The following is a 288358-nucleotide window of genomic DNA, read 5'->3' on the forward strand; positions in this document are numbered from 1 at the left end:
GGTAATATATTTGTTTGTCTATAGAAAAAAAAGAAAGGAATGTGTCTTTAATTAACTGGAAATTATTCATCATTATAAAGTAACATTGAAAATGTTCTTCATTCTCTCTCTCTTTCAAGATTTTATTTATTTATTTGACAGAGAAAGAGAGATCACAAGTAGGCAGAGAGGCAGGCAGAGAGAGAGGCGGGAACAGGCTCCCCGCTGAGCAGAGAGCCCAAAGCAGGTCTCCACCCCAGGACCCAGAGATCATGACCTGAGCCCAAGGCAGAGGCTTAACCCACTGAGCCACCCAGGTGCCCCATTCTTTTTTAAATTCATATGTAAAACTTTACATTTGCAGTTTTCTTACTTGTCAAGTATGTTTAGGAAAAGGATATATGCAGACAGATTTCTGTTCATTTAAATTAGGAAAAGGATATATGCAGACAGATTTCTGTTCATTTAAATTATGTATTTAACTGGTTCAGATACATATTTTTTTGATATGGAAAGGCACTTTATAGTTAGTCTCAATTCCTGATTCCCTTTAGGGCTATTTGTGGTTTTACTTGTCTATAGTACAGTGAGGAAGCACACAGACAAATAATTTCCAATAGAGAAGTCTGCCAGAGGAAAGATATAATTGTTCATGCAATTAGTGTATTTAAAAAATAGCCATGATGAGTTGCAATGTAAATCCATAAATCCATAAATTTAACATGTCATCATTTAATATCATTCGTATGTAATAAAAATACAGTCTAAGAAATATGGTCTGGGGGCGCCTGGGTGGCTCAGTGGGTTAAGCCGCTGCCTTTGGCTCAGGTCATGATCTCAGGGTCCTGGGATCGAGTCCCACATCGGGCTCTCTGCTCAGCAGGGAGCCTGCTTCCTCCTCTCTCTCTCTGCCTGCCTCTCTTCCTACCTGTGATCTCTCTCTGTCAAATAAATAAATAAAATCTTTAAAAAAAAAAAAAGAAATACGGTCTGGGTGGTCCATATAAGAACCCCGTTTTGCCATCCAGCAATTTATAAGTGCTGATGTCTTTTATCTTTAGTGCGCTGAACTCCACGGTAAACCACTGAAGATCTGAGCAAATGCTTGGACTGAGATTTTGGCTAGATGTTAAGCTTCCTGAGGGAAGAGCCTGTGAGTTTGTCTATCTTTGTCGCCTCAGAGCACAACCTGGTGCCTGTAACTTTGAGAAGAATGGACTGGTCAGCTGATTCATCCTGAAGGCTTCGTTTTGAAGAGTTTGTAAAAATCCATGAACCAGGGTCTATTGCATCCTGCCCTTCCTCCTTCCCCTAGCGAGGAGGGCATTTCAGTTATCGATACACGGAAGCTGTAGCCATGATTGAGAACCAGGCTTGCATCCAGGAATAAAGAATTTATACCTTAAGGGATCACACAGTTCCCTTTGAGCTCAGGCAGTTGGTATGCCCCACCCCCCTTTTTTCTTTCTTCTTCTGTTTTAAAATGTTTAATTGATTTTAGGGAGAGGGAGAGTGTGTACGAGAGAGGGGAAGAGCAGGCAGAGAGAGAGAATCCCAAGCGGACTCCACATTGAGCATGGAACCCAATGTGGGGTTTGATCTCACGACCATGAGATCATGACCTGAACTGAAACCAAGAGTGGTCTGCTTTACCAGCTGAGCCACCTGGTGCCCAGGGGTCTACCCTTTCCACTCACTGGAGTTCCCATGTGCACACCTACCCTTACACTCTCTACTAGTCACCCTACCTGTCATTTCTTTGAGATTGTACCGATCTCCTGAACTCCAACCCTTTCCACCTCCAGCTTCAATTACATTTCCTTTCCTTTTCTTTCTCCCTCCTGTCTCAAATCCACTTTCCAAAATCAACTGCTTTCTCTCTGGCCTGTCTACTCTCCATACATAGTCATCATGATCCTTTTAAGCTGTAAATCAGAGCACATCACTCCCTGTCAGTGACCTACTGTCACACTCAGAAGGTCACAGTAAGGATTGTTTATCTGGACATGAAAGAAGTGAAAAATTAGCCATACGGATATATAAGGAACACAAGTGAAAACACCCTGAGAAGAGCTTGTTTGGGCCTCAGGGTGTTGGCGCGAGGGTGGAGATTTGGGCATGCAAGATGAGGTCCAGAGGTAGCTCAGAGCCAGACCACTTGCTCAATGCCCCGACCTGGTGGGACCATTCCCTCTCCTCTGCCCTCCTCAGAGATCTCTGCAAATGGAGGCTTTCACTACTGTTTTCCTCTCAAACTAGATGGATATCTTATGCCTTTTTCCTAGGGCAATTATCAATGGTATCCCGCTTTCATTTCCAAAAGCGTCTAAGTTTGGATGATGTTATTATGATTGTCCCCTCTTATGTGGAGCAAATACATTCCAAGCTCCCCAGAGGAGGGCTTGGAGATAAAGAGGGCTTGGAGATAAAGAGATTAATGACAATAACTACTAATAATATAGAACAATTATAACCACATGCTATACTAAATGCTGGGTGAATGTGGTCTCTCTCCACAAATAGCTTATTGTACTGTACTCTTCTTGTGAGGCTTTGAGATGACAAAATGCCTCCATGATGAGAGGAGGTGAGGGGAGTGGTGTTTGCATTGTCACTTAGTTTTCACTCACTACTGACCTCGGGTCAAACTCAGAAGGAGGACCATCTGCTTCTGGACCCCAGGTGCCATGGAAAGCAAAATGCTGCAAATGAGTGGGAATCACTACATATGATTATCTGTCAAACCTTCCTATGGAAATGCCACCAGCTTACAACATCTTTTCTGGTCCTCTTGACTGGCTGTGATCTATTCTTTTCTTTCCCATTTTCCTGATTATAGTCATTTAAGATGGTCTTCACTTCTTCCTTCCCGGGTTTTTGAAACATGAACACTGTACTTCACTAGATATTATCAGAGTACCTAGGACAGAACCTTGCACAGACATGAATATCCAAACCTAGGTGCTGAATGATAAATGACTGACTGACTGACCGACTAGAAGTCCAGTAGAAGGATGCATTACCAGCTTTAGGAGTTTGAGACCAGGCGTCTGGATCTCATTTCTTCATAAAAGCTATACAAAATGGTAACTTTTTCTCCCAAATCATGAAGTAAAGGAATTATTTAAGAGTTTAGAGACTACAGGAACAAAAGTCTCCATTTAACTAGTGAATTTAGAACAGTGTTTTCTAAGATAGGTTCTTGGAACACAAGTTGGTCCTGATGTTAGCAGAGTGTTTATCATAAAAAGAATTATGGGGTCCATTAAGGGAACGTTATCTTAGAGCTTAACGAGGCTTTTAGTGTGTATAAGGGATTCTCAGAATTTTTAATAAACAAACTTGCATGGCAGATCTATGAAAAGGGACCATAGTATTCACATTTTCCAAATGTAACTGATCATGAATGCTTCTTCTCAATCCTCCCACCCCCTTTTCTTATGGACCCTAAGGGAAATATTAATTTAGAAAGCAGTTTTACAATTACTGATAAGGATACATCCACTACTTTCATTTCCCAGGTTAATTCTAACCACAAGTTGTTACTACACCTCAAATTCTTGAGTCAATTTTCCCTGCAATCAGTTTCTTGATTGAGATTTCTTGGTAAGAATGACCAGTTGGCACTCTATTCATGTCTTTGATGCACAAGGACTCTAATACTGTCAGACTGAGCTCAGGCCCCCAGTCTGGACAGCTCAGCTTCCATCCTTTGCTTATTACCATTCTTGTTCAGAGCTTCATAAATTCATGCTGAATTCTTTTGCCTTCAACTTCTCTTGTTGCTCTCTTGTTGTACCCACCCTTCACAACAGCCCCCGAAACCCTGTTTCATCCAACCACAGCCTGGTCAGTAGCCCTAAGTGGTTCTCTCTTTCCTGTGCAGTCATTTCCAACTTATTCACCTGGAAGTCTGAGTGCTGTCTGAAGAGCACCACAGAGTAATGATGTATTTAATTCCAATAAACAGATTAAGACAAATGGTTGTAGGTGGAAAATTTTCTTTTGCACATAAAAATTATAGACACACATCTCTCTTAAAAACATGCTATCAATTTGCATTGCTCTGACATGTAGTGCTGTTGAATGTCTTTTTGTGTAGGTGTTGGCTATTTGTATATTTAAAGAAAATATTATGGAGAAAAATTTAAATTGAGAAAACCCCACCTAATTCATTCATTTTTTTCCTATGAATTAGCAAATCATCACCATTCCTTGATTTTTTTCTATATGATACTTATTCTAACTCATGATCTGAGACAGCTGTTTTAATACCACAGAGTCAACTCCAACCTCATAATCTGTTCCTGTCATATTCTCTTATTTTTTTTAATTTTAAAATTAATTTTTTAAAAAGATTTTAAAATTAAAATTCTTTTATTTTTTAAAAATTTAAACTTTTTTATAAAGATTTTATTTATTTATTTGACAGAGAGATCACAAGTAGGCAGAGAGGCAGGCAGAGAGAGAGAGGGGGAAGCAGGATCCCTGACGAGCAGAGAGCCCGATGCGGGACTCGATCCCAGGACCCTGAGATCATGACCTGAGCCGAAGGTAGAGGCTTAACCCACTGAGCCACCCAGCTTTTTAGTTACCTAACATACTGTGTAATATCAGTGTCAGGTGTACAATATAGTGGCTCAACACTTCTGTACATCACCTGGTGCTCATCAGGACAAGAGCCCTCCTTCATCCCCGTCACCTATGTCACCATCCCCTTGCCCTAACCATCAGTTTATTCTCTAGAGTGAAGAGTCTCTAGGTTTGCTCCTCTCTCTATTTTATTCCTTTTGCTCGTTTGTTTCATTTCTTAAATTCCACATATCAGTGAAATCATATGGTATTTGTCTTTCTCTGACTGACTTCTTTTGCTTAGCGTTATACTCTTTAGCCCCACCCATGTCATTGCAAATGGCCAGATTTCATCCTTTTTTGTGGCTGAGTAATAGTCCATGGTATATATACACCACCTCCTCTTTATCCATTCATCAGTTGATGGACACTTGTACTTATCTATAATTTGACTATTGTAAATAATGCTGTTATATACATCAAGGTGCACGTATCCCTTTGAATTAATAGTTTTGTATTCTTGGGCACCTGGGTGGCTCAGGGGGTTAAGCCTCTGCCTTTGGCTCAGGTCATGATTCGGAGTCCTGGGATCAAGTCCTAGATCGGGCTCTCTGCTCAGCAGGGAGACTGCTTCCTCCTCCCTCTGCCTGCCTCTCTGCCTACTTGTGAACTCTGTCTGATAAATAAATAAAATCTTTTAAAAAAAGTTTGCATTCCCACCAACAGTGCAAAAGAGTTCCTTTTTCTCCACATCTTAGCCAACACCTGTTGTTTCTTGTGTTATTGATTTTAGCCATTTTAACAGGTGTAAGGTAAAATCTTATCGTAGCTTTGATTTGCATTTCCCTGTTGATCAGCATCTTTTCATGTATCTGTTGGCCATGTATGTCATCTTTGGAAAATGTTTGTTTCTTCAACCTATTTTTTAATTGGGTTATTCACATTTTGGGTATTGACTTTTATAAGTTCTTTATATATTTTGGACACTAACCCTTTATCAGATATGTCATTTGCAAATATCTTCTCCTACTCCATAGGTTGCCTTTTGTTGACTGTTTCCTTCACTTTGCAAGACCTTTTCATTTCGATGAAGCCCCAGTAGTCTATTTTTGCTTTTTTTTCCCTTGCCTCAGGAGATGTATCTAGAGAGAAGTTGCTACAGCTGATGTCAGAAAAGTTGATGCCTGCATTATTTTCTAGGATTTAATGGTTTCTTATCTCATACTTAAGTCTTTAATCCATTTTGAATTTATTTTTGTGCATGGTGTAGTAAAGTGGTACAGTTTCATTTTTTTGGATGTTTCTTTCCAGTTTTGCCAACACAATTTGTTGAAGAGACTTTTTCCCACTGAATATTCTTTCCTGATTTGTCAAAGATTAATTGACTACATAGTTGTGGTTAATTTTGGGATTCTCCATTCTTTTCCATTGATCTATGTGTCTATTTTTGTGCAAGTACCATACTGTTTTGATTACTACAGCTTTGTAATATAACTTGAAACCTGGAATTGTGGTGCCTCCAGCTTTGCTTTCCTTTTTCAAGGTTGATTTGGCTATTTGGGGTCTTTTGTGGTTCTATGTACATTTTAGGGTTGTGTTTTAGCTCAGTGAAAAATGCTGGTGGTATTGTGATAGGGACTGCATTAAATGTGAAGATCGCTTTGGGTAGTATAGACATTTTAACAATTATCCAAGCATGGAAAGTCTTTCCATTTTTTTGTGTCATTCTTAATTTCTTTTATCAGTGTTTTATAGTTTTCAGAGTATAAGTCTTTTGCCTCTTTGGTTAGGTTTATTCCTAGGTATCTTACTCCTTTTGGTGCATAAATGAGATTGATTCCTTAATCTCTCTTTCTATTGCTTCAGTATTGATGTAGAAATCCAAGATTTCTGTATGTTTATTTTGTATCCTGCCAAGGAAGGAAATAATAAAGATTAGAGCAGAAATAAAATGAAATATAAACTACAGAAAAACACAATAGAACAGATCAATGAAACCAGGAGCTGGTTCATTGAAAAAATGAATATTATTAATAAACCTCTAGCCAGACTTATCAAAAAGAAAAGAGAAAGAACCAAACAAGTAAAATCACAAAGGAGATAGGAGAAATAACCACCAACACCACAGAAATACAAACAATTATAAGAGAATATTATGAAAAATCATATGCCATAAAGTTGGACAGCCTATAAGAAATGGATAAACTCCTAGAAACATACAAACTACCAAAACTGAAACAGAAAGAAATAGAAAACTTGAATAGACTGATAACCAGAAAGGAAATTAAATCAGTAACCAAAAAATTCCTAACAAACAAAATCCAGGACTAGATGACTTCACAGGTGAATTCTACCAAACATGTAAAGAAGAGTTAATACCTATTCATCTTCAGCTATTCCAAAAAATAGAAAAATGACGAAAATTTCCAACTTCATTCCATGAGGCTAGCATTATCCTGATTCCAAAACCGATTACAGACTCCACTAAAAAAGAGTATAGGGATTTATTTGTAATGAATACAGATGTAAAAATTCTCAATAAAATACTAGCAAACTGAATCCAGCAATATATCAAAGAAAGAATCATTCACAATCAAGTGGGATTTATTCTTGAGTTGCAAGGCTGGTTCAATATTGGCAAATCAATAAATGTGATACATACATTAATAAAAAAGGGGATAAGAATCATATGATCGTTTCAATAGATGCAGAAAAAGCATTTGACAAAGTAAAACATCCATTCTTGATTTTTTAAAAAAAATCTCAACAGAATAGTTTTAGAGGGCACATACCTCAACATAATAAAGGCCGTCTATGAAAAACTCACAGCTAGCATCATCCTCAATGGGGAAAAACTGAGAGCTTTCCCCCAGGTCAGGAACATGACAGGAGTGTACACTCTCTCCACTGTTTTACATACTACTGGAAGTCCTATCTTCAGCAATCAGACAATGAAAAGAAATAAAAGCATCCAAATCAGCAAAGAAGAAGTAAAACTTTCACTGTTTGTGCATGACAGGATATTGTATATAGATAACCCAAAAAATTCTACCAAAAACCTATTAGAGCTGATAAACAAATTTCACTATATTCTTCTAAAACATAACCTTCCACAACTCTGCTTTCCCATCCCCGTACCTTCGCCACTCAGAGTGCGGTAATGGACCAGCAACCCAACACCAACCCAACTTGTTAGGAATACTGATTCTTACTGAAGCTGAATCTGTTCTTGAGTAAGTTCTTGAGTAAGTTCCCCTCCCAAGCACACTATGTTTGAGGAGGGAGGTGAGAGGGCAGCCACTAAAAATCTGTTTTCTCATTTGTAAAGAATAATCTCTGTCTCAGGACGGCTGTGGAAATTAAATAAAGCGTGTATTTTGGTGACTGTGAAGCATGATGTTAATTTAAGTTATATGATTCTGGTTAAGTTACATGATGTCTCTGCTCACCCATGCCCCTTTCTGCCTCTCACCTCTCCCTCTGCCTGGAATGCCTTCCCTCTGAGTATCTAAACTATCCCTGCCATGGCTGGATTGTGTGCCACCAAAATTCATGTGTTAAAGTCCTCACCCTCATATCTTCGGGTAGGACTATTTGGAGATAGGGTCTGTAAAGAGGTGATTAGTTAAAATAAAGTAATTGGGATGGGCTGGGGCTAGAAGACAGTGGGTGTCCTTACAAAAAGAGGACGTCAGGACACAGACACAGACAGAGGGAAGACCATGTCAGGTCACAGGGAGAACGTGGCCACCTATGGGAGAGGGAGAGAGGCGTCAGAAGAAACCAACCTCACCTGTTGACATTTTGATCTTGGACTCCAAGCCTCCAGAATAGGGAGGAATTAAATGTCTGTTATTTAAGCCTCTTGGTCTATGGTGTTTGTTAGAGCAGCCCTAGCAGACTAATACTCTGCCTTGGTTTCAAGAAGCCTCAAATGCAGTCTCTTCCAGCACCCTGATTCCAACATTCCCCACGACCGCAATCTACACAATTACTTTGGGTGGGGTTTTAATTAACCTGACACACATACAACAAGTCTTACATCTTCAAGTATATATTACGGTTCTGGAGATACACTGTCCATTTTACTTGTCTGTGAATAACAGTTAATCAATATATACCTTGTTGATTGATGGGTTGAAAGAAAAATCCCAGGCCAGTGTGCTAGGCGACCCAGGGGTAATTCTTCTGTTTCTAGGTAAGCAAAGCAGGTTTTGCTTTAAGTCCTCATTAAGCATACATTAGCGCTAGCCTCATGACTTAATAGAAGTGTCTGAAAATTCAGTTTGGGAGCAGCCCAAACTGTGGGAACATGTGGATCTTAACGGCTTGCCTTCAAATGAAAAATTCTAACTTTTTATTTTATTATACCTCCCAGGCCTACTCAACTCCACAACAATGTGGGATAAGCAGGGATGTCACCATTTCTATTTGGAAGGTAAAAAAGCTGAGGTTCAGAAAGGTCAAGAGGCTTAGCCAAGGCCCCTAACTAGTTAGTAGCCAGAATAGCAAATGGAAGTTTTTTTGGTGATTTGACAACAAACAGGTCCTGTGATGAAGTTCTTAATGAGGGGTTTTCATAGCAGAAAAAAGAAAGGGTTCTCACCCCCCTCCCCATCTCATCCTTCCCCCCAAAACAAAAACAAACAAACAAAAAAATAGAGCTTGCATGCAAATAAGCCAGAAACCACATTTTTCAACTCTCTGCCACAACTTCTTAAATTTAAAACCAAAATTGAAAGCAATCTCCATAGAATTTCTCTGGAGAGAAATGACCTACTTCAGCTTAAATTCCTCTCTGTATTTGCTCTGAGCCTTGGGAATTACCTTGTCCATGTATTTCCATTCAGAATGAATGCTCTAATATATTTCTTTAATCATCTGTTGCATCAGAGAATATTGTTTCATGCATATTAAAGACTTGAGCATGTAATAGACCAGTGTTCTGACTAATAAAAACCCTCAAAGCATGTCACTACTCTTATTGCTTTTTTTGGCTTCAGGATAGATGTGTTTTATTTGGCAAGTAATAATAATAATAATAATAATAATAATAATACAAATAATACTGATGATAATAGCACTTATATTAAACAAAAAGAATTATTTTATTTTAAAAGAGTGCCATGGCATTGTACAGATCATTATTCTTTTGAAGGGGTTGGCCCTCTCCCCTCCTTCCAGAGTGTTTCATTCCCCATTCAGGCAAATTAGTCAATGAATACCAGGAAACTTCTCTGTGCCTAGCATCAGGCTGTGCAGAAGTAATACAGACCCAACCGTTACTGAAAACCTCTTCTAGTCTGCTTTGGGTCTGTAAGCCTTTCACAAAACAACTACAAGCACAAAACAGACGCTCTAAGAATAAAGAGAGAGGAGAAGGTCTTCGTAGGGGAATGAGGCTTAAGTGGGATTTGGGTAGAAGAGAAAGTTGGGATGGATGGACCGAAGGAAGGAGGGGTTTCCAGGCAAAGGGAAGAATACGAGCAAAGGTATGATATTGGGTCTTCATTCAATAAACAATCACTCTTTCACTCATTTTTCTAGCTGGGAGGGCTACAAAGACAAAAGACATGGTTTGTGCTCTGGAATGAAAAGTAGAACAGATCCTGGCAGCTCGTTGAGTACAGAGTGCTGAGTGTCTTGCAAGAACAGAGCATGGCATGCTCCCTGACCTCAGAGGAGGGCAACATGACGTGACTCGGGGAGAAACATGAGTATGAAGAATCTTTTCCCAGAGTTGTTCATGCCTAAGAGGAATCTTAAGTCAGGAAGCAATTAGGCAGAAGAAGAGGATCCTGGGCAGAGAGAATCGGTTTGGTGAGGTCAAGTGAGAGAGGGAGAAGAGAGAGTTTATTGTGTTACAGTTTGGAGGGAGCGAGGTGTATGTGCGAGGCACGGTGTGGGATGAGACTGGAGACACAGGCAAGGGCCGGGCTGAGGAGAACCTGGTAAATCACACCAACGAATTCTGACAGGACTCTGGAAGTGGTGGGGACAAATACCATATTTGTAAAAGAGCAAGAAGGAGGAAGGCCTGGTTGGCGCACAGGTTTCTGTGAGGTTTAAGAAAAAAATAAAAAAAGAGAGAGACGCCCCGCGACCCCACCCCACACACATACATACACAAGACAGAGTGTAAACAGGAAAGGTAATGGAGGATTTTGTTTGTCTTTCACAGAAGTCTGGATTTGAGCTGGGACATGTTGGGGTCACTGGAACAATATTCTCATTCTAGCATTCCTGGAGACTCAACTTGACATGAACTTCATGCTCATGATAATATGTAGTCAAAATAATCAAACCAGACTGTGTGAACAGGGGCAATCACAATCATGCTCTCTGATTTTGCTAACATTATTTAACAATGACAAGTGGAGAATTAATGTTATGTCCTTAATGAGTTCAACTAATGCTGATCTTTCTCAAGTTATATTATGTCCCAATTTCTGATGCATTTAAATTCCTTGTATAAAATAACAAACAGGTGCTAAATTGAATCTGAGCATCAAAACTGGAGCCTTTTTTTTTAGTATTTTAATCATAACTTATGGACTCAAATATCTTCAGAAGTCGATCTACTAGCACTGAATTAGAACTGTGAAGTCAGTGGACATCATCATCTTTCCTTGATCTCCATCAGTCAGGAACATTTGGGATGGCTTTTAATAATAAGGTAATGGAAAATGGAAATGTACAAGAGGAACTAAGAGTGGAGTATTTCAGTGTAATCCTTTAGCATGGCTCTGCAAATAAATTCACACAGTCTTGCTATTCAGTTTACCAGCTTGCAAAATGCCCTTAAAGTTTTCCCACACAAATGCCCCAGGGATGAATGATACAACTAATGGCAAATTTCTGTATGCCTTCAGGATTTATTGCTTCAAGTGGAATGTACTGTCACTTGGAGATTTTTATCTTCTAGGAGTCAGTATATAAATATTGTCTCTATGGACCCTCCTCCAGCTTGGGAGTGGGGTCTGGATGGAATGAAAGATGAGACAGGTAGTATCTCTTTAATCTAACAGGCTCATACAACAGACGACAAAGCTTATTTTGGGGGAAACTTAAGGGATCGAGATAAAATGAAAATCTAAACTGCTTAGAATTTTTATATGATGGAAGATTAGAATTTTTACAAAACATGTAATTCTATTTTATGAAAAGTAGATTATGGGTCATGATATTGGATGTAATCCCCAAAGAAACTATTGAAAAAATAATACAAGAAGTGATCCAATGGAAAAGTCTTAGTAAACAGTACAATCTGAAATAAATACAACATTTTAAAAATGCAAAACATGCTCAAATTGTTCTAACTTATGTAAAAAAAAATCTGGCAAAAAATTTCACAGTAGAAAGAAGCACACACAGATAGATTACCTTCTTACAACGTTTAAAAGTGCTGACATTGGAAAATGAAAATAAGCTTTTAAAAATCTACATAATAGTAAGTTCTGGATATATGCTTATGTTATTTTTTGTTATGTTATCTTTTCTTGCATAGGAGTTCAGAAAACACTTTGCAATTCTCAACACAGCCCACTGCCTGCTCATTGCATCAGTCTCCTCAAGCTGTCATAAAAAAACACAACAGGCTGGGGGCTTAATCAACAGGCATTTATTTTCTCACAGTTCTGGAGGCTGCCATGTTTGTTTCCAGGTGAGTCCTCTCTTCTTGGCTTGCAGATGGCCACCTTCCTGCTTGTCCTCACATAGCCTTTTCTCTCCTCGTGTGTGGAAAGAGAGAGAACTCTGAAGTTCCTAAGGGCTCCACCCTTATGACCTTATTTAACTTTAATTACTTTCTTATAGGTCCGATTTCCAAAGAGTCACCCTGGGGTTAAGCCTTCAACATAAGTGCTTGTCAGGGGCACAGTTCAGTCCATAACACTCATCAGTATGAACTCTGAGAACTAAACCACAAATGAAATTATTAAAAACTCTGACAATAGTTTCTTCTATTCTCTTATGTATTTATATATAAATATTTTTGATTAAATAAGTCTTTATGTCAGGTGTCATGCGTAAGTAAACTCTAGATGCATCTATAAGAATATCAGCAACACTGGGGCACCTGGGTAGCTCAGTTGGTTAAGTGTCTGACTCTTGATCTCAGCTCAGGTCTTGATCTCAGGGTTGTGAGTTCAAGCCTCATACTGGGCTCCACTCCAGATGTAGAGCTTACTTAAAAAAAAAAAAAACCAAACCCAAAATGAAACAAAAAGAATATCAGCAACATTGACATAATTCTTTGAAGATTAAAGTAGCATTCTACTAAAAGCAGTGGATACAAAGTCTAGGCTTGGACACTCAGATGGTGGGAAGAGAGGCTTAATAAAGGAGATGGATATAGCTAGATAGATGTGGGAATCAACAGGTATGGGCATAAGGAACCTTGTTCAGGATCATTTCTTTAGGGAGAATAACAGGCTTGGTTTTTAAAAGCTTACCACTGTTATTTTTCTCTTATCCAGAGCTTTTAAGTGGACAAACATGGCTGGCTTCACAGAAGGTAGCCTCTGTTCTGCAGCCTCAATTTCCTCTTCTCTAAAGCAAAGCGTATGTCGTGACAAAACTCTATTCTACTTCTAATAGTCTGGCTTGGATTCCCCCAAGACTTCCTTCTGGAGAATGTATATAATCTGGTTCTAATGTTTCCAGAATACTTGATGAGTCACATAGAGAAATCTTCCTTTCCCTTTCAGGTGTAAGCAGCTCTGAAATGCCAAGCTTTGTGGCCAATTTGATTAAATTCTAAAGGTATAATCTGGAAACCACGTAATCTGAGAATTAGGGAGGAAGAAGAAAAAAAATAGTATAAAATCCATGTGAATGGCCTTATTTCCATAGGCCTGTTACATAGTTAGCTCATTTATGTAGAAGTAATTTAGTTTTAATTACCCCAATTCTGTTTCTGTAATGCTCATGTTTAAAAGGATAGATTAAATTTAAGCTTTAAGTGTTGAGAATAGAATTTCTTCTTCTTTTTTTTTTTTTTTTACAAACATTAGAGTTTTATTTAGTTTTATTTAGCAGATGCTGTTCTTAGTTTATTAGACAATTCAAAATATCTACACTTACATGGGACATATCATGTCATCACCACAAAATGACACAGTAGAAACACTTCATATCACTATAATGTCATCATTCGTACTTTTTGTGATTCCTCAAAGACACCCATATGTGGCCAATGTTAATAAAATGACATACCTTACTTGATCTTTTTCTCAGAGGATCATTTATCATAGCCCCCATCAGTCAGTATGAAGAGGTGGTCACATAATTTAAGTCAATCCCATAACCTGGCCTGAGAGTTTTTTAATTAGTTAGATATTGATGTTACTTCTGGGTCATGTAGATATAGAAGTTAGAATCTTCTTTAGGGATATTCTTGACTAAGAGGACATAGAGGAGCATCTGGTTAGCTCAGTCGGTTGAACAACTGACTGTTGATTTTGTCTTGGATCATGATCTCAGGGTCGTGGGATTGACTCCTCGGTCAGGCTGGGCATGGATCTTGCTTAAGATTCTCTCTCTGCCTCTCTCCCCTCCCTGTGTGTGTGTGTTGGGGGGGAAGCAAAGAGAGAAAGCCAACCTTCTGGAAGGAAGCAAGAGAAAAGCAAGAAATGGTCGGTGAAGAGAAGGGACAGAGGAAATGCCAGGATCCTGGTGGCTTTCTTTGTCTTTCTTCCAGTCCCTTTAGACGGAGGCCAGTTTGAAATCCTTGCTCTTAGATGGTCCAGCGTCTGGACTCCCAGAGTCTGAACAAAGCTAATTAAATACAACTTTGTAGCACTTGCACTCAATAATTCTTTCATCACCATACTTGATTTCAGCAAACCACTCTAGAATTTAAAAAATTTGTATTTTTTTTCAGCCAACGTCCCCTTATTTGCTTTCTCCCCCAAAGAAATCATATATAATTTGCTCAAGTAGTGAGCAATATTGTGCTAATCTGGCCAAGCATGGCTGTAGACTGGAACTTAATGAGTTGAGTGAATCATTTTATGACTGAAATTTAATGTGCCAATTAGTAATCTGGCACAATCTCCAACAAATATGTGCCCTTGGTTAAAAAGGAACAGTCAGGTTTCTGAAAGGAGTTATCACAGCAAATCCATCACCAGAAAACCAGCTAAAAATGCCCACTCAATGTAGGTTAGTACTGTCAATATGGGAAATAAACTGCTACTTGTCATATTTGCTTGTTGATTAATTTATATCCACAAACACTTAAGACTAACTCCCAAACCTCACCGAGATCAGAAATGCCAGGAAAACTTCAACATAAATTCCTAGGGCTCTCTCAGAACTATAGTATAACAACCTCTGAGAGATAAGGTTCCTGGAATCTGTATTTTTATAGTTTCATAGGTAATATTCTGTTTATCCAGCTTTGAGTCCACTGTCCTAGAATACATACAATGACCAGAGGAAATATTGTAATTAAAAATAAAATTCTAACAAATACAGAAAAATCAATGTGTTTCTATATATCAGCAAGGAGCAACTGGAAAATAAAATTTAAAAAGCACAATTTATGATAGCACTTAAAGTACAAAATATTTAGGTATAAATCTAGCAACATGTACAAGATAGACATGCTGACGACATGCAAAATACCAATAAAAGAAATAAAAGGTGACCTAAAAAAAATATATATATATATGTAATATTCATGGATTAGAAAATTTTATACTGCTAGAATGTCATTTCTCCCAAGTTGATCTATAGTTTCAACTCAATCCCAATCAAAATCCTGGCAGCAGATTTTTAAAAAGATTTATTTACTTATTTGAGAGAGAAAGAGAGAGAGATCGCATGAGCACAAGTGGGGGAGGGGCAGAGGGAGAGACTCTGCAGGCATAGTCCCTGCTGAGTGTGGAGCTCAAGGCCAGACTCCATCTCATGAGTGAGCCAAAACTGAGAGTCAGTGGCTTAACTGGCTGAACCACCCCAGCAACCCAAGCCACAATTTTAAAAGGAAATTGGTAAGCTTATTCTAAAATGGAAGGACAAAGAAACTAAATTAGACAGGACAGTTTTGAAAAAGCAGAACAAAGTTGTAGGACTAGTATTGCTTGATTTTAAGACTTACATTAAAGTTACAATAATCAAGACTGTAATATTGGGGGGAAAAACTGACACGGAAATTGATGGAACAGCATCAAGTGCAGAATTAGACTCATACAAACAGATTTTGAGCAAAAGTGCAAAGACAGGTTAGTGGAAAAGGGAATGTCTTTTCAATAAATGGTGCTGGAATAATTTAATATCCACACGCAAAACAATAAACACCATACCTCATATTTTAAGTAAGTACTAACTTAAAAAGAATAACTAGACTTACATGTAAAATCTGAAACCGTAAAACTAGAAGAAAACATTGAAGAAAATTTTTTTTGATCTCAGATAAGGCAAAGATTTATTGGAAGTGGTCAAAAGCAAAATCTACAAAAAAAAAAATAGGGAAAAGAACATCATCGAACTAAAAGCTTCTGCTCTTTGAAGAATCTTGTCAAGAAAATGAAGACAAGCTGTACGCTGAAAGAAAATATTTGCAAAACATGTATCTGATTTAAAAAATGTGTATCAAGGATATAAAAGGATATAAAGAAGTCCTGAAAGTCAGTAATAAAAAAGACAGTCAATAAAATATAGGTAACAGATTTGAACAGACACTTTACCAAAATAGATACATAAATGACAAAGGCATGAAAGGCTACTCAACATCATAATCATTAGGGAAATGCAGCTTGAAATCACAATGAGATACATTTAAGCACCTATTAGGATGGCTGAAATAGAAAACATCGTAATAGTATCGGTTAGGATGCAGAGGGGCTGTAACTGTCACACACTGTTGATAGGAACACCACTTGGAAAATAGTTTGGAAGCTTCTTAAAGTTAAAAGTACACTTAGCAGATAGCATAAAGATCCTACTCTTAGGTATTTATGTACTCAAGGGAAAGGAAACTTCTGTTTACAAAGGCCCATACAATAAATGTTTGCAGTGGCTTTAGTCACATCGCCAGAGTTGGAAATAACCCAAATGACCATCAAAACTGAAATGACGAACTGCAGCAAAGTCATACAATGGAGTATTACTGGAATGCAAGGGGACAGTTTACACTGGCCCCACTAGGGATGAATTTCAGATGCATTCGCATAAGGGAAAGAAGCCAGACTCAAAAGGTTGTCCATATACTTTGATTCTGTTTTAAATGCCATTCTGGAAACGACGAAACTATAGAGACAGAAAACATGTCATTGGCTGCCAAGAACTGGGATGGGCAGGAGAAGAGAGGCTGGCTACAAGGGCATGGGGGGGTTCTGGGGAGTGGGGGTGTTCTTTGGCTCTTCTAGACTCCATATCACGTACCGTGGGTATTTGCCAAAATCCACAAAACTGTGTATAAGAGAGGGCAAATTTTACTGTAAGTAAATGATGTCTCTTCAGTAAATCTGTTCAAAAAGAAAAACAAAATAAAGACAAGCAGAATCCCAGCTTAGTGTATCAAGGGATAGGCATTTTGTTTCCATCATTTTTAGGAGCCAAATTATCTTTCTTTTTCCTCAAAATGGCTGTGGTAATAAATGGGCTGCCGGTCTTATCCTGCTGTGGTAATTCAGAGAGAGGACATGGGGTTGTGTAGTAACCTATTTGTTGCTGTGAGGGGCTTTTGACTCTACCATTACTTATGGCGCAGGCTTAGAATATAATGAGGCGGTCCCCGTCTAGCTGTGGTGAGATGTGTGTTAAACACTGGGATAGAAGGGGGGATGAAAACCTTGCTCCACTATGTATCAGATAAGCTTCTGGATGAAAAAAAAAATGTTGACAGACCTACAGTTGTTTTTGTACAAGTTTCATTTAAAAAAATTTCAGATTGAATTAAAAGGTTAAGTTGCACCCCAATTTTTGCCCTGAAAATGGAGTATGGTTCAGTAGTTCTCAGCTCGTGGGCCCCTGTACAGCATTTATGCCAGAATCTTTATGGGGAGAGAGGGAGCTGCTGTGATCTCAGGGACACTGACATGCCTTTAAGCAGGAATTTTGCTGAAAGAAAATATTAGCTACTCTCCAGAACTCCACCAGATTTTTTAGTATTTGGAAGTACGCAATGAGTACTAAAGAGTGGAGGAAAATGAACTGATTGTAAGAAAATAATACTCAAAACGCTAAATTTCCAGAATTTGCTGTCTCCCTTATTGTCAGATAGGTTAAAGGATTTGCCCAAGCTGACCAGTGGCAGGAATCATAGTTAAACCCTGACTCCAAGGCTAGTACACATTGATTGTGCTTTGCTTTTTCTCTTAGGAATCCACAAATGTAGAAGCCACGATGGTGTGGCTTGGCTCATGCCAAGAGAGGCTAGCAGTACTTCTTTTCTTGGTCTCTATGGCTATTAAGTTGGATATGATTTTTTAATGAATTCATACTTGGCACTCCATTATGATTAGATTTATTTCACTGAGATGCATTTTGAACATTTTAGAGTTAGAATATGTATGGCACACAATTTTTATGACTTTTAAAAATATTCTAGGCAATGAGGGAGCATCTTGAAGGGAACTACTTGGTATCATTCTACACCAGAGAATAACATTTATTTTCTCTTGCCTTCCATGGCACCAGCCTCCTGGTTCCTCTCTTCCCTTTCAGGTCTTTGCAAACGTCTTGGTGGAGTCATCTCCCTCTGCTTATCTATTAGATGTGGGTGTTTCTCAGAGTTCTCTCCTTGGGTCTCTTTCCTTCTCATTGTGTATGACATCTCGTAGGCAGTGTCATGTGTTCTGTTCCCAGTACCATCTGTAAACTGATGACTTCATCTTTGGCACAGACTGTTCTGACTTGCAGAGCCATAAATCCCATTTCTTTCTTGTTGGACAGTGCCACCCAGATGACCCAAGGCAAACGAAATCTCACCATGCCCCACGAGCAATTCAGTGCCTTCCCAACACTGTGCTGTGCACCTCCCCTGTTCCTGCTATGTTCTCCATGTCATAGGGAGTCAGCTCAAGTGCTTTCCCCACCTTCTCCCACCCAAGCCACCTCTCAGTCTTACTGCGCTGCCTCCTTTATACCTCCCAGTCTTCCCCTCTTCCATATCCCTTTACCATAGACCTCATCACGTCTAATCTGTGTTATTCTGGTACATCTCCTCATGACTCCCGTCCCCCTCCAATTCTGTCCCCAGTCATTCCTAAAGCACACTGTTGAATCTTGTTGCTTCCAGCTGCAAGCCACACAATGACTTCCCACTCCCAAAGGGCAAAACCCAACCCCCAAATTTCCCCATCTCCTTCTGCAGTTTAACCCTAATTGAAATCAGTTTTAGCTGCAGTGAACTACCTGCAGCTCTTGGAGCTCCCTTCGCTGTTAGGGATCTTCAGTTATTTGTGCACACTGCTTCTCTGCCAAACCTCTCAGTACTGGGTTGGTGAGTCTTTGCCTTTACTGTCCTTGTCATTACGGATTTGTTCCACAAATGTCGTATATACATATTTTAAGATATAACATTTTTTCTATTTCCACATTCTCCCCCCCCCTCCATTTTTCATAAGCAAGCAAATCTCTTTTAATTAGAATGTCTAATCTTTACTAAAATACCTTAATGAAAAAAAATACCTTAATGATAGGTAATGGCTTTCTCTTTATTTTTATTTTTCTGATACAGTTCAGGTGAATATAGGCATTGTAAAACTTCAAAAAAGTGTTATTTTTTATTCCTATTTCCAAGTCTTTTAATTTTAAGAGTAACTCACACTATCTCGAAGCAAAAAATTTGAGGGCTGTGGATTTACTCCCAGATCTCCAGTAAGAGATTAGAGCAGTCATTGTCTTCAATGGTTAGCTTCTTCACTCCCTATTTTATTTTGCTCAAAAAATAATTAATAGGTTTTTTATTTTTTAGTATAGTTTTAGGTTCACAGAGTAATTGAGCAGGTAGTATTCAGTGTCCCATATATGCACCCGACTCCTCCTCCCATGCCCTCACCCTCACCCCCACTAACCTACACATAGTTTCCCTATTATTAACAAGTTTCCATAGTGTTACACTTGTTACAATTAATGTATCAGTATCTAACTGACACACCACTATTAACTATAGTTCATAGTTTACATTAAGGCTCACTCTTTGTGACACCTAGTCCTATGGGCTTTGACAAATTTGCAATGGCATGTATTCAATGTGGAGTTTCACACCGAATAGCTTCATTTGTGCTTTATTCATCTTTCCCTTCCTTCTCCTTTTTCTCAACCAGATCTCAACCTGATCTTTTTAGTGCCACCATAATTGTCCTCCAAAGATTGAGTCACCTTTTTAAGCAGATCTGTGTGTTTTTTTTTTAAAGATTTATTTATTTATTTGTTTGACAGACAGAGATCACAAGTAGGCAGAGAGGCAGGCAGAGAGAGAGGAAGAAGCAGGCTCCCCGCTGAGCAGAGAGCCCCATGTGGGGCTCGATCCCAGGACCCTGAGATCATGACCTGAGCCGAAGGCAGAGGCTTAACCCACTGAACCACTCAGGCACCCCAAGGAGATCTGTTTTCATAAAATGAAAAAAGAATGTCTTCATAAAATTTAAATTATTTTGTAAAAATAGTAAGTATTCACAGGTTTAATTTTTTTAGTTAGCGGTAGAGGTTTTTCAAGGACCAACCAGGTTGCTTTTTTATTCCCATGAACTTTCAGTGAATACACTGTTGATCAACGAAAGCTATAGGAAAAGAAAGACCCCTGGGGAGAAATGAGGGTCCAGATAGATCCAGAAATATTCATGATGGATGCTGATTTCTCCCATCTGTTACCAAACTACAACTGGCTGTGGTACCTTCAGCTTGGTAAGAGTTTATCAATTTCTCACGTATGGCAATGATAAGATAACCTAATATACAATCTAGGGATTGCCATGGTCACTATTATTATTTTCTTTATTTTTTCATCAGAAAAATCTCAGGCGCGACAGTTCATTGCAAATGTCAGCACTGCTCCATTTCAAATAGACAAAACCTGTCTCTGAATGCTACCACTCCCATTTCAACTTGGTAGCACTGATACCAAAGAATGGAGTGCCTACTTACCACTCTTTGTTTTGGAGTAAATGATCTCAAAACCAGTTTAATAGGACACCTGAAAGTTTGGTGCATGAATATGAGGTTATCACAAGCAATTCATAGTCTAGAAGCCATGCTTGACCACATTTGCTTGACCACTTTTTTTTTTTTTTTTAGGAGAGAGAGAGTGTGTGTGTGTGTGTGTCCGGTGGGGAGAGAGAGTTTCAAGCAGAATCCTCACTGATCATGGGGCCTGATGCTGGGACTTGATCCCAGTAGGACCCTGAGATCATGACCTGAGCTGAAAGCAAGAGTCAGATACTTAAACAGTGGTCAGCTAGGTGATCCTGCTTGATCAAATTTTCTTTTAAAGCTTTTATTTTATTTGACAGAGAGAGTGCACAAAAGCAGGGGGAGCAGCAGGCAGAAGGAGACAGAGAAGCAGAGCAGGGAGCCCGATGTGGGGTTTAGTTCCAAGACTCTGGGATCATGACCTGAGCAGAAAGCAGATGCTTAACCGACTGAGCCACCCAGGCACCGCTAGCACATTTTAATCATTTGATGGAAAATAACTCTAAGGGGACATAGAATGATCTGAAGTCTGCATGGAATACAATCAAAGTTAAAAGAGAAATTCTTTTTTAACTGTGAGAGCAAGATATTTTGGGGAAGCCTCACTTTTAAGGAAAGCAAAAAGGAGAAACTGTGTTAGAAGCAGAGGGAATGGCATGATCAATAGTAGAGGACGTGCTCAGACTAACAGCTTAACAGAAATTAATCCTTTTATAGTGCTTTATAGTTTTCTAAGTGCCTTTTCTCACATCTATTTTGATACGTTATCCTTGCCAGATGTGTTATTAACCTGGCAGTGTTTTAAGATATTGAAAATCTGCTTCTGAGAGCAACAGATTAGAGTGATCAGCAATGATCTCGTAGTGAAAATATAATGGCTTTCTCCTTCCTCTTTGCTTTAGTGAAATGCTTGAAAGCCTACTCTCGGAGCTGCAAGTATGATTTGCTATTCCAAAAACGATTTTAGTCTCAGCAGAGATGGGAGTTTGCACGTGCATTTTCTATAACTGGGGTTGACTCACATTAGGGGAGAAATAAAGTATATGATTCATAAGAAGAAATTGCTGCCTTTGAAATCACTTCCTACCATAATACTGGCCACTTCATTACAGGGGTAATTAGAAAGAAAAAAACCCAGAAATGGCCATTTGAGGGGGAAATTAGTGCTTAATTTCCAAGACTGTTTTATTCTAATGAATGCAACACTGGCAGGATTTTATACTTAATTTGCAAACTGAAGAATGATAAGACTGGTGTTTTAGATCTGTCTTCTAAATGGAAAACACTTAATGCAGTATGTGATGAAAAAGTATCTTAATGACTGACTACTTCCCTTCAAGTCAAATATACTGTCTTTGAAGGAGGGTTTAAAAAATAAATACGTATTTAAAGGTAGGTGTGTGTGTGTGAGTTACACCCATTTAATCAGCTGCTGTCATTAAGCAAGAAACAACTTTTCATGTGCACCTTGAGCCTGCTAAAGATACTCTGATAAAGAGAAGGCACCACTAAAAGAAAATCTTATGTTTTATTAAAAATGTCTGATTTAGTCTAAAATTAAGGAGTGAATTTTTCACTGAAAGAGGAGTATGAGACTTAAGGCAAAGGAATAAGCATGGGTTGGTCTAAGATGCCCCACTTAGTGAGCTGTTGAGTCATCTTCTAAAGAGTATATATTCTGCTTTCCCATTTCCTCTTTTAGAAAACGGTTTCATTATGGAATGTTAAGACTCACATACAGAAAACAACATGAAATAAAACTATACAGCTCAGTGCTTTGGGGCACACCATGAAATCATCACATAGGGCAACAGAGCATTGCAAACACCATACCCACCCCCTCCTGCCACCCTCCTCTCTTCCTTATCCGCCAAATACAAGTTTTTTAATCACTTCTTGACTTTCCTAGATAATTTTACCACCAAAACATTTAAACATTATAGTTTTGTTTTGCCTTTTTGGGGGACATCTGTATAAATGGAATCATATATTTTATGTTCTTTCATACTAAGTTTTTTCATGAAACATTATTCGTTTGAAATTTATTTTCATACCATTTATATGTATATACTATTCCCCCCCCCCCCTCCCCAACTCTTTCCATTCTATTGTAGGAGGCTGCTGTACCTGGGTGGCTTTCAGTTTCTGCTTTTAGGAATGATGTTTCTCTGAATATTCTGTCTTTTGATAGACAGGTGCACACGTTTCTGTTATGTGTGCATATGAGTGGAATTTCTGGGTCACGGATATCTGTATATTCAAATTTGGTAGATAATGCCTAGTAGCTTTCTGACCTGGCTCCATTAATTTACATTTCTACCAACAGTCTATGACAATTTCTCTTCCGCCACATGCTTGTCAATATGTAGTTGTTATGACTTTTTTCATTTGTAGATTTTCACTTCAGGTGAAATTTGTATTTCCCTGCTGACTACTGAGGTTGAGCACCTTTTCCTATATTGAACGGCCATTAGGCTATCCTCTTTAGTAAAATGCCTCAAGTCTCTTCCTAACTTTTGTGTTGGGCTATCCCTTTTTTTTTTTTTTCCCCTCCAAGTTTTAATTTAAATTCCAGTTAGCTTAACAGGGCTGTCCTTTTTCTTTGTGATTATAGAAACTCTATTCAGGAACGCCTGGGTGGCTCAATTGGTTAAGCATCTGACTCCTGAATTTGGCTCACGTCATGATCTCAGGGTTGTGAGATAGAGCTCCACATGGGGATCCCTGCTCAGTGGGGAGTCTGCTTCTCCTCTCTCCTTCTGCCTCTTCCCTCCCCACCACCGCATGCTCTCTCAAAAATAAATACATCTTTTAAAAAAGGAAACTATTCATATTCTAGATACAAGTTATTTTTGATTATTTATATGTGTGGCAAATTCATTCTCCCACTCCAAGGATTGTACTTTTCCTCTCTTGGTGGTATCTTTGATAGGAACTTTGTATTTTTATTCTTTTATTTTGAATTAATTTCAGATTTACTAGAAGAGTTAGAGTAGAGTACAGGCAAATCCCACATGTGCTTCTTCTAGTATTAACATATTTGTCAAACAAAACACTTAGCAAACTCACTATTTGGGACTGGTTTGATATTATTGACTAAACTACAAAGTTCACTCAGATTTCATGAGTTTTTTCACTATTGTCCTTTTTCTGTTCAGGTATCCAAGGCAGCATACCTGATACCTGTCCTGTCTCCTTGCCTTTCCCCCGTCTGTGGCAATTTCTTTCTTTCATTGCTCCTCGTGAAGTTTGCACTTCTAAAGAGGAATGGTCAGTTATTTTGTAAACTCCAAAAATTATCCTAGAATTCTTCCTCTCTTTTCCAATCGCATATTAATCAGCTCCTAAATACCTCTGATATTGGTTCCATTCTCTCCAACACCAAATTCTGAGTGCTTATTTAGTCCTCATAATTTTCTACTTGCACTTGCTTAAATACCACTTCTTAGAAAGTATTTCTGAACATTTCATATGTATTTAAATCACAGAAATTACTGTCACATTATAGAAATTTTTATACCATAACTTTAGGCCTGCGTCTCTCTTGTGGGATAACTGAGTGAAGGAGCTATGCCATTTATATATATCCTATAAATATTCTAGGAGTCTTTCAAATTGCTCAATATACATTTGTTGAATGGATGAAGCAATGTGACATTTGGGTCAACAGATTTCATTAAAAAATTTATGATTTTCTCATTGCTTATTATAATTGCAATTGTAATAATTGTAGTAAATATGAATATCTTCTCATACTTTTCAGTGGAAGGGACTGAATACTTCTCATCCTTTTCAGTGGAAGGGACATGTGGGTTCACGGATTGTTATTTATTAACCTTTCTGAAAAGTCATTAGTCCAGATGGCACTATTAATATGAGTCAATGTCACTTTAAAATAGAACATGAAGCATTTATGACCATCTCTGCTTTCCAGGAAAAGTATATGTTCATGTGGTTCTCTCTCTTTTTTCTTTTTAAGATTTTATTTATTTATTTGGCAGAGACACACACAGGGAGAGAGGGAGAGAGGGAACACAAGACGGGGAGTGGGGGAGGGAGAAGCCAGCTTCGTGCCCAGCAGGGAGCCCAAAGCAGGGCTCAATCCCAGGACCCTGGGACCATGACCTGAGCCAAAGGCAGGCACTTAACAACTGAGACACGCAGGTGCCCCTGTTCATATGGTTCTAATGAAGCCTTCTGAGATTATAGTCACCTCATTTGAATATTCATGTCTATTTGGAAGATAAGTTAAATCATACTACTATTGAAGTTGTATGCTTAGAAAAGCTTAATGTATTTGACTTTTTAATATCATAATTTCAAATTATATACTACTCATTAACAAAACTGTCATAAGAAAGAAATTTCAATTCTGTGGTGAATGGGCTTTGAATTATCTATTTTTCAATGTGGCAGGTGAAATACAGTAAAATCAAGCAACTGATGTTAAATCCCATCACATTCCTGAAAATAATTCAGAAATATTGATTGCAAATTCTAGATTCTTGATTCTTCTCTTTCTTATGGTGGTGACATTGTTTTAACAAAGAGGAGTCACATAAAATCATCAAAGCATAACTTCTGATCTGGCTTTTGCGTGTCATATTTTTGAACTTCTCATTGTAGGTGACCTTTAATCCCTACCCTAGCTTTAGACTTAGTCCCTTCGGGATCTCCTGCTCGTGGAGACAAACAGACCTTGGAGTTCACAGCTTAGCAATTCATATTCCACTTCGTTTTCCTCTGATCCTGGCACCTACATTCTCTATTTTTTTTTTTTTTTTCCCTTGTGATTCAGCTTCTGCCATGTGTTCTACCCCAGTGATGTCTTCTCAACCTTGACCATACTTTCTTTGGCTCCATGCTCAATATTTCTACTAAGATTCACATTTTGACTAGTCCTTTGAGTCCACTTGTCCGTAAAACTTCTCCCTGTGTTTGAGTCCCATTACCTGCTGGTAGTCTACTCAAAGTGCCTATTGTAAAGTTAGGCATCTCACTGATGAGGAGGAGGATTTACTTAAGCAGGGGCAACAGGAAGAAAATCCCCTTTTTCACCACTGTCCAGGCATCCCTCTAAAGCCTAGTTGAGCTGACCAGTCTCCTGAGATGGGTTAATAGGTAAACCAGCAGAATTGTCCATAGAATCCCTTCCTTGGAAAAAGTCTTGCTCAGTGTTACATGGGCCAGAGAAAGAAGGCAGCATTAAGCCCTTTGGAGGAGGACAAAGAAACAATGGAGAGGATACCAAGCTTCATCTGGTGGTGCGGTGGCTAGAAAGAGTAGAGTTTCAGGAATGGGTTATCAGACAGGCATTAGGATCCAGAGTCACACACACTTGGATTTGGATCTATTCTGTCTCTTATTACATGTTAACTTTAGGTACATTTATCTTGAGGAGGCCTATTTCCAAGTCTGTACAATGGAAATGATCTCTGCCTTTCCCGTCTCCCAGGATTTTGTACAAGTCATGATTCCTTCACTGTGCATTAGACAGCAGCACAACTGGAGAATCTTATTAGGTATATGAATCAGTATCATCTCAAATAATCAAAGCTTTAGGTGTAGGAACGTTTTCCAATTTCAAACAATTATGCATATGGAGTAAAACAATCTTATCTAATATAAAATTTAAGATTATTATTGACTGATTTCTATATTTCCATTACTTAGTTTTCCTTCCAAAATATTTGAGATCTTTAAATTGTTAAGCATTACAAATCTTACTGCTCAAATTTGAATTTTTCTCAATTTAAATTGGTAAATGAGCTAGTATTTCTAAAAGAAATTGAATCAAAATAGCAGCCAACCAGCTATTATTTATATGAGTTGCAATGGCAAATTAGAGAACCACTGCAATGGCAAATCAGTGAATCAGTAAGACAAGTAAGAACTTTTTAAATTAGTTTTGGCTCCTATCAAGATGGTGAACTAGCATAGACTGCTGGCTTCTTCTAAAACAACCCTGGGAAAATCACAGAAGAGAGAGATAGGCAGATAGATAAACATAAGGATTCTAGGAAAAAAACAAAAACAAAAGCAAAAAATGAGGTGTCCTGGGGTGACTAAGATTGTTCTAAGTCTTTCAGTATGAAGGAGAAAAGAGTGTGTGTGTGTGTGTGTGTGTGTGTGTGTGTGTGTGCGCAGCATGGTGTGGGAAGGAGGGGGTGCATTGTGTGTGGGGGCACAGTGTGCAGGGGAGAGCTGTATGTTGGGGACTGGGGTGTAGTAGATAATGAGAAGGCTTGGCAGGGGGCAGCGGGGAGAACAGGACACTGCTAATGCCTATACAAAGGTGTGTAATCGCTGTAAAACAAACATCAGAAACAGAATGATTCAAACAGAGAACTCAGGAATTTAAAATAACCAGGATAAATGTAATAAGGGAAAATACTGCTAAATCAAGCAAAACCAAGAAATCATTAGGAAAAATCCAAGTGGAAGTATTAGGTATGAAAATGTAATAGTTGGAATATAGAAAAACAACAACACTACACTGCATGGGTAAAATTGTAGGTTGGGTAGATGAAGAACAGGTAGAAAGATCAGACTGAGAGTGTCTCTGAGCCAAGCAAGAAAGAATACAGTAAAGAGAAGGAAGCCGTGAAAGAACAGCTCAGGGATATGTGAGACAAAAGCAGAACCGACATCACTTATAAAAGCCCTAGAGGGAAGGAAAAAATAAACTATTAGATCTTAGAAACTTTGTAAATAGACAAGCCCTCAGAATTAAGGGGAAACAAACAACACCCCCCCCCCCAACTGCTCATGCCTGTGTTTTATGAGAATGGCAAACTGCTAAGAATGGAGTGAATAATTAAATATATGCCAGTGAGAGTAACTTTGAGGATTTATGAGATAGCAGGGACACTGAAAAATGAGTTTCTTTATTCAGCGTACGACTGTCAGCTGGTGTACAGCACCATTTGAACTAGTCCGACAAGCACGCACTAGCTCCGTGAACCAGCCCCCTCGGCAGCGGCACCACACTCCCCCGGTGCAAGCCTCTTGTGAATCCCACAATTTTTAGTGGTTTAAAGATAGGCTTGAGGGACACCTGGATGGCTCAGTCACTTAAGTGCCTGACTCAGGTCATGGTCCCAGGGTCCTGGGATGGAGCCCCGCGTCAGGCTTTCTGTTCAGAGAGGAGTCTGCTTCTCCCTCTGCCTCTGCTCCTGCCCCCTCTCACGCTCTCTCTCACTCTCAAATAAGTAAAATTAAAAAAAAAAAAAATGATAGGCTTGACTGGTTATGGATGTGTTTGTGGGAGGTTTACAGTAAACTACCCCTACCACCACCCCATCCTATTAGAGCAAACCTTAAGAGCAGATATTGCTATCAACTTCTTTGATTTCATGAGTTGTTCAGATATGAAAACGGTCCTGATAATGTGGGAAACAAAGGCAAAAGAAACTTTAAATTTCATTATTACTTACAGCCCATTTACAAATCCTTGAAACAGGCAGAGTGACATTCCTCTAGGAACTCAGCTGCCTTGTTAATATTTTGCTAAGGGCAAAAGGCAGTCTTAGCCCAATACCCATGACCCTCTAAGTCTATTTTAATATATAAAAATTCCTTTGGAAACTTCCTTTATCTCTGTCCCCCAAGAAAATATGTTGGCCATCATCCCCAAGCACAGGACTCACCATTATACATCTGAAGGGTCTCATGACTAAGGTTTTATTGGACAGTAATAAATGATAGCTAGCCACCTCAGGGTCCTGGAGACCTTGCTTCCAAAATTCCTTAGGGACTTACACTATTCTTAACCCCCTCCCAACTTGAATGTAAATAATCAGCTACACCTCATGACCCCAGTGCAGCAATTTCTACCCTCGGGTCCTGTCCCTGTGTTTTAATAAAACCACCTTTTTGCACCAAAGAAGTCTCAAGAATTCTTTCTTGGCCATTGGCTTCGACCCTAACATCTTTCCTACATCACTAAGATTGGCATATACTGCATACTAACATTATATCAATTAAAATGTGGTTAGAAACTAGAGAAAGATTACCTGAATTTCTGAGTCATCCCTGAGTGGGGGTGTGTGTGGGTGTATGTATGTATGTATGTTATACATACACCCACACATACAAAAAAATCCTATGCAATTAAAATTAAGATATATGTTTTCCAGAACATATAAAAAAATCAATCCCCAAATGTTCCTATTTTGTTGAGTCAGAAATAAAGCACAATATACACTTGAACTCATCTGCTTTTTATTATTCCTTTCATTGTGACTGGCATTAGGAGAAAAAAAAAAAGGGAGATGAGTCCTGCAAGGAAATCTATAATGACTCCAAGGTCTCATTTCTATCATTATCTATTGTGAATAATTATCCACATTTTACTTATTTCATCTATTTAAATCTTATCAATTGTGTTAAACTGATTAAAATGGACTAATTAATTATGTTTTAGAAATTTGGGGGTATCATAGGATTAAGATATTTAATAAAACACATTTTTGTGATTAAAGTCTCAGAAGAATCCCTTAAGTGTTAAGTCCTACTTCCCAAACCCCTTGTAATACACAGTTCATTCTGAAGCAGGAGTAAATCACTGAAGTGAACATTTTCTTCATAATGTCACTACAAAATAGCATAAAAAGTCTTCTAACTACATGCCATGAAATTAAAACAACAGACCATGACTGGTAGGAAATTATGGGTTTATCTTAGTTTTGTGAAGATTTAAAAAAAAGTAACATTTATGGAGAAAGTAATGAATATTAAATCTTTCATACACCTACAATGATTAAAGAACTCTTTTCACTTATGCTAGCAACTCTGCAACATGGTGAGATCTTTGGTCGGTTTGAACAAAGAGACTGAGAGATGTTAGTGTCAGGTCACACAGAATGGAAATTTGGAAAGCAAATGGAAGGGAATAAGGTAGAAGTTGTCCAAGGAGTTTAAGATGTCCCGACACCAAACAGGAAATTGATCTGGCACTCCCAAGACTCTGTGGTCCACAGACCAGCAGCAGGAGCATACACAATCCTATCAAGTTAAAATCTTTTTAAAGAATATCCTTGGGTGACTCACATGCACATTTAAGTTTTGGAAACACTACCACTATGGGGAATTATTTTGCAACAACTTAAGGCTAGTAAGGTATCTATGACTGAAGAAAACAACATAGTTTCATGTATTTTTATGTAGAAAGCACAGTAAATCTTCTTTAGAATGGGTGTTCCTTAAGAGTGTTTTTTTTTTTTTTTTTTTTTTTTTGCAACCTCAGCATCTAGTATAATGCATGGCTTGTATGTGCCCAGTGAGAATGGGTGAGTAAATTATGTTAAAGCAAAAATAGAGCAGTCAAGTCAGTGACGCTACACTCTTTGTTAAAAACATTAAGACGGTTGGCTCAATGGGCAAGTAGAAGAACTTTTAATAGGGACCCATAGAAAGCAGAGTCAATGAAAATAGGAAAAAAATTTTTTGCTCAAACACATAATGGGAAAAAAAACCCTCTCATCTGCTTATTTAGGAAGTAAGCACACAAAGGTTTTGGGCATCATATGCATAACGTGATAATTTGATCATTTTAAAGGGCAAATGTGATACTGGAATGCAAAAATATTTTCATTATGCTAAGCCCTCTTATTGGCCTATTATCCTGGTCAAATTTTTCTAGAATTCCATGCTCTTTGATCAGGATGAATCGAGAATGTTTAGTGGATTTATGATAAAAATCACTTGAGAAAATTGAGAGACTGAGAGGATTGCCCAGAGAATGCTCACAGTATTTTAAAATATCTGTTCACCATAAAGCCAGCAGTGCAGTTCTGAAAACCCAGATTCGGTCTAGTTTTGTAGGCAGTTTCCAGGAGACTGTCTTCAATTCCAAAACCAGCTGCAAGCTTGGAGGATCCCAAGCCACTTTGTTACCAACAGGGTACAAATTGGGCAGTCCCTACTACGCCCTCAGAGTCAGGTTCTAGGGTGCCAGAATAATTTACAGAACTCAGGGAAGTGCTATACTTTGTTATGAAGTTTCTGAATCAGGACAAGACATAAGAAGAACCCCCGAGGGTGGGGTCTGGGCAGGTTACAAACATTAAGCTCCCAGGTCCTCAGGACACATCACCCTCCAGGCACATCAATGTAGATCTCTAACCTGAGAAGCTCTCCTGAGCTTTCCTATGTCATTTTTATAAAGCCTCACTATACAGACCCTTGATGGCTGAATCACTGATGACACAAACCCTGTTCTTCTCTGGAGGTTGGACTGACATCACGAGGCTCAAAGCCCCAACTCCAAAGATGGTCATTCCAGCATGGCCAGCCCTTACTTTGAAGCTATCTAGGTAGGGCCCCACCATGAATATCAAAGGCATGCCTGTTATTTGGGAAACCCCCAAGATGAGAAGGTCCTTCCCAGGAACCAAGGAAAAAGGCCAGCTAAACTCTTTATTATACAAGTTGGCCTTACTGAGGATTCTGGCTAGGCTGGCTTACATCCATCCAGGTAAAATCTAATACGGTAATCCATGGGAGACCACCAGATTCTTCTGCTGTTACTTTGTTGCACTGGTTATACCAAAAAAGGGGACAGAAAATGGCAGAATTCAGAAGATATTGTCCAGTGTAGTTTTTGGCCTAATAATATTCTTGGATCACTAGTCGTGTATAACACAGGTATTTACTGGGTGTCTACTCTGTGACAGACACCTAATATGAACACCGCTGAATTAACAATTTATATGTACATATTGATTAAACAAAGACATGTATCTGCATTTAACTAATGTTCCAATCAAATGATCCTTGTCTATTCATTAATGTCTCACGAAGTCTTTACTAAAAAGATTTCATCTTCCATTATGTTACTCTGGGCTACTTCTGTGCTCATAGTGGGGTATGGTAGACAGAAAATGCACTCTGGGGTGTGACGAACTGGGTTTGAAATCCAGTTAATCGTGAGCTAAGTACTTACTCTGGTCCTCAATCTCTGTATCTGCAAAACCGTGAACATAATCACATCATCTTAGAGAGGCTACAAAGTTGATTAAGAGCCTGACTCTCGGAGTAGGCTGCTTGACAGACAGCTCTGGTTCTTTCTAGCCATGTAAGGTTAGCAATTGTCACTTAATCCCACTGGCCACAGCTTCCTCATCTGTAAAATGAGGGCAATACCTGCCCTCATAGAGATGTTGTGAGAATTAAATAATTTATTGAATATTTCACTTATAACAGTGCCTGGCACCTAATAAGCACTCAAATTTTAGTGATTATAGCGATTACTATTTTTAATTCCCTTATTCATTAATTATATTTATTATATTTCTGTTGTGATCACATAAAGTTTATGAATGCTATTATAAAACGTGACACAAAGTATATATTCAAATGTTGATTTCCTTTACTATAGCAATTACTGGGTTTCACACTATTCATTAAGAAGAGTACTCCATGGACACAAATAAGTGAGATGAGGTTCACCTTCATTTGATGGGAGGTTAAAAAAAAAAAGAAAAAAGAAAAAGCAAATGGGAGTATAAACGGTGAGGCTGGCAAACCAATTTTTGAGCAGTGTTAAACTGCTTGAAAGTGGGGGGTGGGAGGAAGAATTCTTAATAGTCAAAGGTGAAAAAAAAAGTAGGCATAAAAGGATGCTTTGAAAAGTTGACATCATAGCAAGAACCTGGAAAATCATTTTTAAAGTACAAATCCTTACCATTTTAAGAGTTTAAGAAGGCATAGTAAAATACCAACTAAGATTCCTTTCACTTCAAAATACGGAAACATAACTACAATCACCACTTGGGGAAAAATACCCTCACAGTATTTTAATATATGACAAACGAAAATCAGTCAGAATTCCTTATGCTAAGTCCTTAAATTATTATAGCCTCTGTTGTACCCACGTATGCACCTACTAGTAAAGTCACCATCGGAATACAATGGAATTTTAAGAATGAGATGAAATATTCCAAGAATATCATACTCACAAAATGTAAGTGATATCACTAAGAAGGCAGAAACTAAGCTGTTTTAAAACTAGAATCACTTATACTGAAAATGAAGATTGAGATGATTTTTTTAATATACTGGAAGCAATTCCAAACCCCACTGCTAAAACATTAAAGGCCAAAAGCTTTATGAGTTTTGACTCAAAACTGCAAACTACCTATTACACAAATTTGCTAAAATCTACTTGTGTTTCTTACATTTACCCTATTTAATCTTCAAGCTGTCAAATTAAATTTCAGTTTTATGAGAAAAACTATGATAGTTTTATTATTTAATTATAATTTGAGACATGAATTATTTTTTCTTTAATTAAAAAATCCAAATCATTAAATCTTTTAGCACTTCTTTGATGGATAGTAACAAGTTTTTCTTGTGATACATACTTACAGGATGCAGGGTGCTGATTCCTTTTGTTAGACGGTCTATATTCCACAGAAAACTTAAATCATGTTTTCTCTAAAGAATACTTTTAAATGATCAGAGAAAAGCCTAAGGTCTGAAGTTTACATAAAGCCTTACTACCAAAAAGGCTTCACTTCCCTCTTCATAACAAACTTCTAACAACATATTTATTTAAAAAAATCACAGAATAATTTTTATTTATAATGAAGTTATTCTTTCTAGACTTTAAATCATGTGTTCACTCTTATAACAGAGAATCATTTAAATAATACCAGCAAAAGGAACAAAGACCAAACAATCTCAATTGATATTACTATATCAATTTCTTTGAAATGTCATGATGATATCCAATTAGTTTTGCAACATGGTCCATTTCCAGTGAAATTCTCAACAGAATGCTAAGAATTAGTCCTTCACACTGACATTTTATTCTAAGGTGTGGCAGATGCGGCTCTCTCGACTGCTTCAGAAGTCAAACAGTTAAACAAGTGCTCTGTGAAAGAGGCTGACTTCATAGCTGACCTATCCACAAACGGAGAGCATGCCTTCAGATCCTTTGGTTTTTATAACACTCCCTTTGGAAAATTAATTATTTGATGATCGTTCCCTTAGAATTCTATTTTAGGTAGGATGAATTACTGCCTATACAGTTTGTGCCAACGTCCTTGACTTCCTCATTTCCACTGTTTTGTTTATCAGATCATATAGTGATGGCAGTCTTATTTTATCCATATTTTTGCTGTAAACATTGAGAAATATACCAAGGACAACTAACAAACCAGACCACACGTACCTAAGAAGAGAAAGAAGGAAAAAATATTAGTATCGAGGTAACAATTTATTGTTAACCACAGAACTGGTGATAAGTTCACAGTAATTCTGCAATAAAATAAAATTTTGCTATTGGAGGCCTACAATGGCATTAAAATAAAAAAATGGTATTTTTAGATCAGATTAGATAGAATTCCATCTCATTTATGTTAAGTATCTACAGAGAGACTTTACAAAATCCTAAATGTAGGTCATCTGAACTTTGAAGATAACAGCAAGTTCAAGTCCATGTCCTAATCAATAGTCTAAGAGTACACTTAAAGCACCGAGTAGGTCAATCTGTGATGGCAGTCCAGAGGTTTATCCCAGTTGGGTAGCACATAGGAGATAAAAAGTTGCACATGCTGAGAAAGTAGGGGAACTGACATAGATTGCTGTAATGTATACCTAGCATATAGGGAAAGAGAAACTAATTTATAGAAAACAATACAGACTGAAATTTATCTTGTGGTTATTTTTAAGCTTACACAATAATAATTTCTAGGTTTGATTCTTCTCAATTATTAAGCAGCATAAATTTAAATGATACGATTTCAAACGCATACTAGACAATTGAGAAAATAGTCAATGTTTTATAGGAAGCCATAAACTAAATAAACTTACAGCATAATTCTCTACCTCAAGTCCTTTGTGGGAGAGGATGACAAATAACAACTTTAAAAACTATGCGTATATATAAATGGTTTCAAATGTATGTGTGTATGTATCAGGGCAAGGTGGAATCCTTTAATCTCAAGACATCACTCACATTCATTTATATTGGAAATGGGGTCACAATCGCATTGGGACTCTGGTTAGGCAATTTAAATGCACAATATGATTTCTTCAAAATAATTAAATTTTTGAAATAGCAGAAGACACATCAATAAACTAGGGCTCTAGATGAAACACATTTTTTTTTTTTTTAAGAAATTAAGGCTGCTTAGGAGGAAATATGAAACCAGGTATCTACAAGTAGAGAAACTTGTTGAATTAAAAAGTACTTACTGAAATGTGAATGGTTTAGCAAAAAACATAAATGAAAGTACAATGGTCATGGCTTTTCTTCCTGTTGTCACTGTGGGAAGAAAAAAAGGCTGGTTTAGAATGTGCCTACCATCTTGGTAATATTTTAGAAATTACTTTCAACAAATATTTACAGACCCTACTTTGTACCAGATCTGTGCGACACGCCAAGAAAACGATGGAAAGCAAAAACCAAACAGAAAGTCACTGTTGCTGCTGCTATGGTGTTTACAGTCTAAGAAGGGTATAGACATTAAATCATACGGTTAAATGTTAAGAACAACTGTAGTAAGTACTTGATAAAGGCCATGACACTAGGGAGGCAGGTCATCCCTTAAAAACACTCAGTCTGTTAGGAAAGATAGGCTTTCCCAAGGAATGTATGATTAGGTAGAGCAGGGGCTAATCTTTAAAAGTAGTAAGCTGAAGCACACACTAATATCTTAATCACGGTCATTTCTGGGTAACGCCATGAATAATCTTTATGGTCCTCTTTACACATCTGTATTGACTTTTACCTTTTAAGTCTGACCTTCAAGTCTGCCGTCAGGTTTGAAACCCTCCTCCCGGTCCCACCCATGTAGAGAGAGGACCTTGGCAGTATGTCTCCATCATGTCTTCTGCCCCACTCTGCATTATGAGTTGCTCTCCTCCTCTAGATGCTGAGCTTTACTTAGTTTCTCATCTTAGTCATCCTCTATCTCTGGATTCTACAGCTCCTGGCACTTACTATCCAAAGCATAAAGAAATGAACTCCAAATGAAGAATCGGTTTCGGAAATGTGTCAGAGCCTGATTCCCCAAATCTGTTTTTCCTTCTGTATTAGTAAAATGGACTCCCTATTACGGGCATACCTTCCACCTTCTCTGCAGTTAGGTGTTGACATGTGACAACATCTGGGCCAAAGAAAGAGCAAAAGTGCTATTTCTAGGAAGTGTGCTTTCTAGGAAAATTCCATAAAGAGAAAGGTGTGTCCATCTTCTCCCATCCTGCTGCGTGCAAAGACGATGAAGATGGCAGAGAAGACAGAAGAAGCCTGGTTTCCTAATGAGTGTGATGCCACCACACCAGGCCAGGAGGAAGGATAACATGTGGGTTAAGAGCACAGGATGGAGCCAGACTGCCTCGCTTGGAATCCTGATTCTGCAACCTACTAGCTGGTTGACCACTGGGCAAGTCACTTCACCTCCCTGTGCCTCAGTCGATCCTTCGTAAAATGGAACAATAACATATGGGATTATTGCAAGATCCAAATGAATATGTACATGTACAATGGCTCCTGGTACATAATAACAGATATGCATGTGGCCACTATTACTACAGCTGAATTTCTTCTACATGAGACAGAAATAAACCTGCCTGCACCTTCAAGGTAAGGGCGGCATCTCACATTTTTTATACCAATCACAGGGTTTAATCAATACATATCAACTGACATCAAACCCTTTCTGAACAGTTATCTTATGAGCAAAACTGGAACCCAAGCTAAGTATATGAATTTGCAACCTTTCTTGGTAGCATGAGATGACTTGAGAGATTGTGGATACAGCCTGATCTACAATGACATGTCCTCTGTTTACCGTTAGCAATGTAAACTTTAAAAAGGGGAGTCATAAAATAAGTAAAAAGGGGAATCCTATGTGAGTAAGTAAAGACAAATGTTATGAAGCAAATAAACTTTTATAGAGAGAGAGGTATTTATTCCTTTGCTTAATTGACGCTGTAGTATTAGAAGAAGTATTATTCCCCTAAAACAATGAAATATTAAAATCAGGTAAATGACTAATGCATGTATGCATTATAATGTAAGTCCTATGTATCTCTGATAGAAATGGTCAAGTCCAACCCAGTCTCTTCACAAGAGAGAAATAAAGCCCAGAGAAGAGGAGAGAGTTATTCTCCAAGTGACATGTCATTAAACATCACTGACATCTCAATCCAGCGCCCTTCAGGGCAATGCCACACTGTTCCCAATCCTGGGTTTCACTCAGGGCTCTCTCCATATGGAAGAGGCCGATAGCATTTGTTATCTGGACCATTCACTGGGCAAATGCTATAAGGTTAGCACACGGAGTCATCTGTCCTCCTCATGGGGCTTCATCTGTAGCCCCTCATCTGTTTTCCTGACTCCTCCAAAGCAAAACCAGTTCAACCCCCATTCCTCTAAAGTGCCAAAGTTCCTGCATAAGGCAGGTGCATGATAACTATTAGGGACTAGAAAGGATAATCTGATTAATTCCCTAGAAAGTGTACAAATGAAAGGTCCATCCAAAAAACTTTGTTTAAAATATACCTGCCGTACTTTAAGTGCATCAAAATGGGAGTTTTCAGTTGTAAATTAAAAGTGCATACAAAAGCAGGCTTTTTCTCTGAGGATATTCAGCCCATCATACTTTTTAATAAAACGTCCTTCTAATGTATTTAAAAGTTACTATTTAGATAAATGTATATATTTGATTTTAAAATTAACCCTTCAAATAAAAAATTATGAGGAAACATCATTGTCTTTAGAATTTTAAAACACCACAAGCCAAAAAATAAATTGATGAAAATATAACAATTTTCTTTTTAATGCAGAGCAGATGCTGCCCGTATCTTTTGAAAAGCAGTATCAGAGAAAATTTAAATGATTATTTCATAATCTCAGCAGGTGTATCATTCCTACCTGTTACAGCAAGAAGTGCACCGAAAATTTTAATCAGAGCCAGAACAAAGGAGATTCCAAAATACCCAGTGAGGGAAAAAAGAAAAGCATAACCATAAGTCTGAATTGGGTTCTGCAACATATAAAAAAAGCCTGTTAGGAAAATGCAAAACAAACCCTGAGGTATTACAAATGAAATAAAACTACAGATTTTAATCAACTTCCTGAGCAATAATAAGCCATTCAACAATTCAGTCAAGCAAAGATTCTTATTTAGTTCTGATTTAATGGAAAACAATGATGAAATTAAAAATCCCCAACTTTTACATTATGAATCGCTTAAAAATTAACTTACAGGGTAAAGAAAGGATACAGTAAGCTTAAATACAAATCATTTCATTTCTGAAATAATTTCTGATCTGCATATATTATATTAAAGGAGTTATCAAATTACATAAAAAATAATCTTTTTGAACAAGAAATACAGAGGGAACTATTTAATGGGAGATGTTTATTTTTAAAAATGTGATTAGTGTTTACCTTTGAACAAAATGTTACTGCAGGGCTTAATCCACTAGTGCATGTCAATCCCAATAAAATGTACACAAAACCGATTGAATATGAATACAAAACCTATGGTAGATAAAAAAATAAAGTGGATAAGAAAAATGCTATCAAACCAAAGGCAGAAAATGAAGGAGTCACAATATATGGCTCAATTAATCTACTCAATTAAATCTGAAGAACAAACCATTTTTAAATGACATCATTGTTTCGATATGGCTTAGCTTTCTGGAGATAATGACTGAGCCTGTTTATGAAAGTTTAGGTTTATTTTACGTACATTGTAACATAGCAGTACTGATCCTTCCATGGATACAGTTATATAATATTCATTTATTTGCCTGGCTTGCTTACGGAATTTAAACCACATCTGAACTCTGGGGTTCCAAAAACACACGTAAAACAAAAAAACCTCCCAAGCTACTTATTAAACATCAGAAAACCCAAACATTAAGTTTCTAAAGATATTAACAGATAATGAAACTAAGCAGGGGCATACCTATTGCTGGATGTCTCAGTTTTCCTACAATCTCTCTAGCCCAGCTCCTTAAACTCCTTTTATGCACAATCAGCAGGGCATTGTCGTCATACTTGCGCACCTGTGACCAGTCAGGTACTAATAATGCTAATAATAATGTGCTAATCACGCTCTACATGAATTAGTTCACCTACTTCTCACAGCCAGCCTATGAGTTAGACACTCTTAAATGATCAATCCTCAGTCTGCAGATAAAAGAAACTAAAACTTAGAGATAATAAGTCATTTTCCCCCGATAAGAGAACTGTAAAGCTAGGATATAGATGAAGCAATCCTAGTCCAGACTCTAAGCACTTAACCACTGTATTATAGCAACTTTCTAGCTACTTATACTTTCTTGATTCCTCATCTAGGAAGAGTGGTGATGAATTTCAAGAAAACTTCTGACCGAGATTAAAGACTCCTTAAAGATGCCCATTCTGCTGACAAAACAAAGTAACAGGAAACACCATTCCTATATACCCTTCATGTGGTATGCTCTCTGTCTAGCAAGGGGTTGGCTGTCAAATTAATGTACACATACACATGATAACTTTCCTATATCCAAATACCAACCAGGTAGAAGATGTAAGGAAAGAAAGGGCATTATTTGCAGTAACAACAGCAAAAAGATGAACCCCCTAACAATAACTTCAATAAGAAATATGTTGGATTTATATGAAAAAAATTTAATAAGAATCTAAGGGACATTTAAAAAAAGCCACTTGAATAAAAGCAAAGTCATACCTTATTTTTTTTTTTAAGATTTTATTATTTATTTGACAGAGATCACAAGTAGGCAGAGAGGCAGGCAGAGAGAGAGAGGAGGAGGGTGATGTGGGGTTCAATCCCAGGACCCTGAGATCATTACCTGAGCCAAAGGCAGATGCTTAACCCACTGAGCCACCCAGGTGCCCCAATCATACCTTATTCTTGAACTGAAAAAGACTCAAGTGTATAGATGCCATTCTCCCTAACTTAACTTATAGTTCAATGCCATACTAATCACAATTAACAATGGTGTTTTCTAGTTTATTTGGGGGATCTGAATAGCCCAGAATAACTAATGGTAGTAATATTCAAAAAACAAAAGGAATATTCCTGGCTAGTCCTAGCAGATGGTAAATGTATGATAAAGCTGCTGTCATCATATGGTTTTGGTGCAGAAGTGAATTCAAAAGAATACTACTCTGAATCCTCCATTAGAATATTATATGATGGGGCGCCTGGGTGGCTCAGAGGGTTAAGCCTCTGCCTTCGGCTCAGATCATGATCTCAGGGTCTTGGGATCGAGCCCCGCATCAGGCTCTCTGCTCAGCAGGGAGCCTGCTTCTTCCTCCCTCTCTGCCTGCCTCTCTGCCTATTTGTGATCTCTATCAAATAAATAAATAAAATCTTAAAAAAATATATTATATGATAAAGAAGGCCCTTCTGCTGGAAAAGTAGATTTTTCAATAAATGATACTGGGGCAAGTAGATAGATAAAGAAGAAAGTTTTTTAAAGTTCTGGTTGGATCAAAGACTTATTTAGGGAAGCCTGGGTGGCTCAGTTGGTTAAATGTCCGATTCTTGATTTTGGTGAGGTCAGTCTCAGGTTACAACACTGAGTCCCATGTCAGGTGCTGAGCTGGGAGTGGAGCCTGCTTAAAATTCTCTCTCCCTTTCTCCATATGCCACCCCCTCATCTCTCTCACTCTTTAAAACAAAAAAATAAAAACACAAAAACAAGCAAACAAACAAAAAATTAATTAAAAAGGCAATCATAACATGAGTAGACAACATGGGTAAAATTCTTAAATCTTCAAAGTTGGGAAAGCCCTTTTCAATCATAATAGGTAGTCAGAACCCATGAAGAAAAGGGGGAATCATTAAAATGACAAACTTCTAAATGGAAAACAATACCAAATACAAAGAGAGAAAAGTGATGAAGAAAGCAAATTTTTAATATGTAAAAAATATCCTACAAATGAAAAAATTTATCAAATATTATACAATAAGCTCTTGGCAGGGGTAGTGGTACCTTTACGTTTTAGTTCTCATGATGTTTTAATGTATTACTTTTACGAAAATGATGACGACAAACTAGTTTAAAAATGCCATACAAGTCCTTAATACCATAACTATTTCATCAGGTTAAACACATCACCACTTCTGCGTCTATCTGCTGTGAAGAAAAAGCGCTGGGGTACTTACCATTTCTGAATTAGAAGCATTATGCAGTTTCATAGCTTTCTCTTGAACATTTCCGATGACAGCATCTGCGCACAGTGCCAGGGAAATAAGGATCACACCTTTAAGAAAGCATAGGAGAAACACAACCTCTTTATTTAAATAGGCGAACAACAATCAAGATTTATCAGAGATTTAATTGGGGTAAAAAAACAAAAGCAGATCTTAAATCACCCTGTTTCAGTAAAAGTTGATTTTTATCTACAACAGCTGTAATGGCCACAGATATGTTAAAAACACAAGTAACCGGCACTAATAAATTATATTCAGGCTTATTTTGTTTCCCTATTAGATCAAATAATAGTTCTGCTTTTAAGTAGGATGGAATGTTTGAAAGGAATACTGTATTAAACAACTATAGAAGAAATTCTTGGGAGCACTACTGGAACTAGCAGTTAGTCGGTTAATTGAAAAAATCAGACGAGGAGGGAAATCATAAAAAGTGTTACCTACATTACTAACATCATTTCATTTAGAACTCAAGAACATGCACACAGTTGCCAAGGTCTTTTCTCTCAGTACGGGTCCTAACTTAAATTATGTACGTTCTCCTCTGTATAAACCACACTTGCAACACACATTGTTAATGCTTTCCTAGTTGTTTCTGTTAAAAAGCACATGGAAAATGCAGGAACTTCTCAGTTGGGTGAAAGTGAAAGAATTCTTTCACACTTGTATGATATTTTTTTACAGTTGTTTCCTAGTGATTTTATTGACGAGTCAACCAAACTGTTTCAATTAACTTAACAGAAACTATTCTGTCTTTCTTCAAATTGTTTTTGAACAATTTAAGTAATATTATTACATGGTTATTGGAATAGGTACAACTGGCTTACACAAAGCTGGAAATCAACACTCATGCAAATGAGCATGTCTACCTGAGAAGCAGGCTGTTAACGGCAAGTGTGTGGGACCCTGGTCACCAGCCATGGTGCTTTACAGAAAGAACAAAAGGCAGCGTTGGTTACCTCCAGAAGTCTGATGGGATTTAAGGAAGTTTCCCTTTTGCATTATTTTTTAACAAGGTATAAGGAATTACAGGGAGAAGAAAAATATACGTGTATGCATTTAATAGAGAACTTTCAAGTCTTCAGACTTATTCTTCAATTTGCCTTTTGATCATCTCACTTTGTGGCATTTATTATCAAATCATACATTTTTATCCACCAAACTTGATTCTGAATGCTCTTTTCCTTATTTCAAATATCAAATTTGTCAAAACAAAAAGACAAGCTTCTGTTGAAGACCCTGAATACAATATCCTCGCTACTAACAGGCCATTCGAAGACATTCCAAAAATGTTCTGAGCAATGACAATGGTGTAAAAATACCTGAACTGCACCCTGAAGAGAATATTTAAAGGCAGACATTTATCTGAATAAGTAAATTCTGATATATTCACTTTATACATTCAAAGTTTTATTTAAGTCTACCTTAAGTAACCATCTTAATAGTTAATCCAATCTCTTTTAGATAATATATTGTCAGACTAGGGGCTGTGATAAGTGCTCATCAGTTATTCCTAATGATGAAATACTATTAAGTTTCAATTCTCTTACCAAATATTTCCTGGGGAGTCAGAATGGGTTGACACTACATCACCGTGAGAAGTTGCAGGACTACTGTCACTACCTCATTCCATCATTGTCCCCCATGCGCAGCAAGTGTATACACTTTCTTATCTATTATTTCATCACTTCAGTCAACCCTCCCACTGGCCTTGTGTAAGGCAAGCGATCATCATTTAGCTCTGTTTTAAAAGGGAAGCATAAAGGGGTCTGACAATCTACCCATGATTATAATTTTAAGTGACCTGAACAGAACTGGAAGCCATGTCTCTAACTGCAAATTCTGTGCCTTCTCTAAAACTACTTTTTCATAAAAAAAAGAGTCAATTACCTCAGTTTTCATATACAGTCTTCCTCTTTGTGTTGCTGACATGAAGTGTTCCTGAAAAATCTAAGCCATGTCAGACACATCTATCACTATAAGCTTTCCAGAGTAAACCTCATCAAAGTAGTGATCACTTATACTCTGAACAATCAAAATTGAAAGAGATGTAATAGGTTCCACCAGAATCTTCTGGTTGTCAAAAGGGTTGCTCCAAGAGCCTATACTGGTTACATTTAAATCCACTAACTTAGCCTGGTTAAGAAAGTTAATAAAGAAGGTTGACTCATAGCCAGTAAGTAAAGTTTTGATTCTTGGAAAGAACAACAAAGCTGATGTAAATGATTTTCTTTATGTAATACTTTTCTTCTCATGAATAATTAGAATTTTTTCCCATTTTTCAGAGTTTCTCTGAACACCTTTTTATTTTTTTCCCCCTGCTGAGGATCTACTGGTATAAATGCAACCATATAAAAGCATAAATTATGAAAAACAGTCACGGTGTGACCTTCCCAGCCCAGACCCCTAAAACTCCCTGAGATGGAAGGGAGGAAGGGAAAGCCCAAAACTGCCTTAGAAGGCTGTAGCCCCGGGCCCATGCAGGCCTGGCCTGGCTGGGATGGGGGAAACTGGGTGCTACCAACAGTTAGGGGAAAGCCCACAGAGCTTGCCCATGAAGTCCATGTCAATGGTGAAGTCCAGGTCATGATTATTCTTGGCACTGGCCGCATGCCAGGGGTGCCACAGCTCTCACCAGTCTTCACTGTCAGGTAGTCTTCCATGTAGAATACTGCTCCACCATACGTACAGGGACTTGGGACTGGTGAAGCCTGTCCTCTTGCAGCAGCAAGGGACTTGATATTGAGGTAAGCCACAGGTCATTCCACTTCACTTGCAGGCAGAAGCCCTGGAGACGTGAAAGTCAGGTCTTCTATCTTGATAGTGTAGATGCCCACTCCTTTACGAGGTAGGCCTTGGTAACCAGCTGCATGGGGTGCACCACATCTACCAAGGGCTCCTTGAAGGACACATCTTTAATATAAGACATGTCATAGCCATATACATTCTCCCACCAGTAGCTCTTGTCATCTTTGTACTGCCTGTCTTCAATGGCTGTTATATATAGAGTGGCTTGGTATGGGAATATTAGGCCACCAGGTGCCTGCCACTTATCTGGAGCACAGAGCACCTCACTGAGCACTGATCCATAGAAGAGGCAATAGCTCATCCACTCACTAATGATGTCCACCTTCTCCACCAAAGTGCTTCCTCCGCCTTCCTCTTGATGGCAGTCATCATGTGGTCCAACTTGGCTTTGACAATCTTCACCGCATAATCAGAGATACTGGAACCCTTGTTCCCAATGACCTCGTGGGCTCTAGCCTTGGGAGCAAACATAGAGGATCCATGTGCCTGAACCCACATCCAACACCACCTTGTCCTTAAAGAGCTGCCAGTTCTGAAATGGAGTTTTGGTATGTGAGGCTGTGCACCTCATCTTTCAACATCTCTTCCTGAAGGCCGAAGTGAGCACAGGAATCAAAGTAATAACCTCTGGATGTCATCATCACGTCTTCAGCCATGGGTTTCTTGCTGCTTTCTGCCTGGTTACAGGAGACCTCCATGATGTAGTTTGTTGCCTTGGGTGCCGCCATCTTCATCCATACCTACTCCTCCTCTTGCCCAAAGAGGCCCCTTCCAACACCTAAGTATTTTAAATACTGTTTCTGTCAGGCTAGTAGATGGGATGATAATAAGCTTATGAATAAAACTCAGTAATGTAAGTATGATAATATTGTACACATAATAATTTCTCTTCAAGGTCTTTAGAATAAAAACAATTATTGTAACACATTTATACTTATTTAGTTCTAAATATACTATAATACCTATTCTGTCTGTGAAGAATCTAAATTTTATTTACAAAGGTCTATCTGGCACACTGTAAGGTAACTTCATGGTGGAAAGTTCAGGCACTTTAGATTCTAACCACATTTAGAGCACAGAGTTCAGTATTAACATATAACATAACTTTCCCTCTTCAGCTAAAACAATGACAAATAAATGTACAATTTCAATTTTAAAAAAAGAGAATAAAAAGTTACTGATGTGATTTGTCTATAACTCATGTGTAAACTTCCAGCTCCGACCATGAGAAATTTCTCTACGAGGCACCTAATCGCAGATTTTGACTGGCCAAACAACTTCCTGTCAGGTCAAAATACAAGAGCACTAAAAATAACTCTTACATTGCCAGGACCATAATATTTTTACTATATCTTATATGGAAAGTCTGAAAGCTTTATGTTAGATATGAAAATCACAGATGTCACACCATCCTTTGAAATTCTTACGAAATTGCAAAAGTTCTTACTCTTAAACCAAAATACCTGCAAAATCCAGGAGCCCAAATATTTCCCTTACCTGTCAGGTTGAAATTAGGTGCAATCGTGCTGTCAGCGAGGGTGAACCATATCAGGCCAAGACTCATACATACTGCAGCAGACACATCTGCAATGTTATAGCGCTTCCCTGTGTCAAATAAATGAAAGCCAAGCTCATTACGCAAATGCCCACTTGGCACAGTTTTAGACTATGTGTCTAACCAAGTTGAGCAGGATCTGCTCTTTATACCCAAAGTCAAAAGTGTATGAAGAACACTTAGATCAACGCCTGAGACAGTCACAGAAGAAGGGCTTCTGAGAATTAATGACCAGTGAGCACCAACATGTCCTTGTAAGTCAGACAGAAGATCCTACTTTACATGTTATGAGAGTGAGTAAACAGACTAGAGTTTGTGGACACGAGTGCCTCCTTTACTTCATATATAATAGAAGGTATTAATTTTCTTATAGTTTATACATTTGCAAAGTAACCAGAGCAATTATTCAGGTTATAGAACTGTTTAAGTTTACAACTACCATAATCTAGATTGGTGAGAATTAACCTGTTACAGTGTATCCACATTTCAATAAAATCATGTACTGTAACTTTTTCACAAGGATCGCTAAGGAAATATTATACATGCATGTGGTTTTTAATGGGAATTTGTGTCAGTACTTTTTCCTGCATGAACATTTACCCTAAAATTATATGTGAAGTAGCCAGCAGACACACTTTCATTAGAGGGCCTCTGTGGGCAGGCATCAAATGTAAAAAATGAAGTTGGGCTGTATAAGAACTTCAGTGATACAAAGGCCCTTGATTATCAATGTAAGTATTTCTCATGAATAACAAAATGACATGAATAACAAAAACTTGTTCGACTTGCTATTAGAATTTCTTCTTTACTCCTTTTTCCACATAGCTTGTAACTTAGTTGGGGATCTAGGAAGCCAATAAGCCAGCAGACCTGGTAAAAAAGCAGTTCTGCTCAGGTTAAGCTTACTTCATAGTGAGAATTGCCCATTTGTATAATGAAGGGAGAAGGAGGAGCCCTGAGGAGCAGAAGAATGAAAGAGCTGAAAAAGGGGGTTTTCCAGGTATTTCTGAGCTATGCCTTTAATACATGAACACAGTATTTTTGGAAATGTGGTAGATTCCAGATTAAAAGAAAAAAAAAAATAAAATACTATTTTTATCTTTCTTAAATCCGAATTACTGATTTCTAATACTAGGAGATATCACAGAAGTATCAGTGTTTTTATAATACCTTATTTTTATAAGATGTCACTCAGAACTGTTCTAGTATTGAGAATGTTTACTGAAAATATTTAACTAGAGTTTAATGTTTTTCCTAATGCTAGATGCCATAACATATCCTATTAGTTTCAAACAGTATGAAAATATATCATTACTATACCTTGAATAAAAACTCCTCCTAGCATAACAGGAATCAATTTGCAGCACTTGAAGATGACTTGGGTAGGATAATTCAGGTAGCCCAAGGAAGTATTTGATAACCCCATAGTACCCACAGTTAGAAAAGCTATTATCATGTAGGTTTTTCCTGGTATTCTGTAAAAGACAATTTTTAAAATCTTCATTTTGGGACCCAATTCATACTACTGTAAGATAATGTGTTTACAATGTGTAACTGCCTAATTTCTGTTGAATATTTCTAGCACTATTGGTGAAATAGCACTATTTTAAAAGTTATCACACTTATATGAAAGAATGTTGGTAAAAACAACAATTTACCCTTATTTAATCAATCACAAGCGAGAACTTTCAATTGTGTGAAAAAATCGTGTCAGAGTTACATAGATTCTTCCAGATGGTATAAAAAAAAATGCTGGTAAGAAGTTTTTTTTTTTTTAACAGCCGTTCTACCATATATATAAAAACTATCTTGACTAAATTTAGGAAAAAAGAGTTGAGTCTTAAACAATATTGACCCCCATAACAGTAAAAGGCACCTTAACTAATTTTCAACTTCTAAATTGTTGTTCTGTTTCCTAATGTTCCCATCTAGCATTAGGAAAAATACATTCAGCCCTTCTGCTAAAATAACCTGAGCAGAATATCTACAGATATTCTGGAGTGGCAGCTTAAAACTCTAAACATGATGTCAACTTTAACTCTGTATTCCACAAGATGTTACAATAATCAACTCTTCAAGATGGAGATTCTGATTCTCTCCTCACCATCCCAAATCACTACTTTTGGTTCTATCTGAATTTCCTAAAGGGGTGTTTAATTTGGCATCTTCAGAATTTTGCAATATTATTGCAAGCATATGCTCACTTTGACAAGATATTTAATGGTCTAAAATAATCTTGTACAACACTGGTGTGACTAATACATGAAGTACTATTCACATAATCAGATTATGCTGCATACTTGGAAGTAGCTTCCACTTTGGGATTTGTGTTCACATTTAAATCAAGACAACAAAATTCCTCCTTATTTTTTTATTTGGCTAGATATAAGGCAAAATAATTTACTGGAAAATTCAATTAAAATATATCTTTTCCACTTATATTTCAATTTGAGGCCTTTCCTACTTTACTACTAATACACTAGTTAACATTTAAAGTCCATGCAGAAATAACCTGGCATGCACATATGCATCGGTGTTACCCAAACAAGGATTTCTACGCCATCTGTGGGGCTTAATCCTCAGTGAGGTATCATCAGGAAGGACAGCACTGCTCCTCCAATAATGATAGAAGTCACAGTGGTCCAATTTCCTCAGACATAAATTGCACACAGTGGCCAGAAAATAAATTTTTTTTTTTGCCTCAAGTCAGAAAAAATCACAAGGAATAGTGATTATAGAAGTAACAACCACGGGTAGAAAGAAAAGGAACCTAAAATTCAGGAGGCCTATATTCAGAGGGTCAAAACTCTGACAGCAACCTGCTGTATAGATGCATGAAAACCCCAGTCGTCCTCGCGGTGTGTTCAGCCACTGGTGAGACCAGGACATTAGATTCATCATTTTCCTCTTGAGTGCCGCGTGGCTGTTTTATTTAGTATCCCAAATTCTTACTTCTTTAGGCAGGGGGGTGGGCTGTGACTTTCAACAGCCCCTTTACAACCAATGTGACAGATCTCCTTTATTAAAACCTCATGCAAAGTAATAATAAAGTTACAAGGTAACTTTGGTGAAAAATAACAAGTCGTGTATTTAGGGTGTTAAGGCTTACAATGCACCCCCCCGCACATTACACATTTGATCCTCAAATGTCAGCGAATTTAAGCAACTCCCTAGAGGTCTAAAGAGAGTTAATTAGAGGCCATGCCAAGACTCAAATACATGTTTTCTGACTTCAAATCCTTTACTCTTTCAAGTATATAGTATTCATATAAACATAGGAAAAAAGAAAGAAAAAAAGAGAAAACTAAGCAAAGAGTTTGGCTACTTAAAGGTCTAAAGAGCAAGGCCACTTCAATTCAGAAATATGTCATTTAGCATATTTTCACTGTAACATACCTTTAAAGGCTTTTTCTAAAAATATTTTTTAATGTGCCTTGGAAATGAAAAAGTTTCAATTCATAATTATATTTATTATATGTCTGTAAATTCTTCTCCTTCATTTATGTTTAAATCAACACAAATTATTTTATCTTTAAAAATATGGTTATGGTAAAAAAAAAATGTTATGGTTATCTGGTTTAAGGCTTGGGATAAACATGGCTGGAGACTCACTCCCTATTTCATTTGGGTAGATGCAAGCAAGGTGTATTTTTTTTTTTTTTTTTTTTTTTAAGTAGGCTCCAAGCCCAGTGTGGAACCCAGTGTGGGGTTTGAACTCAGGACCCTGAGATCAAGACCTGAGCTGAGATTAAGAGTAGGATGCTTAACTGACTTAGCCACCAAGGCACCCCAGAGGTGTATCTTTTTTAAAGGAGATAGATCTTTGTGTTGCTTTCCATTTTATAAAGATAGCATTAGATTATTTTACTTTGGAAACAGACGTCCAGCAGTTTGCAATTGGTAATGAATCATCATGCTTTCTTATACATTAGTCTTGACAGATATATTTAATTATTCTATCACCTATATGGCTGAGTACCGCAGCTTCAGAGCATGAAAATAATATAGACGCTAACCTCAGATTCAAACATTTTTTTTACTATCACTGCTAGAATAATTTATTGGCAATAAAGAGAGATTGAGAGGCAAAATTAGAACTATGAAGGAATACTGCTATGACAGACTTAAATATTTAAAATTTTACAGTTACCTTCAGACAAATACCAAAAACATTTTTGTAAGAAAAATAGTAGCTGTGAGTATTTTTTTATTTTTACTGAAAGACTAAACATTTCTATCATTGAAGACAGGCTATCAGTATTATAGTTCCTTGCTGCATTTAAACTGTTCAGTGTCTACATGAAATATTCACATCTTAGAGCCTGGTATGACAGGATAACCACACTGACATTTACTAAGAAGGTACATTCAACTTCCTAACCTCCTCCTGTTCATAATCAAGTTTTTATTGCATATTGTTCTGTGTACCATTAAAAGTATTTCAAGATATTTCTCAAATTAGATAGTTAATGTAAAATGTTGTCAACAAACTCCTTTGGCTCTGATGAAAAAGCATGCTTCTCTGATGTCTAAACATGCAGTCTCAGTGACTGCACACTATAAAGAACACAATGTTAAACAGGATATATCCCACAAAATATTAATCATGCATTTTAAAAACCACTATAAAAGTGACATTGATCGTTCATTTCACCACTTTGATCTTTCTTAGCACTGTAAACCTTTTAGTAATTACACTCATTTCAGTTAAATTTATAAAAACACGTATGTACATCTGAATACTTTGTTTCAAGATATATTTATCATAATTTGATCCTAAACCACATTTTTCTGATAACATTACACTAAAAGAGAGACCACTTTCTTCAGTGTACAACTGAACTATATTTAATATTTTTTTAAGTTGATTATACTGATAAAAATTATTGGGTATTTGATATGTCTTAACTGCAAATGCATATATTTCATGTATAAGATACTCCATATTCCCAAAGAACAAAACAAAGAATTTAACTACTATTAATGATCTGTTAAAAAAAATAAAAACAAAACACATACCTTCTCCTTTTGTCCTGAATAAGCTGAAGTTCTATTAGGCCAAATATGGAGTAAAATGCAAACTGTACTAAAGTAAGGTACCAGCCATAGGACTTAAAACCCTCCATTGAAAATATTAATTCCTGTCAAAAGATGTATTAATACTGTTAAATTCTGGGACAGATCAATTTCCTCACAATAAATTCCTACAAACACAACATTTTAAAAAGAACCCAAGGCTCACCCCCAACAACAAAATATAAAAAGCAAAAAAACACCCAAATCTCAAGGCTTCTCGTAAAATCAGAGAAGTTCAGGAGGCCATTCTGAAGAACTGATGTTAGATATTCAGATGAGAAAAGCAAAGGGAAGGAGGGATAACTATGAAGAAATGTTATCCCAGGCTTTTCTTTAAGAACAACAACAACAACAACAACAACAACAAAAAAAAAAAAAAAAAAAAAAGGAAAAAAAAAAAGATTGCCAAAATTAAGAATTGCCCCAACAATGAGAAAGATAGTTGGTTCAAAGACTCATTTACTGTATAACAAATATATTTCATTAGAAGTCTATTATCTCAGACTTGTTTTTCTATAGGAATCTAATCAGTTCAAACTAATAATGTGATTTTTTGGAATATTTGTGCCACAGATTATATAAAATTTTCTACATGTAAAGGAAATGGCTACTTTGTCAAACATAATGTTATATTATGAAGTAACTTTACATTAATTATTAATAACCCATTAACAAGTCAGTAATATGTATTCCAATACTTGGCTTAACCGACATTTTCTTTAAACTATTTTAATATGCTATTATATGTAAGAGTTATTAGCAGTGTTAGTTTTCACAAAGTAAAAGCAATGTTTATTTAACTTTAAAAGCTTTGCATTGTTATAAATTAAAATCCGACAATTTATCAAACAGAAAAAGATAATTAAAATTTGTAAATTTCTACTTCATATTCCTTTTGGCAATGGCTAACTCTGACCCAAATTTTTTAACAATGGCATTAAAAAAAAAAAAGAAGTTTCTCAACAAGAAATTAAAACCTGTGTTTGATAAAATTTACTATTTTTCATTGTTCTTCATTGTGATATCTGAATTTTTGTATCATCCGCCAGTGGGGTAATTAGTTTTTATAAATATTAAGATTTTTAAATCAAGTTTTTGTTTTACACTAATACTCCTTATAGAATTTTTACAATCTAAGGAACAGTCAATTCTACCGTTTTCTTTATTTATACTTCCTTTTATATTACATCTCTACAGGACAAAGGAAAAGAGTACGATAATTTTTAAGATCACTTTAACTGATTAACACTAAACAATACCAGAAATATTAACTAGCTCAACAAAACACATCTATTTCCATTTCTTGAATTATAAAAAGTTTTCTTACATTAGAAAGCTGCCTAAAAAAGCAAAGTTGTTAATGGCTGAAAATACTAATGAATTGACAATTAAGAAGTAGTCCCCAAACATTCTGTTTACACTAGCCTGGCTCTTCACCCATCCAGCCCATGTTCCTGAAGGTCAGGAATTTGCTGCTAGTCAACGGTATACAACTATCCCGTAACATAATACAAACAGAAGACAATTTGTAGCAATGTCAGAAATGTTTTGCACCAATAAAAATCACAGAAAAATAAGGTTCTGACAAAATTAGATTTGAAGAGGAAGGTAAAAAGAATGAGAACACAACAGGTGCTTCATTAAAAAAAGCAATTCAGATGGTACAGGATTAAAAAGAAACTCCTGGAAAAAGCATATAGCATCCTCATATACTTTTGCAAAAATTATCTTTTAATACCACCCCCTAGCTGGATATAGTATTCTGGGCTGCATGTTTTTCTCATTTAGTGCTCTGAAATTGGGGAGGGTATGTGCTTTGGTGAGTGCTGTGAAGTGTGTAAACCTGGTGATTCACAGACCTGTACCCCTGGGGATAAAAATATATGTTTATAAAAAATAAAAAAATTATATTAAAAAAAATGAAATACTGGTAAAAAAAAATGAAATACTGGTAGATTATATAAAAAAAAAAATTATCTTTTATTATTGAGCTCCAAGAATCAACAACCAACTAAATTATGGCTTTTGCATTATCATTCAATTTTTTTTGGAGAATTATGTTCCAAAATACCACTGAATACTTGAATCACTCTCTTTTAGAAACACATGGGTACAATCATCACCTACATTTTGTTAACGTATTTCAAATTTTTTCATAATTTTACTTTTTAAGTTTGTCTCTGCTCCCTTCTCCCCATCTGAAATATTTAACTGTGAAATTTTGATCCCTGCTAAAAGTAGCAGACTAACTTTTTCTATACTATAAAACTCAAAAATGCAAATAAAGTTGTATCCTATGCAGAAAACTATCTTGGACAAAACTATTAGTAATGACCATATTGACCTCAACTGTTACAAATAGCATCTTATAAATAAGTAACTATTTTTTACCTGTAAATATCCATAAATTAGGTAAAATACAAAAACTCCAGCAACACATATGAAAAACTGAGTAAGTTTGTTAAATCTGCTGAGATTTATGCCAAGTACTACAATGTCATCTATTGACTTGATGTGTGGTGACATTGTCTGTGTTTTGGAAGGGACAGTGATAGAAATATATTTCCTGGAGTTGTTGAACTTGAGATCCATTGTTCTTGTTTTGCTGCATTCAGTGCTTCTAAAATTATCTTTATTGGTTTCCTCTCCTTTGTTCAGTGTTTCTTTTGCTTGCTGAGGTAAGTCCTAAAGAAGGAAATAAGCAATTAAAGCAAAAACATTTGGATCATAAGATATTATGCTCCAAATATTTCACATCACCCTTTAAGAATTATATAGGAAAATCTGATTCTTTCTGGATATTAATATATTAATTCCTCCATACAAGCTTCCAAGCAACCAAAAACAATGTCTACTTTCCAATTTATCTTCTCTGATAAAGACCAATACACCACTAAATATATGCCATTCTCATTTCCACAGCAAAAATCAAAAGCTAACTTGGAGTTTACTTCATCAAAGAAGTAAACATACTTTTATTATGGATTTTGTATGTATTAAAGATATCATTTGTAATTATCTATCCATGATAGTTTATGAGTGACATCTTCAACATTAATGTCAGTCTTTGCAGAAATGAGCTGATGCTCCTTTAAATACTAAGTCAACCGTAAAATGTATTTGTTAATGATGTTTTGGAATAAACTCAAAGAACTTAAGTTATTTAGAAAAGCTAGATTTATCAGAGACAACAAAAAGAAAAATATGCTTTATCAACCGCCTTTCTTAGGTTAAAAGTAAAAGTTTTCTTCCTTTGGAGACAATCATTTTAATTTAAAAAGTCTTTGGGGAGCTGTTGTTCAATGAGTATCAAATTGTAGTTCTGTAAGATGAGTAAGTTCTAGAGACCTACTAATAAGACATAGTGTCTACAGTTAAAAACCCAGTGGTGTGCACTTAAAAATCTGTTAAGAGGACAGATACCATGGTAAACATTCTTAACCACACACACACACACAAAGGGGAAAACATGGAAGCTTATGGAGGTGACAAATGTGTATTACCTTGATCGTTATGGTGATGGTACCAAAGATATACCTGCATGTGTCCAAACTCACTAAATTGTGTATGTTAAACATGCAATTTTTGTGTGTGTGTAACAATTTTACCTCAATACATCTGTTTTATAAATATGAGAAAGAAATATATAAAATTATATTTTATAAATATAAGAAAGAAGCCTCTGGAATTATAAAAGGCCGGAAAACATCATTTTTTGTTAGTCTGTGAAAAACAAAAACAAAAACAAAAACAAAAAACAACAACATGAGGGTCCTATAGATGACTGTCCATTTCACTTTGGATTTATAAACACGAAAGAATGAGTTCCATGTGGAGGTTGAAGACAGAGTGAAGAATTATGACAAAGAACCACCTGAGGATGAAAATATTATCTTCCTAGAAAAGACCTACTATCTGTTACAATCCCAATGGGAACTAAAATTTAGAATAGCTGAGGAAAGAGGATAGAGAAGGATAATTCTGACAGATCTGGAAGTCTTTTTTAAAAGAAACTGTCATGATGGTTTAAAAATGGCAAGAATTAGAATCACTTCTTCATGATCACTTCTCCTTTGCTGTTTATAGAGATTAAGCAAGCTATCTTCAGTAATTTAAATTGGGATCAAGGTTCTGAATACAACTTGTAACTAACTCAGGCATCAAAGAACACTTATTTTACAGGGCACCTGCCAATTTCTAAATAGAAAAAGCATAATTTTGGGGCGCCTGGGTGGCTCAGTGGATTAAGCCGCTGCCTTCGGCTCAGGTCATGATCTCAGTGTCCTGGGATCGAGCCCCGCATCGGGCTCTTTGCTCAGCGGGAGCCTGCTTCTCTCTCTCTCTCTGCCTGACTCTCCGCCTACTTGTGATCTCTCTCTCTGTCAAATAAATAAATAAAATCTTTAAAAAAAAAAAAAAAAAAAAAAAAGCATAATTTTAACAAGTTTTACTCTATTTCTTTTCTTTTACCTGTTTCTTCTTCTTTATATATTGTTCTTCCTTCCCACACTGTTTCAATCAGACATCTCTGAGTTAAGACTTTTTAAGTCATCTTGCAGGATACCCTTCAGATTTGACTTTCCTTATAAACCATGCTTTACATGATCTTGAATGGAGAAGAAACAAAAACCTGGAGTAACTACTTTCCATGTGCGTAGGCATGGATACAGAGTACAATTCAAATAAATCTCCTCCCTCCACCCCTTCCAGTCAAGCCTTAAACTGCCCACAATGAACTACTAATACATTCCTGAAACTACATTCCTAAAAAAGACCATGAACTTTCAAATACCCTTGCCTTGCGTTCATGATGTTCTTTCAGCCCAATGTCTTCTTTCAGGATTTGAAATAAGCTTAGTGCTTCTTCCTTTGTGATACCCTCCCTAAATTCCCTGAGCTGGGAGGGAAGAGCACTGGAAAGGCAAGACTCAAATCTTACTTGTCTCGGCATCCTTGGTATCTGGCATACTCTGCGCATATGCACACATACTCCGCACAAATACTCTGATGAACCAAATAAACTGTCCCTTCCCCTGGATGTCCTCAAAACTCCACCCTGCAATCACGTGCTGTCTATCCAAACTGATTTTTCAAATGTACTCTGGTGCTGGCAAACTTTGTGAGCAAAACTAAAAATGGTATAGAAAACAGAGAGGTTGGGAGAAATGTGCAAATGTGTATCTATTTACATAGAGAGATAAATAAAACTTCTAGAAGACCTCTTTCTTACTTTTATTAGTATCAAAAACTTAACCCCTTCCCCCAACTTCTGCTGGAGGTGTTTGTAACTTAGCAAAATGGCTGGCACACTGTAATGATCCAATAAAATTACAGCTACCATAATGAGAAGCCTTTCCCCAGGGTTAGATTTTGACAGATCTGAGTTCAGTACCAGTTTTGATACTGATAGCTGAAAAGCCTTGCAGACGTTACTTAACCCTCCTAAACTTAACAAAAAATGTGCCTATGGTAGAGTTTTTGTCAGGATTAAATGAAATGAATGTAAAAGTGCCTAGAATATATAGTAAGACAGACCACTAATGTTGGATGCCATTCAATTTTTTTAACTATTGCTAGTGTGATATGGTCTGCTGACACAGATTCTCACCCTTTTGATGTGCAGCTGGAAATATGAATCCGGATTTCCAACCCAGACTTCTCCTCTGGGATCCAGATTTCCATTTCCAAATGCTTCTTTGAAAGCATTTCTACTCATGAGTTCCACTGGCAACTTATTTTAAAAGTGTCCAGGGCTGAACTCACTATGTTCCTCCAAACAAACCTGCTCTTCCATATAGTCCCAATGTCACTTACTGGTATGATGCAAAAAATCTGGAACTTATTAGACTCTTTTCTTTTCCTCACATTCTATATTTTGCCAACATTCCTGTTGACTCTACATCCATAAATGTACCAAGAATCTGTTTCTGACCCTACCATTAGCAGCTGTTTTCTCTTGCCTAGATTACTAGATTAGCCTGTTTATAATCTCTTCTTCCCTTTCCAATCCCTCTTTCACACTTAACATGAATGCTCATTATGCCTCACTTCTGATTAAAGTCCTACAAATTATAAGCTGGTTGATTTCTGGACTCTCATAGCACTTTATAAAGATTTTTACAAATACCTAGATCAGAATGGCCTAACTTTTTGTTTTGGGGTCTGCTTCTCTCACAAATTTATGACATCTTTAAGGGAAGAGACAAGACCATCTTCATAATATTTTCACACATAGCAAAAGTGTAAGATATGAAATGGAGGGCTCTATTGCACTTTAGTAAGCACCATTCAGTCAGTAGCATCCTGCCCCTTTCCGACAATTTGCTGCTTTTAACACACCTATTAGCAATCTTAGGAGTCGCAGATCTGTGCCAGACATGTAGAGTTAAATCCCTTCAGCACTGTTACTTCTTGGATATCTGTGCCAAAATATTGACATCTCCACTGAAATTTCCCACAAAGCATCTGAAATGAACATGGAAATAAATTCACTTCCTTTGCTTACTTGAGGCACCAGCACCAGAAAATCTGCCCTACAAGGCCTTGCATTCAGAATGCACTTTTATTAATCAGAACATCACTGGTCAGTTCACGTGACAGATGATGCTGTGAACTCCGATACCTGGTAACCGTGATCCTTAATGCTTGCCACATGCCTTCCATTTCACTAACGATGGATATTAATCAACAACTAAAGAAACTAGGCCAATGCCCTTTTGGTGCAGGAAAACTAAAATCAAGCATAAAAACTATTTTCAAATTAAAGGAGCTTTAATTTGCTTTGCTTTAGGAATTCACAATAACCCCTTGAACTAAGAACAAAAAACCCACAGGTGTGAATCACTGGATGAGGCCTCTTCCTAAAGTCAACACAGATATTTAATGTTACTTGGGGGTACAAAATAACTGCTAAACTGGAATAAAAAGGCAGCAATTTCTAGAGCATATTGATATTTAAAAATTATAAATAACTGGTGGTAACACTGACTTACAATGACCTACTTAAGTCAAAATTATTTCAATTAATGTCTTAATCTAGTTTTTTTCCAATCTTCAGAAGAAAAGTCTCCCACTACAAAAGGGAAGAATATGAGGAAATCATGTCATCACAGCGTAAATAACCAGAACAAACTTGATTCTGTATTTTGTCACACTCAATGTTACAAATAAAATAACTTTGCCACTATATATAAATTAAGTGAACTCTAAATATTGTGACCTATGGGTCGTGATTATAAAACAGTGAAATACAAGAGTCGGTCTCATGTCTTTGTACACCCTTCATTACACGAAGTTCAAGAAACCGTGCGCTCCTTCTTGATGGTTACTCTATTTTTTTCAAGGGATAAAATCTAAATTTAGGAGTTGATATATATTAAGAAATTAAGTACAAATTAAGTACAAACACTGATGTAAATTATTTTCAAAATGCTGCTGTAGCTCTCTCTTCCAAGCTCCAAACTACCCCAATTCACTTAGGAAAGCATTACTCCAAAAACCAATTCTCAACATCTGAGGTCCTCATGGAAGAAGCGCATATACCCAACACTAAAAAACCCTCCGCGAGCACACCAAAGCATTCCACCTTCTTTCAGTATTTCTTGTGGGGGGGGGGGGAGGTGGGGGAGAAAATGAAGCTGCACAGACTGGAGAATTTGCATACTTCCAGTGGAAATTTATCACCTAGGCTTAATAACCTGGCAAGAACAATCACCTTGCACTACAAATGAAATGTTCGGCAGAGTAACCTGAACCCTAACTAACAGAGAACCCGGAAGTCGCTCTCAACTAAGATGCAGCCCTGGGAACCCAGGCGACAGACAGTCCTCCGGAGGCCCCTTATTCTAAGCCTAAAAGGCCCTCCTGGAAGTGACCTCAGAGTCCACGGACGGGGACCTCAGGGAGTTCTAGCCAGCCAAAGGGCGGAAAGGGGGCGAGGAGGAGGACCTACTCCTCCCCAGAAACCCAGCCAGTAGGTTTGCGTTCTTTAAAATAGGAAGTCACCGGTGCCTTCCATCCCGATCCCTCACGCCCGTTATTGATGAAGATAAACTACGTCCAGATTCTCTGGGGAGAGGGGCCGTCTGGGTCCCAAACACGGCGAAGGGCCGGGGGTCACACATCTACTCCAGAGTCGGTATGTCACCTGAAAGGGTGACCCCAGCCCGAGTGGCGCCAGCCAGACGGAGCGCTCCCCCTCCCCAAGTCCGTCGCCATCACCTCCTGCTTCTCCTCTCCGCCTACTCCCGCACTTTCCACAGCGGTCGCCGCCTCCTCGCAAGGTGCTCGCATCCCCCGCGCCGCGCGCGCCACTTCCGCCTACGTGTCTCCTTGCGCGAGCGCACTTGCGCGGCCCCGCCCCCTCGCCGGTCTGGGGCCGTTCGGCGGCGGGGGCGCGGTTACCTCTCGCGCATGCTCTCTCCTCTCCCGAACGCGGGAAGAGCGCAAAGTGAGCTTGAGGGTGCGAGGGATGCGCTTCTGCAGCCTCTGAAAATGGCGTAGGAGCCGTGAACGTCGATCGGGTGGGGAATTGTCAACCTCCGATCAGTGTTCGCTCGTTGCTGGTCTCTGAGCCTCTGCAGCTTTCCGGGTTGCTGAGGCCTAGTCCTCCCTGGGCCCTGGCACCCGGTGGGCCACCACGCAGGAGACCATGCAATGGCCCTGTGCTGACTTGGAGAAGGAAGTCTAGTGGAGAATGTTGAATCTGGATTTAGAAACCCTTGGCTCCCCTCTTCCCTTTTCTCGATCCAGATGAGTTGGTATGGTCCCTCTACCTGTCTCTGGTTTCATGCTCTTGCCTGACTTGCGCCTGCTTTCTGGTGAAGGTGGACTGAAGGCGCACTTGGATTGCTTCTGACATTATAATTCACCTCGTAGCTACAGCAACCCCAGGCCTTGCAATGTGACACGAATGTTGCCAGCATTGTTTCGACAATGCCACTTACTGCTCCGAATGTAAAGCCCATGGCTTTACCAGCTATCAAAACTATAAACATTTATCCTGCATTGAGGGCTGCATCTACAATCACTGGGATTTATTGAGATAAACACCACGGTGGGATAGCTGTGATATTTTTAGGTAACAATAAAATGACATGGAAGGCAAAGATTACTGCAAGGAAGCCGGGACATTTTTGAGTGCATGATTTAGATAGCCAGAAAGCGATAGACTGGGTTAATATATATATGTTAGAATCCAGTCAGTTATGTGTAGCTTTTAAAATGTCACAGGACTTATACAGGAAGGGCAGCACTTGTATTTTGTATTGGATGTGAGGGTTTATATAAGAGTAGCAGATAATGTTTACTATAAGTGGTGAGTCTGGCTTGGCTTTTTTATTTAATCCTTACTAATTATTTAAGACCAGTGTTACCAGCATTTTATAAGTGGTGAAATTAAGACTTAGAGAATTTGAATTTCCTAAAGAAACAGTAAATGACAAAGCCTTTAATGATGCCATGCTGTTACCTAAATAATGTAGATTTAAAAGCATTTAGGCAACATTTATTGAGCTCCTATTAAATGGGCATATGCATGGGTCATATACATAATCCATAAATTACAAGTATGGGCTCCATGCCCTTAAGGAGTTATGGATATACAAGAAAAGGTAAACGTCGGTATAAAACAACTTAGGACACCAGAGGTGTCATAAGGAACCATCTGCTCTTGCCTGGACAGTTCTGGTAGCCTTTTGACGGGTCTTTCTATCTTCCCTTTATTTCTCTGCTCCCAATTTCTATTCAGCAGCCAGAATGATGCTTTTAGAACCTGTGGCAGAATATATCCTTCCCCTGCCCGGAATGCTTTAATGGCTTACTGTTTTACTCTGATTAAAGTTCAAAACCCTTACTATGACTTCTAAGTAAGAGCTTGATCTGAAAGGCTCCAGCTTAATACAGCTACGCTTCAGAGCCCATCTACCCCTCTCCAAAAACTCCAAGCGTCTGTGCTCTGGACTTAACCGTTCCATCTACCGGAACACTACCCTCTCAGCTGCAGGATGTGCTGCTTCACTTTCTGCATGTCACTGCTCAAATGTAACCTGATCAGGCATTTTTTCTGACTACCCAAGTAGGAGGTCTAACCCTTCTACACCCAGATACCGTCCTCCCTGTGCATTTCTTGTCTTCATAACAGTTATGATAGATTCCCATATATTTGATGTTTGTGCCTCCCCCACATATTTTTTTCCACTACTCAAACGTATGTTTTATAAAGCCAGAGATTTTTGTCTCATCTGCATCTGTGGTACCATCATCTAGAGCAGAGTGCTTGGTACACACTCTGCACTTGGTAAATATTTGGTAAATGAATGACTAAGATGAAATGCCAAATGAGTGTTAGGACAGTAGTATGGGAATCCAGAAAAAGTAAAATATTGGCTGTCATGGTTTATGAAAGCTTCCTCTAAGAGGCAAAACCTAAATGATGAAGATTCCATTGGATTTGGAATGAGAGAAAGAGGGGAGGAAAGGCAGTCCAAGGAGAGTTAACCAATATAAACAGAGACATTAGACAAGGCAGTAATCAGAGCTACAGTAATGCTAATATGCTGATCTCCAAAAACGAAACTAAAACAAGAAAACTGCTAATAGCTGATCTGTGAAAATTCAACTTTACCTCACTGAAGGCTAATTTACACTTTCCCCCTTTAGTAGCAAATCCCATTCTTCCTAGATATTTATTTTATTTTATTTTTATTTTTTAAAGATTTTATTTATTTATTTGACAGACAGAGATCACAAGTTCTTCCTAGATTTTATCTTTCAACTAGTGTCAAGTCCAAACTCACTGGAAATATATTTAGAGAATAGATGGAATTTGTTTTAAGCCATGAAAAAATAAAATAATGAAAATAACATAGAATTTAATGTTTAAATTAAGCATGAAGTTACACATATGAAGATTTCTCGTGTGCCTGAAAGACAAATAAAATAATAAAACAGTAAAAAATCAGCTGTAAAAGGGAAAGGATCTTTATGAATTAAGAGTAATTTTTTAAAAGACTTTATTTACTTATTTGACGAGAGAGAGTACAAGCAGGGGAAGCAGCAGGGAGAGGGAGAAGCAAGCTCCGCTGAGCAAAGAGCCCGATATTGGGCTTGATCCCAGAATCTTGGGGATCATGACCTGAGCCTAAGGCAGATGCTTAACTGACTGAGCCACTCAGGTGCCCACAGAGTAATTTTTGTATTAATTCAAATAAGCTGTACTTTAACCTAGTATAAGTATATATTTTTATTGTAAAGTTCAATATTAAAGGCTGAATTGTGTTTTCCCCCCAAATTCATATGTGGACATTAGCCCTATTACCTCAGGGTGTGAATGTATTTGAAGACAGGATCTTTCAAGGGGTAACTAAAGGAGAATGAGGTGGTGAGGGTGGGCCGTAATTCAATCTGACAGGCATCAACAACAACAAAAAAAAAAAATTAAAAAAGAGCGAACTGGGAATTCAGAAATATCTGCATCCAAGGAGCTGGCTGGAAGTCTCAGAGCTTTTTTCCTAGAGCAAGCTGGGGTTTGCACATCACCTACCTGGATGTCTCTCTAAGAGACACTCCAAGAAAGAACAATAATCATTTAACAGAAATGAGAAAATGGTGAGGTGTAGCAGTTGTCAAAAAAAAAAAAAAAAAAAAAAAGGAGAATTTGGAAGCAGACATGTATGGAATGAAGGCCATGTAGAGACAGCCACAGAGAGGGGCCTCAGAAGACACCAACCCTACCTTGATCTCAGACTTCTAGCTCCAGAACTAGGAGGAGATAAATTTCTGTGGCTTCAGCCACCAGTCTATGGTTGGTGGCTGTCTATTACTTTGCTATGGCAACCCTAGCAAAGTAATATAGTCAGTGCCATGTTTTTACGTGTCCAATGTGAGGTGTATGTAACACACTACCTGAGTAGAACTTACTGCAGAGTAGGTGTTTATAGATACCGACTCCATTACATCACTGTGAGACCCCAGGGGGAAACTAAAGTTTGTGTAGCTGTGAACTGATTATCAACCCCTAAGAAATTCATAGTCCTCTTGCATCAAAAGCCCTGACTCATATTCGGACTTGGTTGGGAAAGTTTCATGCAAACTTGTCGCTTTTCTCTGAGAGTTTCCTTTCTCTACAATTCTCTGCTTTCTAACCTGAAGCTCCTCTGACTTTGCTGACTCCGATGGCAACAGTAGCCCTCTCCCTCTCAGCTTCAACACCTTTGAAGTGTTGGTGAGTTAACACTCCAGGGCCAGCTTTCAAACAATGGGTGACAGTATCCAATGGACAAAGGTGCCTGCCTCTTACCTTTTAACAAGGCAGTTCTGTGAGGCCATTCCTTGTGCTTCTCAAGAGGTCCTGGGGGAATTGTGTTGCTCACAGCAGCAATTTCAATACCCATTCTTGTATTATCTTGTCTACAATTCTCTTTATCCCCTCATGGCTTCTCAGTAGGATGACTTTCCAAATGACCTAGCCACACACAAGTACCTGTCTTAGATTATGCTTTTGAGGGAAATCAGCCTAAGAAAGTTGACATAAGAAGAAAGTGTGAAATGTAGCCCCTCAGGTGTCCAGGTCACTCACTAGTCAGATGGCAACAGGAATATTCCTGGTGTGCTGGGGTATCACAATTACTCAGGCTCTTCTTACCTGTGCTGCATAGAAGATGAACAAAAAACACTATCCTGCATGGTAGCTCTAGCCCTTGAATGGGAGTAGACAATGACACTTTAGAAGGATAGCAGAATTTGCTGGGGTTTTTTGTTGTTGTTGTTGTTTGTTTGTTTTTAACTTTCATGATCAGCCAGCTATCAACTTAGGGCTTTCATGAGAGGTAGGAAATCTTCCTATCAGCATCTAAAGAGATCTTCAACTCTTGCAGCCACAGGCAGAATGCCAAAACCCCTGTTCAAGATTTAATTATAAGGATGGCAGAGCTGATTGGTAATTGAATGTGTATCCTTGGCAGATCTCTGATTTTAGGGTCAGGGCCTTGATAGGGGAGGAGAAGGATCTAGGAAGGGGGAAACTTACACTTTGAAATTCCCTTGAGCCCTTTGGGCTGGTAGAAATACCCCCTTCCCCTTGTGCAGAGAGACGCACTGCCACTCTCACCTGAAGGCAATGAAAAGACCTCATCAGAGACCGTTGCTTGACAAGGTCATGCTTATCCTCAAGATCTCCTCCAACATCCCCTCATTGTCTCCAGACTAAAAATTAAGATGAGTTCTTGGTATAGCCTGAGTGGGGAAGTGCACTCCCTTCTCTTGGAGGAAATAGTTGTGTCATCCAAAGAATCACTAGATCTAGCTGATAAGAACTGGCAGCTACTAGGAGGACATATGCCAGAATCCTGGAGTGGATATTGCAGGTTTTGGATTGGGGGGCTGGAGACAAAATATCAGGTTGGATAATGGAAGATTTGATGATGTAGGAGCTACGTCCATGAATCAATTTAGTAGCTAAGCAGGGTCACCTGGAGGCAGTCCCAATGCCCTGCCAAGATGGTTCACTGAAACTTAAATGCAGTGAAAGTCCACAGAAAATGAAGTAGGTTTGGTAAAATGGCCTTGGCAGAATATCGAGGAAGACATCAGGAGATGGGTATTTTTGGAATGAACTTATTATGTGAGAACAAAGAACCCAACACCTGACCATTTTTCCTGGAAAGGCTGGGTGGGCACTGCAATAAGGAATACACTGATGAAAAGAGCATTGGTATCTTTGAGAAGCCTGGTTTCCTCTGTAAACCAAGGCTGAAGTAGGAAATGCTTCCATGGAACTAGAACCCCTAGTAAACAATGAGGACTACAGGGATGATAGGGTTCCAGAAGAGCAGAACCCTGTGGCACCATTTAGTTAAGGTGGTTGTGATTATTAAACTAGTAGCAAAGCCAGAGATCCAACCAGGTTGCCTTAGCCTGAAAGCTCACAATCAAAGTGTTCCCAACAATGAGGCAGATGTGTATCCAAGCATATTGTTTGCCTTGAATAGCCATAAAAACAAACAGAAGTAGTGAGCAAAAGGCTGACATTAACTGCCTCACACCCAGACCCATCAGCTGAGGTTGAAGCCAGGTCCCTTGAGGAAGAACCCTGCAATGCCACTACAAATTACTACAATAAATGTTCCCAATACATTCCCCAAGGGACTGAAAGCCATTTGCCCAAGGAGGAGCATGCTGTGGAAAGTGAATTACAGGGGGACAAAATTGACACCAAAGTCTGTGTTATCGTGTGGCCAATGTGTCTATGGACTCCCCCAGGTGTAATTGGTACTGACGTGCTTAGCAACTGATAGATCCCTCTCTGACCTGTCGTTAAGAATTCTTGTGCTAGGAAGGGCCAGGTGAAAGCTCCTAAAATCATATGACCTCCCTGGGCCAGAATGAAAAATCAGAAGCTTATTGTGCCCAAGAGGGATTGCAGAGATTGTACCAGGAAACACTTAAAAAAATGTACAGATGATGACCTCCATCATAACCCATTTAATTCATCTTTCTGGTCTTTGAAAAAAAAACAACAACAGGAGTTTCATGGTGTTATTTTGGTAGATTCTGTAAACTTAACGAAGTGGCAGCTCCAATTTTTGTTAAAATAGATAAAACAGCCTCTCATATTTGTCTTATGGTTATTGAGCTGGCAAATGTCCCATCCATAAAAGCAGAAAAAAAGCTCTTCGCTCCCTTGTGAAAATGACTTCAGTACACATTACATTCACTGCCTTTTTCTAGGGCTAGGTAACCTTCTCATTCTCATTCTCAACATTCTCAACATCTCAATCTCAACATTGAATCCTGCAGGAACCTTGATTGTCATGAAGTTCTCCATATCATTGATGTCATTCTCATTGAATCAAGAGAACAGGAGGCAAGTGCTCGATATTCCAGGAAGATATTTTAGAAAAAGTATCACAGCGTGGGAGATAAAACCTATAAGGGCTCAGAATCTGCCCAATTTAGGGGCATCTAATGGTTTATGAGTCGGCAGCATCGTCTCTTAATTTGGTTTCACCGGACATTAGACCTTGAGAAAAGAACTTGTGTGCAAGTAGTTTGTTTGGAAAGCCATCTCAGGAAGCAGAAGGTAAACAAGAATGAGAAGAGGTGGGAGAATGAGCAAAGGCAATACTCTGGAAAGCCTGCAGGACTGGAGTTTGGATCATTTATTTACAGATGAGTGTGAGTTTCAACTTTCAAAACATACATAAGTATTTTCTAAAAAACACATGTGGTATTGAGGAGACCCTGGAGCAGGAATCAGAGAGACTCATAGGGTCTGCTGGAGCTGAAACATTGCAAGTACCAAGTGGATCTGAGCTCTCACCAGAGCTGTGGCTTAAATCAGAGATTGGCTGAAGGAAAGTCATATGAGACACAGAAGATTTGGCTACATCTTTTCAAGTGAAAGAAAATCTGTTGCACTTTGCAGTCCTTACTGAAGAGAGAGAGAGAGAGAAAGAGAGAGAGAGCCAGCACCTGATGGCCCCTCAATTTTGGAGGTCACATATACCACATTTAGGAATAGTGTCAACCCATTCATGAGGTAACTCAAAAGACTTTCAGCTCTAATTGTGGCCTGGATCTGCTCTGTAACAGATTCAGGATGTACTGGAGTATCAGTAGCTCTGACACTTGACATGTGTGACCCAGTAGATTCATCGGGGGCTGGAGGCATCAACTATAGAGGATAGGGTTAGGTGAACCTCTGGAAAACACCAAGACAAGAATCACAGCTCAGCAGCAACACAGACCTTTTTTAAGGATTAGTTGGCTGAATAGCTTGGTGGGATCTGAAAATGCAATACTGCTCTACTGCAGCCCTCCTCATGGATGGCCCTAAGAAGGCATTTGGGTGTCTGGGCACCTGGGTGGCTCAGTCAGTTAAGCATCTGCCTTTGGTTCAGGTCATGGTCCAGGGGTCTTGGGATCGAGCCCCACACTGGGCTCCATGTTCAGTGGGGGGTCTGCTTTTCCTTTCCATCTTTCCATCTGCCCCTCTCCCCACTTGTTCTCTCTCTCTCTCTCTCTGAAATAAAGTCCTAAAAAAAAAAAGAGAGAGAGACATTTGGGTGAAATGTCCCCATGAGACAGAGCTGTGAGCACTTGATTGTCCACCTTGCATGGAGGGAGAAATGGCCTCTTCTGTCTTAATTAATGTCTACTCTGGTCAGGGGTCTAGAAGGTACAAAACTGACAGATTGAAGATGGAACTCTGGAAAAGGCATGTGCATAGATATAAGGGTGTGTACACAAAATTCATGAATCATGACTTAAAGTTATTCTTCCTATAGTATCTTTATCACAGAGGAGGCACACAGTGAACAAGTGGGCAGGATGACTTGTCCAATGTATGTTAGTTAACATCTGTTCTCAGCTGCTTCAGTGTCTGCCTGATCTGCTCATAGAATAGTCATGATGTTAAGAAGGGGTAAATGCCTGTCCCGGGCAGCTAAAGCTCCTGTTTACTAAAGCTGGTAGAAGTCTTGGAATGTCAAGCCTGTCAGCAGCAAAGACTGATGGTAAATCCTGAAAGGAGAGGAGTCAGCTGCTTGATTGATTACAGAACAGCCTGTCTTTTCTGGAGAGAGCAGTGATTTGTCCTTATGGAACTGGTATCTCCTTTGTTATGAATTTTTCTTGTTCACATGGCTTTTGCCAGCCCTACAATCTGATGAACTTATAAAATACCTGATTTTCTGACTGCTTCTGACTACAGGACCCACTTTATGGTAAAGGAGGTGTCACAAAATGATACATGATCATGGGTTCTACTGGTATTACTGGGTGGTGTTGCATCTCCTGGAAGCAGCTGGCTTGGTAAGACATTGCTATGCTCTAATGAACATCAAATCTCCTTCTCAGGAACCATACCCTGATAGAGTTGGAAGACTATCATCCAGGATCCTTATATGCCTAAAACCCACAACTGATAGATATGATCTTGTGCCCACAGAGCTAGAATATCAGTCTGGGAACCAAGAACTGGAAACAATATTGGCCTTTCTCCGAATGCCTCCCAGTGACTCCGCGGGAGAATCTGTGCTTCCCATTCCTCTACTAATTAGAGATTCTGATCTCCATGGAAGAACCAGGGACCATAATAGGAGCCACTGAAACTAGAGTTATGACTATACTTTGATTATTTGGGTACCTCGTAGTAGTGGGCAAGCAGGTGGTGGAAAGACCTGGATTCTTATCAGGACCTGTTCATTATGAATACTACTCTATTTAGTGGGGTCAAGGACGATCTATGTTGGCAAAGCTAGGGATTCAGTGGGGTGTCTCCTGGCGTTTCCAAGGTGAGCAAAACTGCAGAAAGCAATAGCAGCAACATGACCTGAGAAGGGCAAAGCAACTAAGGGCTCAAGTGTCTCAGTTACCCCACTAGGCAAGCAATCAGCTATGGTGCAGGCTAAGGGTAAAATAAATCTAAGACGGATGTTGGACAAGGAAGAAGATGGCCATCAACTATAGCCTCAGCTCGTGTTGTAACAGCAGGCTCTCTGGTTGATTCTGTTAACCCTTGAGAATGAAATCTTCTGTATACGCATGCATGCATCTGTGCGCACACATGTGCACACACACACACACATACACACACACACTGTCCCTTAAAAGGTTTGGGGAAGTTAGTATTCCCAGGCAATGTTCCTGGGGAAGGAGGGGCAGCTGTAAGTACTTCTGCATTCTATCCCTCAGGACAATTCTTTATGGGAGGGCTCTTTATGCTTCTCAGGTTCTCAAACATCCTGGCAAATCATCTTGGCATAGTGTTAAGACTTAGATTCTAGGGTCAGACTAAATTTATATCCTGGCACAGGGACTTGCTTATTGGGTGTCTTTGAGTAAATTACCTAAATCTTCTAAGGTTCCAGTGTTCCAAGGTATAAAATGGTGATGATAACAGTACTTAATCTGGTTAGTTGCATTACCAAGTGAAAAAGGGTTAAATGTGATTAAATGGTTAGCACAATGGGTATTATCTGTTAAGCCCTCAATAAATGTTAGCTATTATTACTATTACTATTTTTATTTTTGGGAGGGAGGAACAGAGGGAGAGGGAGAAAGAAAGAGTCTTAAGCAGGCTCCATGCCTAGGGCCAAGCTGTATCTCACCACTCCGAGATCATGACTTGAGCCAAAACCAATAGTCACTCTGGCTTAACTGACTGGGCCACATAGGCACCCTATTAATTTTTTTTAGTATCATTATATATATATATTTTTATATCACCTATTATTGTTATATATAATTGTTAACAAGGAGTCCTGTTCCCCCACCTCCATTCTTGAAAGAATTCAGAGCAGGCAACTTTTAATAGTGGTCAGAGAGAAAGTACCCTCTTAAGCTGGGGGGGGGGTGCGGGCAGACCCAGAGGTGGCAATTGCTCAGAGGTTATGGGTCCAAGCCAGGACAACCTCTGACTGAGGTTGCCTCCAATCATCTAAAGGATTCATTGTACAGATGGGGAGGGGTTGATTTTGGAGCTATGTGGTCCTTGCAGGAATGATCATGGCAGCCATCCCCTGAAAGAGAGCAGGGGTCAAAACCTCATTGTAAATGTATTATAAGGAAACTACGGGTTGTTTTAGGGCCATTATATGGACAAGCACTTACAAGTTCCTTAGGGCTTCTTGGCTGTGATCAGAGATCAGTGGTGGTTTCTTTCTCAGGTCACAGAGTCCTATTCCCTGTATCTAGCTGATTGTGTACTCTATATCATCATTTACATAGTATTATTATTGGTCATCTCTTTTCTATCTACTTCAATAGCATTTCCAAGCTAGACAGTTCATTGGTAGATGTGTGGTTCCAGGTGCACCGAACAGAAAAAGGACCACTTACAAATCATATATGCAGCTGGCACTTGGACATGGCCCTGAGTAAGACAGACACTGATTCTTGCCCTCACAAAGCTCACAGTCCTGGGGTGGAGAAACTTACACAAGTACTTACAATGCGATTAGTGTTAACGATAAGAGGATTAGTTCTAGGGTGGGATGGAAACTATGGATTATGCCAAGGAGACTATGGCTATAGATTCAGTTCCCCAGGAGGATGATTGACTCCCAAGGCTACAGAGTTTGTTCTGCTCTCTCTCAAATGCACAGAGGTTCACCCAGTCTGGGCCACCGGGGACCTGAGTCCTCTCTCCCCTTCTTTCTTTGCATGAATAATTTGTGTAGTACAAAATTCTGCAAGAAGAATTCAAACATATAATAAGAACGATGGGCTATTTTACTTGTTTAGCAACTAGATTGAGAATCCCTTTTGTGACAAGTTTTATTTTATTTTTATTTTTAAAAAGCAATTTGTTAAGCCTCTTACAAGATTATTCCTAAACTGCTTTCTGTGGAGGGTTAATCTTTTTACCGTTTGGTTCCTTTTACTTCTTAGAGCAGTACTAATAGAAATATGATATACACTACATATCCAATTTTAAATTTCCTGCTAGTTACATTAAAAAGGTAAAATGGAAAAAGTGAAGTTAATTTTAATAATGTTTCATTTAACCCAATATAGATGAAAGATTATCATTTCAATATGTAATCAATATATTTTTAAAATTATTTTATTTATTTATTTGACAGAGAGAGAGAGGGGACATAAGTAGGAGGAGTGGGAGAAGCAATCTTCCCGCTGAGCAAGGAGCCAGATGTAGGACTCAGTCCCAGGACCCTGGGATCATGACCAGAGCCGAAGACAGATGCACACAGAAATCCCTGTAATCAGTATTGTTAAAGAACTAAAATTCAGCTTAGTAAATTTGAAGATCTAATTGGCTTTGTTAAGACATTCAGGAATCAGGCAGTATCCCATCTAGAAACTAGAAGGGAGTTACAAAATGAAAGGTTTTTGTAAGAAGCAGGGTGGGGCAAGGAAATTATTAGCAAAAGAAAGGATCTGTTCGACAAGATCACCTTCCCTGGGAGTCTTATTAGGTGGACTACTTCATTTTCCTTTGAGGGATAGAGAGGACCTATTGGACAGATTGATTCATTGGTGCTGACCAGAAAATTCCTGACTGACAAGTTAATACTGTTTCTTGGGGAGGTTGAAACTCCCAAACCTCTTGGTTTGGAAGAAGGTTTCCCCAAGAGAGAAACCTCTTGGGGAGGTTGAAGCCCCAGTTTGCTGACTTGGCCTAGCATAAGTGACTCCATCTTGAGCCTGTGCTTGCTTTGCTTTGCTTCCGCTTTTTTCTTTTTTTTTTTTTTTTTTTTTTTGCTTTTAAAAAAATAAAATAAAAATTATTAATGAGATATTTTGTTTTCATTTTTACCTAAAGTCTTAAAAACCCAGTTTGAATTTTCACACTTCCAGTGCGTCTCAGTTCTGATCAGCCCCAATTCAGCTAGCACATGGCTATTGTGTTACAGAAATTGTAGCACATTTTAATCCATTCTGGTAGTACCTTCGGAAGGAGACAGAGTTGACAGTGCTAGAGAAAATCCATGAGCACAGACCAAAGCTGCATGGAGGAAGGAGAGAGAAAACAGGATCCTCAGGGTGGTCTGGCTGAGAAGGGACTGGGGAAACAACATAGATATCTTACTGGAATGAATTGGTTATGAATGAATATCTAATCTGGAACTCCACACACCAAAGGTAAACATTACTCTTGTGAAATTCTGCTCTTATTGCCTCTGTGTTCTCTAGGCACAGATTTTGACCATCTAACAAAGGAAAGTTAAACTTGCATTCCTGTCTAAAAGTGATTGCTTTCTATTTTCAAATAAATTCAGTAGAAGAGGTCCTCATAGATACAAAGAAGTTTGAATTTTGCATATCCCTTGAGCCAGGGCACTCCATTGTCTAACTCCAGGGCCTCCCACATTGGTGTTTTAGAAAATAATATTGCAGCAGGGAATAGAAGGCTGCTCTGCATTTTTGGAACAAAACAGTTGTTACTTAGCAAAACCTAGTGCTGGACAAATCAATCTTGTACCTATATCAAGGGCAGAACTATTCAAAGGAAGTGTTTATCAACAAATTTCTCCCAAGATGCTTTATGGAAATGGTAAGTTTTGATTCACTGATACAATTGAATAAGTAACAGTTTATAGGTAGTATCAAAACTTTGATTTGTCTGTAAAATCTATTATAGTTTATTTTACTTTTTTTTTAAACTGACTTCTGTAATAAATAAGTTGAAAGATTTTATTAGACTAGCCTGATTTGTGGAACTCACACTAATATTTGGCTAATTGTAGTTGTGGTTAGAGGCAATTTGCTCTGCTCAACGCTAGAAAGTAGGTAAAAAAATCAGCATGCAAAACACATTCTGGAAGGTCTGCCAAGAAACTAATAGTATAATATAAAGGTATATTTAATATTATAATATATAAAATAATAGCAAAATGTAATTGACATAAAAACTTCTTGCTAGGGGCACCTGGGTGGCTCAGTGGGTTAAAGCCTCTGCCTTCAGCTTGGGTCATGATCTCAGGGTCCTGGAATCGAGCCCCACATCAGGCTCTCTGCTCAGCAGGGAGCCTGCTTCCCTTCCCTTCTCTGTCTGCCTCTCTGTCTACTTGTAATCTCTGTCTGTCAAATAAATGGATCAAATCTTTAAAAAAAAAAAAAAACAACAAAACTTCTTGCTAAATACACTGTATTTTTGCATTTCAAAGAACCAAAGAATCAGAACTAAGGGAATCTTTGTTTTATTCTATGCTATTTCAGTTTATAACTAATATTGGATCAATTTATGACAGATATGTTTTTGCTTATTTTTATTTTCTCTGTATTCTAGAGGAGAAGTTTCTACAGTTAAGTAAATATAATTAAATGAAGTCTGGAGAGGTATGTGACATGGCTATTTTCTTTAAATTTTTAAGATATTGTATATAATGTTTAAGGAAATGATTACTTCTTTCCACTTAAGAGACTCTTAATCTTAGGAAACCAATGGAAGGTTGCTGGATGGGGGGGGGTGTTGGGGTTGGGGTAACTGGGTGATGGACCTTAAGGAGGGCACGTGATATAATGAGCACTGGGTATTATATAAGACTGATGAGTCACAGTGCTGTACCCCTGAAACAAATAATACATTGTATGTTAATTAATTGAATTTAAATAATAATAAATAAATAAGTAACACTTATGAGTCCACACTGATATAAATAATTAACTGAATAAATAAATAAATACATGATGAAGGGACAACTCTTTTTTACCAAAAAAACTCACAACCCCCCCAACTCTTCTTTTGACTTAAAAGCTAAAGCCCTTAAAATGAAATTTTATAATCAATGACCAGTAAAATAGTCCAAAAAAATTGATAAATTTAAAACCCTAGAAAAATATTAGCTCACTTTTTTAATGTCACTTATGTTAATGACTGAGACCTCATTATTTTCCTTTGTTATACTGAAAACATCCTGATGCATTTCTCCATAGGTATCTGCTTAAGATATTCATAGGCATTCTTATTATTCTTATACAGAACAAGACAAGAATGAAATACCACAATGAGGGTTAATGTGATGATGGCTTTTCTCAGTTACATGAATTAGTCTTAAAAATTAGAGTTTATCTTTTCTTATCAGAAATTTGTTACCATGAATTGTTTCTCCTTTGAATCAAGTCTATTATACATATGGTTGCCAATTCGATTATACCATATCATAAAAATTTAGTGTTCTTCTATGGGAGTTGTTACTGGGTTATTTTTCATTTTGAAGGTATAATCAAGTCCATAAATTGCCAACATGACTATTGAATTTTTTTTTTAAATATTTTATTTATTTATTTGACAGATAGATCACAAGTAGGCAGAGAGACAGGCAGGGAGAGAGGAGGAAGCAGGCTCCCCACCTAGCAGAGAGCCTGATGTGGGGCTCGATCCCAGGACCCTGGAATCATGACCTGAACTGAAGGCAGAGGCTTAACCCACTGAGCCACCCAGGTGCCCCATGACTATTGAATTTAAAGCAACTATTTGAAGTCTCTTTTTTTAGTAGCCCTTTTAGAAACTCCTTCCCTCCCCTCCTTCTGAAGTTCTTTAATCAATTTTGGTCACAATCAAATAACATGTGAACATGATTCTGCTGCCTTTCATTTTATTTCATTGCAATAATTATTCATGAAATCAATTTTTAAAATTTTTTTATTTTTATAAACATATATTTTTATCCCCAGGGGATGAAATAAATTTTTATTTCATATCTATTTCTATGTACATATTTTTGTTTTCCCGCTTAACCTGTGTGATTATTTTATTGTGATTTAGGTCTTAGCAATATAAATTCTTCTAGAAATAAAATATCTAGCTTTCATTCACTTAGATATTTCGTATTATCTGCAATAGAACCAATATGGAAAGAGAAATTTACTTAGACAGTTTCTTGTAACAATAGCTAATCGGATTCACCATGAAAAAAAGGCTGCAGACCAACATAACTTGGAGAAAAATTGTAGCATTTTGGTTTACTTCATTTTAGCATGCTGTGATGTGAAAGATGAGTTCTTCCTTACTTTTGTTCTCCCAGTTTTTTTCTTAACTTTCCAAAAAGATAATGGAATAAAAATAAGAAAACAGGAGACGTTTTATTGGCAGGTATGATAATATATAAAGCTGAAGGACTAGGGAATAAGCATTGCTAGCATCAGGATGTACTCAGACATTATACAAAGGCTCTAGGTCCAAGGGCTGAACATAACCTCTATGAAGAATATCTGATTCTAGGGAGATCTAGGGCATATCATTTTAACAGATAATATTTAGTTGTTCCTTTTTTTAAAAAAATTTTGTATTTATTTATTTGAGAGAGAGAGAGTGAGCGAACAAGTGTGGGCGGAGGACAGAGGCAGAGGGAGAAGCAATCTCCCCGCTGACCAAGAAGCCCAGTGAGGGTCTCCATCCCAAGACCCTGGGATCATGACCTGAGCTGAAAGCACTCAACCCACTGAACCACCCAGGCACCCTACTCAAGTGTTCTTAAAGGCCATTGTCTTGTCTTGTCTTGTTTTGTTTTAAGTCGCATCCCTGTCTTATATGAAAGGCACTCTTGATAGGAGCCTTGAGAAAAACAAGAGTTGTGCAGGAGCTGCATCTTCTTGTTCAAATGAGTGGCAACATCCAGCAATCCTTATCAAATATCAGTACAGTTGACTCTGACACATTCGCATAGCCCCAGTACTCCTGTAGAGCTAGTGCATTGTTGCTCTACTGTCGGTTATATGAAAGTGTAAAAGTGACCTACTACATGGCCAAACTTGGTCTTTTACTACCTGTTGGGAACTGACACGCGGCTTGCTCCAATACTCCGCTTCTTAAGAAACATCATCTCAGAGGTTTCCATTGCTTTGCTTTGCACGCATTTGAAGAGGATAAGGTGTTTGGACATTCTAAGTAGCTAATTTAGTTTTATACTGCATTAGCTGCGTTCAAGCAGATAACCCCACGAAACACGTTCAGTTACATAAGAGAGACAGCCATAATGAAAAGATTCATCCTTGCTTCCAGTCTAAGCATCCTGCTGGGATAAGAGTTTTGTAGCAACACAGTCTGACAGCTGGTTAGTTAATAAGCTTGCAGCACCAAAATCATTGTAGATAAGCTGAATTGGACTTCTGGTTTTGAAATAACACTTATCATTAGCTCTGCATATCTGTTAACTTCTATGTAAAACTGCACACACATGTATGTCTATCATACAGTGCATGTGTAGAAGTGTTAAATGCTTTTGGTACAAGGTTTGAGTTGTTTAAAATATATATATATATATATATATATATATATATATATATATATATATATATATATTCTGTGAGGTAAGTAATTGTTAGCATAACACATCTTAAAAACATTGCTTAAATTAAATCTCACTCCTCTGTCTGTGGGGGCTACAGCTATAAGTACTGATGATCTTTGATCAAGTTTTTAGGGATGGTGTAGCAAAATGAATGCTACTGGAAATCCAGAGATTTGAATTTTGAATGAAATCTCTGCCATTGGCATACTTTCTACCTGTGAGAAGTAGTATCCTCCTAAAGATCCCTCCCCGTGCCCTCTTTGCCAAATAGATGAACAATTAATTCCCTGTCTTGAGCCGCTGCAATTCTCATGAATCACATGTTGGCTTCTTTTAGAGCAGAAACCACAGTATTTTGTAGTATCTGTGCTTTCTCTCTGTTCCTTACTTAGCTGGGAGCTTTAAGAAAGAAGTGGCTGTATCTTATATTTATTCTCCCTGCCTAATACAGGGCTTGCTTTATGGTGGCATTCAATGAGTATGAGGTAAATGAACAGATTTATATGTAAGAAGTTGGAGTGGGGTATCTTTAATGGCTCTTAATACTTCTGTTTATAACTTGACACGGAGTTGGCATCGTGCTTGATCCAATTGGTCTATAATACATGTGGCTGAGTGAATGATTCCCAAACCTATTATTGAATTATTTCAGGTTGCAAATTCCTGAATTGACTGGGTTTGTCACAGATATCTGAAGTGCTTTATTCATTGGTTTGTGACGTATTAAGAGTAATTTGAATATTTTATAGTCATTCAGTCACATTCTGAACCTCAATGATGGAAGAAATTATTTTCAGGGCTGTTCATGAAACAGTGCAATCTGAAGGTTATTTTACCACACCTTTAAAAATGTATTTTTGATTCTTAATCTTATTAGATTAGTAAACACATTAGTTACTGATGTTGCTGAAAGGAGCAGCGATGCCATAGTTTTAAATTTTTTTGAAACCTCCAACGAGGACATACATGCACAATGCAATTCTGGATGGTTGACATATATAAAGGCATGGGAATTTAAAGATAATGATATTTAATATACAAATGTGATTATGAAAGTTGAATAAGAGGATTATTTTACTCCTTCCTTTTCATGTATATGTAGGGAATCTTGGAAGAGAGTCAGCAATTTGGGGATTAAACTCAACTCTGGGATTATTTCATTTTCCCTTGAGCTTAATTACTAGGGTAGGCTTGAGACTAATTGTCAGAGAAAATGCTCCAAACTTCTTTTATGCTGACATTGATGTGATTCTTTATTTAAATATTTATATATTTTTAATTTTTATTGCTTTCTTTATGTTTTAATGTTACTCATGACTATATAACATATCCACATAGTTAAAAATTCAAAAGTTGCAAAAACATATGTAATGAAAAGTCGATCACACACCATGGGTCTCATTACTTAGTTCCCTCTCCTGGGGCAGCTGATGTTACTAGTATCTTAATATGTTTCCAGCAATATTATGCATAAGAAGTATAACACACACATATTTTTTCCTTTATGAAACTTAAGGTGGTAACATAATACATAATTTTCTGCATCTGGCTTTTTTCATCTAATGGTATCCTACAGGTTCCTAGTTGAAAAATTAGGTTCAGCCAACACAGGAGCTCAGGCTATATACAACATGTAACTTATCTTCTTGTTCTATTCATGTATATTTACTTTTTAATTTCTTAGTTTTATATATTTTTTCACTTATAAAAACTGGAAATTTATTTCTCACCGTTCGGGAGGCCAAAAGCCCAAGATCAGGGGGCTACCATGGTGGGTAAGGGTCCTCTTGAGGTCACAGGCTTCTTGTGGTATCCTCACATGGTAAACGAGCTATTCATTTATTTTTTATATCTGTCATTCTTATATTTTTCCATGTATATTTATATTATGTATAATTTCCATGCATTTAATCATGATGTTCGGTAGGACCAACCAACTGTTCCTTTCAACCTGGGTGTGTGGGAAGGAAGGAAAAGACAAAGTGTTTGAGGCCATGAGGTAAGTTTAGACTCTGGGCTTCAAACAAAAATTTTTATGCAGAAGAGAGGGACTATGGGTGGACAAAGGTGAGGAAACTGTGACATAAGAATCATTAACATAAATGGGCCCCTAATGATTGTCCTCAAATCATTAAGAGTCTGTTACATAAAAGGGAATTAGGCTTATGTGGCTCTGGAAGGCAGTACTGGACCTAAACTGAAATCCACAATACATCATTTCTCATTCCCATGACTTGAAGCATAGTTGTTTTCCAAAATGAAATGGGTTGTCTCATGCACTGCACAGCAAAGACTGGAATGGGCTTTTTCTGGGATGTTTTTATGCAAGGGGTCCCTGAACTATAGACATGAACTCGATAACCCCTTATGGTTTCCCACCATGACACGCTGTCTTCCAGAGCAGCGCTCCTGACCCCTTGGGGGCTGCCTGGCGGCTGAGACTGCTCCTTCTCCATCATGCAGCATCCTATAGAAGAAGCAATACCCACAAATCAGCCTTGCCAACAGCAGCTCATGATTGTAGGCAGAGGTAATGGTTACAAATCTCTTACCTGCTAACAGATTAGCATACCAGAAATAAAGGGGATTTCTTCTGTGTTAAAAATAATAGATAAATGTAAGAAGCATTTCAGACCTAAACAGCACCATTTCTGTGCTGAAAGAAAGTCCACATGGACCTAATTTTCCCTGTTAAGAGCACTTGGTTGTATATGTCAGTCTTTGTGAGTATGCAGTGAGTAGTAGAACAGGGCTGACTAGTTTCCTGGTCTAGTCTTAGGTTATAAAATCCTATAATTCTCAGTTTCCAGGAGGCTTCTTGAGAGCAGAGTTGGTGTCTAATACATCTAGAAGTTCCATAGCATCCCACCACAGTGTTGCTTAAAGAAGTATTTGTTGAATAAATCCATAAATCACAAGCTCAGTCAAGGCCAATTTCTTCCCTGTCTTATATAGATGTTTATAATGTTCATTATTGGTAGGTAGTGTTTTTCCTTCTGAGCCTTCATTCATCCTGCTTCACTAGCCTATACTATGTCCTTTTCATCAGTTTTTCTCTATGTTCTACACTCCTTCACATTTGGGGTCTGTTTTTTTACACATCATTATCTCTTTCTGTTTCCCCTTCTCTGTCTTTAGATACCTTAATACTTAATACCATTTAGTTTATACTAAGTTATCATACTCTTTTATTATTCATTACATATACTATGCGTTCTATATATACGTATATAGTGTATATGATATTATACAATGTATTATATTATATATATATATATATACATATATGCCCTTCGTACTTTTTATATACCTGCTAAGTGTTCCCATATACCTCTCCCATAGTTTTCCCTATTAACAGCTGGTTTTAGAATGGTATATTTATTACAGTTGTTGAACCAATATTGATACATTATCATTAAATAACATCTGTAGATTACATTAGGGTTCATTCTTGGTGTCATGAAATGTATAATGACGCGTCATATTTCAGCCGTTACAGTATTATACAGTCTAGATTCACTGCCCTAAAAATCCTCTGTATTCATCCCTTCTTCCCTCTCTCATGAGCCTCTGGCTTTTTTCAGAATGTCATACAGTTAGACTTATACTAGCACATGGCCTTTTCAGATTGGCTTTTTTTCACTTAGTAACATGCTTAATTTAATGTTCCTCCTTATATGTATTGTCATGACTTGATAGCTCATTTCTTTTTATTGCTGATTATATTCTAGTGTATGGATCTACCACATTTTGTTTACCCATTTACCCATTGAAAGCCATATCTATTATTTTCTAAACTAAAGAGTATTTTTTTCCTTTGTGCAATGTTTAAAAGATTAATTAAATAAAGGAGCAAAAACTATAGCTCATATATTTATTAGTTCCAGAAACAAAAGACTTTAGAAAATATGCTTCATAATGAAACATTTAATTAAAATCTCTTTGACTCTGAGATCAATAACCATATTTTGTCAATATATGACAATATTTAGATTTTAAAAATAAACATGCATTTTGATAGGAATTGCATTGAATGTGTAGATCACTTTGGGTAATATAGACATTGTATTATTTTTATTTATTTATTTTTTATAAGTATATTTATTTATTTATTTATTTATTTATTTCACAGAGAGAGACACAGCGAAAGAGGGAATATAAGCAGGAAGAGTGGGAGAGAGAGAAGCAGGCTCCCAGCCGAGCAGGGAACCTGATTTGGGGCTCAATCCCAGGACCCTGGGATCATGACCTGAGCCAGAGTCAGACGCTTAATGACTGAGCCAGCCAGGCACCCCACAGACATTTTAGTAATATTCGTTCTCCCAATCCATGAGCATAGAATGTCTCTCTATTTCTTTGTGTCATCTTCAATTTCTTTTATCAGTGTTTTACAGTTTTCAAAGTCTTTCATCTCTTTGGTAAGATTTATTCCTAGGTATCTTATACTTTTTGGTGCAATTACAAATGGGATAGATTCTTTGATTTCTCTTTCTGTTGCTTCATTAGTGGTGTATGGAAATGCAACAGATTTCCATACATTGATTCTATATCTTCCCAGCAGGAGGAAGGAAATAATAAAGACTAGAGCAGAAATAGGGGCATCTGGGTGGCTCAGTCGGTTAAGCATCGGACTCTTGATATCAACTCACATCATAATCTCAGGGTCATGGGATTGAGCCTCACATAGGGCTCTGTACTCAGCACAGTCTGCTTATCCCTCTCCCTCTGCTCCTCCGCTGACTTGTACTTTCCCTCTCTGTCTTGAATGAATGAATGAATAAACAAATACACAAAATCCTAAAATTGAAAAATTAATTAAAATGGATAATGCCCTAGCTATACTTATCAAAAAGAAAAGAGAAAGGACCCAAATAAGTACAATCACAAACGAGAGAGGAAAAATACCAACCAACACCACAGAGATACAAACAATTATAAGAGAATATTATGAAAAACTATATGCCAGCAAGTTGGACAACCAAGAAGAAATGGATGAATCCCTAGAAACATATAAACTATCAAAACTGGAAAAGGAAGAGATAGAAAACTTGAATAGACCAATAGCCAGCCAAGAAATTGAATCAGTAACCCCAAAAATCCCATGTTGTGTTCCAACAACCTGTGGGAAATCCCCTGTGGGAAGGAACTGAGGGCCCCACCAATGGCAAGCACCAAGTTGTGAATAGGTATGATGTGTTCCAATGAACCATTCTGGAATTATATTTACCTGACACTTCGCCACCACCCTTCCTGCACCCCCGCCGCCACCCCATGCCCTCCTGCCATGCTTTTAATTGACTGTAGCCCCGGTAAACATCATACCTCCGACCTCATGGGTTTTCCCAAGCGAGGACCACCCAGCTAAGCAGCTTCTGAATTCATGACCTACAGTACAGTAACTGTGAGACATACATATTCATTGTTGTTTTGAACCACTAGATTTTGTGGTGATTTGTTATGCAGATAACTGGTGGGGAAGGAATGTGTCAGATTGCTTTAGTTTCAAATAAAATAAGATCCAACTACAAGCATCTTAAACCATGAAGAGTTTGTTCTAGTACATATGTCCAGAGGGAGAGCAGCTTGGGTTGGTCAATCCTGGGGCACCGTCAAGGGCCCCAGGGCCTCACCACTTTCTGGTCTGCCATCCTTACCATGTCAGTGTTATCTCCTCCTCATGGAACCTCAGACCTGTAACTGGTGTCAGCCATCACCTGGACAAGAAACGCACTTTTTCCTGTGTGTCTTTTTACAGATCAGGAAAATCTCTCCTTCACACATGGTGGCCAGAACTGGATAACATATTGCCCTTAAGCCAGTATCTGGTAAATGAGGTGGAAAAAGCAGGGACTTTGGAAGATACCTAATTTCTGGTGTAAGCAACTGGATGGAAGATAGTTCCTTTTTTTTTTTTTTTTCTTTTTTTCTTTTGGTGATGGTGTAAAGGAACTTGAAGAACCTCAACATCTCAGAGCTGGGTACGAGAGGAGCCAGTGAAGGAAAGTCCAGGTATGCAGGAGGTAGGAGGGAAGGCAGAGAGTGGTATTCTAGAAGCCACAAAGCCAGAAGGAGGGAGTGGTTAATTGTGTCTTATTTGCCCAAAGGTCCAAGAAAACAAGACCCAAAAGCGACCTTTAGATTTAGCCCCAAAGTTTCTGTGGAGTCGGGGGGAAGGAGGCAGATTTGTAAGAGGTTGGAGAACACAGAGGAGAGGAGCAAGTGGAGACAGCATGCCAATACAACTTGTCAGAGAAGCTTTGCCAAGAAGGGGTGAGGAAAGCTCTAAGGGGATACAGGATCAAGGAGATGGAGGATAAAGGCCGAAGACTGGAGCACATCTATATGCTAATAGGAACTTTCCCATATAGAAAAAGAGAATGATTGATGATATAGCAGAAAAGAAGGGCAGCTGAAGGTTTAACATCCCTGAGAACAACATACACACGTGCGCCCGTACACACACACACACACCCCTATGCTGAATTTTAAGTTTAATTAATTATTATAGCACGAGTAGAATATTCGTTGTTTGGGGAGAATAATTTAAATAGTATGCTGGATCTATTAACCATTTTTTTGGTGAGGCAATTTTGCAACATGGCTAAGAATCCAGACTCCAAGAGACAGACTGTTGGGGTTCAAATCAGTTGTGCGACCTTCAGGAATTTACTTAACCTCTCTGTGCTCCACTTCCCTAAATTATAAGATGGAGATAGTGGTAGAAGTCTAGACCTCATAGGGTAGTCTTCAAGGTGATATGGGTACATATATGTAAAACCTTTGGAGCACTGTCTGGTGCACTATAGATGCCCAAAGTGCCAGTCACCTCCTTGGTGAGATTTGCTGGGTTTGGTTCTGCTAAGTAACCTAGGATAAAGATGCTGTCCTTAGGGGGAAAAAAATTGATTCAAATTATATTATTATTTTTACATACTTTTTCTGTAGAACTTTATAAAAAGTGTCCTATACCGAGTTTCAGTCTCCAGTGAGAAAGTGGAATTTACATTTCGAAAGACAGTTCTTAGTATTTGATACTTGTTATTTTCTGCTTGGGGGAACCCCCACCCTGACATATAAGAATTTGGAACACGTGGTAGTTAGACATTCATCAGAATGCACCCAAAGAATATTTGGGGGAGGCAGTCGAGGTGCCGCATTAAAGAGGGTAGTATGAAATGGAAGGTCCATACAGAAATCCCGTGCACAGCACTTTCTTCCTCGCTCCCTCCACTGAATGTTAATTCCCACCCAGGACCGTCTACTTGTTTGCAGGAGTCTGCAAAGATAGAACATTTATAGGAATTAATGCTCTGTGGGTATACAAGACGTAGACCCTGAAGAACTAAAAAAGCATGAATAAATGTATTCCAATTACAGGCTAATGCAGGTAATGGGTTTATAGTACTTAGGGGTCTGGATCTGTTCTCTGACAGCCTGCAGACATTAGGAGCCCCTCATGGCTCGCCTGCAATGCAGGCATTATGGAGTGATTTTTACTTTACTGCCTTTTCCATCAGATCATCCCCTTTCTTTCACACACAAGGTTAATTCACTTCTTGATCACATTATTTCCTCGCTGCTCTTTGACAATATAAAAATTCTGAGTGGACAGCTCAATCCCTCTTCCATCTCAGATTTGATTGTTATGGTATTGCTCGGCGTCCCTCAGAGGCCTCCAGCAGCCTTTGCTGCGGTTTATGACACTTAAATGGCTCAGTTACAATTTCTCCATCTATTCACGAAATGCTGTTAATAACTCATTTCCAAAGAGGCCCTTCTTTATGTCTTGGCATTAAAGGAATTTTTATTAGGTGCCAGGATAGGTGACACACAGCCCCAGTAACCAAAGAGTTAATTAATCTGTTGAAATTTATTGCCTTTTATACTGCACTCAGTGTGACAGTCCCTAAGAGAAACAGATACTATATTTACAACCCGGGTTGAAATATTCAGTAATATGGTCTGCATACTGACCTACTCCATCAGTGTATGCCTTCTGCTGGAACATCCATTAATCACAGAAGATGAATTTGTGTAATCTGTCTTCTTTCTTATTCTGAGATTCCAATAAATATTGAAATAATAATTTATTGATTACCTTGCAATATAAATGTGGAGTAAAGTCACCCGAGACATTTGCATGGTAATGCATTTTGGAAGTTCTTGGCATTCTATGGGGATGAAAGGAGAAACTGCTAAGAGTGACACGGAATGCTCTTGTGGGCCAAATGCCAAACTGAATTTCATACTGTGTGTAGGGAAATGATATGGTAGCTTTTGAACTACCAAAAATCATAACCACAGTCATGATAATTGTGTTCTCCAAAGTAAAAATGAGTATTGATTATCACATTTGCACCTCACCTTCTTTGTGTATTATCCCCAGAATGTTTTAGGTCACAGATAATTTCTCTGTGGCATCTTTCACTTGTAAAGCCACTTCTTTCCTGCACTTAATACAAGCAAAGATGAAAAGGATATAGGAATGTCAAGTGCTATCTTCCATTTAATTCCAGTAAAATCTTCTGGGACCATTTTATTAATTCTTTGGGTTGAAATATGTATTTCCCAGGACTACAGTTTGGATCGTGCTTTGGGTTCTCATCCTAAATCTAAACTCAGTTCTATAATTTTCATGAATTGTTGCTGTTCCTCATAGGGCTTTACTTTTGACATAATTCTAGGATAGTGATAATTTTTGTATCCAATCTGAATTGGTCTGGAGACACTGGAGAGGTGCGTGGTGGGTGGACATGCCCTTGTGGGTCATGCATAACTATTGTGAAGGACTCAAAAACATGAAATGTCTTTGTATCTGGATATATTGTAGATGTATTTATGTTGCATTGGCTAAACATGAGCTGAATGACCAGCATTTCTGTTCTGCACATGTACCACTACTAGCGGCATTTCACCTTTGGGTTTGTTGTGGGCACCATTCTTCTAGTTGAATTCAATCATGTATAGTTAATGCAACCCATTTCTGGTCTCCATAATAATTTATCTCAGTTTTGGGCAACTCTTTATGATCAGGGTAACTCTGCAGAGTGGATGAAATTCTAATGTGTGAGGTTTGTTTTCTAGTGCTTTCCAGATAAGGTTAACCAGATGGTGAAACATAATAGCTTGGAAGATCCACTTTTGATATATGGTCAGTCATTTCTGGAATGATAGTGAAAAAGCAAAAAAGAAATAGAGCTTTTTAGATTCTCTTCTTGGTCATGAAATTGGAAATATCCTTTTTTGGAGGAAAAGGAAGTGTCTCATCGTAATTTTCCTGACATTTAAACCTCTTGGCTATCTATTTCTAAAAGAAGATAAAGTATTCTGAAAATTTTTCTATAAATTTTTATATATAGTATATTTATATCACATTTTTTAGAGGAAAAATTGGAGAACTTTTTGGTGTTGCCTGAAACAGTGTTTCTGATGTAGATTTCAAGACAAAATATTTTCTTTACTATTATAATGATGTCAGGTAAGTGATACATTTCTCCTATGCCTATTTTATTTTGGTGAAACTTTAAATCAGTGACTATCATTATATTATAAAATTAAAGAGCTCTGAACTTTATTCTGCTATACCACTAGCTAATTTGGCACAGACGTACGGTTTTTCATCAGGTTCGATTTCTGCTGATTTGAATTATTTTAATTATGGATTATATATATTTAAATATCTTACAAAGGAGTTAAGTGGATGCATTAGACTATTTCTTCGGTGGTTAGTTGTCCTATGAGATGGCATATGATCACATAATTGCTGTACTTACCCCTCTTTTTGGGGGGGTCCTTTTTACTCATCTGTATTAATAGTTGCTCTTTGTTCTGCTCATATAAAGTTACATTCTGATTTAAGTTCTCCCCGGTGTTTGGCTAATTGGACTATTCATTTAAAGTATACTATGTTTTATTACCTTATCTTCCATGGTATTTTACATTTTGGATTGACTGATTCTAATTCCTGTTTCACAGTGGTATAATTTCACAGTAGCATAACCTTGGGAATCCATTAAATTTGGCCTTTAAAACACTGCTTTGTTTTTCTCCACACAGTAGTGAAAAGCTGTGGCATTTTCTGGCACCCACATTGACTCTTTCCCTTTTTATAGCAACACTACTTTCCCTTCCCTTCTTAATTCAAGTCAGGGCAACACGCTGCATATTTATTAAGCATCGATCACATGGCAAGTTCTGTGTTAGGCTCTGAATATATGATGTGGAATAGGCATAATTGCTACTTTCAAGCTGTTCAAACTCAGTCTGTTGACTGAGACAGAAAAGGAGCAAATGAAGATTTTAAACCCATCTCCATCCCCCATCACATTAAGTTCTTAATTTCAGAAACTTGAAGTTAAGTTATTGTGGAAGCTAGCCATTTATGTAGCTTTCGTCCAAATGAGGCCCTTGAAATGGATTATTTCACTCAATCTTAAGAAGACTATGAGTCGACTACTACCATTGATCATCCCCATTTTATTGCTGAGTGAGATGAGCGAGAGAGGGGCAAGGTGACCTGCTCTGGCCCTGGATTCGAGTGTGCCTGGGGAGGGACCGGAATGCGGCCCGCTGACCCCAGCGATCGGGCCCTTAACCACTCACATTCCCTGCTCTGCTGCATAGACATAATTTATTCTAAGACAAAAAATGAACCATTCTATTTGTGTATTTATTGTCCCAACATTGATTAATGAATCCTCTCCAAGAAATTTTCTACATCCCTCTATCATATATCAAATTCCAACATACACGTTTCTAGGCTCTATTTTGTTCTTTGGTCATCTGTACTGATCCTTGGGTTTGTCTGTTCTTATCCTATTCCTAAAACTGGTAATTTTATAAAAGTTTTAATGTCTGATTGGGTGAACCTCTCCTTTTTCTGATTCAAAATGTGTTTTCTGTCCTTGGCTCTTTACTTTTTTGTTAAAGTTTTTTATTGTTAAATTTATTATGCATACCAAATAATATAAAAAATTTGTGTACAGTGTAAGGAATAATAATAAAAGCCATCGTGAATCTGTTAACCAGCTCAAGAAATAAAATATTGCCTTGATATTCTTTTTGTTATGATCCTCCTTTTTCCTTCTTCTGTACTCTCTCCTTTCCTCTCAATAGCATAAGGTTTTTGTATTCTTTTTCCCTTTACTTTATAGTTTTCCTATCTATGTGAATAATACATTATTTTGATGTACTTGTTTATGACATTTATATAATGAAAAAAATTTGGATATAATTTTCTCTAACTTGCTTATTTTGTTCTGTGTTATGTTTGTCAGGCTTATCTGTCGATGTAGGTAACCATTCATTTATTTTTACTGCCATCTAGTATTCAATTGTATGAATATAGCAAATTATTTTTCCATTTTTTTGATGGATATTATACCATTCCAGGTTTTGCAATTTTGAACAATGCTTTCAAGACCGTGTTTGTACACATATTCTGTATATATGTGCAAGAATTTCTCTCAAGTAAATACTAACTAGTGGAGTTGCTGAATCATAGAGTGGGGACATGTTCAAATTTATTAGGAAATGTCAAGCTGTTTTCCAAAGTGGTTGTATCAATTTATGTGCCTGTTGGTTAGCAGTGTGGGAAAGATTTTGTGGCTCTACATTTTGCCAACACTGTGTTGTCTGAACTTAAAAATTGTTTTCTTATCCATAAGTATAAAGCAATATTGCATAGCATTATGGCTAAGTTTTATTTCTCTGATTATTAATAATACTTTTGGTCTGCCTATCTACCTGTCATCCATCTATCTATCTATCATCTATCATCATCATCATCTTTCTATATCAATCATCTATCTATTCATCCATCGAACCATTTGTGTCCATCCATCCATCCATCCATCCATCCATCCATCCATCCATCTACCTATATATCAACCTATCTACTACTACCTACATACCTACCATCCACCTACCATTACTGCTGTTTTTACCCTGTCCAAAGTGCCTGTCCAACTTTTTATCTTAGGTTGTTTGCTTTTTTACCCTTGATTTGATAGGAGGTTTTGAAATATTCTTTGTGAAAGCTCTTTTCAGTTATATGTGTTACAATTATGTTCTCCTGGCATGGCACTTATGTTTTCACTCTATGAAAACTTTTAGTCATCAGACATTTTCAATTTCAATGTAGTTCAAATTTATCAGTGTTTTTCTTTGTAGATTGTACTTTTTGTATCTTGTTTAAGAAATAGTTCTGTGGGACACCAGGGTGGCTCAGTCGGTTAAGCCGCTGCCTTCAGCTCAGGTCATGATCCCAGGGTCCTGGGATTGAGTCCCACATCAAGATCCTTGCTCCTTGGGGAGCCTGCTTCTCTCTCCGCCTCTGTCTGCTTGTGTGCTCGCTCTCTCTCTCTGATAAATAAATAAATAAAATCTTAAAAAAAAGAAGAAATAGTTCTGTAACTCATAAAAGATACACTTTTGCCTTTTAAAGTGTTTTAAAGTGTTATGCTTTTGTCTTTCACATTGATTTTTGATCAACTGGTAGCTATTTTTTCGTGTGTGTGTGTGTGTGTGTGTGTGTGTGTGTGTAGGAAATCTAATAACAGTTTTCAGTAAGGATAACTGAAATGCCCTGAACCTTTTTGAATAGCCGATTCTTTTCCCACTGATATGAAGCTCTAGATTTGTTATGAATCATGTTTGTTCATTTTGCATGTATTTGTTTCTATATTTTCTGTTCTGTTGCAGGAGTTTATTTATCTGGTTATACTATAGGATCTTAATTACATAGCATTATAATAAATCTTCAAATCCATTAGCTGAAGAGTCTTTTGCAAGTTGGTGGCTATTCGGGGCTTTTGCTCTTTCAAACACATTTTAAAATCAACTTGCAATTTCAACAGTAATATATTTATCTGGGATTTGGATTAAATTCTCTGTGAATTATTTGCAAGAGAATATACAACTTCATGATACAGTCTCTCCAAGAACATGGAATCTCTTTCTACTTAGAAATCTTTCAAAACTCTTTATAATTTTATTGCTAAAGAGTATTCTTATATTTAGTTGAATTTATTTCTGAATACAATTTAATTTTAATTTTTAAACTGAAGTGTAATTAGCATACAATGTTATACTAGTTTTAAGTATCCAATATACATTATTCAAAGCTCACAACTGAAGTGTAGTTACCATCAGTGACCATATAATGTTATTATATCATTATTGACTGTGTTCCCTATGCTTAAGTACAATTTATTTTTGTTTCTATTTATACATTTTTAAATTACAGTTTTTGGTTGTTGCTGGAGTAAGATTTGTAATTGAATTTTTGTATTGATGTTTTGCCTACTAAAATTATTTATGCTACCATTGATAGAAAAAATTACCTATAGATGCTTCTGAGTTTTTGTTAAGAAAAAAAGCAGTAATCACTAATTCAGGATAAGTTTTGTTTCTGTTTCTACTAGTACTGTTGCCGTCTTATTCTTTTCTTCCTATCTTACTACACAGGCTAGGTCAGCCATTCAGTATTAAAAATGAATGAGAATAACAGGTATCTTTAGATTGTTTTTTACATTTAGTAATTATATAAAGGTTTGCTTTCTACATTTTTGTAGTAGCAAGTTTAGAAAGTTCCTTTCTACTCTCAGTTGGCCAAGAGTTTTTTCTTTCTTTTTCTTTGCTTTAGTAGTTACAAGTAGATGTTGAATTTTATCACTTTTTCTGCATATACTAAGAAAATTTATAAGGTCTAGCTCCTTTAATCCATTAGTGTGATGAATCGACCATAATCAGTTTTTTTTTTTTAAAGATTTTATTTATTTATTTGACAGATGGAGATCACAAGTAAGCAGAGAGGCAGGCAGAGAGAGACAGAGAAGCAGGTTCCCTGCTGAACAGAGAGCCCAATGCGGGACTCGATCCCAGGACCCTGGGATCATGACCTGAGCCAAAGACAGAGGCCTTAACCCATTGAGCCAACCAGGCACCCCAATAATCAGTTTTTTGATATGAAATTTATCTTGTATTCCTGGGCTAAATGCAACTTGGTCACTCTTATGGATTAAATTGTGTCCCCTCAAAAGATACGGAGCTCCTAATCCCTTGTACCTATAAATATGACATTATTTGAAAATAGGGTCTTTGTAGATATAACCAAGTAAAGACAAGGTCATTGTAGTGGGCCGTAATCTAGTATGAGAAAAGCAGAACACCGTATGAAGACAGAGAGACACAGAGTTGAAGACAGACATATGAAGATGGAAGCAGAGATTCGAGTTATGCTGCCACATGCCAAGGAATGCCTGGCACCACCAGAAGCCGGAAGAGGCAAGGAAATACCTTCCTCTAATGACATGGCAGGAAGCATAGCACTGGTAACATTGACCTCAGACTACTTGCTTTCAGCACTGCAAGTGAGTAAGTTTCTGTTGTTTTATCTTTTAAAAATTTTCTTCAAGATTTTTATTTATTTATTTGAGAGGGAGGGAGAGCACACAGGAAGGGGGAGGGCAGAGAGAGAGAGAAAGAGGGAGAGAGACATGCAGACCCCCTGCTGAGCATGGAGACTGACGGGGTGGGGGGGGCTCCATCCAAGGACCTGAGATCATGACCTGAGCTGCAGTTAGAGTCTTAACAGACTGAGCCTTCCAGGTGCCTCTCTGTTGTTTTAAATTGCCCAGTTTGTGGTACTTTGTTATAGCAGCCCTAAAAGTAGATAAAGTCAGAATTTCTTGCTGAGTTTGACTTAACAATACTTACTTTATTGAATCCAGTAAATATTTAACAATATTTACTTATTTAATTCAGCATCAATACGCATGAGTGAGATTGCAGAATATGTTCATGTTTTGTGGTGTTATATTATTATGATTATGATAGTCTTATCAAATAGATTGGGGTAATTCCTTATTTTTATTTTCTGAGACAGGGACGTCAGATTTGCCCTTTCCTTTACTATTTGGTGGGAGACCTATGGAAAGCCACCCAGGCCTGGTGTTTTATTCATGGGAAGATTTTTAGTTATGGATTAATTTCCCTAATTATTATATGACTATTAATATACTTTTCTTCTTGTGTTAGTTTTGTTAAGTTACATTTTTAAGGAATCTATCCATTTACAGTTTTTTTTCAAGGAATCTTTCCATTACTCATAGTTTTATATTATTTCTGTTCTCAATCTGTTACATTTACTCTCCTGTTTTACTCTTAATAATTTAAAGATTTTATAATATTTTTTTCCTTTATTCATTCATCATATGCTATTTTATTTTTTTGAAGGTATATCTCCTGTTTTACTCTTAATACAATTTAAAGATTTCTACCTTTTATCATGATAACTGTTGCCAGTGATTTGTTAATTGTTTTCAAAGAACCACCCTTTGGCATTTTATCTTCTCTGTAGTATATTTGTATTCTATATCATTACTCACACATTTTCTATATTCCTTGGACTTTTCTGTCATCTTTTACATACTATAATATTTAAAGCTACAAATTTTCCACTAATTACTGCTTTAGTAATCACATCCCATTAGTTTGCCTTTGCAGTATGTTATCAAATCTTAAGTATTTTCCTATTTCATTATGAATTTTACTTTGAAATAATTTATTTAAAAGACTATTTTAATTTCCAAGCATGTATCGTTTCCTTAGTTACCTTTTATGGTAGCAAATATTAAGGTACTTTCATTGTCATTAGGAATTTGTTATGTATGATACAATTCTTTGAATTATTGGAAGCTCATTTTGTGGCTTCACACCTGGTTCCACTTCCTTTCTTTTTTGTGGATTATTTTTTTTTGTTTATTTTTATTCATTTATTCATTTTATTCTTTTTATTCCCTCTTCAGGCTGTTTGGAAATTCTATGTCTATTTTTTAAATTTTTAAATCCATAACCTAACTGTTTTAACATGCACTCTTAACAAAGCCTAAGATAATTAATTATTCCCTACTCCTGAATCATATGAGCATCTTAGAATACCTTAATTTTGATTAGCCCTATGAGTTCATATTCAATTGTTGACAAGTATTTTAATTCTGGCTAGATTATGTTATTATTATTTCTTCATTTTATCAATTTTTAAAATATTTTTCTCACCTATTTTCTAATATTTTTTGTTTATCACTAGTTCTTGCAGAGCAAGTTTTTCCTCTGGAATCATTTCCCTTCTATTCATCAGTTAATGAAATTTTCTTTTATTGAAAGTCTTCTGGTAACAGCCTTTCTGCCATTTTGTTTGATAATTTTTTCCAGATGTCTCTGAGTTTTATTTTAATTTTTAAATTGAGGCATAATTGACACATAACATTATATTAACTTCAGATATGCAATATAATGATTTGATATTTGTATACTGATAAGCTTTTTATTTTTCCTTCATTTTGGAAGATAACTCGGGTAGAGAGCTTTTTGTTGACCATAAAGTCTAATATGCTCACAATGAATGAAAATGTAAGCTTCAGGATAAGAACAGAGACTACATAAAAGAGCTGAACAGAACACCTAGAACAGGAAAATACAACATTCAAATTAAAAAATAATCCTTTAACAGTCTTAACAACCTATATGAGTTAAAATGTGAGTCGGTTTACTTGAAAACTGATTAAATTATTTAATCTATAACTCAGAAAAGAATAATAAATGAGTACTTGTAAGACTGCTGTGGCCATCTCAAAACAATAAATAGATCCACCACCAAAAATCTGTTGGTATCTGAAAAAAGTTTGTTATTTATATAACAAGGCCATTTGGGAGAGTTGGGCAGGCCTCTCAAGCTGCTGTGGAAAGAACTAAAGAAGTAGTGATCTGAGTCTTCTGCTGGTACCTAATAAGGCTTTCTGACTAGTTTCTCCATATGTAGAACAGAAGGGGAAAAGAAAGGGCTTGGTTTAAAAGCTGTCAGTAGTTAGACATAAAAAAGAAATGAAGCCAGACACCTGTTATAGAGACAATGTCAGAATGTTTAAAATACATGGGATTTGTGATCAGGAGGCAGAGGAAAAAGAGGATGTGACAGAAAAAACGTTGAAAGATAACACAGCCCAAAATGTACAGATTTGCTGAAGGTTTTAAATATACAGGTTCAAGACACTTGCAAACTCTGGCAAGATAAGCACAAAGACAACCATATCCAGTCAAACGGCTGAAAACCAGAAGTAAAAAAGAAAATATTGAAAGCTGGTAAATATTATTTGTGTGTCTTGTCGGGCAAATTCCTAGGAACAGGTGAACTAGTCATATGGCATATAGCCAGTTCAATCAGGAGAAGAAACCACGTAGTAACTTAATCTATGGAAGTAAAAAAGTATTATTATATTATAATAGGAGAGTAACTACACAGATGCAAAGGGAACTGTAAAATGTATTCTAGGACTGACGGTGAACACCCACAGAATGATAAAGCTGAAAGAGGAGAGTCTTCCCCAAAGCTGGAGTTAAGCTTCACTGGATAGGTTGTTATTGTGGCCTTCTAGATGCTGAAGTTCACTGGGTTGCTGGGGTCAAAGCTGGTCCCTAACTGACAGGTAATCAGGAGATAACGTTCTGGGATTATAGCTGAGCTGAAGAAATGGAAAATATGCACAGAGGCAGTAGGGTTGCTGTTTTGAGCACAAGGTCTTTAGAACATTGTGTCTACATCAGGAAGGCCATAGAAAGACAGTGATTTGATCCAAGTTGTTGCTAAGGGGTTGAACGTTCTGGGCACGCACTGTGGGCATATACTAGTGGTTACCCCTGCATAGTGTCTGCTGATGCGTTATGCAGCAGGAACAAGAAAGCAAAACAAAACAATCAGAACAGCAGACCAGAACAGAGAAAAGAAACCTCTTATTCCTGCAATGTCTGTCTCTCTTGTGCCTTCCACTGACTGATGACGAATTTGAACTTAAGACAGTACATTGATAATTAGCATGTATGGTAAATGATGTTCAAATTTGTAAGAAATTGTGAGACTCTCTTCCAAAATATTTGTACCATTTTCCATTCTTATAAGGTATGAGTCAGAGTTCCAGATGGTATTGATGTTCTCCCCAGTGCTTGGTATTGTCAGAGTTAAAATTTTACCCATTCTAATGTGTGTGTAGTAGTATTAAATTACTTTTACTTGCATTTCCCTAGTGATTAACAGCATTTTTATGTACTTATTTACCTTCTAAATATTTGCTTTGGTGAAGTGTCAGTTCAGTTTTTTTTTTTTTTTGCCTGAATTTTGAAGTGGGTTGTTCATATTTTTACTATTGAATTATAATTCTTTTAAAAGTATCCTGCATATGAAACTTCTCTATTTTTTCTCAATATGTGACCTATCTTTTCATTCGTGGCCTTGGGAAGAGCAGATAAATTGAACTTTGGTAAAGTTCAATTTATCAGTTTTGTAGGCTTATGCTTTTCTGTCTCCTGAAAATCTTTGCTTAATCTAAATTCACAAAGATTTCTCCTCATGTTATTTTCTGGACTTTCTATTGGTTGTAACTTTCATATTAGATGATATGGTATAATATGAATTCATTTTTGAGAGGCAATGGTTGATATTTGTTTGTTTATTTATGCATATGGATTCTAATCATTCCAGTAAAAAACTTTTCTCTTTCTATTGACTTGCCTTGGTGCTTTTATTGATTAATTGACCATATAGGTTTAAGTCTATTGGTTAAAATTGTATTAAAGATTTTTGCTTAAATATTCAACATGGATATTGTTCTGTACTTTCCTTCTAAGTTATTACTGGGAGTTGCCAGATTGCAAGGTTTGAGGGTATGGTGCTTTATACTTCCAAGTTTTTCCAAGGTTTCAAGGTTTCTTGAACTGCAAGTTCAAGGGGTTTCTCAAAATCAACTTCAGGTTTGATAATCATTAGAAGTCGTATAACTCATCGAAAGCTATGACATTCACAATTGTGGTTTCTTAAAGGAAAAGGCTACATTAAATAAGCCAAGGGAAGAGATGCATAGGGCAAGGTCTGGGAGAATTCCAAACAAGAAGTTTCTATTGTCGTCAGGATATGTTACCCTCCTAATAGCAGTGTCTGATAAGTCACACAAAGTACTGGCAATTAGGGAAGGTTATTTGAGCTTCTGTATTTGTATTTTGTACCTGTATATTTATATTTAAAGTGGATTTTTGGGTGCCTGGCTGGCTGTCAGTTAAGTGTCTGCTTTCGGCTATGGTTATTGGTCCTGGGGTCCTGGGATCAAGCCCCATGTCAGGCTCTCTGCTCAGTGGGGAGCCTATTTCTATGTCTCCTTCTGCCCCTCCTCTGCTTGTGCTCTCTCATCCTCTCTCAAATAAGTAAAATCTTAAAAAAATAAAGTGTAAATATTATATAAATAGAGCTTGTTTTTTTAAAAATCTAATCTCACAGCCTGTGTCTTCTATGTTGAACATTTTGTCCACTTATATTTATGCGATCATCATTTTGGTTAGGTTTAAATGTGCCTTCTTTCTGTGTTCCATTTGATCTATTTTTTTCTCTTTTCCCCCTGTTTCTTGTCTTTTTTTGAATTGGTAGATTTTTTTTATTCCATTTTTTAGTTGAATTTGTAGTATGTGTTTTTAACTTGTACCTTTAAATATATTACATCACTTCACTTATAGTCTATGAATCTTAACTATACTTCCATTTATACTCTAGTCTTTTGCAATATTGTTATACATATTATTTCTAATTTCACTTCTATTTTTTCCATTAAACCACCAATTACCTTGTAAGAGGATTTAAAAAGAAAAGAAATGCCTTTTATATTTACCACATATTTACCATCTCCACTGTTTATCCTTTGTTTAGATCCAAATTTCCATACAGTTTCATTTTATTTTTGTCTGAAGAAATTTCTTTAACATTTCTTGTAGTGCAGGATTGCTAGTGATGATTTCACTCAGTTGCTGTTTGTCTGAAAAATTATTCCTTTCATCTTTATTTTTGAAAATTAAACACATTGATGTGCATAGATTTTGGAACTGACAGTTTTTCTATCACTTTAATTTAAAGACGTCTCTCCATTGTCTTTCAACTTACATAATTTCTGACAAGAAGTCTGTTTTAATAGTTTTAATTAGTTCCTCTGTATGTAATGCATCCTTTTTCTCTAACTGCTTTTAAGATTTTTTTATCACTGGTTTTTAGAAATTTGACTATGATGCACTTTGACTTACTCCTTATCACATTTCTACTGCTTGAGTTTCATGAACTTCTGGAATATGTTGGTTTTTAATTTTAAACATTATTTGGAAATTTTTCATTGATTATTTGTCCAAAAATATTTTCTGTTTCCTTGTCTTTTCTCGGGTTCCATTTTTACATATGCAGCACTGGTAGATATGTTCCATGGATCACTGACGTTGTGTTGATTTTATTTAATTCTTTTTTTCTTTATATTTTTCTTTGGATAGTTTCTATTGCTATATACCCAAGTTCAATAATGTTTTATCTCCAGGTTATAATCTGCTGTTAATCACATCCATTATATTTTCCATTTGAAATACTGCATTTCTCATCTCTAGAGATTCCACTTGTGTCATTTTTGGTATCATTTCTTTCTTTCTTCATCATGTTATGGATACCCATACCTTCTTGCACATATTGAGCACATAGTCTCATTTAATGCTCTTCGATCATCTGTATCATTATGGAGTCATATTTAATTCATTTTATTTTTTAAATTTCCTGTTCTGTGTAATTTTCATACTTTTTTATGTGCATAATTTAAATATTAATACAAATTGATTTTTAAATAGAACTTAATTTTTAAAACATCATGAAACTCAAAAAGGATGAGGAATGTTCTAATTCTGAGAAGGTAGGAATCATTGACCTAGGCCAAAATTGATATTAAAATATTAGTTTCATATCAGAATGTCTCATTTGTACATGAATTTTTCTCTTGTACTTTCTGCCTTTATAGTTTTAAATGAGAAAATGAATATAAATAACTTTACCTAAATAATTCCACTCTTTATGTAATCTCTACTGATACCATGAGGAAACAGGACTCATTAATGCTGGACAGTGATGAAACTTTTTGGGTCCCCAGTCAGAAACTCTAACAGCAACTTGGCCTCATAACAGTCCAGTGAAGATGGAAGAATAGACTCCCCATGCAGCCTTTGTGGAGGGAGGGCATAGAGCTAGAATAGAGTGTTGGTTGTAGAAAAATATTCTTCCTATTTCTTTGGTTAGAGAAAAAGAGCAGAATTTTCTTGGAGCTTTGTTTTTTGTTGTTGTTGTTTGTATCTGTTGGGTTTTCTGGATATGGCACCCAGTATGGATATGTTGAGCCAAGCAAACCAGTCATAAGTATTACTGGGATTCATTTTAGGATGAAATTAAGTACTTTGAAAGAGTCTCATTAGTTCTAGTTTACTTTTAAACTTGTTGGGGTTGGTCCTGAGAAGTCTTTGATCTAGGGCTAATTTGACCCCACTCCTAATGCAATAAGCTCTTTTTCTGGTCCAATCAAGATAGAGCTGGAAGAAAAACATCCAGATAACTACTTACTTCTGCATTTTCTTAATGAGGCTCAGACCATGCTGTGTGTTGGACCTCTAATATTTCTCAAAATAATAAATGTAGAGTTTCTTTTAAAAAAAATTATTTACTTGTTTGAAAGAAAGTGAGCACACAAAGGAAGAGGGGGAGCAAAAGAGAGAAGCAGGCTTCCTGCTGAGCAGGGAGCCTGATGTGGGGCTTAATCTCAGGACTCTGGGATCATGACCTGAGTTCAAGGCAGACTCTTAACCGACTGAGCCACCTAGGTGCCCCAAACATACAGAATTTCTAATTTGAGCAATTTTGGAGATTTTTCTCATTCTCAAAAATAAAATAATGTAACTAAAAATTTTACTTTCTACCCTTCTCCACCTTTCAAACTTCTATCCTTCCTCCACTACAAAGTAAATATAACATTTATTCAGTAGTGTCTTCTTCAGCCCTGAAGGCAGAGTTGACACAACATTCTTTACATTATATTACAAAATTGAAGATGCTAACTTATACCTAGCAACGGGACTGAAATGAATAACTAAGTGGATGAGGATTAATGATAAAAAAGCCCCAACTTTTTCATACGTGTAAAAATGTTGGGAAAATTTTGTTGCCATATTATTTTTCTGTATTCTACAAAATAAAAAACAAGACTGTTACAACAAAAATACTGAATTTTTAGCTTTACTTAATCCATCATTATAAATTGATCATTGAAAACAAAAAAGAAAAATGTAGAAAAAACTGACCGTACTGATGCCTGACTACAGAAAAGAGTTGCATATGCATAGATCTTGACTTTAGCAGATTGGCAGTTAAAAATGTTAGTATTTTAAAAGATAAATTAAAAATGAAATCTACATCAGAGTAGGGATATGCTAAAGCATGTAGAAAATGAATTATTGCTTTTTCATGTGTATTCTAGTCCATTAACTATTGAGTTTATATGTGTTATTTATACTCCCAAAGAGAAAGATTTCAAATATCTGTTTTCGAAGCTGTGCGTCTACTCCATGAAATACTTCCATTTCCACTTTATTTAATACTACAACTCAAATCTCCCATAAGAATATAAGAACCAAAGCTATATTATTTTGGGGAGAAAACTTACAAATATATCTTCTTGATCTTAAACTGGCAATGGTTTATTAGATATGACATCAAAAGCATGGTCAGAGAAAAAAATAAGCCAACCAGACTTCATCAAAATTAAAAACTTGCACATCATTATAGATCTGCACATCAAAAAACAAGAAAATGCAAAGACAACCTGCAGAATGAAAGGAGATATTTGCAAATCATGTATCTGATAAGGATTTAGTATACAAATATACAAAGAACTCTTAGAACAACATCAAAAAAACAAATAATGCAATTAAGTAATGGGAAAAAGTTTTGAATAGACTTTTCTCCAAAGAAGATGTACAGATGCTTGTTAGATACATGAAAATATGCTTAATTTCATTTGGGGAATGCAAATTAAGACCATAATGAGATATCACTCCACACCCACTAGAATAGCTATAAGAACAAACAAACAGATGTTGACAAGTGTTGGGATGCCTGAGTGGCTCAGTGGGTTAAAGCCTCTGCCTTCGGCTCAGGTCATGATCCCAGGGTCCTGGGATCAATCAGGCCCTCTGCTCAGCTGGGACCCTGCTCCCTCCCCTCTGTCTCTCTGCCTGCCTACTTGTGATCTCTCTCTCCGTCAAATAAATAAATAAAATCTTAAAAAAAAAAAAAAGAACTTGACAAGTGTTGAAGAAGTGAAAGGTATTCATACATTGCTGGTTGCAGTGTAAAATGGTGCAGCTACTTTGGAAAATAGTTTGGTAGTTCTTTGACATTAAACAAGAGTTACCCTATAATCCAGCACTTCTATTCCTGGGTATATATCCAAGATATTGGAAAGCATAAGATTACACAACTCTTATAGCTGAATAGTCATAGCAGCATTATTTATAAGTGTCAAAAAGTGGAAACAACACAAATATTCATCAACTGATGAATGGATAAACAAAATGTATTAATGCCAGCTGATGCATATTCAGTCATGAAAAGAAACGAAGCAGTGATACAAGCTACAGCATGGATAAACCTTGCAAACATTATGCTTCGTGAAAGAAGCCAGGCACAAGGGCCACCTAATTATCAATAAGGGAAAATGTGTGTTCCAAGAGTGCCAACTGAGTCAGCAAAGGAGTCCCAGCCACTGCCTTGTGGCTCTTCTGGGTTCTTCTCTCTGCCTTGCTTCCTGTGTGTATGTGCCAAAAGTACCAAGTACGTGGAAATAGAAGGATACAAGTTATCTCCTTTGTCTGTGCTTGGGCTCAGATCAATCTGACTCAAATTTCTCTGTTATTGTGTAAAACATCAGGAAAAAAATTTGCCAAATGTTAAGGCACAAAGGTCCACTCATATTTCAAATGTCACGATAATTTATCTTCTATTTTTTAAAGATTCATTTACTTATTTTAGAGAGAGAGCATGAGTATGTGTGCAGGGGTGGGGGGGATGGGGCAGAGGAAGAGCAGCAGAGAATCCTTGGATGGCTCCCTGCTGGGGATGGAGCCCCCTTGTGATGTGGGGCTCAATCTCAGGACATGAGATTATGACCTGAGACAAAACCAAGAGTTGGATGCCCAACCTACTGAGCCACACAGATGCCCCAAACGTCAGGATAATTTATGACTTCGACGATGTATTCCTTCCCAGTGCAGTTGATGAAAAGGAATCAGTGCAGTGATCATGATGTGAAAACACACTAATTGTATCTTGGAGCCATTTTAGATAGTATAAGATTGTAAAAAAAAATGTAAGCTAATGCAAGATGTAAAAACTTACTCTTGAAGGATAGAGTAAAACATGAAAAATGATACAGGCACACCACATTTTGTTGTGCTTTGTTTTATTTCACAGATGCTTTTTTAAAAAAACAATTTAAAAGTTTGTGACAACTTTAAATTGAATAATTCTACTGGCACCATTTTTCTAATAGCATCTGCTCAGCCAGTGTCCCTGTGTCACATTTTGGTAATTCTTGCAACACTTCAAACTTTTTCACTATTTTTAAATTTGTTATGGTGATTGGCAATTATGACTTGCTGAAAGCTCAGATGATGCTTAGCATTTTTTAGCAATATTTTTAAAATAAAATATGAACTTTTTTTAGACAATGTTATTTGCACACTCAGTAGACTACAATATGGTGTAAACATAACTTTTACATGCATTGGGAAACCAAAATGATCTGTTGACTTACTTTATTGAGATACTTTATTGCGATGGTCCAGAACCAAACTCACAATATTTCTGAGATATACCTGTAATGTAATGAAACCCTGGACTTAAAATCTGAGATAATATTTATAAAGACTGGGGGCACCTGGGTGGCTCAGTGGGTTAAAGCCTCTGCCTTCGGCTCAGGTTGTGATCCCAGGGTCCTGGAATTGAGCCCCGCATCAGCCTCTCTGCTCAGCAGGGAGCCTGCTTCCTCCTCTCTCTCTCTGCCTGCCTCTCTGCCTGCTTGTGCTCTCTCTCTCTGTCAAATAAGTAAATAAAATCTTTAAAAAAATATTTATAAAGTCCGAAACAGGTGGAGGGGAGATTTTTCAAATAGGAGAATTAAAATAGATTTCTATGTCACTTGTCACTGGACAATTAGATAAACAGAAAGAAAAATATTCTGAAAAATCCTGAGGATAATCACTGAGTTTTAAATAAGAAAAAAAAAAAATCTTTCTAAAGAAACAGACAAAAAAGCAGACAAGTACTGTCTGTAGAAAACAAATTGGCAAACAAATACCAAAAGAGGCACGAAAACAGAAAACAGAACAAGAAGACAAAACAAGTCCAAATATAATATTTATAAGAACAAAAGTTAATGCATTAAAAGCACAAAGACTCAAATTGAATCAGGCAAATGAAAAGAAACCAAAAAAAGAAATCAGGGCTTGAAACATTACAAACAGACAAAGGCCAAAATAAGTACATGGAATAAAGAGAACCTCTTTATATTGCAAAAGCACACAATTCACAATGATGATAAATATAACATCAATCTTTATGTGCTGAATAATCTGTCCTCCAAATATACAAAATAAAACTATTAAAATACAAGGAAGAGAGGATGGAAACATTTTACTCAGAGATTTTGACTATCTTTCCCATTCTATGTGATCAAGTAAAGACATAGAGGATCAGGGGAATATTATGATACAGTTAATTTAATAGATACATATGAAACTTTATAACCAACACAAGGATATGTACTTTTTTCTATGTTATTTGGGGATTCACAAAAATTGATAATTTATGAGACCAGAAACATCTTAATAAATTTCTCAAAAAATTAACATTTTATCATAATCAAGTTAAAATAAAAATTAGTAACAATTTAATTCCATCAAAAATTACAACCTGATCATTGAAAAAATAAGCTTCACTTTACTTGTAGTTATGTATTAAGTGAAAAAGTAGAAAATGAAAATTGAATACTTCAATACTGATATCCATACCATACTTTAGGAGAAAATATATTGCCCTTATGGGTTTTATTATAAAATATACTTAAAATCATTGAGTAAATCAATTTGAAATCATATAAAAATATAAAGTAACTTAAAGGGAATAACAGGAATTAAAAATGTGAAAGCAAAAATTAATGAATTATAAAATAGAAAAAGAGTCAAATGGATAAAAATATTCCAAGAACTATTTTCCTAAAATGTCAAATTAATAGTCATCCTTCTAGCAAGACTGATTGGAAGACCAGAAGACACAAATCTGTTATTGTTGCTCTAATAATAACATGATTACCAATAATATCCACAACTTCATCCACTTACTGAACACTTGCTATGGACCAGATCCTGTACTGATGTCTTTATATACAGAATTGTTGAGTTTGGGGTTTGAATTCACATTCCCTGCACTTAAATTTTATCACTGTGAGCTTTCAGCTACCTCTATTCCTTCTGTCATAAAATTAGGATAATGTTAACCCGTACTTCATAGGACAGTTGTGAGATTTTACATGACAAACATGTACACAACAAACATGTAAAACGCTGACAGCAATATGTGCCATATTGTAGACATTTAAGAAAGTCAGTTTATTAAAATAATTGTTTTTATTTATTTGACAGAGACAAAGAGTGCACAAGTAGGGGGAGAAGCAGGTAGAGGGAGAGGCAGGCAGGGGGAGAGGCAGAGGCAGAGAAAGAAGCAGGCTTCCTGCTGAGCAAGACCCCTTGTCCCACCATCACATGAGACTCGATCCCAGGACCCTGCAATCGAGACCTGAGAAGAAGGCAGCCACTTAACCACCTGAGTCACCCAGGTGTCCCCCCAAAAGTTAGTCTTAAGGTGCAGGTAGAGAGTACATCATTTAGAACTGTATTTGATGAGAATAATCATGTCTTTTGTAGTGGTTTAAATAAGTAAGAATTATATTTTCCTCATGCAAGAACTCTAGAAGTAAGAAGTCCAGAGCTGGAAAGGCAGCTTAGCACTGCATGAAGCACTAGGACTTTGTGGCGTATTTATATATATGCTACTTCCCCACCCTCTTTCTCATCTTGTTCAACCATAAAGAAGAAGGAAATCCTGCCTTTTGTGATTATGGTTGGAGCTTGAGGGCATTATGAGAAGTGAACTAAGTCAGACAAAGACAAATACTGTATGATCTCATCCACAAAGAAAGAGATGAGGTTTGTGGTTACCAGAGGCAGAAGGCGGGGGTGGGGTTATTGGATGAAGGTGGTCAAAAGGTACAAACTTCCTGTTGTAAGATAAATTAGCCCTGGGGATATAATGAGTAACATGGTGATATAGTTAATACTGCTCTGTGGTATATTAAAAGTTACTGAGAGAGTAGAGTTTTTACCTAAAAATCCTCATCTCAAGGAAAAAATATTTTTCTTTCTTTTTCTTTCTTTTTATATTTATATGAGATGATGGATATTAATGAAACTGACTGTGATAATTGTTTTGCTATATATGTAAGAAAAGTCATTATGTTGTATACCTGAAATATATAGAGTATATATGTCAATTATGTCTTAATAAAACTGAAAGAAAAAAAAAAAACACCAGGACTTCTTATAACTTCTTATTTTGCTTTTCTTTCTCTAGGGCTATCACCCTCATGGTCACAAGATTTTGGGTACACCTCCAGGCATTGCCTCTTGCAGTCCAGGCAGGAAGAAGGGAGAAAGTTAAAAGCTTTATGAGGTTGTACTTTTTGATTTGAAAACAGTGCACTCCTCATTGACTTTTCACTGAACAGAAGTGCATTGCATGGCTAATCTTAATGGCAAAGGACACTGGGAGATTAAGCATTTTGAGCTGAGTACGATGCTATGCCTAACAAAATATGGTAAAGGAGAAGAAGCAATAGATCCTGGGTAGGTAGCCAGCAGTGTCTCTCCTGGAGAGGAGTAAAAGTTTTACTGTGTACTATTACAATATTTTAATAAATGGGATTATTGTTAAGGAGCTATAATATATATATATTTCTTGATTCAAAAAATGAGGAAGCTTAAATAATTACTAAGATTTTAAGAATTTTAAAAATTATTATTTTGTAAAATGTTTTATTTATTTATTTTAGGATGAAAGAGAGAGCACACAGCAGCATGAGCAGGGGGAGGGGCAGAGGGAGAAGCCTACTCTGCTGAGCAGAAAACCCCACCTGGGCCTCCATCCCAGGACCCTGGGATTAGGACCTGAGCCAAAGTCTGAAGCTTAACTGACTGAGCCACGGAGGCCCAAGATTATTATAAATTTAAACAATTACATTAAAAAAGGACACCAAGCCAGGGGGATTGTACAAGCAACATGTTTTTTAATTTCTTGAGGACACATTGTACCCATTAGTTTTTAAAATGTTCCAAAGGATACAAAAAATAGGAAACATCTTTATTTGTGTTACAAAGATGGCAAAAATCTTATTACCTGACAAGAATTGCTCAAAGAAAAAAAAAATACAGGCCAAATTTAGTAATGCATGAAGATAAAAATGCTAGAAAAAATATAACTAAATACATTTTAGTATGTACAGTTAACAGTAACATGTTACAATTAAGGATTTAGTCCTGGAAATCAAGAGTGGATAAAAAGTTGGAAATCTGTTTGTATAATTCATCCCATCAAGTAGGTAAAATGTGAAAAACTATTTGTTCACAAAAACTCCTAATAAATTATACAGATTTTTCCTTAAGTATGCCCCAAACCAGTAAGAGCCACCATCATAGTTAATGGCTTTCTGTATTAGTCAGGAACAATAAAATGATGCTCATGTTAAAAAATATTCTTTTATCATAAAAAGAAATGAATATGATTATCAAAAGGAAGGAAACAAAATTATCATTTACCAATGATATGTGCTGTTCTTCAAAAATTTCTATAGATTCTTAAGCCAGTACAGTATATTTGTTATGCAGAAATATACAAACATATATTAAAAATCATTATTTTGAAAACATGATAAAAATCTAAAATTCAACACCAAATATAAATTAGGTGTTAGTCTAACAAATTTATGTAGAACCTGTATGAGAAAACATTTTAAACTTTATTGAAGGTGTTGAAAGAAGACTCTTAGAGGTAGAAATATTCCATGTTGCTCATAGGAAAGACCTAGAATTGTAAAGATTATACTTTTTTTTCCAAATTAGCCTGTAAATACCCTATATTTTAGTCAAATTTTAATGGGATTTTTAAAAAACTTGACATTTTAAAAAAATATTTTATTCATTTATTTGACAGAGAGCACAAATAGGCAGAATGGGAGACAGAGGGTGAGGGAGAAGCAGGTTTTGTGCTGAGCTGGGGCTCGATCCCAGGACCCAGGGATCATGGCTTGAGCTAAAGGCAGATACCTAACTGACTAAGCCCCCCAGGCACCCCTCACTTAAATTTTTTTATAAACACCTATCTCTTCAGTAAAATATGTTCTTCTTGGCATGGAGTTTTGTTCTCTGACAATGTTATTTTTAAAGTCACAGGAAGAACAAAGAAACAAGAATAGCAAAGAAAATTGTGATTAAAAGGGTTTCTAAGGCAATCTTTGACTTACTAGAAATTAAACATATTAGGCTTCTAATAATTTAAACAGTAAGACAGTGCAGGGATAGATGTGTAAGATAGAAAAGAAATGCACACAGAAATCTAATATGGCAAATGATTTATCTTGTGATAGAAATTGATTTTTGTGGTTACTGAAGAACAGGTATTTCTATGACCCCAGTTAGTCTGCCATGACTCTGGCTCTTAGGTAGCTCTCCTCACCCATACATACATCACTCTCACAGTCTTCTCCAGTCTTTCAGGGTGCAGAAAGTACCCTACGTTAGCTCAGTGTCCACATGTGCAATTTATGAAATTGTACATTGATTTCTCAATGCCATTGTTAGGGTCGAGAAGACCTCAACCTAGGGAGGCACAGAGGAACGACACCAAGGCAGCTCTTTCTGCAACAGCACGGGCTTTATTGTTCCAGCATGCTGGGGCTTTGCAACATACCCGAAGATCAGGCAGAGGCTTGGAGCTCTGATCAAGGGGAGCATATGGTTTTTATACTTTTTTTTAGACAAAGGCTTGTCACAAAGCCACAATCACAGTGACCTCCTTACACAGTTACAGTTCCTGGTATGCTCTGCACAGTTTACATTTTTCAGTTAGCCATATCTTATCGTCCGGGTGCTACTTCTCAAGGTTCAACCCGCAAAGCAGCAGAGCAGTTACAGAAAAGCAAGTTAGCAGAAGCTCCACACAATTTAATTCTTTCAGCTCTGAATCTCTTCACCATCACTATTTTATCTTTAAAGCTCAAATACCTGGATGCCATCCTCTGACAGTCCCTAGTGCTTCTGGCTCTCCTACTCAGTAACTCATAGATTCCCCTCATCACTGGAGTTCACTGTCTGTGCAGGTCCTCTGTCTACTCACTCCCCAACCGAACAGTAACTATCTGAAACATTGTTTCTTCTCCCGTTTCCTATTTTGCCACCTTCCTGTCCTGATTCCCAGAAGTCAACGTTCCCTTTTCCTTCAGTGAGAAAATGGAACACCTCCATTTCTTCAAATTTCTACCAGTGTAACTACAATCTTAATTACATCCCCACATGGTATTTCCAGCTACTCTCTTTTCCCAGTGGAAAAAGGGGGATTTTAATTTTTAAATTTTTTTTTTTCTTTCTGCCAAGGCTAATATCACTGCTACTTCTCAGTATGACTTTCCTCACCTCTTTAGGGACTTGCCTAGGTTTGTTCCATTTCTTGCTCTTTCTTCACTGATATTTTAGTTCTTAGGTCTTCTCCATCTTTAAAGAAAGCCTCCCTCAATCCCATACTACTCTTTCCTCAGAAAGCTTCTAGAAAGCTTCTAGAAAACGTTATGTGCATTTCCAATGTACTTCAAAACTGTACCCTAAGGCTGCTCTATTTAATCCAGGAGAAACCTACTATTTGGATTCTTGGATCCAGTGTTTTAGAACCTGTCCTTCATTTCTCAGTTAAGCAAATAACTGTAAATAACAGAATGGTTTAAATGAGTGAAAGTTCATTTATTTATTTTTTTCTCACAGAAGAGGAAGCCAGAGAAAAGACATTCATGATTATTAGTAATGTTATTTGTCTTATGTCTTTGCTTATTTTTTTTATTATTTTGACCTATTGTTTTCTGATAAGGTTTTGTTCAATGGTTTAATCAGTTGTTGCTTTATATATTAAGTTTAGGGTTAGATCTCAATTTTGTGGGGCTTAACGACTACACAAATTGGGGCACCTGGGTGGCTCAGTCGGTTAAGCATCTGACTCTTGATTTTGGCTCAGATTATGATCTCAGGGTCATGACATTGAGCCCCAAGTCAGGCTCCATGCTGGGCATACAGCCTGCTTAAGATTCTCTCTCTCCCTCTGTCCACCCCTCTCTCTAAAAAACAAAGCAAAACAAGACAAAAAAGAAAAAGCAAAACAAAACAAAACAAAAAGCCCTATGCAGATTGGAGAAAATTCTTGAAGAAAAAGAAAAAAATATGAATACAAAATTTTATTCATTCATACACAAAAGTATTAATACAAAATTTTTAGGTCCCTGACAGGGATTTGGAAGGGATTTCAAGCAAGGGGCTTCAAAACTAAAGCTTTGTTAACATCAAGGTAAGTTTGTCACTGATTGAGTGACAAATTCATTGATTAAACAAATAAATTTATTATTTAAAGGAGTATGTATGCCTCATTTTCTTGATTTATTACGTTTTAGATCATAGATTGGGTACATATAAAAGGGAACTGTCATGCATCTGTTATTTTTCTTCTTTATCATCAGTCTTTGTCAAGAACTTTAGGACATTGGTTAAAGGAAGATATAGACTTTGCTTTAATACTATTTATAGTCTGCTGGGTAAGTGGGAGAGGGAGAGACAGAGAGAGAAAGAGAGAGACTCAAACAAGTAAATCAACATTCAGTTTTGAAGTATGATAAAACACTATAAAGAAACTGACAAGACATAGGTTTGGAATTGCCAACTTGGACATGGCCTTTCAGAAGGGTATATTTAATCTGAGTTTTTGAAGAGTAAGAGGGAGCCCACAATATGAATTGTGGGTGAGATGAGTATAGGCAGAGGGAGCCATACCCTGAAATTGGAAGGCACACGGTGTTCTTGAGAAAGTCTTTGGGGGACTAGAGGTCTGGATATCTGTGAAGAGGACAGAAGAGTGACAGGTGATGAAACAAGAAGGGATTGGGAGGGAGACAACCATTAGAAACTCTTAATCTCAGGAAACAAACTGAGGGTTGCTGGGGGGTAGGGAGAGGGTGGTTGGGTTATGGACATTGGGGAGGGTATGTGCTGTGGTGAGTGCTATGAAATGTGTAAGCCTGACGATTCATAAACTTGTATCCCTGGGGCAAATAATATATTATATGTTAATAAAAATAATAAATAATAATCATAATAAAAATTTACAGAGGAAAAAAAAAGAGTGACAGGTGATAAGCTTGGAGAGGTGGGCAAAGGCCAGTTAATGGCCAGTTCAGGACCTGAGCGAGCGAGCATGTTGAATAATAGAGATTGAAATGGGGAAAAAGGAAATCTAATAAAAGACTTCACTGAGCACAATTCAAGTTTCCTGGTGCCTAATTACCTCGGAGAAGCCCTAGGAATTCTGAAGGACCCCCGCATACAGCTTCTCATGTATCCCTTCCTGGTGAGTAAGGCACTGCCTGTGCCAGTATTTATCTGTTGAACAGGATACATTCAAATACCTTCAGTTTAAAAGGGTTCACAATCAAATGTGTTATATTTATATCCTTAGGTAACGGCCCTCGGAGGAGTTTACTATTACAGTGTCATCAGTATCACCTACCATGGACTCTCCTTCCCAAAAAACACTTTTGCATATCGCAATATTGCATGGCCTTGCTTTTCCTCTCTCTATGAGTGTAAATAGTGGGTTATATAGTGGAATATATAATTGCATACTTGATAAGCATGTCAAATTTATATATATGATGGGATTATTATTTTTTGGGTACAAATGTCTGGAGAAGCATTGACAGTAAAAGGTGGGCAGCCTCCTAAGTGTGTGCTATTGCCAAGTCTTGGAGACTGAGGTTTATATATTTCTGGAAGAAAGACAAAAAGAGAAAGAAGGATGGAGAGAGTATGAAGGCAAGCCAATAAAATGGGAAGAATAGAAGTTGTAAGGTCATTGAAGTTCTAAGGTAGTTGGTAGCCAACAGGCATTTGAAAGTTGATGCGAACAATGGCATTTTTAAACATCAATGTGCCTATGGATTACTTGGAGAATTTTGTTAAAGTGAAGATTGGTCAGGAGTAGTTTGCATTTCTTTTTTTTTCTTTTTCTTCTTTTCTTTCTTCTTTCTTTTTTTTTTTTTTTTTCAAGTTTTAACTTGAGTTTCTGTTAAGTAACTACAGTGTAGTATTATTTTCAGGTGTACAATATAGTGACTCAGCACTTCCATGAAAACCTTGTGTCCTTCACACCAAGGGCACTTCCTAGTCTCCATCACCCATCCACCCCCACTCTGGTAATCATCGATTTGTTCTCTATAGCTAAGGGTCTGTTTCTTGGTTTGCCTCTAGCTCTCTCTTTCTCCCCCTCATGCCTGTTTGTTTTGTTCCTTGAATGCCACAAATGAGTGAAATCATATGGAATTTGTCTTTGTTGGACTTATTTCATTTATTGCACTTAGCATAATACCCTCTATCCCTATACACATCATTGCAAATGGCAATATTTCATCTTTTTTTAATGCCTGGGTAATATTCCATTGTATATATAGATATACCACGTTTTCTTTATCAGTTTATCCGTTGATGGACACTAGGGCCATTTCCATAATTTGGCTACTTACATAATTTGCTGCTATGAACACCAGGGTGCATGTATCCCTTCAAATTAGTATTTTTGTGTTCTTTAGGTAAATATGTAGTAATGCAAATGATGGATCATAGAGTAGTTCTATTCATAACTTTTTGAGGAATCTCCACACATTTCCAGAGTAACTGCACAAACTTGCATTCCCACCTACAGTGCAAGAGGATTCCGCTTTCTCCACGTCCTCACCAACAACTGTTTCTTGTGTTGTTGATTTTAGCCATTCTGACAGAAGTGAAGTGATACCTCATTGTAGTTTTGATTTGTATTTCCCTGGTCATAGTGATGTTGAGCATCTTTTCATGTATCTGTTGGCCATGTGTATGTCATCTGTGGAAAAATGTTCTTGTCTTCTGCCCCTTTTTAGTTAGGTTATTCATTTTTTTCGTTGTTAAGTTTTATAAGTTCTTTCTATATTTTGGATACTAACCCTATAACAGATATGTCATTTGCAAATATATTCTTCCATCCTGTAGGCTGCCTTTTAGTTTTGTTGTTTGTTTCCTTCACTGTGCAGAAGCTTTTCATTTTGATGAAGTCCAGTAGTTTATTTTTGCTTTTGTTTCCCTTGCCTTAGGAGACATATCTAGAAAGAAGTTGCTATGGTTAATGTCAGAGGTTACTTCCTGTGTTCCCCTTTAGGATTTTAATGGTTTCCTGTTTCACATTTAGGTCTTAAATCCATTTTGAATTTATTTTTGTGTATGGTATTGTAAGAAGAAAATGATTCAGTTTCATTCCTTTGCATGTTGCTGTACAGTTTTCCCTGCATTTGAAAAAAATAATTATTTGTCAGAGAGAGAGAGAGAGAGAGAGAGAGAGCAGAGTGCAGTAGGCAGAGGGAGAAGCAGACTCCCTCTTAAGCAAAGAGCCTGATGTGGGGCTCAATCACACCACCCTAGGATCATGACCTGAAGGCACATGCTTAACAGACTGAGCCACCCAGGCATCCATTTCCTTGCATTTTTAACACATCCCTAATGTTGTTGGCCTATGGACCATATTTTGAGTCTAGTAAAGAATGGTTTAAAGTTATTTCCCTTCCTATCCTGCAGATTTTGAACTTGGAAGCCTCATTCTGTGTGTTAGTTAGTTTCTTAAAGTAAATCTCTCTCTCCCACTCTCTCTCATTGGTTCTATTTCTCTGGAGATCCCAGATCTATTTTGTTCCCCAAATGCATGGCTAGAAGCAAAGTTCTCCAAAGATGAGGGAATGACATGATGGAAGGAGTTTGGATCCCTCAGTCACTACTGAAGGCAAACTGCCCAGTATCATGCGACCTATATCCAGCTTTGAGCTAGAAATAAAATTTTTGCTGTTTTTGTTAAATCACTGGCGAAAAGAAAGTCAAGTTACGTTCTTCTAGTATAATACAATTCTAGTTTTTTAAAAATCTTGATTCAATTTTTAATATATTAAATGGTGAAATCCAGATGTCCTAGCTTGTCCAATGTTAAAGCTCTTCCTTCTATTTTTTTGGTGACCTCATGGGCCTAAAGAAATATAAGCTGACTGCCTCTTTCTTCTGTACCTTTTTTGTGAGAGACCCTGTATCACTAGAAAGTTCTACTCTGCAATTCCTCTGACTGAGCATCTATTTCTCCATTATTCTCCATGAATTTCTGCACAAAGTCACCTTCTCATCTAGTGATCACTGAGGTTAGCTACCTTTTTTTCTTTTTTTCTTTTTTTTTAAATTAGGTGTCTTGGGGAAACTGATAAGTCTACATTTTACTAGTGGTGTCAGCCTCCAGGTTCTTCTCACTATGGTGTCTCCCCTCCAGGAGGATTTATGTAGGCAAGATGTAAGACGTGCCCAGGCTGGCTCTGTTTCTTGAGTGGACCTCATCTAGTCCATGGGAAAAAAACTTCATGCATTCTTTGTCCAGAAGTATCTTGGGAGACCAGGCTATACCCAATGGAACATTTCCTTTGTTCACCATCAGGGCAGATAACCAGTCATTGGGTCTCACTCTTTAGATTTCTCTAGCTTAAATCAGACACCAGCCCACTGTGCCCCCTAATCTCCAAATGGTCCCAATGATGGATGGGCCTCTTTTGTGGTTGGAGATGAGGACCCACACACCTAATCTGTTCCCGTTGGGCAAAGACACAGCACAGTTCTTGCCAAGAGAACCACTGTCTCAGTTCAAATTTAACCCAGATACTCAAAGTGAATGTTTTAGACTTTTATGTCTAGCTCTCCCACTACCCCTCTGCAAGTTCTGCATAGAGGACCTACTAATGCATTTTGGAATGTAGAAGTGATTGGCACAGGCTTCTGCATATAGTCAGGGAGCCTATGCCTTGCAGATGGCCAGAGCACTCTTCACCTCCCAGTCACTGTGGACTAACACAGTGAGGATGATGATTTTTTTCATGACTTTTCTCAACTTGCACAATTAAGGAAAACAAAAAGTTAACCTATTTTTTAATTACATAAAATTCTCTTTTGATCTAGCTGGTGACTTATTTTGTCTTGGGTCTTCAGAGACACTGAGAAATTCCTTGTTGTTAGCAGTATTTTAAAAGCTTGAGTGTTTAACTTTACAAAATGTGATGAAGGTAACATGGACATATTTAATTCCTTATTATTATTCCTTGAATACCTGTGCACGTTAATCTTTGTTGGTTTTTAATAATTCATTTTCTCATTCTGACTGAGAGCTTTTTCATTTAATTTTTAGAAAGTAAATATGAGGCAGAGGAATTAGAATTTCAGGTATTGTTTACATATATTCTAAACCCAGTAAGTTCAGTTTCTTTAGTTCCTTTATAATTCTTATTAATATTTCAAATCATGTATGTCCACAAATATTCACTTTAATGTATTTTTTTCTAGGGTTTATTCCTTTGAATGAAATATGGAGTGGTATTTTTCTATAAATTTGGCTATTATACATATAGATTTATAATTATATAAATTAGTCAAAGCCTTTTTGTGACAGTTTATTTTCTCTTAATATTTTCAGTTATATAATTTTTGAAGGTCCAAAATTAAAGGACCTACAGGGAAATTTAAATTATTTAAATTATCCCAATTAAGGAAAAATGTTTTGAATTTTTACATCTGATGATTTAATCTTGTAGTTGCCCTTCATAACACTTGCAAGGCTTAAGAAGATCATGAAGAGAAATTGCATTTCGTTCTAGAAACTGTGGTAGAAATCTCTGGAGTTTATCTTTATAATTTCTCATTCTTCCCTGTAAGAACCACCAATGCTCATTCCACTATCTATGAATAATTTTCGTTGACAATCAAAATATATTAACCCCAAGTGACCTCAAAGCACCGAAACCCATCGTTTCTGTTCTAAAGGCTGTTTGGCAAACGCACTTAAATCACTTAGCCACCACATGAATTCTTACAAATGAAAAGCTCTATGGGTTCATCTATAAAGTAACTCCTAGATATTTTAATCTACGATTTCTGAATTAAATTGCATTTTATCTTAGTGATAGAGAGTTGAGTAAATTTTCTTTGCATAAGACCCATTTTTAGAGCTGATTGTGAAGACAATACTGCTCAGATTCCGCAGTAAAAATTAAATTTCCCTCCACCTTTGGCCAGAAGAGGGAAGTAGCTGACTGTATCTGAAACATCCTTGCAGTGATTCTGTCCAACTTTTTAACTTCAAATTAATTATCACTCAACAATATGATAGTTAAAATAATGTATACCATTCAACAATATAATAGTTAATATAAGGTATATCTTTCAAATGTCACTTTGTGAAAGTACGGTGTAATGTATTTTTTATTTTCCATTAACTTACTCCTTGAAGTGATTGGTTTCTCTTAGACTCTGTGTGTTTTGAAATTTAAAGAATATTTGACAGCTCCTGATGAAGCTGTGCGTTAGGTCAAAATGTTACCAAAGGATTTGAAAAACAATGACAAAACCACGCCCACCTTATTGTTTAGGGTGTAAACTTATGCTTCTGATAAAAGATTGTTATTCTTAGTTGTTCTACACAGTTGGATGAAACCCTATGGCAACATAGGATGTTATATTGTTACCTCAAATATTGTCTATATTAATATGTTTTTATGTCTTCTGATTTTTACCTCAAATATTGCTTATATTACTATAAATTTTTACCTCTTCTAAGTCAGGAAGGAATCACTCCTTTAAACTGCCATTTTTACTGTTCTGTTCTGTTTATATCCGGTAATATATTTGGTAATGCCTAAAATTCATCTAAACTGTTTCCCTGACTGGGGTGCCTGGGTGGCTCAGTGGGTTGAGTGTCTGCCTTCGGCTCAGGTCATGATCCCAGGGGCCTGGGATCGAGCTCCACATCGAGCCCCATAAATGGAGCCCTACATCAGGCTTTCTGCTCAGTGGGATGCCTGCTTCTCCCTCTCCCACTCCCCCTGCTTATGTTCCCTCTCTCACTGTGTCTCTGTCAAATAAATAAAATTAAACAACAACAACAACAACAACAACACCAAATACTGTTTCCCTGACTTAGTTTGTATTCTAAAGGTCAGTTGGGAAAATTTTCTGGATAATTTTCTGGATAATTCAATAATAAAAAAATTTAGCACCTATTATTGAACAAACATAGGCATGTAAGCATTTCTGTGTTGAAAATTGTACACATTTCCTTTTTTTTTTTTAAAGATTTTATTTATTTACTTGACAGAGAGAGATCACAAGTAGGCAGAGAGGCAGGCAGAGAGAGGAGGAAGCAGGCTCCCCGCTGAGCAGAGAGCCCGATGCGGGACTTGATCCCAGAACCCTGAGATCATGACCTGAGCTGAAGGCAGCGGCTTAACCCACTGAGCCACCCAGGGGCCCCATCCTTTTTTTTTTTTTTTTTTAGGATTTTATTTATTTATTTGACAGACAGAGATCACAAGCAGGCAGAGTGGCAGGCAGAGAGAGAGGTGGAAGCAGGCTCCTCGCTGAGCAGAGAGCCTGATGTGGGGCTCAGTCCCAGGACCCTGGGATCATGACCTGAGCCGAAGGCAGAGGCTTAACCCACTGAGCCACCTAGGCGTCCCCACATTTCCTTTTTTATTTAAAGTTTACACTAACTGTATTTATACATCCACACATCTCCATCATGACAACAGAATGCTAAGAATTTGGTCATCTTGTCTCATGATGTATTTTATTTAGGCCTTATAACAATAGACTTACCAGATGACCCACTAAAAGTTTGTCACTATTTGCCCAGTTACAAACCTAGTTTTCAGCAAGATGGTGTTGGTATTCAGTTTCCTCACTGTATTTTTTTATTCTTGAGTATATTTAGCTTTTATGATTGGATTTCCAAACTAGAAACTTTTACGAAGATCCTAAAAGAAAAACATACACCCAAAGAAGACTCAAAATACCATTAGCTCAAAATCTACACTTTGTGTAATAGAATACACCATTTGCGACACATCAAGATGGCCACAATTCTTTGAGATTTCTCTCATCACGAAGTGGGGTACTTGTGTACCTTACAATTGAATCTAGGTAAAGCCTATGTACTCCTTTGACCAGTAGTATATGGTGGAAGTGAAGTGGTATCGGTTTTCTGATCAAGAAGTTATGAGACTGGGGGCGCCTGGGTGGCTCAGTGGGTTAAAGCCTCTGCCATCATGCTCAGGTGATGATCCCAGGGTCCTGGGATCGAGCCCCACATTGGGCTCTCTGCTCAGCGGGGAGCCTGCTTCCTCCCCTCTCTCTGCCTGTCTCTCTGTCTACTTGTGATCTCTGTCTGTCAAATAAATTTAAAAAAAATCTTAAAAAAAAAAAGAATTTACAAGACTGGTAATTTTTGTTTCTGGTCTCCCAGAATACTTGCTCTTGGACTCTAGCCACCATGCTGTATGGAAGCCCAAGCAGCAGCACTGTGGAGGGTCCTATGTGATCAGGAATCGAGGCCTCTGGCCGACCGGATTGACAGCCAATGCCAGTGTACCAGCCACATGAGTGAGCCACCTTGAATCTCTGCTCTCCAGCTTGGTCCAGCCATCCCAGCTGTCACGACAGGCGGCAGGAATAAGTCATCCTTCTCGAACACTGCTTACATTGCTGATTTGTGAGCAACATAAATGCTTGGTTTTACTTTAAGCCAAAAAATTTCAGCATGGTGGGTTATACAGCAGTGCATAATTTTTCATACAAAATCTTCTTTCAAAGAAGCTTATTCATAATAAATGATATAAAGTTAGAAATTTGGTTTTCTCTAAAGCTTTTCCTGTGAAGAGGAAAAGGAAGCCAGGTAGGTTTACAATTACTATTTGGGGAGATAGGAAACTAGTGCTAAAATTAAGTCTTGTACTCTACAACCCCACTTCTGGTTTGAAGTTCGGGTTACTTCATTGCTCCCAGGCAATGCCAGTAAATTTAGAGTCTGTACAATGTACTTAGTATGTGATTGTTCGTGTCACCATTTGTGCATAATTGGCCTCCATATGTGGACAATAAAGTTGGAATGGATTTTAGAAAAGCTCATAAAAATGTTTTTATTGTATAATGATGTTCCAAATTTTTCCCCCAAAACTTGAACTAGCATACTACAGTTAAAGCAAAAGAGAAGTAAAACTTAAATAATACCACTTTTTTTTCTTTTCTGTTTGATAAGAGCAGACAACATGAGGAGACTCCCACAGACATTCCTAATTCTTCTAGAACACACATTCTCATTTTCATACTGATTTGTTTTTATAAAATAATTCTCCTTAGGGACCAAAATACACATTTCTAGTTAGAGCAGTATACCTAAAACTTCAGCAACCATCAGAATCATCTGTAAGACTTGTAAAACATAGATAGTAGGGAACTAACCCCAGAGTTTCTGATTCGTTAGGTTTGAGGTAGGTCCTGAGAAGCTACATTTCTAAGTTCCCAAACAGAGTTGATGGTGTCAGCTATAATCACCCTGTTATGCACTAGGTCCTCAGAATGTTTTCATCTTATAACTTAATGTTTGTACCCTTTCCAACTCCTCCCTATGTCCCTCTTCTCCTCAGCTCCTGGTGACCGCTTTTCTGCTTTCTGTTTTTTTTTTTTTTCAGGGTCTTTTTAATCTCGACCAATTTTAAACTGAATATGTAACCTAAAACAGAAATGACACTTCAGAATAAAATTTCAATATCAAAAAGTGTCAAATCATACTAAGCAAGTTGAGTATATGAGATGTCAATTAGTTTTTTTCTAATCCAGAATTCCTTGGTGGACAATCAGGGACAGCGTATCATAAAGTGACCATTCTCTCTAAAATATAATGCTTTCTTCAGAAAAAACACCTCTAAGCCCCCCTGTGATGAAGACAATTGTTTATAAATTAATATTATTCAAAACAGAAGCATGGCTACAACATGAACAAATAATACAAAAATGCATGAAACCAAAAAATAGGCACCTGGAATTAACTTTAGTTTTTTTATTTTTATTTTTTAAAGATTTTATTATTTATCTGACAGAGAGAGACAGCGAGAGAGAAAATACAAGCAGGGGGAGTGGGAGAGGGAGAAGCGGCTTCCCACTGAGCAGGGAGCCCAAAGCAGGGCTCCATCCCAGGACCCTGGGATCATGACCTAAGCGAAAGGCAGATGCTTAATGACTGAGCCACCCAGGTGCCCCCATTAGTCTCTTTATTATGTATCAATTATGTATCATATTAGAAAATCCAAAAACTTATATAACTTATATCTCATATTTTGAATAAGTCAAGCATCTCAATTTTGAAGTAATTTTTAAAGTAAATTCAGGAAGCTGGAAAGTGGTTGAGAAATGATAAAATAGACTCCTATTTCAAACAGAATCTAAAGACTTGTACTAAGCAGAAAGCAAATTGAACAAAAAAAAGAATTCAATGTGACGAAAGACAGCCTGCTGCTTCAGTAGCCAAACACATCCAGAATCATCACGAAGCATACAATCTTTGATGGATTTCTATGACTTCAGTGGGAGCTGTTCAAATCTTTTACCAAAAATAGCTAAACATGGGCATAATAGCAACATATTTGTAACCTTCTTGGTTCAACAATATTCACATGTTCCTTTACGTTTAGGTGGGTGGAATATGCTTAACCCTTTAAAATAAGGTAACTGTTTACCCTTGCAAGAAGGACATACAGTAACACTTCAAAATCATGGCAACTCTTTTTAAAATACAATTAATTTAATTAGGGTGCCTAAAGAAAGAAATCCAGAAAAAGAGAGCAGAAACCTTTCACTGTAACGTTTTTCCACAAATTTAGACTCTGATCCAGTGGTTAAATAATGCTTGTGTCAAAATAGTGAACTGACTTTCTGCAAAGGACATCTTTGAACTGGTTTTTACTTGTGGAGCTGTTTTGTGTACTAAAGATTATCCACCTGTCAAGATGCCATCCTGAAGCCCAGATGAGTAGCTAAAGCTCATTCTACTTGCCCTCTCGGACAGCTAAGCTTTGCATTTTTGATGACAATGGAATGCAGTAGCTTATGTCAGGGGTGTGTGTGTGTGTGTGTGTGTGTGTGTGTGTTCTAAAGCTTCTGTTTGAGGTTCACGTTAGTTAATTATAAACTAAGCATGAAGCGGGGGAACACCCTTTACAACTACCCTGCACTTCTCATTTTAAGGTCATCCATCTCACAAAAATCTTATTTTCTCTTCATTTTAGTTCTAGGAATAGTTTATATAAGAACTATTTCTAAAATGCAACAAAACAGATGCTTAAAATATTGCACTAAGTTCTTTTCCTTGTCTTAAATAGAGAAATATTATATTTATTTTTTATTGCATTTTGGAATTTAGGAAAACAAAGGGAATCCTGAAAGTCTTTTACAGTTATCCGATTAAACAACTATAAATCTTGAGAAACTGACTTTCTGGGTCTATAATTTCACTCAGAGTGCTGGGGACAAAAGCTTTGCTTCCACAAAAAGAAACTCTTGCTGATTAAGCTTGAAGTTTTTTTTGTTTTGTTTTGTTTTGTTTTGAGATAATTATCATCAGCAGTTCAACTGATACCACCGAACAAAATGATAAGCTTCTTGATCTCATGACCCTGAGACCAAGACCCAAACTGAGATAAAGAGTCTGACACTTAACCGACTGAGCCACGCAGTCACCCCAAAACAATACTGCTTCTTAAGTAACTTTATTAAGTAGTATTTTTTATCATGCTTAAATAGTTAAGCAAAACATTTGTATCAAACTTTGTATATATATATAATTCAGGTGATCTGAAGAATACAGCCAAAATAGGGAGAAAATACAGTGGAATAATAATGAAAAGAGTGGTCTTAAATCTGTCATTCATGAAAAGCCCTTAAATGACTTTGATGAGGTTTCTACATATACAGGAAAGAATTGGACTGGATCTTTAAAATTTAATATTTAGAAATTCTATGTTTAAAAAGTGATCAGATCCATATTAGAGAGAACACTCTGATACCATTTAGGAGGTTTGAATGTCCTTAACTTGCCCTCCCTGCTCCCTGTTCTCCCTAATTTCTTTTCTGGCTTTTCTCCACTCTCTCTTCCTTGCTTCCGCTTCTGCCTCCCCCTCCTCTTCTCTTTTCTGTCTCCCCTCCCCCACTTCTCCTTCTTTCCCTAACTTCTCTTTCTAACTTCTTTTCTTACTTCTTTTCTCTTTTCTTCCTCCTTCCCTCCTCCCCTTTCTTCCTTTTTCCTTCACTGTTTAGCATATGGATCATGCCTTTAATTAAAGCAAATAAATTATGTTAACATAGAGGATGAGGAAGTTATACTGGCAGCCTAAAAGAGGAGATGGGGAGTAGGAAAGACACAGTTCAAAGAAGTGATAAATATCTTGGATTCGAAAACGGCAGTCTTGGTAGAGATACTTTAGTTTTGTATTTTTTATTTATTTACTTCAGAGAGAGAAAGAGAGAGAGCATGCACACAGAGGGAGAAGGAGAAGCAGACTCCCTGCTGAGCAAAGCCAGAGGACAGAAGTAGGGCTCAATCCCAAGACCCCAGGATCATGGCCTCAGTCAAAGGCAGACACTTAACCAACTGAGCCACTCAGGTGTCCCTTGGTAGAGCCATTTCATGTGGCACCAACAGAAGAAGACAGGGAGCTCCGAACTGTGGGATGTGGATGAAGAGTGTCAGAAATGCCTTGGTGAGTGATGAAAATTGGAAATCATGTTTAGACGTTTAGAACCGCCCTGGCCACAGTCACTCCAACAGGTACTGCTCTTTAGAAACTCCTTTGCCGGGGATTCAGTTTCTCTAGTACGTTCACCTCACCATGTAGAACTCCCAGAAGAGAATTAGTGTTCTACTCATGTAGTAAAATTAGTGGAGGTCAAAAGCAAACAAATCCTTGTCATATAAACAAAACTTGTCCTCTAGAGCACTTAGGGCAGGTGGGAGTCAGCACAGTACTGTAAAAAAAAAAAAAAAAAAAATCACAGCCCTGATGTTGACTTGTACGAGCTATTTGGTGTATGACAAGTTTTGCTTTTGCTTTTTTTTTTTTTTCCTTTGACTCTCAATTTCCTCCTGCATAACTGGAGATTATACTCATTCCCATGGAGGGATGATGGGAGGATTAAATGAAGCAAAACTGCAAAGCATGTCACATTGAGCCTGAAAACAATGGGCGCTTTCCCTTCAGGTTTTCGTTTTCTCCCCTTTTACCTCTCCCCCATTTCCTTGCTTCTGATTCTTTCCCTCTCCCTCTCTCCATGGAAGAAACAGAGGTAAGAGCCCTTAAAATCCAAATGTTCTGTTGAGTTGTTCCTCAGTGTCTTTGGGTCTTTGGGGTGGGCCGTTCCTCTCTGCTGACCTTAGTTTCCAATGTCCTGGACCTATGATGGATCTCCAGGGTGCTGTGGGGGCATTTTTAAGATTCTCTCCTCCACCAGTTGGTTTTTAATCCCCTTGGGGACTCTTTGTAATTCCTGGAACTAAAGCTTCCCTAAGGCTATTTATTGGCAATGACAGACAGCCTCTTCCTTTTTTTTTTTTTAAAGAGTGGCTCTACCAGGAAGAACAATAAGCCTTCTTCTAGGAATATAAGGACAATCTAAGATATACTTTTTTTTTTTGCTGCTTATATTGCATGACCATTGGGTTAGCGCTGAAATTATTTTTTCTGAGCATGTTGTATGATTTCGTTATATGTAAAATTTACTATGAAATCTTTCATAGATTTCGCCTCTTGGTTTAATCCAGATTGACAGTTCTCATAATCTTAGTAGAGATTCTATCTGGGGCCCTGCATTCAAAGCATGTCTCAGAAATACCTGAGACGAGGGGCTCCCTTTGGATCTGGCCATTGAACCTGACCAACCATTCCACACCATTTGGCAATCAGTTTAGTTTATGAAGGGTGATACCTGTCATTGCTTTATAGTTTAAAGAATGCAAAATAGAGATTCTGCCAAAGAAAAGAGCTACCTGAGAAAGGGTGATATTCCAAATCCCTCAGGATGAAATAAAGGGACTAGAACAGGGGACTAGAGTTTTACTGTTGATGAGAGAGCAACTTCAATGTGTAGTCGTGGGAAAATGTAGTAGTAGTTCCTGCTGAGCAACAACAACAATAACAAAACAGTTTCAAAGTAGAAGCAATAAATATATCTTCCATGATATTTTCTTACAACGTTACTGAAACAGTTACTGGGACTCTGAATAGTTTTCAAGATTCCTATAACTAGCAATTCAGCTGTCACTGGTAGACATGGGAGAACTGTGCTCTTTTTGTGGAACCCTGAGAAATCAACACAGGGGTCAACTATCAGGACTCCATGGCTTGGCTCTTCAGAGGTCAGGATGGGCTCCCTATTACCTGCAGGCATCTGAAGGAGCTGATAGCTCATGACGTCACAAACTGCCGCTGTGCCAGCTCCTTTAAGGCCTCTACTCTGGGCTCAGGTCATGATCCCGGGGTCCTGGGATCAAGCCCCGCAAGCTCTCTGCTCAGCGGGGCACCTGCTTCCTCCTCTCTCTCTGCCTGCCTCTCTGCCTGCTTGTGATCTCTCTGTCAAATAAATAAAATCTAAAAAAAAAAAAAGAAGCTTGAAACATTCCTTTTGTTTTAGAAGTTACATGAAGAAGAGTGACCTTTGTGAAACACATGCCAAAGACATGTATCTGGTAGGCTGTTTGCATGTAAAAAATGTCATCTTCAGAACGGAGCAGTACATGCATTGGTAAGAGCTATTTGATATTATTGCCACAGCCAACATTTCAGAATCATCTGGTAATCTAACATTACTGAATGTAACTGTCACTGAAGATCCTAAATTGTTTTATTATTTTAAGCTTGTCAAGGCAGTGTAGTGAAAGGTTGAAAATGTGGGATTACATTTCTAAGTCTACCTCAAGCCCGTGGGTAAAAAACCCCAAAAACAAAAACAAAAAACCCTCAATTTTGTTCTAATTATCTCTAATTAATACCATCTCTATCCAGAGAACCCAGGGCTTTGCATAGTTGAGAAGCAGAGGTCTAGATTTTTGACATTCCTCACTAAGGTAATATCACTAAGCCAGCCATTCGTCCCATGAAATCCATCCCCAAGAAAGTGGTCAGCCCAAAGAGACAATTGTTTTTTTTTAATGATTTTATTTATTTATTTGACAGAGAGACAATGAGAGGGAACACAAGAAGGGGGAGGGTAGAGGGAGAAACAGGCTTCCCTCTGAGCAGGGAGCCGGGCTTGATCCCAGGTCCCTGGGATCACAACCTGAGCTGAAGGCAGACACTTAACATCTGAGACATCCAGGCACCCCCCAAAGAGACATCATGAGATGACTTGTTGGAGGAGATTCACCAAAAGGAGGCTTACATTTCTTGCCATTCAAAATGACAGAGATTAAATGCCTATTTGTTAATGTGGCTCTGTGTCAAGACTTATTTTGGTTTTCATCTAGTTAACTTTAGCTGAGGACTTGTAAGACTATCAAGAATATATTCTGGGTATGCCTGGGTGGCTCAGTTGGTTGGGCAGCTGCCTTCAGCTCAGGTCATGATCCCAGCGTCCTGGGATCGAGTCCCACATTGGACTCTGCTCAGCAGAGAACCTGCTTCTCCCTCTGCCTCTGCCTGCCACTCTGCCTGTGCTCACTCTCTCTCTGACAAATAAATAAATAAAATATTAAAAAAATAGAATATGTTCTGAATAGTTTTCTATAAGTATTTCCAATATTTTTTCCCAATATTTAGTTTATGAACTAAAATATAGAACTTTTTTCTTATTCTGAAGGCAATCTATGTTTATTGTAGAAAACCAGAAAAGTAGAAAAACAAGTAAAAATGACTTGTGGTTTTACTGTTAAGATATGTTCACAAACTTTAGGTGTATTCCCTTATAACTATATGTGCATATGTATGTGTGAGTGTATGTGTGTGTGTATGTGTGTGTGTATACACATATGTACACTCTCAGGACCAGACTGTATGGAGCAGCTTATCTTCTGCCCTTTAAGACATGAACAGACACTTCTCCAAAGAAGACACATGAAAAAATGTTCATCATCATTAGCCATGATTTGATTTGATTCAAATCAAAACCACATTGAGATACCACTTACACCAGTTAGAATGGCCAAAATCAACAAGACAGTAAACACCATGTGTTGGAGAGGATGTGGAGAAAGGGGAACCGTCTTACACTGTTGGTGGGAATGCAAGTTGGTGCAGCCACTTTAGGAAACAGTGTGGAGATTCCTTAAGAAATTAAAAATAGAACTTCCCTATGACCCTGCAATTGCACTCCTGGGTATTTACCCCAAAGATACAGATATAGTGAAAAGAAGGGCCACCTGTACCCCCATGTTCATAGCAGCAATGGCCACAGTCGCCAAACTGTGAAAAGAACCAAGATGCCTTTCAACAAACAAATGGATAAAGAAGATGTGGTCCATATACACTATGGAGTATTATGCCTCCATCAAAAAGGATGAATACCCAACCTTTGTAGCAACATGGACAGGACTGGAAAAGATTACACTGAGTGAAATAAGTCAAGCAGAGACAGTCAGTTATTATATGGTTTCACTTACTTGTGGAGCATAAGAAATAACACGGAGTACATTGGAAGATGGAGAAGGGAAATGAGTTGGGGGAAATCGGAGGGGGAGACAAACCATGAGAGACTGTGGTCTCTGAGAGCCAACCTGAGGGTTTTAGGGGAGTGGGGGGTTGGGTGAGCCTGATGGTGGGTATTATGGAGGGCACTATTGCATGGAGCACTGGGTGTGATGCATAAACAATGAATTTTGGAACACTAAAAAAAAATAATAAATTAAATTTTTAAAAATCTTCTGCCTTTTAAAAAGCAAAACAAAACAAACTTCCCATTATATGTTAAGCATTTCTCCAATCTCAAATATTCTATAAGACATTATATTTAATGCCTACATTATTTTTTAATGCTGTAATCATGTGGCTAAACCATATTTTATTTATTTTTAGATGGCTTAAACTGTCTCCAGTCTTATAAGTAATGTTGCTATAAATGTTTGGGAATGAGCATTTTCCAGGCAAAATTTCCAACTTGTTTGGGAAGTTTGCACCTGTGTACACTTTTGCCAGCAGTAGACTAGCCAGAGCCAGTGCCCCCTGATTACTTTAGGGAGGCAATTAGGATATTGGTTAAGAGCACAGAGCTCCATTGTGCTACTCAGTAGCACAGTCTTTTTAGCAACTTATTAACCTTTCTGTGCATCATTTTCCTCATCTGTAAAACTGGGGTTAAAATAATAACAAATTCCAGAGTGTTGTAAAGAGTAAAGGAGAAAACAAGTGTAAATCTCTTAATAAAGCAGCTGTCACCTAGTAAGCAGAAAGCTCACTTTTATTAATCTCGCAGATGATCGATACTTTGATAAGCAAAGTATATATCACCATGATTTTGATTGGCATTAATTTAACTTTAGTGAATTTGAACATTGTTTCACAAGTTTCTTATTCTTTGTCTTTTGTATGATTAACTGTCTGGTCACATCATTTACTCATCATGGTAGCCACGGAGATGAGCTGTTCAAGGGACCATGTCAAGCAAGAAACTGTTGCTGTGGGACCTAAGAGAGCTGTCAGTCGGTCTCTCTCAGCAGTCAGCTCCCTTGGAAATGACTTCAGCTGTGGAGGCTGCTGACCCAGAGAGCATGCACCTTCCTAGGGTAGCCCACATTCATTGATGGATAGATGTGGAGTTATAAAGGAATGGACATCTTGGCTCAACCTCGGATAATTCTGAGTGGTCATTCTAGCTGTAGAGCCCAACCTTCCCCCCACCATCAATGTTTCCCTCAATGTGGAGTTAGCCGTCAGGTTTATACCAAGCCTCCATTTCTCCTTCTGCCTTATCTTGCTCTACCCGCCACCCCCCACCCCTCCCACCCGCCCCCAGGAATTGATTCCAAGAACAGTTTCAGTTAAGCCTCTTAAAAAACACTAAACTTTTTCTCCATTTTGCTTTCTGGAGAATCCAAACACTGGCACCCATTTTCTCTTGAGGTCTGTGTTTTTCTTGTTGACTTGTTATGGTTTTCTTTATATTAGGTCTATAAATATATACCCTATTTATTACAAAAAAATTTCTGTTACTTTGTGGTATTTGATATTGTTTCAGTGTGCTTTTTTGACATATAGTTTTTAATGCTCAAATTATCGAGTCTATCACTTTTATTGTTTTCATGCTTAAAAAAATCCTTATATGGTTTCACTTTTAACTCTTAAAATCATTGAGAATACATGTGGGATAAAGATGTAAGTAGAGAATGGAAAAAAATGTGCCCCAATGAATCAAATATGGAAGCACTATTTGATTAAAAAAAAATTCCTTTACTGGTACAATTTTGAGTTACATTTTTAGGTTACATTTATTACTTAAAATTATTATATATCTTGTGGTTTGTTCCAAGATGATATCGATCAACTTTAGGCCAGTATCACATTACCTTGATTACCCCAGCTTTATAGGGCATTTATTAATTTTTTAGGATATTCTTCTCAGGGTGTTTTTCTCTTCCCCAAAACATTTTTGTCCACTTTTACACATCATTCTTCCAAATGAGACTTACAATCATTTTGTCAAGCTTCTATCCTATTTCTCCACCCCCACCAAATTTCCTGTTGTGAGTTGGAATACATTTAATGGTATTAGGCCTAAAAATGAACTTGGGTTGTGGTGAATAAACTCTGTAAATTTACTAAAAATGATTGAATTGTACACTTAAAATGGGTGAGTTTTTGGGTATTGAAATTATACTTCAGTAGAGCTGTTCTTAAAAAATGAATGAGTTTTCTATGCAGAAATGTTTTATCTTTAAGCCTTCTTTATATATTTTTAAAAAATTTATTAACTTACCTGAAGTGGGGAAGAGGTGGAGGGAGAGGGAGGACCTCAAGCAGACTCCTTGCTTAGCACTGAACGCTGAGCCTGACATGGGGCTGGATCCCAGGACCTCAAGATTATGACCTGAGCCAAAATCAAGAGTCGCGCACTCAGCCAACTGAGACACCCAGGTGCCCCAACCTTCTTTATATTTTTAATGATGTTAGTTGTCTTCACCTCCAGCAGGTTCTACCTGTTAACCATTTTTATTTTTTTTAAGGTAGTCTCAAGTGAGGTACTGTGATTACGTCCAGGGGTTGTGAAATCCAAAGAATGGAACGAACAAAGTGATAGCCATATGATAGGCAGCTAAGAGGATAAAATGGTAGTAGAATCACTAGAACAGTGTTTTTTTTTTACAGGGGTCCCAACCACCTTTGTCTTTCGGGCTGAGCTGCTCACATGGATAATTACAGTATCTTGAGGGGAGAGAAGAGAGTATGGGAAAAGCTATGGACACTAAAAACTGGGTCCCTCTTATAGAGGCATGCCAGTTTAGATGTTATGGAGAACATAGTGTTAGCCGATCAAACTGCCTCTATCATGTATCTTCAGCCCACTGGCCTCCAATGTATAGCCTTGTTTTATGGTCACCTGAAATTCATATTGAGTTGCCTGCTCTGAGAATTCATCAACCACATGACCATAAAGGGAACAAAAATTCATCCTACCACATGGTAACTGCTGAATTGGAGGGAGCTGGCATTTCTGCATAAGCTCCTGTAACCCAGAGGTGACTGTTTAAGAAAAAAAGTAGAGCCGGTGTCTGGGAGAGGTACTGTGTATGAGAGAAGTCATGGGGATTCTCTACTAGGCCATTGAGTCTTTTTTTCTGCCTGGTTCTAGGCATGTTCTTCACCAACTTTCCTACAACATCCACTAAGGACATACTTGAAAGACTTAATTCATACTCTAATTGAAGTTAGAAAATGTTCAAGATGTTTTTAAAATTTATTTTTAATTGAAATATAATTGACATATAATTTTATATTAATTTCAGGTGTACAACATAGTGATATGACAAATCTATACATTATTCTATACTCACCATAAGTTAAGTACCATCAGTTGTCATGCAAAACTGTTATATACCACTGACTATATTCCCTATGCTGTCGCTTTTATGTCTGTCACTTCTTCACTCCGTTAGTGAAAGCCTGTATCTCCTACTCTCACTCACTCATTTTGCCCATTGCCCTGCTCTGGTAATCATCAGTTTGTTCTCTGTATTTATGGATCTGCTTCTGCTTTTTTATTTGTTTGTTTGTTTTGTTTTGATTTTTGGATTACACATATAAATGAAATCATATGGTATTTGTCTTTCTCTGTCTGATTTATTTTACTTAACATAAGACCTTCTAGGTCTATTCATGTTAGAAATGGCAAGATCTCATCCTTCATTATAGCTGAGTATTATTCCATTTTATATGTATGTATATATATAATACACTTACATTATATAATATAATTGATAATAAATCAATAAATATATAAACCACAGAAGATGATCAAGATTTAAAATTCATTACGTGACTGCTTATAATTATCAAAATATATTTCTTCCTGCTGATATGTGGATAGCAAAACTTGTATAATGCTTAATAATGTAATCTTATATCATAGGCTTTTTGGTTAAAAATTATATATATAATTTCATAATTTACTAACTTGTGTCTAATTTAGTAAATTATAAAATGCCAATTATATTTTTACAACATAATTTCTGTATTTTTATATTTTAATTGACATGTACACCTTTTTCTTGCCCAAAGACTCTTGCCCAATGGCTCAGTGAAGGAAAGAATATGAATTCATTCAAATGGATTTGTGTGTTAGTTCTGATTAGAAGGGACTTATATCCTTTTTGTTCATTTGCTTGTTTTTTGTTTTTATTGTGCTTGAGAAAATTAAAAAAAAATTTTTTTAAATAAAAATATAATGTATTATTAGCCCCAGGGGTACAGGTCTGTGAATTGCCAGGTTTACACACTTCAGAGCACTCACCATAGCACATACCCTCCCCAATGTCCATAGCGCACCACCCTCTCCCTACTCCCCTCCTCCTGGTAACCCTCAGTTTGTTTTGTGAGATTGAGTCTCTTATGGTTTGTCTCCCTCCCAATCCCATCTTGTTTCATTGATTCTTCTCCTACCCCCCAAACTCCCTACATTGCATCTCCACTTCCTCATAGCAGGGAGATCATATGATAGTTGTCTTTCTCTGATTGACTTATTTTGCTAAGCATAATACCCTCTGGTTCCATTCACGTCATTGCAAATGGCAAGATTTCATTTCTTTTGATAGCTGCATAGCATTCCATTGTATACATATACAATATCTTCTTTATCCATTCCTCTGTTGATGGACATCTAGGTTCTTTCCATAGTTTGGCTATTGTGGACATTGATGTTATAGACATTCGGGTGCATGTGCCAGAAGGGGCTTATGTCTTAAAATGATACATAACCTCACCAAATGAAAACTCTTCTACTTACTATATTAGTTTAGTCTTTGATAAAAATCTCAGCCTTGTTTTTAAGAGAAGACATTTTGTTTGCATAATTTTTAGGATTGCCAAGTAAGTTATATTCTCTTAATGTAATAAGTTCTTTAATATTTTCCTAACTGTGAATATCTTTATTTTTAAGTTTTATTTGAAAATATTTTATATGTTATATAAATGGAATAGTAGTGACCAGTATCACTAAATTTTATAGATAATACTTATATTACAAAAAATTTCATATAGCTTAATATGTTATATATTGTTATGTATTACAAATGTTAATATGAATATATTATTAGATGTTATCATTATCTTTATAATTCATCTGTTGATCTAATTGCTTTAATTTTAGGCATTTTTGTCTTAGACTAGGTCTATTTCAGGGTCACAATAGTCTTTAGCTTCTTTTTAATTTTATTATATAAGACATTTCATAAAATTGTTTTTTTTTCTTTTTCTAAGACTTTTTTAATTTAAAAAAATTTTTTTATAAACATATAATGTATTATTAGCCCCAGGGGTACAGGTCTGTGAATCGCCAGCTTTATACACATCACAGCACTCCCCATAGCACATACCCTACCCATAAAATTGGTTTTAATCAATGACACCATTAACAAAATTCTTCTCCAAATTATTTAAATATTTAAAGTACTTAAATTATGGTAAAATTAAGTTTAAGGCTTTAAACTTTATTTGGGGATTCACCTTTTATAAACATTCTCCTTCCCTGATACTATTATAATTATACCTCAGTCTGTAGTTTATCACAGTTTGTGTAAGAGACGAATAGTTATCAACCAATGATCTCCCGAGTTAGATTTTGTAACCATGAGAAGCTTCCAGGAGGTGAATTGCTGAGACATTTAAGAAGGTTTGACCAAAGTTACAGACAAGTCGCTTACAAAGGGATATATTGACAAAGAGCCTTGTGCTATTTCATTTAATAGGAAGAGTACAACCCATTGTTCTAAAAACACACACGTTTCGACATAGAGAAAAAAAGATGGCACCACCATCATCATCAACCATTATCACCGCACATCTTTACTTTAACCACCACTTAAAAACTCAAAAATGAACACTACAATTGAATGACATCTTGAACAAGTTTCCCCATCTAAGTCTATTATCTACTAACACACAAAGGTATTCCAGCCCCAATTGTTAGTAATCTTTGCTGTCAACATCTTGATGGCATTTTATTTTAATAAAGAGACTTTCTTCCAAACTTCTTTGAATCTCTAAATTAGCTGTTAGCTATAGTACAGCTATTTCTTCCTCTTCCTCAGAGTTAAGGTTTACCAAAAATAAAGAATTCTTAATCACAAAGGACTTGGCATATTTCAGAATGTAAGGAGACAGACAGCACCATAATTAATTTTTAAAAGATATAACAAATATTCTGACAGGTTAGTTTGAATAAATGAAAGCTTTTAAGACAGAAAAATTTATTGTTTTTGAAACTACTAAATATCAGATCTGAGTATTTTCCATTTACTGTAACTATTTGTCAAAATTTGATAAAGTGAACTTTGCCCTCAAGTAGTTGGTAGCTGGAGCATAAGCAAGAAGTCTGCTGTCACAGCTGATGGGAATTTTAATTAGGATGGAGAATAGATGTCTAGGGTTGGGGATAGACTTTCCCTCCAGTAGCAGTCTAAAGAAATAATATTGGATTTTTAAAAAGATTTTATTTATTTGACACAGAGAGAGAGATCACAAGGAGGCAGAGAGGCAGGCAGAGAGGCACCCCCACAAGGGGGTGGGAGCAGGATCCCTGCTGAGCAGAAAGCCAGATGTGGGGCTTGATTCTAGGTCCCCGAGATGATGGCCTGAGCTGAAGGCATAGGCTTAACCCACTGAGCCACCCAGGCACCCCAATAATATTGGATTTCTAAGATATTACTGTCTTTACCATTTTCAAGGAGAAAAGAGTAAGAAAACTTAGGGAAGAAAGCATTAAAATATCCATGCTCCCTATAGTTGATGAAATCCAAAAGGTTCTGAATAAAGAACAGTGAAAAATGGTCAGTCACTTTTTCTGAATTACAAGGAGATTATAGATCACAACAAGTAATAACAGATTAATTTGTAGGATGTACACCCCCCAAAAATAGAATGAATGTGTTCATAGGCCTCTTTAATTATTTTCATCAATTGACTGTTTTATATTGGATTTAGTTTCCAATGCCTTGAAAGAGTCTTTCAGTTTTAGAAATAAAATTTCTAACATTTATTCATGGGCACCATGATAAGTACTGTATATATATATTATCTAATTTAACTTCTATATACTCTTTTTTGGAGACGGTGAAATGAAGCTTAGAGAGATTAAATAATAGCTATTAAGTGGTAGAGACTGGATTTAAATCTAACTCTATTTACTCTTTATCTCAGAGGGTTACTAAAATCAGATACGTACTTCTGATGAATTTGGAGTAACAAGGATCTCTCACCTGAGAAATCTTGCTAACCCACTCAGAAAAAACTGAGACAAAATATGTGAAAGAATAAACTCAGACATTGGACATTAAGTCAGGGCAGGCTAGTAATCCCCAAGACAAGAAGGAAGTAAAGATAGTAAGTCCTATAATTGCCCTGGTGCATTGCTTGGAGAGAGTGCTGAGGCCACAACATGGGAAGGGAGCAGAGCCAGTGGTCAGTTGGGGCACTGTCTCACTTGTGATCCACACTGGAAGTATGGGGAAGCAATAGCAGCTAAAGTTAGCAGAGAAGACTACCAGGTTGAAGAGAGGGGCAGAAAGAAAGAGATGCAGACATCTTCACGGGCTGCAGACATCTTCCTGGGTTTCCTCCCTACACTACGACTCTTGTATCCATACAAAGAACCTCTCCGAGGCCAGAGAAAGAACCAACTGAAAAGATTAAATGCAACAATCTCCACATTTGCACAGGGTCAGTAACAATACCTGTTCCCACCAGCCAGAGTGATAAAAACAAAAGCAAAAACACAACTGTAGTTGACAGGACATCTTCAGTGGGAAAAATTAGTCCTAGACTAAATGCTGCCTGCATCTCACCGTACAAAACTTAGAAGTATGCTCCAAGAGGGTCAGACTGATTAGAAGTCTACTAATTGCATTCCAAATAAAGTTCAGGGTTATTTACAGGAATACAAAATATCTAACATCCAACAAAGTAAAATTTATAATATATGGTATTCAATCAAAAATTATCAAGTCAACAAGCAGTAAAATGTGACTCATAATAAGGAGAAAAATCAATCAGTAGAAATAAACAGACAAAGGAATTATATGAATGATAGAGTTAGCAGACATGGACATTCAAAGTTATTGTAATATACTTCATATGTTCAGGAAGTTAGAGAAAAGATGCATCATGTTAAATAGAGTCATAAATATATGAAAAAGACTAAAATCAAACTTTAAGAGATGGAAGCTACAGTGTCTAATGTTAAAAATATTAGTACAGAGTATATAGGATATGAGTATATAAAGTATAGGATATGAGTATATAAAGTATAGGATATAGAGTATAGGATATGAGTATATAGAGTATAGGATATAGAATACAGAGTATATCCTGCAGATGAAATGATGACTAAACTTCTCCATTTCTGTTGAGCAGCTCTGTTGTATCCAGTTTGAATGTCAATTGGACATAGAGTTCTGTTGCTATAACTTAAACACTGGGGCATATTTAAAAAAAAAAAGAAAACAAAAAACCCTTAAAAACAAACAGAGAAAAAGCCCCATACATGTGCAAAAGATAAAAAGTGAGAAGGATAGTGTATTTCTTATAAGAAACAATGCAAGCAAGAGGATCGTATAGCAAAATATTGAAACTACTGAAGGAAAGAAATGATTAATTCAGAGTTCTTTATCCAATGAAAATATTATTCCAAAGAAGAAGATGAAATATTTTCTCTTTCAGACATGATAAAGCTAAAAGACTTTATCAGCAATGGACCTACGTTCTGCGAAATGTGGTCTTTCAGGAGAAGGAATATAATACTAGATAAAAATACACAGATGCATACAAAATACTCTGTCTTATTTTTATTTTTTTTAAAGATAATCGACTGTTTAAAGCCAAAGTGCTAATGTATCAGGGGGTTTACAACCTGTAATTGCTCTACAACAATGTAGAAGTAAAATTTTGATAAAAATAGCACAAGGGCTGGGAGTGGGTTGAAACAGAAACAAATTACTGTACAATTCTTACATTGTACCTGAAGCATTATAATATTACCTGAAAGTATACCAGTAAGCTAAAGATGTATACTATAGACCCTAAATCAACCATTAAAAAAAAATCAAAACTAAGATTTACAGTTAATAAACTAACAAAAGGGATGAAATAGAAACTATTAAAAAGCCAATTAATCAGAAAAAGTTACAGAAAAGAGAACAAAGAAGACACGAATTAAATAAAAAACAATTAGCAAGATGGTAGATTTAAACTCAAAATATAAATGATCATGATAAATATAAGTGGTCACCATATTAAAAGAAGGGATTTGCAATTTGGATTAAAACAGAAAGGCAAGACCCAAGTATATGATGTCTGGAAGAAACAAGTAAAAGGAAAAAGATGGAAAAGATGTATCATGGTATGAATAATCAGAAGACTGGAATAGCTATATTAATCTAATACAAAGTAGATTTTTTAAAGATTTTTTATTTATTTGAGAGAGATAGCAAATGCATGAGCTGGGTGAGGGGAGAGAGAACCTCAAACAGACTCCCCACTGAGCCTGGCGCCCAAAATGGACTGGATCTCACAATCCTGTGATCATGACCTAAACCAAACCAAGAGTCAGACGCTCAACCGACTGAATCACCCAGGTGCCCCTCCTACAAAGTAGATTTCTGAATACATAATTCAAAATGTTATGTCCTGAATAACAGAGTAAATCAAGTAAGTGAAGAAAAAAACTTAAAACACAGCACGAAACAATAGAAAAATCTACAATTAGATTCAGAGATTTTAGCATCCCTTCTCAATAATTATAGAGCTGGAGTGACAATTAGATGGACGATTCATGGGTCCCAGGGTATTTGAACAATATAATCCACCAGTTTGATCTTACACTTACAGAATATTACACCCAACAAGAGCAGAATACAAAATGCATTTAGTACATTGATGAAAATAGACCATATTTTAGACTTTGAAAACAAGTTTCATTGAATTTAAAATAATTCAACTCTTCTAAAAGTATGTTTTATAGAAACATAATTAAATTAGAAATCAATAACCAAAAGGATTCTAGACAAATCCCCAAATTTGGAAACTAAATAATATAATTCTACATATTCCATGGGTCAAAAAAATCAAAAGTAAAATCATGATAAAAGTAAAAACACAGCATACCAAATTTCGTGGGAAAAGGATAAAGCAGTGTTTAGAGAAAACTTTATAGCCATAGATGCCCATGAAAAAATAAGAAAAGTCAAAATCATTGACCTCTGCCTTTGTCTACAGAGACTAGAAGTACAAACTAAACTCAATGTTTGCAGACATAAGGAAATAATAAACATGTGGGCAAAAATCAGTAAAAGAGCAAATCAATGAGACCAAAAGTTGCCTTTCTGAGTAGGTACAAAAACCAGACTGATTAGAAAAGGGAGAACACAAATTATCAATATTAGGAGTTATACAGCTGACAGATATATATCTACCTATTTTTTTTTAAAAAATGAAAGAATATTATGAACAATTTTATATCAAAAACTTGATGATTTAGAGTAAATTGACAACTTTCTTGAAAAACATAAATCAACAAAATCACTCTAGAATAGATATCTAGAATAACCTTATGTCTAATAAATTGAATTTGTAGTTTAAAATCCTTCCACAAAGAGAGCTTCAGGCTGAGTTAACTTTATGAGGGAATTTTGCAAAAGTTTAAAGAAAAAATAATGCCAAGTCTGTATAAACACCTCCAGAGAATTGAACAGGACAGAGCACTCAACAATTCATTCTATGAAAGCAGCATTAACCAGATATCAAAACCAGAAAAAGATATTAGGAGAAAAAGATATAGACCAATAATTTTCATAAACATAGATGCAAAAATAACAAAATTTTTCTCATAGAACCTATTAGTATTTTTTAAAAAGTGATAATGCAATATGACCAAGTAGTGTTGACCCTGGGAACACAAGGTTGGTTTAACAATTGAGAGCCAATCAACAATTCATCATAGTCACATACCAAAGCAAAACAAAACACATGATCATCTTGTTAGATACTGGAAAGTCCATTGACAAAATTAAGTATTTATTTTGATAACAATTCTCAGCAAACTATAAATAAAAGGGAAAATTTTCAATATGATAAGGGAATCTAATAAAAACCTACAACTAACACATAGATCAATGGAATAGAATAGAAAATCCAGAAATAAACCCATAATTATAGTTAATTAATCTTCAACAAAGAATATCCAAAAATAACTGATGGGAAAAGACAGTCTCTTTGCCAAATAGTACTGGAAAAGCAGAAACATATAAAAGAATGAGACTGAATCACCTTCTTGTACTATACACAAAAGTAAATTCAAAATGGATTAAAGACCTAAATTTGGGACCTGAAACCATTCAAATCCTAGGAGAGAACCCAGGAAGTAACAGTGACTTCTTTGACATCAGCCACAGCAACTTCTTTCTAGATATATCTCCTAGGGCAAGGGAAACAAAAGCAAAACAAAACTGTCAGGACTTGATCAAAATGAAAACTTCTGCACAGTGAAGGAAACAAACAAGACAAATGAAAGGCAAGTCATGGAATAGAAGATATTTGCAAATGACATATATGATAAAGGGTTAATATCCAAAATCTATAAAGAATTGATAGAACTCAACATCCCTCCCTAAAATAATCCAATTAAAAATTGGCAGTAGAAACAGACATATCTCCAAAGAAGACATACAGACACATGGAAAGATGCTTCTTACCATTTACCATTAGGGAAATGAAAACCAAAACTTCAATGAGATATCATCTCATATTTGTCAGAATGGGGGAAATCAACAGCGTAGGAAACAACAGATGTTGGTGCAGATGTGGAGAAAGGGGAACCCTCATGCACTTTTAGTGGGAATGCAAACTGGTGTAGCCACTCTGGAAAACAGCATGGAGGTTCCTCAAAATGTTGAAAATAGAACTGCCCTATGACCCAGCAATTGCACTATTGGGTATTTACCCTAAAGACACAAATGTAGTGATCCAAAGGGGCATGTGCACCCGAATGTTTATAGCAGCAATGTCCACAATAGCCAAACTATGGAAAGAACCTAGATGTCCATCAACAGATGAATGGATCAAGAAGATGTGGTGTATATACACAATGCAATACTATGCAGCCATGAAAAGAAATGAAATCTTGCCATTTGCGACAACATGGATGGAACTAGAGCGTATCATGCTTAGTGAAATAAGTCAAGCAGAGAAAGACAACTATCATATGATCTCCCTGATATGAGGAAGTGGTGATGCAACATGGGGGCTTAAGTGGGTAGGAGAAGAATCAATGAAACAAGATGGGATTGGGAGGGAGACAAACCATAACTGACTCTTAATCTCACAAAACAAACTGAGGGTTGCTGGGGGGAGGGGGTTTGGGGGAAGGGGGTGGGATTATGGACATTGGGGAGGGTATGTGCTTTGGTGAATGCTGTGAAGTGTATAAACCTGGTGATTCACAGACCTGTACCCCTGGGGATAAAAATATATGTTCATAAAAAATAAAAAATTAAAAAAAAAAGAATGCAAAAACAAGCCACAGATGAAGAAAATACAGTTGCAAATCATATATTTGATGAAGAATTTATATCCAGAACATGGAAAGAACTCTTGATAATTTGGCTATGGTTGATAATCCTGATGTAAACATTAGGGTCCATGTATCCTTTCAAATCAGCATTTTTGTATCCTTTGGAAAAATAGTTCAATTGCTGGATCATAGGGTAGTTCTATTTTTTAATCCTTTGAGGAAACACTATACTGTGGTCCAGAGTGGTTGCACTGATTTGCAATCCTACCAGCAGTTCAAGAAGGTTCCCCTTTCTCTACATCCTTGCCAACATCTGTTGTTTCCTATGTTGTTCATTTTAGCACTATGTTCTACACCTGAAACCAATGTTAACTGTATGTTAACTGGAAAAAAAAAAGAAAAAAAGAAAAGGCACCCTCAAAATAAATAATAATGAAAGAAATGACTCAATAAAAATGGGCAAAAGATTTGAACAAATAGGTTGTGAGAAAAATACATGGATAGTAAATAAACAGGAGAAGATGCTTGACATCATTAATCATTAGGAAAATGTGAATTGAAACAATGAGAAACCACTACTCTCCTACTGGAAAGAATCTAATAAAATAGACTGACAGTGGGATTGGTAAGAATGTGGAGAAACTCAACTCTGGTTTACTGTGCATGGGACTGAAAGTAGGAAAACAGGGGTGACTGGATGACTCAGTCATTAAGTGAGTGTCCAACTCTTGGTTTCTGGTCAGGTCACAATCTTGGTGTTGTGAGATTGATCCCCATTTTGGCATTGGGGTCCACACAGTGCAGGTTCTGCTTGAGATTCTCTTTCTTTCTCTCCTTCTGCCCCTCTCCCCCTACTAGTTCTCTATTTCTCAAATAAATAAAACGTTTAAAAAAAAAAAGTGGAGGGGCATCTGGGTGGCTCTGCCTTTGGCTCAGGTCATGATCCCAAAGTCCTGGGATCGAGCCCCACCTCGGACTCTCTGCTCCGCGGGGGGTCTGCTTCCTCCTCTCTCTCTCTCTCTGCCTGCCTTTCCTCTCTACCTACTTGTGATCTCTGTCTGTCAAATAAATAAATAAAATCTTAAAAAACAGTAGAAAAACAGTTCGGCGGTTTCCTAAAAGTTTAAACATTTACTTACCATAAGTTCCAAATATTCCACTGAGAGAAATAAAAGTGGAGAAAAAAAGTCTTCACCCAATGACTTCTACATATACATTCATAGCAACTTTATTTGGAATACTTAAAAACTGGATGTAACACGCATATTCATCACTAGGTGAATAGATAAACAATTTGTGGTATATGCTTATAAAGAAACATTACTCAGTGTGAAACAGTGATTTATGGAACAGCATGGTAAATATCAAAATCATTATGTGAAGTGGAAGAAGATAGGCTGATAAAAGTACACATTGTATGATTCTAGTCCCATAATATTGTAGAAAATTCAAAATAGTCTACTGACAGAAATCAGCTCAGTGGTTGCTTCTACACAGGCACTAAGGAGTGGAGAGGGGCATGTGGAAATAAATAATGTGGCCACCAGGGAAATTTGGGGTGGTGGTTGTGTTCGCTGCCTTGATATGGTTTGTGTACAAGTATTAAAGTTATCGATTATATTCTTTAAGTATGTGAAATTTATTGTATGTTAATTATAGCAAATAAGTCTACAAATAAGCATGTAAGAAACAAATATATTACTAGGATGCATTTGAAAATCTTGGATTATAACCTTGGCCTGTCTTATTTGACTTCTGTTGTGTCGTTAACCACAGCTATTTAAAACATTATTAAAAAAACATGAGGGTTGAATAATCAGTTAATAATCCCCATGATTATCAGTACCTGGATAAGGATATATAAGAACATGGTTGTTTGGGTAACTGTTCTTTTTAGTTTATTAAAGTTATTAGTGCCTATCCTTAAACAAAATTATGTTTTGGTCATAATTTTTCTTTATTAATAATTATAGAAGCTAAAATATCCATTAAATAACACTTCAAGAAGTATGCTATGTTTTATAATCATAGTTATTCACTCAAATTGGACATGATACAACTCTGAGCTTTCATTCCATAAAAAATATTTTAAAGAATTTTTGCAGGATAAGAATTGTATAATGATTTTTTTTTTTTTTCTGTCAGAGAGAAGGAATCTTGCTTCTGGGACTCATGGTAGTTCAGCTTCTCCCTCTGACTTGCTATTTGACCATGGGCAAGTTTATTTGATCTCAGCAAGACACACTAAGCTCTTGTATTGCTTCCATCTTGAAATTAGCCACAGAGGATGGAAACACTGCAGACCAGAATTAAGAAATGTGCCTCTGGATCAATTGTTTCCATTTCTGCAAAGGACTATTACATAATGACACAAATTAAAAAAAAAAAAAAGGAGACAAACATTTTCTCATATTGAAAAATAAGCATTGGGCTCTCTTGTTCCCAGGATTTCCTGAGATAGGAAAAAATCATGTTCACTATTGCTTTTTGAGGAATCTTAAATTTAAAATAAAGACTCTTAACTGATAACTGTCTCTACTATAACACCTGAATTTGGGCGCCTTGCCAGCGACCTTGCTGTTTATTGGTATTAGACGAAAGATCCTGTAGTAAAATTGTCTACCCCACAAGGTCAACTGCCATAGACAGGTGTGATGGGAAAACTGCTATCTTAGAGCAGAGCTTCTCAGATTTCAAAGTGCACATATAAGGAGTCCTGTTCATATGCAGACTCAGGTTTGGTGGGGAGATGCATGAGATTTGGGGCTTTGGTTGGACTTCTGGTTGGTGCCATTGTTACTAGTCAGTGAATCACACTTTGAGTAAACAAGTCTTTGACTTTCGTTGGGCCCATTGCTGGGATATGAAGATTTGCTCTTCTATCTCAGAACAGCTGTTAGAAAACTCATGGTTGGAAACTATCTGAACCAGTTAGGATTAGGATTGGCTACATGTGCCCACTTGTAGATTCAACAAGATAATTTCTCTTTCATGTAGAAGTCCAGAGGCCAATGTTACAAGGCTGGCATTGTGACTCCATTGTATCCAAGACCCATGTTCCTTCTATCTTGTTGCTTAGCCAGATTTAGTACATCACTCCAGGGGCCAAGATGGCTATATGACTGGCAGCTGTTTAGTTTTGAGTTGGCAAGAAACAGCATGATACTAGAAAAGGTTATGCCTTATACCTCTACTATTTCTTGGAAATCACATAAAAATTTTCTACTTACAGAGAAGAAACATCATTTACATAGGCCAAATCATGTCATGGCCATATGTGGGTGCCAAGGAGTCTGGGCAGAATGTGCCCATCTCAAAACTGGGATTCTGTGTTAAGCTAGAGGTACGGAGGCAGTGCTGGGTTTGGGGAGGCAACTAGCAGTTCCTGCCACAGTATCGCTGTACCAAGTTTGATTAATGGAACTACCTTTCTTACTGAATTAAAGCTCAGCCTACTAATTAGACATGTAACCCTATAATTAACTTAGACAAATCTTGGGTTTTTTGTTTGTAAAATGAGAGGTGTGGAACCAGAGACTGAAATAGCAATAAGGTCCTAGAGGGAGAAATTAAGTGGAACTGCCACCTCATGGTAAAGACACACCAGATGAACTCACTGGCCTGTTTGCCAGGCAAGAGTAACATCTAATTCCATCTCCACTCATGTAGAGCTTGCTCTTTTGTAACATATCCCTCTTGTATTCTTTCATCCAGCCTGCCCTCAATGTGCAACATGGTTTATTGTGGGTATATGCTTTATTATTATCCTATTTTTCTTCCTTCATAGGGATAGCACTTTCAAAGTATTTACTAAGTAGTAGTAAAAGAGTAATATCTACTAAAATTTGAAAAATGCTATTTATTTAGAAGTTTCAGCTGATGTTTAAAGGAGGGACCCTGGTTCCAGTTCTGACTTGAATAATGAAGGTTATAGATGTAAAACTTCAAGGAATATAATACAAGTATATACATTTTTTTGTCAGATGACATTATCTCTTCTGTCTCAGTGAAAGAACAAAGTTGACAAGTACTGAAGATCACATTTAACTTTTGAAACTTAGGAGAGGGGTTTCATCAGAATATAAATGTTGTACAATTTAAAGAGTTCTTTTAAGAGTAGAAAAAAAATTACAGTCCTATGAAGATTTATTGTATGTTTTGCATTAAGCCCTATAATATTCCATAAGATTCATGTGGTTTATGAAATACCATATTCTAACTAGAAAGCACCCATGCCTAATTCTGCTTAAGCTATTATCACTGAGTGTATATGTCTCTGAAGGTCTGTACATATGTCCAACCTTGCATAGGGAATATGTAATAATCTACATGAAGGCATTTTATGAATCCATTTTTATCCTCTGTTATAAAGCAAATTAGACTCTAAGGACTTGTGTATTTATTAAATTTGGTTTCCTTCACTTTCTCACAAAAAATAAATCTATCCTTCTTTTGAAAAAAGTCCCCATGTATAAAACTAGAAACTAAGAAATCATGTTTTTTAGACTTCAGACTTTACTATTTTATGGGGCATTTAAAAAAGAAAAATGTCTCAAATTTATAAGAACTTCCAAAATTTACAAAATTGAGATATAGCTATTACTATAATTTGAGGTAATAGTATATATGCTTTTAATTTTGATTAAATAAGTCTTTTTCTTTTTTTTAAGTCTCTTACATCACTCAGGGGAGCTAGGGTGGCTCAGTCAGTTGAGCATCTGACTCTTGGTTTTGGCTCAGGTCATGACCTCAGGGTCATGAAGTTGAACCCTGTGTTGGGCTCTGAGTTCAGTGGGAGTGTGCTTGAGATTCTCTCTCTCTCTCTCCTCCCCACCCTCATTCCCCCACTGGCTCTCTCTCTCTCTCTCAAATAAATAAATAAATAAATAAATAAATCTTTTAAAAAATAAGTAGGGGTGCCTGGGGGGGCTCAGTCAGTTAAGCATCTGCCTTTCAGCTCAGGTCATGATCCCAGGCTCCTAGGATGAGGTCCCACATTGGGCTTTCTGCTTCTCCCTCTCCTGATCTCCCTGCTTGTGTTCTCTCTTTCTTTGTGTCAAGTAAATAAATAAAATCTTCAAAAAAAGAAATAAAAGTCTCTATATCAGAGGTCAGCCAGGAGACAAAAACAAAACAAAACAAAAACAAAACCACACATGGTAATTCAAGCAAGTGAAGTTTATTATAAAAAACAGTTACTTGGTAGCTAGGAATTAACTACTAACAGGTAAAGGGAACTCGAAGGAATACCGAAAGAATGGATAGAGTAGCTGCTGACTGTGACTGAGGCAAAGCACCCAAGGAAAAAAGACATTTGGAGAGTGTGTGCCACTGCCCTCTGGATGGTGAAGCTTGCTGAAGAATTTCAGGCTGGTAAGCAGGAAACCTCGGGCTGGGATGCCAGTGCCATTCAAAAGGAATCAGCTAGAGCACAAAGGGAAGCTATCTTCTACCGTCTTCCAGACTCTGGGATACTGACTGCGGGACCAGCCAAACTTGCTTGGAGGCTGCAGCAGGTGCGCTGCTGAAACTTGCCAGGTCACTGGGCACCACTGGGTGCTCAGGAGCGAGGAGAGCACAGTGAATAGAAGAAGAGGCTCTTCTGCCCCAGCAGCCCTCTCTCAGCCTCTGCTGACAAATTTTAGCGTGATGCCAGTAGACAAAGAAATGTAGAAATGTTTGGAGAGCCCAGCTTCAGTATCACAAGGCAGAGCCTTGAAGGGTGAATTTGGACCTGAAAGGTAATATACTCATAACTGGAAAAATCACTGTATTTTTAAAAATTTGAGTAACTGAGCACAAATCACAAATATGAATGATTAAAAATAGAAGAGTATGATTTTTTTTTTTTTTTTTTTTTTTTTGGCCACTGCAATCTGGAGAATAATCACAACCAGTAATACAGGGAAATAATAGTTGTTGAAACAAATTCTGAAAACATACCTTAATTTAGAAAGGATGTCTTGTCTAGAGGGTCAAATTAAAGCATTTTAATAAAATAGAGGCATTTTAATCTGAAAGATCTGAGAGATTAGTCAGTCCAGTTCTCTTATTCATAAAATTAGGGCGAGCCTGAGAACCAGAATTCAAGGATTTGTCCAGGGCTAAAGAGTTAGTGAAATGTGGCTATTCATTTATTCAATGAATATTTAAGAAATGTTCCCAGGTGCCTGGTATGGCTCTGCATATCCAGAGGTATATGAACAAAATATACCCTGAGCCTACAGAGCTTGCACTGAAATTGAGAGAGTCACAAAAGGATAAACAAATGAATACATAATAATTCAGGCACTAGACAAGTGTGATGACAAGAGAGCAGGATGAGAAGACAGAATAATGTCGGGGGAAGGAAGAGGCTGGGTTATTTATTTATTAAGAGTTTTGTTTATTTCAGAGAGAGAGAGACTGAGAGAGAGAGAGAGTGAGGGCAAGCATGAGCAGGGAGGAGGAAGAAACAAACCCCCTGCTGAGTGGGGAGTTTGACATGGGGCTTGATATCAGGACCCTGGATCATGACCCAAATGGAAGGCAGATATTTACTCCCTGAGCCACCCAGGTGCCCCTAGGCTGGGCTACTTATATTGGTTCCATTTGGACAGAGATCCGAAAGGAGTTGTCCCATCTCCCAGTCCTGAATACCCAAATAGACAATGGCTTTTTACAAATTAAATATATTTCCTAGTCACATCAGAACTTTTGTATTTGTATTCATGTATTTATGGATAGAGTACGTTTGAATCCACTTAGCCATCAAGGGTGAATGGTGCCATCATCCTTTTTCTCCTGTCTTCTCTTATAAAGAGACCTTCGGTTATCTGTTCATACAGTTTCAGTTGATAACACTTTAGGAAACTTCAAGCAGATGTAGCTTTTAGGAAACCTGGTTACAATGGACACAAGCTATACCTCCAAACCTCAGACTGACTGCATATTTTGACAAGTTTCAACTAGTTGACTAGATTTCTGGCTGTTTGGATATTATACATGTCTTAAGGGCAATGTTGAAGATGTTGAAAATCACTCAACAGTGTCCTACATAAGACGATATTTCAGCACTGAGATATTTCTTAATAATATGAGTTTCCACTGGGTGTGTAAGCTGGGAATAAATGTTGCTGAAATACCACAAACAATGTTGTGATTTTATACTTTAAAAACTAACTGTAGACACAGAAAGGGAGCTGAACATTTGATGGTTAATGTGTGACCAGGCTATTTCCTGACAAATAGAGCTGACTTTAAAATCAGTGTAACTGATATCACTGTCAGACTTAAAAACTTCATCTTAGGTAGGCAATGTAGAGGTGCAGAGATGCAGCTGAGTTTGGGAAACTAAAAGAAAAATTATCTCCTTGTTATTCTGAAAATGTCATCAAATTTTAATTTGATTTCAACTGGACGTTTTGCAGGTTGTACTAATCTTTATTTCCCTGTAATTGGTCATTCATCCTGTTCTAACTTTTTGGTTAGTGACCCTGTTAATCAATTGTATTCATGTTCTGATTTGTCAAAATTTTATTACTTCAAAGGAGATTTAAAATTCTGTAGTCCTTGAAGGAAATTTTTTTGCTTTTCAACTGATTCATTGGATTCTTTTTGAGAATTCATTGGTTATTAAAATCATTTTATTGAATTGCTATTTACTAGCATGTGAAAGAAATTATCTGGAATTTAGGCAAAATTGCAATACAAATGGAGATCTTTGAAATGTGTTCATTACCTTATTCAGAGCTCTATTTTGGAGGTTTTGTCATTAATTCAGCACATTATGTGTAAGGGCCTTAAATTCTGAGACCAAATCACTACCAAATTCAAAGCATCATATGATGGAAATAATAACTGAAAAATTCTAAATTCTTTGTCTATCTTTTAATTCTTGTAAGTGTGAAAGTCAAACTAATGCATCTCAGTGCTTACCTTTCAATGATCAAACAACCAAAGACTCAGACCAAAGAAATATTTCCTTTCCTGATTAAAAAAAAAAATAATAACATGTATAATATAATAAAAAAGGGTAGAGTGTCTACCAGAAAACTGCCAATTATAATTTTCTCTTAGATCTCATCCTAATAAGTTTTTAGTTAGTTTTCTAAGCAAATCGGGTGATAATTAAATGTGCCTGGAGGCCTCCTGGAAACATCCAATTATTCCCCTCGTGGAAATCTTCCCCTCAGTTACAATGATGACAGACAATTGCTGGGCTTGGAGTTATGTTGACCACATTAAAGAAAAAAAAATATTTTGTACAGTGCAATGAATGAAAAGGACAAAACTTTTAAATAAGTTCCTCATCTCTTTTTACTTCTCAGATACATACCTTATGTTGAATAGCCAGATCATTTTATTATTGCAAATGCCATGGTTGTAATCTTTTATTGCTTGCAGTAGAGGCCTACAGCATTAAGTTAGTATAAAATTACATATAGTTTAATATATCTGTACAACACCTTTAAACAAGCTTCTCTAGGCAAGAAGGTTATCCGTCTTATAAATCTATTATTCCATTGTACATCTTGATAGCCTAGCATTGCTTCTAGCCATGTTTAAGCATTAAATAGTGCATTATTATTTCACATAAATCAACCAGAGATGTGTGAATTCATAAATTTTACATTTGCACAGACAGTATTTTAAACGTTTTACTGCTTCGTGGGAACTCAGAGCACAAGCTGGTACACAAATCAGGACCTGAGAAATTTCAATAAAATTTAATATCACAATTACATCTTCTCAAAGTCAATGCATGCATATTTTAGAAGTATTTTAACTGAGTCCAAAAATAAAAGTAAAATTTGAGAGGTGGTTTTTTGGTAGCAAGTTTGTCAGCTATTGTTATAATAAGCTAATGAGCACTTCGGCTTTTTATTCTTTATAGCAAGATGGTATAAAGAGGATAAAGCCTTATAAAACTTTGAAAAGAAAGAAGAAATATATTAAAACCAGAAATGTTAGTAATTGTAATTTACAAAAATAATGCAGATGGAAGGCAGTGCAGAATTGATAAGCCTGTATTATAATTAATATAGAGCTTTATAGTTGGAGACTGAAATAAATTTTAAAGTCATAACTAAGGCTATAAGTTATGGAAGGATAAGAATGAGGACTTTTTCAGGTGTTTTTAGGTGATTCTCTCTAATTTGGAAGAGAGCCTCATTCTTTTTCTTCTTTCTAAGCATTTTTGTGGAGGGGTGGGATGATATTTGATGTTTCCTCAAAGTTTTCATTATTTTCCCAGAAAATGTTCCTTTTAAGGTTTTGTTTAGTAGGAAAAGCCTATGAAATTTAATGTACTAGAAGATTTCTGCTTTAGCATGTGTGTAGTGAAAATTACATTCCTGTCGAAATAAGTCCTAATGCATATAATTAACTGAACAAACGCCACACTAATTTGAAAATAACATATTTATCACCTAGAAACAGGTAATGTAGAAAGATAAATTGCTGTGAACATAGAACTTGCTTCCAATCATCATCAAAATCTGGGCAGAAGCTGATAGAAAGAAAAGAAAAGAAACATCCTCATGAATTTTTTTGGACTACTCTTTGCTAAAACACTTTTCAGAGTTACCAGTTGGTGATTCCTGGGGGAAATAAGTGACAAAGGATAGGTAAGAACAACACCCTACTGTGGACCTTTCCTTTTGTAGTGAGTGATTGTTTGTGGTGAGGATTTATTACATCAGGAAACCAGTTTCTGTTTTCCTTTATAAACTTTAGATATTTTCTCCACCATTCTGAATCCGCCCTTTCTTTCTTGATGGACTAAAAGTTCAAACCCAAGGTTAACAGTACCAGAAGATCATTGTTTAGAGATTAATCTCTTTAGGGTGATAAGCAAAAGACAGACACAGTGAGTCTTTAGAACCCTACAGCTACTCAGAGTAATGACAAGCATTACCATACCCAGGCTGGCTTTGGAATGTTAAAGAAAGCAGATCTAGTTACCATCCATAAAAAACTAATGGAAACTTCTCTCTTACTCTGATGAATGTTGAAAATGGAGTGGCTTAAATAAAAAATCACTTCCCTTATTATGATGTTTGACTATTTAGCATTCATTGGTTTGGGGTCCATTTAGTTTTTGATGGTATTGCTCCTCCTAGTTCCCTTTTTCCATGTGAAAGTTTCATCTTATTGTCTGGGTCTAGACTATCAAGGATATAAGGAAAAAAATGATTCATTATAGAAATTACATTTTCTGAGCTAAGCCAGAAGGCACTGTCTTTACTTTAGCTCTTGTATAAGCAAGACTTAGTGTTATGTATATATTTTATGTGTATATAATGTTGACTTAGCAATATATATATTTATACCACACAAGTGGCCCATGCTACCATTACGCAAATCCCTCTATTTTTCAAAGGCTATATGGAAAAAATTGATGGCTGAGGAAGGAGCATGTATAAACAAACATGTTTAAAAATTCTCAGTGTATGTCAGTACCATTTAAATAAATATGTGCTTTTTTTTCATAACAAACATTACTGGTTAGAGGGGAAATTAGAAAGAAGGGATGGACAGAGAATATGTTGAATTCTAAAACAGAATGAGTTTGTTTCATCGCTCTCTCTTTTTTAAAAAAAAAAATCTGGTTGCAAACATGGATGTTTCTATTTGAAATAGAAATGGATTCTTCTGTTTGCTAAATTCATGGGTTCATTTTCCACTGGAGACACGGCAATTAAATTTTTAAAAATAAACTTTAGCACACCAGAGAAAGCACTGTCTTTGTGTTTGATTGTTTTATCTTCTGTTTGCATGTTTATTAATTCACCTCAAATAAAATGTTCAGGTTTAAGGAGAAATGAAGACAGTGGGCCAAAAACAAATCAAGAATTGATTGGTCTTAATTTTCATAAGTTTTGCCTCTTCCTATCTATTTTGTTAGACATGTTCATTAAAGATGTATTGTAAGCTGTTACAGTGAAAGTGCCATGTCTTTTACACTATTCATCTCCTCAAATGAGCTATATATTAATAATCCTTAGAATCGGTACAGTTAGGTAATAGGAATAGGATATTGCCTTTTATGAAAAACAAAGTACCATATTTTATAAATAAAGCTGACCACCATAAGAAGGAAGGCAATGTGACTTTTTTTCGTTTGTTTTCTTTTTATGATGAGTTGTTACTTAGCTAATTATATCTGCTGAGAGGCAATATGGCATAATAGAGACAGCACAAGTTTTGTATCACAGTACCTTATTTAGAGGACAGATTCTATCGTTTATCATTTCCCAGGACACATGAAAAATTGTCCACCAAACTTTCACAGTCTAGACTGATGGCTGGCAAGGATGTACCCTGCCAGAACACATGTCACAGTGTCATGCTCCTGCCCTTCCATAGAACTATTGCGTAGATTTGTACAGTTGGGATTCAAACCTGGTTCAATTTGACTCCAGTGACAAGGGATCATACCACTCTATCTTCACCTCCAAATTGATTAATATTGTTTGCCCCTTGAATACAAAGGAATGGAAGCATTAAAGGCTCTGTCTTAGCTCAGGTTCTTCAGAAAACAGAGAATGAGGCAAAGATTAGACTCCTGGTGCCTGACTTGAAAAGTACAAACTCAGGGAAAAAAACAGACAAACAACAACAACAACAACAACCAAACAACAACATCAACAACAACCCCAAAACAACCAAAAAACAAATAAAGAAAGTGGGAGTAAGGGTTGGGGAGAGCAACAAAACAAAGTGATGTGGTGTGTCACACTATGTGCTCTTCCTTCAGGACAAGCCACAGAGAGACCCTATAGATTGCTTGGCAGGTACGTCTGCCCAGCCCAAAGGATTTCTCCAGGAAGGTTGCAGAGAATCCATATCTCTGAGTACTGCTGCCTGTGCACCCCTTCCCACTCTTATTTCCTGTTGTTCCAAGTTTGTCACTAGAGAGGGGTTAACTTCTCTGACCTTTTGGTTGCATCACTTGCCCATTGGGAGGATATTTGGGAAGCCAGATCACACAGCCTGTGTGATGTGCCAAGAAGTGACTTACAGGCATGGCTGTACAGTCAAAGCTAAAGGGTAGGGCCTGGCATCCCCAGGGCTGATAGCTGGAAGGCCTTGGCATCAGAATTGCAGGGCTTCACTCGATGAAGATGATGAGGATGTAGAAGGCAGACAGCGTGGAGGAAATAGGAGAAAACACATGAGATATTATCTGAAACAGAGCCTTCAAATGATTCATTCAACTACTGTTTATTAAATGCCAGTTGTGAAGGGCACCTGGCTGGCTCTGTCAGTAGAGCATGTGACTCCTGATCTCAGTGTTGTGAGTTTAAGCCCCACATTGGGCGTAAAGCTTAATTAAAAAAAAAAAAAAAAAATGCTAATTCTGTACCAGGAACTGATAGAGGAACAGTAATAGAAGGAAACAAACAAACAAACAAACAAACTAAAAATTCTCTTCCTTCATGAAAAATGCCGTCCAGTAGAGGACAAACAGAAAAGTGAGATAAATAAGTATCAGATATGGCATTTTGGAAGAAGGCCAGATGGAAATGTGGTTATGAAGTGTTTGTAGGCAAGAGTAGTCAAAAGACTACTTACTGAGAGGATAAATTTGGAGTAAAGATCTAAGGGAAGTGTGGGGCAACCATGACAATATCCAAGCATGAGAAAACGCAAAGGTTCCAACTTGGGAATGTATTGGCATATTCATGCAAGAACAAGGAGATGAATGGGGCTGGAGAGGAGTGAGAAATGAGACTAATATGAGATAAAGTCTAGATCCTCTTGAGCCATGTACATCATTACAAAGAATTCATCTTACTAGTCACCATACAGAACCTCATTAGTTTTTGATTTGGTGTTCCATGATTCATTGTTTGTATATAATGCCCAGTGTTCCATGCAGTCCGTGCCTCCTCAATACTGCATGGTGACTAACAGAACACAATTTAAAAAAGTAATTATCTTCTGATCATTCAAACATTTTAGCCTGGTTGACTCATTTGTTCATTACAACTGTACTGACAAATAGGCAGTCTTACTCCCTTTTAATGGTCAGGGGAATTGTCTGAGGTCATAGCTAGTAAAAACTCACATGGGAATTTCTGGAATCTCCATTACTAGGAGAAATAAACACCCTGAGCAAAGAAAATCCACTTCAGTTTCACTTATTTTTCAGAATCAAAATACCCAAGTATTATCAAGCACTGAGAATAATGATAGGCCATAGCTTTCATGAGAAGCTGTCCTCACTTACTTCTTAAATAACCCTCCGACGTAGGCACTATGATGTTTTTTCATTTTGTAGAAGAGGAAACTGAAGTATCTTAGTCACTAACCCAGTGACACAATTGGAAAGTGATAGATCAAGAACTGAAGTATGCATGTTCTAGAACCTGTGTTGTTGATAACACATCCCCTTTGCAAATATTTTAATTATTGCTATATATCCTATTTTCTTTCTCAGAGTCCTTATCTTTTATCCTCTTCAGTTTTGAAATATAACCATACTTTTCTTTTCCCTTTCAGATAATTCATTTACTGTCTATTATTTTTCTATTTTAAAGAAAGTTAATTAACATATAATTAACAACTTCCTGTGCTTTCTTGACTGTTTTTTTACTGTATCTCTAAGGTTGTGCCAAAATATTTTCATCCCAGTCGCTTCTTTTTACAATTTTTATCAACATTGTTGCTTTTTTTCCTTTCTTACTGAATTACATCTTTTTAAAATTTTTCAGCATTTATCAGTCAATGAATAGAAAGCACTCTCAGTTTATCTTCATGTGAATTCATGTTTATTTTGCCTTTGTTTTTGAGTGATCATTTAGGCAGGTATAGAATTTTATGCTGACAGTTCTTCCTCCCTTGTTTTCTGTCATCCATTTTTTACTATGAGAATATTGCTCATCATTCAATTTTTCTTTTTTGTTTTCATGCCCTCTCTTCAGATTTTCTCTCTGTTTTTTGAACTCTACAGTTTCATTACAATGTTTTGATGCAGATTTACCAAAAAATGATTCCACTCATTCCTATTTTCTCCTTCAATGTAAAGGTTTATTATTTGCTCTTTTCTGGAAAATTCACATTCATTTTTTTCTTTGGATTTTTCCTTCACTGTATTCTCTCTGTTACTTCTTGACCTCCAGAACTTGTACTACTTATACATTACTCGATATCTTTTTACTGTTTTCTAAGTGTCATCTTTCTTTTTATAGTGTCCATATTTTGTCTTTCTAATCCTTCAGCAATTCTCTCATCATTTATACTTAATCTGCTATTAAAAACAGATATTGAATTTTTAAAAAATTGATCTTATTGGAGTAAAATTTACATACCACAAAATGAATACATTTTAAGTATAAATCTTGATGAGTTTTGAGAAATGTGTATACCTGTCTAGCTGTCTCCTCCGTAGTCAAGATATACAATATTTTCTTCATTTCTATTACCTGTGTTTTTTTGCAGTGAATTCCATCTATGGCCTGTCCCAGGCAACAACTTATTTATATCACAAAATTGACTTTGGCTGTTGTGGAACATTATAAAAATAATCACATAGAGTATGTATACACTTGCATTTAGCTATTTTCAACTCAAAATAATGTTTTTGAAGTATTCTTGGCTGGTTCATACAAAAAAACATGTGGTTCTTGATCTCTGGGCTGTGAGTTTGAATGTATTAGGTGTAGAGATTACTTAAAAAATTTTTAAAAATCTTAAAAATTTAAAAATAATGTTTTTGAGTTTTATCCATATTGTATTTATCAAAAACTCATTCTAGTTTTTGCTTTGTGTTGTTATATTTTATGAATATACTAAAACTTGAATAAAGGATGCCTGATTTTATTTCTCTTCATACATTTAGTCCCCCCAATCCCACAAAAATCCTCAAAAATCCAAACCATATAACAACCCAGATTTGCAAATTCAACTCTACCTGACTTACACTTTTAGAATTATGGAATAGAAAACCATTAAGATTTCAGGTGATTTCTAAGTAGAATAATAAACCAAATTCTAGAATGTTCTTGCTGACGCTGAGCATATAGACAGAGGGGGAAGGGAAGTATAAAATACTTCATAAAAAAAGAGCAGATAGGTGGAGAAGTTTAGATCAAAACATAAATCACTCTCAGAAGAAATAAAGTCACAGAGGAAGAGACAAAATACTGAACACAGCTGGAGTTTGGTAGTTTACTCCACTGTCTACAGGGAAGGGTGAAATTTGGTAGTTTACTCCACTGTCTACAGGGAAGGGTCTTCAAAGTGAGTGGGGCCAGAAATAACATCATTGAGGAATCATTGTTCTTAGGATAAATCAGATTTATGGATAAGGAATAGTATCCTTCAGATATGTGACAATGAGACAAAGAAGGAAGTAAGAGGAAAGAAATTAAGAATTTTGAAAAAAATTATGAAAAATTGGTAATAATCTTATCCACTCTTTATCATTATCCATCAAAATATCTGTGTTTTATTAAAATAACAGAAGAGGGCACTCTTGAACTAGCAACCCCAGCCATGAATTAAAGAGAAATAGAAAAAAAGCAGATTACAATTACAGGAAAATACTGTAAAATGATAAGAAAAAATTTAAAATAATTTCAGCTGATGAGTATTCTCCTTACCCAAAAACCATAAAGCAGAAAATTGTAATATGATTCCTCAAACTGAAATATTCCCTAAGCATTTGGAGATATGAAAAAATCAAAACAAAACAAAATCCCTTGATCAGAAGTTCAGAATCTAATAACATAAATGTATAAAAAGTTAGGATAACTTTAAATAAGAATTGATTGAATCCAAGAATTAGAAGAAAAAGAAGAAAAGTATGTCAGAAATGAAGATCACATTACAAGGTATATAAGAGAGAATAGATTCAAATCAATATTTAAAATTAAAAGTATTGCTTCCATCCTAACATTGATAGAAAACCAGAAAACCAAATCTATAAAATCTCTCAGCTTTATTCTGTGAAGACAGCTAAGACTGGATATGGTGGCAAGAAGACAACAAATATACAGAGTATCTGAACTGGCTGAAAGAAGTGAGTAAAAAAAAAAAATACTTACTCATGAGTGGGGTGAGTGGGGGATAGGAAAATTCCTTGCCCAGGATTTTATACTATATTTATCCCTATACCAATACCATTAGAGGTCTGCTACTTCTAAGGGAGGGGACATTCCTGCCTAAGACACAAGTCATTGTATTGCTGTCACAGAGAGTGAATGGAATACCCACATATGAGACCCTGGTATCCAGAGAACATTTCCATTTCCCAGGAAGAACATGGGGAACAAACAACAGCAATATACCATCAGAGGAAGGACAAGAGGGTGGAGAAAGAGCAGCCATGTAGCAGCATGCATGGAGGGATGACTGAAAACTGAGATGGGACAGAAATACTGAGGAAAACATCTAACAAACCAAGCCTTTAGCCCAAAACATTGTAATTCACCACTAGAAGAATTGAAGCATATAATACAAGAAAGGTATAATGACCTAACAGTCATTAATGACTAAAGCCTTATGACAAAAGAATAAATATCATAAGCAATATTTATTTCATTATATACTGTTCTATACATAATGTTCTACACACTATATCTGTATGGTTCTACACATAATGTTCAATAAAAAGCATACAGTATACAGAAAGCAAGGAAAAACCACCCATTTGTCAACAAATACAGCAATCAACAGAACCAGATCAGAGATGATCAAGATGTCAGAACTATTTGAGATTTATAAATAACTATGTTTCACATGCTAAAGGATTTAGTGGAAAAAATGGACCACATGTATGAACAGATGAAAAATTTTAGTGGAGAATCAGAAACTCTAATAATATAATGAAAAAAGCAATGCTAGACTTATATCCACATACACATGGCACACACACCATCACAGATAGAGTGCCTTTGAACAGCTCAGAAAATAACCTGACAGCTGAGGAAAATATCAATGAGAAAAATATCAGGAATGTATCATTCCTTAAAATCATTTAAACTGGCATATACATAGAGGGGAAAAAAGTGAGAAGAAAGGAACAGAGCATCCAGGAACTATGCAACAATATCAGATAATCTAACATATCTTTAATTATATCCTAGAAAGAAAAAAGTGAAAGACAGGAAATGGGTAGAGGAACTATTTGAAACTATAATGGATTCCAAAAAGAATGAAAGATATCAAACCACAGATCCAAGAAACTTTAAGAAGCCCAAACAGGGTACATACACACACATACACACATCAAATCATTCTAAACTGCTTTTAACCAAAATGAAAACACTGAAGGAAACCAGAAAAAGATAAGATCAATTACATAAAAGAAATACACTGTTTTACAGACTACTTGTCAGAAGCTATGCAATAATATAGAAACTGACAAATCAATCCTAAAATGTTTATAAAAATGCAAAGAATATGGACTAGTCAAAACATTTTTTTGGTAAGTAGCAGTGTTGGTGTTCTCTCACAACCTGATTTTAAGACTAATTATAAAGTTACAATAACAAAAATAATATTAAAATTGATAGAGATATCAATTAATAGAATGAATAGAAATAGGCTCATATACATATAATCAGTTGATTTTTCACTTGATAATTCAGTGGTAAAGGGACATCATTTTTAGAATATGGTACTGGATGGATGCCTGGGTGGCTCAGTTGGTTAAGTGTCTGAGTCTTCATTTGGGCTCAGATCATGATCTCAGGTTGTGGGTTGGAGCCCCACATCAGGCTCCAAGCTCAGTGGGGAGTCTGCTTGAGATTCTCTCCCTCTTCATCTGTCCTTCTTCCCACACACTCTCACACAGTGTCTCTCTAAAATAAATAAATAAATCTTTAAAATAATATATGGCATTGGGATAATTTGATATCTATATAGAGAAAAGAAGCAAGCCAACAAAACAAAACAGAAACTCTCAATCTATTCTTCATACCAAATACAAAAATGAACTGGAAATGGAAAATAGGCCAAAGGCAAAACTCAGAGTTGTAAAACCCCAGAAACCCTAGAAAACATAGGACAGATTTTTGTGACCTTGAGTTAAGGTCAGTTTTCTTAGAATACAGAAAGCTCAAATCATAAAGAAAAAAATATATATAAAATATGTAATTGGAAAATAAAAAAGAACAACAGCCTTCTCCAACATATACGAAGGACTTTTACAACTCAGTAATTAGAAAATAAGGAACCTGATTTAAAAAGTTGGCATAAGATTTAAGTCAGTGATTTACCACCATGGAGATACGGATTACAAGTAACTACATGAAAAGACACCCAATAACATATGTCATTAGAGTGATGCAAATTACATATCACAACACACTTTTAGAGCAACTAAAATTAAAACAAAACAAACTAGCTGACAATGTCAGGTCTTGCAATGAATAGAGAACAACCATCACTCACACACTGCTGGTGTTAATGAAAATGGTATAGCCATTTTGAAAAACCATTTGGCAGTTTTATACAAACTTACGTTATACTTGTCAACAACCCAGAAATCCTAGACCTAGGTACAAACAAAAGAGAGAAGAAATCACACACACACACACACACACACACACACACACACACACCCCTATATCTGAATGCTTATATAGTTTATTCACAATTGCACCAAACTGGAAACAACATAAATGGTCATTACCTGGTTAATGTGTAAACACAGTCTTCTGTTCTCTTTCTACTTCTTTTCATCAATGCACCTACTAAATAGCAAAAGCAACAGCAGAAACTGTTGTCTAAAATTTTATTTGTATTTTTATTTTATTTGTATTTTTCCCTTCTCCATTTTAGCAATAAAATAGCAAAAAAAAAAAAAAAGGAAAGAAAGAAATTTTTCAATAAATGATGGTTTGCAATTTTCCATTTCACTATTTGCATAGAAATAACTGTGTGTGTATTCATATAGCTGACCCTTGAACAATGTAGGCTTACAGGACTGAACAGCATAAGTCCACTGATACGTGAATTTTTTTCAGTAAATACTGTCTTATAAATGTATTTTTCTCTTTCTTAGCCTTTTCTTAATAATGTTTTCTTTTTTTGAACTTAGTTTTTGTAAGAATACAGCATGTAATAATATAACATACAACATATGTGTTAATTGACTCTTCATGTTATTGGCAAGACTTCTGGTCAGCAGTAGGCTATTCATAGTTGAGATTTGGAAGAGTCAAAATTTTATGTGGATTTTCAACTTCATGGGAGACGGTGATGCAACCCTTCTACTGTTCGAGGTCAACTATGTTTGCAGAATTTGTTAGGAATCTGGAATTCTCTCATAATAAAATATCAGAAGCTGAACTACATCCCTATGACATGATAACTACTGAAATTTTGTTATCAGTTTAGAAAATTGATTACAGAAAGTTTAACCTTTTATGCCATTTTCTGAGTAGTGCATTTCTGTGTATTTTGGCAGGACCTTTGTGATAGATTTTTTTTTTTTTAATGTCAGATACTGTTCCTCTATCCAACTATGTTCTTTTTAAAAAATTTTATTAATATATAATGTATCATTTGCTTCAGGGGTACAGGTCTCTGAATCGTCAGTCTTACACAATCCATAGCATTCACCATAGCACATACCCTCCCCATGTCCATAACCCAGCTACCTTATCCCTATACTCCCACCCCCCAGCAACCCTCAGTTTGTTTCCTGCGATTAAGGGTCTCTTATGGTTTGTCTCCCTCCCAGGTCCCACTAGGTTCTAACAGTTTCTTTAAAATTGGCACAGATTAGAAATTGCAACAACTCAGAAAAAAAATTATGCTTTCAAGCAATTCCCATTTTTAAATTAAAGTAAAGTATTTTAAAATTCCTTCAAATCACATCCATATGTTAGTAGGACTTCATTTCAAATACTTAGGTGGGATCAGAGGTGCCGGGATGGGTGCTTGAGGGCAGGGCTTGGTAAATTGGAGATCAGGGCAGGCCTGGATAGGTTGTTATTTTGAGAAGATCTGACTAACAGGACGGAGAATACTGAATGTATGTTCTACAGATGGAGCTTTGGGATATCGAGAAAGCTAATTTTCCTCTCCTTTTTCCTTTATTAATATTCCCCACTTCCTACAAATGCTCCCAGAACGTTGAATTCAAGCCAGCCTATTACATTCAACATCAGTTGAATCCCTAAATGTGGTAAAAAGGAATGACATTTAGACATATATATAAAACCTTACTTGTGCTTTTTATTTTCTTATATAATCTTTTTCTTTTTTTTTTTAAGTTGACTCCATGCCCAGGGTGGAGGCCAACATGGGGCTTTTTTTGAACCTATGTCCTTGAGATCAAGACCTGAGCTGAGAGCAGTTAAGCTGAGATGCTTAACTGACTGAACCACCGAAACACCTCTATTATCTAACATAATCTTCATAGAACTCCAACAAACAGGAAATATGAAGTTTTACTTGTATCATGAACTAAATAGACTTGACATGATTACCTAAACATGGTAGATACTATCCTGTGTCTTTTCTGGAATATGCATTTTGGATTCTAAATAACAAACCTTTGGATAAAGAACTATTTGAAACTGCCTGTAGTTGCATTTTTTTCAATTATGTGCAAAATTTAAAAAAGTACCTCGTGCAGTCATCTTCTTAGAATTACCATGTTTCAGGGAACAACAGTAAATACTACCTTTGGGACCATACACCCAACACTTGCTTTTCCATAGACTTTCTACTCTTTAAAAATCCTCAAGTTAAAACAAGTAAATATACCAAAACATTTCCTCTTACTCATAATCTCCAAATACTACCCAAAGATAGTGTATGAGCTTTTGAAATGTTAATCAGCAACTATACCTGCTGATAATATCTGCTGGGGTTCACATTTATTTAATTCACCAACCAGTTAATAAAATACCTTGGATGTAAAATCATTTAGAACCATGATACAAGAAACCGTATGGAGGCTGACTTATAAAAAAAGTATGCTACTTCTTTTCTTGACAGATTGTTCAAGGAACCTCAGAGAACTGAAAACCTCTATAAAGAATATCCCTTGTCTCAAAATAAAAGTCTTTTACTGGGATGCATGTATATAATCATGAATCTCAGATAAGAGCAAAATGCAGTAGACTTATTTTTAATAAGAGATGAATAGATAACCAATTTTCTAATATTTTTTATAGAAAACAATTTCAGATTAGAAATGGATATAATTTCCCATATTTTCATATTGAAAATTATAGAACTTTCCTGCATTTTGAAAACATAAGTGGTTTGGGATCATATCTCTACCCGTATTTCATAGGAGAGGGGAAAGAAAGGTACTTAGTGCTTTAACAGATAGTAAGATCTTATCATGTTTCATTCAAAATGTGTCAAAACAGTTTTTATTCTCCCATAATCTTAATAACATCCGGGAATTTTGAGGATATTTTCATGAGGAGTTTTGAAATGTAGCTAATTTGGTGTTTTGTTAATTGAGTATCTTAACATAGTAGAATTCAGAGACAGAACGGAGGCTCATCTGTTTTCAAGAGCAGAGATACATCCTCCTAACTATGTTCACGTGGACCGACCAGTGGGATGTATTTCTGCGGATGTGGTTGGTTAAACTCCAGAAGTAGGTAGGAAACATGAATGGAATGAGGAGCTCTGGGAAGAAATAAATTCGGGATATGAAGATTGAAAAGTCAAAGCCAGCCAATATACCCCACAATCTTGGACAGCTCACAGAAAGCACTAGTTTTCTGAAGGGTGGTAGTTGTAGTCAGCGTATTCCACTCACTGCCACCCTCCAACCTCAAACTATAGCTGTATAACTCTGCACCCATTTAATTGGCTTGTTGCTCATCTTCAGGGTTCTGATGTTTAATCTCTTCCTTTAAGCTGGTCACATCTTTGTATCAAACCCTTGGCTCTCTAGTAGATTTTGGGGAGCAAATCTTCCTAGCTCTCTATACCCAGCCAGCTTTCCTGTAAAGGACCCAGCAATTCTGCCTTGAATGCCTTTTTCTTCCTTTTCCGATGAATTTCTATCAGCCTTAGGACCCGTACCAAACGTAAGCTGTCTAAAGAGACTTCCCCAATCTTGTGGTTGGTCTGATCTCACAGTTATATCTTAGGTATGAACCTATGCCCCACTACACCTGACCCTGCACCACTTTGTATCAACTATCTTAACTGTCACGGATTAATTACTAGCGCAATTTCTTACCGTCTGCCTCCCTTGTTAGAACTTAAGTTCCCACGGGCAGCAACTGTATCTCCCTCATTTCTATCCCTAGTGTCACTGCCAGGGTGACTTGGGTGCTCAACCAATGTTCATTGAGTGAACGAATTAGGGGTGTCTCTCCTTTGAAAAGATGACCCTAATTTATACCAGCTGGTAGAACTGTCTCTAGTCTAGATGGGAAATTTTTCTTGGGTCCTGGGCTGTGTATCTTCATTCTTAGCCTCTCCATCTCTGAGCTTTGTTTATCTCTTGAAATATAAACCTGAACAAAGACCAAGGACCTAACATGTATTTACAATTCTGTTTCTGTAAGTTATGATTTACATTTATTATATCAATTTGAGATCATTCGGAGTGAAGTAGGATTATTAAAATTATTTTTACTGTGATTCAGGGCACATAAGCCTCTGTTAGATAAATACAAGGCATTTCAAGATAGTTTACAAGATTTAATAAAATATATTATTCAGAATTCTCACTTATAAATGCAAATTTACACATCCTATTAAATTTAGAATTAAGGTATTCATTACTGCAAAATTTTATTTATTTTTCATTACTGCAATATTTGAAATATGAAGTATGTTCCAAAAGCTTTTCTTAGAGGTGTTTTTGTTCAATGCTGTGGTTCAAAGTTCTTCACAATCCTTAGCTTTCAGTTGGTGTTGATTATATTTTGGTAGTAAATAATTTATAAATCCATTTCATTTGACAATTTATGTCTAACAATATCAGAAAAAAACAACTGCTTCTATTTTTTGGTAGAAATGTGCATGTTTCTTATTGAGAGAAAGACCACTTAACTGAAGAGCCCAGGACTTCAATGGGAGTTTTGCTAATAAATGGTGGGGTGTCCATGGGTGAGGTAGCAAAGATCCCCTGATATATAAATTGTGACATATAGTCTACAATCTTCTAAACTGCATTGTTCTGGATACCAGTTCTGTGAGACATTAGTATTCCCTGATAAAAATGTGGGAAAATAAATGTGGGAAAATTGAGGTAAATGAAGTTAGTAAGATTTTTTCCTCTGAGGTTTCTTTGGACTCTTTATATATGATCTCCAAAACTAAGCAGTTTATGTAATATCTCCAAAGTGATTTGGCCATGGAGCTCTTTTAAAGAAATATCTATTGACATAGTTATGGCTAGTCAATAAACTATCTAAAATCCTTAAAGTTCTAGTAGAAATTTAATTTATGACTATAAAACTTTCTCTCTTTTTTTTTTTTTTAGTGAAAACAACAGAAGAAAAAAGATGAATAGTGGTGAAGAGAAGATGAAATTCAGGTATTGAGGGAAATTTTATTAAGTATTCCTGTTCCTGTTTTTAATTTTTAGATGATGCAAGGGGTTCAGTATGTCTTAGAGATTGAATCCATCAAGTACAATACTTTTCTCTTTATAAATTTTAGAAGCACAGAAGATGATAAAGAAAATATGAGAACAAACAATTATAAGAAAAGTGAACCCACTATGGTAGGCAAGTTCTAGAGAATGGGAATGTCTTGTCCCTCTTGTTTCTCCTTGACAACCTAAGGCAGAGTTGTGCTGCCAAATACTGGCATATGTATGTCCTCTGGATGCATAGGAATGTCTCTATTGTCTGCCCAAATCCCCTTAATCTCTATCTAACCTCTTTCATCCTGAGACTCCCAACACGTAGAGGGAACTGATGATAGATCTTCAGACCGACATCAAGTAGCTGGCAGTAACAACCACAAATCCTATGTGTCAAATGCATGCAACTGAAGGAATTTAATTATAGAAGAAAATCTTATCAGTTGGCAACATGAAATTAAGCTATAGAAATGGAATCTGGTGGTTTCTCAAAGAGATACAAACTTGTGCTTCATCATAGACTTGACAGAAAACTCAGTTGTGTGTAGCGGAGGCACATTTTATGCCTGCTGAGTCTGCTGCTTGATCTCCTGGGAGCAGCTTTGTTAGGTACAAGGATCCCACGAACTTGGGTGTCCTCACTTATGGCTGCCGTCTGTCAGTGGTGATGCATATAAGGGCTAAAGAATGTGTTTAGGGCAGAGACAGACCTGACTCTGTCGCTAGGCCCCTGTGCTGGGGGAAAGTGATAGTGGGATGAAATAAGTCTCTAAAATAAACACACACTACAACTGTATTTTGTTTTAAAACTTTTGTTTAGATGCTTCTTTCATTTCTCTCCAGGCATAGCTTGGCTTACCCCTGTACTCTTAAATTAGGTAATTAATCCACATGAATTAACATCAAAATGAAGCATTCTGGATGATATCTAACTTGGCTTTTAGGTGTTATCACCTCTGAGTGGCTAAAACGGACACATATCCCATGAAAGTACTATAATGCTTTGTTGAAAATTATGTATTTTATTTTTTGGATATAGAAGGTATAAAGTAAGTCCAGGAGGCATACATAGCTATCCTTAAATATGACAATATTTTTCCATGTAATGGGTGAATGATTTTGGTTTATCCCAGCATGCAGCATTTAATTTCTAGGTGATTCCAATACAGTGAAAGATCTCATTCTGGACAATTATTCAGTTCTTTTTGATAAATTTATTAATTCACTTACCTATACTAGAGGAAGTAATTTGATCCTTGGGTTGTTTATTAAACTGGAATGAGTATTTAAATCAGAAAAAGGAAAGTCATCCAAATCTCTTTCTCTTGTTTATTTTCTTTGTGTGTGTGTGTGTGTACATTTTTTTGTTTTGTTTTGTTTTAGAGAGGGAGAGAGCCTGAGCAGGAGGGAGGGGCAGAGGGAGAAGCAGACTCTCCACTGAACAAGGAGCCCCAAACAGGGCTTGATCCCAGGACCCTTGGATCATGAGCTGAGCAGAAGACAGACGTTAATGCACTGAGCCATCCCATCAGAAAGAGAAAATCTTAAGCAAGCTTTATGCTCAATGCAGGGCCTGACATAGGGCTTGATCTCATGATTCTGAGATTATGACCTGAGTCTAAATTAAGAGCTGGTTGCTTAACTGACAGAGGCATCCAGGTTCCTCCAAATCTATTACTTAATCTAAAAAGAAAGGAGAAAAACACATGAGAGGCCAAGTTCCAAAAATTCCCTTTACCTGGAGTATTTTGGTAACAATAATATATTTTGACTATTTCCTTTTAAAAGGAACGCTTCTTGAAACCTAAGTCATGAGAGTCACCTCATGTGTCACCTATGAAAATCACAATAATCCTTTCAGGCAATGACAGACAAGATAATCCATGTTCCCTTGATACTTTTCACCTTATTTTTTGAAGACAGCTGGCAGGACAAATTAATGGCATTGCCTTTATGAAAATACTGTTGGGTGAACTCACGATGACCTAAATACATTTACATTTCTTTATCTTCAATAGCTGCAACATTCTTTATTCAGTTCATGTGATCTGTATTTCACATCTGTAACCTGAAAACAAATTTCAACCGCCTAATAATTTTAAATAACAACAACAAAAAACTTGTGGGAAAATTTTTGAAAAGAACTTGGCACACAGACTTACCTTGCTTTCATTGGCATTTGAATAGTTAGTTAATAAACTTTCATTCTGCTATTTATTACTACTTTATAAAGTCACTAACCAGGCCATCCATTTAGTAGGATAAGAAAGTCAGGGCTACATATTCAAGGTTATATTATCTTTGGAATAAATTATTCAGATGATCAATCCAATTCTTTAATTATGTAGGCTTTGCCAAGAAGTTACCTCCATAAGTGAAATTCAAGCAACAACAAAAAAGAAAAGTTAACTGCATGTAAGAAGCTCCTTTTTGTTTATTTCTGCTGAAAAAATAACCTCGGTGGCTTCTGTTACTTGAAATTCGACCCAACTTCCAAAGAAAACTTAGTTTTATATCAGAAAAACATCTCCCTATAGGCTAATTGCATATATTGGAAGGGAACTTGATCTTTTTTCATTCTTTAAATTACAACTCATTTATTTAAAGGAATACTTGTCAAAAGAAAGCTTTAAGTAGTGAGTTAAAAAAGCAGTGTTAAATAATTGAATTGACTGTGATAAAATTGCCTTAGTTTAAATAGACTAGTCTGTTTAATGAATTGTGCTTTTATAGGGTGAGATAAATCTAATGTGAACTCAAGTGGCTACACCAGAAACATTGAATTTGGATAGCTTAGAAGAAAGCCGAGATAAGGCATTTATAATAATGCAGTTACATGTGATTTTATTAAAATTTTTCTTGATTACGAAACGGTGTTTTCTACCAGGTTAATAGTAATGAACTTAAAATATTATCAAGAATCTTACACACATATTGAACCATTCGGATAACTTGAAGAGGAAGTCCTTCATTTGCTATTTTTTTCTCACATAAAAATAATAACTAGAGTCTTAATTAGGAATGCAGCACTTAACTTTCAATTTTTAGGTGGAGACTTAACTTACAAACCTTCAGCACTGCAAGAAATCATTTTGGCAATGAGACTGTGGCAGGAAATTAATTTTGTATTTTAAAGTAAATTTGGCAGGTTTACTTTCCTGTTTAATGTGGAAAAGGGTTTTTATAACATACCATTAAGCTACCATGCAGTCAGCCTATGTAGCCAGGCTTGGTTATCACTTCAAAAGAGAAACGTAGCTGGAACATTTTGTAGCCGTTGATTATACTTCTTGTGTTGTTAAGTGTTGAAATACATTTTATGTGCATAAAAACAGAGGAGCAACGTAAGGGGAAAAAAAACTAAACTAAAACAAGTATAAACATAAGGATCTGTTCTCATCAAAAAAGAATCATGAACTAAGACTGGGTGATGGAATAGGCTGGCAATTCATGTTCAGATTGGCAGAATGGTGGAGACCAAATTCTTTGTTACATAGGTCAAGGCTGAAAGGAAAGAGTAAGGAAAGATATTATCAGTTCACACATACCATTGAACCATTCCGCAATTTAAGAGCTATCTCTTCTTTTTATCTGACCCACGGAATTCCTATTTTAGTGCTTATTATCTGAGAAGTAGCTTGTTAACTTAAGGCAAAAATTCCTTTCACTGTCCACACAGAGACTTCCTGCTTAGTATTTAGGTTCTTACTCTGAGGAGTTTCTAATGATTGCAGTGAAAAATATGAAGTCAAATTCAAGTTTAAAATATGTGACAAATTTTTAATATGTAAAATTCTGATATTAAAATCATGGTCTAGTTTATATTAGTGAGCAAATTGGGAATTACTCAATTATATTTCCAAACCTGATGTTCTTTAATTTTAGAATATTTCAGATGGACTTTTTTATAATTAGACTTTTTAGTTAGTTTTTTTTTTTAAAGAAGTTATACATGCTTGCTGTGGAAATTTAAAATGACAGAGAAGTAAATAATACTCATCATTCTATCCATTTATCATGCATTCCATAACAATTCGAGTGTCTGATATGTACGACACATATTTCATGCCTTTACAGAGTTTGTGGAATATTAGAGATAATAGATATTAAACAGATAGTCAAAATGAGGGCTGTAAGATTTCAGCAGACTCCAATGCTATGAAAACAGAGTCCAAGATTCTCCTAGAATGCATAAAAAGGGGGGCTATTCTAGATGAGGGGGAGAGGTGGTGTGCTGTGAGGTTGTGTTTTAAACTGAGGTCTGGGCAGACCCAGGGTAAGAGGATGGGAATGGTGAGTGGAAGAAGAGCATTCTAGATGGAAGGAAATGCAGGTGGCCAGACCCTGAGGCTGGAAGGCCATTGGCATGTTCCCAGAGACCCAAAGGCCTGGAGAGTGGTGAGCACAAGGGAAAGTGACACAGACAGAGTTGGAATGGTGGGTCGGACTCAGTGGCACCTTTTACATCATATGAAGGAACGTGACCATCTTCTAAAAACGATGAGAAATTAAAAATATTAATAGTTTGAGTCAACTTGTTCTCTCCTGCTCTTTCTCTTTCATTATATTTGAGAATCAGATATTATGTACTGCTTGTAACTTGCTTTTCTCACTACTTTGTAATCTATCATCTATATTTATTAAATGTTCTTCCACAATGATTTTGTTTCTAATAACTAGTTTCATTATATGGATTTTTTGTAGTTTACTTAACTACACTTCTATTTTATACCTTTGGATTTTTTTTGTTGTTTTAGCTATTACTGACACTGGTGTGATGACCATTATTGTGGAGACATATTTGTACACATTCGTAACTGTTTCTTTGGGAAAAATTCACAAACAGCTCAACAGGATTTCTCTGTCAAAGGATAGGACATTTGCAAGCTTTTAATATGACTTGCCAAATTGCCTTCCAGAAAGATTGGAACAAATATTTCTATGGTAGTATAAAAGACCATCTGTGGCAAACATACTTTTTGAGCCCAAGTTATAGAGATGATTAGGGGAAATTTTCAGGTTCTATGAGACAGTCTTGAATAGCTATTTGCAAAACTGGAATTTACTTGGAGATTCTTATTTGATAATTAAATTTGAGCCATGTGCCTGGAAATCTATAAAATTCCTGACTTCCTATCTGATTGTTTTCAGTTAAGAATGAATCATGGGCAATGATCACTAAAATATGTTGTCAGCATCAAAGTTTGTAGATGACATGCATATTTTTTTACATTTGTAGAGGTAGTGAAATATTTTAACTTATACATAAAACACATATAGAAACTTCAAATATTAAAAATATAAATTTGGCACAAATTATTGTCCAAAAATACAAAGGATAACACAAAGAAATTAAAAGACAGATTTTAAGTGTCAAGAAAAATTAGAAAAATATCCTTTTCTCAATATGATTACATCTAACCTCAGATGCTCCAAGCTATTTTTAAGCAATAGCTTGAAATTTTCAACACAAGGACTGATATGTTATCACTGGGTTTCTCACTAATTCCAGCTCTGACTCTTGGCAATGTACCCCAGCTTTGATCTGCCTCTGGCTCTTTGGCTTCCACATTCAGATTTTGTTCTCTCTAGTTTTTACTCATTGCCCTCCTTAATGGATTTTGGCTTCTCTTGATGTTCTGGGTTTTCTTACTCTGTACAACCTCAGATGAGCAGACCTTCCTTACTCTCATGCCCCAGCTCATTCCAATACAGCTATTTGGAGGGCACACCTCTGGGGACCATCAATAGGATAGTACTGGTCTTGTCATCTTTGAGTTGGGGCAGATGTTTGAGCAAATAAGGTATCTATTCCCTTAAATTGTTCAAAAAGTTATGTAAATTTCCCAATAAACTATCAGATATTTATGATAATTTCTTTTTATGCACTTTGGGCAAAAATATAAAATAAAAGAAAATAAAATACACATTTCCTATCTCCATGACATTTATTGTCAATGCTTATAGTGACATGAAACTTAAAACTAAACAATTAGTATTTACTTGAATTAATAAGTGAGAATACCATATTTTGTGTTTTGCAGACATACATAATTAAGTGCTAAATTAAGTGGCTAATTCAGCAAAGGCTCTAGGAGTTTAAGGAAGGAGGGAGAGCTCAACACATGTTTGAGTAGTTGGGGAAAGTTCCTTGCATAAAATGGGCCCTGAGAGTAAATATTATTTAGGTAAGGTGAAATAAGAAGACAGTATTCAGAAGAAAAGAACCATTTTGGCAAAATGAAGGAATTACTGATGCCTAGAAACATTTCAATAGTGTGTTCAAGTTTTTCCATACTTTGTGCTGTGACAATTGATAAAGCGTGTTTTTCTTAAGACATAAAATCAATGATCTGACTGACTCACCCTTTTTGGGGGATGTACTTTTAACTCCATTTCCTAATAATGACAATGGCTTTATTCTGCCTCATCCTGTGTTATTCAGGACCATGTGAGGCTCATAGAATAAGATCTTGGAAAATTATTTCTAAGTAAAGCAAACTGAATATAAGCAAATCAAAAGGAACAATTAGCTATTTAATCTTTCCATTTCTTCAGTCTCTTGGTTATTTTTTTACTCTTTCTCTTGCATACGACAATCAAATGCTTATCAAAAAAAAAATTAGCGTTCACAATTATCCTTCAGTTTTCCTTTCAGTTCCTTATTCAGGCCCCTCTGGACTTTAACCATGGAATAGGATACTGTTCTCTCAGCTGGTCTTTCTGATATCACTTCTCTCTACTCCAGGTCATAGATAGCACAGTAACTAATGTATTTTTAAAAATACTGCTTTTATTTCAGGACATTTCCTGATCAAAATCCTTGTATTGGTTTTCCATCATCTGAAAGGCAGAGACAGACCTCCAAGGTCCAGCTCTGTTGTATTTCCCATTAGTGCCCCACAAGGGCGCTCTTACCCAAAAGTTGTTCATCAGAAACTCCCCGGTGTGGTTACACCTCTCTTTGACCCATTTTCCAGTGTGGAATGCTTCCACTTCTCCCTTTTGAATTCATCATGGCCAGTTTCAAGTTGTACCTCCTTCTTCACTAAGCCAGGGGTTCTGTAGAGATCCTACTGCCTGGCTGACACCTTTTCTGATCAGTCTTGTTTCCAGAGGTTTCTTCCACTATGACCAAAATTGAAATTAAAACTTAAGTGTCATGTACAATCTATCCTGTATTTTTATTTATATTCTTCCATATCATCTGGTTGATACAATTAAAACAATAATGTCTTTGAAGACAGAGATGACTTTCCATCTCCCACCTCACATGGTAGGATTTACATATGACATTTGTAAGTCCTGAATCACACTTGATTTGTTTCTTAGATATCTTTTTTAATTTACATCTTTTTTTTTTAATATTTTATTTATTTACTTGAGAGAGAGACAGTGAGAGAGAGCATGAGTGAGGAGAAGGTCAGAGAGAGAAGCAGACTCCGCATGGAGCTGGGAGTCCGATGCGGGACTCGATCCCGGGACTCCAGGATCATGACCTGAGCCGAAGGCAGTCGTCCAACCGGTTTCTTAGATATCTTTTAAAGATCATGTGCCTCGTTGATAGTAGGAAAAGAAAGAACAAAGCATGGAATGAGGGAGAACTGTGTTTCATATACTGGATGCTCTGTTTGTTAAAATTTCTTTAGGAAGTTCATACTGTTCAACTGTTGCATTCATTTTGCTCTCTCCAGAGCATTTCAGAGGTTAATAACAGAAACTACCACTTCTCCAGTGGTTCCTATGTGCCAGGCATTACACTGAGTGTTTTACAAGAATTATCTCAGTTAAAACTCACACTATTCCTTCCTTCCCAAATTTCTGTTATCGAGAAGATTCATCAATGGACCAAAGTGGAATTCAAGTACTTCTGTAAAGCTTAAATAGAAGTATCATGTGGTGATTTGGGAAGAACGTTTTCCTTTTTGGAGAGAAGCCTGATTCTTTGATTACACACGGTGAAAGGAGTTAGGTGAAAAACTTGTCCTTAAACCAGGGTAAGCATTTGCCCTGATCAGGTAGAATATTGAAAGGTGATTAGCTTTTATAGCTAGACATGACATTTGTTGGTGCATTGATCTGTAACTTCCAAGAATAAATAGGTCTTATTTTCCTCCTCCTAGCCACAAGATTATTGATTTCTGTGGAAGATGTGGGAAGACACTGGAAGTAGAATATAGAGGATTAGAAATGAAACTCTCTGAAAGGAAGAAACATTTTACAAAATTGATGGAACAAAAGATTTTTATTATCCTGCTTCTTCTTATTCTGTCACCATGAACTTTCTCCCCCTGTAAAGGAATCTATCTTCCCAAGTAGGGAAAAATGATTTTAAAAAAGATAAGCCTGAAAAAATTAATTTAAACTTAGCCATATTAGGGTGGCATTAAGGCACTCCCGGGTATATTTTATTGGTCCATTAATATAGGCCCCGAGTGGTTGAATACACCTAAGGCATGTACTGTATTAATGAACCAATAAAACATGCCCTGGAGTGCCTTAATGATATATTACAACCATTTCTATTACATACATAAATGCACTATTTGCTGGCTGTCTTGCATAGTTTTAAAGAAAATCTTCAATTAACTAAAAATATTGCATCAAGAACTCTTACCCACAATAAAAAAAGAGCAACAAAGGATCCTGTAATTAACTTACTAGGCTAGTTACCCATGAGGTGATTCTGGATTGATTTAATCTTTGGAGCTTTTTCATTATAATACTTAGGAAGAACTATTCTTTGGATTTAAAATTGGATACTTTTAGGAAAGGAAACAGATGAAAGCTTACAGAATTCATGCTGATCTCCTTTCTTACTTAAACTATCCAATCCTGGCTTGTGGTTATGAAATTAAATAGGTTTTAATGACTGGATCCAAATATTAGCCTTCTGTGTTCACATTGAAAGAATATCTTGTAGGCATTTGGAGAAATTTTTTATAGCACAATAAGGAATGCAGCACATCCATAGGCAGAAGTGACAGGATTGTGAGTAACGCATGGGATAGTGTAGAAATATCTTCTCCTGACCAATGTGGTGTACCACTTATTTAACTCAATATCGGATCTCCTGTTTTTTCACAGGAGTCATCAACATGGATACGTTTCCGTAAGTGGGAGAAGGTGAGGGAGGAAATGGAGAGAAGGAGATATAATGATGAGGATAATGAGTATCATTTGTTTAGTGATTATTATACACCCAAAATGTTTTAATTATTTTTATACCTATTATCCTTTAGTCTGTGTAACAACCTATGAAAGAGCTACTCTTCAATTTGTTGTATCCAAAGTAAGAATAGAAACTCGTCCACATGGTAGAGCTTGGGTTTGATCCAGCCCATCTGAATCCAAAGCCCATACTCAAAGCTTGATGTGGCCACTATGAGAAAAACAGAACTATTAAGTTAATGCTTTCTTTGGATTGCGAATACCTTTTGAGTAAAAGTCATTTCTAAACCCTCTATACCAACGTATTACATTCTATAGGATTTTCTTTTCCTCTCCTCCCTCTTTAGAGGCACACATGCAGAGGAGAGAGAGCTGGTCTACCTGAAGGGGACTTGTAGCAGAGACTTTGAGGATGCAAAGTGACTTGCATGGAGCAATGATCTAAACCTGGTGGGATTGGGTGCATTGCAATATGTTTAGATACCAATGGTAAGAAAAGAGATAAGGTGCCATTCTTAACATCTGATCTTGGTGAGAAAGTGATAGTTGAGAGTCAGACATTCTCCCCTTCCCCCTGATGCTTAGATACTAATTAGATCCCCCAAAACTGAGATGCCACCCAGGGATAATGAGTGAGTAGAGAAAACTTTCAGGCTAGTCCTAGATGGAGAAAATACTGCACTGACTGATTAATCCTGAATTTGACCATGGGAATGACTGGGGACTCAGAAGCTAGAAATCAGTTGTTAAAGAAAATGAAAAGTAAAAAAAAAAAAAAAATTTTTTTTATATACACGTGTTTGAGGTCTGGGATTACTATCCTCAGTGTTTTTATTCATCGACATTTTAATTGCTACAGATTGGTATCCCAAGAGAACCTGACCATGAAATGTTTTAAAAAGCTACTGAAATGACTGCAGTTATGGTTTGTTTTAGAATCACAGGTTAGGCATCGAGTCATCATAAAACTGGCCTTTTTGAGGAATCGCATTTAACTTAATTTCTTCTTAAAAAGATCTATAAAATACTAGGAATTTCATTATTTTGTCAACTTTTTTCTGAACCAGTTTCTCCAGCTGGATTTTATAATTCTGGAGAACAGTTGCTGACAGGGCTTCTCTGACTCCATTTGATTTTTGCTCATAGTTTATATTTGCCTTGCACATTTTGTACTTCAGTGATATAATTCTATTGAATTCATTTATGGAAGATCTTAATCCATGTGCTGAAAGATATGCTGCAGAGCTGTTCTCTCAACCTTTAGAATGCAAGAAAGTTGATAAAATAAGCCCAACTATCTTTTAAAAATTCTGAAAAATCTACCAAACAAGTTATACAACAATATCTTTTAAAATCCCACATATATTGAGAAATAATTGACCCTTCTTTATTTAAAGAGGTTACTAAAGGTTGCTTTTTAAAGACCATTAGGTTGGTATTATTTATAATGAAGTAGTAATATAATACTGGACAGTAAATACACCATACAATTTCACTAGGTAAATCACTGAACCATGCAAGGTCACTGAGTTTATTAAATGACTCATCTGTTGGTTTATGTCCAATTTGGGAACCAGGACATCAGCTCTTCTGTAGAGCTGACTGGATGAGTCAGCTCAGTGTGGTCAGTATCTTGTAATAAAGCAGCACCAACATGTGGGACATAACAGTGATGACTGGACAGTTGCAGAGAACAATTTCATGGATGTGTAATCTCACTGCTCTTACTTTTAAAAAATTTAATGCTGGTTTTGCCAATGGGGACAACTTTACTGACTCTAATCATGGAAACCTAAATGGGTGTGTGTGTGTGTGTTGTTTCAAACATTTCTGAAGCACTTTCTTAGGTAATATATCTTGTTGGACACTTTCTATAACCCTAAGACATAGATGTGGACCATATCATCCTCATTTCCAGATGAAGAAATTGTTACTCTGTGATTTACCTCTAAGTGATTTACCTAAGGTATTCACCTGCTAAGTGGCAAAAATGTATTAAAACCAGGTCTTCTTATGAGTACTCAAGTGTCTTTGGTTTTCTCTTCCCTACACCAAGACTTGGATATCAACAGGTCAAGGCATAGGTCCAGAGTCCAAGGTAGTAGGTTGGGCATGAATGTTGAGAAGGAAACAGAGGAAAGAAAAAAAATTGTTGAAATAATGAACCACATCTATGTTTGGGGCATGGATATTTGGTTTTAACTTTATACAACACCATGGGATAAATTGGAAATGCTTCTGAGTGAATAAATTTTATAGAGCAGAGATTTAACATCTGAAATCAAAATGGAGCTATGATTTGAAAATCAGATAGGATTTTTATCATCTCATGTATTTAGAAAACTTTAAATATCCTAAATATCCTGTAATTCTATTTCAATAAATATTGTTTCTGCCTTATTAATATAAAATACTTTGTAGTAGAATATAGGTGATAATCCATGCTAACAGAAGTTGGAGGTAGTCATTGGACAAAGGGTAATGAATTGGACATGGTGCTAGGTTTGAGTTTAACACCAAATTCTTCAGACTCACTTGAACAAATCATTTCTTTGTGGTGTAATTTTCTCAGTTGAAAAATGGGAATAACACAATCTACCTCATAGAAGTATTGTGAGGATTAACCTATGAATTACAGGAGTTATTCACCACTGGATAAATTTTAGGAAATCAGCAAATATTCCTCAATTGTAATGTAGTAGTACATGTATGTAAGCCTCAGACAGAATCTCATTATTGTCATCAGATTTTCAAAGGACTGTTAGATAAACTATGACTGTATGTGAAAAAGATCTTAAATTGTGGAAAACTATATAAATATTAAGATTCAAGGATAAAGAAGCAATGCTCAGGAGGGAGAAACAAAATGGTAATTTTCAGTAGGAGAAAAATGTCTATTTGTCTCTAACAAACGTGGACTAGAATTCTATAAGATGATTTGGTAAGTCTAATTTACATAAAATATAAATTACATATAATGGCAAAATTATTTTAAGTATAGGCTTGTTAAATGGTGCTTTTGAACATATTCCATAGATGATAATCTCTAGTTTACTAGTTTCTCTTTCTTTTTGAAATTGGAATGCATATACCTGAGATCCTTTCATAAGTTGCCTTAGGTGATGCTGTTGAACACTTAAGTGTGGGATTAAACAAGTTTTCCCTGGTTCTGAGTAGTTAAATAATCTGTTCACCTCTTGCTTTGACTTAATGAATTGATTTATAACATACTTGAAGCACATCAGTCCTTACCTCCTAAAAAGATCCAGTATTTTGAATTACTAATCAATTCTCAATAACTGTTATTTTTGTGGAGATTGTCCTTTCAACACATTAAGCAAAACCAAACTCAATCGCATAGTAGAGTTGAGGAAGGTAATGTGAGGAAGAAGAAATATCAAAGTCTTCCATTAAAAAACTTCCCTAAAGTACTAAAAAAGCAGTATTGCATTTTAAAAAATAGGCTGGAGTTGGTCAGTAGAGCAACAGATATGTAATTTGGATGGTATTATTGCTCTCTCAGACATAAAGACATCATCTGTGGAAAGAGTTCTATTGTGTAAATAATGTTGAGATGACAGTGGAATTTATATCTTTCAGCCTCTTTCTTGATTTTGGCAAGATTGAATGTAGTGGAAACCACAGTGGTTCAGGAAGAATGCCCTGTTAACAATGTGATGTTTTATTATAGAAAAACGAAACCAGATGGTATAGGCTAGAATAAATGTATTAGTCAGTGTCCCAGCAGGAAATAGATAATTCATTTCAAAGAATAATTCAAGGATTATTTAGTAAAGGGGTCATTTATGAAGATATCACATGGGATATAGGAGAATTATCAAGGAGAGATACCCCAACACTAATCACCCAGAACCTATTTCCCCCCATAGGCCTGAAGAGGGAAATTACCTGGAAGGAGAGTCTTGTGGAGTCACCACCTTGAAAAGCCATGGCCTTTATGGGGAGAACCAGCAACTCAAAGTGTTGATCCCATAAAGAGGGAGTTAGAGGATTATAAATACTCTGTTCCCACTCTCCTCTCTCCCTCTAATCTCTTGCCAGGTTGCTAGTGCTTGTACTCAAGTAGAAGCCAGAGGGCAAGACAGCTCATTGGTACATATAGGCTGGCTTCCTGCACAGAGGAGGGGGGAGTTTAGCTGAAGGGTTGAATGGAAGATATCTGTTACAGTTATGCTGGAGGGACAAAAAACTCCCCAACTTTGGTGGCTTACAATCCCAAAGTCTTCTCATTCAGGCTAAATGTTCAACATTTGTTCTTTTCACTATGGAAATTGTCATGGGTAGAACATGTAGTTAGAGGCAGCTAAGCTTAAAATATCTGAGATGGCTTTCCCATCAACATTTCTTGTGGTATTCTGAAAATATTATCAGTTAACCCTCTATGACTTATTCCTGGAGGTCTTTGCCTTTCAGGATTCAGATTAAACGGAAGGTAGTTTCTCACTGCCAAAGTATTAGTCAACCAACATCAGGCTGTATATCCAAAATAGACTCAATATCGAGCTTCCAGAGAAACTCAGAATAAAATAGCTTTTCCTTAGTAGAGATGAGATTGAGATTACCATCACCCTGCTCCTCACCAGTTCTGTACTAATTTGGTTTGACTTCCAACTGCTGGCAACTGTTTCCTTTTACTTGAGAGCTTTCTCTGGTGCATGGAGCCTGCTCTGCCTGAGTGTGCCACAGCCTCCAAGTGCTGGGGAAATACCACCATTAAGGAGCAGACCTCAGTCAGACCGGAGGGGTTCCCCCATCCATGGATGGGATGGCAGTGAGTTGCACATTGTGCACATTCTAGAGGACCTTATGGTTTCCTAAGGCCATAAGACGGTAGATACTCAAGGGCAATTTGCTTGATAAAGCATATTTTTATCGCCTTCCTTCCCTTCCTTTGCTCCCTTCCCCTTTCCCTTACAGTACCTCCTGGGATCATCTTCCAAATAAATTCTGAGGACTCAAATCTTTGCCTCAGGGTCTGCTTCTGGGGGAAGAGAAGATAAGCCAGTGGACGATTTTCTTAGCCACAGGCTTGCTTTTACTTATACTGTATTGTGGGGCTTGAAAGAGCATTGAGAATTCTTTGGGCAAATATCGCTGGTAGGTAAAAAGGATATAGGCAGAGACAAGCAATGGAGCCCAAAGTAGTATAATGAAGGCCTTGATTATAAAGGCTTTCACTAAGGATGATATAAAAATATTGCAGAATCTTAAGACTTAGACATTTCTGACATTAGGCATCATTCAGAGAATTAACAAGTAAAATTGTCAACTGTCTGCTGGATAATAAGCTAAATATAAGATATATATTTTATGAGACTGATCTTTTTAAAAAGATTTCATGTTTTAATCTTTTAATCTGCAAAAGTTGTCAATTATTTATTCAATGGCTGAATTAGTTGCAAGTTCTTTGTCTTCCCCACTCTAGCCAACATCGATAGTAGAAGAGAGACAGGATGGCTGTAATAAATACCCCACTCAGAAAACAGAAAATTGCATTACACACAGTAATCACTGGCCCATGGTAATGATGAAATCCTTTTGGACAGCTGTTAAGAAGTCTTGGCAGTGAGGGACGTTCTTTGATTAGAACTTGATTTTGCTCTCAGAGAGGAATGTCCTTGTTCTCTTTGGTCTCTGGTTCTGCTATCTGGGAGGTTCTTACTGGTGCATTATGTGACATGGCCACATTTGTAGTTGGGGTTGAGGGTTCTAGAGTTTTTGCTGAGTACTTCCTGTGTGTATGAGTTTGGTGGCTCAAAAGTTGCTTCGAAACTCAGCCAAAGGCTTTTAAAAAATAAATTAAAGTATACTTTCTACTTTTGCTATTTGGTCAGAAATGATTATTCAGGGGTGTCTGGGTGTCTGGCTCAGTCAGTTAAGTGTCTACCTTCAGCTCAGGTTATGGTCTCCCTGCTTTGGTCTCCCTGCTTAGTGGGGAGCTTGCTTTTCCCTTTCCTGCTCCCCCTGTTTGTGCTCTCTCCCTCTGTCAAATAAATAAACAAAATCTTAAAAAAAATGATCATTCAGAGAAGGATAAGAGCCTATGTCTAGGCTTAAACTCCAAACCTCACCAAGAGAAGAAAACAAATCCAATAATAATATTACTCCAGTCATGAATCTTCTCTTTATAGCAATGTTTATGTCTTGCAGCCTGGGGAGCAGAAGAAGAAAGGATTAAAGAGACAAGTTCATAAAAAAGCATCATTTACATAGATTTACAGTAAAATATATGCAATACATATTTGACCATCAAGAGATTAAAAATTATTTATCAAGATTTGATTATATAGGTGATATGTATAAATAAACATTGCCTCTTAAATGTCAAAGAATTTCAGGGTAGGTTTTGTTTTTTTTTTTAAGCCACATCAATAAATTAATAGATAAACAGAGACCTAATCAGCCAAAGACTTTCAAGTTTTAGCTCACAGTTGTTTTGGCAATATAATTTCCTTTAAAATTACTAAAGACTTTCATCTCTTTGCTTGCACTTAGTTCAATGTGCCAATTGCCACACCTACAATTATTTGTTAGACATCATTCTTATATCTGATTTATTTCATTTCTTTTTCATTTCATTTTTTTTTTTTCCAAGTCAATGACAGTTACTTTATGGCCGTCAATTTTGGATGAGGGTTTGGTTCAATCTAAACTTTGTCCTGTAGTAGTACCTTCAGATATTTAAGGATTCAGTTAAAAAAATCTTATTCTTTTGGTTTTGTTAACTGTTTCCTTTGCAGACATTTCTGCAAAGAAGACATCCGGATGGCCAACAGGTACATGAAAAAGTGCCCATATCACTCAGCATCAGGGAAATACAAATCAAAACCACAATGAGATATCACCTCACACCAGTCAGAATGGCTAAAATTAACAAGTCAGGAAATGAAAGATGCTGGCAAGGATGTGGAGAAAGGGAAACCCTCCTACACTGTTGGTGGGAATGCAAGCTGGTCCAACCACTCTGGAAAACAGCATGGAGGTTCCTCAAAATGTTGAAAATAGAACTACCCCGTGATCCAGCAATTGCACTACTGGGTATTTACCCTAAAGATACAAACGTAGTGATCCGAAGGGGCATGTGCACCCGAATGTTTATAAGCATCAATGTCCACAATAGCCAAACTATGGAAAGAACCTAGATGTCCATCAACAGAGGAATGGATCAAGAAGATGTGGTATATATATACAATGGAATACTATGCAGCCATCAAAAGAAATGAAATCTTACCATTTGCAATGACGTGGATGGAACTAGAGGGTATCATGCTTAGTGAAATAAGTCAATCAGAAAAAGACAACTATCATATGAACCCCCTGATATGAGGAAGTGGAGATGCAACATGGGGGGTTAAGGGGGTAGGAGAAGAAGAAATGAAACAAGATGGGATTGGGAGGGGAACAAACCATAAGTGACTCTTAATCTCACAAAACAGAGGGTTGCTGGGGGGAGGGGGGTTGGGAGAAGGGGGTGGGGTTATGGACATTGGGGAGGGTATGTGCTATGGTGAGTGCTTTGAAGTGTGTAAACCTGGAGATTTGCAGACCTGTTCCCCTGGAAATAAAAATATATTATATGCTGAGTGAAATAAGTCAAGCAGAGAGAGTCAATTGTCATATGGTTTCACTTATTTGTGGAGCATAACAAATAGCATGGAGGACATGGGGAATTAGAGAGAAGGGAGTTGGGGGAAATTGGAAGGGGGGGTGAACCATGAGAGACTATGGACTCTGAAAAACAATCTGAGGGGTTTGAAGTGACCGGGGGGTTGGTTGGGATATCAGGTGGTGGGTATTATAGAGGCACAGATTGCATAGAACACTGGGTGTGGTGCAAAAATAATGAATACTGTCATGCTGAAAATAAATAAATAAATAAATAAATAAGAAATGTCCTATTTTTTTTTCAGCTTAATTTAGATGTGATTGATATATAACATTGTATAAGTTTAAGGTGTACATTGTGTTGATTTGATAAACATATATTTTGAAAAGTTAACCATCATAGCATTAACTCCATCACAGTCACATCAAGTAATTACCATTTCTTATTGGTTCTGAGAAAATTTCAGATTTATTTAAAAGAAATTATATGTTTATAAAAAAAAATCTTATTCTTTACTGTTTGGGATAAGCATTCCCAGCTTTTCAAAGACTAACATTTCTGGATGCTTCCTTATTCCCTTTCATTTTATGTGTACAGTCAAATATAAAATATATTTTAGAGTACTCCATTATGTGCGCGCGCACACACACACACACACACACACACACACATCTATTCTTTCTCTCTTGATATATTTGTAAATGCTTTGCTTTAATCTTTTATTTATTTTTATGTATTTATTTTTAAGTAAACTCTATTGCCCCATGTGGGTCTTGAACTCATGACCCTGAGCATGCTCTGTCAGCTTAGCCAGCCTGAAACTCCTGCGTTACTATTTTAATATGCAAAGACTGCCAATTATTTATTAGATGGCTGAATTGGCTTTGTCTTTTCTGTGGTCTTTTCTTCTTCTCATAGCTTACTAAGTAAAGCTATTAATATATAATGGATGTTAATATAATTCTGTTTTCTAGTCTCTTTTGATAGAGCTGCAGGCAAGAAGGTGTGTGGTTTGCCTCTCCAAATACCAACAGCATCACTGTAACGGAATATTTCCTCACTGCCTAACTTGACAATTCATAATTCCAGTTCCTGATATTGGTTTCCTAGTTTTCTTCTGCCAGTAACACAGATTTTATATCTTTTTTGTTACTGCCCACCCTGATTGAAATTTCTCTTTAAGGTAACATTAATTACAGGAGCAGGTAAACTTTGAAATATAAGCAACTTAATTCAAAAAGATGTTTGTTTCTTGAGGGAGGAGTCAAGATGGCAAAGAAGTAGCAGGCTGAGACTACTTCAGCTAGCAGGAGATCAGCTAGATAGCTTATCTAAAGATTGCAAACACCTGCAAATCTATCGGCAGATCCAAGAGAAGAAGAACAGAAATTCTGGAAACAGAAAAACAACCACTTTCTGAAAGGTAGGACTGGCGGAGACGTGAATCCAAAGCGACGTGAAGATAGACCCCGGGGGGAGGGGCCGGCTCCCGGCAAGCAGCAGAGCAACGGAGCACAAAATCAGGACATTTAAAAGTTTGTTCCACTGAGGGACATCGATCCAGAGGCTAAACCGTGGTGAAGCCCATGCGGGGTCAGTGTGGCCTCAGGTCCCGCAGGGTCACAGAAGGATCAGGGGTGTCTGAGTGTCACAGAGCTTGTGGGTATTGGAACGGGAAAGCCGGCTACAGAGACAGAACCGACAGTAAGCTTGCAGCTCGGTGTTACCTTGAACCAGCCACAGGCTCGGTGAGCTCGGAACGCGGCCGGAGGTCAGCCAGACCTGAGTAACTGGGCGCTGTTCTCTGAGGGCGCACTGAGGAGTGGGGCTCTGGGCTCTCGGCTCCTCCGGGCCGGAGACCAGGAGGCCGCCATTTGTATTCCCTGTCCTCCGGAACTCTACGGAAAGCGTTCAGGGAACAAAAGCTCCTGAAAGCAAACCCGAGTGGATTCTCAGCCCGGCCCCTGGTAAGGGCGGTGCAATTCCACCAGGAGCAAAGACACTTGAGAATCACTACACCAGGCCCCTCCCCCAGAAGATCAACAAGAAATCCAGCCAAGACCACGTTCACCTACCAAGGAGTGAGGTTTCAATACCAAGGAGAGCAGCAAAATTCCAGAGGAGGAGAAGGCAAAGCATGGAATCATGGCTGTCTCCTATGATTTTTTTTAGTCTTGCAGTTAATTCAAATTTTTTTTTTTTCTTTTTCTCGCCTTCTGGTAAAATTTTTTTTTTTAACTTTTACCCTTTTCTTTTTTAACGTTTTTTAACTAGTTTATCTAATATATATATATTTTCCTTTTTATATTTTTCTTTATTCGTTTTCTTTTTTTTTTAAATTCTTTTCTTTTCTTTCTTTCTTTCTTTTTTTTTCTTTCTTCCTTTTTGAACCTCTTTTTATCCCCTTTCTCCTCCCTCACCGATTTGGGATCTCTTCTGATTTGATTAAAGCATATTTTCCTGGGGTTGTTGCCACCCTTTTCGTATTTTACTTGCTCCTTCATATACTCTTGTCTGGACAAAATGACAAGACGGAAAAATTCACCACAAAAAAAAGAACAAGAGGCATTACTGAAGGCTAGGGGCCTAATCAATACAGACATTGGTAATATGTCAGATCTAGAGTACAGAATGACAATTCTCAAGGTTCTAGCCGGGCTCAAAAACGGCATGGAAGATATTAGAGAAACCCTCTTGGGAGATATAAAAGTCCTTTCTGGAGAAATAAGAGAACTAAAATCTAACCAAGTTGAAATAAAAAAAGCTAATAATGAGGTGCAATAAAAAATGGACCCTCTCACTGCTAGGATAAATGAGGCAGAAGAAAGAATTAGTGATAAGGAAGACCACATGACAGAGAATAAAGAAGCTGAGCAAAAGAGGGACAAACTGCTACTGGACCACGAGGGGAGAATTCGAGAGATAAGTGAAACCATAAGCAGAAACAACATTAGAATAATTGGGATTCCAGAAGAAGAATAAAGAGAGAGGGGAGCAGAAGGTATACTGGAGAGAATTATTGGGGAGAATTTCCCCAATATGGCAAAGGAAACGAGCATCAAAATTCAGGAGGTTCAGAGAACGCCCCTCAAAATCAATAAGAATAGGCCCACACCCCGTCACCTCATAGTAAAATTTAAAACTCTCAGTGACAAAGAGAAAATCCTGAAAGCAGCCCGGGAAAAGAAGTCTGTAACATACAATGGCAAAAATATTAGATTGGCAGCTGACTTATCCATAGAGACCTGGCAGGCCAGAAAGAGCTGGCATGATATTTTCAGAGCACTAAATGAGAAAAACATGCTGCCAAGAATACTATATCCAGCTAGGCTATCACTGAAAATAGAAGGAGAGATTAAAAGCTTCCAGGACAAACAAAAACTGAAAGAATCTGCAAACACCAAACCAGCTCTACAGGAAATATTGAAAGGGGTCCTCTAAGCAAAGAGAGAGCCTACAAGTGGTAGATCAGAAAGGAACAGAGACCATATACAGTAACAGTCACCTTACAGGCAATACAATGGCACTAAATTCATATCTCTCAATAGTTACCCTGAATGTGAATGGGCTAAATGCCCCTGTCAAAAGACACACGGTATCAGAATGGTTAAAAAAACAAAACTCATCTATATGTTTCCTCCAAGAAACTCATTTTAAGCCCAAAGACACCTCCAGATTTAAAGTTAGGGGGTGGAAAAGAATTTACCATGCTAATGAACATCAGAAGAAAGCAGGAGTGGCAATCCTTAACAGATCAATTAGATTTTAAGCCAAAGACTATAATAAGAGATGAGGAAGGACACTATATCATACTCAAAGGGTGTGTCCAACAAGAAGATTTAACAATTTTAAATATCTATGCCCCCAACGTGGGAGCAGCCAACTATATAAACCAATTAATAACAAAATCAAAGAAACACATCAACAATAATACAATAATAGTAGGGGACTTTAACACTCCCCTCACTGAAATGGACAGATCATCCAAGCAAAAGATCAGCAAGGAAATAAAGGCCTTAAACGACACACTGGACCAGATGGACATCACAGATATATTCAGAACATTTCATCCCAAAGCAACAGAATACACATTCTTCTCTAGTGCACATGGAATATTCTCCAGAATAGATCACATCCTCAGTCCTAAATCAGGACTCAACTGGTATCAAAAGATTGGGATCATTCCCTGCATATTTTCAGACCACAATGCTCTAAAGCTAGAACTCAACCACAAAAGGAAGTTTGAAAAGAACCCAAATACATGGAGACTAAACAGCATCCTTCTAAAGAATGAATGGGTCAACCGGGAAATTAAAGAAGAATTGAAAAAAATCGTGGAAACAAATGATAATGAAAATACAAAGGTTCAAAATCTGTGGGACACAACAAAGGCAGTCCTGAGAGGAAAATATATAGCGGTACAAGCCTTTCTCAAGAAACAGGAAAGGTCTCAGGTACACAACCTAACCCTACACCTAAAGGAGCTGGAGAAAGAACAAGAAAGAAACTCCAAACCCAGCAGGAGAAGAGAAATCATAAAGATCAGAGCAGAAATCAATGAAATAGAAACCAAAAAAACAATAGAACAAATCAACGAAACTACGAGCTGGTTCTTTGAAAGAATTAATAAAATTGATAAACCCCTGGCCCGACTTATCAAAAAGAAAAGAGAAAGGACCCAAATAAATAAAATCATGAATGAAAGAGGAGAGATCACAACTAACACCAAAGAAATACAAACTATTATAAGAACATACTATGAGCAACTCTACGCCAATAAATTTGACAATCTGGAAGAAATGGATGCATTCCTAGAAACATATAAACTACCACAACTGAACCAGGAAGAAATAGAAAGCCTGACAGACCCATAACCAGTAAGGAGATTGAAACAGTCATTAAAAATCTCCAAACAAACAAAAGCCCAGGGCCTTACGGCTTCCCGGGGGAATTCTACCAAACATTTAAAGAAGAACTAATTCCTATTCTCCTGAAAATGTTCCAAAAAATAGAAATGGAAGGAAAACTTCCAAACTCATTTTATGAGGCCAGCATCACCTTGATCCCAAAACCAGACAAGGATCCCATCAAAAAGAAAGCTATAGACCAATATCCTTGATGAACACAGATGCGAAAATTCTCACCAAAATACTAGCCAATAGGATTCAACAGTACATTAAAAGGATTATTCACCACAACCAAGTGGGATTTATTCCAGGGCTGAAAGGTTGGTTCAACATCTGCAAATCAGTCAATGTGATACAACACATCAATAAAAGAAAGAACAAGAACCATATGATACTCTCAATAGGTGCTGAAAAAGCATTTGACAAAGTACAGCATCCCTTCCTGATCACAACTCTTCAAAGTGTAGGGATAGAGGGCACATACCTCAATATCATCAAAGCCATCTATGAAAAACCCACCGCAAATATCATTCTTAATGGAGAAAAACTGAAAGTTTCCCGCTAAGGTCAGGAACACGGCAGGGATGTCCATTATCACCACTGCTATTCAACATAGTACTAGAGGTCCTAGCCTCAGCAATCAGACAACAAAAGGAAATTAAAGGCATCCAAATTGGCAAATAAGAAGTCAAATTATCACTCTTTGCAGATGATATGATACTATATGTGGAAAACCCAAAAGACTCCACTCCAAAACTGCTAGAGCTTGTACAGGAATTCAGTAAAGTGTCAGGATATAAAATCAATGCACAGAAATCAGTTGCATTTCTCTACACCAACAACAAGACAGAAGAAAGAGAAATTAAGTCTAAATCCCATTTACAATTGCACCCCAAACCATAAGATACCTAGAAATAAACCTAACCAAAGTGGCACAGAATCTATACTCAGAAAACTATAAAGTACTCATGAAAGAAATTGAGGAAGACATAAAGAAATGGAAAAATGTTCCATCCTCCTGGATTGGAAGAATATATATTGTGAAAATGTCTATGCTACCTAAAGCAATCTACACATTTAATGCAATTCCTATCAAAGTACCATCCATCTTTTTCAAAGAAATGGAACAAATAATGCTAAAATTTATATGGAACCAGAAAAGACCTTGAATAGCCAAAGGGATATTGAAAAAGAAAGCCAACGTTGGTGGCATCACAATTCTGGACTTCAAGCTGTATTACAAAGCTGTCATCATCAAGACAGCATGGTACTGGCACAAAAAGAGACACATAGATCAATGGAACAGAATAGAGAGCCCAGAAATTGACCCTCAACTCTATGGTCAACTAATCTTCGACAAAGCAGGAAAGAATGTCCAATGGAAAAAAGACAGCCTCTTCAATAAATGGTGCTGGGAAAATTGGACAGCCACATGCAGAAAAATGAAATTGGACCATTTCCTAACACCACACACGAACATAGACTCAAAATGGATGAAGGACCTCAATGTGTGAATGGATTCCATCAAAATCTTTGAGGAAAACGTAGGCAGCAACCTCTTCGACTTCAGCCGCAGTAACATCTTCCTAGAAACATCGCCAAAGGCAAGGGAAGCAAGGGCAAAAATGAACTATTGGATTTCATCAAGATCAAAAGCTTTTGCACAGCAAAGGAAACAGTTAACAAAATCAAAAGACAACTGACAGAATGGGAGAAGATATTTGCAAACGACATATCAGATAAAGGACTAGTGTCCAAAATCTATATAGAACTTAGCAAACTCAACACCCAAAGGACAAATAATCCAATCAAGAAATGGGCAGAGGACATGAACAGACATTTCTGCAAAGAAGACATCCAGATGGCCAACAGACACATGAAAACGTGCTCCATATCACTCGGCATCAGGGAAATACAAATCAAAACCACAATGAGATATCACCTCACACCAGTCAGAATGGCTAAAATCAACAAGTCAGGAAATGACAGATGCTGGCGAGGATGTGGAGAAAGGGGAACTGTCTTACACTGTTGGTGGGAATGCAAGCTGGTGCAACCACTCTGGAAAACAGCATGGAGGTTCCTCAAAATGTTGAAAATAGAACTGCCCTATGACCCAGCAATTGCACTACTGGGTATTTACCCTAAATATACAAATGTAGTGATCCAAAGGGGCATGTGCACCCGAATGTTTATAGCAGCAATATCCACAATAGCCAAACTATGGAAAGAACCTAGATGTCCATCAACAGATGAATGGATCAAGAAGATGTGGTATATATACACAATGCAATACTATGCAGCCATCAAAAGAAATGAAATCTTGCCATTTGCGACAACATGGATGGAACTAGAGCGAATCATGCTTAGCGAAATAAGTCAAGCAGAGAAAGACAACTATCATATGATCTCCCTGATATGAGGAAGTGGTGATGCAACATGGGGGTTTAAGTGGGTAGAAGAACAATCAATGAAACAAGATGGAATTGGGAGGGAGACAAACCATAAGTGACTCTTAATCTCACAAAACAAACTGAGGGTTGCTGGGGGGAGGGGGGTTGGGAGAAGGGGGGTGGGGTTATGGACATTGGGGAGGGTATGGGCTTTGGCGAGTGCTGTGAAGTGTGTAAACCTGGTGATTCACAGACCTGTACCCCTGGGGATAAAAATATATGTTTATAAAAAATAAAAAATTAAAAAAAAAAAGATGTTTGTTCTTGCTCGTGTAAACCCAATAGATAGAATGGGTGGAGGGTTGTGTTTTATAAAGTGATCTAGGTGTCCACACTAGTAACACTTTATTGTTTTAAATATGTAATTTTTGAGGCACTGGCATCCAGCCAGCTGATAGGGAAGAGAGAATAGATATTTGTTTATGGATTTTTAAAAAATTTTTTTCTCTCTCATTATCAATATTAATACTAAGAATCAAAAGCAAGCAAAGTTTAGTCTCATCTGCTCCAAGAATATTTTTTTACTTCTCAGAATGCACTTTCAGGAGGTTTTTATAGCCCAACTGAGAAATAGTACAGGTTATTTATGTTACATTGCTTTGACTTGAAATCAGGCACTTGACCATACCTAACTGTAAGGTAGCTGTGAGCCCAGAAAGACAACATGTAGATTTTGATGAACCCATAACATTATAGTATTCTTTACTACACTGACTGAATATTGTTTTTAAAATTGTCTTTTGCATGAGTGCTCCATTATTTCTACATAAAGGCCATGAAATCATCTTCCATTAAAAACTATGATTTTCTAATTTCCTACATTATGATATTTAGTCTGAAATAAAATGAACAACTTTAATTTTATGCATGATGTGATAGAACAAAGCATGGACATGAAAATTAAAAGATTAAACTTGTATTTGAAGCCTGGTACTGTTTGGCTGTTTTATATTGGGCAAATTACTTATTTCCTTTAAATTTTATTTTCTTGTTTATACATTGAATGAACTGCATTGAATGAAGGTGAGTGGCTCTCAACATTTGCTGTGACAAACTTTGATTATCTTTCCTCCCTCCTCCATCATTATTTACAATGTAAGTAAAGATTTATTGGACTGAAATTTTAATTAATCAAAGATACAGATAACTGCCAATATATATTTTCAGATCAATGCAATTTGCCATTATTATAACAATTATAGATATGACTATTTTGTTAGGATAGCTGATAACAAGGTAGTTATTTATTCAAGAGGTGCTAAATTTTATGGCACTGGGTTCATATAGGCAAATGATTTTCTAGAATTTTTGAGAAATTTTAAATTAGATAGTGTACATACTATCACTGATAGTTAGCATAATTAAATAATTTTCTCTATTTGATAAAAATATCTAGTTTCTTATTTTATACTAAGATATTACTATTGTGTATCAATTCCTATATATATTTTGTGCATTTCAATAAATAAATCCAAATTTCTTACAAATAAGAATGATTTCTTAGGTTTTGTTTTAGTGTTCTTTCATGCCATGGTTTTGATTTTCTTCATCAGGACCTCTAATTATACTCATGTTAGGTATTCTTTGTTCTATATCTATCAAATTATTTTTAGTCTCTTTGTTTAGTTTTTTAAGTTTTTTTTTTTCTATCTTTTAATTTCTGAACATTGGCTCCTGAGTTGTCTACTTACTCTTATATTACTTTCAATTGAGTCTTCATTTCTAAACCTATTACTTTTATTTCTAATTCTTTATATGGTCATTTTGTTCTCATTTCTCATCTTCCTCTTTTTTAGCTATCACATTTATGAGTTTTCTTGATTGTGAATTATTTTGTTCTTTAATAGCTTTTGCCATTTAATTAATTCTCTTTTATTTTCTTTGAAAAATTAGGTTACACTAATATAAAAATATGTAACAATGTGTAAAATATGAAAACTGCTTTACAGACATATTTTTTCTGGTGAGTCTTCATATTATATATATTTTCCATCTATGCTATTTATGTATTTATTTATTTTTATTTATTTTACATATTTAATTAATATGGAAGTGGTCACAATTCTTTCCTGTTGTTCATATTGAAATGAGTTGGGGATTTCTGTACTTTAAAGAAAGAGATTCCTGTGTAGAGGGTAAAAGTGCATTAAGCCAGATTTTCTAGTATTTGGCTCTTCTTTTGTACCCCTCTCTTCTTGTTGTTACAGCAGAATATCAATAAATATGCTTTCTCCATATAGCCAAGTTTCCGTATTTTCTGATATTTGTCTGGTGCTTTCCACCATTTATATCTGAATCTTCTTTTCTTTACTCCCTTTGTTTCTGACCTAAGAAATTTATGTTTATTTCAAGAAATTTTAACCCTCAGTCCAGGGTTCTGTTTTTTGTTTTGTTTTGTTTTGTTTTTGCTGGGTATTTCTGATAGACCCAAGAAGAGTCTTTTAACACAAAGACTGTAACAAAGACAAAGAAGAGCTTTATATAATGATAAAGAGGTCAAAAACATCAAATTTGTAAACAGTTATGCAAAAACATCAAATTTGTAAACAGTTATGCACCTAACATGGGAACATCTAAATATATCAAGCAAATAGTAACAGAAATAAAAGGAGAATTAGACAGCAATAATAGTAGGGAACTTTAATATCCCACTTACATCAATGAATAGATTATCCAAATATAAAATCAATATGCACATATTGGCTTTAAACAACATATTAGACCAGGTGGGCTTAATATTTACAAACATTTAACCCCCAAACAGCAGAATATGAATATATATATATGTATATATATATGTATACATATATATATATACATATATATATATTTCAACTACACATGGAAGGTTCTCCAGGATAGATCACATGTCAGGCCACAAAACAAGTCTCAAGAAACTCAAGAAGATTGAAATAATATCAAATATCTTTTCCTACTTAGTTGGTAGGAAACTAAAAATCAATCATAAGAAGAAAACTGAAAAAAAACTCACAAAAATGTGGAGACAGCAACATATTATTAAACAATCAATGGGTCAACAACAACAACAAAAAACAAAGAAGAAATAAAAAAATTATTTTCAGAACAATGAAAATGGACACTCAAGCTTCCAAAATCTTTGGGATGTAGCAAAAGCAGCCCTAACAGGGAAGTTCATAGCAATACAAGCTCAACTCAAGAAATGAGAAAAATCTCAAGTAAATAATCTAATCTTATATCTAAGGGAACTAGAAAAAGAAGAACAAACAAAGTCTAAAGTTAGAAGTTAGGAAATAATAAAAATCAGAGTGGAAATAAATAAAATGGACAAAATATAAAAGATCAATGAAGCTAAGAGCTGCTTCTTTGAAAAGACAAACAAAATTAACAAAACCAGAAACATCAAGGAAAAAAGAGAGATGACCCAAATAAATAAAGTAAAAAATCAATGAAGAGAAATTTCAGCCAATATTACAACAATATAAAGGATCATAAAAGAGTATTAAAAATAGTGACATGTGAACAAATTAGACAATTTAGGAATAAAGGATAATTTCCTACAAGAGTGTAATCTTCTAAGACTGAAATCATGAAGAATTAGAAAGTCTCATTAAACCAATTACTAGTGATGAAATTGAAGTAATTAAAATCTCCCCAAAACAGAAGTCCACTTTCAGATGGATTCAGAGGTGAATTCTACCACACATTTAAAAAGGAGTTAATATCTACCCTCCTCAATTTATCCCAAAAAATTGAAGATGAGGGAAGAACACTTCTGAGCTTGTTTTATGGGGTCAGCAACACCTTGATACCAAGACCAGATAAAGACACTACAAAAAAGGAATATTCCCGGCTAATACCCCTGATGAACAGAGATACAAAAATCTTCAACAAAATATTATCAAACTAAATTCAGCAACACATTAAAAAGATCATATACCATGACCAAGGGGAATCCATCTTAGGGATTCAAAGATGGTATGACATCACAAATCAATCAGCATGATATACTCCATTAACATAGTGAGGGATAAAATTCCTATGATCATCTCAATAGAGGCAGAAGAAGCATTTGGCAAAATTCAACATCTGCTTATGATAAAAAGTCCAAAAAAGTCAACAGAGGGGAACATACCTCAAAATAAGAAGGCCATATATGACAGAACCACAGCTAACATCTTACTTAATGTTGTAAAGCTGAAAATGTTTCCTCTAGGATTAAGAACAAGGTGAGGATGCTCACTATTGCTTCCTTTATTCAATATTATTCTTTTAGTTTTGGAAGCCCATATACATACAATAGGATATTAGTTATAATAGAGAATGCAATTTGCCATCTGTGATAACATGAATGGACTTAAAGTGTATTATGCTAAGTGAAATAACTATCACTGAGAAAGATTAATATCTTATGATTCACTTTAGATTCATGTAGAATCTAAAACCCAAAATAATTGAAAAAATAAAATCCAAAAAACAGAAAACAATCTAGTAGTTGGCAAAGGGGATGTGGATGTGGTCAGGTAAAATAGGTGAAGATTAAGAGATACAAACTTCCAGTTATAAAATAAAGAAATAGCAGGATATCATAGGGAACAAAGTCAATAATATTTGAATAATTTTGTATAGTGACAGGGTACCTAGAACTATTATGGAGATCATTTCATAATGTATGAAAATATTAAATCACTATGTTGTATACCTGGAACTAACATAATATTGTATGTCAATTATAATTCAATAAAATACTAGTTAGAAATGTCTGACATTTTCTACTTAAATTTATTTACTTCCAGTTTACACACTGCTTAGCAATTAGAGCAAAACTTAGAGCTCAGATTCACTCCGCTATTTTATTCATTGATTATTCAAACAATTTCTGAGCTAGTGAATGACACCAATTATTGGCCTGGTGCTAGGTATGCAAAGGCAATAAAATTTGTTTTTGTTTTTGAGGGCTTCATAGTCTTATTGAAAAGATAGGCATCACACTTGCAACTTTCAATGGCATCAGCTTTAACAAAATTATTTAATAAAACGGAACTGAGGTTAAAAGGATAAAATAAATACATGACGGGTTCATAAAAGACTTCTTGGTTGAGACAAAGATTGAATTGAGTCTTAAAATGTAAGTAGGTGTTTCCAGGTTGATAGTATGCTTATTATTGTGGTAGGTCTAATTGTGCTTAGAAAGTGGTGGCTACATCAACAGCTTAATGGATAAAGAAGAAGTGGTACATATATGCAATGGAATACTATGCAGCCATCAAAACCTCCCAAAATCTTGCCATTTGCAATGATGTGGATGGAACTAGAGGGTATTATGCTAAGCGAAGTAAGTCGATCAGAGAAAAACAATTACCATATTATCTCTCTGATATAAGGAATTCAAGAGGCAGGGTGAGGAGTCATGGGGGAAGGAAGGGAAAAATGAAATAAGATCAGAGTGGGGAGGGAAACAAGTCATTAAGATACTCTTAATCTCAGGAAACAGACTGAGGGTTGCTGGAGGGGAGGGGGGTGGAAGGGTGATGGACATTGGGGAGGGTATGAGTTATGGTGAATGCTGTGAATTGTGTAAGACTGATGATTCACAGAACTGTACCCCTGAAACAAATAATATGTTATATGTTAATTAAAAAAAAGAAAAAAAAAAGTGACAATTTTAGTAAAACTGGAATTTAGGGTTGTGTTGGTGGCTCACACCAAGGGGACAAGAGTTTAGATGGAGTTAACAAAGGAACACAAGGCCAGAAGTATGGCAAAAGGGGCTTTCAAGCTAAAATAAGAAATGTGGTCTAATGCTATAGGCAATAGGAGCCAAGAAAGGTTTTCAAAATAAGCAAATGGCATGATTAGATTTAATTACTGGAAAAAAGCTGGTTTCATCCAACACTTAACAGCTTAGCCAGGAGGTTCTGAGACAGGAAGTGGTTTTCAGAACTTAGGCAAAGGGTGATAAAGTTCAGAATTAGGCACAAAGGATGGAGCAAAGGCCTGGACTTTCTATTTCTAGGTATATTTTATTACAGGTCCCACAATAAAAGGCATGTTTGGACTTTAAAATGTTTTTCGAAGGACACATAAAGTAAAATAATAATAATAATATGTGAACTTCATACCAAGATTAAAAACCTTCAATTAAATTTCAGTTTTTACCAAAAGACCATATATTGAATGGTCTCAACCTTTGGTCTGCCAAGTTCTTTTTATGTGATAAGAGTATTCAAGAAAGAAAAATACTTTCTTTTCAAAAAGAGTGCTAATGTCCACTTTAACACCTCCCTAAATATCTCCAACATGAAACAATTGGCATAGACATACCCCGATCTTCTAGAGCCATCAGTGCTTTTGATGTAAGACAAAAGCAGTCCAGTGAAGAAGTGTCTGTTCCCATAGTGCTCACCAAAGTCAAGGCTCAGATCACAAGTTACTGTTATCTCTTTCATGGATTTTATGTGTTCAAGAATATGATAATAAAAAAGAAAAACAAGCTCTCTGGTAAACCACATTTATAGCCTCTCAGACTGCAAAGTTCACAGCAAGTGTCCTCCTCTTTAGAAGTCAGTGTATTTCTCGAGAACCAGAAGTGTGCAAGACACAAGCCTGTGGAAGACATGAAGGAGGGTAAGAGAGCATATGAGGTGTTCTGAGCTTAGGGCTCATGGCTCTGTAGGGTACATGGATTTTCAAACCTATAGGCAGGCTACACTAGGTCTTCCCACTCTCTGAAATCATGGGAATGATGACAGATGTATGGATTTTTCTGGGGAAAGTGTTAACTGCTTTCATTAGATTCTTCAGCTTTAAAGACCTGACATTTGACTGGACACAAACAATGACAATAAAGATCAGTATATGATAAGAACAAAAAGAGTGGTTCCAATAATGTTTTACTACTTCAAAAGATAGCTGTACAATGTTGGGCATGTTGGCCTCTGAGCCTCAGGTTTTTTCCCATTACCATGTCCTAGGTTTGTTGTGATAATTTATATAGAACAGTTTACACAATGTTTGGGAAATGTTTTAATTGCATATTTATGACAAAAGCAGATATGGCATTTGTTATGCATGTGGCTGTAAATATAAAACGTAGTTTTATGTTTTATATTGTGCATAGTGCACAGTGGCTATAAATATAAAACGTTAAGCTTAGCACATTGTTGAGAATCAGTCATATTTCATTTATGATCATTTCTTGGAAGATGAAGATCAAGAAAGAAGATCAAGTAGCAAGAATGATTATGTTCTGTAGGTATTATTTTATAAAAGGGCAAACATTAGGTTCTGGTGTTGATCACTTATTGCCATGCCATGACTGAGAAATTTGAGTCAATGATAATACCCAGTGGCAACCTTTACAGTGACTGAGTCAAAGTGATATGATACTATAAATTAACTAGTTTTGGGTAGAATGTACAACCAATAAGGATCAGGTCCTACATCTGATGATGAGGATTGTAAGAACATTTTATTAAATAACTGAACCCAGGTCAAACAAGGGCTGCTGCTTTTTATATCTTGCTTTTTGAGTGATTCTGGGAAATTTAACTTGATTCTTTATCTTCTCCCAACACTAGTAATTGAAATGTAGGGCAGATGGAGACCTGCATTAGCGAGCCAAAGTCAGAGGGTTTGGTCACTACATGGCCTCCTTCACCAACACATCAGTCATAAGAAGGAGGCCAGGTTGCACAAGAGTTTTGCTTTAGGACCCAGGCAATTTCTTTGTCCACTGTCCTCCACCGATTAGGCCTCTGGCTCAAGAGCTTAAGTTTTGAAGACTTAATTTAACTGGAGGACCATGATGGGCATTCTTTCTTTCTCCTGGCCTGCTTCATCCCTCTGTTATTTTCCTGGCTAGCTTACAGGCTACCTAGAGAACTTCATGCGTCTTATATTTTATTATTTGGTACTGATGTATGTATATCCTCTCAGACAAGCTTTGCCTTGAACAGAAAAATATTTTGATAAACCAAAACAAAACAACTTACGCACAAGACAAAGTGATTACTAGTTGGAGATCTGGTTGGAAGATATTAGCGAGCTGTGAAGCAGAAACACATTTTCTCCATGCTTTTTCATTATAGTATTCATGAAGTCATACGTAAATTGGATGGCATGTGGTTAGAGCAGTAAGGAAAGAAAGTGTGCTGGAAGGGAGAGAGCATGGGGGTGTGCAGCCAGACAGGCTGCAGTTGAGAACCAGGCCACAGGTTACTCTGTGTATCACAGTGGACCATTTATTTCTTAGAAATACCCTTTCTGTGAAATGTAAAAAGGATTAAAGGTAAAGTGGGTATAGTGCTCAGCACCAGTGAATAATGAGTAAATAGAAATATTTTATTGTTTTGTTAATGTTCAATTCTTGCTCTACCTTAAAGAAACTCCATATTAAGTACTTTATTTTTATGTATGCAGCCCATGATTTTTAATCCTGTGTTATGTGCATAGTGGTAACTGCTAGGAAACAAGGGAGTTAAATAGAATCTGCACATTCAAAGACCTAATAGTCTACCCGTCTTGGGGTGTTTGTGTGCATGTCCAAAGAATAGAGCATTATGATTCCTTATCTTGTTGAAAATTTAACTAAATAAGATGAAATCTGTGAGTTGGTATTTTCATTGTGCCTGTATGATGTAAAAATATGCAGATCGCTCCTATTCAGGAATGGAGGATATGGGAATTCTAAGGAGCTGAATATTGAACCCTGAAATACACCAGGGGCACAAAAGAGATGAGCCATGTTTGTGTAGTTAGTTTCCTATTGGTATGCTACTTCACTTTCCCAACAATAACTCATTATTTGTCACATTGGATCTGAAGTCAACCTGACTTGAGTTTTAGATCCAGGATTTTCTTTTTCATTCATTTCTTCTCAAAATACCAAGTTCCCCAAATAGATTTACAAGTTTTTAAAAAGTTGTAGCCTGCTTTTTCACAACAGTTTGTCATCAGAACACCGGTGTCATGAAAACCATCACTAAATCTAAAATAAAGTGGGAAAGGAGATGACTCATTGACATCATGGATGCATAGATTCAGGCAAGTTTACCACTACTTGATTATCTGATCTGTGAATGTGGTGGAAACAACAAAAGAACAATTGAAAGACTTGAGAAGAAGGCTGCTGAGGTAGGAAAAGGCCCTTTCAAGTAAGCCTGGGTGTTGGATAAACTGAAAGCTGAAGGTGAAGATGATATCAGCATTGACATCTCCATGTGGAAATTCAAGACCAACAAGTATTATGTGACCATCATTGAGTCCCCCATTATTGATGTCCTAGGACACAGAGACTCCATCAACAACATAATTACATTTACATTTCAGGCTGTCTGTGCTGTCCTGATCGTCTCTGCTGGTGTTGGTGAATTTGAAGAAAGTATCTCCAAGAATGGGCAGACCCACGAGCAAACCCTCTGGCTTACACACTGGGTGTAAACAACTAATAACAATTAGTAAATGACTAATCAGTGGGGTTCACAAAATGGATTCCACTGAGCCATCCTACAGCCAGAAGAGATGCGAGGAACTCATTAAGGAAGTCAGCACCTACATTAAGAAGATTGGCTACAATCCTGAGACAGTAACATTTATGCCAGTTTCTGGTTGGAAGAGTGACAGCATACATGCTGTAGCCAAGTGCTCACATGCCTTGGTTCAAGGGATGGAAAGTCATCTGTAAAAATGGCAATGTCAGTGGAACCACACTACCTGAAACCCCAGATTGCATCCTGCCACAAACTTGTCCAACTGACAAGCCCTTGCATCTGTCCCTCCAGGATATCTACAGGATTTGTCATATTGGTACTGTCCCTGTGGGCTGAGTGGAGACTATTGTTTTGTTTTTTGTTTTTAAGAATAATATATTTATTTCAGAGGTGGAGAGGGGCAGAGGGAGAGAGGGAGAGAATTCTAAGTAGACTTTATGTTGAGCATGGAGTCCCATGTGGAGCTTGATCTCACACCCCTAAAATCACAACCTGAGCTGAAGCCAAGGGCCAGATGCTCAACGGACTGTGCCATTTAGGTGTCCCAGAGATTCATGTTCTTAAACCAGGCATGGTGGTCACCATTGCTCTAGTCAATATTATAACTGATATAAAGTCTGCTGAAATGCAGCATGAATCTTTGAGTGAGGCTATTTCTGGGGACAATGTGGGTTTCAATATCAAGAACATATTTGTCAAAGATGTTCGTCATGGCCCTGTGGCTGAACACAGTGAAAATGACTCACCTACAGAAGCAGCTGGCTTTACCACTCAGGTGATTATCCTGAAACATCCAGCAAAATAAGTGCTGGATATGCATTTGCATTGGATTATCACACAGCTCACATTGTTGCACGTTTGCTGAACTGAAGGAGAAGACTGACCACAGTTCTGGAAAAAAGCTGGAAGATGGCCCCATGTTCCTGAAATCTGGTGATGTTGCTATCATTGATACAGTTCCTAGAAAGCCTATGTGTGTTGGGAGCTTCTCTGATTATCCTCCTCGGGCCATTTTGCTGTTCATGACATAGAAACCATCTGTCGGTTTCTATGGATGTCCGTCAAAGTGGTGGACAAGAAGGCAGCTGGAGCTAGCAAGCTCACCAAGTCTGCCCAGAAAGTTCATAAGTGAATAATATCCCCAACACCCATCACACTAGTCTTAATCAGTGGTGGAAGAACGGTCTCAAAGCTATTTGTGTCAATTCACCATATAAGTTTAATAGTAAAATACTGGTTAATGATAGCAATGCATTGTAAAACCTTCAGAAGAAAATGAGAACATTTTGTGGACCATTTGTTGTGTGTGTGTGTGTGTGTGTGTGGCAGTTTTGTCACTAATTTTTAAAAAGATTTTATTTATTTATTTATTTGTCAGATAGAGAGAGAAGAGAGAGAGAGCATAAGCAGGGGAGTGGCAGGCAGAGGCAGAAGGAGAAGGAAGCTTCCTGCTGACTAAGGAGACTGGTGTGGGACTTGATCCCAGAACTCTGGAGTCATGACCTGAGCTGAAGGCAGATGCTTAACTGACTGGGCCATCTAGGCATCCCATTAAGTTGGTAATTTTTAAAATCAGTACTATTTAATGGAAACAACTTGACCAAAATCCTGTCACAGAATTTTGAGACCCATTAAAACGAACATTTAATGAGAATTTAAAAAAGTAAAAAAAAGTAAAAAAAAAAATTAAAAAGTAGAAGATTAATCAAAATTTGCCCTGCATCACTGTTCTTTGTTGTTGTTGTTGCTTTTTCCCAATGTCCAAGAGACTTTTTAACACTTACTTTACAAAATAAGCAAGTAATCATCTATTTTGGGGATGGAAAAAGAGGAGGTGGGAAATGAGATGTCTGGCCTAACCTCCTGTTATTTAGGCATGGAAATGATTTGTTTAGTGATTCTGCCATAATCATAAAACAGCTTTTGCATTGTCTTGGTTTCTCCATGTGTTTTGAAAGAGAATAGTGTGCTTAAAATCTTGTTTTAATTCTTGGGAACTCAGTGTATATTTGAGGAGGGTGGAAAAGAGGCATTATTGAAAGAAAAATGTTTCTAATACAACTTGGAAGACAACACAGAGAAAGAAGAAAATGAATAAATAATTTTATTTTAGAATTGAAAGGGATTTTAGAGCTCATCTTGCTTAACTTCCCTCTGTATAGATGACTGAAATGACTTTAAGTATCTTGCTGTTGGAAGATTACACAAAATAAGGTGTCCTGACTTCTACAATAGGGTTTTGCTCCCCTCTAAGTGTTATTATGGGATTACAGTGCAGAATGGTCTAATAAATATCATCATTGCCATTACTGCTTGTGAGGACTGGTTGTATGTACAAAGTTTATGTAATACCCGATATGGAAATCCTAGTGCCCTAAAGTAACTGTTTAATGATGATGTCTTTGCTCTCTTCAGACCAGTGAAATGAACACAAATTTCTAGTTCCATTTAATTAAAGGTCTCCTCGAGGGCACTAAATCCTTCTGGAAAAGCTCATCCACCTCACATGAGTAAACAATTCATTTCTTCACAAATTTTGTTTACAATCCATAAGCACAATAAATCCTGCTTTGTGTTATTGATGTCATCACAAAATTAGACAGAATTCACTAGAATGAATGGTGGGTATCCATTTTTCACAGTTTCATAGAAAGGAAGAACAGGTTGATGAAACATGTTAGATTTATGGTTAATTGACCATAATTATTCAATTGTGATTACACTGGATACTTCCTTAGTGATGGAAAGTTAGTAGTCCTTATGGATGGTTTAAAAATAGAGCAACCCATTTCATAGTTCATAGGTAAATGTTTCTGAGTTTTTTTTTTTTTTTATTATTAGCATGTAATGTATTATTTGTTTCAGGGATACAGGTGTGTGATTCAACAATCTTATACAATTCACCGTACTGACCATAGCACATGCCCTGCCCAGTGTCCAATTACCCAGCCACCTCATCCCTCCCACTCACCTCCCCTCCAGCAATCCTCAGTCTGTTTGCTGAGATTAAGAATTTCTTCTGGTTTGTTTCCTTCTCTGGTTTCAAGACAGAGGATCAGAGGGAAAGGGAGGGAAAATGTTTCTGAGTTTTAAAGAATTTTATCAGCTAGAAAAATTTGCATTGGCTTCACATTCACCCAAACTATGTTCTTTCTATCTTTACTTCATTACCTTCCTCAGCATATTGACCTTTAATTTTTCCAGAGACCTAATTTCAAGGCAAATTATATGAAAGTAATTTTTTAAAGATTTATTTATTTATTTTCAGAGAGAGAGAGTGAGTGAGTGGAAGAGGGGCAGAGGGAGATAATCTTTCATACAGATTTCCGACTGAGCGCAGAACCTGACTGGGCGGCTGGATCCCACAACCTATGAGAATATGACCTGCAAACAAGAAGAGTTGGACACTTAACCCAATGAGCCACCCAGGTGCTCCTATATGAAAGTAAATTTTGAAAGAAAATAGTCAAGACCCAGATATATGAAAGATAAAAATAGAATTTAGGTGGTTCGAATCCTGTGGTGATGCTCATTATCTTCTCTGTTTTTCAAACAAAATCTTCTATTACTGTAGTTCCGTCTGGTTAGATGAGGATTCTATTTTTAAAATATATTTATAGTTCAAGTTATTTGGATTTTATTCTTTTGGGGGCGGTCTGCTTTCTTTCTTTGCCTTCCTGCATTCCTTTCTTCCTTCATTCTTCCTTCCTCTTTTTTGTAGAAGACAATATGCATGAAGAAGAAATTGTAAGGAATGACCTTTTATATTCCAGTTGCTTCACTCTAGGGAGTTCTCTCGTCCCTCTTTATGCCCTAATCAAAAACTGCAAATGAAAGAAAATTTCCAACTGCATGTAAAATTGAAAATATTGTAACATACGGATGGATCCTATATAATTTTGAAGCATCAGCTCTTTATTAAGACCAATTTATTAAGATTATTAGGTCATATCACAGGAGCAGATCTGCTTTTAATGATATGACTAATATATACAATATATGCAAGGTATAGCTATATCAAATCATCATACTGTAAATCAGAAACACAAGGGAGACAAGTAATTTCCATCTTCTCTGGGCTTCATTCCCCTTGTCTATAAAGAGATGGAAGAGGGTGTGGAATGACTCCTAAGATTAGTTCCTGTACAAACTTTTTATGAACCTATTCTTTTAAAGATTTATCATTTTAGAAAGAGAGAGCCCCTAGTGGGAGGGGCCGAGGAAGAGGGAAAGAATCTCAAGCAGACTCTGCCCTGAGTCCTGAGCCCAATTGTGGGGCCTGATCTCATGACCCTCAGGTCATGACCTGAGCCAAAAACAAGAGTTGGATGTTCAACTGACCGAGTCAGCCTATTCTTTATGAACTTATTCTCAACATAAGAACTTTCTAGTAATCCGGACAGTGAAGCACACTGTTACTAGATTACTCACAAGGGAAATACTCTTTTTGTAGTTTAGAATTTAAATCTTAAACTGTTGATGAGGTCCATGCAGAGAGCTTTAGGTTGGATCTGCTAGTTCCTATGTTAAACACTTAAAACAGGCAATCCATTGTATTATTTATTTCATGAAATGCCTTAATCCTTAAAGAGCACAATGGAATCAGAATATCCTTCTAACATTACTCTTCACAATTTAAAAACTTTGATTGTGACTAGCCTTGTTCTTGTTTTTTAAGATGAAAGAGGCTTATTTTTCAAGTGCCCTCACTCTGCTGCACTCTTGCCATCACATATGGGGTATATTTTGGGGTGTTTCCATGGCCTTCCAACTTCACCATGACCCTCTCTTACTGTTATGGAAGAAATTGTCAGGTTAATTTGAAGGCCTGGAGAAATGGTGATTCTGTATATTTTGAGTTTTATTACAATAAAGTTTTTGCTGGTCCTCCTGGAAGAAAAGCATCACCTAGAAATACATACCCAAACTAGAGTGGCAGGACTTAAAAACAAATAGAATTCAATCCCCTGGGGACCCTGGGTGGCTCAGTGGGTTAAAGCCTCTGCCTTCTGCTCGGGTCATGATCTCAGGGTCCTGGGATCGAGTTCCGCATCAGGCTCTCTGCACAGCAGGGAGCCTGCTTCCTCCTCTCTCTCTGCCTGCCTGCTTCTCTGCCTACTTGTGATCTCTGTCTATCAAATAAATAAATAAAATCTTAAAAAAAAAGAAAAAAAATCAATCCCCTTATAATTCCATTGTTTTGCAGCTGATAAAACCGTTTGTTTTTTTCACTTCTCATCAGTTCTCTTAGAGCTTCCCCGACACCACACCTTCCTTGCCAGCGCCTCCCAAGACTGATCAGCCTCTGCTTTTCTAGCTCCATGTCAAATACAGAGTTTCCAGCCTCTTTTTTTTTCTTATCAGTGAAAATTCGAATCAGACATCGTCACAGCTGTTTGGATGCTTATTTTCCTAAACTCGTCTGAAACCCACGAAGGCGGAATTTGTTTCTTTCTGCTTTCTTCTTTGTATCTCTAATCCCAGCAAAGTGTCTGGCAAGCAGAAGGAACTCAGGACTGAACTAGGAAATATTGGCATCAAGAAACCACGTGTGCCCTGAACCTCCGCCGCACCCCCCGGCCCCGCCCCGCCATGACTTCTTCACTGTCAGGATTGCTGGAGATCTCGTGGGTTAAAAATAGGTTCCGAAAAAGTTTGTGCAGGAAAGAACCTGAGGAATCATCCCGTCTTCTTATGGCCATTTATAGATGAGGAATGATGGCCAGAGAAGGCGAAAATGAGTTCTCTTTTGTGTTCCTGATTTGTACATTTTAAAATAGAAAAAAAAAAAAAAACCCACCCAGTAATGTTAACATACAACAAATAATATTCACAACAGAGACAGATGGTATAATTTATCATATTTTCCCTAGCATTATAAGGTATGATTGATAAATAAAATCTGTATATATATATATATATATATATATACACACACACACATATATATATATATCTGTCTATATCTATTTCTATTTTCTATCTATCTATATGTCTGTAGATAGAGAGTACACAATGTGATGGTTTGATATAGTTATTCATTGTGAAGTGATGACTACAATCAACTAATTAACACATACACCGTCTCATATCATTGAGCACCAACAATACGGCTACTTGCAAATCAGAACATTTTGCCTTTTAACTGCTTTGTTGTGATATCTACTGGGTTGTCTCTGAGTGCTTAGGGTTGGGTTGCCTCACAGATGGGAGTTACGGTATACCAGCCAGGGGCTGTGGTGACAGAGATCGAGAAGGCTGCTTCAAGAGCCTTGAGCAACAGGAGCAGTGGAAGTCGTTGTCTTTGCCTTCGTGATCATCCCAGATGGGATGCATCTGAAGGGAGTTCTAACCTGGAGAAAGCAAAAAGGTAAATCTTTGCGGGCTTGAGGTATGGGGACAGTTTCTACTTTTCTCTTCTGATCTGATATTTGAAATTAGGGTGGAAACAAGAGAATACCAGAATATGCAGGAAACCCAGCCAGAAACATGCCTGATAGGTTGTATATTCTGTCCATGGGAGTCTTCGTGCTGCCCTCGGGGGGTAACGGACTTGTCCTTGACACATTGGCCTCTGAATCTAGACTAGAAGGATCATCACCAAAATTTGCTGGTTTGAGGAGTAGGAGTCCAGTGGACTCTGAGAGCTTCATGAAGGAAGCAGAAGCTGCTCGAGTCCCCACAATACATACTCATACATTTATATGAATATTATGCATATGGAAAAATGTATACCAGGCAGGTTTGTGAATAGTCTATTCTTACTGTTGGAATTAGGAATATTAAAATGAAGATAAAATGAGCTAAAATTTCCAAATTCTATGGGAAAAGTTAATTTGTAACACGTTGAAAATAGATACTCAAATAAGATTCTAGAATATCTTCCCCAGAACTAAAAACAAAACAACATCCAAATCTGATCCCCAATAAATTCATTTGAAGCAGGTGCTTTTGTCAAATAGTAAATCCATAAACAAATATTTCAATGTATGAAGATTCAGAAAACATACACATATTATAAGAATTTTTAAAAAATATTTTATTTACTAAGAATTTTTTAAAATTTGGTTTGATTCTCTCACTGCTCCATTTTTGTTTTTGGCTACCATTTTATTCAGCAAATATATTCCAGAGTAACGTAAAATATGTCCAATTAGTTCATGAGTTTCTTGAAACAGTTGGTGTCTAAATAACTTTATTCTTGGCAGAAGTGACTTCCTGTTTTAAAAGAAAATAACTTAAAAGGTCTTTTAAGGAAGGCTCATAAGTCTTCTTGGAAATCAAGTGTTTCTTACAAAACATTTTGATGTGTTTAGTACAGAGGAATTAGGAACATATGGGTTACATTTTCCTTAAAATGCACATGGTTTTTAAAAATTAAAGGGTAATGTTCTTGGCAAAATAGGTTTTGCCAAACCCAAACTGCTTAAAAAATTGTTCAAGATGTTCAGCAAGGCCAAAGGGCCCGAGGCTTCCACAGTCCTAATAATAGAATCAATCAGGAAAACCAGAATGAAGTCACTAAACTCATTTTAACAATCTCCTGAAAAAAAACCAACAAAAATAAATCTCAATGTAGTAACAATCACAAGCAATTAGAATATAATAACTTTTATGCTCATATTGAATAAAACCCCAAGCTGGTAGTTAAAATCGGGCTGGAGAGTCTGGAAAGTTGGCAGCATCCTTTGCTTGACTGAAATAATTGATTACATCTATAAAAATGGCGAAGAGACTAGAAGGGATTGCACAGATAAAGCACTTACCAGAAACAATTTAAGAATTTTACTCTGGTTGCTTAAAGAATAGAGGTCTGTGTGATTGTTAAAAACCCACACATTTTTTCATAAAAAGATGTAGGCAGAGGCAATGACCACAAAAATTTCATTAACCTGGTATTGAGCACTACTTGTCTTATCTGTAAAAGAGTCTATTACAGCGCTCAGTGCTATTCCCAGGCATGATGGGATGGGACAGTCCAGGACATTGGACCTGAGGCTGTCTGTGGATATGGTCAGAATCAATGGGGGGTAATGTCAACTGTCAGCAAACAAACATAAGGGGAATCCGAGTCTCTGCTTGTCAATATCTGTTTCTCAAAAGTACTTCTATTAAAATGATATTTTGGTTTTGCACATAGTAGGGATCTGTTAGACATGTATTGATTGGATTTGGTTTCTTTGCATGAAAGTATTTTCATATTCTCTTTCAAGTTCCTCATTTTCTATGCCCAACCTGCCTCTGGGCATTATGAATAAGGCTTCAGGGTTCCCCCCACCCCAAGGTTCACTCCCTGGTGTTTTTTCCCCCTAAGTTTCACTCCTTGACCTTTTAAAAGAAAAAAAAATACCGCAAGGCCTTAAAATAATAATAAAAAAATCATATTCTTCTCAGACTCAGACTTTACATAATCACCTCCAGCTAAAGATACAAGCATTATGCTTACCGATCGGACCAGTTGAGCCAACAGTGAAAAGGTTCTGGAATTCTTCCAATCTCCTCTTCTCTCCTCAAAATGCATGGCATTGTCTCCAGTGGAGAAGAATTCTAATTACTAGACAACTTGGGACTAGGGCAGGCCAAATCAGCAGACTTTTGCGTAGGATGTAGAATTTGTAGAGAGGCAACGTGCTCATACAAATAAAATCAGAGTCATTTCTTTTTGTTGTACGAGTTCTCTAGGAAACGGTATACTCTGAAAGGGGACAAGAGTGAGGCACTGTAAGTCAGAGAGGGGGATTTGGGAGGGTGTCTAGGTTGAGCCATAGGGGTTGTGGTTGTGAGAATTACTGTGTGTATGCAAGGTGGATGGTATTACCTGGACTTTGATCTAGATCTAAGTGGGTAAGGAATTGTCTGTGTGTGAGTGTGTGAAGGGGAGGAATTTGGCTTTGTCAGAATTGGGTGATGGTGAGGAAGAAAGAGCTTATCTCAAAGGGCACTAAAAAGATATATTTCAAGGCTATGGATTCATTACTAAAAAGTGATTTAAAAGGAGTGATCTAGTTCCGTTGATTAAAGATTTCTAAGGGGAATTAACCTTCAGATGTCAAAGAAAAAATATTTTAATTAGAATATTTCCAGAAGTCCCTCTCAGTTGACACAAACTTTCTATTCACTATCCTGTCCTTCCTGCCCTACTGCGTCAGACTCTACCCTACTTTACCTTTCTCAGTTTAAATCTTGGTCATAACTCCCTAATATGATTTCATTCTTACCAATGTCTTTATCCACTGTTTGCAAAAAACAGTTCTCTGTGAATCTTTCTTTGAAAATCCAAGCCCACTGTTTCCTCCCTCAATTTTCTAACTCATAATACTTTTATCTTTTCTATGGTTTATATAGCTATGCCGATATATTACATGCATGGTTTAATTTGTCTCCTTGTCCCCAATTAGATTATAAATCACTTGAGGGAAGAGACTATATGCTGTATATTTTTCTGTATTTCTTGCAGTGCCCAGCACCTCCTGTATAAGAAGTACTCAGTGAATAATTGTTGAGTGAATTAATCAAAATCAAGTTCATGCATAAAAATGTGCACATATGACCCTTGTATGGAGGGACAAAAAATAATAGAAGGCTTTAAAACTTTTGAAAAGGTTTTTCTTCTGTTGCCCCAGAAATACTTTGTTGAAATTCTTCATACTGGGTGTAGTCCTATTATTTCTTGATTTCTTAGGGAAGTTAGGTTTTTCTGGTGAGTATTAATTCTGATCAACGGCTCAGGTGTGTGAGATACATAATATTCTTTTTATTCTACAAGTGAATGTGATTTCATTTTGAAAGCCAGTTTCAACAGGGCAACAGATTTAATTGCAGTTTGTTTGGGGTTTCTCTACACTCAGTTTTCCCTGGAGTTGTATCTGACTCTAGAGATCTTAAATAGCTCTACGACTATAAGTGGAATTGGTCCTTGGCCATTAATTGGGGGAGGGTGTCACAGCTGAGATATCTTTTCCTGTCTACCTTATCTCATTTGGTCTTGTGCTCTTTCTTCTCACGCTGTGCCATCTTTAGGGTCAGAGGTTTATTCTGCTGTTTCTCTCCATGTTGGGTCACAGAAATCTCTGAGAGGCTCATCTGATCTCATCACCCTAAATTTGTTAGGGTTTCCATCTCTGGGTGAGACCACCTCTTCAGGATTCTTCCTAAGGACAATGATCCTGGAATTCGTTTTGGAACCCACCAAAACATCTTTCATAATTCCTCTTGGAACAGTCTCCCTTACAGCCAAAAAGAACTCTGAACTAATAACAAATAGTAGGGGCTTAAACTAGAAAGAACTATATAAAATATGGTTACATTTTAGTATAATTAAACTTAGTATAATTTTATATATTTATATATAAATATATATAAGTATATATATAGTATATTTATACTAATATTTGTATATTAGTGTAATATCTTTTCATAAGCAATAATTGCTAGCTAAAATTATTTAAACCAAAGTGATAGCTTCTTCTTTTTAAAATCACTTTTGTTGGGGCGCCTGGGTGGCTCAGTGGGTTAAAGCCTCTGCCTTCAGCTCAGGTCATGATCCCAGAGTCCTGGGATCAAGCCCTGCCTCGGGCTCTCTGCTCAGCGGGGAGCCTGCTCCCCCCTCTCTCTGCCTGCCTCTCTGCCTACTTGTGATCAGTCTCTGCCAAATAAATAAATAAAATCTTTAAAAAATAAATTAAAAAAAATAAAATCCCTTTTGTTTTTTAATGGCTTCTGATAGAATTAACCTCAGAATTATCTCAAACTTATGTGCTCAGAAACATGCAAAATACCAAAAAAATATGGCAGAATACCTGAGTCATGTCTGTCAAGTTTACTATGTGGTGTACCAAATTCTCTACTCAAACTACTAAACATAATATTATTGTGACAATATGGTATGAGATCCCAAAACAATGACTGTCCAACATATTTCTGCAAATGGGGATGAGGAAAACATAAGGAAAACAAAGAGGTCCTGAATATTAAAAAATTTCCAGTTACGAGGCGTTTGAGATGGTGTAGACAAAATGTAGTATGATGCAGGACTAGAATTAAAGTAACTATTTTTCTTGTGTGCCTGGGTGGCTCAGTTGGTTAAGCAGCCCACTCTTGATTTCAGCTCAGGTCGTGATCTCAGAGTTGTGGGATCCAGCCCCACATCAGGCTCGTGCTTAGTTGGGAGTGTGCTTGAGGATTCTCTCCCTCTGCCCCTCCCCCTCACGCGCGTGCTGTCACTCTTTCTCAAATAAATAAATCAATCTTTTCAAAAAGTGACAATTTTTCTTACAGGAAATATATTCAAACATAGACTTGTTAAAATCATGAACTTAGATGTATAGGAGTTACCTCTGTCCAAATATAATTTTATTAATGGATCCTCAAATACGATGGTCAAAATACTCACGTTTCCGGACACTGGCACTGTGAGAAAGCTCCCAAGGCCTCTGACTTGAGTAAAATACTTAAGTCTTTCAAGGTTGTTTTTTTTTTTTTTTTTTTTTGCCAGCTTCTCAGATGCTTTGAATATGCCTGTCCTCTCCTGCTAATGGAAAGGAGTCAGAAATATTACTCAGTGTTTGTTACTTGTATATATATTTAAGGATTTTCTGGGACTCTGAAGAGCGAGAATGCCATCCGAGAAAGTGAACCCTGAGAAAGCTGGGAGGAAAGGTAGGATTTAGGTTGAGAATATTTTAAGAGTTCCGAACGTGAAGCCCCAATTATTTAAACCTGTAATGTTTGTTGCCTCTATTTAACTGTGTAATTAGATCAAGGGACAAAGTTAAAGGTTCCTGCCCCTCTCGAGTTTAAGCGTCTGCTGTTTGATATTAGTTAGAAGTTTTTTTTAGCTGTAAGGGAATAAAATGCAACTCGTGCTGATTGAATAAAAACAAAGTAAAAGCTGTGTAGGTGTCGGTAGGGGTGGGGGAGGGCTTGTCGGCGGCACACACAACCACAGTGCCAAGGCCAGTCTGTATTCAGTAATGGCTGGATCCAAAGATGAAGGCAATATTAAAAGCATCAGTGGCTCTCTCTCCACTGTATGGAGAAACCACTATATGGTTCCGGTTTTTTGTGTCACGCTCTCCTTATGAAACGGCTACTCTCCCCTCATATCCTGAAAGCTTAGTAATGCCTAGTAGAAAAAGGAAACCAGCAAAAGTTCTGGGGTTCAGTTGTACTGGAACAAATTCATTCTGTCCCTATCTCCAAACCACTGTGGACAAAGGGCTAGACTTTATTGGTTGGGTCTGGGTCATGGTTTTTGTAGCTGGTGGAAAAAAATATATTATTGGAAGGAAGAATAACTGAACAACCAAAGATAAGAAATGCCTACTGTGTATGTTTGTAAGTTACATGAAACAGTAACAGTTTTCTTATTGACCATCTTCACATGTCTATTAATAAAATTAAAAAAAAGTCACTAAGAGATAAGAGACCAGAATCCAAGTGCCAAAACTATTATTCAGTTGTTACAAGAGAAGTACACTTTGAAAACCATAAAGTGCTATATTCATATATAGATATATATGAATATATATCTGTTTTTAGTTCTTTCTCTGCTATTAATTTTTATGTCACTGTAATAAATTCAATTAATCATGAGATGATGTCTCTCTCTTGATTATCTGATACTTTGCAGAAAACACACCCCCATATTTGAAATAAAAGGATGATTATTGTATGTCTTACAATAGTGTTAAAATAGAATTTTAAAGGAGACAGATAATGAATCCTGCAACACTGTATTACTTCAGACTTTGCAATATATTCAAGGAAAAATCTTGTCTCTAAAATACCCTTCTGTCTTATTCTATAACCAAGACTGAGTCACCTGTGTAAACATGCTATTTACTGTTTTAGAAGTATGTGAAATACATGTATAAATATATAAATATAGCAAATGAATATAGAACATATATATATAGAGAGAGCATATTATATTTCTGTCAAATTTGGAAAACATAGCATTAGTTTTGGAAGAAAATACGTTTTGTTTGATTTTTTGTTACTAGTGTTTAATAAAGAAAAACTGACTGTGGCCCAATCCCCACTCTGTCGCTAGTTAACTGTCACCTTGAATCAAGTCACTTAATCTCCTTAGACCTACTTTCCTAATCTGGAAGTTAAAGATATTTGATTAGATGCTATGTAAGGCTGCCTCCAACCCTAAAATTTTATAATTTATGCAAGCTCTGATAATGCCAAATAACAAAATATGTATTTTGGAAGTGAACTAGTCAAACCGCCAAAGACCACCAGTATGCTTTTAAAAATGGTGTCCCTGCATTCCTAGGGTTACTTGATTCTGTAGGAACCGAGGGTCACTTCCGTTGGAATGTTTCAATTCTCAGATGTTCCCGGAGCTCCCACATGATTTTTAGACAGGAAGTTTGATTCAGCTTTTCTTTCCAGAAGAAATAAGCTTCAAGGGCAGAAACAGATTACAAGGGGATTGCATCGTGATCCATTCAAAATGTTTCAAAGCCCGTGGTTGGTTTTTGGGAATTCCACTATATTGACTTGGCCCATCTGCTGCGAGCTACTTCCTCTGTAGCTCTGTCCTCTTTTTCTGTTGCCACCTTCTGCTTCCTCCAAGGACAGGACTGCAGATCTGCTCTCTCCTTTTACTTTTTTCACAACCTAATTGACTCTACATGCTGTTATCCAGGCATGGCCCTTTGAGGACATTTCCCAACTGGAAAAAACAAACAAACAAACAAACAAACAGACAGACAAAAACCAAAAACCCCACAAATCAACAACCACAAAAAAACCAATAATAAGAATGGCTGCAAAATATAATTAATTTTTCTGACTATTAATGCAGGAGGAAAATGTCTAATGGGTAGCAGATTTCTTCCTATTTGAATAGCGTGACCGTGACCAATTCAAAAGGAAACCCCCAGCTGAAGTTGTGTTTCCGTAGTTCCCCTGCATCAGGACAGAGCTCGGGTCTGGGGGATGCTTGCCTGGTCTTCTACGCATGGAAAGAGAAGTGATATGCACACAGGGAGGGTGTTCAGTTATCACAAGAGAGAAGAGTTCTTTAAAACAATATTAAGAATAAGGCAGCAAGACTCCGCCCATCTCGCAAACCGTTAAATATTTCTGTCCGCCAGCATCCCTTTATTTCTTTGAAGCTTTCTTTTACTTACTACAGTAGAGTAGAGAGTACTTTTTCATCTTTACTTACACACATACACACACACACATACATATGCACACCCTGACATGTTTTGCTCTCACATGTGCTTGCTAGAACCTTCCTTCTGAGGTCATGGATGAACCTCTTCTAGGAAAGCTCTTAGGGGCAGGTGGCAAGCACTGAATCCTTTGAGCCCTTCTGCTTCTGAATCTCTGCTTTTTAAACGTTTCCCTAATGTATATAAGGAAGTTTCACCCACGACTTTGGCCTGATTAGATTTTACAAAGAAACTTCCTCCCTGTGGGCAATGAAAAATGGAATAAAACTCCCTTCATCTGGTAGATAGGCAGTAGCAATTTTTGCTTCCTATTATGGCATTTTCTCATTTACCTGATTATATTTCTCTGTGAAAGGTAAAAATCATGCATTTTTAAAAAGTTAAATACAAAGGAGTGAACCCCTCTGGACAAATATATATATTTGATATGACATACATCTCATAAAAACTACTGAGAGACCTCTTTTTCAAATTATGATCATTACCATATTCACATTGATAATATTTATTTTATTTTTTTAAAAAGCCCGACAATGCCATTTCTTCTTTGTATTATTATGTTATGTTAGTCACCATACAGTACATCATTAGTTTTTAATGTATTCTTGCATGATTCATTGTTTGCGCATAACACCCAGTGCTCCATGAAATCTGTGCCCTCCTTGATACCCATCACTGGGCTCACCCATTTTCTGACCCCTCTCCCCTCTAAACCCCTCAGTTTATTTTTCAGGGTCCATAGTCTCTCATGGTTCCTCTCTCCTTCCTTTCTCTTGTTTCTCTCCAAGTTGCTAAAAAGATTGAAACCATCACCACCTCAATCACCACAGAAAATATTCCTGGTAGACAAAAACTTCTTCTCTCCTAGAATATTATAGCCATTCCATTAATATTCACTACACTATTGTTTTCTAATGTATAGATTTAATTCAATCAGTATTTTTTGTGGGAAGAAATAAAAAAAGAAAACAAGAGAGCAATTTAAGATAAAGAAGTAATGGGTAGAGGAGATATGATTTTTTCTTTTACATTGTTGATTAAGCCACAGAACTTTTTTTTTTAATTTTTATAATTTTTTATTTTTTTTATAAACATATAATGTAATATTAGCCCCAGGGGTATAGGTCTGTGAATCTCCAGGTTTACAAACTTCACAGCACTCACCATAGCACATACCCTCCCCAATGTCCATAACCCTACCACCCTCTTCCTACCCCACTTCTCCCGGCAACCCTCAGTTTGTTTTGTGAGATTAAGAGTCTCTTATGGATTGTCTCCCTCTTTATCCCATCTTGTTTCATTTATTTTTTTCCTACCCACCAAACCCCCTCCAATGCATCTCCACTTCCTCATATCAGGGAGATCATATGATAGTTGTCTTTTTCTGGTTGACTTATTTCGCTAAGCATAATACCCTCTAGTTCCATCCACATCGTCGCAAATGGTAAGATTTCATTTCTTTTGATGGCTGTATAGTATTCCATTGTGTATATATACCACATCTTCTTGATCCATTCATCTGTTGATGGACATCAAAGTTCTTTCCATAGTTTGGCTATTGCAGACATTGATGCTATAAACATTTGGGTGCACGTGCCCCTTTGGATCACTCCGTTTGTATCTTTAGGGTAAATACCCAGTAGTGCAATTGCTGGGCCATAGGGTAGCTCTATTTTCAACATTTTGAGGAACCTCCATGCTGTTTTCCAGAGTGGTTGCACCAGCTTGCATACCCACCAACAGTGTAGGAGGGTTTCCCTTTCTCTGCATCCTCACCAGCATCTGTCATTTCCTGACTTGTTCATTTTAGCCGTTCTGACTGGTGTGAGGTGATATCTCATTGTGGTTTTGATTTGTATTTCCCTGATGCCGAGTGATGTGGAGCACTTTTTCATGTTTCTGTTGGCCATCTGTATGTCTTCTTTGCAGAAATGTCTAAGCCACAGAACTTTTATACTTGATTATTTATGATCTACAATAGATATGTGTTGGTCCCTAAAACATGTCATGTGATGATGGTGGCAAATCTGACTTTTGTCATTAGACAAGATAATCAGGCCCACATTATTAATTGCTATGCTTATTCCAAGAGGGAACATGAGTTCAACACATCTTATGGTGGGAGAAAGAGGCCCCTAAGGATGCTATCTATTGCTCAAGGAGAGACTCCCGCTTTTCCTCCACCCATGTGTATTCAGGTGTCTGAGAGTGGGTCTAGGTTACATAAATAAGTAAAATGCAAGGTCATTTCCGGTGGAAGAAAAATAGACTAATGGAAAAGGTCAGGGGAAGCTCCAGGCTGTGTCTCAGATTATCTAGGACACAATTGCCAACTTTCTTCAGGGTCCTGATGTACTTTAGTGTGGCAACGTTTTAACAGAACAAATTATACCTATAAAATTTGCTTAGAAGGTCAAGCTACAGCACATTTGGTTTGGTAACTGTAAGTAGTGCATTTTTCACCAGCAGGTGGAGGACACTACTACAGAAGTGCCAAGATGCCTACTTTTGGCAGCTGGCTGAAGATCAACCTGTTTTTGTTGATATGTACATGATGAACAGTTTTCTCTGCTACCCAAGACACTAAATTTGGGGTTTTCAAATTTCCAAAATGATCTCTATGATGTATGCCAAGGCAGTGACATTGATTCTAATGATGAAATGAAGGAAAGGCTGCACTTGGGTGGGGGGTTGTTGGATGGACAATGGCTCTACCCCTACTTGCCTCCCTGAGTTACAAGACAAAGACTTTCGTGTAAATGCAGGTAAGTCAGAGTAGACACTATACATCCATGAATGATGGATGCAGTGGCTAGAATTTGTGGGTTTGTACACTGTGTGTGGTTCTGACCCTCCACCAGGACGACCATGAGAGTCGACAGTGAGAAAAGTCAAGAAATGAGCATTGTTTTCATGTTTAACCAGAGAAAAAAAAGCATCAAGAAAACATGCTTTTTAGCTGTAAAACAAAACAGAAAAAAAATTTAAAAAGGCATTCAGTTGCCAAACTTGGGATATATTTATACTTTAAAAAAGTATGTTGGTTGATATTTACCTGCAGTCAACAAAATATTAGAGCATTAGCATTTTAAGGGCAAATAAATAGCTTTAAAGGTGAATTTTTTTCAGTTAATATACTTCAATTAAAGTTTCAGTTTTCATCATATTGGGCAAATTAAAAAAGATCTTGGCTGATGCTTTCTATTCACATTAACAAAAACCACATTAACACAATAAACACCATAAGTACTAAATACCAGGGAACTGGCCTAATGAGTACACAGTCCAAGACTCAAAGTCAGCTTGCTCTGATTTCAAAATAAATCTTTCCATCATACTATACACATGTGTGCAGACGTGTGTAGTGCATAGTACATGCTGCTGAAGTTGACTGGCTAATACTTTATTTTAAATTTTTGCATTTCCATTTATATGTGATGTTAATTTATAACTTTCTTTTGTGTTATCCTTCTGACTTGCTATCACGTTTGTGTTAGGCCTCTAACAGTTTTGTAGATGATTTCCTTCTTATTAGTTTTCTATCACATTCATTTTGACTTACATAGAATTTATTATTTTATTCTTAGGTTTGTCACTTTTACATTATTATTCTTTTTCTAGCTTTTGAATTGAAAGTTGCATTACTCTTTCTCAGTCCTCATTCTTCTTCTTTTTTTTTTTAAAGATGTTATCTTTTGAGAGAGAGTAAGCATGTGCTGATGGGGGTGGGGAATGGCAGGGAGACTCCCTGCTGAGCAGAGATCCTGATGCAAGGTTAGATCCCAGGACCCTGAGATTTTGACCTGAGCTGAAGTCAGTTGCTTAAATGACTGACCCAACCATGTGTCCCTTCTTTTTTTTTTTTTTTAAATATTTTTGAAGTTATAAATTTATTACTAGATATTACTTTAGCTGCATTTCACAGGTTTTAAAATAAATATGTTCATTGTTTGGTTTCATTTATTTCAAGTAGGAACTGCTTTATAATTTCCATTTCTATTTTCTTTTAAAAATGAGGAGATATTTAAATGTGCCTGTTTAGGATGTTTGGGTGTCTCCATTGATTGAGTATTGAATTTTGATTTTGTTTCAGGTCGTGATCTCAGGGTCCTAAGATCGAGCCCTAAGCCAAGGAGTCTGCTTGAGATTCTCTCTCTCCCTCTCCCTCAACTCCCCCCCCCACTCTCTCACTCAATCTAAATAAGTAATTAAAATCTTTAAAAAAATATGTCTGTTTAAATTTCTAAATATTTGGGGACCTTTGTTTTCTCATTGCTGAAATCCATTTTGTTTCTTTGTCAGAGGATATAATCTCTGTGATATTGTTTTTTTCCAAATGTATGAGTCATGGGTTCTATAAACGTTCCATGAGAATTTGATAATAATGCATATTTTTATGATAATCTCAGAATTTAGTTAAAACTAACATATGTAAAAATTTTCATTACAAATAAATTTTTTACAAGCAAATTTATTTGTAAATAAATGTAATACATTTATTAACAATTTACTTGTAAATAAATGTAATTATTATAAATAAATTATAAATATTTATAATTTTATTCTTATTTTATTTATAATTCTAGCCTCTGCAGTCTTAACTTTCTTTGCTTCTGAGAGATATATACTAAAACACCCCACTCTGATTTTGTTATTGTATTTTCCGTCATAATTCTTTTAATTTTTGCTTTATATTTTTCAAAATCATGTTGTTAAATGCATAAAGCATGTAGTATTACTTATTCTGCATCAGTGTTTTCTTAACAATAAATTATACTTCAATGATTTTATAATCTGGTGACAAGAGGTTAGAATTAGTAGTTATAATTAAATGGAATTATTCTGAATTTGCCTGATAAGTCTTTTCCCATTTCCATATTTTCAGTCGTTCATTCTGACTTTAAATTGTTAAATATTTAATCTAATCTGATAGTAGATGGGTTGTCTTCTTTTACCTTAATCCTAATTATTGCTGTATTAGGTTTCTGCCATTTTATATTTTCTTTGCCTCTTTTCCTCTCCTTTTTCTGACTCATGTTAGTTTCATGAAGTTTTGCATTTTCTTTTTTCCCCATTCTGTAATAGTTGAAAGCTATTGTATCTGTATATTTTTTTTGCATTTTGTTTATTGCTTATCCTTAATTGTTAACACATACACGCAACAATGATATCTTTTGACAAATTCCAAACTTGTTCAATAGTTCTAATCACTTATCAACCCAAAAAGGACCTTAGCATCCTTTGGCTATCTATTAAGCTACCTTTCCCCATTTTGTACTACTATTTAGCATCTTTTTAAATTAAAAAATATACACCTAGCAAGGAGTGCGGTTTCAATAACAAGGAGAACAGCAGAATTCTAGAGGAGGAGAAAGCAAAGCATGGAACTCATGGCTTTTTTCCTGTGATTTTTTTTAGTCTTATAGTTAATTTAATTTTTTTCTTTTTCATTTTTTGTTTTTTTTTTCTCGCCTTCGGGTAAAATTTTTTTTTAACTGTTACCTTATTCTTTTTTAACGATTTTTTACTAGTTTATCTAATTATATATTTTTTCTTTTTTATATTTTTCTTAGGTGTTTTCTTTTTTTTTAATTCTTTTCTTTTTTTTTCTTTTTTCTTTTTTTTTTCTTCCTTTTTGAACCTCTTTTTATCCCCTTTCTCCCCCCTCACGATTCTGGATCTCTTCTAATTTGGTTAAAGCATATTTTCCTGGGGTTGTTGCCACCCTTTAGTATTTTACTTGCTCCTTCATATACTCTTGTCTGGACAAAATGACAAGACGGAAAAATTCAACACACAAAAAAAGAACAAGAGGCAGTACCGAAGGCTAGGGACCTAATCAATACAGACATTGGAAATATGTCAGATCTAGAGTTCAGAATGACAATTCTCAAGGTTCTAGCCGGGCTCGAAAAAGGCATGGAAGATATTAGAGAAAACCTCTCGAGAGATATAAAAGCCCTTTCTGGAGAAATAAAAGAACTAAAATCTAACCAAGTTGAAATCAAAAAAGCTATTAATGAGGTGCAATAAAAAATGGAGGCTCTCACTGCTAGGATAAATGAGGCAGAAGAAAGAATTAGTGATATAGAAGACCAAATGACAGAGAATAAAGAAGCTGAGCAAAAGAGGGACAAACTGCTACTGGACCACGAGGGGAGACTTTGAGAGATAAGTGACACCATAAGCAGAAACAACATTAGAATAATTGGGATTCCAGAAGAAGACAAAAGAGAGAGGGGAGCAGAAGGTATACTTGAGAGAATTATTGAGGAGAATTTCCCCAATATGGCAAAGGGAACGAGCATCAAAATTCAGGAGGTTCAGAGAATGCCCCTCAAAATCAATAAGAATAGGCCCACACCCCATTACCTAATAGTAAAATTTACAAGTCTCAGTGACAAAGAGAAAATCCTGAAAGCAGCCTGGGAAAAGAAGTCTGTAACATACAATGGTAAAAATATTAGATTGGCGGCTGACTTATCCACAGAGACCTGGCAGGCCAGAAAGAGCTGGCATGATATTTTCAGAGCACTAAATGAGAAAAACATGCAGCCCAGAATACTATATCCAGCTAGGCTATCATTGAAAATAGAAGGAGAGATTAAAAGCTTCCAGGACAAACAACAACTGAAAGAATTTGCAAACACCAAACCAGCTCTACAGGAAATCTTGAAAGGGGTCCTCTAAGCAAAGAGAGAGCCTACAAGTGGTAGATCAGAAAGGAACAGAGACCATATACAGTAACAGTCACCTTACAGGCAATACAATGGCCCTAAATTCATATCTCTCAATAGTTACCCCGAATGTTAATGGGCTAAATGCCCCTGTCAAAAGACACAGGGTATCAGAATGGATAAAAAAACAAAACCCATCTATATGTTGCCTCCAAGAAACTCATTTTAAGCCCGAAGACACCTGCAGAATTAAAGTGAGGGGGTGGAAAAGAATTTACCATGCTAATGAACATCAGAAGAAAGCAGGAGTGGCAAACCTTATATCAGATCAATTAGATTGTAAGCCAAAGACTATAATAAGAGATGAGAAAGGACACTATATCATACTCAAAGGGTGTGTCCAACAAGAAGATTTAACAATTTTAAATATCTATGCCCCCAACGTGGGAGCAGCCAACTATATAAACCAATTAATAACAAAATCAAAGAAACACATCAACAATAATACAATAATACTAGGGGACTTTAACACTCCCCTCACTGAAATGGACAGATCATCCAAGCAAAAGATCAGCAAGGAAATAAAGGCCTTAAACGACACACTGGACCAGATGGACATCACAGATATATTCAGAACATTTCATCCCAAAGCAATAGAATACACATTCTTCTCTAGTGCACATGGAACATTCTCCAGAATAGATCACATCCTCGGTCCTAAATCAGGACTCAACTGGTATCAAAAGATTGGGATCAATCCCTGCATATTTTCAGACCACAATGCTCTAAAGCTAGAACTCAACCACAAAAGGAAGTTTGAAAAGTACCCAAATACATGGAGACTAAACAGCATCCTTCTAAAGAATGAATGGGTCAACCGGGAAATTAAAGAAGAATTGAAAAAAATCATGGAAACAAATGATAATGAAAATACAACGGTTCAAAATCTGTGGGACACAACAAAGGCAGTCCTGAGAGGAAAATATATAGCGGTACAAGCCTTTCTCAAGAAACAAGAAAGGTCTCAGGTACACAACCTAACCCTACACCTAAAGGAGCTGGAGAAAGAACAAGAAAGAAACCCCAAACCCAGCAGGAGAAGAGAAATCATAAAGATCAGAGCAGAAATCAATGAAATAGAAACAAAAAAAAAAACAATAGAACAAATCAACGAAACTAGGAGCTGCTTCTCTGAAAGAATTAATAAAATTGATAAACTCCTGGCCCGACTTATCAAAAAGAAAAGAGAAAGGACCCAAATAAATAAAATCATGAATGAAAGAGGAGAGATCACAACTAACACCAAAGAAATACAAACTATTATAAGAACATACTATGAGCAACTCTACGGCAATAAATTTGACAATCTGGAAGAAATGGATGCATTCCTAGAAACATATAAACTACCACAACTGAACCAGGAAGAAATAGATAGCCTGAACAGACCCATAACCAGTAAGGAGATTGAAACAGTCATTAAAAATCTCCAAACAAACAAAAGCCCAGGGCCAGACGGCTTCCCGGGGGAATTTGACCAAACATTTAAAGATGAACTAATTCCTATTCTCCTGAAACTGTTCCAAAAAATAGAAATGGAAGGAAAACTTCCAAACTCATTTTATGAGGCCAGCATCACCTTGATCCCAAAACCAGACAAGGATCCCACCAAAAAAGAGAGCTATAGACCAATATCCTTGATGAACACAGATGCGAAATACTCAACGAAATACTAGCCAATAGGATTCGACAGTACATTAAAAAGATTATTCACCACGACCAAGTGGGATTTATTCCAGGGATGCAAGTTTGGTTCAACATCCACAAATCAGTCAATTTGATACAACACATCAATAAAAGAAAGAACAAGAACCATATGATACTCTCAATAGATGCTGAAAAAGCATTTGACAAAGTACAGCATCCCTTCCTGATCAAAACTCTTCCAAGTGTAGGGATAGAGGGCACATACCTCAATATCATCAAAGCCATCTATGAAAAACCCACCGCAAATATCATTCTCAATGGAGAAAAACTGAAAGCTTTTCCGCTAAGGTCAGGAACACGGCAGGGATGTCCATTATCACCACTGCTTTTCAACATAGTACTAGAGGTCCTAGCCTCAGCAATCAGACAATAAAAGGAAATTAAAGGCATCCAAATCGGCAAAGAAGAAGTCAAATTATCACTCTTCGCAGATGATATGATACTATATGTGGAAAACCCAAAAGACTCCACTCCAATACTGCTAGAACTTTTACAGGAATTCAGTAAAGTGTCAGGATATAAAATCAATGCACAGAAATCAGTTGCATTTCTCTACACCAACACCAAGACAGTAGAAAGAGAAATTAAGGACTCAATCCCATTTACAATTGCACCCCAAACCATAAGATACCTAGGAATAAACCTAACCAAAGAGGCACAGAATCTATACTCAGAAAACTATAAAGTACTCATGAAAGAAATTGAGGAAGACACAAAGAAATGGAAAAATGTTCCATGCTCCTGGATTAGAAGAATATATATTGTGAAAATGTCTATGCTACCTAAAGCAATCTACACATTTAATGCAATTCCTATCAAAGTACCATCCATCTTTTTCAAAGAAATGGAACAAATAATGCTAAAATTTATATGGAACCAGAAAAGACCTTGAATAGCCAAAGGGATATTGAAAATTGAAAGCCAACGTTGGTGGCATCACAATTCCGGACTTCAAGCTCTATTACAAAGCTGTCACCATCAAGACAGCATGGTACTGGCACAAAAACAGACACATAGATCAATGGAACAGAATAGAGAGCCCAGAAATAGACCCTCAACTCTATGGTCAACTAATCTTCGACAAAGCAGGAAAGAAGATCCAATGGAAAAAAGACAGCCTCTTCAATAAATGGTGCTGGGAAAATTGGACAGCCACATGCAGAAAAATGAAATTGGACCATTTCCTTATACCACACACAAAAATAGACTCAAAATGGATGAAGGACCTCAATGTGAGAAAGGAATCCATCAAAATCCTTGAGGAGAACACAGGCAGCAACCTCTTCGACCTCAGCCGCTGCAACATCTTCCTAGGAACAACGCCAAAGGCAAGGGAAGCAAGGGCAAAAATGAACTATTGGGATTTCATCAAGATCAAAAGCTTTTGCACAGCAAAGGAAACAGTTAACAAAATCAAAAGACAACTGACAAAATGGGAGAAGATATTTGCAAACGACATATCAGATAAAGGACTAGTGTCCAGAATTTATAAAGAACTTAGCAAACTCAACACCCAAAGAACAAATAATCCAATCAAGAAATGGGCACAGGACATGAACAGACATTTCTGCAAAGAAGACATCCAGATGGCAAACAGACACATGAAAAAGTGCTCCATATCACTCGGCATCAGGGAAATACAAATCAAAACCACAATGCGATATCACCTCACACCAGTCAGAATGGCTAAAATCAACAAGTCAGGAAATGACAGATGCTGGCGAGGATGCGGAGGAAGGGGAACCCTCCTACACTGTTGGTGGGAATGCAAGCTAGTGCAACCTCTCTGGAAAACAACATGGAGGTTCCTCAAAATGTTGAAAATAGAACTGCCCTATGACCTAGCAATTGCACTATTGGGTATTTACCCTAAAGATACAAACGTAGTGATCCAAAGGGGCACGTGTACCCGAATGTTTATAGCAGCAATGTCCACAATAGCCAAACTATGGAAAGAACCTAGATATCCATCAACTGATGAATGGATCAAGAAGTTGTGGTATATATACACAATGGAATACTATGCAGCCATCACAAGAAATGAAATCTTGCCATTTGCGACAACATGGATGGAACTAGAGCGTATCATGCTTAGCGAAATAAGTCAAGCAGAGAAAGACAACTATCATATGATCTCCCTGATATGAGGAAGTGGTGATGCAACATGGGGGCTTAAGTGGGTACAAGAAGAATAAATGAAAGAAGATGGGATTGTGAGGGAGACAAACCATAAGTGACTCTTAATCTCACAATACAAACTGAGGTTTGCTGGGGGGAGGGTTTTGGGAGAAGGGGGTGGGATTATGGACATTGGGGAGGGTATGTGCTTTGGTGAGTGCTGTGAAGTGTGTAAACCTGGTGATTCAAAGACCTGTACCCCTGGGGATAAAAATATATGTTTATAAAAAATAAAAAAATATATAAACCAAAAAATATATATATAAACATATACCATGATTCCATTTATCAACTTGTCAGCCTATTATGTCAAGATTTGTCCTCATTTTTGTTCTTTTTTTAAAAAATATTTTATTTATTTATTTGACAGAGATCACAAGTAACCAGAAAGGCAGGCAGAGAGAGAGAGGAGGAAGCAGGCTCTCTACTGAGCAGAGAGCCGTATGTGGGTCTTGATCCCAAGACCCTGAGATCATAACCTGAGCCGAAGGCAGAGGCTTTAACCCACTGAGCCACCCAGGCGCCCCTCATCTTTGTTTTTTACATCCTTTTTAAAAATCTGTATTAACTTGGCTCTAGAGTATTCGTTAGCAATGAGGGTTTTCGGGCAGTAGCTTTCCTTTTATATATCAGAATGACTTATTTGGGGCTCATTTTCAGCAAGTAAGTAAGTAATTGGCTTTTGAGCCAATGCGTGTCTCTCTGTTTTGTTATTGTATTTTCTCTATCATTGACATAGGCTTAGAAGAGTGGAGGTTGGTCAATATTTATTATTTTACACATATCTTATATTACATCTATTAATTATTTTAGGAGCTTAACATTTACCAACCTCACATCTGAGCATCAAAAATGTTCAAAATTTGGAAAATAACCTTTTAAGCAGATAAGCTTACCACTTATAAGGGTAACAGTCCCTCCAAATTGTAATATTTAGAGATTGGCATAGGTTAAAATAAACAATTAAAAAATTTTTTAATTTAAAACTTTAAATCCTTTTTTCTTGACATAGTTCTTGGTAAGCTCTATCCCATCTTTACAAATTATCATATATTTGCTTTCTAGTCCTCAGGAGTTTCATTGCTGTGATATTTAGTGGCGGGTAGGGGGAGAAGTCAATGTCCCTGTGATTATATCACATTAAGTAATCTTAATGACAAAGTGAATGTGCTCATTAAAATTATGAAGAAAAAAGTGAAATAACTGAAAAAGTGGTGAGAATATATATTTTTATTGAGCGGTTGGGCATGAGGCTTAACTTACTCATGAAATCTGCGTAGTTTTAGAATACTTTAAGTCGACAAGGCAAATATGTCAGGTTAACTTACATATTTATGTCCACATAATATAAATTAAAAAGCCCTCCATCCTCTGACATATGAACATAGATTTTGGGGTGCCTGGGTGGCTCAGTCAGTTTAGTGGCTGCCTTCAGCTCAGGTCATGATCTCGGTGTCCTGAGATCAGGCCCCACATTGGGGTCCCTGCTCAGCTGGGAGCCTGCTTCTTCCTCTTCCTCTATAGAACCCCTGCTTGTGCTCTCTCTGTCAAATAAATAAATAAAATCTTTAAAAAGATAAATAAACAGATTTCATGATATAGAAAAATGTCATGTGATGACATTCACTTAAATGCTGCATCTGAATTAAGTCAAGGAATGAATTTTTAAGCATTGCTTGGATTCCTTAGATGAGGAGGTGGATGTGGAGGCTTCTGTGGGTGAGGAAGATAACATGTGATCCACTGAGCTTGAGCACTTTAATCTCACTCTGATTTTTCTGCACTACCAGTAGCCCCTCAAACCACAAACTACTAAGGTTTTAGACCTAAACTCTAAAACTCTGACCATTTTAAAATAACTTACTTGGTCTTTTTGCTATTAAGTTGTAGGAGTTCCTTATATATTTTGTAACTCAACACTTATCAGATATGTAGTTTACAAATATTTTCTCCCATTCCGCAGGTTATTTTTTCACTCTGTCAATGGGCTAAAGAGCTGAACAGACATTTCTCCAAAGAAGATACACAGATGATTAAAAGGTATTTAAAAGATGCTTAGTGTCACTAATTGTAAGGCAAATGCAAATCAAAACCACAATGAGATATTATCTTACACTTCCCCCACCCCCAAAAAAAAGACAAATGTTGGCAAGAATGTGAAGAAATTGGAGCTTCTGTAAACTATTGGTGGGAATGCAAAATGACATAGCAGCTGTAGAAAATCATATGTAGGTACCTCAAAATAAGAAAAATAGAACTACCATATGATTGAAAAATTCCACTTCTGGATGTTTATCTGAAAGAATTGATATTGGATCTTGAAGAGATACCTATATCCCAAAGTTCATTGTAGCTCTATTCATTGCCAAGATGTAGAAGCAACCTAAATGTCCATCTACAGATGAATGAGTGAATAAATATGGTATATTCATGTAATGGAGTATTATTCAGCCTTTAAAAGGAAGAAGTCCTAATAACATGCCACAACATGGGTAAACCTTGAGGACTATTATCCATAGTGAGATAGGTTAGTCTCAGAAGGATGCATACTGAATAATCCAACTTATATGAGGTATCTAAAATAGTCAAATATATAGAATCAAAGAGTTGAATGGTGGTTTCCAGGGGCTTGGGCAGGGTGGGAAATGAGAAGTTGTTATTCAACTGGAATAAAGCTTCAGTTAAGCAAGTTGAGTGAGTTTTTCAGATCTTCTATAAAACATATATCTATAATTAAATAATACTATATTTTATACTTAAAATTTAAGGTGGTATATCTCATGTTTTTTGTTCTTAGCACAACAACATAAAAATGAAAAAATAATATTATCTTTCTTACAAAGTAATTTATCAAATGAGATTAATAGTATAGTTCCTGGTCCATATATTACTAAATAATTTAAAAGACAAGTCTGTTCAACAAAGGTGTTAGGAAAACTGCACAGCAACATGCAAAAGAATGAAACTGGACCATTTTCTTACACTATACACACACATACAAAAAAATGGATAAAATAACTAAATGTGAGACAGGAAACTGTCAAAATCCTAGAGAAAAACACAGACAGTAACTTCTTTGACATTGGCCATATAAACTTTTTACTAAATACATTATTCATCCCAAAGGAACTACTGGGATTTCAAGATACAAAAAGCTTCTGCATAGTGAAGGAAAGAATCAACAAAACTAAAAGGCAACCTTCAGAATGGGGGAAGATATTTGTAAATGACATATCCTATAAAGGATTAGTATCCAAAATCTATGAAGAATTTATGAATCTCAACACCTGAAAACCAAATAATCAAAATAAGAAATGGACAGAAGACATGAATAGACATATTTCAAAAGATGGCACATAGTTGGCCAACAGACACATGAAAAGATGCTCAACATCACTCATCATCAGGGAAATACAAATCAAAACTACAGTGAGATACCACCTCACACCTATCAGAACGGCTAAAATTAACAAAACAGGAAATAACAGATGTTGGCCAGAATGCAGGGAAGGGGGGATCCTCTTACACTCTTGATGGGAATGCAAACTGGTGCAGTCGCTCTGGAAAACAGTAAGGGGATTCCTCAAAAGGTTAAAAATAGAACTAGTCTGTGATCCAGCAATTGTACTACTAAGTACTTACACAAAGGATACAAAGATACTGATTTGAAGGGATACATGCACCCTGACTTTTAGAGTAGCACTATCAACTATAACTAAATTATGGAAAGAACTAAAATGTCCATCAACTGATGAATGGGTAAAGAAGATGTGGTACACACACACACACATACACACACACACACACAGATATATCTATATATATCTATATATCTATATATATATATATGATGGAATATTACTCAACCATCAAAAGAATGAAATCTTGCCATTTGCAATGATGTGGATGGAGCTAGAGTGTATTATGCTAAGTGAACTAAATCACTCAGAGAAAGAGAAATACCATATGATTTCATTCACATGTGGAGTTTAAGAAATAAAACAGATTAACAGAGAGGGAAAAAAAGAGGGAAGCAAATCATCAAACACTCTTACAAATTGAGGGTTGCTGGAGGGGAGGTGTGTTGGAGGATGGGCTGGATGGGTGATGGGTATTAAGGAAGGCTGGTGTGATAAGCACTGGGTGCTGCATTTAAGTGGTGAATTGCCAATTTCTGCTCCTGAAACTAATATTACACTATATGCTAAATGGAATTTAAATAAAAACTTAAACAAAAAAGTAACAAAAACAAATAAATAAATAAATAAAATTAAAAGTAAAAAACAAACTGGCCGCACACCCCCTGGCTTAAGCAATGTCACCCTTTTTCTTGCACTTGTTTTCCAAATCTGACAAGCACAGAGACTGAAGGCTATTTATTTTCTTCTATTTAGATCCTCATTTACGGAAAACTTTTGCTGTGCCCAGATTCTATTCAGAGTTTTTACTAAAATTTTACTCACATTTCTATTTTCTGTTTTCATAAAGGTACCCATATTTCTAATTTATTTGTCTCTTTAAAGTCTATTTAAGATTTCAAACTAGTGTCACTGTTGCTTCCTGAGCCACACCTGTCTCCTGAGCTTCCCTGGCTCCCCATGTTAGTGGTCCCTTCCAGTGGAGGGAGTTGGCTGCTCTAGACCTGACATGAATGGGCCTCAAATCTACAGTTAAGTTTGCTGTTTCATCTCTCATTTACTGCTCTTTTTAGTTCAGCTTTATTTCTATGCCTATTGTGTGCTCAAAGCTCCTTTTCTCCTCACCCAAGGATGAGAAGACTGGTTGAATTATCTCTATGAGTCAGACAGTAAATTTTTAGAATTCTTCTTTCTTTCAAGCATATGTCTTTGTGTGACCCAACCAAATTTGACAATGAGGACGTTATCTCCATCAGATACACACATACGTTTAATGTTTAAGGAAACAACCTGGGATTCATTTCATTGTTATACTCTTGGATGTTCAATTTTGTCCACTTTCTTTATCTTTTTTGTCTTTGTGGCTATCTTAAAGTGGGTTCAGTTTTCCTATAAGCCAGTTCTCCACAAACTTCTGAGTACAGTGTAGGCCTGGCCAAAATGGCAGCTGCTTTTGAACTCCATGTTGTTCATATTTGTTCATACTTAGTTTCATGTTCATACTTAGTCCATGCTTAGTTTCATGGAATTGAGCAAAAGAAGAAAGAAGAACCCTGGGATGAGGAATAGGAATGTGATATACTGTAGTTTGAGAAATACATGAAATAGTTTTGTCTTATTTAGAAAAAATTTTAAATTAATTTAAATCATTTGCTACTTACAAGAAGTTCTCTCGTGATATCTATTTGAGGTAACAATGGCAAGAAGATGAGTTGTGGGCTCAAGCAACCAGAAATCTTGATGGTAGACCAGGTATTTTTGGTTAGTCTCTAAGTAAACCAAAGTGATTTTCAGTGCCAAGGTGGTTGGATAGATGGTCAATTCCAAATGATACCATCGTGAGGGCTACCCATTGAGAGAGTAACTTTAGTAAATTATGTCATTGACAATGAACTATGAGCACAAATGCACTTAAAGGAGTCTCAGGGATGTGTTTTGATTTACAGTTCTTCGTCTTAGTCCATTTGGGCTGCTATAATACTGTAAATGGTATGGCTTATACACAACAGAAATTTAATTCTCATTTCTGGGGGCTGGTGCCAGCATGGTTGGGTTTTAGCGAGAACCCTTTCCTGGGTTCCAGACTATAGGCTTCTCACTCTGTCCTCACATGCTAGACAGCAGAGAGAGGAAGCAAGCTCTCTCAATGACTCTTGTAAAGACACTAAATTCTTTTCATGGGGGCTCCACTCCTATGTCTTCATCTAATTCTAATTGCCTTCCTAATGCCATCATATTGGAGGACAGGTTTGTGTTATATGACTTTGGGAGGGACACAAACATTTACTTGACAAACGTGTTGTAAATGTTCTAAGGAAGGTGTCATCGAATACTATGCCCCACACAGAATGAGTAGATAGAAAGTGTACCAACTGCAAATATGCTGAGCCTCATTTATGTCAGTGTTTGCTCCTGCTGTGCAGAGAACAAACTCTAGGATATTGTTATACTTCATAACTACTGAGAAGTATGTTTCCAGAAATGGACAAGATGAACATGGATTTTTTTTTTTTTGAAGATTTTATTTATTTGACAGACAGATCACAAGCAAGCAGAGAGGCAGGCAGAGAGAGGAAGGGAAGCATGCTCCCTGCTTAGCAGAGAGCCCAATGTGGGGCTTGATCCCAGGACCCTGGGATCATGACCTGAGCCGAAGGCAGAGGCTTTAACCCAGGTGCCACTGAACATGGAATTTTGACACTGAAATTTCTCCTCTGAGTTTCTAATGTAACTGAGGAAAATTATCCTTGGCCAGGCACCGGAGTTTCTTCGACACCCTCATGGTCCTTTTGATTATTTGATATCCCGACCTTTGGAAATTTTATTTCCTATATTAAAATATCAATTGATATATTTTATTTGATCTACATTGATTAGAGCAAAATATTTTCATAAATGTTTGTACAATATATGACTTTTCTTTAGGTATTACACTTCAATTATTCTACTGACTTAAGAAGCAACTCACTGAGGCAAATATTATGAACACTTTCACAGAGAGATTTTGTAAATGCAAAAGCCATTAAAGTGATTCAAATTTCCTCTTGGCTCCTGCTATTCCTGTGCCTGCCTTGGATCCTGAGATCAGCCATACTGTTGAATCTAGCTACTAGAAAGTATAAAATGCATCCCACACCTGTCCAGAAGGAGAAAGTCCTGAAATAATTCTTATGCTTTCTCTCTATTGCTGTTCCTCTTTTCTGTTATCTTTCCTTTCTTTTAAGGAAAAAAAAAATAGTACTTTGGGACAATTGATTTAGTTAGATAATGCATTGATCATACCCCTAGCCTGCGGTAAGAGCATAACTTCAAAAACAGTAATAACTAAGACAATCATCTAATTTTACTGAAATAAAACTGAAAATGTACACCCAAAAAAATCATCTCTGTGACTACTTTAGGTGCATTTGTGCTTGTACTTTATTCTCAATGACACAGTAATCTACTAAAGTTCCTCTCTCGATTTTTCTCTTTGCAATCTGGAAGAACAGATTCACCAGTGATTGTACTCATTTATAAAAGCATCCAAAACAAAATTGAACCCCAAGGCTGATAAGCTATAAAGATGCTGATCAGATATGAGCAGAATGGACCATGCTTTGGGGCTTGCTCAGCTAAAGATGGTTCTAGAAGACTGATGGCTTTATATACACAATTACAAACACCACAGCTCTGTCAGATGAATGGGAACTCATGAAATATGGGGCTGTCCCTTTATTAAGTAAAAAATGACATTTTGTAAAATACTTCCTAGGATTTAGTAATTTTTTGGAGTTAATTGAATTCCCAATGTTCTTTGGTAGAACACATAATCAAAGGATCTTTCAAGAAAGAACAATCCAATTATATATATATATATATATATATATATATATATATATGAAAGTTCTACAAAACAAAGACTAATTGATTTTTTAATGGCTCAAACTAAAAGGAATGAACCTTGTCAAATTTATATAATTGCTATCCATAACCAGTAGAAATCATAATCAATAAGAAATTAGAAATATGCTTGTTCTTTCTAGGGTTTCTGTTCAAAGAGAGGTTGAATATAAGAAAACCACCTGGGATTCATTTCATTGTTATAAATAACACAAACAGTTAAAACTGTAGCTACACAGAGGTAATATATTAAAAACAAGAATGACCTTCAATATGAGATTAATGCACATTTTTCAGGGATGGTGTTAGTCCACAAGACCAGGCTTGGATAGATTTGCTCTTGATCATTATATCCTAGTTTTTCCCTATGGCTTTCAGATTCATATTTTAAAAATAAGACCTTGCATTTGCATTTCTGTAAAAGTTTTTTGCCAAATTAAAATTGTATTTATTGACTCAATGAATAAGTATGGATGTCAATTTAAAGCTACTTGTATTCTCCAGATTTTATTTCATAATTCTAAAAGTGAAACAATGATGAAAATCCATTACTACCTCCAGTGGCTTTATCTTTCTTGCTCTCAGTTTCTCTATGGAGAATCTTTAGGCCTTGCTTGTTCTGAGTCCTCAGAGTTCTTTTATCTTTTCTTTCTTTCTTTCTTTCTTTCTTTCTTTTTTTTTTTAAGATTTATTTATTTATTTTAGAGAGGAGGGAAGGAACAGGGGGAAAAGGAGAGAATCCTGAAGCAGACTCCTTGCTGAGCATGAGCCTGACATAGGGCTTGATCCCAGGATCCTGAGATCATGACCTAAGCTGAAATCGAGAGTTGGATTCTTGACCGATTGAGCCACCTAGGGGCCCTGTCCAGAGTTCTTACTGTTTCTCCTGGCCTCCCACAAAAATAAACTAACTCAGATCCCTGTTTATACAGATATATGTATATGTGTGTGTATCTATCTATCTATCTATCTGGAGAGAGAATATATATATGTATACATACATAAAGAGATAAAGAGATATTTAGATGATAGATATGGGTATATATTCATGAGTAATAATAGCTTCCTTTTATGGTAATAAGAAAATGAAGCAAGAATCACCGAGGTCCTTGAAGCACCGAAATTAACAAATTTTGATAGTCTCAGAATAATTTGAATTAGGTGAGGAAAGTTACATACATTTCTGAAAACTGTTTTTTTGAGGGATATTAATTTGTCCTATTGATGCACAAATTTAATTTGAATGAAAATGTAAGAATGAAGACATTTAAGACAGACTGGCCCCCAGTATTTTTAAGGCCCCAGGCAGGAGTGTATAAAGGGAAACCCACATAACCTATGTGCAAATATTTCAAAGTCAAACTTCTAAATCAAATAAATCAAACTAACAAACCCTCACATAAATATGTTCTATCTTCCTACCGTGACAAATTTAAGTTATCACAACTTGGCAAAGCCAGATTTGAATTTGAATTCTAGAACCCCAAGGAGATCTGTACTGCAGGATGATGCCTGGGAGAGCTAGACAGGGACCTCTGGGCATGGCAGCGCCCGCCCATCTACTTTTCCCTCCACTCTCTCTGGTTGGCTCTCCACAGTCCTGGAGGCCCTAGTGTGGAGATGCCAGCCTGCATTCCAAACTTCATATGCAACGCTTAGTCCTGGGGGTGTGTAGAGGTTTCCCCCACTTTCTGAAAGTTCACCTTATACCCATTTGCTTTTGGAAAAGACATGCATGGGTACCTGTACTCACTAACCAGAAGAAATCTGAAAGGGATTTTTGCATTTACAAAAAAAGGCATTACTGAATGTACTAACAGGTCTTTTGAAAAAGTGCAGTGGTCCAAGAGGACCTTTTGGAAAGTGCTTTATGCCATTTTGTCTTAGGGAGGGTTTCATAGAAAGACTCTACTTTCAGTTATGGGGGGAACGTGTATATTACTGATAGGGTAAACTTGGGGAGAAGGGGCCAATGGTCCTTATAATCTGGGCCACATAATTAGAGACTTCCAGGGTACCAGGAAGGGTACCACTGTGACAGTGGTCTAGCAGGTAAGGACTCGGAGTAGCCAGGCCCCTTTCTACAGGCTTCTTGCCAACAGGAGAGTCAGGGCCAGAAAAAATCCAGAAAAGGAGTTCCTAAAGCCTAGCGCCCAGGGCAAGGGGCCCCACTTTCTCATATATAGAGATGATATTAATCCAAGTTCTCTATCATGCATTGAGGTGTAGACTCCAACTAAGAAAAAAACAAAAAACAAAAAACAAAACAAAGAAACAAACAAAAGCTACTATTCACTTTATATCATACCTTTTTTCCTAAGGAGTTTTGAAAATAATATTATATAAGAGAACAATAAAACTTAAAAATAGCCTCTAATTGGTGGGAGGGGCGCCTGGGTGGCTTAGTCAGTTAAGCGTCTGACTTCTGCAGAGGTCATGAACTCAGGGTCTTGGGTTGGAGCCCTGGGTAGGGCTCTGAGCTCAGCAGGGAGTCTGCTTGTCCCTCTCCCTCTGCTCCTCCCCCAGCTTGCGTTTGTACTCCCTCTCTCTCTCTCTCTCTCTCAAAAAAGTAAATAAAATCCTTAAAAAGCTTGGTAGGAAGATGGTTTGGGAATTACACAGTTTAGGTAAACACATTTTTCAGATGATATTTAAACTACTGTAGTTTGTTAGGAATAGGAGAATTTATGATAAATCTGTAGTTGATATTTGGAGGGGGTATGTTGTAGACAATGATTGCCTCCCAGAGACATCCACATTCTAATCCTTGGAAATGGTGAATTTGGTATAAAGAGGAATTCAAGTCCCAGATGGAATTAACGTTGATAATCAGCGGGGTTCAAAATAGGGGTATAAGCTTGTGTTGTCCAGGGGATCGTCACAGAAGCACAAGCATTCTGCACAGTGGAAGAGGGAGGCAGAAGAGTAGATCAGAGTGAAGCAGGGTGAGGTCCAGAGGGATTCCAGGTGCCATTGTTAGATCTGAACATGAAGGATGGGATTAGGTGCCAAGGAATGCGGCGTCTCCAAAATAGGAAAAGGCAAAGACACAGATTTTCCCCGGGAGCCTTCAGAAACAAATGCCAGCCCTATCAACACCTTGATTTTCAGTCCAGCGAAAACCATGCCAGACTTCTGAGCTCTGGCACATGGAGATAATAAATGTGTGGCATTAAGTCATCAACTTTATGGTAATTTATTACAGCAGCAAGAGAAAACTAATACAGGGGATAAGTGTCTCAGCCCAAGGTGACAAACTGAAAATCTCAGCATGTTACTGAAAATTCCTTATTAAAGTGTAGAATTAACATGCTCTATGTTCTTGATTATCATTTCTGAAAAATGAGGATGGATTTTCTTAAAAACATAGATGAATTTACAATTAGGATAAAAAATGTCATTAACTCCTAGGTACACGATTATATTATGATGTACTTGGTCTAGTGGATGTATCTGCAAATTTAGTCTTGTGTGGTTGGTGTATCTGTGTAGCCAAAAGACATATTAGTTGTGTTACTTGCATTGCAATTCAATAAAGAGAGAATGGTGAGTTTAACCAAATATAGAATGCAAAAGGAATCTCATTAGTCTTTGAAAGGGTTCAAATACAAATTGTTAATCATAAAGATAAAGAAGTGGTTCAAGTCTTGAATGGGGTAATTCTACTGTCAGTCATTATGATGCTCTATGTAGGTACAGATACTGGATTAAGATAAATTTTTCTTGTGTGTGTGTTTTGGTTTTTTTTTTTTTTTTTGAGAAAAAGATTTGTTTCCAAAGAATCTGTTCATGATGTCTTAAATCATATCAAAGAAGAAAGTTGTGTGGAATTTTTGATTAATGTATTCCATAGTTTGTTAATGAAAAGATGAACTATACTTAAAATATTGTTAATTTTCCCTGAAAAGCTATTATTAAATCATATATATGTATAGGTGTGTGTCTACATATATTTTCAAATATATGAGGATCATGGTCTAAAAGGAGGATAAAAGGTAAAATATCCAAGCAACTTTCAATTTCTTCTTGACCTTATAAGTTCTGAACTTCCAAAAATAGCACAAACAGTGCAGTGAACACAAGAGTAATATAAAATGAAGCTAAAAATTGAAAGCAGTGTAATCAGATAGATATTAGAATTTAAATTCATGTAAGACTTTCTCCCCAAAATCAAGTGTAAAAATCAGAAAATTCATATTAAAATGAACAGACTTCATTCACTATCAAGGGCATTTCTTAAACTGAATTTCCCTTATATCAGGCGGCTTTCCCTCACCCTCCTCCCATTTTTTTTTTTTTTTTCAATCAAGCCTAAGGAAACCTGTAGTGAAGTTCTCTCATAACAAAGTATAATGGGGCTTCCTACACACTGTATGTTGAGGGCTGTCTATTCTATTTTTAAAAGTCTCCAGGGAAGAAGCTTCTACAACTTCCTTGTGAATCTCTGACTTCGTACCTGGCAATCTTCCCCTCCCTGGGTCCCCAGGCTGGCCTTCCTCCCTTGCTTAAGAATTTATTATAGATCAAATTATTTTAGGGTTCTGAATATATTGTTATATTTAAACGATACTTTCCCCCAAAGGGGCTCAATTAACACGGTGCAGGCTGTGTGTGCCGTGGAGCGCTATCTTGGAAGAAAGGTGTTCAATTAATATAAGTGGGTGGGATTCAGAGGATAAACACAAATCAGAGGCTCTCAGAGGAGCTCTCTCAAAAGTTTTGAAACAACCGGAACCTGACGTGTGCCTTTCTCCTCCTGACTGTTCCTGGAGTTAAGAAGTGACGTGCCATTGAAGACAAAGGATCCCAGCCCAAGTCCTGAGGTTAGAATCCTGACCACATTGACTGTTTCCGCATCAGAGGGTAAAGATAGTGTTTCCCTACCTTATTTTTTAATATGGATTAATTAATTTTTGGACAATATTTTCAAAGACAATTAATTCTTTCTTAGCCTTTCTATAGATTTGATCCGGTTTTTATTTCTCAAGACATTTTTTATTATTTTCCACCAAAAATTAAACCAAAATGCAGGAGAGAATGGAGTCCCATTTTGTCATAAAATTGTGTGTTGACATTCAGGGGGAGATATATATCAATTTTTTTTTTTTTTTCAGAATTTCCATAGTTCTCTAATAGTCTCTACTACCTTTATGTTGTCTTAGAAAAAATAGCAGCAAAATATAACTAGGAAGTTTTAAAAATACTTATATTGCTATTTAATACTACTCATAAATTTTTAATTAAAACATCAGAGAGACGGTCTCATATAAACAGTCAAACATGTTAACTGTGTACTTACGTTAACTATTTACTGTCTGCTTTGGGGGAAAGGGATCTACCCTTTTTGTGTTCTATGTTTGCTTGTAAGTCATTTAGAAAAGTTTTTGATCTAACAAAAATTAAAATTGTAATTTTTATGTTACATCTTCTTTATTAGAATGAGCGTGAGAGCGGATTTTCCATTGATCCCACTTTTGAGAATTTCTCCTCTTCCCGTTGAGAAAAGCAGGAAAGTTATCTTTATGACGACGAGCAAGTTGTTTTTGTATGCCAGTATGTCAGTAACAAGCCACTTTCAATATTGGAGGTCCACTTGTCTTCTTGCCTGCCATATGTTTAGGGAAGGGACCGGAAGTCCTGTGTACACTAAACTGTTGAACATATTAACAGAGCTCAGCAGGGAGTGGGAGATTTTACTATCATGTGGTTTGTCTTTTGTCTTTTGACCCTTGGCCCACAGAAACAGAATAAGTGTTCTTCACCATGTTACTTCAAAAATGAGGTCAAGATGAGCTTTTCTTTTACTTTTCCACTTCAGCTGTACTGTTAGTATTATTCTAAAATAATGACTCTGAATTAAAAAAAAAATTATCTGGCTGATTGTTTTTCTGTCCTTTTTTTTTTTTTTTAAAGATTTTATTTATTTATTTGACAGACAGAGATCACAAGTAGGCAGAGAAGCAGGCAGAGAGAGAGAGAGAGGAGGACGCAGGCTCCCTGCTGAGCAGAGAGCCTGATGTGGGACTCGATCCCAGGACCCTGGGATCATGACCTGAGCCGAAGGCAGAGGCTTTAACCTGCTGAGCCACCCAGGCGCCCCTCTGTCCTTTAAAAAAAAAAAATATTTATTTATTTGACAGAGAGAGAGAGGGAGCAGAAGCAGGGGGAGCAGGAGAGAGAGAAGCAGGCTCCCCACTGAGCATGGAGCCAGAAGCAGGGCTTGATCTCAGGACCCGGGATCAAGACCTGAGAGGAAGGCAGATGCTTAACCGACTGAGCCACCCAGGTGCCCTGGTTATGTCATTTGTTTGCAGGGACAGCTTGAATGTAAAAATGCTGCTTAGTGTTCAAGGAATTGTTACTAAGTTTCTGGGTGCTGTCTGCTGTTCTTTATTTCTAAATTTTATTTAGTTTTTAATTTTAATTTCAGTATAGCTCACACACAGTGTTACATTACCTTCAAGTGTTCAATAGAGTGACTCAGAATTTCCATACATTGCTCAGTGTTCATCAGAAGTGTACTGGTCATCCCCCTCTCCTGTTTCACCCATCCCCCAACCCTGTCTGTTTTCCTTCCTGGCCTCCATCTGACCCAGGAGACGGAGGCTGGAGGAAAGAGTCTGGGTGTTTGTCTTCCCTTTGGTTTGGTTTTCTAAACACATCTTAGAGTTAGAAAGGAAGAGTGTTCGTATCAGAAGAAAAAGTAGCAAGGTACCTGGGTGGCCCAGACTGTTAAGTCTCCAACTCAGGTCATAATCTTGGGGTCCTCAGATTGAGCCCCAAATCATTCAGACTCTGCTCAGTGGGGAGTCTGCTTGACATTCTCTCTCCCTCTTCTCTTCCCCACATTCATGCTCTCTTTCTCTAAAATAAATAAATAAAATCTACCCCCCCAAAAGGAAAATATAACAAGGGAGTGTGTGGTTCATTGTATCAAAACACACATAAGTTAGCCAAAATTTCATGTCACAGCAAATAACGGACACAAAGTTTCCCATTTTTAAATTTTTTTCTGTAATACTTAACTCATGTCCATCATGGGTCTAGTACATAATTTCTTTTCTCATTTTCGTCATCTTTAAGAAAGGATAATAATACTTAATCTCAGAAATATTTAAAAAATGCTTAGTAATTCTTAATGAAATGTTTCACATCAGTGCAAAACCTTCTCTTAGTTACTCTTCATATTGTTTAATTATATTTTATCTTTTTTTCAGTAATTATTCAGTTTCTTAACAGATTGTAGAGGAGCAGCGAAATGAGGGAAGAGGGAAATATAATTTATACTGCATGGTGTTCTAAATAATTCACTGTATGCATTATGTGTGTATTTGGGAGGTTAAATTTCTTAAAATAAATTCTTTCAAACCAAAGTCACAATTCTCAGTGGATTAATATTTGAACAATTGGAAAAGAGATTAATTTTTTCCATTGTGTAACAAGAAAGTTAATAAACTTTATTTTGTTCATCTAACATTGTAACTAAATGAAACAATGTTTTCTTCACTGTCATTGTATCATGTCCAAGAAAAGTACATCTCAGTAAGAAACTTGTAATCTGTGTTATTAACAAAAACCATGTTTTAAAACCTTATTTCTTTGTATTTATTATGTCTTTAGGTCTAAAAGAAATATTAAAGTGGGGTTTTGTTAGTTTGGAATATGGACTTGGTATAAGATACTTGAACTTGCTTTAGAAAAAAAAATCATATAGAAATTTGTGTGAAGGATTTATTGCACATTCCTCTTTGAGGTGAGCAAAAGCAAGTCTGCTATTGCTGATACCACTTGAAAGCTTATTGAGGGCAATGGTGTGAACACTTGCTTTATTTCTTAACAGCAAACTGATTTTAAATGTTGGGGTTAGAAACCTATTCAACATTTTTTTTCAACTGCTCTCCCTCTAATTCATAATTACAAGCTTATTCCAATCTCTGCATAATGAAACCACATTTTAGACCAACAGCTGTTATCTACTTTTTCTTGTAGCCTTGGGGTATGAATATTTTAATATTCATTTTCTATGTGCAGATAAACTAAATACTCCTACTGGAAGTCTATCAAAGTAATCACAAAAATCTTAGTTGCTGTTCTTTCTTCCATGTAACACATTGAAAAAAACCTGCTCACTTTATGCTGCATTTTCCATAAACCTGAAAGTGATTTTTATAAAATGTACAAAGAAGAATATGGAGAAATCCAGGAATACTAAGGTTCATGGGAAAGATTAGAGCCAATGGTGTTTTAGTGACCTGAACTTCCATTCTCTTCCATCTTATGTGGTCAGTTTAAGCTTTGATATTTTGCTGATGGCATTTTTTTCTAATAACTGGTTTTGTGTCGGAAGGCTGTGATTTTCACTTATTGAAATGGTATTAAGTCCTCGTATGCAAATAATATGGCCTTAAGGTAGATCACCCCTCCCCCTGCAATTTTACAGCAAAATCTCACAAATACCATTGTAATGCAGCATACACCATATGGCAACTCCTGGTTTTGGATGGCAGTGAATGAATAGAAAAATTCAAGTTCTGTAGTCCAGTAAAATGTAAAAGGGAAGCAGGAGATACAAGGGTAGTGGAAGACCTCTCAAAGAAATGGAAATAGAGGAATTTGGAGCTGGAGTTGATGGATGTTAATATTGGGAATGGTCAAGATGGGTTCTTCCTATTTTTAGGAAATCTGTAGGAAGTTTTTTTTTTTTTTAAGATTTTATTTATTTATTTATTTGACAGACAGAGATCACAAGTAGGCATAGAGGCAGGCAGAGAGAGAGAGAGAAGGAAGCAGGCTCCCTGCTGAGCAGAGAGCCCGATGCGGGACTCGATCCCAGGACCCTGGGATCATGACCTGAGCTGAAGGCAGCGGCTTAACCCACTGAGCCACCCAGGTGCCCCAGGAAGATGTTTTTTACCTGTCTGTTTTTCAGCAGAATCTTAGCACTTATATCATACAGTAAGCAATATTTTTGTGTGGGAAAACAACCTATGACATTAGGTCATATCTCTCATTCATGTTAAACCATGACAATTAAACATATTTGAGGCCTGAGCAAGGTGATGGAAAAATAATGCCAGAAAAAAAAAAAAAAGCCACATAAAAAATGTTCTATGTCATTTTTTCTAGTTACAAGGACCAAGTTCTGTGAAAGTTCATTTGGCTTTAGTGAGCACATATGTGGCGATGTCCTACGTGATCTTTCTTTCTGACTTTATGTTCTTGGCTCTTGGGATAACAGAACACAAACATTTAGGCCCTGGATTTTTCGAGAAACAGATGCTTCCCTTCCTTTTTAAAAAATGGATACATTTGACTGGTCTTGATGGTGAGAGGGGATAGAAACTTCTAATCCTTTCCAGGGCTTGTGACGGCTAAAATTTTCATGCTTGTCTCTTCTTTGTACATACTTCCACCCGCCTTGGCTCTTCTCTTCTCTTTTTTTCTTCCCCCCCCCCTTTTTTTTTTTTTTGGATTGTGATTTAAGAAGTCCCTTCTAGATATCAGGGACATTCCATTTATCTTCAGCCTATTTGTCATTGTCATTTCTTCCTTCGTCTTCGTGTCTTCAGAGACACTTGTTCCCTCCACCATTTTCAATGGACTCCCAGCTTCTTCAAAGGTCCTGCCATAATACTGCCCTTTCCCCTACATTTCCTTACCTTACCTTTCTAGGTCCCTTGAGTGTCTCTTTCCGACTCCAGATCATCACTGCTGCCCTGTCGGGCTTCCTGCATTCAGCTTTTATAGGCCTACAGATATTCCTACCATTTACTCAGCAATTTTTCTGTGCTGTGATGATACTAAGCCCTCTGCATGCCTTCCTTCTCCTTCATCATACTTTAGATGTCCGCTTTTATTATTTCCATGTGTGATGGAGGAGAATGGAGTGTACTGTGGTTAAATAACTTGTCCAAAGACCAGCAGCTGTTAAGGGGTATCACTGGGAGCCCAAGTTGGGTCCCATACAGAACTCATGCTCTCAGTTATGAGCATATTTGGTTCCTATTCTTTCCTACTCACCATCCTTCTCAGCAACACTGGCCTTCCTGGTGTCAGTTCATCAGGCAGGGGTTCTGAATTCATTGTTTGAACATTCTGGCATTCTACTTCCAATGTACAGCTGCAATACTCTAGAAATGCACACAATAGGCCAGCTTTCCACCCCTAACATTTCAGAGCTCCTGGGCTCCTCACAAGGACAAGTCTTTACCTGCCATTCTCCCTCTTTTATCTCCATCGAACCTTCTTCCCTGTGTCTCTCATCGTCCGGACCCACATCCCGGCCCATTTTACCTCCATCTCTTAACTTCCTTGGGCTATGTCACCTTCTCCCACCTGTCCATTCCTTGCTTTGATGCTTCTTACTTCTCAGTCTAGATGAGTCTAGATTCCTAAAGTCTCTTACTTTTAAACAAGACTTCAGCATTAACTGCCAATCTAAAATAATTCCAGAAGTTACTCTATCCATGCCTCTCTTTAGATTACTAGGAAAAAAAAATAGGTTTCTAAGATATCCTCTGGTTTTAAATTCCTTCTCTAAGAAGAGGTGGAGTTGACTGACATACTGATTCTAGCTACAGCATGGCATTTGCTATTCTTGGAAGTTCTTCTACTTATCCTCTCTGAGTCCTTGATGCTTTCTTCTGAGGCTTCATTCCAAACCTGCTCTCACATCCTCCTTCCTCAAAAACCAACCTTCATCCCAGCAGAGATCCACTGTAACCTTCACCATCCATCCCGAGCTCCGTGCTATGCTCTCATCCGGTCCTTTCCCATGTGGCACTCGCGCCCCACATACACAGTCAGTTTTGTTTAGCTTTTATTTTGAGCCATTTTTCTGTGGAACTTATCTGTTTTCTTTACCACAATTTAAGGCTTTCTTATCACAGAGATTCCTCCCTCCTTGCCCTCAAGCACACTTGGGCTTTCCTTTCTTCAAAAAGTTCTTCACTTGACAGCCTGCCTCATCTAGCCACGGTTTTATTTCATTGTGGTTTAACTGCCGGTTGTGTTACAGTCTTAAATAAATGCATTTAACTCACTGTATCCATCCTCCAACAATCTTTCCTTCTTTGATTCCTGGAAATGTGACTTGCGCACCCAGGGTTTTGCTGAAGTGCAGTCATCCGTAAAGTTCTTTTTGCTAGATCTTTCTTTTGTCCTTATGGTTGCTGACGTCTCTGTAGAATTTGGTTCTAGTAAGCTGCAACTTCTTAACTATAAAATGTTTTTTTTCTTGACTTTCATAACAACATTAGTAAAGTTTCCTCCTCTCAACTCTGGTCCTTCTTTTTTGTTTATTCTTTAAGAGTTTTTAAACATGAATCCTGGGAGCTCCCATTCAATTTATATAAAATTATCTCGAAAAAATAATTATCTCATAGTTCAGCTCTAAACCTGTGATATTCAGTTTAAAATCATGATTTCTTTCCCTGACTCTCCGGTTGCCTGTGATATATTTTCACTTGGTTTTTAAGCCACTATTTCTTTAAAGTCTAGAATTGAAATTCTTCAGAAATCACATTTTATTCAGTTATTTTTTTCCAGGAGGTAGCCACTGCCTGCTACTTGGTAGACGTTCATGTATTTTGGCTTAATTAGAAATTATTAGGAATGCACTTTATTGAGCAGTTACTGTAGTTTCCTATAGATAGTGGGATAGGCAGTTTAGATATTTCATTTATTTTTAAAGCTTTTATTTATTTATTTATCAGAGAGAGAACACAAGCAGGAGGAGCGGGAGGCAGAGGGAGAAGCAGGCTCCCTGCTGACAAAGGAACCCCATGCAGGACTCCATCCCAGGACACTGTGATCATGACCTGAACCTAGGGCCATAGATATTTCATTTAAGATTCTCAGAAGTCCCTGGAGGACTGGCCCTGGGCAAAACCAAGTAACTGCTTACTGCAAACTTTACCCACAGAGAGTGTCTCTCTCTCTAGTCACATTCCGGCCAGGGCTGGTCCAGTAATGCAATTCTGGATAACAAAGTCAAAGTGAAACTTTAAAGGGTGAGTCTTCCAGAGAACCTTTGGCTTTTTCTTAGCTCTCATGTCCCTTCCCCCTTTGCCCTTCCCCATGTACTACCTAGAGCTGCTGCAGCCATCTTGTGAAGGAGAAGAACAGAAAAACCTGGGTCCCTAGCTTCTTTTCTCTTAGATATTACTTGTTTAGGTCAGTGGTGTCAACATTCTTCACTCGGTTCTTGCATTCATCTTGTTTCACTCCCCCAGCTTCTCCTATCTGCATTTCTGCTTTTATTTCTTGACCAATCTGACTCCAGTCTCTCCCCACACCAATTCATTTTGTTGCTACTGTCAGGCTAGTCTTACTTCCAGAGTTCTGCTGTCATGTTAGGAATATAGGTGGAAGTGTTCGCTGACTCAAAGTGGTAATCATACTGCAATTTACAAATGTCTCCAGTCAACACATGGTACACCCTAAACTCACACAGTGCTGTAAGTCACTTATATCTCAAAAAAAAAAAAAAAAAATCACATGAAGTAAAATGTTATGTAGATGCCACCAGCAAAAAACTTATTTAAACTTACAGAGAGCTACTATATAAATTTATATAGAACTTATATAGTGTTCATTAATTGATTAACTGTGCAATTTAATCTTCATAAATCTATGCAAAGCGTATTTTATTGTCATCGTTACTGAGAAACAGACTTACAAATGGCCAAACCCAGAGCCACCACCCACCAGTAAGTGGATGAATTAGAAATAGAATGCTAGTCCCATGACTCAGAATTCGATACTTTTAAAACCACATTTCTCTTGTCACACTGCTTTGCAATTTATTTTTTGTGCTCCACAGTCTGCTGGAGTTACTAACATCATGACATATTGAGTGCATTTTAAATAAATTTCCCCAGAACCTTTCTCCATCCTCCACATGTAACTTTTTCCCTTAACTCCCCAACAGAACTCCCCTTTTAGTCAAACCAGTTTAAATATAGTTTCTCAAGCCCGTTAAGGCTGTTTTTCTGCTTGATATTACTCATTGAAGCTTGGCTCAAATTCCACCTCATCCATATAACTTTTCTATTTTTCAACCTAACTAATTTGGGCCATTCTATTTTTATATTTATATAGAACTTCTTAGCAATTGACCTTACCCTCTCTTGTATTACTTTCTAATAATTTTATGTATTGCAAACTTAACTGATTCATTTAGATTATGTGCTTGAGGATAGGGACTGCAAGTAGTTCTCTGTCCCCTGACATTGTTCAAAATCCAATGCACAGCCCTGGAAGAAACAATGTCAGGAATCACTGAACACACCATTTCTTGACTCTTGCTCCCTTCCCTCCATCTCTCTCTCTCTCTCTCTCCTTCTTGGCTTCCTTCCTTCTTGCCTTCTTGCCTCCCACTCCCCCCCCCCCCAACTTCTCTCTTTTTTTCCTTTCCTATTCTTTCTCTTTCATTGTTCAAATTGCTGAATGATGAATGAATTATGCATATCCCACTTCCTCTTACAGTGACTACACGCAAACTGCCTGCTAAATCATCACCCCCATGAGCTGACTTTACCCTTCTGTCATCTATTTTTTTCCTGTGCTCCATTGATTCAAATCCATTGCTCTCAATTTTACTGAAGTCTTTTACAATAAATAAACACAAACATCAGGAAAAAAACAAATATAACCAGCTCCTCCCAGTACTGTTATGTGTGGAGGTCCATAGCTCCGAACCCTGCCTGTTGCCATTAGATATTTGAAACTGGAAAGAATAGAAAGCAGAGAAGCAGGACCAATTACAGAATGCTGTCATAAAAGGGTTATTCAGCCTGGATGTGCTCCATTTTAAATTTACAGTTAGCAAATTTTGAAGATGTTTTGAGTTCCAGAAAATTAAGTGGGGACATCACAGGTTGGTTCACTTTCCTACATCGGCACATACATGGTGTACAGAAAACTGGGCTGTCCCGAGACAATTGTGTGTTGAGTTCCAGCTCTGTTCCTAGTGCTTTTATGAACTCAGGTGACTTCACTTATTTTATTTTTTTTCTTTTATCTTTTTAGAGGGAAAGTGAGCAAAGAGAAGAGGAGAGACAGAGGGAGAAGGAGAGAGAGAATCTCAAGCAGGCTCCTCATTCAGCATGAAGCCCAACATAGGGCTCCAACTCATGACCATGAGATTATGTCCTAAGCTGAAATCATGAGTGGGTCGCTTAAGCAAACGATACACCCAAGCACCCTATCTTTCTTTTTAAAATCAGATTTAAGACCATTTATCCGCACTAAGTCTGTATAACATGATGCATAGGACAAAGTAGAGATGTAAGGCTTAAGCAAAACATTTCTATAAATACAGATGGTAACAGTATTAAAAATGGATGACATGTAGGAAATCATCATCCTAAGATTGAGAGAGAAAAAATAATGCTATACAATGGATGGATTTAAATATTTGTTAATTTAACTACCCATGCCTGGCCAGATCCCATGTTGGAAGCAATATATCTCCCTTCAACATTGTAGCTTGATTGCCATGTGAAGTCTAGTCATTGACCATTTCTTTAGCATTATGATGGTTCCCATTTTTCTCTCATTTTGGTGGAAAAAGATTTGTTTGCATCATGTTTTCAGGTAGGCACTTTTGTAAAGATTTTGCGATCTCCAGGTACAGGGTCAGACATCTTTGTTTTCTGTCTTTTTCTCTTGTATGCATATGTTAATTAAACTCACAAACATTTGACTTGGACCTTAGGATTTTAGGAGTTTCATGAAACCCTTGGACATTTCCAAACCTGTGTATATGTGTGTTATTCTGGAAAGAATATCCAGTATTTTCCATTCTTTAATGTGAAAGGTTTGTGGTTCTATAAACATTTTAAGAGTTACTACATCTAGTGGCACTTTTCCATGTTTCCCTAGCAGCAGCTGGAGTATTTCTCAGTTTTACTGGACATTAACTATTGCTATAGCAAGTATGTTAGCATGCGGTCACACATAGACATACTTATGAGAATTCATTGCCACAGTATTTATTATGACTGTGTTATCTCATATTTCATCACTTGAATTGTTCATATCCCTGGTAGGTGTGACCAACACACTAGCCCTCTTAATCACATATGAAGGAGGTGTGGGAATGCCTTTTCCTTTCTCCAATCCAGGGCAGTCTGAAGTTTAGTTTGTCTTTTACATGTTAGGTGGAGTCTGAAGGTAAGGAGGCAATCACAGTGACTCTACTTGTGAGCAGACTTGATGCCTGGATGCAAACTAGTGAGTCCAGTTTCCAGACTCTGGATTGGCCTAGAAGTCTTTAATTTAAGGAGAGGAATCTACTAATCTGCCCCCAGTAGGACCAAAGTCCTCTTTTGGAGCTCTGAACTCAGGACAAGAAGTGACCACTGCATTGTTCCTGGAAATGTTGATTTCAAGATGCCCATTGGGCATCCAGTAGGAGATTTTGATTAGGCAGCTGAAAACGTGAGATGAAAGCTTAGGAAGTCTGCCTTGTGGTCTAAAATCCAGGGTCTTCATCACATAAAACCATTGGACTACATGACATCAACTAAGTCTTAAGCATTAATAAATAGAAATTTGAAGACCGCTCCTGAATGACTGTAGCGACCTTCTGAAAGACCCTATCTGAAGGACCCTGTAGACATTCAACAACCAGAGGTAAGGAAATGATGAGCGAAAGGCAAAAGAACCTAAGCAGGTTCTTGCTGACTTGACCAGATAGCTTGCTTTATTCTCTCTCTCATTCTCCTGTTTTTAGCTTTAAACATAATGCAGGCCTAACCCTGTTTTGTGAGGAAGTTTAATGTGTGTCAGTATATTGCTATAACCCTGATCCTCTTACTAACTTCTTCTTCTGTGGGATAGCCAACAGCAGAATCATCTCATTGATCTACCCATCCTGGGGATTCTCCACTCTTATCTTGTGTTGTCTCTAAGAAGGTGGGGCAATCTGAATGGAGGCCTCAGGCTTTGAGTTCACACACCGTTCCTGATGCTGGACTCTACAGGGCCATTCACTCTGGCATCTCTCCACTTCCAAAGCTCTCCACCCTTAGGATATTACAGTGGCATACTTTGACTGGAAAATCAATTTGTTTTTCATTCATCCCTATACTGACTTCCTTCTAGACTCTACAAAAAATTTTAAAACCATAGTGTCCACCAAATCTCCAGTGGATCTAGTGTTTACTGGTGGAAGAGTATGTGGACCCTCAATTAGCCCAAGCATCTCTTCCCCTCCAGAAAGAACATTAATTTCTCAAGATAGTTGGTTTCTATAAAGTGTAGGTTGAAACCGATTATTTCTAGTTTACAATGTTTTAAAGAGTTTGTTAAACTTTCTCAATTTAGTGAATTCTTACTGCATTGTGGATATTTGTCTTTCTGGCTTATCTAGTCTTGCAAGATAGTTTCTCCAATCTCTCTCTATTTTTCTAAAAATTTTCACAATCCTTGATATGTTGATTCACTTTCTTGCATATGGCAAACCTAATAGACAGGTAATCATAGAATCTGAGGTGTTATGAAGAATTTCTCTTTAAATCCAAAGTCTTAGGATGTAGCCCCAAAATATAATCCATGCATAGTTGAGCTACTTCTGTAATCACTTACACATTATCACATTCAAAAGAAACACCAGTTTGGAAATTTAAATCTAGATCATGGAACATACTTTAAATCATGATTATATTGCAAAGGTAGAGTAGAGAATGCAGAGTAAATCACCTTAAAATCCTGTACCCCATCTTCCCATAGGTAGCAAGTATAGTACTTTCCTGTAAATTGTTCAACAAGGAGAATAACTAAACTTCCCAGAAAAACAACAAAGATGAAACAAACAAGAATAAAACCCAATGAAATAAAATAGGTAAGTTTGATGTGGCTGCTGTAGTCATTCATAAATTTCCATTAAAAATAATGTTTCCAGAAATGCAGTCTTACTGTATTCACTGACTAGTGGTGTAGTAAGAAAATATTATACATGTCTATTGGAAAAAATACATGTTATGTTAAACACTTTATATAGCTTTCCAATGGGTGAAAAATTCCATTTGAAAATCACATCTTTAGAATTTTGATTCTATTTCTATATTATTACCATAAAAATTTTTAAGTATTTTTACTGTGGGCGATGATAATTTATTTGGGCCAATGAGCACTCAAGTTTATAAGAAATTAACACTTAGAGATGAATTAGATTTGTATTGGCTTCTCTCCAAGAGTTTCTGGAATGATGTCTTTGTGTTGGGTCTAGTGACTGTGGGAAGTCCTTATAACCAGTCCCTTAGCTGTTCCTCTTCTGGTTCCTACTTAATGAAGCCTATGTTATTTTTCCTTCTCATCCAACAAAGACCATCTCCTCCCCACATAGTGGCTGGTAACTACTAAGTTAGGGCAAATATTTGAGGATTTGTATCAGATTGTGAAGTAGGTGAATAGTAAGGAAGTAGAAGAGTAGTGAAAACAGTGCAAGAGGCAAGAGCCATAGCTTTATGGAAAGTTGTGGGCCATGAGAAATTGAATAGGAGTCAGACAGACAAAATTAATTGGACACAGGAAGTCTGAAGTAAATGCCAACAGTCATGTCTTTGATGAGGGAATGCATGTAGTACTGTGGTCTACAAGTTCTTGACATGACTCCAGTTGAGACGTGTGGTATATAACACCTGGAGTCTGCTCTCTGATGGCTTGATCAATAGCATGACTAAGGCCATGCCAGTTACTAGGCCCAGGCCTGAAGGACTGGTAGCTTCCATTTCCTGTCTCTTGGGACTGTGACCTCAAATCCCAACCCTGTTGGGATGCTGCCTGAAAAGTCAATGGAATGGCCACATTTGGCTCTCTGACCAGCTGCAGTTAAAGTACCAGCTGACAGCCAGGATCAACCGCCAGTCTCAAGTACAAACCGACTTCCATATGACTCCAGGCTCCAGTCAGTTACCTGTAGTCTTAAGTATCCCCAGCTGAGTGCCCAGGTATCATAGTGCAGAGGCAAGACATGCCCCCCCCCCCATGTGCCCTTTCCTTAATTCTGACTTGCAGAATTCAAGAGCATGGTAAAGGGTGCGGTGATTTAACTATCTATTCTTTATGTAGAAATAATATCTGAAACAACCGTTTTAAACACAAATATGCTGTAGTTGATCAAAACCTATCTTCTCTTAATTGATACAAATCATATGAGAATCCCAGATATGCAGCTGTACATCAGAAATGCATGATTTGAGAGACGTTTCTGTGGCTCAGTCAGTTAGGTGTAGATTCTCGATTTTAGCTCAGGTCATTATCTCAGTGTCCTGGGACCTGGACCAAACCCCTGCTTGGGGGTGCCCACATCTGCATTCTCCCTCACCCTTTCTCCCTCCCCCTGCTTATGTGTGCACACACACACACTCTCTCTCAAATAAATAAATAAATAAATAAATAAATAATATTTTTTTTAAATGAGTGATTTGAGCCCTCAGTAACAGCTTGTAAATACAGGACTCTGAACAGAGGCAGTTCCCTTTGAATAATAAAAACTTTCCTAAAAATTGTTAAGTTGTAAATAGATTTTCAAGCATGAGGGTATTTCTTTGATGGTGACCTTGTCACTTCCCTTGCTTATGCCATGAGCTTTGTTCTTCCAAACATTTTCGATAAAGGGATCTTTTAAAATCAGTAGATTGCAGCTTGTGGCTGAGGTATCTAGATAGTTTAGGTGGTCAGCTTTGAACTCCCTCATTATTGTGAAGTTGAAAGAAATGGCTTTACTTTTACAAGTAGGGTCTTCTGCCAAATTTAACTTGTACATTTCTAAATCACTTACATATTTTAAGGGATTAAAATTAAAGATGAGATTAAAAACGTTCCTCTTGGCTTCAAAGGCAGAACCAAAATCTCCACAGAGCCTAACTGACAACCTCCTTTGCCTTTTGAAAAAGATTCCTTGACGTATTTCTTCCCTTCTTAACCTCTTGTTGTCCAGCCAGTGTTGTTCTGGAGTAAACACTAGAATGGGGAGATAAATTTTGTTTACCTTAGCTTTACTCACACCTAAAGTAGCACTGAAGAAATGGACACTGAGTGGTGCCTGGGTGGCTCAGTTGGTTAAGCACTTGCTTTGGCTCAGGTCATGATCCCAGGGTTCTGGGATCGAGCCCGGAGTTGGAGGTCCATGCTCAGCGGGGAGTCTGCTTCTCCTTCTTCCTCTGCACCTCCCCCTGCTTGTGCTTACTCTCAAGTAAATAAATAATATCTTTTAAAAAAAAAGAAGAAGAAGAAAGAAATTGATACTGAATATTTATCCATTTCTGAACTTGGCTCTGACTCCTCTCCTTAGGAGGGTGGTTGATTTGACATGTTGTGGCAGAATTAATTTTGTTGCCATAACAGTAACTCTCCCCTAATAAATTTTTTCTCTCTAGAGATTTCAACACTTCAAAAGATGATACAGCATACCTTTTGCAAACTAGAGGATGATAAGATTTCATGTAGGCAATGGAGCTGGTGATTACTTCTGAACCCCAACATGTAATTATGGAGGAGAAATGGGGGGGCTTTCAACATACTTCTGGTGGCAGAACTGAAGGTGGTGGGGAGAAATGTCAAGTCGGGGTTGAGGTTCAAAGTTAGGAGCTGTTTTCCAGCTCTGCAGCTGCTATAATTACACAATTCTGTACATTGGAACCATTTATCTCCTGCCAACTGTGGTAATTAATTTTGTCTTTAGTCAGTAGAAGGGGGATTGATCTTCTCTTTATGAAAAAGTTTCTCACGCAAATGTTTTCCAGTGTTGAAATGTCAAATGGCTTTTCTTCTGTTTTACAGGTATTTACTGGAATCTGAGCTCACGGTTCTCTGAATCCATGACTAATGCAAGTCAGAACCAGGTTTATTGATGACGTCCACTTTCCTCCATAGGGATCAAAGTTTTCCAATGTATATACTGATTAGAGCTCTTAAATTATCTCTAAGCCTATTTGCATGTAATGCAAGAATCACTACCTATGCAGGTAAGTACCTGTTAGCTGCACAAACAAGAAATATAATCTTTTGCAGGCTTACATTTTCTTTTTGAAAGCTTCTTATAAATTTATAGTTCCTATGCTTAACAGAATTATTTAATCCAAATATATCCCAGTGGCCTCGTAATGTTAAGTTAGCACTTAAAAGGGGCTTGTCACTGGGCAGCTTTATGTCCTTTCCAGAAAACGTGGGTCATACCGTCGAACGTTTTACTTCCCAAAGCTCGCATGGTTTAATATGAGAACATTTTGATGTAAATTTTCTGCAGAGTGTGAAGATATGATTGTTAAAAAAAGAGGAGGGGGAGAAGAATTTTAAAGGACATGGGGAAATATCTATGAGCTGAATTATCATTTGTACTTTGATTTGTACAGAAAAGTCCCTGTGAATTAAAGACAGTATATCATTTTAATTTGATTTTTTTTTTCTTGAGTGTTCAAAGTTTTTGGCCTGTCACTATAAAAGATTGCAGTGATTGAGCAAAACTGGAATTCACCTGTGAGTTTATCCTAAACAGTCAGAGGAATCAAACAATATGGGTGATAGGCACATGAGGACTGTGGATGAAAGAGAATGAAAGGGAAATTTGAGAGTGGCTTGGGATAAGAGAATGTGATGAGAAGATAAAATTGAGGAAAAGCTTAGTTTTGCATTTTTTCCCCTAAAAATTTCATGTTAATTTCATGTACCCATCTCTCCAGTTCAGTATTGACATTTCAGACCTGGAAGAGCTTTGATGGTGACCATTTCAGTGTTTGTATTTCTCCAACAATTGTTAATGTGGATATGAATCTCCTGGGGATCTTATTAAAATGCAGATTCTAATTCAGAAGATCTGGGTGGTTCTGCATGTCTAAAATGCTTCCTGGAACCACACTTTGTGTACCAAGGGTCTTGTTCCCTTTCTACTTCTTCATCCATTTACAGATGAGCATAGCAAGGGCCAGAGATACTGAGTTTCTCAAGGCCACACACCTACTTAGTGTCAAGGGTGGAGGAGAACCAGGTCTTCCAGTCCCCCAGTCCTATATATTTTTTTTTTTTTTTTTTTTTTTTTTTTTTTTTACATAGAACCAGAATTTTCCAGTCTGGTTCTATTGACAAAAGGCTATAAAAATCTCGATGCTCTTTGCAGAATATCCTTAAACACTCAAATGCTCAATTCATATTACACAACTGTGTGCTAAATCAGATAGCATCTTATAATAGACTCTAGAAAGGGAGGTCTATAATTTTAGCAGTGAACATATTGGTTAGGTCAAGAACAGGCTCAGACTTTATGCATCCTGAAGTTTACATAATTTGAGTTCTCTTTAAGAAAATTATCCAAAGTTACAAATACAAATTCATCTGAATGTTAATATTTATTTAGAATGGGAGAAGAAATCCCAACAAGTAATGAGGGCACTGAAAATTTATGCCTCTGTCTTCCGAGATCCCTTTAGGAAATTTATTCAAAATATTTATAAAGAATGCTTCCTAGTTGTAGCCTAGAATTTACTCCCAGCACTTTCAAGATCCTGTGCCAGTGAACGGTCCTGAAGCTTAACATTCATTAACTTCATTGTAAAGCTGCATCTTGTCTGAGGTAAAGTTTGAGAATCTATAAATCTACAAAGCGGATTACTGGGGGCTTGGGTAATGTTCTAAGTGTTCTTAAGATCCATTCCAAGCCCATTTCGTGGAGGGGGTAATCAGCACGCTCATCCTCAATAAGATTAGACCTCTTGAGATTGTTATCTATTGTTCTTATCATAAAGGGTATTATGCCAATGTTTGCTCTGGACTTTGGAAGTCCATTGGCTTGGAAAGCAGAAAGAGAAGCCAATGGGAAACCTAGGAAGATAAGAGACAGTCAACCAACTTTAGCAAATGTGCCAGCATTAGAACTTTCTCTCACCTGAGCTCTACTTTTCTACTCTATTCTTTTTTCGTAACTTAGACCATCCCAATTATGACCCAGTTTTTCCTTCTTTGCTAACGTTCAACACTTGAGGTCAGCAGGATATTAATAAAAGTCACTGAAACTGTAGAGTTAAACCATAAAGTGCATAACCAATACATGGCCAAAATGTATAACCAAAACAATATGCATGTGTTACAGGGCTCCTGAATGGTCTCAGAAATTCCTATTCTGAATTTAAAACATTTTAAGTTTACTTTTTTAATACACATAGCTCTGTTTCAAAAGACATTTGCTATATTTTATTTTCATATGGTAGATATTCTCTCTTGTACTTTGCAGTTTAGCATAGTTTCAGCACAAAAATATGATTGAGCTAAAATTAGCAAAGAGCATAATGGATGTTAAAAACCATCTGAGAGAAAAAGTTAAGAGCATTGCACATTTCTTTGCTATTGATATTTTACGATGAATCATAATAACACATTTCAAGTCCTTAATCTTGTCTGTTTGTATTTATTTAACTGGGATATGTAGTTTTGCTATTTCAGTGTTTATGCCAGTTATGGTGGATGCTATTACACACACACACATATATAAAATTGATATACAGATGAGAATGATTTATTTAAACTAGACAAACACCCACATTAATTTATGCTATGGAATCAGCTTTGATTTTCTTTTTGTAGCCAACTTGGAAAAAAAAAAAAATCTGGTGAAGCATTTAGTCTCAGAGTTAGCTTTATGAGCGATTTTCTCTGGGAAAAGAAGGGGGGACCTTCTGCTAAATTGGGGATCTGGGCAACCAAGCATCTCTAGGAGGAACAAAGGAAAAGAACAGAGGGGCTAATTGTTTAATTAGTAAATGTCTGCTTGGTTAATGACATATTAATGAGTTTTTAAGACCGTCATATCATTTACCATAAAAGACCCATGTGCCTATCCCTGGATGTACTGTATAATTAAGTAATGTGGCCCAGAGGATTTAATCATTTAAAACCCTGTCATCTTTCTCAAGTTTGCAGATAGAAAAGCCAGCACAGAAGGCACCTGCCAGGTAGAGTCAGGGTGGCACATAATTTTGAACTAAATTGTCTCTCTGCAACGGTTACACAGTCAGATGTCTGCCCAGAAGCAGAATTTTTTTTTTTTTCTTTTGAGAACTGAGAGAGCTGCTAAGATACTGCTGTTTGCTCCTTAGCATTCGGTTGTTGGCAGTGCGAGTGTGAGTTTGCAGAATGGGGGCCATTCGAGCTGTCTCTGAGTACTTAAAAGAGTAGAGAGGCTCAGAGGACTTTATGATTCTAGAATTGTGCTTTCCAATATGGTAGCCACTTGCCACATGTAGACATTTAAATTTAAGTTAACTAAAGTGAAGTAAATTTAGAAGTGCATTTTCTAAATCACATTAACCACATGTCCAGTGCTCAATAGCCACATGTGGCTAGTGGCTATTTTTTTTTTAATTTTTTATTTTTGATAAACATATATTTTTATCCCCAGGGGTACAGGTCTGTGAATCACCAGGTTTACACACTTCACAGCACTCACCAAATCACATACCCTCCCCAATGCTATTTTATCTGCAGCGTAGATCTAGAACATTCCCACCATTACAAGGAGCTCTATACAGGTGCTGAATGCAAATGTAGGGAGCCGGTAGGACAGTAGGGAAAGGCATTCACCTGCTTACTTCTACTTCCACTTCTCGCAGCTGAAGAGAGGATGCATTCTACAAACCCTGGGAGGTTAGCTCAGTCCAACATGACTAGTTCACATCCTCTTTTCGTGGGGGCAGGATTCCACATCAGAACATTTTTAGGCATTTGTTTAGACTACAGAGTGAAAATTGACCTCACCACAAAGTGCACAATTTGGGGGCTATAAATGATCCCCTACTGGTAAATTATAGAGCTTAGTACCACAATGAGTGCTATGGAATGTTCAAGCCCAGCTCCTTGTTCTAACCTGCTTTGCTCAGATCCTTGGGATCTGCTCATTTCACACCAGCACAATCGAGTAGAAGTTAGAGCCTGCAGTTCCCCTGTTCGTGCATATGACACTGTGGTTTTCCCTTGAGTTAAATACTGTGTCTAGAAACATTTGGATGTCTTAATTTTCTTGGGCCTTCTGCATAAATAAGAGTCGTCCAAATGGGTAATTTGAAACAATTTACACACCATTCTCTTTTCCTAGGACTCTGCCCTACCATCTAATTTTCATTAACATCTTCTTGTGTCAGGTCTCTATTCTCTTTCCTCAGCCCCTATTATTCTAAATATATTGGATATTTTGCAGACATTATATACTTAATATCCTGCAAACTGTGATTATGTATGTAAGTATGTGCCACCCTATGTGATTCCAGTGCATTGTCAGACTGGAAATGCTGAAGCCCCTCTCCTTGATCTGCTGGTAAATGCTCAGAGTCTACCCCCTTCAAAATTCCTACTATAGCTCATGTCCCTTGCATTATGAGTCTTTGGCTAGTGCCGTGTAATATTGGTGCTAGTGCCGTGTAATATTGGTGCTACTGCCAATGACAGTCAGAACACACCTGACACACAGGCTTCCAAAAATTTAGGTTTGGAGTGCCACACAGCCCCCCAGATTCCCAAAATCACAGAAGCTTTCAAACTCCTAGGGGTCCAAAACTACTTTGTGTCATTGGCAGTGGAAGTACATCAGTCAATTCACTTTCAAAAATATAGTCTGGGAAGTCAATGGACACAGCTTGAACATAGCTCCATAGCTCCAAGGGCACTTGTATACTTGTGGCTTAGAGAGGTCCTGTAGGAAGTACTGTTTGAACCTCAAATATGTTACCATAAAATCCACATTTTATTTCTTCTTTTATATCAAGTGGGGTAGATTAGGTCATGGCATATATGTTCATTGTCTCCTCACATCATCCATGGGAAGAGTGTAGTTTCTCTCCCTTGGGGCCTGTGACTTTTTTTTGTCTCATGGTGGATGGAGTGTTCTTTCCCACCCTCGACCTGGGGCTTGGCCATGTGTTTTCCCTTGATCAGATGGATGTTATCAGATGTAATTCAAGCAGAAGCATAATCTCTGCTTGCTAAATTGGGCTTGCAATCTTGTGCTCTACCTTCCATCACAAGGGGAATATGCATAGGTTTTGAGGAGCTCTTCCAAGAGCTGAACCCAACCTGAAACATAGACCCAAACTTCGCTTACGCTAGCCTGCGTCAGCTAACCTCCAGCTGGCCTACATATGTATGAATGAGAAATTTGTGCTTATTTTTGTATGCCTCTGAGATTTGGGATCAATCCACAGTTGGGACATCAGCCAGACCTTTCCTTTTAATTATTAGTAGGGCAATGTTGTTTTTGTGTGTTAACCAGTCATAGGGCAACTAGGGCTGCCTTGGCATGATGGCTTTGGTCTCTCTTGCTTTATGCTTTAATTGTTGCGAGACACCTGAAGGCAGAGCAGGATAGGGACTTACCTACTCAGCCCCATCTTTCTATATCAACTGTGTCAGAGAAGTACAAGTAGATTGTTTTGACTCAGTCATTAAATGCAGAATTAGGTCATGGTCCTGGTTCTTGTAGACCCCCTAGGTACTGATATGGTTGTGGTAGTCCCTGGAGAAGTTAATAAATGTATTATCTTCCCTCTTTTCAGGACCATGGTGCAATTGAAAGTCCCTACTCTTTATGACGTTTTCCTTGACCAATAACTTGGTTTTCACAATAAGTTGTAAAAAGATGTAAACATACATTGTGCATTACCTTTGTGCTGAAGCCCTGAGTACCAGTGTTCACTTTACTTTCATGTTCCTCTTGTTATTGTGACTGACCACTTTTCCACATGGTGGAGGATGGTTTCATGGAAGCCAAGTTCAGAGCTGATGGATATGTAGCATGGAAATAGAATCATACATTTATAGCTGTGCCACTGAATGTTTCCTTTTTTTTTTTTTTTTTTATTTTCTAAAGCACTATAACCTAACCCAACCTGACTCTTGCAATTCCTTATACTCAAGATGATTGAAATCTTGTAAAGGAGATTAGACAGATTACTATCCAAAGCAATGTGAGATAACACCCTATATATGGTTCAAAATAAATTTCATCTGAATGCTGAAAAAGGGAAATTGTTTCTGACCGAGGTGATCAGGAAAGACATGATCAAAGATGAATGAGCAGTTATTTGCATATGACAAGATCTGGATAGACAAATGGTGGTGGGAGGCATTGGAAGAAAATGAAATGGGAATAGAGCAGAAGAGCCCAAGGGACATTTCAAACATGGAGAGCAGACAGATGGGCCTCCAGTCAGGCCCTTTCAAGCAGGGTCATTGCACATAGCTGAGCAGGCCTTCAGTGCCACATCTTATGTTGTGGCCTTGAGTGTGGAGGCCAACTACTAGAAAAGACCAGATAAGTAGGCCAAGGCAGAGGATGAAGAGCCTTGAATATCAGACATAGAAATTTGACCTGTGTTTCGTGGACAATGAGAATCATCAGTGTGTTATGTGTAGGGAGGATGTCAGATCAAAGCAACGTTTTAAGATAGTTTGAGCATGTTTTTCATGACAGACAAGGGAAAAAAAAATGAAAGGGATTTCTAGAACTTTCTGTTACCCTCATTTGGTTAGGAGGTCCACTGCGATGATTGGAGAGTAAGATGGTGAGAGCCTGAAATAAGGCTCAGACTATGGTAATATAAAAATGAAAATGCACTTCTGGACGGAAATGAGTATCATGTGGTTGTTAGTGTAGAGGCTCAGCCATTTACAGACTGTATAATCTTAGGCAAATTACTACTTAACCACCCTGAGCCTCAGAGTCATTGTATGCAAAATGGTGATAATACTAGTACACATTTCACAGACTTCTTGATGGAAGTAAATGAGAAAATGTATTCATTCTACTGTTTAGTTCATGTAGTAAGTCCCCAGTAATTAGAAGCTACTATTACTTCAAATAATGGCTATTTCAGTTTCTTCCAAGAAGTATTACAGTATTTTTTTTTCTATTAAGCATTAAATTTGCTGTTTCTATGTGATTCTGTTTAGAATAGAAAGAAAAACTTCCTCAAAATGTTAAGCTATCAAAATAAAGGGGAAAAAATGCACTTTACTGTTATTTCAATATCACTCTTCCGTTAGACCAGAAACACCAAGTAAGCATGACCATCAAGGCAGTCTTTTTGTGTAGTTGGTAATTCCTTTGAAGGCCCTGGGGGAGGTTGGTAAGGAAGAATACTGAATAGGAAAGCAAACAAGATTAGGTCAGCACCCAATCTCCCTTTGGGGGGTTTCACAAAACTGTTTTTGTTTGAATAAGCAAGCTTTTACAAAAGTTTGGTTTATTTCTCACTGAATCCAAAGTTGTCTCTCTATCCTTCAGCTAATATTTTAAAAGGTAAAGCAAATATTCAAAAAAGTAAAGTGGAACTTTAAGTAAAAAGTGCAAAAATCAGTTTTCAAAACTTAGAGAGTAAGTCAGCAAAAATAGTGAAAAAAATAGTAAAGCTTTCTTTAGCTGTATAAACTAAAGATTAGTGAGTTAGGGCAGTGTCTATGTGGCTCTTTTTTGCCTGGATCTGTTGTGTAGACACATATACTCCCGTCATCAAAAATTAGTAGGAAGTTGTTATTCCATTTTACAAATATAGAAAGAATAATTCAATAAGTTTATTATTTATTTATTTATTTAATTAAATCAATTTATTTATTTTCAAAAAAACAGTATTCATTATTTTTTTCACCACACCCAGTGCTCCATGCAATCTGTGCCCTCCATAATACCCACCACCTGTTACCCCAACCTCCCATGCCCCCACCACTTCAAACCCTTCAGTTGTTTTTCAGAGTCCATAGTCTCTCATGATTCACCACCCCCTCCAATTTACCCCAACTCCCATTTTTTTATATTTTTGAGAGTGAGTGCAATAGCGCATGAGCAGGGGAGGGGCAGAGGGAGAAGAAGAGGGAGAATCCTGAGCAGTTTCCACGCTCAGGGTGGAGCCCATCACAGGGCTCAATCTCACCACCCTGAAGTCATGATCTGAACCAAAATCAAGAGTTAGGTGTCCATGAGAGACAATGGACTCTGAAAAACAATCTGAGGGTTTTGAAGGGGCGCAGGGGTGGGAGGTTGGGGTACCAGGTGGTGGGTATTATAGAGGGCATGGATTGCATGGAGCACTGGCTGTGGTACAAAAACAATGAATACTGTTATGCAGAAAAAATAAATAAAAAAAAAAAAAAAATTAAAAAAACAAAAGAGTTAGGTGTCCAACTGATTGAACCACCCATGTGCCCCAGGATTTGATAAGTCTAAAAGGCTGAAATAAAAATATGATTTCAGTCATTCATTAAATACAGATTTATGATTGCTTACTTTATAACACTGTTTAAAATATTGTGGTATACCATTGACCAAGAAAGACATAGATCCTAATTTCCAACAACTTGAAGCATTGTGAAGAAAGAATAGGTAAAGAAGGAAATAGTGTGAAGAGGGCTTTGATAGCCGTACTCTGAGGGGAAGGCTCCGTGGATGTAATGACCTCAAGGTTAAACATTGCTGGGCATTAAGGGTTAGCATCTGCTAGACCAAGTGGGCATGACAGCAAGGGAAAGGTTTCTCATTCCTTGCCACTTTAACCCTCTACCATAACCAACTTGATCTGAGGCATTATTATTCCTACTGGAATTATTGTTATCATTTCTTGCTCGGTATCCCTGTACCCTAAGTCTATCCTAACATTACCGGAGTGATCCTGTTAAAATATAAGTCAGATCAAGTCACACAGCTTAATATTCCTATAAAACATTCAGAAAAATTGAGTGTACAGTCTATTCATCTTACATGGCTTTACTGAATCTACTGCCTTCTTCCATTCAGTTGCCAGCACCATTAACTCTCTGATCTCACCTTCACGGCTCTTCCCCTTCCTCATTCTGGTATACAGACTTCCTTGCTGTTTCTAGAGTGCATACATGTTCCTAGAGCATGCTCACATCCCAGGACCTTTGCACCTTTCCTGCTTACAATGTTCTTCTCTCTGATCTCCTTAAGGTCTTTACTTAAATGGCACCTTCTTGGTGAGGTACACCAGATCCCATTTAGGTAAGGTTGTAACCCATCCTTTCACTCTTCCCAGTTGTCCCTCTCTCCCTTTCATCTAAGTCACCATTTATCACACCTGCATTTTATTTAATTCACTTTGTTTATTTTCCACCTCCCTCCCCTAGCATATAAGCTCCACGAGGGAAGGTGTGTTTGTGTGTTTGCTCACTGCTGTATCTGCACGGGTCACAATACTGCCTGACACGGAATGGTTTCCTACTAAATACTTCTTGACTAAATAAATGAGCACATGTGGCCATAACTGGAACAGTTACAGATGCCTTCTGAGATGAGCTTTCATTTTTTTTATGAGTACAAAGAGGAAACATTGGTGTCTTCTGGGTGTTACTGGTATGGTAGGGTTAGCCCAAAAGGTAACCACAAATTCAAAGTAATACTAAGTGTTATAACCTAAGGGGTATGCAGACAAAATTCAGGAAGTTCAGATCTATAATTGTTACTCTGAAAGCCAAAAATAGGAGTCAAATACTGATTTCATTATTTGGATGGGTAAGATGGGTAAGACTATGCCAGGCTTATACTAGATTAATTACTCCTGATAGTTTCTTTGCCTTCTTTTCATATTAGAATATAACATTCATTTATACTGTTCTTCCAGTCTTATCAATAAACCCCATGATCCTTTTCTGTGAAGCTCTCTTAATTTTTGGTTTCTCTTCCATCTAAAATTCATCTTTGTAATTTACCCAAAGTGGCTTATGAAAAACAACAGTTCACTGGCTCACTTTATTTATTTTTTTAAAAATATTTTATTTATTTTGTTTATAAATATTTTATTTATTTATTTGACAGAAAGAGAGATCACAAGTAGCAGAGAGGTAGACAGAAAGAGAGAGGGAAGCAGTCTCCCTGCTGAGCAGAGAGTCTGATGTAGGACTCGATCCCAGGACCCTGAGATCATGATCCTAGCCAAAGGCAGAGGCTTAACCCACTGAGCCATCCAAGTGCCCCCCTTGCTCATTTTATTAAAAAATAATATGAGATATATATATATATATATTTTTTAATAAAATGAGCAAGGGGAGCACTTGGGTGGCTATATATATATATATATATATATATACCATATACCATATATATGGTAAATAAAAAAATATATAATATATTTATATATATATATATATATATATATATATATATATATATAGTAGGACTATTCAATCCTTGTCTGGATCTATTTGCCCAAAGGATACCAGCAGAACTCGGTTTTTCTCCACCTCACAGCTCTGACTTTCCCATGGACTGGTGTCAATCTCAGACAGTTGTTGTCCTTGTGGTAACAAGATGGCTACAGCAGCAGAAACCTAACTACCTTTGAGCTGGCAGCAAAAAGGACATCACTTTTCCAGTAGTGCCATCAAGACCCGAGATTCACTCTGATTTGACCAGCTTGAGTTACTTGCCACCATGGTCCAGATCTAGGGAAAATGTGACATAGTGATTGGCTCACCTCTGGGTCAACACTCAGATCATATGAACTGATTATGAGTTAGAGGCCAACACAAATCAGTGTCTGTGTCAGAATAAGGTCACTGGGATACTCTGAGGGCAAACCACACACTTCCTGTTTCCTTCTAGAATTTTCTGTAGGTATTTTAGCCAACAGTCCTTCAATTTTATAGGAAAACTACTAAAATGATAGGCTAGGATGACACATTTTTTCTCTTTTACACTAAATTTGCCACGTTTTAAGAATATTGGTCATAACATATAAACATCAGAAATTGCCCAACGGATCATTTTAGAGATATTATGATGTGAGATTTTTATTTATTTTTATTTTTAAAGAATTTTATTTATTTATTTGAGAGAGAGAGAGAAATAGAGAGAGCAGGAGCAGGGGGAAGAAGGAGGAGCAGTCTCCCCTCTGAGCAGGGAGCCAGACATGGGGCTTGATTCAAGGAACCTTGGGATCATGACCTGAGACAAAAAGCAGATGCTTAGTGACTGAGCCACTCAGGTGGCCCACCAGCATGAGATTTTTTTTTTTTTAAGATTTTATTTGTTTATTTGACAGAGAGAGATCACAAGCAGATGGAGAGGCAGGCAGAGAGAGAGATAGAGGGAAGCAGGCTCCCCGCTGAGCAGAGAGCCCGATGCGGGACTCGATCCCAGGACCCCGAGATCATGACCTGAGCCGAAGGCAGTGGCTTAATCCACTGAGCCACCCAGGCGCCCCCAGCATGAGATTTAAATTAAGATTTTCTTAATGGAAATTTCTCTGATGATGATGATAGATCAATGATAGAGAGATAATACCTCTGTACAGCTACTTTGTGCCAAGCAATTTTAAAAGCCATAACCGCCCCCGCCCCAAATATATATGTTTAAAATTCACTCAGTCCTCACAAGAGCCCTACCACAAGTGCAGTTTTTATTCTGTTTTTCTTTCACAAGGAAAGTTCATTTACAAATCTTTTTTTTTTTTGTTTTCTTCTTGATAAAGGGATAATGCTCTACAAGGAAGTGAAGAACAGTAGAGAAATCCTAATATATATCAAAAGGCTATAACTACACCCATTTCAGGGTCACCTCAGCTGCCAAAATCTGTTCTGTTGGTATTTACCTAACACCCGCAGGAGTCCTAGACACCCTGCACTTTGTGGACAAACACCTGGGGGAAAGAGTTCTGTATATGATTTTTTTTTTTTTAAGATTTTATTTGTTTATTTGACAGAGAGAGAGATCACAATTAGATAGAGAGGCAGACAGAGAGAGAGGGGGAAGCAGGATCCCTGCTGAGCAGGGAGCCTAATGTGGGGCTCGATCCCAGGACCCTGGGATCATGACCTGAGCCGAAGGCAGAGGCTTTAACCTACTGAGCCACCCAGGTGCCCCGAGTTCTGTATATGATTTAAATAGCCGTTCCTAAAACCACGGAGTCTGATGCTTTCTAGGCATGTGCGTTTTCCTTTGGGAGCACGAACCAACACTGTGAACACCGCGGGGAAAGTATGCAGCAGGATAATCCGAGGAACACTGGTAAGCCATTTAACAAACTGGCAGCGTTTCTCTCCTTGTTTTTGGCAGTGTGTTTTATTATCCTGCTCCCTCATGTGTCAGCACTTCTCTCCGTGATATAAAATCAAGAAAAGAAGTTGAAAGTTTTCGGAATAATCCCAAACTGAAGAAATCAGTAAGTGAGATAATTATACCAGCCTCAATGGCTGCCTCTACCAGGAGCCGATTCAACGATTTGTGGTATTCGCACAAAGGGAACATATTTTGCATGACTTGACTTCCAAGCAGTGATTATCCCTTGCAGGCTGTTTGTTTTTTCCAAGTGGTCCTGCTGATTAGAGGCTCTGAGTGAAATCTGTGGTGGTTGATAACCTAGCTACCTTGGCTTTCTGCTACATTAAACCCTTTTGGTCTGCTTTAAATGGGCAGCGCTAATGCCTGTAGACTTTCTCTGCCTTCAGAAGCGGGATCTCTTTGCCAAGAATTTGCTTCTTGCAGGTCTTCAAGGAGTTTATGTTATGCGTTGGCAGTGTTGATATAAGAATGCAACTTTTGAGATTACGAAATCTCAGTAGGATATCACGTATTCCTTGATTTGGTAGTTGAATTTTCCAATAATTCAGTGAGTAGTTAATGAATGTTATTCATCATCACCATCTTCAATGCAATGGATATAACATCCCTCAAATGCTATGTCAAGGCATAAGAGTCCCACTTGATGCCCTATATGGAGAGTAGCATAAGGAAGAAAAAAATACCAGTGTAGAACATGTTTCAGAAATGTATGTATGTAGATTCAAATCTCATACCACCATCATTCAGCTTCAGCATATCAAAGCCTTGAAGCATCATTCAGCTAAGTTATTTATCCAGGAACACTTTACTTTTCCCCATGTGACGGCCTTTATCAGTCCTTGAAACATAATTCCCATAGAGCACGCAGGGCAAAGTGCTAATTTTATGAATGCTTATTTGAGCCACATGTGAGTCCTGTTTGCTATCCAGTCACCGCTGTAACATTGTGGGGTACCCGGGATTCAGTATTTGCAAAACGACAATACAAATCTAGGTTTTGGATCTTATTTTCCTTGCTCTCAGCCAAGGGTTGGAAAAAGGCCACTTAACGGGCCACACAATAAATATTTTTTAGCTTGGTGGGCCACGTGGTTTCTGCCACACCTAGTCAGGGCTACCCTTGCAACACAGAAGCCGCCCTGGGCAGTACGGAAAAATGAATGAGGATGACTATAATGTGGATTTCATATAATTTTCACATGTGAGGAAATCTACTTTTTCCTGAACATTTAAAAAATATAAAAAACCACATCTTCTTGATCCATTCATCTGTTGATGGACATCTAGGTCATCAAAAGAAATGAAATCTTGCCATTTGCGACAACATGGATGGAACTAGAACGTATCATGCTTAGCGAAATAAGTCAAGCAGAGAAAGACAACTACCATATGATCTTCCTGATATGAGGAAGTGGTGATGCAACATGGGGGGGCTTAAGTGGGTAGGAGAAGAATAAATGAAACAAGATGGGATTGGGAGGGAGACAAACCATAACTGACTCTTAATCTCACAAAACAAACTGAGGGTTGCTGGGGGGAGGGGGGTTTGGGAGAAGGGGGTGGGATTATGGACATTGGGGAGGGTATGTGCTTTGGTGAGTGCTGTGAAGTGTGTAAACCTGGTGATTCACAGACCTGTACCCCTGGGGATAAAAATATATGTTTATAAAAAATTAAAAATTAAAAAAAAATAAATAAAATAAAAGAACTGAATTCTAAGGAAAAAAAATATAAAAAACCATTCTTAGCTCATAGACTGTGCAGATACTCAACAGGTTGGATTTGGCAATTAACCAGTTTGCTGCCCTCTGCTCTAAATTCAGTTTGGTAAAGGAGATGATGTCTCTGTTTCTACCTACACTACGCAGATGGATCTTCTGTACTGCTTTTACTTTTTGTTTTAACTTTTTGTTTGTGCTGTTTAAAAAATTCTGGAGGGGCCCCTGCTGATCTCACAGGTCATGGGATCGAGCCGCACATTGGGTCCCTGCTCCATGGAGTGTCTGCTTGAAAGATTCTCTCCCTCTGCTCCTCCTTAACCCCCCAAGTAAATAAGTAAATCTTGAAAGAAAAAGGAAAGAAAAGGAAAAGAAAAAAAAAGAAAAGAAAAAGAAAAAGAAAAAAATATTCTGGGAACGAAGCAAATTAAGAGTTTTAAATTTGTACGTCTGCCATCCCTCAATGCTCCGTTTAAGTCCTGCAATTCAATTAAGATTTCCCTCTATGGTTTAGTTCTTAGGGACCTCTCTCTACCCTGAACTGTTCAGAACAATGTCCACCTGGGCCACACCTGTCCAGCTTCTCCTTTGATACTTTGTAGTGCCTTTTGCTTTGCTACCTACATTTCATAGAATAAAGGTTTGGTAGTCTGGAGATTTTTTTTTTTAAAGCCCTTTTAGAGCAGGGATCCATTTGATGTTACTTTATAGCAACTCTCCTGAACCCAAACCCTGCATACTGTGCATTGACTAAGCGATCAATCAACATACCGATAGGAAAGAAGACAATGTACAAATCATACAAGGATGTAGGGATATTGTACATATATATATTCAGAGTTAGCACTCAATTGTCTGTGTTTTCAGTGTACAGCAAATAGTAATTTATAGGGGTAGGAATGTTATTATGTTTGGAGTAGTATGATTTATTCTCAGGTATACAGCTAACAAAGAGGGCAATTGGCTTGCCTTTTCTTTTCATTCAATCATTATTCATACATAGATTCATTCATTCTATACATATTTATCAAGTTCTGGTATGCAGGTCCCAATATCAAAGCAGATCTGAACGTCATTCTTGTTGCCAAAATGTGACATCGACTCTGGATCCAGCTTCCTCTCACTCAGTCTCTGAAACATCTCTTTCATCAGCCCTTTCCTCACCTTACCCTACCCCTACTCCTGCCCCTGTAAAGCCCTCATTCTCACTTGACTCAACTATTGGTCTGTCCACATCTTCCATCCTGTACACCAGTTGTCAGAGTGACATTTGTTATACAATAAAACTTATCCTTAAGCTATTGCTAGTTTCTTACTTATGACTATAACTTATAACTTATTTCCTACTTATAACTGTTTAATGATTCCCCAGACATAGCCTTCAGGACGTAGACTTCTCAAGATGTGTGAGACCTCCCATGAGAAGGTCCCAGCCTCTGTCCCCAGTCTCATATGTTAGTGTGCTCCAGTGGCCACAACAAATTACCACAGACTGTACTCAGGGGGCTGAGACAACAGAAATTTATTTCTCACAGTTCTGGAGACTGGAAGTTCAAGACCATGGTATCAGCAAGTTGTCTTCTCCTGAGGCCTCCCTCTTTGTCTTGAAGATGCCTTCTTCTCCTTGTGTCTCCACAAGGCTTTTGCCCTGGGTGTATGCATCTTGGGTATCTCCCTGTGTGTCCTAGTATCTTCTTATAAGGACCCAGGTCATACTGGATTAAGGTTCCTCCCAAACAGCCTCATTATATGTTAATCACCTCTTTCAAAGCCCTGTCTCCAAATAGAGTCAATTCTGACATACTGGGGGTTAGGGCTCCAATGTATGAAGACACAATCCATCCCATACCACATGTCTAACTTTCTTCCTCCTCCTTGACTGGCAACATTCATACCTCATATTTCCTCTACTGCATGAAGAGTTCCATACCTCAAGCTTTGCTCAGTCTGTATCCTTTGTATGGGAGATCTTCTTCCTATTCTACGCTCTTTTTTGTCTAATGAATACTGATGATATTTCAAAATTTGATTTAAACAGAAGCCTCTCATCATTGTCTTTCCTGTCTCCTGGTGTCCATGGGGACTTTTTCAAGTACAACACCTGTGACATGTGTTACTGATGTGAATGTCCCTGTGCCTTGAACCTAAACTGTCAACCAGAGCCCATGTTTCTACTCAATGTAAGTTTTTTTTTTCAAATGAATGAATTACAAAATTTCATTGACTCTTTAATTTTATTTATTTATTTGAGAAAGAGAGAGAAAGGAGGAAGAGAGTGAGAAGGAGAGGAAGAATTCAAAGCAGACTCTGCACTGAGCACAGAGCTAATGTGGGACCCAGTCCGATGAGCCTGAGATCATAACCTGAGCTGAAAAAAAACAAGAGTCAGAAGCTTAACTGACTGAGCCACCCAGGTACCCCAACTTTAATTTTAGGGGACTGGATAAGTTGTTAGATAAAAAGCAATATAAATACTGTAATTCCTGGATTACACAAGTAGTAGCTGTGGAAATATTTACACTACTGGAATAAATTTAAGAAATTTAAAGTGCAGTCAGATGTTACCTGAGAAACCTGTCAATGTTAGCATTATAGGCACTGCACAGGAGTGGACAGAAATTGAACAAGAAAAAATACTTTTAGCTAAAATACTCTTCTGGTTTTATTCACAAGAAGAGGATTTGAGTGAAAGCTTTACTTTTAATCACTTAAAAGTGTTCTGGAGTCTGTTTTCCTTCCTTCTTTTTTTCTCCTCATAAACACAAAATTCCCTGAAGAATTTTTATCCTGACTCACTGAGAAAATAGGTAATTATTCTTATTCTATGTTAGACTTCTACTTGGTTTCTTGAGACACATAAAACTTTCTTTGGGGAAAAATGTTTTGAGACGGAAAAACCTCAAAGACAAAATGTGCCTATTTCCTTCTGAAATACATAGCAACTTCCTGTAGATGCTCATGGACAGAAGGTAACTGAAAGAACTCTTATAAAATGCTCATTTAGCAAGATTAGACCATGATTTAAGATATTACTTTTCGATACAGATCCACATGATGATAGATCCTTAGACACCCTTCTCCACGGGTTGTTCTGAGACTTTCTCTATTTAATGAAATGTTATTTTTTTTTAATAAACCATGGATTAGAGTTTTGTAGCCACTATAGAAAACTCGAAACGAATAATGAACTAATGCCACTCACAGGAGAGAAATCCCCAGCCTGCTGGTCTATCTTGGTGGCTAAGTTACCTACGTGTCTTTGGAAAATTCTCATGTCATGTCATTAAAAACAGCAATGCTATACACCTACCTGATGGTTTTGTCCCTTGGTTAGGTTTTTAGTAATTAGTTAATCCACCCATGTATTCGCTTCGTCATTGGCTCACATTTCATGAGAATTTGCTAGGTACTGGGGACTGTGCTACAGTAATGTACACGGCCCCTCTTTAGATGTTGTCACTTACTCATCAATTTCTTGATGGAGTAGCACAAGAAAACCCTTAACACCTCCAGTGAGGGCCTTTCCACCTGGGGGAAAAAAAAAAAGAAGAAGAAGAAGTGCTAAACATTTAACCTGACTGAAAATGTATCACCAAAATGCTTGGTTTCTGGCACAAACCAGAGACTATGTGGAAACACATCATAAAAATAGATAAAACAAGAGCAGAAAGCCTGGAAGGCCGAAGAAGTTGTCTTTTAGATACAGTCATGGTGACAGCCCAGGCAGTACCCAAAAGAGCCAGAGGATAAAGCAAACTGAACCAGACTTCAAGTCAACAGACATTTACTGAACTCCAGCTCTGCATCAGGCACCGTGATCAATGCTTTTGGGGATACGTATATGAGTGAGACATCTTATCTGTCCTTAAAGAATTTATAAGAGGAGACAGAGATATACAGAAGTGCCACACTAGGCAGGATGCATTGGGTGCTCAATGTGAGAAGAGAAATACGACAAAAGCACTTTGGGAACATGCAGGAGAAAGTGATTCATTTTTTATCATAAATATTGGGGAAGCCTTTGTGCAGAAGATGGGGCTTGCATTGTGCCTGTAATATGGAGTATGCTTTCGAGAGGCAGACAGTAGGGGAAGAACCAAAGAAACAATAAAGAAAAGTCATGAAGAAGACAGTTGCAGTGTGCGGTATTCAGGGTTGGCTAGAAGCGGATCGCTGGGACATGGGAGCTGGTTAAGCAGCTGAAGGGAGTCTGTTGTTTCCATGTCTGGTGTTGGAGCCTGAAGCCCACAGGGCAGGCAGGCAGGAAGAAAAGATGGGTGGGAAGTTGGAAGAGCATGGCTAAATTTGAACTCCTAAGGTTGGAAGGAGTTCCACAAGAACTGTCTGGAACCCATTTAACCTCTCTTACTACCTCTCAGTCTCCATCTCTGGTGATGGAAGTGACTTGCAGGAGAGGTGGCGACCGTTCTTTATGAAGTTAAATATCTCCCTGGCCCAGCTGTTGGGTAGACTGGAGGAGGAGAGCAAGAAGGAGGTAAGACACCACATCTGGTTGCTCCTCCAGCCGACCAGCTGAACCACAACAAGATGTCTGCTCTGCCACAACAGCTGATGTCCCCACAGACCCTCCCAGCATGCAAAGGACATGGAATCTTGTTTCACATTCCTATTCTAAATCCTGTACAAATGGTCTCTTCTGCTCTACTCCCAACTCAGAACTCAGCAGTGAAGGGAATCTTGGGAAATATAGTTTTAGTTTTCCTAAGTGGACATATTACAAATCAAACACTTGGTGCCCCCCAAAAGCATCCAGGACTATATTCTCCCTGTTCCTGAGTCACCAAATATTTTACCTTTTCAGGGGCCACATAATTTCCTTAGAGTATTACAGAAAATACTCACCAGACCTAACCCATCGTCTAAACTATTTGGGAAAGAATTTACTCATTTTCTAATGATCAATCAGCTTGTTCTTTATTCAATTTTTTAGATCCCAAAACACTGGAAATTAACACAAGGTGGAGAATAGGATTAAAAAACTGTATCAAGTTGATTCTTTTCTATCTTACTGTGAGGATTAATTTTTAAAAGTGAACGGAGAGATCCATTCTTCATTTTTGCTCAACTTACAAACTCCAAATACCCCAGAGCTCTTACATATAATTGTAGAACAATCTAGCCTTGAGCCCCTGAAAATATCATGTTGACACAGAAGGGGCAGGGTATAATAAGTCAAGTGATTCATTTTTGATGGACAAAGAGTTGTTTTTCCTCTTCCTAGAAACACCCTGTGCATCTGGGGAATGTCATGCTTAGAAGACTCCCTGAAATAAAGGTGAGAAGTTCTTTGTTTGAAACATTAACAGCAGCCACCCCCTTAACAAGCAAATGAAGCATAGTTATTTTTTTAAAGAACACAAAATTAAATGTTTTTAAACTGCACTTTCCCTTTGAATTACATGGCTCCCAAAGGGAAAAAAAAAAAAAAAAAAAAAAGTTTGAAAGGATTGAGAAGAAAACAAAACTTCAAAACAAAATTGAGAATTAAATGAACTAAATTAAAATAGTGTCTATAGTTCATCCTCACGATTGGGTTACTTGTTTGTGCATCTTTCACAGCCAGTGTTGTGTCTCCAGAAACAAAAACTATATTTCAGGTAGCTCTGAAACTCAGAGGTGAAAAGACAAGGTAATTTGGAAGTCCATACTCATGTGACATCTGAAAGAAGGAAGGGACTGAATCTGTACTTCAAGGTCAAAGATAACATTCGAAAGGAGTTTGCCAATATGTAGAAAAAGAAGTGCTGATTTCAGAGTTGGCTCTTTTACTGTTCCAATTGGAAGTAAATATTAAATTCCATGACTCAAGATCATAATTCTAGGCTACTGTTTTCTACGAGTTTTACAATTCAGTGTGCTATTTCCAAGAGCTTAGCAAAAGAGTATGAGAGTTTGACTCTAAATCTTGGAGACCTGGGCACTAGTGCTGTGATAGGGCTAAAATAACTGCTAATCCCTCATGTTTGAACAGCACTTTATGAAGTGATTTCACATAAGAGATCTTTTTTGATATAACTGTTATACGGCATATCTTCCATTTTATGGACAATGTGAGTTTTTTGATGTGTAAGATGAGCTGAAATAGGGAAAGTGACAGAAAATTTACAGACCCATGGAATAATATTCCACAATGGGGTATTCTTTATAATTATCTTGGCTGAATAGCACCATCCAAAGTTCTTAAATCATCAACAATGCCATTTTTTTTTTACTGTAGAGGATAAGAGTTATGATCCTCTGACTCTTTAAATTTTCTTCCTTGACAAAAGTGATCTACCTCTCTAGCCAACCTGTCTCGATGATCCATAACATTCCTACCCTGGTGCCAGATGGATGTGATAGAGGGCTCCTAAAAGGCTCTTGGTGTGAGGAAAATGTTGCTTACAGGTAATGGGAATCTTGTGAGATTTAAAAGTGGGGAGATGCTAGTTTGAGTCATTAATAATCTAATTCAGCTGAATTTACTGTCATGTTGTTAACATCGCTATTTTTTTTTTTATAACTTATGACTGAAGACATTTTTAAAAATTTCGAACATGATATTCATTTCCTTATGGCACGGGTTACTTTTTAACATTACACCTATGTCCATAGGACAGTATCCTAATCTATTTCCATTGAGAAGCTTACAAAGGCATGAAGGGTAACAGTTATTCTGCGTGACAAAAGAGTTATTTACTCCTTCCAGATCTAATGAACCACAAAATCTAATCATTTCTTATTGCTCTAACCATCACTTTTTGCCTATAGCTGGTACTTAGTCAAAACAGTACAAAAACAACAACAAACACACACATAAAACCAACAAAATAAACCCCCAAACAAGATCAAAACAGTCAAAAGTGTGATCAAGGTAGTTATATTATTTAAACCAAATCCCTGCCAATTACCTACTAGATTTTCTATCCTGAATGCCATATGGTCCATCAAAATTAGGATTCCAGGGGGGGGAGGAGTCAAGATGGCGGAGAAGTAGCAAGCTGAGACTGCTTCAGCTAGCCGGAGATCAGCTAGATAGCTTATCTAAAGATTGCAAACACCTGAAAATCCATCGGCAGATCGAAGAGAAGAAGAACAGCAATTCTGGAAACAGAAAATCAGCCACTTTCTGAAAGGTAGGACCAGCGGAGAAGTGAATCCAAAGCGACGGGAAGATAGACCCCGGGGGGAGGGGCCGGCTCCCGGCAAGCGGCGGAGCAACCGCGCACAAAATCAGGACTTTTAAAAGTCTGTTCCGCTGAGGGACATCGCTCCAGAGGCTAAACCGGGGCGAAGCCCACGCGGGGTCAGCGTGGCCTCAGGTCCCGCAGGGTCACAGAAGGATCGGGGGTGTCTGAGTGTCGCAGAGCTTGCGGGTATTGGAACGGGAAAGCCGGCTACAGAGACAGAGCCGACAGTAATCTCGCAGCTCCGTGTTACCTTGAACCGGTCGCAGGCTCGGTGAGCTCGGAGCGCGGCCGGAGGTCAGGCAGACGGGAGTAACTGGGCGCTGTTCTCTGAGGGCGCACTGAGGAGTGGGGCCCTGGGCTCTCGGCTCCTCCGGGCCGGAGACCAGGAGGCCGCCATTTGTATTCCCGTCCTCTGGAACTCTACGGAAAGCGCTCAGGGAACAAAAGCTCCTGAAAGCAAACCCGAGCGGATTACTCACCCCGTCCCCCGGGTAAGGGCGGTGTAATTCCGCCTGGGGCAAAGACACTTGAGAATCACTACAACAGGCCCCTCCCCCAGAAGAACAACAAGAAATCCAGCCGAGACCAAGTTCACCTACCAAGGAGTGCGGTTTCAATACCAAGGAGAGCAGCAGAATTCCAGAGGAGGAGAAAGCCAAGCACGGAACTCATGGCTTTTTTCCTGTGATTTTTTTTAGTCTTGCAGTTAATTTAATTTTTTCTTTTTCATTTTTTTTTTTTTTCTCGCCTTCGGGTAAAATTTTTTTTTTTTTAACTGTTACCTTTTTCTTTTTTAACGATTTTTTACTAGTTTATCTAATATATATATATATATATATATATTTTTACATTTTTCATAGGTGTTTTCTTTTTTTAAAATTCTTTGCTTTTCTTTTTTTTTTTTTTTCTTTTCTTTTTTCTCTCTTCCTTTTTGAACCTCTTTTTATCCCCTTTCTCCCCACTCACGATTTTGGATCTCTTCTAATTTGGTTAAAGCATATTTTCCTGGGGTTGTTGCCACCCTTTTAGTATTTTACTTGCCCCTTCATTTACTCTTATCTGGACAAAATGACAAGACGGAAAAATTCAACACAAAAAAAAGAACAAGAGGCAGTACCGAAGGCTAGGGACCTAATCAATACAGACATCGGTAATATGTCAGATCTAGAGTTCAGAATGACAATTCTCAAGGTTCTAGCCGGGCTCGAAAAAGGCATGGAAGATATTAGAGAAACCCTCTCGAGAGATATAAAAGCCCTTTCTGGAGAAATAAAAGAACTAAAATCTAACCAAGTTGAAATAAAAAAAGCTATTAATGAGGTGCAATCAAAAATGGAGGCTCTCACTGCTAGGATAAATGAGGCAGAAGACAGAATTAGTGATATAGAAGACCAAATGACAGAGAATAAAGAAGCTGATCAAAAGAGGGACAAACAGCTACTGGACCACGAGGGGAGAATTCGAGAGATAAGTGACACCATAAGACGAAACAACATTAGAATAATTGGGATTCCAGAAGAAGAAGAAAGTGAGAGGGGAGCAGAAGGTATACTGGAGAGAATTATTGGGGAGAATTTCCCCAATATGGCAAAGGGAACGAGCATCAAAATTCAGGAGGTTCAGAGAATGCCCCTCAAAATCAATAAGAATAGGCCCCACACCTCGTCACCTAATAGTAAAATTTACAAGTCTCAATGACAAAGAGAAAATCCTGAAAGCAGCCCGGGAAAAGAAGTCTGTAACATACAATGGTAAAAATATTAGATTGGCAGCTGACTTATCCACAGAGACCTGGCAGGCCAGAAAGAGCTGGCATGATTATTTTCAGAGCACTAAACGAGAAAAACATGCAGCCAAGAATACTATATCCAGCTAGGCTATCATTGAAAATAGAAGGAGAGATTAAAAGCTTCCAGGACAAACAACAACTGAAAGAATTTGCAAATACCAAACCAGCTCTACAGGAAATCTTGAAAGGGGTCCTCTAAGCAAAGAGAGAGCCTACAAGTGGTAGATCAGAAAGGAACAGAGACCATATACAGTAACAGTCACCTTACAGGCAATACAATGGCACTAAATTCATATCTCTCAATAGTTACCCTGAATGTGAATGGGCTAAATGCCCCTGTCAAAAGACACAGGGTATCAGAATGGATAAAAAAACAAAACCCATCTATATGTTGCCTCCAAGAAACACATTTTAAGCCCGAAGACACCTCCAGATTTAAAGTGAGGGGGTGGAAAAGAATTTACCATGCTAATGGACATCAGAAGAAAGCAGGAGTGGCAATCCTTATATCAGATCAATTAGATTTTAAGCCAAAGACTATAATAAGAGATGAGGAAGGACACTATATCATACTCAAAGGGTCTGTCCAACAAGAAGATTTAACAATTTTAAATATCTATGCCCCCAATGTGGGAGCAGCCAACTATATATAAACCAATTAATAACAAAATCAAAGAAACACATCAACAATAATACAATGATAGTAGGGGACTTTAACACTCCCCTCACTGAAATGGACAGGTCATCCAAGCAAAAGATCAGCAAGGATATAAAGGCCTTAAATGACACACTGGACCAGATGGACATCACAGATATATTCAGAATATTTCATCCCAAAGCAACAGAATACACATTCTTCTCTAGTGCACATGGAACATTCTCCAGAATAGATCACACATCCTCGGTCCTAAATCAGGACTCAACTGGTATCAAAAGATTGGGATCATTCCCTGCATATTTTCAGACCACAATGCTCTAAAGCTAGAACTCAACCACAAAAGGAAGTTTGGAAAGAACCCAAATACATGGAGACTAAACAGTATCCTTCTAAAGAATGAATGGGTCAACCGGGAAATTAAAGAAGAATTGAAAAAAATCATGGAAACAAATGATAATGAAAACACAACGGTTCAAAAATCTGTGGGACACAACAAAGGCAGTCCTGAGAGGAAAATATATAGCGGTACAAGCCTTTCTCAAGAAACAAGAAAGGTCTCAGGTACACAACCTAACCCTACACCTAAAGGAGCTGGAGAAAGAACAAGAAAGAAACCCTAAGCCCAGCAGGAGAAGAGAAATCATAAAGATCAGAGCAGAAATCAATGAAATAGAAACCAAAAAAACAATAGAACAAATCAACGAAACTAGGAGCTGGTTCTTTGAAAGAATTAATAAAATTGATAAACCCCTGGCCCGACTTATCAAAAAGAAAAGAGAAAGGACCCAAATAAATAAAATCATGAATGAAAGAGGAGAGATCACAACTAACACCAAAGAAATACAAACTATTATAAGAACATACTATGAGCAACTCTACGGCAATAAATTTGACAATCTGGAAGAAATGGATGCATTCCTAGAAACATATAAACTACCACAACTGAACCAGGAAGAAATAGAAAGCCTGAACAGACCCATAACCAGTAAGGAGATTGAAACAGTCATTAAAAATCTCCAAACAAACAAAAGCCCAGGGCCAGACGGCTTTCCGGGGGAATTCTACCAAACATTTAAAGAAGAACTAATTCCTATTCTCCTGAAACTGTTCCAAAAAATAGAAATGGAAGGAAAACTTCCAAACTCATTTTATGAGGCCAGCATCACCTTGATCCCCAAAACCAGACAAGGATCCCACCAAAAAAGAGAGCTATAGACCGATATCCTTGATGAACACAGATGCGAAAATACTCAACAAAAATACTAGCCAATAGGATTCAACAGTACATTAAAAAGATTATTCACCACGACCAAGTGGGATTTATTCCAGGGCTGCAAGGTTGGTTCAACATCCGCAAATCAGTCAATGTGATACAACACATCAATAAAAGAAAGAACAAGAACCATATGATACTCTCAATAGATGCTGAAAAAGCATTTGACAAAGTACAACATCCCTTCCTGATCAAAACTCTTCAAAGTGTAGGGATAGAGGGCACATACCTCAATATCATCAAAGCCATCTATGAAAAACCCACCGCAAATATCATTCTCAATGGAGAAAACTGAAAGCTTTTCCGCTAAGGTCAGGAACACGGCAGGGATGTCCATTATCACCACTGCTATTCAACATTGTACTAGAGGTCCTAGCCTCAGCAATCAGACAACAAATGGAAATTAAAGGCATCCAAATCGGCAAAGAAGAAGTCAAATTATCACTCTTCGCAGATGATATGATACTATATGTGGAAAACCCAAAAGAATGCACTCCAAAAACTGCTAGAACTTATACAGGAATTCAGTAAAGTGTCAGGATATAAAATCAATGCACAGAAATCAGTTTGCATTTCTCTACACCAACAGCAAGACAGAAGAAAGAGATATTAAGGAGTCAATCCCATTTACAATTGCATCCAAAACCATAAGATACCTAGGAATAAACCTAACCAAAGAGACACAGAATCTATACTCAGAAAACTATAAAGTACTCATGAAAGAAATTGAGGAAGACACAAAGAAATGGAAAAATGTTCCATGCTCCTGGATTGGAAGAATAAATATTGTGAAAATGTCTATGCTACCTAAAGCAATCTACACATTTAATGCAATTCCTATCAAAGTACCATCCATCTTTTTCAAAGAAATGGAACAAATAATTCTAAAATTTATATGGAACCAGAAAAGACCTCGAATAGCCAAAGGGATATTGAAAAAGAAAGCCAACGTTGGTGGCATCACAATTCCGGACTTCAAGCTCTATTACAAAGCTGTCATCATCAAGACAGCATGGTACTGGCACAAAAACAGACACATAGATCAATGGAACAGAATAGAGAGCCCAGAAATAGACCCTCAAATCTATGGTCAACTAATCTTCGACAAAGCAGGAAAGAATGTCCAATGGAAAAAAGACAGCCTTTTCAATAAATGGTGCTGGGAAAATTGGACAGCCACATGCAGAAAAATGAAATTGGACCATTTCCTTACACCACACACAAAAATAGACTCAAAATGGATGAAGGACCTCAATGTACGAAAGGAATCCATCAAAATCCTTGAGAACACGGGCAGCAACCTCTTCGACCTCTGCCGCAGCAACATCCTCCTAGGAACAACGCAAAAGGCAAGGGAAGCAAGGGAAAAAATGAACTACTGGGATTTCATCAAGATCAAAAGCTTTTGCACAGCAAAGGAAACAGTTAACAAAATCAAAAGACAACTGACAGAATGGGAGAAGATATTTGCAAACGACATATCAGATAAAGGACTAGTGTCCAGAATCTATAAAGAACTTAGCAAACTCAACACCCAAAGAACAAATAATCCAATCAAGAAATGGGCAGAAGACATGAACAGACATTTCTGCAAAGAAGACATCCAGATGGCCAACAGACACATGAAAAAGTGCTCCATATCACTCGGCATCAGGGAAATACAAATCAAAACCACAATGAGATATCACCTCACACCAGTCAGAATGGCTAAAATCAACAAGTCAGGAAATGACAGATGCTGGCGAGGATGCGGAGAAAGGGGAAAACCCTCCTACACTGTTGGTGGGAATGCAAGCTGGTGCAGCCACTCTGGAAAACAGCATGGAGGTTCCTCAAAATGTTGAAAATAGAACTGCCCTATGACCCAGCAATTGCACTATTGGGTATTTACCCTAAAGATACAAATGTAGTGATCCAAAGGGACACATGCACCCGAATGTTTATAGCAGCAATGTCCACAATAGCCAAACTATGGAAAGAACCTAGATGTCCATCAACAGATGAATGGATCAAGAAGATGTGGTATATATACACAATGGAATACTATGCAGCCATCAAAAGAAATGAAATCTTGCCATTTGCAACAACATGGATGGAACTAGAGCGTATCATGCTTAGCGAAATAAGTCAAGCAGAGAAAGACAACTATCATATGATCTCCCTGATATGAGGAAGTGGTGATGCAACATGGAGGCTTAAGTGGGTAGAAGAATAAATGAAACAAGATGGGATTGGGAGGGAGACAAACCATAAGTGACTCTTAATCTCACAAAACAAACTGAGGGTTGCCGGGGGGAGGGGGTTTGGGAGAAGGGGGTGGGATTATGGACATTGGGGAGGGTATGTGATTTGGTGAGTGCTGTGAAGTGTGTAAACCTGGTGATTCACAGACCTGTACCCCTGGGGATAAAAATATATGTTTATAAAAATAAAAAAATTAATAAAAAAAAAAAATTAGGATTCCAGGAAAGAAGCCATTTTATTCAGTCTGAAAGCTGTACTTTCTTTGAAAAGATATTCCTCCTATTATGATATCATCACTCACTGACTCTTCCAAGGGAGCAACTTGGGAGTCATCCGTAACCCCATACTTTATCATTTACCATGTGGTGTCAAACCACACTTGTTGTTTCAAATCCAACCACCCTGATGTGTTCCTAGTCTAGGTCCTAGGATTCTGGGCCTGCCAGGCCCTCTTATTTATCGCCTGGATCCGTACAGCACTTTTCCAACTGGTTTCTTTGTCATCAGTCTCTCACTATTCTTGTTCCCATGGTTGCCAATTACTTTCCTTTAATTAAATTAAATTAATTAATTTTTATAAGTATCATATGAGTAATACAGAATGTATGGGGGTTCCAGCCAAGTAGGCAGTGATGACTTTTCTCACAGGTAATAAAAACAGACTTCTTGGAGGATGTGCTTTTTGAGTTGGACCTTGAAAGATGACTTCTCAGTTCTTGATGAAAGTAAATTGGAGATCCATTATGAGTTGACTGGAGGTTTTAGGATAAGAAAGTAATACCATTAAAAAACCTTTAGGAAGATTAAAATGGTGGCTGGAGCCAGATAGAGTAGAAAGGGGATGATTCTACAGATAAAAATGCAGTTAAGATGTTATTCTGTTTTATCTATTTAATTTTTTTACTGAGGCATAATTGAAATCAACATTATATTAATTTCACGTATACAACCTTATGAATCAGTATTTGTGTACACGGGAAAAGGATCACAACAAGAATTTTTTTTTCTTGGGATGGGAATTTTTAGGATCTACTTTCCTAGCAAATTTCAAATATGAAATACAGCATTATACACTACAGTCCCCATGCTGTACATTACATCCCCATGGCTTATTTTATTTTATTTTTTTATGATTGGAAGTTTGTGCCTTTTGATCCCCCTTCACCCATTTTGTCCACCCACACTCCACTTTAATTTTAGTTGAATCCTTTGGGGGAGGATGGATGCTGCTTAAAAGATGGATGCTGCTTCCCTTTTCAAGCTAACTTGGCTTATGAATTCCTTAGCAGAGAACAAAGGTCCTCCACAAACTTGCTCATGAGGCAGGTTCAGAAAAATGGAGACATGGCCATGGGGGTTATGCACATAAAAGAAGTAGGGGATTCTGGAGTTGGTAAATAAAAAAAGGAAGTCTATTAATGACCCTTATTAATTAATAATGCAAACACTGTATCTAAACTGAGATTGAAACCCAGGAGAACCTGAGTTTGCATTCATGAGGAACAGTAGCTGGGCAGAGAGCCTGGTATATAAAGGATCAAGAATGAAGAGTTGGGGGGTGCCTGGGTGGCTCAGTTGGTTAAGCGGCTGCCTTCAGCTCAGGACATGATTCCAGGGTCTCGGGATTGAGCCCCGCATCAGCTCTCTGCTCAGCAGAGAGCCTGCTTCTCTCTCCACTCTGCCTGCTGCTCTGCTTATTTGTGTTCTCTTTCTATCTCTCTGTCAAATAAATAAATAAATAAATAACCTTTGGGGAAAAAAAATTTAATGCCACTTAAAATATTGGTAAATGAAGCTATAACAAATTACACAGTTTCCCACTCTGTCCAGTAAATTCTTTAAAACAAAATGAAAAGTGGGGTTGTAGGTGGTAGGATCATTTTGGGTGGCATTCTCCCATCACTTACACAGCCATCATTAGGTTTAGCCGCATGATTTCTTGCTATAACTTGAGCACAACATGTATCTACCAGACAGTATAGAATGTCCTAGGATTATGAAGAGGAATAACCCAAGATTGCAATTCTATTATTTATTAAGATATTATGAATCTATATAAAGCATAAAAGTTTAATACTATTTTAGACTTCTTATTGTCTGTAAACTTTATCAATATAAATTTACTTTTTACTTAATGTTTTTCTTGTTAAAAAAACAAACATTTGCTTACTAACTTACTCAACAAATATTCACTCAATTCTGATTACATTCTAGATACTGTGATAGGAGCCAATGACAGGTTTATAAACAAAATATGTTGTCAGTAAATGTAGTCATTACTGTAAATATAACTGATGTTAATATTTTAACCTTGGGTTTTTGGAGGTGGTGTGTAGAAGGAAAAAGGAGTTGTCCTCTAGAGACTTGTGTGTGATATTTTTTTGTTAATATTTCACTTTTTAAATGTTTCTTGTGAGGGACAAAATATGAGATTGTCATTTTCAGTGATATCTGATGGTCTTTGCCTTGCGAAGGGAGAATTTAGACCCTTTACTTTTATTTGACTATTATGCCTGGTCTATATTTGTTATCCTGCTTTATACTTTTATTTTAATTCTTAATTTCTTTCTTCTATTTTCCACAACAATTCAAAAGGTACCTACTCTTTTTATCATTCTTCAGTTGCTGTTTTAATCTTTAAGAAGAGAACTTTCAAACTTTATGTTATTGTTAAAGTGTGGAACAAAGTCACAACTTTTAATTCTCCTTTTGAAAAGCTGAAGAATTCGGTGCTTTTATTTTTCTTTTCCCTTTAATTTAGGACTTGGTTAACCTAGAGCCTGTGTGTGTGTGTGTGTGTGTGTGTGTGTGTGTGTGTGTGTAAAATATAGTCCCAAATATAGTGGGTTAAAAAACCCAAACTGGCATGTAGTCTTAAGCAATTGCTTCACCAAATCCATTGCATCCTAGAAATGATCTTTTTCTTTTGAATGGCAGATAACTTTTTTTTTAACTAAATCATGGCTTAATAAAACCAATATCAACAACAACAAACAGAAGAAAATTCCACAACTCTTTCCTAACGATTTAAGTAAGGTAAGGATATTTTAATTTTTCTTCTGATAATCAGAAAATCAAATGTATTTAGGCCACCATGTATATGTGCTTACTTATCTTTAATGAAGACTGCTATATTACAGCTCATCACCACCAGGGAATAATAATGGTCATTATTATCTATAATAGTCATTTAAAAACTGTGAGTATAATAGCAGTGGCTTAATAATTTAAAATATGAAATAATTTAGAATGTGGCTCTTGAGACCGCAATGGTATGAAGGGAAGCATATCATCAGGGATTAGAAATCCTAAATCCACATCAAAGCTAAGGAGTGAACCAAAGAATACAGACAGGTGTAAAAGACCAAAGCTGGTGTTCCGTCTTAGAGTAACTTAAGGCAACAAATGCTTTCCTTGTCATCCCAGAATCTTTAACATTGGTAGATGGCATACATGGCAGCTTTAACCCTGGAGTCTTGTAAAGACTGGAAAGGCCTTATAGATCACATTGTCTGGAAGCTCATCATCAGAGCCCATAAAGCAAGGGAGGTCCAGGATGGCTGAGCTCCTTACCAGTGGCAGCTGGATCAGAGACCGCAGGTCTGGTACCGGTTTCAGACGTCTTTCCATTGCCTCCAGTTGCCTCTCGTTTTTAATCCCAAGTTTGTGATTCAATGGAAAATGGAAGAGATTTTACTTAAAAACTAGATCAACTAATGTGAAAGTCTGACAAGTCTATTAATAAACCAGTGTGATAAATTCAGCTTCCTCTCCTATCATTAGCTGATTGTAACATTTTTGCCTTATTGAACATTTCACCGTTTTCTAAGAGGAACCCACAATGATCAGGCATCCTAAGCAATACCAGTATTTGAACAATCTGTTTCTTTTATTTAAGCAAATACAGGCAGGTTGTTGTCTCAGTGAAAACTTTTCTCTATGAACGTAATTCTTCTTTGGCCTCTGTTTGACATATTGGGGGCATTACATTTTCAGTACTAAATTTCATTTCCCTTCAATGGAGTAGTAAGACAGCACATTAGCTTTCTACCATCAAAATGTTCATGGAAAGGCATTTTGACCTGCATTAGCAGCGTCTTTAGATAGCCATAAAGGTTTTACAAAATAAATAAGCAAACCCTTCTGGAGCTGAGGCTTTAGTGTTACTAAAACAGATACATATAATGATCCGGCCCTTCTTTTCTGAATATACATAAGGCACATTATCTGATAAAGAATACCTTCCCAAAAGAAACTAGGGAAGTCTTAAGTATAATCTTTATCATATGAAAATCTTCCTAAAAAATCCCATCTTTTTAAAAACATTCTTGGTCACTGACTCTCACCCAATGATCACTGTAGGAGGTTGACGAGAAATGCAGACATCAAAATGATTTTTCTCTTTTCGCAGGGAGGCCCATGTTAATAATTGCATAGCCTGAGAGTAATTGTTGGGGGCCCCAGTAGAAGGCAAGCCAATGAATAGAATTTGGGGAAACAACTTGTTGCGTATATGAGTGGATTCCATTACACTGATGATATTACTTGGAAATATACCTGTGATGCTGTAAATTAACAACCATGAAGTGACCTAGCTCCACATTGGGGAACTCTTACAGCGAAGTGCAGGCCAGCTGTTGGGAAGAGAGCCATGGTGGTGGGTGAATCGTGGAGACTCTGGAAACCCGTGTGGAACGAACAAAACTCAGAAGAGAGCATGAAATCTTTATAGAGCTGCAGCAGAGAAATGAATGCTGCAAGGCTTTTTTAATGAAATCAAAGCTTTAATGAGCTAAAAGAAAGCAAATCCCATGAGCCCTAGGAGTTTTGTAAATAAAGAGACCAGCCTTCCCGTGGGAGTGGGGCTATCAGATAACTTCCCATTTAGAGGTGTGACAGCCGGCATGTCTTCTGTGCGAAGTTAGCTTGTCTGGACTCATTGTGCTCCCCATTTTTCAAAGTGGAGAACAGACACCACTTGAAAACTTATCCTCTTCGCGATGCCCGGGACGTGATCCATTAGAGATTTATTTGGGGTTTCTAAGCACATGTGCCATGGAAGATTAAAAGTGAATAATCAGTCATTTACCTTAATGTGAATGAATGAGGTGTCTTCCTGGTAATGTCTCAGTGAACTGCAAGGAAGGGACGGGAATGTTATGGAAGAAGAAGGAAGGCAGAGTGAGGCAGCAGAGAAGAGAACCCCCACCTCTGTGCTCCTGAGGTGTCAGCTGGACAGCCAGAAGAAAAGAAAAGAAGACGTTAGGGAAAGAGAAGGAAGAGAGGTGGGAGAAGCTTACACAGAGGACATGAGGCTCAGCGGGCTGCCTACAGTCCTCTTGGTCTACAGATGTAGTCTTCTTGCCCCAGCCAAGTGTGGCTGTGAATAAGTTCTTGCTTTGTTTCTCTACTTTCTCTCCCTCAACGCTCTCATTTTTCTTTCCTGTAGTGGAGATCATGTTCCCTACTGATAAACACATCAGTGGACAGCCTTCTTGAGTTGAGCCATGATGTATGAAATTAGCAGAAGGGACGTATCCTGTTAGTTTGGGTCTCATGACGTCTCATCCCTGGAAGACAGCTCCACCTCTCATGCAGATACTCAGCTATTAAGAGTAGAAATCAAATCAGTTTTTAATATTGAAAGACCCTGGGGTGCTGAGTTAGCTCAGTCTTTAACTGTCTGCCTTTGGCTTAGGTCCTGATCCCAGGGTTCTGGGATTGAGCCTCTATTTGGGCTCCCTGCTCAGCAGGAAGCCTGCTTCTCTCTCTCTCCCACTCCCCCTGCTTTGTGTTCCCTCCCTCGTGGTCTCTCTGTCAAATAAATAAATAAAAATCTTTAAAAAATATTGAAAGATCCTTCCCTCTCCCACCCTCCATAAAACATAAGTGTCAAACCTGGCAGAAAGGCGCATTGGAAACAAAGCTAACTACTTCATGGGGGTGGTGTAGTCCCTTGACTGCATGACCTGAAAGTCTGTGACCTTTGCTTAGGCATCTCTACCCCCGACATTCAGATGCTCCCCTTTCAAAAGAGGGAGGATTAGCTAATAATAAAAATACCAGTGTTGAACACCAGCCCTGTGGTCTTTTAATGCTTATTAAAACAGGCACATGCAATAGATTTTCCTTTCCCCTCTATCTAGAAGAGGAAGCCAAGGCTCAAAGCAGCACTAAGCCACGGTCACACTTTTGATGAGTCAGTGAGAGATCCCAACCCAGAGCACGGTCTTTTATACTCATCTGATGCCTGTTTACTTTCCCACAGTCTGATTTTATGATCTATGTGGTCTAAGCATTGTAAAACATAATCCAAGGTAGACTCTAAGGAACTAACATAGTTTGCCCATCAAGGGTAAAGATGGAATACAATATTCTAATTAGCATTCATGAAAAATATTGACGTATCAAGATACTCCATTATTTGATCCATTCATCTGTTGATGGACATCTAGGTTCTTTCCATAGTTTGGCTATTGTGGACATTGCTGCTATAAACATTCGAGTACATGTGCCCCTTTGGATCACTACGTTTGTATCTTTAGGGTAAATACCCAATAGTGCAATTGCTGGGTCATAGGGCAGTTCTATTTTCAACATTTTGAGGAACCTCCATGCTGGTTGCTGGGGGGAGGGGGTTTGGGAGAAGGGGGTGGTATTATGGACATTGGGGAGGGTATGTGTTTTGGTGAGTGCTGTGAAGTGTGTAAACCTGGTGATTCACAGACCTGTACCCCTGGGGATAAAAATATATGTTTATAAAAAATAAAAAATTATATTAAAAAAAAGATACTCCATTATTGTTTCTAAGGTTATGTTGCATGATTTTTGATAATTTCTTATGCTTTTCTCCTCTTTCTTAAAAGACTTTATTTATTTGAGAGAGAGAGAGAGAGAGCATGAGATCGGGGGGTCAGAGGGAGAAGCAGACTCCTCACTGAGCAGGGAGCCTGAGCCCAGCTCCATCCTGGGACTCCAGTATCATGACCCTAGCCGAAGTCAGGTGCTTAAGTGACTGAGCCACCCTGGTACCTTGATTTCTTACATTTTTATGTAAATTTTTTATAATGCATTTTAAATCCAAATAGAAGTGAATGCCTTTTCCAAAATGGTATTAACCTTTGTTTCAATATAGACTGAGATGACTAAAATATGATGTTTAGCAGATTCTGATTTCATTTGCTTCAAGTACATGAAACATTGTTGGTAAGAACAAAGTCTCTACTGTTCTGTTCAGTTTAAATCTTAGATATAAAACTTGCAATTAGTCATGAGTCATTTTCTTTTTTCTTAACTTTTCAGTTACCACCTTAGGGCAATTCCTAATATGTGGGGATTTAGAATTAGTATTATTTAAATAACCTTAGAAACCCTCAGTGATTCCTTATGGGTCATGCGATATACTTCCACCTTTAAGTTCCACATGAATCAAATTAATCACAAAGTCAAATATGTAAAGTTCAGCTTATATTTTGTTGTTTAGACAACTACAAAGAACAGAATATAAAAGGGGGGGAAAAGGAACCATCGCAAAAGGCAAAAATTCTAACATCCTGCTTATGAATCCTTTTCGTGTTCCTGACTCCGACAGTTGGGGTTTCCTGATATAGTATTTGATGTTAAAACTGGTGGGGAAACCCCACATTTTACTGCCAATACTTGTTTTGTTTGGAGAGTTTCATTTTTTAACAGTATGGCTGTACTATCACATAAAAGCTTGTCTGTCCTTTCCTATTCTTAGCTTAATTCTTGGAAGAATGTTGAATTTATGGCCATTGCTCAATGGTGTAGAATGGTGCTTGAGACAAAATGTCTTTATTCTCTTACAACTTGGAAAATAACTAAGGCAATGAAATGTAGTGAATGCCGTCTTTATGTTTTCTCTGAAGGTGTGCAAGGAACATTGGCTTTTAGGAAATGTGCATCCTTGGGACAACCTGCACTGGTGGGGGGCAGAGATCTTGGACTACCAATCGATGAATGACTTTGAAAGGGGCCCTCATAATGCTTATCATCTCCCTACCTAACTTTTCTCCCATATAAAGAAGAAAGAGAGAGTAAGCAGTCGAAGAAATTCTTTCTGGGCCTAAACATTTGGGATTCAGGGTGGCATTATTTAAAAAACCAAAACAAAACAACAGCACAAGTGGGGAGAAGAGATATAACTAATTGTATTTATTCTTATGGTGGAAACAGAGTGTTTTTTAAATTATTATTAATTGTTCAGAATTGAAAATCACATGTCCTCACCTAACCAGGAAGTTGAGGTGGGTAAGTTTGCCCTTTAACGGGAATACATTGTTGTGTGGTGTTTGGGAAGTGGGCTCTGCAAGTAGAGCTCTGGGGTCTGAATTCCAGCTTGCTTCATCCCCTCATAGACCATCATCTTAATGATATTCCCTAATGTCATCATCAGGAACTTGTGTGCTGAACACAGGAGATTTTTTTTGTCCTGTGGGGCATTGGCAGACTGAAGATAGAAACAGCCAAATTCCAAAGGAATAAGGTTCACATCAGGGAGCATCTGCTCTTCTACTCATGAGGCCCTGATTTTAACCGGAGGATTTTGGGGAAATCGTTCTCTCTCAGATAGCTTTTGTCTCGCTGATCACCGTTCGGGAAGAATGTCATAGAAACACAAGTATATAGATTTAAAAGTAGCTGCCAACTTGTTTACATATCTTCCCAGGATTCATGCTTCCCTCCTGGCTCTGGGCTTTTATATATTAACACCACAAAACTCAGTTCACACAGCAGCAACGCAATTAGCAAGCTCTCTGAAAAACTACCTCCGTTTGTCGCTGTTAATGTATTTGCTATAGATTTTAGTGACAGAAATAGTGATATTAATGTCGTCAACATCCCTGTCACTGCTTGCAGGCATCATGTAAACCAAAAGGTTACCTTTTAAATTATGAAATCTTGGGTTAAAAAAAAGCCCTTCATTTTTCTGACTTGTCACATTAGAGTTTAAGATTCTGTTTTGGGTGCTCAGAATTAATCATAACATGTTAGCCTTGGTAAAAATAAAATATAATATGGGAAGCCCATATGCTTGGTTTAAAATATTTTAAATGTTATGCTATGGTCTAAATATAGATGTCATTATAATATAATATAATATAATTATAATATAATATAATTATAATATAATATAATATTATAAAATAAACTTTCATTTTTTGAATAGCCTCTACCCTTAGCCAGATAACTGTGTTTCTTATCAAGCATATTCTAGTTAGGGCACATTTCTCTGTTTTGAAATTCTAAAGAATCCAATAATACAAATTTTAGAAAAATTGGCCTTTTAATTAATCAAAGCAGCATAGACACTGACACACATATATATGCAGGAAGTGTACAACCTTCCTTTTTACTAGGCACCAACTGTTTAACATTCCGAACAACTTTATGGAGGTGGAGGCATATCCCACTGAGTCTTAGAGATTAAATAACTTGCCCAAGATTGAACAATTATAGAGGGGTAGCACGAGGGTAAAATGGAATGTTGTCAGACTCTAAAATCAATACCCTTACATATGCTTCACATCCAGACTCCTAACTATATTCATAACTATAATTCTTAATCGTTATTTCTCTATTTCTTTAGTTTTGACACCAGTCCTCTTCTTGATGTAAAACACTCTTGCTTGGGTTTTTTTTTTTTTTTTCACCCTCACATGAATTATTTTGAGATCACGTTCTCTGCATGGGCAGGGATGTCTTTTCAAAGATTCGAATTTGTGAAAAGCTGTCCACCACTTAATAGTTAACAATCTAAGTATAGTTAACAATCTATAGTTAACTTAATAGTTAACAATCTAAGTATTTATTCATTGATTATATGTGTTCATTCATTTATCAAATATTTACTAAGTACTGGTTGCAGGCTAGGCATCCCGCTAGATGTTGATAGATAGGACTAGAAACATTCAGGAACATTTCTGTTATTTAGAATTACACATCTCTCTAAAATCTAGGTCATCTACACTGAAATGGGGGTAAGTTTCTTCAGCTTTGTTGAGAAACCACTGAAGGCCTTGTTTTAATACATGGTTAGCATCATAATAGCTGATGTTATCTCCAGTAAGAAAGCCTATTTGCATGCCATTATGGAATGAGTCTAGGTGAATCTATTTTATTAGGCAGTGAGATCTGGCTTTATCTTAAAAACCAATGCTGAGAGGGATGTAAAACTGTGGTAGAGAGACCTAATAGATAGGTTTTGTAGGTATTTTATTCATCTTTATAGTCACATATCATTTTGATAAGGCTTTGTAATCCAGATGAAGAGAAATCAACATCGACACTCTCTGTTCTATGTAATAGTCTTTACAATGTTGTTTGATTTAATCTCTTTAAAAAAAATTCTACTTCCAAATGTGAGTTTAAGCTCTGGAACTTTCCAAAACATTTTTATTACTAGTCTATAGTTTCTAGTACATTTAATTTCAAAAGCAAGGTCTATGTTTCAGCTTTGTATCTTTAATAGCCTTTCTCTTAAAAACAAACAAACAAACAAACAAAAAACCCAACAACAAAAAACCCGTTCAGGGACACCAGGGTGGCTCAGTCAGTTAAGCATCTGACTCTTGGTTTCAGCTCACATCATGATCTTAGGGATCAAGACCTATGTCTATGTCCCTTGCCTCCCTAAGTGGGGAGTCTGCTTGTGGATTCTCCATCTGCCCATCCCCCCACCTGTGTGTACACACTCTCTCTCTCTTTCAAATAAATAAATAAATCTTAAGAAAAAAATTAGTGTGAGGTGTTTGTTTTGTCTTATAAGCAGAGGCCAAAGACAGATTAGAAGCTGTATGCGAGAAAACAGAAATACTTCAGTTGTTTTGACCAGTTACTTTTAACTCCTATTTCAGGTCAAGATTTAGTGAAAGAATGAAAGCTGTTTCAGCATCCTGATTGAATTCTTACATTGGATGCTAGTTAGTGGGGTTATGGCTTGAAATGAGATGATTACAGAGTTCAGAGAATCCGATGTCTTGATCCTATTGTTTCATTAAACAACTCAGCTATTAAAAGAATGAACAGAGCTTCAGACTGTAATCAGTCCATATTGGGAGAAAAAGACATTCATGGAACATTTCAAATGCCAATGACTTTAGTATTTTCCAGAACTGAAAAAATAAGTAACGGTAGATGCATGCTATTGGGCCATTAACGGGAATTCTTCTGAAATTCCCAGAAACCAAACAAGAGATCAAGGGTATTTTGTGGGCTATTTTTTGAAGTCAATCAAACAATAATGGTGATTGTAGCATCTGGCATCTAAATGGTATTAACTTTTGGCTGTTGCCTCAATTTCATTAAATTCAGTGAGATTTTTGTTAGAGGGAACTTGCCAAAGAAAATTTACATACCAGAAACAAAGTAGTCATGGAATTTATTCATTAGCTTTCATACCCACAAAAGCTCTACAAATGCAAAGGTTTGATTTTGGATGGAGTTCATCTGGATGTGTCACTAGGAAGGGTATCTTTGCACTGCAGGCTGCCTAAATTTGGAAGAAATGAGTCCCATTCATTTTCCTTGTTATTTGCGAATCTACAATGGGATATAGTGGTCTGCATGGCCAGAGAGCCAAAACATTTCACCATTTCAAGGGCTGTTGGAGGCCTACATCAACTTGATTCTCTCCAACCTGGTTGGAGGCCAGATCAACCTGATTCAAGGCAAAGCCAACAGGGAAATTGTTTTATAGGTATTTCGTTTTTCTACTGTTTTTCTACCATTTTCCTTTTTGCATGTTCTTAAACCTTTTTTTTTTTTTTAAGATTTTATTTATTTATTTATTTATTTATTTGACAGACAGAGATCACAAGTAGGCAGAGAGGCAGGCAGAGAGAGAAGGGGAAGCAGGCTCCCCGCTGAGCAGAGAACCTGATTTGGCGGGGCTCAATCCTAGGATTCTGAGACCATGACCTGAACCAAAGGCAGAGGCTTAACCCACTGAGCCACTCAGGAGCCCCTCTTTTCATATGCTCTTAATCACTGCATTTTACTCCTAATTAAATCCCTCAGTGGGGCACTTGGGTGATGGGGTTGGTTAATCATCTGCTTTCTACCCAGACTGTGATCCCAGGCCCTGGGATCCAGGCCCCTCCCCCTCCATGGGCTTCTCACTCAGTGGGGAGGGAGTCTGCTTGTCCCCCTCTGCCCACCGCCCCCCCCCCGCCCTACCCCACTGGGGCTCTCTCTCTCTCTCTTTCTCTCACATGAATAAATAAAATCTTTTAAAAAAATAAAAAAAATCTTTCACCTCACTGCTGATATTAAGAACGAAGAGAAGTATGATTTTAGCCCTTAGGTTTTGCTGATTGATTTAAAAGTGACAAGGTTTTTGTTAGTTATACTTACTGATCCTTCAATTACTATTTAAAAAAAAAAATGATTTTCTCCTGTCTGATTTCAGAAGTGACTTGACAAAAACCAAAGGTATTTCCAGTGCTTGTAGTTGAATGGAAGTTGAGATGTATTAATCATAATATAATTTACAATATGATGTTCTTCCTTTCCTGAAGTAACATCAATTCAGTGATATACTTTTTCAAAGTGATAATATGTTTAATTTACGAAAATTATATTGCTTTGGGAAAATAAGCTTTTTTCTTTTTTCCAAATTGTTTTTCTGTCATCATGAGATTTGTTATGATACATCAGGTCTCGTGAGAGGGAGCTTTATTGAACAACCTTAGGTGCTAAGTTCACAAGACAGGCTGGAGAGAGTTAACTCCAAGAGGGGGCTGAGCCCATTGGTGTAGGGTGGGCTGAGGTTCCATCCACCGTCTCTCCTTCTAGAGAGAGAGAGAGACGCATGAAGCAGAGAAACTTGGAAGGCTGAGAATAGAGCTCAAGGCAGAATTCTAGGCCTTTAGATGGAGTCAAAAGACAGAATGAAGAAAATGGAGCAGGGCTTAATCTCACTTATGTTTGGGTACCATGGCCCCAGGTCCTGGCTGATGTTTCCTGGCCCTTAGCACACCCAGCTGCTGCTGGAACTTAGACAAGAAAAAGAAAAGAAATTTAGCAGAGTCTGAAACTCCACCAAGAATGGTAGAACAGTTGGATTTGCAAAATTCAAGTTTTGAAGGAGATTGACTATTATTTTTCTATTTGTTTCTGTAACTCAAAACAGTGGTGTACATTTGAAAAAGAGTATGTGTGGTCAGAGGGACTGAATATTCTCGGTGATCTTGGAATGCCTCTGGTTTCCTAGTGATTCTAAAGTACAGCACACTGGTCTCAACCCCCTCATCTTCAATTTGTCTCCCAATAATAAATAATGTAAATAATGCTAAAATTAAATGAAAGTCTGCTTCACAACAAAACAAACAAAACCCTAACCATTAAGATGACAGAAGAGTCCCCAAACAGAGTAGAAAGCCCTGGAGTGGTGGCCTCACCATGGTTAAACTAAATCATCGGTACAAGCAGGTTCTAATAAACCATTCAGCGTGATAAAGGGGCGCTATTATGTTACAAAGCCCAGAAGGCTCTGTTGCTGCTACTACCATGAAGTGAATAGGTTTAAAAGACTTTAAATGGGATTGCCATATAGTTTTCTGCAACAGAAATGCAGGGCTACCGGCAGATAATATGCCTTTATTAATGTATACAATAGGACACTAATACAAATTAGAAGTATCTATGATGTTAGACAATCTGGTTTGTCTCAGTGGAAAAATCAGGGGGACGTAGCCAGAAAGAAAACACATTTTACAGAAGCAATTCCAACAAAAGTCTTTCTGGATAATGAATTCAATTTTGTTGTTGTTGTTGTTGTTGAATAGAAGCTTCTATGAGAAAAGTAACTGTCCAATTCATGTTCATTTAATAACTTTTCCGGACCTCCAGTGTGCCAGGTACTGTGCTAAGTATTAGTACCCTTCAAAAAGTCAGGATGCTTGTTCACAATGTGGTCTGTAACACATCAGGTCCAGAACTGACAAATATTTATTCTGTCTTTGACATTGTTAGTGAAAAACAGAAGGCTAGTCTTTTAGAAAGTTTTGCATCCCTTATTTTGACATTCCTCTCACTTTTTAAAAAAGATTTGATTTATTTATTTTAGAAAGCATTGGAGGGAGGACAGCACACACAGGGGGAGGAACAGAGGGAGAGGGAGAGGGAAAAGAAGACTCCATACTGAGCACAGAGCCTGACGTGGGGCTCCATCCCAGGACCCCAGGATCATGACCTGAGTTGAAACCAGGAGTCTGATGCCCAACTGACTGAGCCACCCAACTGCCCCAGACATTCCTCTCATTTTTGACTATTTGAGCCTCACCATTTTGACCTTTAGCTCAGGAAATAAAAAAAAAAAAAAAAATAGATACATTAAAGAGAATGAAGTTGAAGAAACAGTACCATTTATAAATCTGAGGTGTTATTCTTGTGCCACACTATGTATTATGCAAGAGACCATTGTTACTTAACTAATTACTAAAATTAATTGTTGCAAATATTAACTGATGATAGGACTTTGGATTTTTATCATGTTGGAAAATAAATAAAAAAGAAAATGAAACATTCCATATCATTTTGATGCAATCTCCTGGCAAGAGAACCCCAGCACTATGCTATAGTCATGCTTTCAATTACTTTACTAAGTAGTCACACATTAAGGTCTAATGGAAAATGGTCTTTTATTCTCCTGGTGCCTTGTCCTATTTTTTTCCAAATGGATTTCAGGAATAAAGATGCAAAGATGAATGGAAAAATGTTATTTATGGTGTTGTACTCTTTTTTGGTGTGCTTTCTCACATAATATAAGGATAGATGATGCTATTGTTTATTTTTTTTATTTCAGGCATGTTTTATTTTACTAGTTGAAGAACTACTTAATCATAATGACAAACTTTTCTGGTGTGACTCATAATGTTGTCAAGCTTCTTCTTATGGCAAAAGTTGATGCAATTTACAATTCCTCCTAAAGGGGTTCTTTCATTTGTTTTCTTGGGGGCATGTTAATTGGGGTAGGTTTTGCAATGGACTAAATGTGCTAATAACACTGCTCATGTTGGATGAGATTGTGAGTATAATTTATTCTTCCAAACAGCAGTTTGTGTGTGTCATGTGTGCCCACATGCCCCTGTGTACAAGGCACTTCTGTGTGTGTATTTGTGTGTGCATGAATGTATGTGGGGAGGGAAGAAATTCATCAGTTTATCGTTAACCCTTAGTCTTCCTTCACCACTGGTATAACTCTAAAGTGGTTACCATATGGTATGAAGTGACAGGAAGGAGTTCTCTTCCACAGCACACAAGGAGAAATCCTTCAGAAGAAAAATATTTCTCTTACTTGAATCATAATCTACTAGCATTGTGGGTTTTCCTGATGCTTGAACAACAGGATGCCGTGTGTGTTGATCTGACTTTGGATGGTTTTCGCATAGCCTTTTTTTACCACACCCTGAAGCTAGTTTAATAAAGTGACTTAAAGTTGACAGGGTTAGTCCAGTTGCCATGATCAAAGATGTGTAAATGTGTAAGTGGACTTTCTCTGTGTAAATAGACTTTCTCTGTGTAAATGGACTTTCAAATTATAATGTTATACTTTTCAGGTTTTTTTTTTTTTAAGATTTTATTCATTTATTTGACAGAGATCACAAGTAGGCAGACAGGCAGAGAAAGAGGCGGGAGCAGGCTCCCACTAAGCAAGAGAGCCGATGTGGGGCTTGATTGGAATCATGACCCGATCTGAAGGCAGAGGTTTTACCCACTGTACCACCCAGGCACCCTTATACTCTTCAGGTTTAAAATAACATGTAGCTAGCAGCCTCTGGCATAAAACTTTCCAGTTTCATGTGAAGATGTGGGAAGATCAAAATTGTTGATAGCAAAGCAAAAAAATAAAACAAAACAAAAAAAGTGAAAAACAAGTAGACAAGAATGAATCTGGACAGATGCTCTAATAATTATAAAAATGAATCACCTGCATGGAAAAATCAACCACAGTCCAGTGTTAATAAAAATAATTCCCTTCGAGGTGGGAAGATTAGTTTTTAAGTACATTTCAAACATCTCCTCTACGAAGCTATAAGGCTAATGATAGAAAGAAATAAGCCATGGAAACTTGAGAAGAAAATATCCTATCTCAACAATTGTAGACCTGGCCATGTTATCTTTCTTTTGTGCAAGTAAAAGAAAGATATTCTGTATTATGCAATAATTTAAAATATATCCTCAGGGGGCACCTGGGTGGCTCAGTGGGTTAAAGCCTCTGCCTTCAGCTCAGGTCATGATCCCATGGTCCTGGGATCAAGCCCCACCATGGGCTCTTCGCTCAGTGGAGAGCCTGCTTCCCCCTCTCTCTCTGCCTGCCTTTTTGCCTACTTGTAATCTCTGTCCGTTAAATAAATAAATAAAATCTTTAAAAATATATATATTATCAGTATTGGTTAAAAATTACTTCTTTTGATGGTAGGAT

The 288358-nt window shown here is 37.1% G+C and overlaps 1 protein-coding gene, 1 long non-coding RNA gene and 2 pseudogenes across 5 annotated transcripts; 1 reads left to right on the forward strand and 3 right to left on the reverse strand.

Annotated features, from left to right (window-relative positions):
• Window positions 1-28895: 28895 nt before the first annotated feature.
• SLC35B3 (solute carrier family 35 member B3) lies at window positions 28896-58668 on the reverse strand. 4 transcript variants are annotated; one of them, XM_013056820.2, is made up of 12 exons: window positions 58537-58634; window positions 56656-56781; window positions 54787-54922; window positions 52708-53001; window positions 50260-50381; window positions 46561-46715; window positions 45183-45290; window positions 40833-40930; window positions 38099-38191; window positions 37580-37691; window positions 34897-34966; window positions 28896-33871 (listed from the first exon to the last, which is right to left on the reverse strand). In XM_013056820.2, the coding sequence occupies exons 4-12, from the start codon at window positions 52906-52908 to the stop codon at window positions 33721-33723; spliced, it is 1110 nt and encodes a 369-aa protein (XP_012912274.1). In that variant the 5' UTR covers window positions 52909-53001; window positions 54787-54922; window positions 56656-56781; window positions 58537-58634; the 3' UTR covers window positions 28896-33720. The 4 variants fall into 4 exon arrangements, with proteins under 4 accessions (XP_012912274.1, XP_004753748.1, XP_012912275.1 ...); XM_004753691.3 differs by lacking the exon at window positions 56656-56781 and having other exon boundaries at window positions 58537-58653; XM_013056821.2 differs by lacking the exon at window positions 54787-54922.
• On the reverse strand, window positions 40939-45172 carry LOC101678241 (annotated as a pseudogene).
• Window positions 58669-89287: 30619 nt separating the features above from the next.
• On the forward strand, window positions 89288-193672 carry LOC101675313 (annotated as a pseudogene).
• A 6047-nt stretch (window positions 193673-199719) lies between these two features.
• On the reverse strand, window positions 199720-235036 carry LOC101679854. The gene is made up of 3 exons (XR_001179620.2): window positions 235001-235036; window positions 201093-201341; window positions 199720-200189 (listed from the first exon to the last, which is right to left on the reverse strand). It is a non-coding gene; the product is annotated as an uncharacterized LOC101679854 (long non-coding RNA).
• Window positions 235037-288358: the final 53322 nt, after the last annotated feature.

The sequence above is a fragment of the Mustela putorius genome, unplaced genomic scaffold, assembly GCF_011764305.1.
Source record: "Mustela putorius furo isolate JIRA1106 unplaced genomic scaffold, ASM1176430v1.1 tig00003870_pilon_pilon_pilon, whole genome shotgun sequence".
NCBI lineage: Eukaryota > Metazoa > Chordata > Mammalia > Carnivora > Mustelidae > Mustela > Mustela putorius.

Excerpts from the sequence above, each read along its gene's own strand:
- SLC35B3 (XM_004753686.3), bottom strand. The coding sequence starts at position 58,608 with ATGCGAGCACCTTGCGAGGAGGCGGCGACCGCTGTGGAAAGTGCGGGA. Across the intron at positions 46,716-50,259 it reads ATTCAGGACAAAAGGAGAAG|AATACCAGGAAAAACCTACA; the intron begins GTATGTGTTTTG and ends TGTCTTTTACAG. Across the intron at positions 34,967-37,579 it reads TGCACTTCTTGCTGTAACAG|TGACAACAGGAAGAAAAGCC; the intron begins GTAGGAATGATA and ends TTCTTCCCACAG.